This window comes from Aythya ferina (assembly GCF_964211825.1).
Source record: "Aythya ferina genome assembly, chromosome: Z".
Classification (NCBI taxonomy): Eukaryota; Metazoa; Chordata; class Aves; order Anseriformes; family Anatidae; genus Aythya; species Aythya ferina.
The window spans coordinates 75,199,160-75,487,517 of NC_140299.1; the positions used below are offsets into that span (position 1 = coordinate 75,199,160).

A 288,358-nucleotide genomic window follows, 5' to 3' on the forward strand; every position below is an offset into this window, starting at 1 on the left:
GCCCTGGAAGTCTCTCTGGTCAAGTTAATTGTGCATCCTCCTTGTTCTTGAGCGCACACCTTGGCAAGTCACAGCACAATCAAACACATCAGAAGAAAACTTAAAGAGTCTTACTTGTGAAACTGTTCTCAAAGGAGAAATGTCTTCCTGCTTCATGTTAGTACCTTGGGTCTGCTATGAAATAGATTATTTTTTTGGTTGGTTGATAGCTGAACAAACCAGTCAAACCTTTACAATTTACCCTCTTCTTGGTACTTAGACTGCATTAGCCGCCTTCACAGGGTAGTAGGTGGTTGTTGGCTGCTGTCCAAAGTACTCTGCAGCTGCAATGGCATTTCTTACTCTGCTTAGGTTTTGATTTGACTGGTGATGGCTTGTCACCTCAATACAAATAGCATGAGTATATAAGGACTTCTATTTTTTTTTAAGATTTCATTAATTATCTTATTTTTGATGCCACACAATCTTTGTGTGGTAATGAGAGGACTAGTCCACTTTTTTCCCAAAAATGGAGACAGTCAAATGCATATCCCTTATTTAATGAGCTGCTGAATCAGATCAGAGTCAAAAGTCACTACCTGTCCTCCTTTCTTGTATATACAAAAGAAAGCAGGCATCCATCTTCTGAGGCAGTACATTCTGTTGCCTTTTATTTCTACAGAAAATTTATTACTGAGGAAAAAAAAGCAAAAAATACAGTTTGATTTTTTTTCCCCAAAAGATGCACAATTTTATTTGAAGGGAAGAGAAAGCACCAGCTAGAAATACCCAGTATGTCACTTACATGTTTGTCATGACTGTGCGCAGTCCCGTGGGAACCCTGCATTGTGAGGACCCAAAATGTTGTTCTGTCCATCCAGAAAATATGTGTATGCCTGGATCTTAGTCTGACCATGGCTGGATATAGAGCTGGAGTGCTTGGGTTGTGTGACCAGATTGCACTGACATAATGCAAAGTGTTGAACAGAATCCTCCTAAATCACAACTGCCAGCAGCAACACACTTATTGGTATATCTGTAATGGCCTGTAGGAACTCCTGTTCTGGCCCTTTCCTTTTTTGAAATGTTTTTAATGAAAATAAATAAATAAATAAAAAGAGTCAGTGCCAGCTCAGTCATAGATAACTTCATGAAGTGGGAAAGAAACATAGAGGCTGTCTTTTCTGCTCTCGTGTCATGATGAGCCCAGGCTGACAGAATGAGGTTATTCTCAAGAAGTACCTTTAAAGAAGTTGTTGTTCAGGCTGCATTTCCAATTGCTAGGCATACAGATTTCACAAGCAGCCTTTCTGGAGTTTCATTCCTCAAGCACAATGGAAAATCTGCTTTACCGGAAGTATGAGCAAGTTAATATCAAGCCTTGTAAAATGAAGCAGTAACTCTGAATGTACTTGTGTGTGTGACGCCAGGTATCCCAGCAGAGCTACACAACCTCTTCAATGTAAGCACTGTCCAACTAACAGCTTACTTCAGGTCCCAGCTTTCTGATCCACCAAAACAGTTGTTATAACTTGAGAACTTGGTTCTCAGCTGCTGCATACAGATGTAGTTGGACTTAACAAAACTATCAGATGACAATATAATTAAACTCAATAGCTGCTTTCCTTCTTAATAACTTCCTTTCTCTAGAGCTGTTCTGCAAACTTCAGATTTGTTTTGATCTTCAGGCTCTGTGACATTGCATGCTAATCTTGCTGTTAGGCTGAGCACATGGAAATAAATTCACACTGGCATTTGATATGATGCAAAACTGGTTGCACAGAGGCACCACACTTGCCTTTGAGATCTGATGGGGACCCGTGAGTAGAAAAATTGGCACAGAGGGTTGGGTCCTTTTTGGAAAAGAGGACAGAGGGAGATTATATTCTCTGTTGATATAAAGACAACACCGTTTAAACTGATGGTAAGGGATCTCCCTGCTAAAATCCTTTAAAATCACTCTTACAGTGAAGAAAAAGGAAGTAACAACAGGTACTGGCTGATATATCTAACAACTCTTTTTGACCATAATGTTGGCAAGTCAGGCTTCCAAAATCTGTTCCTGGTCCTTAAAATTCTCTTGTTCATTAGTGCTGCAAACAACTGACAGCTGGGATGTGGCACAATGAGGCAGCAGGAGCTGGAAACATTTAGAAAGCGAGGACATGGTTAGTGCAACAGAAGTGACATCCATCTCTTGGCTGTTCCCTGGGGCAGCTTCAGAGAGCAAAGACAGACAGGTGGGACCTCTGCTAGGTGGTGCATAGCCACTGATGCTGCTGCACTGGGAACATGCACCAACGAGGTGTTAAAAGGATTCTCAGTGTGGACCATCCCTGTACAGGAAAAGCACACTGCCTTGCTCCCACACACTTCTCCCAAGGCTGTGGACTGACCCTGCTCATATGGTGCAGATGAAACTACGGGGTTTTGTTCACTGTTCTGCTCCAGCTTCAGGGATCAAATGCTGGACTGGCTCCGGACAGCTGCATTCACATGGCCTGCATACCTTGTTATCTCTTTCCCCATTTCTTGTCTCTCCTTTTTCCCATCCTGGCACTTCCTTTTGCCACCCTCCATCTCCTCTCAGACCATATCTACTTGTTTTTTACCCACAGACACTAAACCTGTTATTTCTGACACTGTTACCTAGGCAATCTTCATCTGAAGTGCTATTCCCAATACAGTTACCTGGGTACAGTGGGTTGTTTTGTTTGTTTGTTTGTTTTTGTTTTTTGTTTGTTTGTTTTCTTCAAGACTGCACACCCCCAAAGGCCCCTAGTCCTCCCCCAGTTACCTCTGCAGTTTGGCCATGCCTCATCCAACTCGCCCTTAGCCACCTGTGATTCATAGCCGTTCTTCCTGACACTTGCTGTAACTTCCATCATCACCACCTGCTATTATTTGTTATGTTCAGCAATATTCTTGTGTCACATCTGATATTTTTCTGTGCCCTGTTCATCCTGGTTAACCTCAGGCCAGAGCCGAGCCAGTGCTCCAGTCATTTGCCTGCAGCTCTACCAGTGAATTTCAGTGCAGATCTTAATGCACAAGTCAAAACAGCTTAGTAAATGTGCTCAAAGGCTTGCCCTGGGAGATCAGACCCAAATGCACTTAGAAGAACTGCTGGTTTTGCCTCTCCTCAAGAATGAAGAGATCTAAGGATACATCTGTGGATTTCATAGTAAGAAAGACTTGCTAGACATGACTGCTGCTGGACTGTGACTCAAGGTGTAATTGCAGCACAAATCCAATCAAGTAAAAAATACCAAGCAGTGTATGGGGTAAGCCACAAGATTAGGGCCCTTTGTTTTAAAACTTCATTCATACTTTGAACACAATTGGCTACTCTTTGGCACAGGGGATGTTCAAACCCCCAAAACGGAAATGTACTTTTTAAAACAATATTCAAACTAATCACAGTGATGGAAAAGGTGTGCCTGGCTTTAAGTGCTAAGATGGGTTCCTGTTGAGTGTGAATGTTATATGAAGAGAAAGTGCAGCTTGACATGTTTGTACTATAATGACAAAACCTAATGAAAAATGGAAATACATGAAGTTACACCAAGGCAAATCTCGCATAGCTTGGTTAGAAACTAGAAGGTAAAGTCCAGTTCGGCAAGGCAGACAAGTTAAGTTGCTGTGAGTTGATACAAAAATATATAAACATCTTGGTTACCAACATAGGTAAATTAGTACATCTTTCTATAGGTCAGACCTTCATATTTCTGAGATCTGCTATTCAGACACATATGAACTATTACTCACAGAAAATTAGGAGGAGCTTCTTTTTTAGGAGTGTTGAGACTTGCTTGTGTTTTGAGATTGCTTATTCAAACATAACAAAAACCTTCACCGGAACCTGAAACTTTTATGGAGTTGTCCTTTTTTCTGAAATTTAAACACTAAATTGGAGAGCAAAATGCTGCATGCTACGCTGACTCATTTGCTTACTTGTGAGATGGGCTGTAGATGTAGTCTCTACAGACTTGGTCTGGATGTTCTGAAAGCATAAATCTACTAATTTTGCTAACACCTTTTCTCTTGTGTGTAGAGAAATTACATATTTGCTTATTTGAACCTCCCTAAATGCTCATACCCAAGAATATGAAAAGCTCAAAACGCTTTCTCCTGCCCAGCCAGCTGTTCTTGGCATTAGGTCTAGCAGGAGCCATCCCACTTATGAGATTAAAATCACCGCTGTCTAGTACGATGGATGGTGTTCAGAAAGCTTAAAGTTGAGACTCCATCTCAACAAAACTAAAAGTTCACTACATTTTAACTAATGCCTTGAGCAATTAATTGCATAAATTGTCAAAGTATACTGGAATAGTCTTAGTCTTCACTGCTGTCATATACTTGGATTTCTTGCCTTTATTCTTGTCAAAAAAAAATTTGTCTATTCATCAAGTGGTCTCAGGCAGGTAGCAAGTGAAGTACTCAGCAACGATTTGAGGACTATGGCTGTTGGCTTTTTCCTGCTTCCCTCTAAGATGTAAGCACTATAAATTTCTAAAACTGACTGTAAAATTTATTGAGTCTTTCAAATCCTGTGGGGAAAAGCAGAATTTATTCTTACGATACTTGAGTAGCTGCACCTTAAAAAGTTTTAGCTCTAAAACTGAAAGCCAGCATTTGTGGATCACTCCTTCTGCCTTCCCTGGTCTTTCTCTGTTCGCTGATGAACAAGGGGTAGATGCCTTCTGAAGTGTACAGAAAAGACCTGGTCTTGGGTGGAGCATCCCAGCCCATATGGATAATCTCATACTTTTGTGAAAAAGCTAGCCCAGATGTTCAGGCATAGAACATCAATGTTTGGAAAGGTTCACAAAATGATGGGAAAGGGGAGCTAATGACAGGAATTTGTACTTGTTTATATCTTACACAAGATGAGGATAACTACGCAAGATGTGGATAACTTTTTCCCATTGCTATATCTGTTTTCCAAACGTGAATGCTGCTAGAAAATCTTACAGGAGGAATCCTATTTACGATAGGATTGTGTTTTCAAGGTAGGACTTACCCAGTGCCATTAACAAGTTCAAAGATAAAAAGAAGACAGGAAAAAAATATCTAGATGGGCACAGAGGCCAAAAATTGGTTTAAGCAATCTAAAGTAAGATTTCAAATACTGTCCAAATAGAGGGCGTGTCCTGATCCGAAGCTTTAAGCCAACAGATAAAGGGCAATTTAGAGAACTGGGCTGTGGTATGAGTATTGTTCTCTGTGGATTGTTTGTCTGGTGTGCTGATCTTATGCATATACAAGAAAAAAAAAAAATACACAGCACCTCTTGCTCAGGTGCAAATTCTGGTTTGCTCAGCTCTTGTTCTACAGTAATTAGGAACTTGCTGTTAACAATATGGAGAGGGAATCTTCTCTCTTCTCAGTAGAGAGATGCCAGAAAAATAAACAAAACAAACAAACAAACAAACAACAAACAGAACATGTGGTACATGCAACTCCCCCGTGTGTCAAAGACAGCCTTCTGAGTTATGGCTGAGACATGCTACCTGCTTACACCCACTTAGCATGGGCTTGACTGCCAGTACACTTCATTATGTAAATGTGATTTGTTATCACAACATATGTAAAGCTAGGAGGTGATTTTCGCGATCTTAGTTGTATCACCTCCTATCAACAGCCTTGTGTGTGTGTGTATGTCTGTGTATAGAGGTGTTTTTGTTAGAAAGCATCAATCTGCTGTTGCAAAGCAGAGAAATGGTTCCCCACTCCCTGAAGAATGAATAATTTTGGTGGCAGTGTTGCAAGGCAGGTTGCTCGCTGCATTCACAACCCTCCTTCCAGGTTGTTTTGTTGCCCTTCCCTGTCAGTCTTCTTCCACAGTGAAGACTTCTGTGTTGTTGGCAGCTGAAAGATTTTTGTACCTGTAAGTAGCAATGTAAGATGTTAAAAATCCATTTACTCCTTCTCCATGGGCTTTAACTTGTGCGAGCTTTACACTTGAATCCTCTGTTGTTGGATAGGAAACTGGACTTTGTCTTTAGTGTGTAATAAGAAATAGCAATTTCTATCATATTTCCCTGTGGACAAAAATATCTTTCATCCACAAGAGACTCAAGTACTGGGATTGTTTATGAAACTTGTTTCCTCTGAAACTGAAGTGGAATACTGCTATCTTACGTTGGGTACACAGATGGTACGTTTTCCTGTGACTAATTAGCCATGCAGTGTATAGTCTGCAAAGAGAGATAGGAAATCCTTGACACCTCTTTGCTGCTTTCTCTTCCTCCCCAGGCCTTCTGTCTGCACAGCACCTTATACCTCAGTGGCCAAGGGACTGTTGGTGAGACAACAACCAGTGCAAATCAGTCCTGACTTATTGCAGGACTCCGATGCTCTGGTGCATCACTCATGATTATACTCAAGCAAGGGGCTTACTTTGGCCACAGCGCAGCTCAGCACATCTGAGGTGGATGGTGTCTCAGGTTGACTGCTGTGAAGATGGACTTATGGCACCTCTACAGTGCATGCTGTGTGGTCAGGACAGTTCATTTTCTGCCCCACCAGAAAATCCTTCGATAAAATGACTGCTTATTGAGGCCTCTCAGATTTAGAGAAGTTGAGTCTTCAATCTGTGATCTCAAGAAGATGTGTTAATCTAGATTGTAACAGATAGTAATACCACAAAAGTTGCCCTGGTATTGAGACTATTAAGACTGACATAGACAAATGCACTGAATTTTCAATGAAAAGCTTCTGACACCATAATAAATGGTATGGTCAAATCTCTTGCTAGTGTAGAGGGCTGTGTAACGTCATTTCATCAAAGATAGTTAAATAAATGCAATATTCTTAGGTAGAAGATACTTAGCTTAAACAAAATCCCCAAATAAATCCTAAAGTTATTTATGCAGTATTGTTTGCAAATACTTCATCTCCATGCTTTACACATAAATCCTACAGATGCAGCTTGTTCTGTGTGTACGATTGTTGTCATCTTGCTCTGTGCAGAGATAGGTGGGTGCATGAATCAAATGCGGATGTTCTGGTCAATAGAAGAATAAAAAATGTCTGCTGAAAGTCTACCCTTTTGCATGCTGAAGAAAGTATTGGGGTAAATCTTTTAAAAGATGTTACTAGTGAGGCCTTATGCTGAATTCTTATGCACTAAACTCTGAGGTTACTTAATTTGAAACTTTTTATTAATGGCGTGGAAAAAAAGTGAGATGGGGTCAACAATGAGGTGTTTAAGAATGAGAGGGACAAAGCAGCAAGTGCTAATCCTTCTTTTTGAGGAAATCCACTCATGAAATTAGCTGCAAGTGAAAGCATGTTAAAAGTAGTGAATACTTTTGTTGTCATGATCACCTTGCTACAAGACATGACAGAATAATGTATGAATATAGGACTTCAGTAGCATCTCTTTCCTGATAGAGATATCAGAACATGGAGCTTCGCTGTGATGTTCCCCTGTGTGAAGAGCAAACTGGTTCCAGCCTATACACTGCACTACACAAGCTCTTAATGGCTGGTGGTAACACAAATTGTTCCAAATTTCTGGATTGGATCTAGCCAAACACTCATGCAAGCAAACAATTTTGAATGTGTGCTGCAACGGGCTTCAATGGAATTATTCACGCCTGGAGATGAGTCAGAGCATGAGATACCCTTTTAGGATTTCTTCTGGAAAGAGAAGAAACTGCTGCTAGGTAGCTAATACCGGTAAAAAAAAACTGCTAAGGGAAGTACCTGAATTGGCTGTGGTGAATGTTGTTGCATTCATTCTTCCGTGAAGATTTACAGACTGCTGAATTATTGCAATCGATTCCTCCAAATCCAATACCAGATGAAGAAACTGACAGATATCCATGCCCCCACTGAATTACCATTGATCTGAAACTAAAATTTGTTGCTTTTAGCAGTAAAAAATGAATCTTTCTTCTATAATATATATCCTTATATCTTTCTCCTGCCTACTTTAGAGAGTAGCACATAGAGAGCAGCACCTTGCCCACATGATTTCACTAGCAAAGGTGGGCAGCTATTCTCCAAGCAAATTAGGGAGGCAGTTGTCAGTGAATCTCAGTACCTTTTGGGTACCAGCTATGCTTTCATTCAAAACACAGATGTGCCTAGGAAGGTGATTAATGTCTATTTAAACTACCAGGTCGGGTATGCTTTATCTGGAATATGCATATTTAATGAGATCTGTTGAATCAGGCATATCTAAAAATCCTAGTCCAGATGTACAGTGCTAAAAGAAGATGCTCTAATTGTCCTAAATGCAACAGGTACTGTTGAAATGTTGCCTTTGTTTGTGTTTTTTTTTTTTTTTTTTGTGGTGTTGAGTCATGTTGCCTGAGATGCAGCATGCAGTTTTCTACATTTTTGTCATTCAGTAAGTACCTCTGGTAAAAGATCATTATTGTTTACGTTTCTCAGTTTGTTTTCACTTTTGTTTACTTGCTTTGTTCTCAAATGTTTCTCCTGTTAATATGCTTTCTGGAACTGCTTGGCCAACTTTAGGCTAAAAATAGCCATTGCTGCTGCTGCTGTAGCTCCATTCAAACCACACAACTCCCACACTAGGAAGGACAACCTCATGCCCTGCTGAGCTTTCCTGAAATGCCAAGCTGGTCAGAAAGCCAAGCACCAAAAAACAGGAGAAAAATCCCATCTTTCTGCTCTTTTTCCACAGGGCTTGCTGGTGGCGCAAAGTGGGAAAACAGCAGAAAGGCATCTTATTGTTTTGGTTTCCCTCTGCCCCCTCTCACATCCAGCCAAGGTCTGTAAATGCCATTCTTTCATGACTAGAAGTGAAAGAAAAGGTGAAACTGCAGTGATGTCAAACTGCAAATTGGAGAGTTTCATGTTTAGTTTCCAAGCAGTTGTTCTTCACTTTAACTTTGATAAATCTGTTGGGTGTCGGTGTTTGGGTGTGATCAGGTGAATGCTTCCCATGCTGTCACACTGCTTAAACAAGCAGGAATACCTCGACTGAGATATGTTCATCAGGCTGTGTCTGTGATCCTGAACTCTTACAAGGGAAAAAGGCTCTAGATGCACAAATAATGTTTTTCTCTGCATTGCAGCAGACAAAAAATTAACACTTCTCAGCCCTGAGCAGGCAACTTTATACTGCTAGTCTCGGTCAATGTGTCTTTGTGCATGCAGGCTTCTAGCCCAGTGTAGGGCTTCTAGTGATCTTGGGCAAGTCACAGTCCTGTGACACTGTGCTCCCTCTCTGTGAGGTGAGGGGACAAAGAAGCATCCAGAAAGGCTTCTGCAGATACCTTGGTAACTGAGAAATGAAGCTATGAAGCTCCATTTCTCCACAGATACAAATTTTGTTTTCTTGATTTACTACAGCTTCTGGATGCTTTTTTGTTGTTGTTGTTGTTGTTTTTTTTTTTTTTTTTTTTTTTTGTTTTTTTTTTTTTGTTTCCCCCAGTTTTCTGTTAAACCATATTGGCAGGAGGACTTCACACACTTGTGGGAAGCTGAGACTCTGTGCTCATTTTCAGTAGAATAACTACTGGGTTGCCTCATCTTTGGCCTGCCAATTAGGAATTTGGCTCACGTACGAGCGGTTGGGGTGGTAACATTCTCACTTATTATAACACATCTGTGACTTGGTGTCAAACTGGAGTTTAACATGGAGAAGATGCGAGCCACTGTTTGTGTCCTCACTGAGCCTCATTAGTGATAGTTTGCTGAGAAAAGGTTATTTTCGGTTCCAGTAATTCAGACTGGCCCAGCAGCTTCAGCATGAGAGCAAGGCTGCTCAGGTGAGGGAAATGCACATTTTTGGAGTGTGACCTCTAAGGGTGTGCAGCAGTGATGCTCAGCCATCCTGCCCACTGCCTGGCACCTGCAGGTGAGGTGTAGGGGCCCAAGGCACAACACCGATGCCAGAGCCTGAATCAGGTCCTGGATCCCAGCCTCCTGCCATGGCCATGTCTTTTGAGGCCATGCTCTATGCTGTGCCTGCTGCCTAACCCAAGCACCTCTGGAGCTCAGGGGCACCCACAGTTACAGGTCACCCAGATCCCAGCCCCCTGTCTGTTTGCTTTGCTCCCTGTGCCCATCCTTTTTCTCCCCCCTTCCTTTTTTTTTTTTTTTGGGGGGGGGGGGGGGGGGGGCAGTCCAGCCTACGGTAATGTTGGATGAAGACAGTGGAGCTGTAAGCTCCCAGCAGCTGGGGCTAGGGGAGGAATAGCCAGGCCACGTCCAGCCTCTGGCCGCCAGCTGCAAATGGGAAGTAGGAATTTCCGCCCCTGCGATGGGGGGCGTTTTGTCTCCCCTTCGCCCCTTCCCCACCCTCCTGCGACCCTGTGGGACCAGGGAACGCCGGAGGACGAGCGGATCCGGCACAAAAGAGGGCGCCGGGACCCACGGCTGGGAAAGGGGGAGCTGGGGAGGGGGGGGAGCCCTCGCTCCCTGCCCTCCCCTCTGCCCGCCCCTCCGCAGCCGGCCCCTTTCCCCTCCCTCCTCCTCCCCGGCTCCGGAGCACGGGGAGGCAGAGGTGGGGAGGCGGGCGACAGGGAAGGAGCTGCGCCGATTATCCTCTTGGCATCATTAAAATAAATAAATAAACGGATAAATAAATAAATAAAGCAGGCCAGGAGGAGTGGTGCAAGAAGAAGAAAAATAAATAAATAAATAAATAAATAAATATTTATAGGGAAGACAACCCCGTGCGTGTGTGTGTGTCCCCCGCCCCTCTCCAGCGGCGCAGAGGAGGCAGGGGCGGACCACGATGCCCGGCTTGCGGGCGCTGCCCGCCCGCCCGCATGGACACCGCAGCCCGTAGCGGAGCTTCCGCACCGCACCGCGGGGTGAGCGGGGCCGTGGGGGTCGGGGGGACCGGGAGGGGACCGAGGGGGACCGGAGGGGACCAAGGCGGGATCGGGGGAGCCGCGTTTCGGCGGTGGGAGCCGGGAGGATGAGGACTCCCGCTGCTGTCTGCGAGGCGATGAGGGGTTCGGCGCGGGAGGTTGCGGGTTTCTTGGTGGTTTTTATTATTATTATTTATTATTATTATTTTTCCGCACCTGTGATTCACTTACGTGCGCCAAAAGCAGCGGAGAGGTGGAGGAGCGGGGGGTGCCCGGAGAGCGTTAAGGGGAGCGCTGCGGGGCCGGTGCTTGGTGGTGTCCACATGGCGAACGGAGGAGAAGGAGGGAGGAGAAGGAGGAGGAGGAGAAGGAGGAAGAGGAGGAGGAGGTGTAACGGGCTCGGGGCCAGGAGCGTGCTCGCAGAAGGCGCCGTTGCGGACCGCGGGTGCTTTATGGAGAGGCGCGATTCCAGCAGCAGGTCTCCGGGCTTCCCCTTGCCCTTGTCCTGCCGTCGGTTCCCCTCAGAAACCCCCCTGCCGGGAGGGGGGACCCACCACCCCGTATCCTCCCCGCTGGGAAGGGAGGTTTCCCCTGCTTCCCCCCTTCCCCCCCGCTGGTCACCGGCTGGGGTCCCCCGGGACTCCCGCATCCCCCCCGGCCCCGCTGCCCCCCTTGGGCACAATACGGGGGGTCACTCCCGGAGGGGGGTCGGAGCCCCGCATCTCGTCCCCGGGGAGCCGTCGGGTTGTGAGCGCAGGCGGGCACCATATCGCGCCATATCGCACCGTGTCGCGCCATGTCGCCGCTACTACGTCCCCTCTCCCGCAGAGCGACGGAGTTGTGTGTTGGGTAGTTTGAGGGTAAAGCTGCGTGCTGCCGTGTTGACTTGGATGCGGGAAAATAGGCTGCGGCGCTGCGATGTGAAAATGCCGCGGTGTTTGGGGAAACCCGGTCCCGAGTCTTTCTGAGTGTGTGGAAAACCTGAATGGTGCAAAAGGGAAAAGGTGGCGGGGCTTGGGTTGGGTGTCGTTTAAAGCTTGCAGGTGGCGAGGCGAGGTTTGATAGCTGGCGTGTGAGGTTATACAATAGTTCTCGTGGTGCCTCCGGGTGAGTTTTTAAGAAATATATTGGTAAGCATAGCAGCATAACGTGCGCATCGCAGGCTTGCTGGGAGTGGATGGGTGAAGCCCCAAGGGGCAGAGCAGGGACTTCAGGCTGCGTTGTCCCTGCTGGAAGTGAGGTGTACGGTGAGGAAAAGGAGGCATTCATGGCTCCAAGCTCAGATTTCTGCCTGTGTTTCTACCTGGGCAAAAGGAAGGCTGCTTGTCTGCTTGTTTGTTTGTTTGTTTCTAGCATTTTAAGGTTTGTACAACGTGCTCTTGTGCTTGTGCTGGGATAGATGCTCCCATGGGAGTTACTCCAGGATGGGTTACTTCTAAGCCAGAGGCTGAACTTGAAGGTTCAGTTTAGTCAGAGGACATTCCTGTGGAGCTCCCTCTTTCTTTAAAGTCATTCCATTCCTTTCATGTGTGATATTTTTGGCTATTTCTAAAAATAGAAAAGAGTGAGCTCTGAAAGCCTGCACCTTTTCTGCATTTATCTGTAGATAAGTTCGAAGGTACTGTACAGGACAAGAACCTGATTAGGAGATTTGACCCGGGAAGAAAAGGACAAAATTTACATCAGCTGGGGATCTGTCAAGTACTGGGAGCCATGACAACAAATTCCTACTACCTCCCTTTATTTACTTATATTCCTTCCTCTCCTTTTCAGCTTTCATGGCATGTTTCAGTAGTACGCTATGCCCATCCTGGGTGGAAAAACAGTGATGATGAAAAACCTGCTAAACCACATTTTTTTAAATCAGAATGATAATCGGTGCTGTTTCTCCTTTGGTGGTGGATGTGAGCTTGTTTCATAATGTACTTACTTAACTGGGCAAAAATTGTGCCCATTGTTATTGTGTGCATTGAAACAGGTTAAAAACACCAAAGACCATGTTTTTTCTTTCTGCTTCATGAGACAGCAGAGGAGAGAAAGAACTGGTGGGGAGCTGTACCCGTAATTCCTTATGTGTGCAACAACCTCTGCTCAGTTACAGAACCTTTTGGTGGGCCTCTTGTAGTAATTGGATGTATTTTCACTGAATTGAGAAAGCTCAGCAGCAGAAGAAGGAGATTTTTGGATTATCAGTTGGATCCTAGCTGCCAGTTTTATTTTGTTCTTTTAATATTATATCTTCATTTTCTCTGACAGTTTTGATAATCATGTAATTTTTTTTCATTTCTTTTCTTACTTTTCTTTTCCTCATTGTTCAATGGTAGAAGTCTGGATACACTTTGTTGCTTTGAAGGTTTTTTTTTTTTTTTTTAATCTAAAAACATTTCTGTAATTGTTATTTCATCAGATAGCAAGTTGAACTGATTAGCCCACTTCATAGTGCTCTAATTTTCCTCTTAATACTGTCTGCAGCCACTGCTCTGCAGATAATACAACAGCATGGAAGAAATGTGTTTGTCCAATTCTGTTCAACTGGATCTATTCTGAATATCATTTTGATTGAGATTTCATTGTGGGATTGTCATTTAATCATAGAACTTGGCATTCAAGGTGTTTAAGCTGACCTAATGAAAAACAGCTACATATCATTAATGCACAAAAGAGTTTTTGTTGTTGTTGTTGTTAGTTTTGTTTGTTTTTTTTTTAATTAATCCACTAATGCTTGTCTACAGAAAATACTCCAACAACATCTTGTGCTGGTTGAATTGGTACCAAAAGAATAACTTTTTGAAGTTGGTGACTCATTCATAAAGGATCTGAAATTCCTGATGGAATCTTAGCTAAATAGGTATATCAGTAGGTATATCAGCAAAAGTCCAGATATAGTTTAACTTTTAAAAAGGGGTAGAAAATACAAAACACTTCTAAAGGCTTCTATTGCTCTTTCTGTGGGAAAACAAAGAAATATTTCTTTTCATTTTCCTAAGATCTCCCAAAAAATATGCCTTTGAGATTATTTTTCCCCTTCATTGCTGAGATTATTTTTCCCCTTCACTGCTGAAAATGAAGGTCAAACAAAGTTGGTTCCAATGACAGAAGCCTTTGTTGGCCTCTTTCTTCTCTTTCTTCTGGTTTCTGCCAAAGAAGTCTGTGATACATGGTCAGTCCTGTGTATGTTTTCAAACAAGCTTACTGAAATCGTCTGTGTGATCTGAGTGGCTGAAAATCAAATGGTTGTTCCATAGGAAGTGAAAACACCCTTACTTACTATTGCTTAAATCACAGATTCATAGAATGGCTTGGGTTGGAGAGAACAGTTTTAAAGATCGTGTAATCCAGTTGCCCCAAGCACGAAAATCTTTCACTAGCTCAGGTTGTACAAAGCCCTGTCCAACCTGACTTTGAATCCTTCAGCAATTGTCCAGCTTTATATCCAGTCAAGATCCACCTTGTTTCAGTTTAAAACCGTGGCCTCTTGTTCTGCCACTACAAGGCATGGTAAAAAATCTTTATGTTGAAGCCTTTGCTTGTTTTCGGTCCCTTGCTTGTTTATAGCTATTCTTTTCTGGGTGAAAATCCCATTTGAATTAATCAGATTCAGATTTGCTCTGTTAACTTTACTGGCAGCCCAGAGCTTATTCTCCAGAAGTTGCCACATAATGTCTGTTGTGGGTCTAAATGGGGGTCTGTGATGCTCTGCTTTGAATTTTTAAGCTTTGGAGGAAATCCAGTATTTTCTGATACCCTGTCTTGATGTCAGACTGAGTTCTGCAGATTTACAGTGGTACTATTCATGGGCCATGATTTCTTGGGCTGCTGAGTGAATTAAAAAAAAAAAAAAAAAAAAAAAGAATAAATAAAAATTAGCTGGTCACAGATAGAAAAGATAATGTGCAGACATCACATCTGAAAACCCAGTTCTCTAGGGAACATCCATAACTTTTGGTGTTTTTAATAGGTAGATACTTGGATAGGGCATAAATATAAACTGAAAGACCAATGTATTTATTGCTACTACTGTGTGAAATTGGTGTTGCAACTAACTTATGTTTCCCTTACTCATACCTATTTAGGCACCATTTGCTGTTTTTTGCATATCCAGGGTGAAAACTTGCTCTTCAGCGGTGCTTTTCAGAAATGCTTGCATGGCAGCAGCTGAGATAGCAGTCTGAGTGGCACTGTTGTTGCTATGCATGCACTGATTCTGAAGATCCCATGCTTTTGTTAAAGTCACGTTACCACTAGTGCCTACTCGATGACATAAACTAGGGATGAAAAACAGAGGTGATAATCAGTAGATACTCTGAGCAATCATTTGTTTGTTAGATTGGATGTCAGCATTCACCCATTCCTCCGTTTTTTGGGGATATCTGTTCTTTTGGCAGTCTGTACCCTACCTATGCATTGCCAAAATAGAGCTAAACACCCTTCCTGTGTTGTTAGCAGTCAGAGCTCCTTAGGATCACTGCCTGGATCTCTCCCTGGCCCTCTCATGTTAAGTCCTGAATGAAGAGTGTAAATTTAGGTTTCTCCGCTTGTCTTTCCCTTGATTACCTGAAATACTCATGGGCAATTCCACTGCTGTGGGGAATGGAGGGTAGCCGTGGTATGCATGTGGTAATCTTTGTTGTGCTACATGATCTTTTTTCCTAAATATTATAGTCTGTCCATCCTCTTGAAATACAGAGTAACTTCCCTTCCCTAGGTGGGTGCACATGCTTTTATTTGCAAAGTGTAGAGCTTTGCTAGTGCCAGGTGCAAGCCATCCTGTTACAATGTCTGGTTTGTCTTTTGTAGCTGCCATCTTTCTAATTATATTGAAAATCATACACAAGTGCATGAGGATATAATTAGTTGGAGAGGGGTGGCCACAGGCAGCAGAGTGGGAACACAATGGGCTTACATGTATAAGATAGTATTTTGATCCATTTTTCTGAAAGCTTCATGCTGCGTTATCCTCATATCTTAACCACAACTAGAATCAGCTCCAAGGCAGATCCATGTGCACAGATGTGCTAATCATTGATTTAACACATCCTCTAGGGATCTAAGGACCTGGAAGAATGTAAAGGTATGCTGCTTGTTGCCAACCAACAGGTTTGTATGGGCAAGATCTTGGTTTAAAGTCATTCATGGATTTGGCCATTCTTTGTATTTAGAGTAAGGTTTCTTCTTTTCTTTTTTAAATGGTGTCACTTTTATTCGCGATAAGATAGGGTGGTTGTGTTACCACATCTCTTCAATCCATTTAATCTTGTTGTTTAAATAGTCTTTAAGATATGCCCTTCCTTTGATTTTCATTTTCTCTTTGTTACACTCTCCTAAGTGAAGGGCTGGTTCTTTGCTCAAAAAAGTGAATGTCTCTTGTCGATGATAAAGAGTTTGCTGAATTCACGGGGTAAAAACAGCAAATATCCATGAGACACTGACTGCCAAGCCAAGTCCACTATTTCAGTTTCAAGACGCACACTGATTTTAAAACTAGCGTTGAGCTCTGCACAATTGCAAAACTGAACCTCATTCCTAATCCTCTCTGAGGACAGATTTTGTACAAGTCTCAACATATCTGAATCTCATGCCTAATGTCCTCTACATACAGATTCATCTGAGCTAACTTCAGTGCCTGCTTGGAGTTTGTCAAAGCTAATGGGTTTCTAGAGAAGCTTGAGGTCTCACCCCCCTGAAGTAGCTGGGTCTTCAGTAACTCAAACAGGAACATGAGATTTCAATGTGCATTTTCATAGATGTTTCTCATGCCTCTTTTTTTTTTCTGCTTTGATGAGGCACCAGTGATTTCAGAATCCTGCTTCACAACCCATCAGTTTAAATCAATCAAAAGAAGAGGAGGAGGAAAAAAATCCAACTTTGATGGAAACACACATACTGCAAAAGGCAGTTGTATCACATTTATATTCTGCTGCATGCTTCTATCACCTACGCTTGTAAAATACTCACTGGAAACAAGATGAAGTACACTTAATTTCCCCACATACAATAATTTATTGTATTTGCTGAGTAATTACTGGAGTCTGTTATACAGTAACTTATTTTTCTACTTCTTCCATTCATTGTGCATGGGAGGGTTAACAACTCATGAACTGAAAAGAAAGTCAGTTTGTATTAGCTATTTGTTTTTAAATTGACTGAGACACTTGGCGAGAAACTTGAAAAATATATTTTGCAAAACACAGCTGGGATTTCTGGAGAATCCCATGAGAACAATTTAAAGGAGAAAGGAAAAGTGCTGGAAGAATGAAAAGTCATCATAAAACTGTATTTTCTTCCCTGTAGCATCTAAATCACACTCCTTTGTGCTAGAAGCTTGCTTACAATACCAATGAAACATTCAGTAACCTGTGAGAATAATGCAGTTCTGATGGCAATATTGTATGTGGGTAAATGAAGTCAGAAGAACTGTTTACACAGCCTCCTGCAGGAATCTCACACTCTCACAGAGCAGACCTTCTGTACATACTCAATTTCATATATTCTAAAAATCTTTACCACTTGTCAGACTGGCCTTAGCTGTGCTGAGAAATCACCACGCCAGCTTCAGCAAGCAGACCTGAGGGTAAGCAAAGGAGGACAGCCTACATAGTGCAGGGATGTGTTACTATTGCCCTAACAGAATGAAACATGACCGCTGATGCCATTTGTGTCTTTGTAAGGACCATGTTTACTGGCAGCTCTGAGCACTACTGTGCTCCTCATGAAGCGGTGGGGAGGTGTCTTACGAGCGTCAATGGTGGAGGGAAAATAGATGTGTGGGTCAAGCAGGAGTGTTTACACTCAGTGTGACTTAGAGATACGTCACGTAGCTCAAAATCTTTAATAGGCTGCAGAATTGTTGGCTGTAACCTACCAAGCTGAAAGTGGAACAGATTTTAAGGAAATGGGTGTGAAAACCTGATGGTGGATCACCATTGCAAGTGGGGTATTTTGAGATTTGAGCTGTTAATAGCAAGGGATTCACCCGGTGAACTATACGGTGATAGCTGCTATGTTTCTCAACAGCAGGACAAGGTCAGTCAGAAGACACCGGTCTCCAGTGGTATGTTTCTAACACTAGGCTGAGTCAAGGTAATTTCAGGTCTCCCTTGTGCAAATGTAAGCCAGAAACCTACAGAGGTTTCACATCCTTGCATCACTTAGGCAAATTAATCTCTGTTATCTTGAGAATACAGAGAATGTTATTTGGAAAGACATGAGATGATATACCACAATTTGTCAGTCATGAAAACCATTAGGAGCAGGTAATGTCTTTCAACAAATGAAATACCAGTAAAATTAAATACCACTCAAGAAATATCCAGATGCCTGAAACTTTTATTGAGACAGGAACAGAACAGAGGTCAGCCTTTTGTAGCAGCCTGTGGTATTGGGAAAACTAGAGGCAGGTCATGGGGTTGTGCACTGCAACCACATTGCTACGATGAGACTGACAAAACCACATGAAGGAAATCATTGATATATCATCATTTCAGGCACCACCACAGCAGTGAATAGAGAGAGGACATTGTTTATGTGGGGGTGCCAAATACATTTGCTTCTGCTCTTGTGCAAGCCCACGCATCTGAGAAACAACTTGGAAATATTCAAGTATGTGATGTTAGATAAGGACAGAGGCAACTGAAAGGAAAGACAATGAGTGGTTTGGTGCAACTCAACTTGGACTTTACAAGGAAACTGTAATGACAATGCAGAGATAGCATAATGCCACATCAACCTGTCATGCCACCCCCTCCTAGGGAATATGTAGTTCATGTAAGCACAACAGCACCTGGCCAACCACCCATGGCCTGTCACTGAGTTCTGCTCACCTAGAGAGTATTGGAGCTGGACTGCATGCAGCTTGCATCAGCTAACAGCTTATTACGCAAGGTAGTTGCAGAACATAATTGGCAGGTGTTCAGCAGGAAAACTACTGTCTTTGCTACAGGAAAAGATCTTCCAAGAGAAGCTGTTCAAAGACTACGTGCCAATCATTCACTTGTATGATTTGTACAAAAGTGGAGGAAATTGTGACTAGAACTGGCTGGTTTATGACTTTGCTTCTCTTATGCAGGCAGTTTCCATAGCAAAATAAAATTCTGGAACACAGAATTCTGCCAAAAATTACTCACAATGGAAAAGTTTTGACCCAAAACAGTGAGAAGAAATACAATGTACAGGAAAAAGAAAAAAAAAAAAAAAAAAAAAAAGAAGAAGAAAACAAAAAAGAAACCTGATTTTTGGAGGTTTTGTTTTCTTTTTACCTTAATTTGCAAAAATAAAATGAACAACCACTTTGAGTTGCAGTAGTGTTGGGTTTGGGTTGTTTGGTTGGTTTGGTTTTTGTTTGTTTGTTTTTATTTCTTCATTTATCTCTAAAGAAGCATGTGAGGATTTATCCTTTTTTCAATTTTATGCAACTGTCTTCAGTTTGGTAGAGACAATACTACTTTTGTACTTACCAGTACTTAACTAGAATAAGAGAAGGGTTGTGGCTTGAAGGAACAAGAAGAGATTAAGGATGCAGTCAATGAACCCTACCACCATAATTCTGCTTGTGTACATATTTCTTTTCATCAAGTGGATTTTTACAGAGAATTTCTTCCATTTGTGGATGTATGGTGGACATAAGAGGTAAAGTAGGGGAGCAGGGAACCATGGAGGAAATTGTTTTGGAGTGACTGAAAACATAAGCTGTTTTTGTTTTTTTTCATTGCTAACATGAAGAAAATGTGGTGTAATTTCAGATAGAATGAAGTGTGTATATATATATTTATATACATATATATATATATATGAAGATAGAAAGAAGTATTTTGTTTGCTTTGTGCTATATCTTTATGGTATGTAGTTTTTTGTTGTTGTTGTTTTGTTTTTTGTTTTTTGTTTTTATTTTTTAATTAAAAAAGAAAAAAAATGATTTCAATTTTGAAACCAAATGGTGGAGTTATTAACTAAAAGTATGTCCTCAGGCCCCTACACTGAGCTGACTTTCAGCTTGCCTGTTCTTTTCTTCGGATTTTTCAGTTCTCTTAAAAGAAGTGAGGGCAAACAGCTGGTGTTCAACAGAGTAGCAGTTGTATAAATAGGATTCATTGAATTTATTTAATATTACTTCTGTTCCTCGCAAGTCACTGTGGTTGTCCATACAGAAAAGGAAACACCAAAGACAGATTTTTCCAGCCTCAGTGTAACAGCTCTTCATCTAAAAGTTTGTGATGCTCTTTTTTTTTTTTTTCCTAACCTGTAACAGTCTCATTGCCTAGGAGTAACATTAGGCGTTATTTCCTTTCACCATGAGTCATCAATAAGCAACTTGTATGAAGAAATATTAATGCTGGGATAAACAAAGAGTAGCAGGAAGAGGTCCTACATGGAACCCCCAAAAATGAGTAAACATTGTTGACCTTTCTTTGCTCCTGTTGGCTTTATTCGCTAAATATGAAGATATAGGTCAAGGAAATGGTAAATGAACTTGCTGACATTTTTTCAATACCAATAGATCTGCACTTCCTCTCCTGACAGTCTACTGACTGTCAGTGACTTTTCCAGTCTATAAAGCTTTGCAATTAGTCTGTAGTTGTTTATCCAATCTAATGCTCATGTCTTTGGAATCAACACCACAAGGGTGCTCAAAGGAAAAACAAAGCTCTTACAAGATCAACTAATCCATTTCAAGAAGGAGCTCACCCTGCAATGACTTTCAGCCCAGCAGCCCCAGAAGAATTCTGACTGCAATCAGAAAAATCATATTTATTGTCAAACAATGAATGTTGTTTGAAAGTAATTAACATCAATAGTGTTAACTAATATTTGATATAAACTGTATTCTGTCTCAGGTTAGACAAAGTTAACTTAGAGGTGGATGTTATTAAATTTCCTGGTTATCTGGAGTCAGGACAAAAGGTGGTGTATGCTGTTCCTTCAACGTATGACTTTGAAATTTGTATTAATCATCTGTGCCACCATCAAGGCATTATCATTATTTATTATATATATTATCATTAATTTAACTTAAACTGCTGAGCTGTGCTCTGTGAGATTCCTGCTTAAAAGTGCTTGTGCCAAGTCATGGAATTGTATGTTGCTGCACTCCTGGCAGGATATGAAGATGTTTATTTGTAATGTCAGTCAGTGCCCTCAGTGACAGACGTTTTCAACTGTGGGCTGCAGTTTGGCATTATCAGAAAGGAAATTTCTGACTAAATTTGGAATTTGATTTTTTTTTTTTTTTTTTTTGCAAACCTTCATTTGATTACCAGAACTTACTCTGGTTAGCATATAACTCTGTCTTCCCTCGATCATGTCTTCCTGGAAAACAAACATCTTCATAATACATGTACTTTCTTACATTATCAATGTTGCCGTCTTTTTATAATGATAAGTCGTCTTTTATCTTCAGAGGTATTCCTCCCCCATCTTCATTTATACAGTTGTGACTGCTATTGCTGCTGTCAGTGACTTGGTTGGATGGATGCATCTCACAGCCCTTAAAGATGACTTAATCTGGTCCTAAGTAATCATGGAGTTCTTAGCTGAACTCAATTAAATGACTTCACATAGAGTTCAAAAAAGTTAATGTTTGGCTGCATTATTGCTTTTACTGGGCAGGAAAATATACTTTTAAGTGTGAGCAACATAAATTCCGAAGACAAGATGACTTTGAAAAATGTAATCATTAAAAAAAATTAAAAAAAAAAATTCATTGAGTCAAAGCAACTTTTCGTTATTCTTTTGATATTTACTTGTCTATCTCCTAAATTTTTTTTCAGAACACAGTAGTTCCTGATTCCAGGAAGTTTGCCCTAGTTTAGGGGACTATGTTTCACACTGAATTTTACCATGGAGTGCATGCAGATCATGCTAGTTACTTGCAATGATGTGAGGTAGAAAGACTTTTAAAAGTCCTACATTACAAGTGAGAATAATTATCTTAAAACTCCCATTCCTCTTACTTGTTGTTTAAGATAGGGATAGGTAGCCATAGCAAAATACTAAGTATTTATGCTTGTAGAGTTTCATTTAGTTGTGTGATCTTCAGCAGAAACCAGTCAATGATGCAGGTAATAAACAAAAGGAAAAAGGGGAAAGTGTTTATAATAAAGTATTCAACAAGGGAAACAGAACGACAGGAACAAAATCTACAGTGTTTTGTGAAGGAGAGGTGAGTCAGGCAGTAAATGGTATGCTAATGAGAGCAGAGAGAGCACAATGCAAGTTTAGTGTACAGCTCATATCAAACCACAGGACAGAAAAGCACATTTTGAGATTTTGCACTCTGCCTTGTTGGAGGTGTTGTCAACACTGAAGTGTGTTTTCACTGGCATTGATTGGCTCTGTGGTCAGAGAAAAAGAGGGGTGATGTGAGGTCAGGATACCCGCATCATCCTAGACCTTGGCCCAGGGCATTTCCTTTACTTGGTGCTTTATGCCTTGCCAGCTCTTCCATCCTCCCTGCCCTCCAAAAAAAAAAAAAAAAAAAAAAAAGCAAACAAACAAAAACCTTTGAAACCTTTGTCTCCTCAGGATTACAAAGTGTAAACTTGGTAATTCCATACCTGCAAGCTTCTTCTGCTTTCTGTGACTGGTTTGGTGTGACTGTCCAAGCCACACAACTGTTCTGGGTTTTGTTTATGTGTGTTTATTCAGTAGTAAAGCCTCTGACACCCTGACTGTCAGGAGTGAGATTCTTTTCAGGTTGGTCCCCAACTTGGCTTCCAGAGGAACATGGTGTTCTCTGACCTTGCTTGCCCATCCAGTTGACGTTCCTTTCTTTACTGGTCTTCCCAATCCTCATTTATTTTTGTGTCTTATAGCTTCGTTTGGACTTCATGTGATGATGACAGCAAGAGGAAACTGATGTTTCCTCAGTAACTGCATTATGTCTGAAGTATAAACTGGGATTAAATGAAAGAATTGGTTAAGGCATTCTTGGTAGTAATTGCAATGCTGCATGTGTTTTAAGTCTGAACAGATCTGAATAGCCTTAGTGAGACACTCCAAGTTTCAGTCAAATCATCAGTGATTCAGGATTGATACTTTTAAAAATGATTTGCTTTTAAGCCTTCAAACAATTCTGCTGCTGGAAGGTTTTGCTGATGAATTGTGGAGTGCAGGAGGTAATTGAAATACTTCAGTTCAGGTGAATGACAGATGGGAATTAGAAACTGATTTTCAGAACTTCTCTCTCCCTCTGCCTTAATGTAGCAGAAAGAGTTCGTGCCCTGTTTATCAGTTTGCTGTAAACAGTAGCTGAACAGTCAAGCAGTGACAGCTTGCAAAGAAATGCTGGGGTGCTGAGAGGGTGTAGCTGTTATCTTGAAAGTCACACAAAAATTCACATGTGATGTGTGCACAATGCATCCATATACAACAAATGTGAGTTACTGTAGATATAGCTGGACTTTCAGTGAGGGAAAGGGCAGAAGGCAGTTGATAAACAAAAGCGGGGTGGAGAAAGAAGGGAATGAAGTGGTGTAAGTGTGAGCATCAGGAGTTGTTGAAGAGTGTTGTAGGAATGAGGCTTTGTCACTGTTTCTTTTCCATTTTCTGTACATGCTTACTAGAAGATGGGGTCCTCACAGCCGGTTCAGAGGTCTGTGCTCACGTATATGTGCTCACATACATACAAACCTTCACTTCTCCAGACCAGTCCTATACCACAGAGCTGCTGTTCTTATTAGTGTGTCAGGAGCCCTCTTAGCTCTCCTATTCTCTACTTTTGCCCTTGGAATATGCATGTGGTTTGACATCCTGTGCAAATAGGAGGGGAGTTTCAGTTAGTTTCATTTGCTGATCTTTTAATCACTTTACTGAATGTTTGTCTTAGGTGTATCCTCTGAGAAGGCAACTAAGCTGGGCAAGTACCTTCAAGACAACATTCATTTCCCCTTTCTTTCCATCTATACATGAAGTTAAAGTTTACAATGTTGATCCTTTGATGATAGCTGAGCGTGTTGAAGCCAGTAGAGTTATACAAATTTATAGAAGATGGCCTGTGCTTTGTGAAAGTGTAATGCAACTATGGTCAGGCAGCCTAGCTCTATGTACTATACAGCATTGGGTGAAATCAAGTCAAACACTCCTTGAGTTTTGCTTTCATTTCCAGCTTGCTCAAGTTAAGTAGTAAGTAATGCAGGTGTTCAATCTTCTTCAAATTGCAATATTAATGTAAAGTTTTTAATTTTTTAGAAATCTTCATTCTGCTGATGAAGTCTCAGCTCCCATCTTGGTCACTCTTACAGCTCTAAAATGAAACAGAACCAAAAATAAATTGCAAACTGAAAACTGTGGGTGTCCATGTTTCAAGATATATGCTGGACCTTTTGATGTCAACTCTTTCATGTTCTAGAGAAGTTACGCTGCCAGAGATTTCTCATAACACCTTTCCCTCTACTGTTGAAGTTTTTTTTGATGGAATTTGACAGATCTTTGATTGTCTTGAATTTAATGGCACAGCTTTTACAGATTCAGTGGGATCAAGACTTGATTCAATGTTTGCTGGTGAAAAAGAACTGAAGTTTAATCTTGGTTAACAAAAAAAAAAAAAAAAGATAAATAAATCGGATATCTCACCTGGATTTCATATGCTTTCCAGGGGACAGCATAGTTCTTGTATTTGTTTATAAGCATTCATGCTGCTCACATTGATGTACAATAAACACCAATTTATTAAGGTCTTTCTTTTCCAGCCAAACGTGTTTAGCTCCATAAACTCAGCCCTCAGCATGTGCCTTTTTTTTTTTTTTTTCCTACCACTATCTACTCTGTTTTGCTGCCTTTGTATATTGGTCTCACAACCTAGCTGGAAAACAATCAAATCAAATTAGCCCCTCTGACAACAAAAAGACCCCGGTGCTTGCTCAAATGTTTAGTCTGCTATCGAAGAACTGACACACTTCTTCCACTTCTTCAGGAAGTTACACATCGTGGTGATTTGGCCAGAAAGGAAAATGAGTAGGTATAAAATAGCTTGGCAGATGTGGAAGGGATGGATGCTCTGATGCATTTGGATCACAAGTCATACATTATGTCATCTGTCTGTCCAGGGACTAGGAAGAAGAGGTGTGTAGGTTTGTTACCTTGCAATCTGCAACTATCCACTGAACACCTGGAGGCTGCCTCTGCCAGGCAGGGTGTTGAGCATGAAACTGCTTTGATTTCTTCATACCAGCACCAGTATCTGTGGTTGGAATCCATTGCTGAGTGAATACAGATCAGCTACTACAATTTCAAATAACTCCCTGCCTAATAAGTGTCATCCTGAAGAGGGTACCTGGCAAGGTCAACCATAATGTAGTCTTTCTGAGCTTTAAGAAGTCAGGACCTTGAGATGGGTTGCTAAAAGAGAACTGTTTTGACTAGATATATACATGAAGTGAGAGACTGGATTAAAAATAATAATAATAATAATTAAAAATTTAAAATGCTCTAAGCAAAAGAAGCGGGCATGAAAATGAAAGATTTTGTTGAGGAATGGTGTTTTTAGCATGACTTTGAGCACAGGACAGGCTTCTGTAACCCTAAAATGTTCACATAATACAATGAAAATTAGCCTAGAAATTAAAAGGACTTAATTAAAATGTTAGTCTCACTTCACTAACCACTTATTACTATGATAGCGTAGCTGAGTTTGGTAATGAGATATGCCAATTATAGATGTTTTCTTTCTCAAAAAAAAAAAAGTAGAAAAGGAAAAGATTTTCAAGGTCAATCATTTTCTCTTTTTATTTAAGAGAAGCTGTACTCCTGTTTAAAATGGTTTTGAAAAATAGGTTATAAGGAAAAGACAATTCCTGTGGTCAAAATGAGAGGGGAAAAAAGCCAACTCTAAGATTCTTTTAATGTGTGTATTTTTAAACCAACTCTGATATTCATTTAATGCATGTATTTTTAAACTCCAAACATTAAACTGAAATGCAGTTCACTTCTGAGCCTGATGTAAAGGAAAAAGGGTAAGACTTTGAAATTTTAGGAAATAATTGGCATTACATGAAATTTGATGATATGCCATAGTTTACAGTTGTTTGTTTGTTTGTTTTATTTTTTTTTTCCCTAACATAAGGGTGTGTTCCTAAGTAGCAGATTTCCTTTTTTATCATAAGACTGTTATAACAGAGGACATGATTGTCACACCGCTCTTCACATGAACAAATACTTCAAGTTAAAGTATTAACCAGTGGCAGTTAAATTGCTTCTCCTTTTGAGGGCCTGTGATCTTTGAATAAAATGTGGGAGATCATCTTGACACTCAATTTTTATTTTTTTTTATCATCGCTGCTATTCCTTGTGAGGATGTGTTTTCCTTTTAGTCTGAATGCCTGCCCTTTGACCTTTCTCTGGCAGCCCCACGAGGGTTAGCTCTGTCAGTGTTTTCTGCTGCCAATCTTACTACCTTCTACAACAATAGCTGCATGCAAGGCCGGCTGGATGCACAGGGCCATGCTCTGCTGACACTTGCATCTGTATAATCTATTTGAAGGCTTGTAAAGAAGACCAGAACTTAGACCTTTGCATTCTCTAATGGATTTCATTTGTCTGTGCCATGGGATTTGTTTTGTCTTCGTTGCAGCCTCACCCTGAACCCTCTTACTGCTCTTACCTGCTACCTTCTTACTTTGACTTCCCCTGAAAATGCAGAAAAAAATAATCTTTTCTGTCCTTCTTGCTTCACCATATAAATTCATTTGCATTGCACTCTTTCAAGAGTGATGACAAAACTAACACCTACAACTTGTGGACTCAAATGAGGGCGTAAAGGCCTTACAGAGGGATCTGGACAGGTTGGAGAGCTGGGCGATCACCAACCGCATGAAGTTCAATAAGAGCAAGTGCCGGGTCCTGCACCTGGGACGGGGAAACCCTGGCTGCACGTACAGACTGGGCGATGAGACGCTGGAGAGCAGCCTAGAAGAGAGGGATCTGGGGGTCGTGGTAGACAGCAAGTTGAATATGAGCCAGCAGTGTGCCCTGGCAGCCAGGAGGGCCAACCGTGTCCTGGGGTGCATCAAGCACGGCATCGCTAGTAGGTCAAGGGAGGTGATTGTCCCGCTCTACTCTGCGCTGGTGCGGCCTCACCTCGAGTACTGTGTGCAGTTCTGGGCACCACAGTATAAAAAAGACATGAAACTGTTGGAGAGTGTCCAGAGGAGGGCTACGAAGATGGTGAAAGGCCTTGAGGGGAAGACATACGAATAACGGCTGAGGTCACTGGGCCTGTTCAGCCTGAAGAAGAGGAGGCTGAGGGGAGACCTCATCACAGTCTACAACTTCCTCGTAAGGGGGTGTCGAGAGGCAGGAGACCTTTTCTCCATTAACACCGGTGACAGGACCCGCGGGAACGGGGTTAAGCTGAGGCAGGGGAAATTTAGGCTTGACGTCAGGAGGGGGTTCTTCACAGAGAGGGTGGTTGCACACTGGAACAGGCTCCCCAGGGAAGTGGTCACTGCAACGAGCCTGTCTGAATTTAAGAAGAGATTGGACTGTGCACTTAGGCACATGGTCTGAACTTTTGGGTAGACCTGTGCGGTGTCAAGAGTTGGACTTGATGATCCTTAAGTATCCCTTCCAACTCAGGATATTCTATGATTCTATGAACTTATCTCCAGAGCAGCCACTTAAACTGTGAAATATTTGTATTTCACCAGAGTCCCGGTGGGGTGATCTATAGGAGCCAGGCAAAGCAGAGTCTGGGTGCCCATGGCTTACCTAAAACTTAAAACAGGGAAGTGGAGCCAGCCATGACTCTTCTGGTGATGCACATTTCACAGGAAATAGTGCTGCAGCCAGCAAGGACCTTAGAGTGTTTTTATTATTATTATTATTTTTATTTTTATTATTTTAGAAATGCAGTTTTTCAGAGTCCAAATTTCTCAGATCCAGTTTCCCTTCATTTCTGTATGCTTGGTTATGCTAAGCATGCACAAAGAGTAATATATAAGGGCAGTGCTTTTACTCCTCTCCTCTTCCTTTTCTTTAATATTGCTGAACTCTGTTCCTTTGTGACTGCTGTCCAGGCAAAGTCTCCAAGGATACAAAGCCTCCTGCTTCACCCCAGCTTCCATCCACCTAGCTCAGGTGGAAGCAGCCACTTACAATAGTAGCAGAAGGCCACTGTAGTTACGTTTCCCTGGACAGATGATAACACTGATGGCTGACCTCTGCCAGTGGCCTTTTTCCATCACTGCTATTCGACACCCATATACGACAGTGGTGGGAGCTTTTGTCTGGAAGGTGGAAACACTGAGTTTAATTTCACCTGCCTGTTGCTGCCTTGAACACAGGCCACCTTGAGGAAAAGCAGTAGTATGGGATTTGAGGTGGAAATGCAGAGCAGACACATCTCCAGAACAGTGCCTCAGCCCTCCTTGTGGCCATGGGGTGCTATGAACATGCCCTTCATCATGCAGGAGAACAGATAATTAGCTCTGCTTGAAACAGCCCCAAGCGTACAGCAGCTGTAAACACATCCACCTGGGAAATGGAGATTTTTGTAGGAAACAAAGCCCACCAGGCAGGGTGATAGCTAAGCAGAATTTTTGAAGTGTCAAAGTGAAGAACTAGACCCCAGAGACTCGAAGGGAGGGAGCAAGAGACTAAAAGTACAGTGAGCACTGAAGGCAATCACCTGATGCTGAAATTTGTCACTGCCTATCATGATTTAAGCAATCGGCAACAGGGTACAGCAGTATTAGCAGGTCATCTGAATACCACTTCTGGTCAACTTCTTCATCTGAAGTTTGCTTGCTTCCTTGTTTGCTGGCACCACTGGATGTCAGAGACCACTACAGAGCTCACCTTGGACTCCGGCAGAGTCTAATTATGTTTGTTTAAATTTAAAATAAATGTTTCCTCCCTTTTGGCAAGCTTCATGACTAGCATTGTTTTGCAAGCTAGCAAATAGGAAACCAGGTAGCTTGCTGCTAAAGGAAATGTAGCTACTTTTTGCCTTGGGGTGGACTCAAAAATTTATTTTTAATTGATAAGCACCCAAATCTCAGTCTGGAACAAAGTCCTGGCTTTGCTAAGTTCTGCTATTTTAATTAGTGGAGAGCAAAGCCCTGAGTAACCAGGAGCTGTATTTGGCCATAATCAGTTTGTGAAGAAGAAAGCAGGTGTGATAATAGTTTGGTGGGAGGAGTTTTCAGGGAATGCTCATAGTATAGGGTAAATTACTTACTATCCAGTTTCTCAGCAGTCTCCAAGGGATAACTAATTTAATCAGTTCTTTAAATGTTTTATTTCTTGCAAGAGGCTGTTCATTTGGCTAATTATTTTGGAAGTTTTGCATGCAGCATGTTGCTAAGTTGTATATAGAGAATAAAATCTTTTATCTGAATATTACCTTTGAATGTCACTTAGCACTGTGCTTGTCAGAAATTTGCGGTGACTTTCTGCAAGCTGCTGCCCCATATTCAGCCATTTCCTGCAGCTCATGGGATAAAGGAGTGGTGTGGTTTAAAACAAAACTGTTGTTTGCTGTTGAATGAGTAGCATGTTTTGTAAGTCCAGTTGGCAAGAGGTGAAAGAAAAGCTCCTGTTTCAATACTCAGTGTAAACATTTGTGTTATATGAAGTGTTCAGGTGTATAAGAAGATGCAGTAGGGAACCAAATGGAGAGGAAAGCAAGGATTTGATCCATGAAGATCTAAGGTGATTTGAGATTAGGCTGTTCACTCACAGAGTACAGGGTGACACCTGGTACCTAATATTTCATCCATTGATTTCTTCACTCAGGTGGATGCACTTGGTCTATTCCATTTCTGAGCTTCAGTATGTTGCTGCTTGTCCTGTTGTCCTCTTTATTCTTCCAGGTATCCACCAGACTCATCAGATCCACTGAACTGTCTTGTTCTCTGGTCCAGCTAGTTTATAGTCTTCATTTCAGATCTGTGTTGCTGAAATTTGTTTTATATTGGCTGGATTTGGGCTGCATCTTTTTTCCAGCTGGGCTGAATTTCATCTAAATTATGTATTCTGCATTATACCTGTGATGAAGTATATAAAATTTTTAAGTCTGTAACATGCCATGTTAATCTGTTGATGCCTCTCACAGGTGAACTCCCATAGGCTTCCACGCACATGCTGTGACTTCTGACTGCATGGATTTATCAAAACAAAACATAAATATGTATATAAACAGTGGGGGGCTTTTTCCCTGCTGTTATCTCCTTTAACTCTTAAGACTGTATTCTTAGTTGTGAAGAAATTGAGATGTGTAAAAAGAGAAAGCAAAAAGCTTTGCTGATTTGCGTAGCACAGAGAGCACATAAGCTGTCCTTCCTCTTCCAGTTGTGTGCAGGTAGACCTTTGAAAGAGCACTTTTTCTAGTGCCCTTTCATTCTCTCATCCATACTTGTCCCACTCATGGCTTCATTGAACAGAAAGATCTCAGGGAATGGTAGTCTGTATCTGTCTGCAGGGAAGGAAGGATAGGTGTGGGGATCAAAATATTGCCCTACAACATCAGAAGTACATGCTCAGCTCCTAACTCTGCCTCTGACCTTGGTAAGTCATTGCTGTCCCAGTCCTTCAGTGCTAGTTGAGAACTATCTTCATGCATGTTGGTCTGTGAAAAAAAGAGTTGATACTGTTCCCTTGCAAGGAATCATGAGGACAAACAGAAGTCATCACACTCAATGGACAACAAGGAAGATGAGGTTTTTGACTTTATCTGGGTACACTTGTTAGCTGTCTCTCGTATCTGCTTGGTACTGCACTGGGAAAAAAGTTAGAAAGGAGATACGTTCTTCTAGGCTGTCTTTTCTTTGCCTTTCTGTTTCAAATTCTCCAAGGTTTCTGTTACAGAGCATTTTCCCTTTAACTGTGAGTTAAAAACCGTACTTAATTTGATCGTCCTAATATGAGTCCAACACCTGTAGCTTTAAAAAGAAACCAGGTTGTTAAGTAGGGTAGAGCATATGAAATTATAAGGTAATTGCAACAGTAGTGGTAGAAGGTGAGGTTAGCAGTCTAATCAGCCAAGTGCCACTGATGGACACTTGCACAGACTGGAAGGCACGTGTTGGACGTTGGATTTTCTCCTGGTTGATCATTTTCTTCTATCCTAGCAAACAGATGCACAAGATTCAAATAAGAGCTCTCTAACTCCTTCTGCTGGCTCATCTCCCAAGGATTGTTTCTGTTGATGATTCTGCACTGTATTATTTTGCCTTCTTCCCTCTGTGTCTGTCTTCAGGCAAGTACATATACAAAACTCACACAGTCTGCTGTTGTGAGAATGTGAGAATGCTATATGCAAGCTTTGTTTTGTTTTGATTTGGTTTTGTTTGCTTATTTGTTTGGGGCTTGGGGGTTTTGTTTGTTGTTTTTTTGAACACTGATGAATATTCTAGGATTGTTCAAAAGTACTAAGTAGGTCTTTTCAATACATAGATTTTTTTGTTCACTGACTTTTAGGGAAAAAAAATGTTTTTTGTCTTTTTTTTTTGCTTTCTTTCAAAAGTATTCTATTGTTTATAGACTGACCATCTGAAAAAATTATTTCCATCTGGAGCTGCATTTATTTTCTTTGGTGGTCTGGGTTTTTAGTCAGACCACATTCATGTAATCCAGTCAGGCATCCAAGAAGGGGTACCACACTGCCTTGGAATGGCACATATACAGTACTTCTTTATAATAATCTTTCACCTCCAACCATTTCAGACCATGGACTTCCTGAGTTGAATGCAATTTTTGTGTACTTAGCTCAGAGGAAAAAAGCAAGAATATTTTTACTAGGCTTAAATTCACTAGAGAGAGAGCCATATGAGCAGGGAGAGACAGGGAGACAGCTGAAGCAAATATATCTTAGAATTGGAGGTGACATCCATGAAAAATGATCTGTTCTTTTTTGTCTGGCCAGGCTTTGCCTACCAATGTCTTCACAGCATTAATCACAACTAAAAGGTTCTGTGGGAAACCTTTTGCTCTGTGTTAAGAAATACTAATAAGGATGTGGACTTAATGTTTTCTCTCTCTTCAAAGGGTATGCTTGCTGCAGCTGTGGAAGGAAAACTGTCAGCAGAGGGTTTTAACCCTGGAGAGGAGGAGACCATCTCCAGCTCACAAGATATTTATATTCCCTTGCTGTTAAGCATGAGATTGGCAGCAGCTAATATTTCCAGTGGCAGAAGAGGCAGACATGTTGCAAATGTCCCAGCATGTGGCCAAAGGACTTGACCATGCTCTTAGTTAGAAACTAGGCTAAAGAAGAGAAGCCCTGTGTGAAAATCCAAGAATTAGAACTGTGGCTTCATGTGGTGGCTGTATGATAGTACAGCAAGACCAACAGTAATTGGATGTCCTTTGCCTCATGTCACAGAGCATGCTGCTTACCCCTCTGGTATACCAGATGTGGAGGAGGACAGCACTGTCCAGGAAGCACAGGGATACCAAAATATCCATTATGGGTTTATGTAGATGCATGGCTGGATGAATTGTTCCTTAGGTGGGGTGATCCATAATGCTCTGTGGAAATACAATTGCATGTATGAGGGTGGTTTTATTTTCATGGGTTTTGTGTGCTTACACCTGGAGCTTGAGTTCAACGTAGATCTAATTGCTGTACTCCCCTTGCTCTCCTGATCACAAGATGCCTGTCATTGTAAGCCAGGAGTATATAAGCATCTCTAATGTGATAGTCTCAGAAACAAATCCCAAATTATTTGGCACCAGCCTGATTTATAGCCCAAGACCAAAGCCCCGTAATAGAGCACCATTTATTCTGTTTTTATGCCTAACCAGTTTCTGGTTTGTGTTGGCAGTAGTAATGGGTTGACAAAAAATGTTTTTTGTCCTTTATTCAAACACCAGTATGTCTGAAAGACTTTTTAAGCCACGTGTGTATAAAGCCAGTCTTTTCTGATAAATGATAAGAATCAAAATCTATTTAGAAGCGCTGTTTATTGCAGATTAACAGCCACATGAGAATGCAAAAGCTGGCCTATAGCATCAGAAGCAGTGTTTCACCTCTACTGTACAGTAGCAAAAAAAAAATGCTTTGGAGTACTTGCTGTTACTTATGACGATGTCACTTGAACATGGGCCGGTACTTTGTGGGCAAGGTTTTCTGAAGCATTCAGCCTTGGCCTAACCTTCCTCCCATAGCAACCAATGGTAAAACTGTATGAATGACAGTGAATGAAGGGTGAGTATAAGCTGAGTGCTGCAGAAAATCCTATTCAGAGAAGTATTATCACAATAGTGGAGTGTTGTCACTGTCATATTAGACTGTCTGATTCTTTACAATTTGTAAAGGAAGACTGAACCATGCACTCAGACATCACAATAATGAGTGGAGAGAGAGACCCGAAATCCCTGCATGATAAATGCAATAGCAACACGGTATTGTCAGAAGACCTTCAGCAAAAGCTATACGCTGTCAAGTAATAGCATAAATACTGTGGTGTTTGGAGTACAGCATATTGAGATGCAAATGGTATATGAATTTTAACAAACTACTTTAACACATCCTAACTTTAGGCTTTGTGATAGTGTCACAGAACTTAAGTACAACAAAAGAATGAATTCAAGCAAGTGGAACAAAAGAATGTTAGTTTCTTGAATAACAAATCCCAATTTGTTAACAGAGAGTTAGCAAAACACCAGGATAGTGCTATCACTTTCTGTTAGTTTTAGATGCCTTTTGTTTATGAGAGTAATGTTGAGATACTTTATTTTTATTAATCTTCCGTAGCTCTGGCTGAAAACTGGATGTGGTTTGAATGAAGAGTTCTTCAGGTCAACCCCCACTCACTAGGGTAGGGCTAGTCTTGCTATTGGGATCAATCCAGGTGCTCCATAAGATTATATTATAAATCATCTTTGTCTTTAATACTGCACAAGAGTCTTTTGTGAATAAAGCCACAGTGTTAATCTATTCCTTGGGTTTTAAAGGAAGTGCTTGTTAGAAGGTGAAGAAGGCTGCCTGCTCCAGTGTGAATCCTGAGTAGGAGACACCGATTCCCTTGATGGCAGTGAGCGAAATCAAGGGCAAAACTTCCAGGTGCCTTTGCAGTGCTCAGTGAGGCAGCACAGGCATTATAGCAGTCAGATGCGGCAGCTACCTTGTCACTGCGGCCCTTACTTTGGCCACTTCTACCTTCTTTTGTGAATCTGTAGCTTTTGTTTACCAGCTCGCTTATGCTGGAATCCCTTTGTCAAATCCAACAGCAGTGCAATGATTTGAGGAAATGTCTCTTCTTTAACTAACAGAGATGTAACTTTTCAATATTTTTGTTTGGTTTTGTTTTCTTGTCAAATACAGGTGAAATTTAACGCCTTGCATATTCAGTGTAAACAGAAAATTACTGCTATCTCTGTGCTTTCCAGACAATTCACCTGGTTCTCCAAAGACCTTATGGAAGAGTAGTGCTATTTCTCTCACTTTGCTGAGCTCCAGAAGAGCAAGGCTGTCAAACTGTAAAATCTTCAGTTTTGGGGAAGATTTCCACGGATTTCTAGAGCACAGCTGATGGGGGAAACAGAAGAAGGGAATTCACAGTGAAACAGTATGAATGCCATCTTTTACTGCAGTTTCCTTTCTGAAATAATAATAATAATAATAATAATAATAATAATTATTATTATTATTATTATTATTATTAAATATAATAATAATTATTATTATTATTTATTAAAATAATAATAAAATAATTATTATTATTATATATTAAAATAATAATAAAATTTATTATTATTATTATTATTATTATTATTATTATTATTATTATTATTATTATTATTATTATTATTATTATTATTATTATTATATATGCTTCTAGAGGTCCTTGCCCACTGGCAGAGGTGAAGGTAGCTGGGCCAGGCCAGCTCCCCAGCCCAGGTTTCTGTCTGTCCTTCCCTTGCCTGGATGGGCAAAGTCAAAATGAGTCAATTCACTCTGCTGCTCTTGAAATATAGGACTGAAATATATACATATGAGACTGTTGCCTCCTCTGTTCCTGTTGGGACCAGACCTAAGCAAAAAGCATTGTGCGTTGTAGCTGAAATAAATAAATAAATAAATAAATAAATGGTTTAAATCCCTTGCAAACAAGTCTTGCACCAGTCAGCTTGATTTATTTTTTCTCTCCACACACGTCACATCCTAAACAAATTACAGGTTTCAAAGTGGCTTTTCTGTGTCAGCCGTGTGTGAAACCTGAACTGGGACCAACAAAATGTCCGTGCCCTGGCTGCAGGCCGCAGAGCTCCACGAGCAGCGGCCGGGGGCAGCCCTGTGCTGGTCATGGCTGGTGCCAGATGGTTCAGGGCAGTCAGCTACAGCTGCGGAGCCTCTGTCAAAGCATGCTGAGGACATGGCAGAAATATTGGACAGGTGGAGGAGTGAGGAGGAAAGTGTGTGACACAGCAGAGGGAAGAGCATGGAGGGAGCCAGAGGAGTAGCAGCAGCTGCATGGCCCTGGAGCTGGCACCCGTTGCAGTCTGTGTGGAGAGCCCAGGTGGGCTCAGAGCCTTCCTGACAGGAGCTACAGTGGTGGGGAGACCCAGAGGGGGACGGGTAGAGAGGGAAGGAGTGCAGTCCACCGCGGACCTGATCGACCTCCTCACCAACTCCAGAGCACAGCAAGCTCTGGAGTGAAGGCATGGATCTAGGCCTCGGCAAAGGAGGGCAGGTGGTGGTTTGTTTGTTTCTTACTATCTAGGTTTCTTTTACCTGTCAATGAAATTAATTTTCCCTAAATTGAGGGCATTTTGCCTGTGACAGTAATTGCTAAGCAATCTCCCTTTGTCTCAACTCTTTCTTGTCTGATTTTCTCCCGCTCTCCAGGAGTGATTGAGGAGCTGGGCAAGAGTCTGCCCCTGAGCCAAGGTTAACTCTCCACCATATTCTACAAAGGAAACAGCTTATTCTTTTAAAATAAATAAATAATATTTTAAAACCTCTTTTTTTTTTTTTTTTTTTTTTTTTTTTTTTTCAGTTTTGAGCTCTGTTAGGGTATTACAAAAATATGATTTCTGATGCTCTTTAATGGGAAAAACACATACTAATTTAACAAAGCATAACACTGCTCAGTCGTTACTCAAGACCCAGAGAATATAGTTTTCTCATCAGCTGAATGAGGAAAGTTAGAGTAGCTGATCTCAGTAATCTACCCTGGTCTTTGAAAAAAAAACTATAAAGCAAGTAACTGCTGTGAAAAAATGCATGTGACTAGAGGTTGACCGTGTCTCTGTGCAAAAAAGACTTGTTTTTATTGATTTCTGTGAAACTGTTCTTCAAAAGTGCTTAAAGATACTGCAAGTTTTGGGGCTAGAGGGACAGATATGTTTTTTTTCTGAAACAGTTCATGATCTCACAGCAATTCTCAAATTCTTCTGGTCATAAGGTCACTTCCAGGAACAGGCTGTACTTTCTGACCAGGTACATCCCAATTATATAATCACAGAATGGTTTGGGTTGGAAGGGACCTTAAACATCACCCAGTTCCAACCCCCCTGCCATGGTCAGGGATGCCACCCACTAGACCATGTTGGCCATGGCCCCATGCAACCCCATACGATCTCTTTCAGCACTCTGCTAACACCTGGGGAGTAACACTTGTGTAACTGATTCAATAATATATTTGCTACTGATTTTCTTTTCTTAGAAAAAGAACACTTTTATATGTGTTTATTTAATATCCCAATTAATAAGTAAAACACACTGAAATCAGAAGAGACTTTTAAATGTGGATTTTTTCTTTTTACAATACATTGTGAGACACAAAGTGAGCAGTGACTTTTTAAAGATATACTTGCTCGGAGCAATTAATTCTTGCCTACCTGGATCTGTCATTGAGGCTATGTCCTGGTTAGAGGTCAACCTCTTATCTGTGCTAGAGAACAACAGACAGACACTAATGATAGTGTTACTCTGCACCCATAGGAAGCCTGTAAATAGATCTTGATTTAGGCAGTGATGCATGTCTAAATGCAGGCTTTGCGGTCTCTCCCATTTACCCTTTGGCTGCATGGAGTGTCCTTTTGCAATGTCAATTACAGGCAGTCTCAGAGCTTGCAGGTGGAATTAGATGCAGTACATAATCCTACTGAGAGGTGTGGGTTCTCTGCCAGTCTGCCTGCTTGTATAGTCATCTACAAGCTGCTGTCATACTCTGCATTGGTTTTGTGTAACCCTGTGAAATACCTCATTCCTCACATTGCACATATACACACAAATCTGCTGACAGCCTCTATCAAAGTGTGAATTTCCAGAAGAGGTACAAAGTTTCTTGATAGCTGATGACAATAATAGTGTTTCAATCCAGAGAGTTCAAATGCGACTGTTAAACATCTCTCAGCAAATGCTCTTTAAACACAATAATGATAGAAGTGTTTTCACTGAGAGACAAAAAGAAGAGCAGTACTGCTGTAAATTGCAGATGTTGTAAAGGAATAGCAATAGGACAAAGCTGTCTTCTTAAGCTGCTAGAAAATAGAAACTGATTCTAGTCTCAATCGCAGTTCATGTTTCTAATCCCTTTCATCTCATCACCCTTGCTGAGCTAAAGATGAAGCCATTTCAAATTTCAAAACAGATCCCCTGCTGTCAGATTGGGGTAATGCTTTCTCAGACCTAAAATGGAATGTGCTTTAAATGGGTCACTCTTCATCTTCAGATTTTGCTTGCCTTCAAATGCCAAGGCACCTTTCCCTACCCTATCCTTCTGTCGTTAAAGGAAAGTTTGGCTCCATGTGGAGATGCTTTTGCCTGTTTGAGAAGGTAGAATCAGACAGGGATGTAAAATTATGTGTTTTTTTTTTTTTTTTTTTTTTAGCTTTATATTTGGGAGACCAGCAGAGCACCTTAAAAAGTCTCTTTTTGTTCATATTCCATTTTTTTCAACAATGCTGCAGCGAAGTTCAGAATTTCTATGAAAGTATGATGTCTTTTAAAATTGCCATGATTTCTAAATGGCAACAGGAAATAGTTATAGTCAACTGCCATTATAATTAGATATGCAATTTTATAGTATTTTTTTATCTGATTGTTTTGTTTGTTTCTATTGGGAAGGAGTAATGCATAATGCCAGGTTAGGAGCAAAGTATTATTATGTTTTCAAAGGGCTAGGGAACTGAATATTTTTGTTCTTATCATTAATAGTACTCCAGCACATTCGTAACTAGAGTACTAGCCTTTCTTCTTTCTAGTTTTGTTTGCATTCAAAAGAGACATTTCAAGCTTTGAGGAATTTGTGAGTCCATTCACATAGTGTCCACAGAATAGTACTCCTGTTGCATTGCTTTTGTTCAAACTTTGAAAAAAACGACAAACCACTTTCAAATCCTCCATTAGAGCATAAATATAAAAACAGTTGCCCTTGCCAAAAGCTTTTTAAAAATTCTGTATTATCTTTAACATTTTCTTTTCCTTTCAGTGAACAGTGGTACGTATTGGATATGTGCTAGACTGGAGCAAACAGAGCTTCGACCTTTACTATATGTGTTAAGAGATCCAGCTATAACGCTGGTTATTTCTGTGAAGCTGTCACTGATTTTAGGGGGTGTTTTATACAGTAACTGATAGGTATCTGACCTGAGAAGAGTGAGTTTATAGTCATGCTATGTGGAGGTGTAGGTGACTGCCTACAAAAAGCCCTGTACCAGTCCTGTTAATCTTGTCCTATGTCAGCACAGTAACTGACTATGGTTAGTTCAAGTTACTGTCCCATCAAAGTAAACCAAAGTAATGTAAATAACCACTTAGTTCCTGTGCTTTGGACAAGAGAAATTTGCCTTTTTCTTCACGTTGCCTTAAATAGGCGGAACGTTTTCTTCTTGTTCAGGTCTGTCACATAAAGAATTAGTAATGGTGACAAGCTTTTGAACTTAAAAATCTCAGTTATGAAAGAATGGATCTATGAAATAATGAAGGTATGCCTTCTAGTTCTTCAGAGTGCCATGCCTTTGATGAGTCTCTTCCTCTTACATAAAACCAAAGCCTTCTTATCATGAAAGAGATACAGTGCAACTAGCAACTAGCATAGGGTTGCACTTGTAGTTTAAATATTTTCCAGTCAAGTACCTAGATGAGGCAAGAAAGAGTTGGATCTTTGACTGACCATTTGGTCTTTGTGTTTTCTCACTATGCAGTTCCTGTAATATGAATGAGCAGTTTTGAGCTGCTCTGTGTGTGTCTATGTGTTGTCAGGAAAGAAACACTCATTTTGTCCAAGCTGTCTACTTAATTTTCAGAAATGCTTACATTGCTAAACTTCAGAACAGGCAATCACATTGGAAAAGTCCTTGAGTATCAGTAGAAAGAAAGAGTAAAGCTACATGCTTTGTGGTCTTCCATGAAGAATAAATTGTTTTTGATAGAGAAGGAGGAAGTGTGGGTTTATCTCTTCTCACAGGTAAATAGTGATAGGACTAGAGGGAATGGCCTCAAGTTGCACCAGTGGAGGTTTAGGTTGGAAATGAGGAGACATTTCTTCTCAGAAAGAGCTGTCAGGCACTGGAACGAGTAGCCCAGGGAGGTGGTGGAGTCACCGTCCCTGGGGATGTTAAGGAAAGGTTGGACGTGGTGCTTGGGGACATGGTTTAGTGGGTGACATTGGTGGTAGGGGAATGGTTGGACCAGATGATCCTGGAGGTCCTTTCCAACCTTAATGATTCTGTGATGGTATGGCACTAGACTGAAAAATTTTTTCATCTTCCCTTTGGAAGTGCAACAACTGGGCAGCAGATCAGCTCTGCTTACTGCCTGTTGGGAAGACCTTGGATAAGAAATCTCTCCAAGGTCTACTAAGAAATGAATAATGCATACGCATGAGGTTTGTCCTCACTACTGCCACAGGAAATCCCATTTCATGGCATTCCACCATTCTTTGATTCAGAGCCAATTGCCTCATGGCTCCCTCTCATATCCCATACAGCTTGTCATGAGTGCCACCCCTGGCTGGAGTGCCACAAGGAGAAAGGACATCTCAAAATGCACTCCTCTGTGCTAACCTTGTTCCCCAGGAAAGGTAGTGCAAGCCCCTTGCTCTCCTGTGAACTCCTTGGTGGCTCTTGGCCCCTGTTTGGGGGCTGGTCAATGCAGTACCTCAGTTAACTGCCTGGGGTAATGCCATGAGCACATTTCAGTCTTGTTCCTGCTTTAGAGAAATGAGGGATTTTACTGTGGGTTTGGCTGTCATGATCAGGTTTAAGCAGAGTCATTCTAAGCCATGACTGTTATACTGAAAAAAAAAAAAAAAAAAAAAGTGGTGAAAATAGTATTTTGTATAGTTATGTATAATTAGTATGGACATTGTACGGTAGAGCTTGTGGTTGGTACTCCATGGGAAGTTGGGTAAAATACCTTTGACAGGGTGGATAAATGGTGTTATGGCAGGAGGATAACGTACAGCAGGGTGACGGTTCTGAGAAAAGCAAAAATTTTGCATTTTGCAAATGACAAATTTTATTTCCTCTTTGGCAACCTCTGCAAGGCAAGCAAATGCAGCCAACAATGACATCTGCTGCAGGACTGACAAAGCAGCTCTCACAACCAGGAAGTGAAACCTTCTCTTTCATGGTTTATGCATTGCGTGTTTGCTGCTTTTGTTTTTTTTGTTGTTTGTGTGTTTTGTTTTGTTTTTAATAAGGTAAAGCGTTGAAAATTTTTCCTGTAGACCAGAATAAAGTTGTTTAGGCAATGCCAGAAGTAAAGCATATTTCCAAAGTAAAAAAGCAACAGAAAACGTAGGTCTCCTAGTGTAAATTTTTTTATTTTGAGATGAGCATATGGCCCAGCCTCACATCAGCAGCAGGGTGGGAACAATATGGTGTTTCATTATGGTGCAGATGCCGGGGATAGCCTTCCTCAGCCTTTCACCCAGGCTGAGGAGCATCCCCGAAAGGGAAACAACCCACTGCAAGCTGTGAGATGTGGGGAATGCAGTCAGTGCAACGTGAGCTCTTACACAATGTGTAATTAAAAGCTCTTGCATTTATGGACCTTGCTAATGAACTGCAGTGCTTTGGTTTAACGATTTCCAGGAACCTTAGATGCAGCAATAGCAAGAAAATCTGTAAGACCTGCTGATTTGTCAGTCTTACAGCCTTTGTCTGAGGAAGTCAGACTTCAGCAGTGCACTGAAGTCTCTTCACGATGAATATGCTTTGGGCACCATGCCAGGATGTAATTATTCAGTATGATGAAGTAGAGTCCTATCTATTGATCCTGTTTATGTTTCAGAACTCATCCTTTCATTTTATTTTCCCACATGCCAAATGAAATTTAGCATGTGTTGTTATTTGAATGTAGTAATATGGTTCATGGTATTAAATTGTGCAAAAACACTAGCAGATGATGGCGTTATTGCAGACTTTCTTTGTAATGCCATAATGGAAAGAAAAATTAAAAAAAAAAAAAAAAAAAGTCTATTATTAGCAGTGGGTCTGTATAGAAGAAGTAAAAAAGAAACACAACAAAGCATCTGACACCAGTGAACTATCAGGTGTTTTAATAAGGCCATGATTTCGAACAGAACAGATTAGAATACATCGATTGAAATCCAGCAGTTTCACTCAGTTAATACGATAGCTATGAGTCTCTGTGTTTTGTTCTTGTTCTTAACTAGAATCGAGCTTTATGTTCTTCATTAATTACAGGATTACTTTTTTTAGAGTGCAGAAAGTTGCTGACCTTTAACAATTAACAGCAACTGTCGGTCACATTTAATCTGAACTCTTGTCTGGTTGAAAAATAAACTGTTACTGTGGCAGTGCCCTTATGTACTGTACACTTTGTGAAGATTTGTTGTCCTTCGTTTGTTGGAGAATGCAACAATGTAACTGTAACAGAGCAGGAAGAAATTAGGTTTTGTTCTAATATATGGGAAGGTGTCTTTGGAAAAAAATAATCCAAAGTGATTTAAGCAAACCTATTGATGTTATGTCTCTTAGTCACTCTTGTCAGTATCTTACTCAAGGAGAGGTTCCATCAAGATCTTCTGTGGAGGATGTCACAATCTGGCCATTACCTGGTTTGACATGAATATTTACAATAATTTTAGAGTACAGTGAAATTTGCATTTGCACCTGGATGCCAGTGTAACCTACCCTGCACTGTTGCTCGCCTGTAGTTCAGTGGCTCAGATAAGGAGTAAGATGAGTCCTGGTCATGTAACTCTGAGGAGAAACACAGAGAAAAGAGTGCTGTTCTGTGAGCTGAATAAATACATTACTGACACAAGTAGAGGGGTAAATTTAGCTGTTCCAGGGAAGTGCAAGTAGCTGTGTGGGGTGGGCTTTTATCTGGGATTCCTTCCTTTCCATCCCTTTCCTTCCTCCCTCAGAAGGTGGTTTTGAGGGTCCTTTTCAAGGGTGTTGGATAGAAGCTAGTCTGTGCGTTTACATAGAAAATCTGACTGCAACTTAAGAGGCTAGTGCAGTACAAAGTGTATGCTGCACATCCATGTTTTTTCTCAGTGTGGTATGAACTTCTCTCGGTTGAGTGAGAGTTTCTCTTCGTGCTGTCACAACTTAGCCTTTTAACTTTGGCAGTTGTCTCCAGCGTGTCAGACAAGATAGAAGCAGTCACATAAGCAGGGCTGCAGAGGACTTGCTTCCTCTGCTGTTTTTGTTTCAGCAGTGTCACCCCAGGTCACGAGAAGCCATGTGGTGCAATAGCATTGTTGACATTTGCTACTAAAATAACTTGGAGGGGAAAAAATATCTTGCCATTCTCTAAGAGGTTTGTAGTGAAGAAAAAGAGTTTGGTAGCTTTTTAGGGTGACACAACACAAAGAAATGCATTGCTGCACTTTGCTGAGTGTTGAGTTCCTATACCTAGCAGTTGTAACACGCTTTCTCATTTGAGCTGAGGGATAATTGTGTAGTATCTAGCTCACAGAGTTCTTTGTACAAATTTCTTTAGACTTATAAATGCTGAATTGTGGAAAACAAAAAAGTTATGAAGCTCAGAGATGAATTCATTTCACTTGCATGAAATCCCCTACCTGTGTAATGCCAGGTTCTGTGTCTCTAGAGTCCCAGTCTGGCATCCCAAATATGTGGAATAAGTAGGTTTTTTAGAAGGAGTACATAGCATAGATCTTGAGAGTATTGACCTCTCCCTGCAGTGGTGAAAGCCTTTTGTGTTCATTTTTTGGTATCGGGTGTCCTGCACATGCAAAGACAGGAGGATTCGGGGCAGGCAGCATGTAGTAGAGGCTACTGTTGCTGGAAAAACAACAAAAAAACAATCTAAGTGTGGAGATATTCGGTCACATTCATTAATTAAGTGAGTTTTTAATTGAAGTTTTTTAGAGTATGTGCCGTCTCAACTGCTTCTGTGGAATGACAGACTATGTCAGAAGACAGAGGCCTTGAGAGTAACAAAGGAGTGGTAAATAAATGCATTCAGGAGTTTCTTCATCAGGGGTCAAATGTGTACAGATGATGTACTCCTGTACTCCTTTTCTTTCGTGAGGTGTAGAGCTGTTTTTCTAAATATATATCCTCTTTTTTGTGTTGCAAGGAACAACGCAAAACTGAAGAGTGTGATGTTTAACATATTTCCCTTGGTGTTTCTTTCACACATGGAGAAGACATTTCTTCTAAAGAAGGCACAGGCATACTGTCTCTCTGCTTATGGAAACAAACAGATTCCAGTGAGCTAACAAGTATCCTGCTATATTAAATCTGAAATGTTTCAGGATCTACATTAGCACCAATTAAGCTTTTATTGTGGTATGTTTTACAGATGGTCACTTCCAAGTAGGGATCTAGGGAAAAAAAAAAAAAAAAAAAAAAAAAAAAAAGCCTCTAAGTAAAAACATGATCCTGAACTTCTTCTGGACCTGAATATGGTCTATTTCAAGAAAAATATGTATTTCTGTCCTGCAAAAGGTTTATTTTTCTTTCCAGTGCAGAATAAAACCACAAATTTATGTGTCCACAAATCTATTGTTTGCCAGGACACATTCCATGCTTTCGGCAGCTATTTCTTGATCTAGTGCATAGATATTAGAGAATCCTAGCCATCCTTCTTTGCTGTATTGATGAGAGGGAAGGAGAATCTGGATTTGACATAGAAAATATGCTAGTACAGAAAAGATGTGAAATGTAATACAAAAGTTCTATGCAGTTTTCATTCTGTGCAGAAACTGCCATGAGTAATTCAGAAGTAAATATAAATGAAATAAAAATATGTAGAGATCTCAAACTGATAGCTTCTTGTTGGGATTATTAATGTAACTGTATTTTCAGACCTTTTTGGTTTTCAGGACAACTTAAAATTTCAGAAGTATCATCCATCCTAGCTTTCTTAATGATATGAAAATCCTGTAATTAGTCAGAAGAAATAAGAGTAAGATTTGCTTAGTGTACATATTTTCATATAGGATTGTGCCATCTGAGTTCAGTTTTGTGTTGGAGTGGTTAAGGGGTTACAGTTAATTCAAAGTAATGAACCTTTAATATCATCCTACTCCTGAGGCTTGAGCTGTCTAGTGAAACTGGAAAGCATAGATTCCAGGTGAAGAATATATTAACACATTATTTTAAAATCTGTATTTTAAAATTGTAAACTATCAAATTTCCATGCTTTCTGCTGTGTTTCTTGTGATGTGAGAAAGAAACATTTCTGGGAAGCTCCACACCACTGGAAGCATTTTTTTCTGGAACCATGTATTTAGGATCTGACTGGATGTGGCTGATACCTAGATCAAGAATAATCTCATCAGGTTATATGCATTTTATACAGAGGAAAGAGCCTCATGCCATGGTATTGTTGTACTGAATACAGAACTGTTGTTATGGATATTTTTCCAACTGATTTCAGCAGGCTCAGGAAATATCTGCTGTGTAATGACCTGTACAATCAATGGCATCCTTTTCAAAATGCCAGGGTCTGTTTCAGACCTTTGTTTGTATTCTGAATACGGTTGCTTAACTAATGGAAAAGAATAGATTTTTTGTTCAGAAATTCCACTTAGAAATGATTATCTGACTTTTCTAAATGAAATGGCTTAAAACCATAAAAGGGACAGCATGTTGCCATATTGAGAAGCAATTCATCAGGTGTGTGAACATACTTGTGCAACTTCTCTGAATTTTGTAGAAAACGAACACATGTTTATGGACTCCACTGCATCTAATTAAGTGTGTCCAGTGATTTCTGTGGTGGTGAGATGACTGAAAGTGTAGCTGGTAGAAGTCAAAATTCATTTTTCTCTTTCCCCCCCTTCAGTTTTCCTACTGCCTGACTAATATAAGTTTGTTTATTGCACCTTCTATGTCCTGGGTGGGAAGAGAGGACAGTAGCTATGTGGCTTACAAATGAAGGTAGTAATTTGAAAGAAGTGGGATAGCGTTTGTCACTTGATTGCCTAACAACTACCTCTGAAGTTGATTCCTGGAATTTACAGATGGTAACTTAAGCTGATGAGTGAATCATTAGGATGAAAAATCTTATGTCTCCATTGCTGTAATGAAATCTGTACAAAATGTTTATTATTTGCTGAAATCTACTTAATTACATCTGTCAGAAGCAAAATCGGTGGTAAGAACGCATGGGGTGGAATGGTAGGTCGCATATTCACTGTTACAGGAATTAATACCAAAAATCTCAACTTGTCTCTTGTTTGAAAGATTCATAATTTCACCTGAAATAAGAACAAATTTTGAATGACATTCAATGTATTTTCAGTTGCTGTTTTTTTCCCAGCCACTGTATTTATTGTATATTTTCCATTGTTGTCTCTTTTGCTTTACTAGACAGCTGCAACTGAAAGAAAGAATCCACAATAAAGGTGGAAAAGATTAAACAAAATGTTGACAAGTGGAATGCATTTTTCTCAGAACTGTTAGGTAAAATTGCCCAGTGTGTAATTTCTTTTCATACCAGGAAAAAAAAAAAAAAAAAAAAAAAAAGGCATTCAAATTTCAGGTGGAAAAATTAGGTATGTTCAATGAAAACCTGTTCCAAATGTCAGAGTCTCGCTGTGTCCCTGGGATCCTTCTATCCTTCTGGGTTGGGGAGAGCAACCTGTCAGGTCTGTGGTAACATTTAGGAGGCTGTGGGTACCATAGAATCATGCTGTGCATCAGGGTCTTGCTTCCTTTGGTTTCATTATGTCAAGCAAGGTTGCTGCTCATTGTGTGGAGCCTTGTTTGTTTGGAATACTTTTCTGCTTCTGTAGTAGGCTGTTGGAAGGAAATTCTTCAGTTACTGGAATAATTAACGGCAGAGGCAATGCTCTTCAGATCTGTTGCCACCTTCCTGATGTGGGGATGGAGGTGGTTGATGTGGTTGTGTCAAGGTGCAACCTTCTGGACTCATCAAAAGTATGCCTTCCCCCGTCTTACTCCAGGGATTTTTGTCTGCTCTGACTAGGGGAGGGTCTTCTTTTGTTTATTTCTGCCCTTTCAGACTCCCACATTTACACTTTTATGCCGTTTATATCAATCTTAATGTTGCTGTTCCACAGTTCAATCTGCTCAGTCTAGCTGCTGGCTGTCCCACAGCTATGTCAGCTCATCAATTACTGCCCCGTTTCTCAATTTTTCTAAATCAGAACCTTGGGAAATTGACCCAGTTGTTCTCCCCTCCTTCATCCCGCACTTTCTTGTGGTGTTTCTCATGGCATAACCCTCTCCCAGCAAGAGTTTTGCAGAGCATGGTATCTTAACAGTGTGCTATGCCTGAAGCTCTGAAAGCATTTTACAGCTTTGATTTCTGAAGTCTCCACATCTTCATTTACAAGACTGTGTGCTGCACTTTCAGCTATATCAGCAGAACCAAAAAAAGGTGAATACATCTAGAAACAGGCTTATGATATTTTTTCTGGTCTGATTTTCCAGTTAGTGTAGCAGAAGAGTACTGGACTAGGATGTAGCAGGCAAGGCTTCTACTCACCATGCAGCTCAGTGCAGCTGTGAGTGACCATTTGCAGGTCTTTTCACCTCCTGACAGCCTCCTGATGTCCTCTTTGCTAAAATAAGGATAACAATATTGTAAAGCCTTTAGAGGTGTCCTACTGGGGGTTGTTATTCAAAAATGAAGACTTTTAGTTGCTACTGTTGTGATTTGATGAGTTTCTCTAGAGCCTATAAACCTGTAAAATTAGGAGAGAAATACTTCATCTGAGATACTTCATCTACTCTGGCACTTTTTTTGTTCGCTTGCTTTTTAATTGTAAAGTGGCTTCTTCTTCATCATGGTCCTTGCAAGTTTCTAACCAAATCTTGATGCAGAGCTGTTCTGCAGTTTGACCCTCCTGGGGAGGTGCATTATTTCTGCTTTGGGTCATTGTTTCAGGGGATTTTTCAATTTCAAAAAGAAAATTTTATGGGCTGTTTTTCTCCTTCCTCTACTAAATTGAATGCAGAAAAATATGTCAAATGCTGAAAATAAAGTTGTAATGCTGACTTTCAGAAGTACTTTTTTTTCAGTTTATTGCAGGCTAAATGCTTGAAACATATGGGTAAGAGCTAATCTTATTGAACCTTATCCATTAACTCCCATGCTGGATTTCATTGTGAAAAACTTTGGGGTGATGAAGCCTCTGATTCAAATGAGTTTTTCTGTCTCATGTGAAAAGTCCGTCTTCATACAGATGTAAAAATATCTCCCACACATGGAAATCTTTTGCTGTTTGAAGACCATCTGAAGTCTGAAGTCAGCTGGTGCCTTCACTGTCCTCATGAGTGTCAGAAATCAGCAATGCAGCAGGCAGTGGTTAGCATACTCACAGCAGAAAAAAAAAAAAAAAAAAAAAAGGCAAGAAAAAGTTAGTGATACTTGCAATTACTTTTATTAGACTCTTACAGCATGCTGTAAAACTTGGGGTGGCAGCTAAAGAGAAGTCCACATTGCTTTCATTAATATGCCACAGGGTGTATAAAGGCCTGCTTTATCCTAGGTAGTATGTAATCTTTTTGTACCATTTATGGCATTAGAGGTGCAATTGCTCATGAAACATCACATCCTGTCCCTTCAACGCATTGGTGTAAACACAGAGTAACTGCAGGTGTCAGCTGGCTGGCATCATAGTGATGTGGTGCAGGTCTGAATGACATCTATAGAACAGGGGCTACAATGGTGCTACAGTTCACACAGAAAGACGAAGTTGTGGTTTTGGCTTCAATGAACAATCTGATGAATTAAAGTGAAAATATAATTTGGGAGCAAGTTTTGTATTTTCCAAGGGTGTGAGACTTTGCCTGGTTGTTTAAAACAGGTAGGGCTGAGGATGTTTCTGGGATGCAGTCTCTGCTTTTTTTTGTTACCTCACTGCCTTTCTGCCTTCTTCAGGCAAATAATGTTGCTCAGTCTGAATACGGTAGATGCAGAAATAGTACTGAGGGCATGAAGTTTGAAGAAATGATTACAGGGTAATGAAAAGAAGCTAGTAGAAAGAATGCCATTGCTGATGGCAGGCAAATGAACATCATTTAGAAATCACACTCCAACAGAATCTTGGATTACTGTTCTTTAATTCTTGACTGTAATGACAAACACTTGAACAAAAAAGTCTTTTTAGAATAAGGACTCTGTTGTGTTTTTAAGTACTTTTCAGTTTAGAAGTTTTGTTTGTGTACATGAGGGAAAATGGAGCAAAAGTAAGACCATTTAAGTTATCCAAAGAAGCATACAGGAACTTGTATGTATGCAGCAGTTGTTACATGCAAAACTGAAGGCTCTAGAGTCTATCAGCAGTATCTTTAATCTCATTTCCATTGCTTAGTAGTATGTGACGTTAGACAGTTCATAAGACAAGTAAGCCTCTGTACTGATTTTCTCAAATCTGCTGTAAAAGACATTTTAATATTCTCCTGTTTCTTGTTGCTTTTGCCCTTTCAGTCACTCCTGGGACTGAGCAAACACTGCTAACATCAAATCATTTTTCTCAGTTAGCTTCAGGTGTTTCAAGTTTTACCTATTATTCCTTCTAAAACAGTCCATTGTCAGTAATTCATCAAAGATGTCATACCTGGTTTAGACCAAATCAGATAGGATGCAAGCCATTGAGCCTAAAGAGTCCAACCTTTCTGTCTGTAAATAATTCTTCTTGGAATTTTTTAGTGATAATTACAAGGAGAACCTGAGGAAGTTAAAGACTTGCAGGTTGCAATTTCATTATCCTGAAAGTTTGGCAGTTTTCTCTATTACAGAGCTTTATTTTTAAGATTATTCTTTGATTACAGGTCTGCTCTGGAGGAAGAGCCAGTAGAGGAGGTTCTTTCTTCACTTGGAAGGAGATTGAATTTCATTTTGAGGATCAGAGATGAAATAATGCTGAGTTCTTGCAGGTCCTCCTGACATTGTCTCAATGTCTGTCTTTTCACACCACATGACCCATCATTTGTTTTATGCCACATTGGCCAAATTAACTTCTGACTACATGAACTTCTGAAGTCAAGAAGGTCTCTACACACCTCTAAGTTGGAAAAGGGCATAAAGCTTGGCTGATACTAACTCTGGGGGTAATTTGGTTTTAGTGTAACTAGGGTAGAATTAGGTATAGTCTGTTGTTCCATTTGAGTCTGAAACTAAACCTGGATCCTAGGATAGATATGCTATCCAAAATGTAGTTCCTGACAGTTCATTATCATGAATGGGCAGCAACTGCTTTTAAAAGATTTTTGGTTTCCAAAGACTAAGAACATTATCCAAAATATGACCATAACAGGTATCAGCCTCCATGATTCAAAAATCTGAAATCAGAATGTTAACTAACTGCAGGACTGAAAAAATGTGGGAAACAACTTTATTCTCCACTTGTTCCAAAAGACACCTTTTACTCACTTTTGGACATGTATATTTGAGGGATGTGTCTCTGTCCAGTTGTGAGGACCACAAATCTTATATAGAAAGCAAAAATTATGATCAATCACCTCATCTTTCACTCTTCCCCAGCTCCAGAGGCTGCAACAGTAAATTGCTAAAGATTGCTGTGTATGTGATAGCTTCAGTGAAGACATGCTGTATTAAGTGGTCTGTTTTCTAGTAAGGAGATATTTGGAGCAACATGGTAGCTCACAATAGAGAACAAAGCAGGCAGGACATTGGAAGGTAGCCTGGGAAGGAAGGTTATGTCATTTTCTGAGTGGAGAAATCACCTGCATGCGTTATGCTGGAGAAGGTCTGATCTGGATTCTGGCTCATCATTACGCTCAAAAACCATTTCTACAAGGCAGGGTTAGCAGTCATCTGAGGTCATGCTTCTGTGAGAGAGTGTGAATGGATAAAGGGAGCTGGGCTTTTATTGTTTCTTTCTCCACAGGCAAAATCTACAAACTGTCCTGAAGTTGGATATCACTGTGGGTGGGACAGGCTGGTGCCTTGCTTGTTCTGTCTGAATGAAAGAAGGATGGAGAGAAGGGAGGGACAGAAGGAGAGAGGAAAAGCCAGAAGACAGGATACATATTTCCAAGTGAGACAGGATTCACATTAATAGGAATGAATATAAGATGTAATGCAAACAGTATTTAGGAAGACCAGGATGTATGGAAAGAGGATTTTTTTTTTTTCTGTTTTGTTTTTGTTTTTGTTAAAACATTTCTCTTGCTGGATTTACCCATCGAATTCCCAGAGGAGAACTGTAACAGGAGTAGAACAAGCAGAGAATTAAAATCTGGTCCCAGAGGTACAAAGCCTCCATCTCACTCATTAGGGAGTAGCATGGGGAAATACAGGATGTGTGGGGAGAAGTGAGTTGTTTTGTTTGCCGTGATGCACAGCAGCTCAACAGTCGGTCCTTTTCACTGACTTCTGGGGCACTGTGGTATACTTGCAAACACCAGCCAAGAACACACCTCCATTAGTCAAACCTACTTTGCAGATCAACTTACTCTTCCCTTCTAATAAGTTATCCTAAGGCTTATTTGTGCTTGTTTTGGTTTTGTGTTTTACAGCCCTCCCTCTGCTTCGTAGAACTGAAGTGAATAGGAATGGTAAAATCTTCATGCTAAAGTTAGGCAGAAGGCACATTCACCAACCCAATTAAAGGATTCCTAAGCTTATGCCTATCATTTAGAATATACAGAGTCATAAATATTTAAAACAAAAGTAACAAAGGGAAATGTGAAAAAAATGCTGCTTGACACACTCAGAAAACACTGTTGATCCACAAATAAAATTCATAAACTCTCGAGAGGAATGTGTGAGAACAGGGAAGGGAGAGGAAAACTGTGCTTATTTGTTTATCTGGCATTTTGAAAGTTAGAGCTTGTTCAGCCTTTTTTTTTTTTGCTAATAAAAAAGTAAATAAATAAATAATAAAAAAGCTTTTATCCATAGTAAACTTACAAAATGTTCAAACTGAAAATTAAAAGTGTCTGATCTATCTTGAAAACAAACACTTCCAGGGGCTTGTGTTCCTTGCAGCTCTTTCTTCTATTTTCTCTGGCAAGCATATATATGACACACTGTCCCTCAACTCAGAATAGTAAAAAGGGTTTTAAAAGCCCAAATAGCCTTCTGCTGAAAAGTTATGTTTTTGAAAATAATGCTTTTTCAGAGTTAAATTCTGTCTGACCTTAGTGGCACTGTTGTACATTTCTGTACAGTTTTACCCCCTCTAATGTTAGGCAAGGTTTCTTGTGGCCTCTGGGAGGATGTTTCACAGCCTACAGTGTACAAGCCTACACTTGCACGTATCCTGTGCTCACACCTAAAAGGACAAAAAAGACATGTCAAGAAAATGTAGCTGGTGGAAGTTTGGTATTGACAATCAGTTTGTGCCACCTTTTTTTCAACTCTGCTGGTGTGGGAGGCAATTAACTGTTTGACCCTGCACCCTTTAGCTCGTTATCTGAAGGAACAGAGGTCAGTGCCTTCAGCCTGAGATGTCCCTTTCTTATAGGGCAGTGGAGGTTATGACAGTGACACACTTCTACATGTCTTTTGTTTCTTTTGGCTTAGAAAATAGGACTTTTAAAACTGTATTAAGTTTATCTAACCTGAAGATGAAATAAAGGCAACAAGTACATAGAAATTGTACTGATTTTAACAAAATACATTTCCCTTCACACCTTAGATTTGTGGGTCTGTGTGTGAAAAAAAAAAAAAAAAAAAGGATAATTTTATAATATTGTCCAGATAATGGAACTTATTTTCCATCTTTCATTCTGCTGCAATATTGTACTGGCAGGTTGGACTGACATTTTGTACCTCCCAAACATACACACACCAGTTAGACCTTCCTGATTATCATCCTAACTAGAGGACAGCAGGTTTTATTAGCGAGATGCATTTTTGGTAAATGTGGATGAAAGAATGGTGGAATTTGATTTGTATGGGGATAAACAAAATAATCATGTTTCACTCCAGTGGTTTTAAATCAGCTAGGCAGCCTCTTCTTGCCAGCTCATATCCTGAGCTGTCTTCTGCCGTGTCTCAGAAAAAAAAATGTCATTTGTGAAAGAGTGATGTTAAACAGAGCTATTCGTCTGTGTGTGCACCCCCACCGAACCTGTGGGTCTGGTCAAAGCCAATGAGCTCCAACAGAAATACTTCTGATTGTATTACTATGCCTGGAAAATGAAATGCCTTCCCCCATCACATCCACTGAAAGAGATCTACTAGCCTCCACAAGAAAATACAGGCATTTCCAGTCATCCTTCAGCCTCTGACGGCTGTGTGTGTAACATATGTATTGATGATAAGGTTATACACCATGCATTTGCAGAGTTATACTTCATGCTTGTCTTAAGTCTTCGATGCCAGCATCCAGTGGTTACATAATCTCTCTCTCCCCCTTGTTTTTTTATCTCTCTCTCTCCCTTGTTTTTTAAGTCCTTACTAAGCTTCCAAAAGCTCCAAAACCAGAAGAAAAATAAAAGGTTATTATAGTAAAAAAAAAAAAAAAAAAAAGAGATTTTCAAGTAAGTATAGTAAATCATGAGTACCTGACTTGTTATTTTAGAATGCTTGGTTGTAATTTGTCATTTCTTACCTAAGGGTTCTGAAATTGGACCCATTTTCCTTTATCCCATTTCAAAATTGTTCTCAAATATTTTGATTTCTGGATAGTGGTTAGGCTTCATAATTTACAAACAAAAATCAAGAAATAATACAGAAAGTGGTGTAGAAAATGTATTGGAGAGTAGAGAAAATTAAATCAAAGATGGAAATTACTGGGGTGAGAAAATGTTTAAGTATCTTGGGAAAAAAATACAGAGCACTGGACAGTACCAAACCCTAGCACCTCTTAGTGAAATATTCTGTGACTTGTAACTAGGAAAAAAGATTTAAAAGAAATAACTGTATCAGGTTGATAGGATTTTCCTTTTTTTAATTCATCAGATATTGGATGCTTTCTTATGTTAGTCTGTAGTTCGTAGGTTAAAGAAATGTAACTTCTATGCAGAGACAATAATTTATTTTCTAATCGGTGTCCTAACTGTTTAGTCACCATGCAGCAAACTGTTATTGCTCTGGTTGAAATTATACTAGCAGACCAAGTTACTTTTGTTGTTGTTGTTTTTTCCTTTGTTTTGTGTGTGTGTGTGTTTTGTTTTGGTTTTGTTTTTTAAAGAAATTCCCTTTAATAACAGAGGTAAAACTGTTGAACTGTTGTGTATACACATCCCGGTTCCTGTCCCTTCCCCTGTGTTATACTAGCCCATCCAATGCTGCCTTTGAATCCTTTGGTAAATGGTACTGGTCTTCATCAAGAAGAAGGGAGGTGATGGTAAGCCACCCATATCTCAGGTCTCTGATGAAAGGAAGACACTGATGTTGATGGTGGGGTTTTCTTTCTCTTTTGTCTTGGGTTTACTTGTGTTTATTTGTTTTCATGTTTGTCCAGAGACAGGCAAATAGTTATGGTCTTTATTGGTCCACAATTTCTCATTACATCTTATTTCAGTCTGTGGTATGTTTCTTCTTTGTTCCCTTGTATTTCTGGTAAACTTTTTTCTTTTTTTTTTTTTTTCCACACTATTGCGTTTGTGGCCAATACATGATTATTAGTGCATTGTTCACAGTTCTGAAACCTCCAATATAATTTTGGATCAATGCTATGTAGTGGTTGTATCCCAGGGTCACAGATAGTTCTATAGTGTGACTCTTAGTTGCAGAAATATATAAAAAGTATTGTAGCAATAAGCATTTCATCTCACAAGTGCACAAAGCTGAGCTGAAGTGGATCAGGGGAACAGTTACCTGGTTGTCAGACAAGTGCTGCAACAGCTATATGATCTAAATCAAAACTGCAGGCCAGCCAAGACAGTAGACAGGGCTTGAGGCCTTTGCACTGTTCATACAAAGCCCATGGCCAGTCACTGGTGATGTCAATATCAGATTTATAAGGCTATGCTTCTCCCTTCAGTTTTGTAATTCTACCTTACTGAATTTATTCTTCAAGCTGCCTGTTAGGTTTATAGTCCTGTATTCACCGGATCCCTCAAAACTCACAGATTTATTGAAAAATTCTTCAGGTGCATTTCATGTGTGTTATAACTCATACCAGAATCAGCAGTGTTTATTAGAACTGTGAATGTTTTCACCCTGTTTAATGGGAGAGCCCTTTCTCTGTGATGGCTGACACGTTTGTGTCATGTTGATGGATGCGTTAAGCAGCATGGGTCAGTGTCAGCCAGGCACGGAGCCCAGCTGGGACGCTGGCTTCTGAGTCCCATTGCGTTTCTGGGGCTCTGCTTGACTGGCAATGGTGAATGGGTTTTGGACCTGCTTTTCTTCTATAATTTTTTGGAGCAGGTCGCAGTTTTAGATTTTCCACCTCAAGATTTTTTTTCACCCTTCTAAACCTTCTTTTAAGTCTTGGGAAAAGTTAGTGAAGTTCACAGTTCTTTCGTTTCCTTTTCTGGGTATTTTGTGTCTCCAGATAGGTTCTTCACTTTCGAATCAGCTTACCTTTTCTATTTGAATGAAACCATGCTTGCAGTGCTCTGTGGCAGTTAATGTGTACTTTTCTTTTCAACCCTTGTTCTGTTATTTCTTCCAGTGCTTTCCCTGCCTGACTCTTCCACACCCCACTTGCTTCCATTCATACTTTCTTCATGCAAATCTTAAAAGTTCTGTTGCAAATCTCTAGCTTTTTGTAAATATTCTCTGCTGACAGGTCTCTGCTTGACCTTGATGCCTGCAGAGATGAAATCAATGTCACAAGAGTCAAACCAATCCAAGCACTCAGACTAACGTTGTTAAATCCATTAGTCAGTGTGTTAACCTGGAGTTCACTCGTGGTTTCGCTACAAGACTCACTTCTGTCTTCAGTAAAAATATGCAGTTGTTTCCTGTGCTGCCCTGAGTGCCCTTAATTTGATTTGTGTTAGTGGTAGTGAATTATTTTGGTGGATTACCTCGACTGCAACAGTCTGCTAGATTAATTCAAGCTATACAAGGTACATGGAGAAATCCAGATTTCTGTTAGTTATAGTTCATTCCTGTGGCCCATGTGCAAATTCAAGTGTGCTGTCAGAAACATAGATATGGCAATGTACACAACTGAATATGCTGTGTAACTTTTCTGGCGTGTTTGTATCAGTAAAATTTCACTTTCATTGCTGTGACAGTATGGATGGTACCATGAAGGACAATTTAGACATGGTCTAAGAGTGAAGTTGTGCATATGTTTTGTGTCTGGCAGGTTCAGACTGCAAACTTAGAGTCGGAGGCTTTGTTCAAAGGAAGACAGCCTGCTGGTATCATTTGTGTTGATTTTTTTTTATGGTATTTGCACATGAGAATGCTCAGCTAAAATTGTGATAGCGCTCTTAGGAGGTCATCTAAGGCAGCAATATGTAAGCAAATGTTTTCCCTAAACTATTGCTTTTTAGACTGTACAGAGTAGGAACTTCCTACAAGAAGAGTCCTGAACAGAGAGAAATATAAATCCAGTTGACTTTTTAGTTGCTTTTTTCTATCTCTTATAAATGTTTGCCTGGTGATAGAGAGCATGCCAATTTAACAGTGGAATGAATTTAGTCCTCTGACAGCAATGACCTGACAAAAAACAAATAAGAAATCCCACACACTTGAACTCTCAGGCAGCCACTGGCAGTGGCCAGACTGTCCGCACAACAGATGCAGAAGTTATGGAACTCCTTCTTCCAACATCTCAAAAGTTTTTCTGGGTTTCTCTAAGTCCTACTATATCCACAACTGATAGGGAGAGGATCATTTTCAAAAGCAGTCTCAAGTGTTAGATTTGGACAGTGAATCTCTAGATGGCTTGTAATGGTCGTGGTGCTCATTTTGTCTTGCAGTTTATGTGGATACTGCCATGGTGAAAGTATTATTCAGAAAGGTTTGTTTGTCTGGTGTCCCATGTTGAACAGCTGCCAGCAAGAGATGCTTGAGAAAGGTGAAAGAATCCTTAACAGGCAAATGTGGGGTAATCTGTGTGTCCCTTTTTCTGTTTTTCTGCCACTGGCTCTCATCCTGATCTCCAGTTGCAAGAAACAGCTAAAATCCCGAAGCAGGAGGCTTACCCACCATCTTAAATTTTTTATCATCATCTGCATTAACTCTGGATTCTTAACCACCATATATCTATTTAGCCACCTTTCCAAAAATCTGCAATGTTATAACATATTATGCGGAGCGTTTGGGGCAGGGTAAGCCCTTCACCTTTGGGTTAGGTAAGATGATATCTCTTACAGCCCTTTCAGCTTTCTAAGATTGATGATAACATGGTTACTTTTCATCTGTTTATTGGTATGTACACTGAGAGTTGAAGAGATGTCCGTCTACACACCACATCACTCAAGTTAAAGGTGGGAAAAGGTATTAGCTTGTACATATAAGCAGCCATTGACTTGGTGCAGTAAGTTTAGTCTGGTTGGCTAGATGCAGTGGCTGAAAGTGTGCTGAAGTCTTTCTAAAGCTCTACTTGCTAGAAATCCATGGTATATTAAATCTGATACTTCACACAACGTCCCTGCCTTACATTCCATCCTGCTACCTGTCATCAGCAGCAGCATGCTAAATACTTCCTTGCTTTTGTGAGGAGGCTCATCGTCATTTTGCATCCTGGGGCTCAAATCCGTCTTTGCAAACGAGTCCTGAAATGAAAAGATCCTTTTGCAAGTAACTCTCAAGAGAGTGGAGCTCTAAAGTAATTTATACTTTCGAGGTACTCGAATAGCAGTATCATATGTTCCTCACTGCTTGGGGAAGCCGGCTATATTTAGCCATTGCAGTCATTCTCTTCTGAGCAAATACCTCCTGTTGTGATAATCATTGTATTGCTTATCTTGGGACTCTTTTATGCCAATCAGTATTATTGTGAGCTTTGCTCCATGGGACCAAACTCATTACAGTGGATCTCATCCTCCCTACTGTCATCCATCTCTGTGTCAATTTCCTGCTGATTTATATCCTTTGTGCCAGGATGTGCAGGGAGGTGGGGTTTGGAGACGTTCCAGTTTTACTAAGAGGTACAGGTAAAAAAGCTCAACTGCTTCATACAAGCAGGCTTCCTCGGGGTCCAGTTCTTATTTGTCAGCACTGAGAGCATGGTTGCACACTCGTTAATGCCAGATCAGTGCACCTTGTGCTGCCAAGCAGTGGTAAATTCATCAGGGTGGGATGGTGGGCCTGTGACTGTGATTCTGCTGAATTTGCTGCATGCACAGTCTGGCTTTTACCTGTTTTTTTTGGAAGCTGCAAGAGGTCAGACAAGACTCAATTCAGCACACGGCTTGCAAACGTAGAGTTAAATAGTGATGCTCTTTTGAATAATTTCCAATTATAGCCATGCTTAATACTTGAACAATGCATCAAGACACAGAGCTCTGATCCAGGAATTGTCACACTGAAATCTGAATTTGTAGTGACACCAAGACACAGTCCTAGCTGCTGATGAACTCTGTTCTTTATGGGAGCTTTACCCCTGCCTTCAGTAACTGATCAGTTAGCTCAGTAGTGCTTTCAAAAATTCATCCCTGACCATTTTTATGGCAGCTGTGCTCTCTGCAGAGCTCATTAATGCCTCTGGCTGCAAGAGGAGCAGAATCATCTCCCTGTGGATGTACCTGTCATGGGCAGTGGAGGGCAAGGAGTTGATCTGTGTCTGGCTGCTTTTAAATGATGAGCTGTTGGGACCAGCTGTGAAAGGAATGGGTCACAGGCCTCTTCTGTGCCTGATCTGCAGGGCTTGAGAGTGTTTTTGCAACGCTGCTGTGGAGAAGTGGATGTGGGCTAAAGCAAAGCAGGTTTTAGAGGAATGAGGGTCAGTGCCTGGTCTGTTGGCCAAGCTGCCAGCCTTCGCATGGATGGTAGTTGCTTCTTTCTCAAGCAGACAGGTAACATATAAAGATATAAGCAGATACATGTAGATAACAGTGGCTTGTAAGCAGAGCAATGGCCATATCTTGATTGATGCCTAGATTTATATCTGGGATGGTGCAACACTGCCTGGCCACATTGGCAGCTCTAAGAAGACCTCTGTACCTTGAATTTGGAAGCTTGCACACTGAGCTCCCTAAATGTTCCCTTCCTTGGTTCTCATTGGAAATGCAGGAAGAGAATGAGGCTCTAAAGGCTGCCTGACAGGAGAAAAGGCAGTTAGGATGGAAAATTAAGGACTGAGCACACCTTCCTGCAGCAGTCTGAATACTGGTCTGGGTGTTGCAAATCCTGAGAGAGAAGGTTGTAGTCTGCTCAAGCAGTGAAACTGACATGAAAATGTCAAAAGCAGCACTTGGTTGATATAATGCATAATCTCTTTGAAAAGGGTTTTTTGGAGGGTGAGGGGTTGGACAGAGGCCTGTATTCTGACTTAGGTCTACCCCATCCTCTACCCAGATCTTCACAAGCCACAGAGCTCCTGTTAATGAGTTATTGAGAATCTTTAAAGTGAATTTTGGAGCACCCTTTGCTGCTGTAAAATTGAAGGCTGAAGAAGAAGGGATGAAAGGGAATCAGACCAAGTTGTTACAAAATTATCACTGTGATCCCAGGACTGTAAACAGGCTTGACCCCAAAATTAAGTCTTTTAAATAAAAAAATAAGTGCACTGAATGACTTCTTAAATAAAAATGAACTATTTTACTTTACCATTTCTGCATGAGAAAATGTTGTGCAAGCTTCCACTGCAGCTTCTCTGTGGGTGGCAGTAAGAGCTGGGTCAGATGTGCCCCTGCAGCCACAAATCATCATTCTGAGGAGGTGCATTGGCTTGTGCAAGCTTAAAAAGAAATACAAAAAGCTGAGAAGTTATGCAGAAAGAAAGAGTATGCCAAATAAAAGTGTATTTGGGTCAGAAAAGATTGTCAGGGGTCTCTAAAGCAGGGTGTAGGCACCCCAGGGGATGCATAAGGAAGTCTCCTGGATTGTAGGAAGAAAATATTTTCTACCACTTGTACATAAAACTTTGGAGAAAAAAAGAGTGCTTATTTCAACTTTACTTTATTATTTTTTAATTTGTTTTCCTGCATAACGTGCATGTATCATTGCAGTAGTCCAAGCATATAATTTACAAATAAATGCACGTGATAGTCAGAGGGGTGCAACATGTCAGTACAACACGGTGCCTGTGCTCAACATGGTGCTTGTGGGCGGAACTGCCTCACTGGGGTAGTGCCTCAGTAAGTGTCAAAGTGGGCGTTTTGGCAGAGATTTATGCATGAAAAGAAGTAACATCAAGTGCACCCAGCCTTTCGGTCTCATTCTACGGCCATCTCTGATCTTTCTGGGGCTCGTGCAAAATTAGTCTCTGGACACCGGGGAAGGCCTGCAGTTCTGATCAAAGTAAACATTGGCGAGAGTTAAGTTCTTAGAAGGTGATGTGTACTGCTGTGGCCATTGATACACCAGAAAATACTGGTTAGCAAGGTGCAGACCGTGCTATCTGCAATTAGAACAGCTCTTCCAGGGAAACAAATAGTGAAACAGGATGAGAGGTAAAGACTTGACTACAGCAGGAGCAAACAGAGAAAGAAGGGGTGCTCATACAAGGAGCAGAAGCCAGGGTGCTGTGAATAAGGAGGTGCTGCCGGGGCTGATCTCACAGGCTATGAAGAACAGCCTGGGAGCAGCTGCAGAGCAGGCAGTGGGCAATATACATGTACACTGGAAGTGCTTTAGCCATAACCAGCGGTTTGCAGCAGAGTGGGCTGCTGCAGAGAGGTTGTGTGAAGCACGGTGTGAAAGCAGGAGCTTCTAGCCTGGCGTGAGCCCCAGGGCAGGGAAACAAGAAATAGAAGCATAGCATCTGTGCCTCTGTAACATCCCCAGCATGTCTTCTGGAAGGTTTTGGAAGAAAAGGTAGAAATGTCTGCAAAGAATATCTGTTTGTTTTCAGAGGGGAATCAGCTAGACTAAAACAAAGGAATCAAGTGGAGCAAGTGTAAATGATACAAGTGTGGAAGTAGTTTATGTTCTTTACAATCTTTGCTATTTCTGTCTTCCACAGCACAGAAGAATATATAACCCACTCCAACGCTGTGGATATTAACTTGTCACTTCTTAGCTTTGCTTTGACTGTTTTTCTTTTGTTTGTATTATCATATATAAATATATTTGAAGAGAGTTGTGCAATAGTTTTTTGGATAGGTCAGTTGTCATTGCTGATATGACAGCAAGAGAGAAACATGAACAAACTAAGGGGAGACAGAAAAGTGGGTATAATTTAAATGCAAGTTGATCTCAAAACCAGGAGAAAAGCTTCTTTTTGTGAGAATAAATACTCTATTGTTAAAAGTGATCATTAATACCAGTTTATTATATGAATGCAATGTATCACATGTAATAAAAAAAAAAAAAAAAAAAAAAAAAAAAGTTTGAAAGTCCTTGTATATACATATCTATAAAGACAAGAAGTTTTGTACATTTATAAAACACAAAGTTTATATCACTGCAAGCAGCAATAGTAAATCAGCTAAGTCTAGAGTGTTTCCTATGGTAAAGATTTTTCAATGGATTGTGTAAGTATAGCTTTACAATATTGTGATTGGGGTGACTACATCTTTCTATGATATATTGGGGATTTTTCAAAACAGGAATGCATAAGTCAATGGCTCTTGGGCAAAAAATAACAGATGGTGGAAACTAGTTCCCCTGCGATGCAAAACACTCTATATGCAGTGTTCCAATTTGCTGGAGAGGATTTTTTCATTTTTAAAGGGCTGATGAAGTAATTCTAATAAATTAGAATAGTAGTATTTTAGAGGTGTATCAGCAATGAAAGGCTATTAAAGAAGACACCGTGTTCTTCATAGTGTTTTTAAAGGGATGCCAGCAAACAGCAGAAGGCAGGATAGGCATGTTTATGTGCAATTGTCAGCTTTTAGTGTTCAGATGACTGTTTAATCATAATTTGACCACGTGCAATTTTGAATCTGTTCTGCTTATTTCCAGTCATCGTCTGTGATACACTTCGTAGGTTCATGTTGTTTTCGAGTGCATACCAATTTATATGCTTGTAAGTGTCTACAAAGTATACAATCAGCTAATTTACTGTGTATAGTTTAACTGAATGCAATTTGAACCACAGCAGACTCTAAGAAGTAACATTGTGGTCTCAGCTACAGGAATTGGGCTTTTACAATACTTGCTTAGTCTTGCTGTCTTGGCCTTGAAGGGTGAAAATTAATGCATTTTTTTGCCCATAGAGTGCACTCTCTTGTGCTTATTAAATGCCTGGTGTTTACTACTAGCTCACCACAGTTTTGGTTTGAAATTTTCAATGCAGCATTCACCTAGTTTAAAAAAAAAAAAAAAAAAAAAAAGGTTTGGAATTCAATCAAAACATGTGACTCACCTGATTTTATTTCCCTCCAGACTATCAGCCTTAGGTGCCCTCTGTTCATTCTGTTCATTCCTGTGCTCATTGATATTCCCACTGTTTCATGCTTACGCTATGACCTGTGTGAACACTCCAAAAGCACTGGTTTCCTCAACTCTTGCAGTAGGAAAGTGGAAGGAGAGAGAGGGGGATTTGGATATTTCCTTGGAGATCTCCATCTGGAGCCTGAGAGTCGCTAGCACCATTCACAAGCCTCTTCTTCAAACAAAGGGGATGGATATGCCATCACTTGCTCTGCAATGGCAGGTGTAAAAGGGAAAGGGCTGTTTGTTTCTTCTCCCTTCAAGTGTCTGTCAGAGCATCCCATAGACTCTTCTTTCACCTTAGCCAGCTGGATTGGTTGGACTGCTTGGGAAAGAAGCCAGTGTGCAGTGGTGCCAGGTAGCAGGGATATGGGCAGATCAGTACTGGGACTGGTTGCATTATATCTGTTCCAGTGCATCTGTTTGTGGCAGCAGGAAAATCCCTGCTAACCAGTTCACTTCCTCCTGCAGTTGAAAAGCTGCAAAACCAGGGCATAACTCTGTTCGTGTTTGCACTCAAATGTGTGCTGGACTGTGTGCTGTGGAGCAGGTGAGAATAGAGGGGGAAAGAGGCACTTCTTAACACTGGGGAATAAAACCACCTCTGTATAAAACTATATCTTGTTATCCTACATTCAAACAGAAATCCAGAGCTGAGAAAATCAGAAGTGATTCAAAAATATTTGAGGGAGAAGCTCTTCTTTAGACATCATCATGTTTTTCTTTCAATGGGCCATGTTTATAAGCTTTGATTAAAAAATAAATAAAAAATTAAGCTGTTCAGACTTCTAAGTCTCATCCTCACCCTGATCCTCCTCGTTCCCCTGCCCATGTATAATTTACACGTTTCTGTTGAGCTTGAAGTGAGATATTTATGTGTTCTACCTGAATTTCACTGGGTAGGTATTTTTAATTACTTACGTTCTGTCCATATTTGGGACTGAGGAAAGTGTGTATGGTTTGATTTGGTTTGGTTTGGTTTTCAGGTTTCAGTATGGTTCTGGTCCTCTTGCTGTGGGTGGCACTGTGACCTTTGGTGACCTGCTTTGTTCAGCACAGCATGAAATCCTGCAAATAAGAGGATGAGTTGCATCATTTACTAAAACAACCCAATTAAAATACAATGAAGATGTGAAGCAGGGGCTTACTTGGACTTAGGCTCAGCAGGGTTGGCATATAAAAAGACTAGGGAGCATCTATTTTTGAAAAACATTTTTAATATCATGATTCCACAAATTATTTCTGTGCATAGCTGTGAAACCCTCTTACAAAATAAAGACCATTTATTTGTGGTTTTGCTGGCACATAAGCAACCAATGTTTGTGGGTTTGGTTTTTTTTTGTTTGTTTGTTTTTTGAGTAGCTAAATAAATTTCAATGGGACTGTTGACAAATGGTGTTGCAGAAAGGAAAAAACAAAAACAAACAAGAGTAGATGTTTTCTGGAGTAAAATATGTGTTTATCTGAATAAGGGAAGTTTCTTTGGACAATTTTTTCTTCATATTAAAATCTGTTCTGCAAAATCCTGAGAAATCTGGGAGGGGAAATGAGAAATATTTTCTACAACCTGTTACACTGATATCCCTTTATTATAGTAGACAGGATTTTCAGGCTTGTGGTTTTCCATCACCACAGAATTTGAGATCGGTTTCATGCATGCACTCTTTCCTGTAGCAGTTTTCTGTCACACATTCAATTGTCCTCTACTTTTGCATTGTCACCCTCTGTATTCCACAACCTTGTTTTCTTTTGCTTTCTTCTTTCTCTTCAAATTCTTCCTCTTTTTTCATGTGTTATGACAAAAGCCTAAGGAGCAGGCAGATCTGTCTTTTTTTCCATTGAAGGTGTCCTGGATTTCCTAAGTGCCTTTCAGTGCTTTGCAAGGAGAGGTACCAAGTGCAATGGAATTGTTTCTGTAGGCTGAAATTTAGTCACAAACCCTTCATGTACTATCCCAAGGATCTGGGAGGTCATAGTTTAATATTTGCTTTCCAGCCTGAGTCTTTGTAAGACTGCCAGCTGTAGACAAAAAGTGTTCTTGACTATTTTTGTATTTTGTTTTTTTTTTGTTTGTTTGTTTTGTTTTGTTTTTTGTAGGCTATACAAATGAGACACTGAAATTAGAACTCTGTACAACATTTTAAAACCCACGATCAGCACAGATCTAAGCAGAGAACCCACGTCTTGTGCCCATTATTAATGAAATCAGTCAACTGCAGTTCTGGGTCTTTAATATGTTAATTTCATAACTACAGACTGCTATATTTTCACTAAACAAATCATGTTAGTTATCTTTGGAATTCAGAGTTCCTTATGTCTACAAACTGTTATCTTATTGCTGACAATACCTGCCATTTTATTGCTATAAATGTCCTTAGAAATACATGGAGCTTTAGCCAGTTAGAAGTACAAGAAATTACCAATTAGTTTTTGCATTTATTCAGAGGAGTTTACAAGCCCGGTTAATGTGAATCAAGATGAAGTACCTTCAGGAGGATGAGTAAAGGCCAGAAATAATATTTTTATTTTGCCCAAGATAATGCATGGCTGTTCCATTTAGATTCACTTGAAAGTCTGAAGGGATGAAGTGAGAGCTAGAAAATTAGCATTTTTTAATTAATTGAAAGTTAGGAGTAGGATCAGTCTTGTTAATTGCATGGATAAATTCAGTGAGGTTTGTTTTGCAGACTGCTCAATATTTGTAAAGAAATTCCTAATGAATCTCCATCAGGTTTCCACTTCATTTATCATGCATTGCTAATCCTTCCACAAGAAAGGCAGAAGCGTTATCAGCTGTAGCAGGATAAAAGTTTTATTCATGTGGTTTGCTGATGTGATATCACATTTTAGTAAGTATTACTCAAAGTAACACCGAGTAAATGATACACGGAGCATTTTGGCAAGGAATTCACCAAATGAAACAGATCAACTGTAGTGATACTTGCAGACCTGGAGGGCAAGGAAAGGCATGATGGTTGAAAATAAGGCTTATGGTCATTTTGTTTGGCCTTCTGGATATTAGCACGCATGTACCTGCTATTTACACAAGTATTGGGTTCTACAAAGGCAGCATCTGTTCTGGGGTGAAGCATAACCCTGCAAGAAATTCCAGCCCTGTGGCATGGATGTAAATTTTGTCCTTATCTGGGATTTCACTTTCCTGCCTGCAGTGGGAAGTTGTTTTGAGCTCTGGCTTGCTGACATACCACTTGAACTCTCTTGAAGATGTAAGTGGTGCAGATCCCTTATCAGATAAAAGCATATCAAGTTTATACTGCTGCTTATCACTTAGGTGCTGGACAATTTTCCACATGAACCTCGTAGCAAGCAAAAATACCCCTGAAGGAATTCTTAAAATCTCTGGTACTACTTCCTTTTGTAGATCAAACCCTGCTTTGGGTTTCAGCAGCATGTTTTTAAGAGATTGGTAGTTTATGAATCCTGGTGGCTGTTCCTGTAGCTGTCTTTGTAACAAGGTATTGTCAGTTCATCAGTTTAAATACGTAGGTGATATTGTTTGGTGTAAAATGGTTTGCTAATGAGTGCACATATCTTAAAATGTTACCTCTGCAAGCAGAAAAGGGACACCAGAGAAACTGTTCTTCTGGTTTAATACTCAAATGCTGCAAAATTGTCTACTGTGATGGTGAACATGTGTGGGCTTATTTTGTGTATTGGTAGCAAGTTTTTTTGCTCTTTTACCTGCTATCTTTAGTGATATAGAATCTGTTTCTTATCATTGATTCTGTAGAGAAATAGGTAAGAGCACTTTCACTAACATGACGTTTTATTTGAATGGCTGTAGCTTAAGTATAAACCAGAAATTTATTCTCTTAGGAAAATTTAAAATATTTTTTTTATTCTGTGATGAGATTTAGATCCTATGCACTGAGCTTCTGTTTCATCTATTCATCCAATCTTCTCAGTGTTCTTGCAAACTAGGAAATTGGGAGTGCTCCGGGATGCAGACGCTTGGCAAGTCTTGAAACTTAAAACACATGTTCATTTATGATCAGCTAGTAGGCAATCTCTCTGTTAGCAAGTAAAATTTAAGCATGACTCAGACATGCTAGTCAGGCTGTGGCCGTACACTGTCAGCAGTCTGACAGCACATTACTGCTTCTGGTGGCTCTTTGCCTCTCAAGAGCTCTTTGATGATGGGAAGCTGGAGCTCAGTGGGTGTCTTCCCCTTTGTCCAAGCTCCACACGTCACCAGTGTTTACATACACTTTTCCACAGACTGAGTGCAGTCAGATCCCAGTGATTGCTTTCCCCGTTGTAGGTCAAAATCAGTGTGTTCTGGCTCTTTGAGACAGCAAATTGAGTGCCAGTTGTCTGGTACCTTCTAATAGTTGCAGAGGTGGTGCTGTTACCTTAGTTTTGCTGTTTTTTATGTGCTGATATCAAACCAGCAGTCTTGTGGTATGCTTGTCTGCCTTGCATCCAAACCAAAACACAAACAAGTCTCTATCCTTACAGAGTTTAGATTTTGGGATGGTTCATGCCACCACACAATGTTGTAAGTAAATACAAAAAATATCTATATTTCAGCCGAGAAAACATTGAACAGCCATGACTGTCTTTTGAAGGTAAATCTTACTCTTAATTCCTTAAACCCTTTTGTATTCATTCATTAGGTTTATGTTGAAAAGAGCTTTGGGAAAGATTTTTTAACCCTCTGTTATCCTGTTACAACCTGGTTAAAATTACATGCATGTGCATGTTGTGGTTTTTCTGGGGACAGTGAGGTGCCTTTGGACATGTCTGGGGTGAAGCTGCGTAGAGTGGATGTGAGGCTGCCACAGACTGATGTTTGGTCAGTGCTTGTGCAGAGTTGTGATGTGTTTTCTGTCATGTTTTGAGTCTCAAAACTCAGTTTGGTTTCAGTAGCAAGCCAAGGGAAACCTGTACTACTTAAATGCCCAATCAGAACTACAAAGTTTTTGTGCAGGAATTGTCAAATACATTTGAAGTGTTCACAGTCAGGTGGATGGAGTGCTTGACAGGAGTCTGAGATTCATATATCTTGTTTCAACTTAGACTTTGAGTCATTGTGTAACTTCTGGGAAACTGCTTCAACTCTCTCTGGCTCTGTTGCCCCACAAGAAACAGAGGACTCTGCTTTAGACTCTCTGTAAGAGTCAGTGTAATAAGTAATGCTTACAACAACACAGTGCTCCGCAAAGGCTTGGGTAATCATCTTGAGCAGTGGCATTAGTTTGAATTTGTTTTCTTAATTGAATGGGGGTTTGACATACACAGTTTCATGTTTCAGTTGTGCAGATTGATCCTTGATGGACTGGCACAGAAGTTTTAGTGATTTTTTTTTTTTACTTGTAAACAGAATCCTTATTTTAATGAGAATGAAGATGTTTATAATTTGAATCCAATTACCCACAGAGGGTTGCTAATTGTTAATGCAAGGTTAAACTAATTTACAAACCACCAAATGCTTGCATTTTAAGTGTCTCTAATTTTGCTATGGAAATACCAGATCTGTGTTCTCCTTATATAACATTTTAATTTTATTTTAAAACAGCATTAGCTGCTGCTGAAAAGATCATGAAACAGACTAGATTAAGAAGGACAGGAAATGCACTCTAGTTTTTTGTGCATTGTCACATCCTGGGATCAAGTGAAAAGTGTATCAATGGTAGCTCTCCTCACCTCATGTCCAAGCAGATTTGGGCTTCTGCAGTGAAGTGATGTCCAGCACATGTCAGTGGCTATACTGGTGTCTTAGTTTTCAGAGCAGATCCTGCATTTCAGGCTGGCAATCTCAGCTAATGTCAAAAGAAACATGAATTGGTATTGATAAAATGAGACAGGTTGAAAACTGTAATAAATGGTACCTGTTCTGGGATTTAGCTCTCCTGATTTTTGATTTTTGTGTTTTCCACTGTTGCCCAGGTACTCCTTATATGCTGTAAAAGTATGTAAGGCCATAATATTAATTCTCACCTACACAGGACAAAGCTTAAAAAACCTACAGGTGGCTTCTGAGAAACGGACTTGCAATTTGTTGATTTGAGCGCTGGTAACACGGAACAATGATGAGGTGTGCTATGTCTGCTGCAGGAGCTAAACCATAAAGACTCAGCAAATGCTAATTTACCCTACATATATCCTTTTTGCTGTGTGCCACATGCTCAAATAAAAAGCTTTAGAGCATACCTGAATGGGGTTTTTAGAAATTCTGCTGGTTAGTAACCTATAAGAAAAGGCCTTTTTTAGAACATTTTTCCTTCCTCTGCTGTTTGACTGTCATTCTTTTTTTTTTTTTTTTTTTCTTCCCTGGATGGATCCCAGAGGCTACAAAATCTCTTCAGCATGAGTTCTTCTTTCTTTGCTGTCTTTTTTAGTTAATTTTCAATTCACTTACGTATATTCCATGTCTCTGCTTGCTCTCCCAGGAAATGTCAGACAATAACCTCCTGCGCTGTAGTTCAGGGTCTTTCTGAAAATGCGTGTAGGGTAAATGGAGAAAGATGAGAACTACCTAATGTTAATTAATTCACAAATGTAATATCTAATACATTGTTTAAAGAGGCATTATTATGTCTCATAATACCAGAGCTCCAGACTATTAATATTACCTATACTGGGGTTCCTAATTAGTTGGATTAGATTTAACCAGTTCTTTTCTCTTTGGAGTGCTCATGTGTCAGGTGTTAAAAGGTCACAGGGTGTGGGATCTAAAAACCTTCTATAGATTTGTTAGCGTGATTTCCTTAACAATTTAGACAAATTGATTAAAAAAAAAAAAAAAAAAAAAAAAAAAGTAAAAATAAGAAGTCAATACCTGATGCTGATATTATAGCTGTTATTTTCTGTTGCTTTGGTGAGACACTTGGTACTGTGAAAATGTGTCCAGTGCAGAGATACTCATGGATTATAAAATGGGACACTCACCTAAACACTTGTTTTACTTCTTACTACGATTGCCCCATTCTTTCAGCAAAAGTGCATTATCTCTGACTGCCTGCAGACTGAAGCAGTAAGGGATTGCTGTGGTCTGTGTTTCACAGTCCTCTGCATCCCTAGAGGACTCATTGCCAGCTGGAGAGAGACAAAAGGTAATGTGCTCCCACTAGGATGCCACTGCTCCTCCCCCTTGCCCTTCTGGAGACTGAGCTGATGAAAAGACCTGCTACGACAAACACAGGCTGGCTGGGAGTTTTCCCACAACGTGGGAATTAACTGGCCTGATCAGGCAACTGTTTGGTTTCGTGTTGCTCATGTCTGACACAAATGTGTCATCACAGAGAAGCTGACATGCAAAATGCTTTCCCATAGGAAATGCAGTTTTTAAACCAGTTTTTCACAAAAAGAAAGAATAGACATGGTGGTACGTATTTATGACATCAGGAGCCCCTTAGCATTCAATTAGGCAATTTTATATGCCTACTAAGAACCTTGAGCTTCTCTGCCAGTCTGTGCAGTTGCTTCATGCATCTGTTGAGAAAATTTCTTAAATTCCTGGGTTATTTGCAGCCCTCTGCTTTTGTTAGGAACACACAGCAATCACAGCTGTTGGAACTGCAGGCAGGGCTTTATGTCATCAACAATGTTATGGAAAATCTTGTTTATTTCAAAGCTTGATCTGGGAAGGCATTCATGAAGGTGCTATGGCATTAACATCTTTACACTAAGCCATTTGAAAATCAGGATCTGCAAAAAAGGTGCTGAAAGTCTATCCCCAGGGCACAAAAAGAGTTTAGTACAGTAAATCTCTGTAAGCGGCTCTAACTGTTTAACCTACTGTTCTACCAAGCACCATGTGTTTGCTGGGTTAAAAGCAGAGGCATGTGGCACAAGAGCCATCAGTGGAAAGTGTTAAAAAAATAGTGATTGGAATTTTTTTCTACAACTCAAATCGAGTTGGATTAGCTTGTCTTAAAATAATAATAATAATAATAATAATAATAATAATAATAATAATAATAATAATAACACAAATCTCTAAGATAAAACCCATTTTACCTCCTAAGTAAAACTGAAGTGTGTTTCGAAAAACAGGCACTTTGAAATTCAGAATATTTGTATTTTAAGAACTGGGATACAGTGTAGCATGGGGGTCTGGAGCCTGTCAGAGGTAACATGTCCTGAGTATTATGTGTTATCCAGAACTGCACTTTTTAATGGCTAAGAGTTCAAGATTAGCACACAGTGTGGCTTCATAGGAGATAGTATAGCTGTGCTGAGCCTAGAACCACATTGCCAAAACCTTCATATATGTTATGTATTTTACAGCTCTGGGTCAAATTATGGAAAGCTGAGATGAAAAACATACTAAGTAGTTCATAGGCAGCAAAACTAGAACCTGCATCACAGTGACATGGAGCTTGGTGCTGGTAGCAACCTGGTGACAGCTGACCCAGCTCCACAGTTCATAGCCTCTGCTGAGCTGCATGCTCTGCTAATTGCTGTTTTTTTTTCCCAGTTCCCCTGCTGAGAGCTGGTGGGAAAGCACTGACAGGCATTGTGAACCTCACAGGCTCCATATTCCAAGGCCTGTTGTCACCCTGACACCAGTGAGGCCAAAGAGCTGGAACAAGATGCTGTGCAAAGCAGATTCTGGAAAACACACCGTTTTTTGCCTTCTTCTTGCCCCATGGCCCTGGCCCACGGAGATTCTCATTGTCAGGGAGTTTGTTTCTATTGGAAATGAGGTTGGACCTGCCTGTATGTAGTTCAACACTCAAGTTGCCTTTCATGGAACCAGGAGCTGGACTCGATGATCCCCATCGGTCCCTTCCAGCTCAGGATATTCTATGATTCTGTGAAATTTGTGCTCTTTCTTGATGTGCTCACATTTAAACTGATATCAAATGATTTGCATCTTCATGTGTGTTTCACACACCTGGCAGCTACACGCAGCTTTTCCAGACCTACTTCCCTCCTAGCCTAGGTCACTACCTGTTCCTCTCTCTTAAATTGTTTACATCAGCTTCTTGGTTTGTTACCTCATGTATGCACAAAAGCACACACATTCTCAGTAAAGGTTCTCTGTGTTAGTCTTCTGTTCTCTCCTTTCCTACGTTTTGTGCTGCAGAGATTAAATGTCTTGGCGCAGAGTGTTACAAGACTATGTTAATTAATGTAGCCAGTAGCCTGAAGTAATGCTAAATGGATGGGGGGTTGTGAGCTAATGTGCTAATTTATAGCAGGCCAGAAAGTCTTTATAGTATTGGCCCAATCCTTCGCTGTATTCTTGTTGTATATGCTTATCTTTTGGGTACATGAGCCGTGTTGTCTTCTCAAGTAGTTTACATTTCACGCAGATAAACATTGATCACGTGTACAGTGAATGTATGATAAGCATGTATTTTAAAGCGCAAGTTCTCAACTCAATTACCACCACCTCTGGATTCAAAATACACTGTAGGCAGGTTAGTAGGCTGGAAATGTATTTTACAATATGTTCCGGTGAAGAAGCCTTTGCTTGAAGGAGGATTGTTATTCAGGAAAACAGTTGTATCCCTTATTGCTCTTTGCTCTGTTGGTAATGTATTTGTGATCTGTCTGTTACTTGCTTTTTTTGCTGCAGAGGGAATGCCTTCTCACATTATTTTGTACTGCTACAAGTTAGACCTTTGTGCTCTGTTTTGTCTATATCTATGGTCTGATGTGTCAGTGCTCCATGTTATGAACCTTGTTATGTTAAATGTGGAGTTTGCAAAAAGACAAAACATACTGAAATATCTTCATCTTTTCTTTTTCAGAATAATATATTTTTGAACGGTGCCTCCCCAAGAAGTGTGATGAGAAATGGCTTTAGGAAACAACACCCAGAGAAGTTACTCCATCATCCCCTGTTTCATCTTTGTTGAGGTGAGTGCAGCACTCAGTTGACTCAAAAAATAACCATTGGGCAGAGAAAGGCCTACACAGAAGGAAGCTCTGCCCTGCAGAAGTTGAGTCGCTTGTTGGTCATATTTTTTGTCAGGATGAATGCTTTCTTATTTGATAACCTTAATACCCAACATCACGCTCAGTAGCATCGAATCCCCCTGAAAACTGTCCTGTATGACATAGGTATGACATAGGTATGATCTTACGTAGATGAAGATGAGGTTAGGTCTGAAGTAGATGCCATGTTTTCAACTTGCCTTCATCCAATTTGCTGGCTTTTCCTGTGGTATTTGGTGGAGAAGGAGATAGCCGCAGGTGTAGGTCAGCAAGTGACTACTCAAATCTCCTGTTCTCTTCAGACCTGCTACCCTAACGTATCACAAGGACTAGACATTTAGATAAATGTCAGATCTCACAGTCTAATGGTTCATACGCTTAGGAAGAAATGCTCAGCTCCATTTTCAGTTCAGCTGCAACATAAAATGTAGGTGAGGCAAAATAATCCTTCAAGTTTGATGAAGGAGCCAGCTAGCACAAGGTCTGTGAATTGATGATCAATGAAGTTACAGGAGTGAATGTTTCCACAATGGAATATGGCTCTACATCTTTGTTAGGTGTAAGTGTTTTCTTTTTAAATTAGCTCATTATTTTACTCTGTAGAATTGACTTTTTTGTGTTTCTTTTCGTTACCCTAACACTATCAGACTGCCCAAAATCAATATTGAAACCAATAAATATTCAACTGGTATATAAAAGGCAGTGAGGGCTTTCTCAGCAAGGGTGTACCTCTGGGTTTGCAGGGAAGGTGAAAACTTCTGCCAGATTTTGATAGAGATTGACATACCTGCTTGTGACTGCCTATCCATAGAACTACCTCTCTGACATAGATTTGATGCAATACTCTCCTTTTGGTCCTAATTATGGGGTGACTCATGCTTATTGACAAGAGAACCACTGAGAACAGTCAATAGACTAACTGTAATGCTGGATGTCCTGTAAGACTTATTTCATTCCCGCTGAAATCTTGGAGAGGTTCTTGTGTGCTGCTGCAGCAGGTGCAATGGGCATTGAAAATGGCTGCTTTTCAGAGCTCCTGAATGCTGATCTTACCTCAGGGAGATGGAAAAAGCATGCACTGATATCCAGGACCTCTCTAACCCTTACCTACCTGGAGTCCCCTTCTTGTAGGATCTTCTTCAGACAGGAGGTAAAGTTTCCTTACACATATTCTCTACTTTCTCTACTACCAGCTTAGCCCCAAAAGCAGTCAGAAGATCCATGGGTGTTTAGTCTGAAGTCAGTAGTGGTTTTCTTTTTGACCTGAAAGGGTTGTGGTCAGTCCTCACTTATAGGAGGAATCTGACCGATTGGAAGATGAGGATGAAGGAAAAGCATAACAAAGAGTGGTAAAGGTTGGCATTGCCAGATGCAGCTGTCACAGTTGCTGTTGCGAAAAGTGGCTGTTACCCGACACTACATAGGACCCTTAGGGATCCTTGGATGAATGAGGACTGACCATGGCTTTGCAGTTACAATTACAGATTTATTATTGCACCAAAAATAAATAAATAAATATATATATATATATATATATATATATGTCAAGATAGTTACACAGTCTTTTCAGTTACACTTAGATAGACCCTCTGCAGATTGGGTTATATTAGAGTCATAGAATCACAGCACACAATATGATCATAACCTAGATTAAGGCTTTACAGAAAAGACGTGAGTCAGTCACTCACTCCTTGGAGGAAGAAAACAACAGTGGAGGTGTCCCTGGCCACTGGGCAATCGCATGTTTTGCCATCCAGCAGCAGTTCCAGTCTAAGTCCCACTCAGTCTGTAGCTGCTTGATTTTACAGACAGTGCTCCCTGTGCCACTGCTTTTCCCTGTTCCAGGACGGGCATCACCATCCTCTGGTCACCCAGCACCTGTGTATTGATAACACTGATGGGTTTAACCACCCTGCCAATCAGTGCTCCCCCTACCCTCTCAGTGGCTCAGCACTTGGGTCTTGATCTCTTTATCACTATGACTGTGGGTGTCCCCACACACAGTGGGTGCCAGAGAGGGGAAGAGAGAAGCGGGCAGAGGTGTTCACTGACAGCCCGCTTACATATTGTGGATATTTGCCTTATTGCTGGTTGTGCTGACCCTACTGCCAGGGGTCAGGAATAGGGAGTACCAGTCACACCAGCTGAGCCTTTCAGTGCTTCACAAGGATTTGTCATTGATATAATGTCCAGCTTTCTGGGGAATCTCTGCCTCCCTTCCCTGAGGAAACTGAAAGGCTCTTCTTACTGAGAAACGGGTCACTAGTTCATCCCATCAGCTAGAGGAAGAAAGGTTAAAAATGGTGAACAAACAGCAATAAGCTCAGAAGAAACACAATGAACACCACCAGAAATAAGATCTCGCAAATTTATTGCCTGAAGCAAGCTGTTCTGAAGATTTTTAATCCTCTAAATGTAAGAATGATGAGCCCAGCTGACCGTGTGTGACAGAACTATAAATTGTCCTTCCTGTAGACAAGACTGACATGAACACAATAAATCATTTGACAGGAGGAAAAGATTTCTTCACCCTCCAAGTATACTTTCCTTGTCCTTTCATATATTTGCCTTCGTTATTAAAGTGTAATTTAAAATGAAAAATCAGTCAGAATCAGAGAGGTAGTGTCCAAAAAGATGTTCTCTCTGCTATATTGGGTGAAAACATGTGTTTTCCCTGCCTTTTTGTCCACAGCATAGATTTTTAATGTAGCACTGTTGGAACTACACATTCATAGACTTTTATCAGGCATTGTAGCATTAAACAACAGGAAATCTAATTTCCTGCAGGGAATGCAGAGATGATTGATAGTAGCCATTCTGTCTGAAAAGCCCCTGTAAATCTTAAAACACACTGAGAGCACTTTTCATTCTGCCACATGCCTGGGACTGAGGAATTCATTTGAGAGGGGCTATGCCAGACACAAAGCCCTGTGCAGTATTACCTGACCTAGGATAGTCCCCATTTTTGTTGCTTTGAAGCCAACATGAGAATTGATAAGCTGCATATTGCTTGGCTCCTATGGCTAAAGGTGCATGGAGGACAGCTAAAAATATGTTCCCTGCTTTCCTCATAACATTTTTCCATGGTTAAAACAATCTGGCAGTGACCTCTTAGGTGATCATCAGTAAGAAAGGAGGTGGCCAGGAAATATTTTTACAGGCCTGTTTCCCAGAATATGCCGCCTCCCCTACCATCTTCCATAGAGCATGCTCCTTTAATTAAAATTTTTGAGATATTTGCTGTTAAGAAAAGAGTGGCATTTTCTTATCTGAGCCTTGGCTGTCATGTCAGATGCCCTGCTAGTATATATTTGCTAACTCCCCAATATGCATTGTGCCTTTAAATAAATTGTGGTGGCAGAGGTGGAAATAATGTGTCACAAGCAGTTTGGGCATTTTAAATACAATTAGGCTTCAACCTGTTTAAATGCAACACTTACTATTCTAGTGTTTATTCAAATTGGTGTTGGAACTAGGTGATCTTCAAGGTCCCTTCCAACCCAAGCCATTCCATAATTTCCATTTTTTTCCTTTCCATTTTTCTCACTCCCAACTAACTTGTAGCAGTTAGTTATTATAAAACCTGACCTGAAGATGAATGGCTCATTATAAGAATTTACAGTCCATGTCTGAGTCTACAAATTCCTTTTTATATTCAAAATATGAACTTTTTAATAATAGCTTGTGAAGTCTAATCTGTAATGACAGAAATGGTAAATGAACATTCTCAGTCCCTAATTAGAAACACAATGTCACATTAAGTATAGATTTAAAGGCTAAATACAGAATCATTAAACTAATTTTTAGCCACTTAGCAGATCTGAGTCCCTCTCCCAAATAATACATGCAGTTTTCCAGATGGTCCTTTATTGTACCGTAAGAGGTATCATTGCAGTCTGACATTTGTTGCCAAATGTCCATGATGAGTCGCTATACTATGTTTTGTTAAATGTGGAAGCAAATGGTTAGGAAGTGAAAAAGACTGATGCTCTCTCCTGCCTTTGGAGCATTTTTTGCAGCCAGAAGCAGTGAAGGGAGACTTCAGGAAGGCCTCATCCAGGCATGGCTCCCATGTAAGATGCTGCAACAAGATTGGAGCAATTTCATCCCTCAGCTGGTAGTCACTGCTTTCAGTGGTGTGCATACTGCTGAGAACCTGCTCCACAAGGACTGATGCTGGTAGCTGCTGAAGGCTGTTAAATACAAGTACCCTACTCCACAGTGCCCTACTCCAGTAGCTTCAAGAGCCCTTTGGGGTCAATGATGGACCCAGAGCATGCAGCAAAGGCTGGAGAGCTCTTAGCTGTTTGTAGGCCATGGATCTATTTTAGCAAGTGCAAATAGTGCACAGCAGCTCATCTGAGGATTTATTGATGGCCAAAACTAATCTCTGAAGTGATCTTAAGAGTTGTAGACAAGTATAAAAGAAAGTAGGAGAGGCAGCATCCAGAAAGCAAGGAAAAAATAATCTCCTTCACACTATACTTTTTTCACATGCATTTAATTTACAGGGGCATTTGTTGCCAAAGCTCTTTGGCAACCTCCCTCCTTCACCATCCCTCCTTCACCCTCTGGAACATGAGTGAAAAAGTTGTGTCAGAAACATCTCTAATGATGCTTCAGCATAGCTGTCTCATCATTTCACAACCCCACCTTGCAGGGCTTGGTCCAAAGATTGCTGTTACATGCCTTCCATGGTGCTCAGAGCTGGCATTTGTGCCCCTGGGTACAGGTGGATGATGGTGAAGAAAGGTAAAATCACATCATGGGTTTGTTTTCAGTGCCCCGATTCTCTGCAGGCAGGGAATGCATCATCAGAACAGCCAAGCTATCCTTGGATGTAGGCAGTTACATCAGTAAGCAGAGAGAAAAGGTGTTGAGGTGGGAGAAGTGCAGGGCCTGGCAAATCCCAGTTCTCTTCCTGCTGGTTGGTGAGCTGCCAGGAGGTCTTGATCTAGCAGTGCTTTCCATGCTCTCTAGTTCTTCTCTTTTCCTTCTCATTTTGGGTGTCAGCTTTCTAGGGCAAAACTCATGCTAGGTTGATATAGGAGAGTTGAGTACAGTCTGGCTTTGAATTTGGTGAGGTTAAAGTGACTTTTTTATACTTCTACAGCATATTTGATGGTCATCATAAGAGACGGGGAATGTAATCCAGTGTGACAATTGTATCTCTTAGTAGATATTGGAGGGATATAGTTAGATACCATGAGTAAGCAGCATCCTCACAACTTTATGTGTCTAGGCATGCAAAAGACTTTTCAGACATTCTGTCTGTGTGACTGGTAGTTTTTAAAGAAGTAATAAGCAAGCAGCACCTAGTTGTTGTTTTCTTTAAATAAGACCTTCTCAGCTCTTGTGATTCACCAGTGGCTGTGATTATAATTGCTCTCAAGATAATAAAAGAAGAAATTTGTTCAGGAATTTCTGCTGATGTGGCACTTTCTACTTCCTTTTTCCTCTTCCTTCTCTCAGTGGTTTGAGGGCTTGAGTTGTTTTAGGGTGGGAGTTATATGAGGATTACTTTTCTAAATTACCCTTTACTTCTAAAGGGTGCATCAGAGGTGTGTCTTCACACATGAAAACAGAGCAATTTTGCAGCACCAGATTTATTTAAATTGTCTTAGAATGATCAAAGAGTTACAGAATACCAAGTGATTTTAATATGACTGATGTGTGTGTCACATTGTGCTTTTCTGTAGATTATTGTAATCCTGACATTGACAAGGTAGGTTAGGGCAGACTCAAATAATCAAAACCATCAAAACTTGAAACATTGGACTCTAATCTGAAGATCCTGCTTTTTCATGCTAAATCCATTGTTCTGCCCTCAGGAAAACTTTTACAGACAACGTAGAAACTGTTTCTTCTTGACAACTCAATATATGGTGCATTGAAGAGAACTGAAGATTTTGTAAGAAAAATCCCTTCTCTCTCTCTCTCTCTCATCATAAAGAAAAGAAAAAATATTGCAAAATACAAAGCTCTAGTCTTATATGTATTCTGAGGCAAACTCTTAGTTGAACTGTAAGTGTATTACAGCCTCATAGGATCTTTGTTTCCACAGCCAGTAGGGCAAATTTTCCTTTACTTTTTTTTTCTTTTTTTTTTTTTAATGTTATTTTTGGACAGATTGAATCATGTTCAAATACCAGTTCTAACTTAATTTATTAAAAAAAAAAAAAAAAAAAAAAAAAAAGAGTTTTAATTTACAGAGGCATAGAGGGAAAAAAAATGTTCTCTTTCTTTGCCTCTCTGCATTTTCCTGACATTATTCCATGTAGTCAAGCCAACAGCTGAACTGCTCTTTAGCAGGAGAATGCCTTCAATACTGAGATCATTTGTGTGACACAAGTACCTCTTGAACTCCTGTTTGTCATCAGCATCACATCAGGGATTTGGAAGCTATAAAAAAAAAACTGAAATTAGAACAGTCATGACATATGAGGCACATTTTTTAATTCTAATTTTTTGTTTAGGTATTCTGAAAACTCAAAAAAATTTTGCCCATTTGGGTGTACCAGCTGGTGCTCTCTATTTTTGAGCAGAGTGTTTGGGGACGATAAAGAAGTTCTGCCAGAATTTACCAGTGCACTGTGAAGAGTCTTGTTCTGTGTGCTGTGGTCCTTGAGGCAACATTTGTAAGAGGCATCAGATATAATGTGTTTTTTAAAAATAAAAATAAAATTTGAACCTCCCCTAAGAAAAGCTTACTGATTTTATGTTAAAATTTATCTTTAATGCAGATTTACATTTAATAAATAATAGCATTAATGATATGATATATAGTGCTTAAAGGACATATGATCATAGGATCACAGTTTTGGATAGTTGAAATACAGTTTTCAGTTTTGGCAAGGTAATGTCCAGTTCTCATAGAAAGCACCAAAAAAATCCAAGCAGATGTTTGATGGCCATCTAAAGAGGTATCTGGAATTTAATTAACTCCAAATAGTTGCAATGATCAGCAACTGTATTTACTCACCATGTGGGGCTTTTTGGTCTTGTTTCCTACTGAGGCAGCCAGGAAAGATGTTCCAGAGGTTCACCTATGTTGGTTCAAGGCGTCTCCTTGCCATCGGTGTCTGTCATGGTCCTGCACATTGCTATTTCAATCCAAGTGCCTTGTTTCTCCATCTGTGCATTGCAAGAAGGGTTAAATAGTAGTCTGTTATGCTGGGATGCCGGGAGGACAAAATACCCTAAGGGACGTGTCGTGTGCTGGTGTTGTATAAACTCCCCATCATTAAATTCTCTAGTTAGATGGCTGTGTGAATTGGTGGTGACAGATGCTGTGTGAAATTGGAGGCACGTCTCTTGGAGCAGGGTGATGTTTCTGAATAATCCCTATGCTTCAGTCATTTCTGTTTCTTGGGATTCCTTGTTTCTTTTCTTAGTCTCTCAGCATATATATCCATTTCTCTTTGCTGCTTTTCCTAAATGCCTCTTTATGTTCTGCATTTGCCAGTCATTCTTTACTGTCTACTTTCTTTCACTTTCTTCTACATACTTCTTTGTTCCAGACGACAAGATAACTCCATAATGTTGGAGTCCATAGAATTGGCTTAATCTCAGTGAATAGGTATCTACTGAACGTTGGATTAGTTTTGTTGAATTGCTAGGCAGATCTAATGTTAGCTAGCTACAAAATGAAATTTAATTTTCTGAAAAGATATTCCTTCCAGGTCTTTCACAATTAAGCAAAAAATATGAAACCTTCTATGACAGAAAACTCATGGCTGAGATGGGCACCCAGGAAAAAAACAAAGCAGATTGCTATTTGATTCTCTTTAGCTTCTTGAGGACATTTTAAAATTAGTCTTAAGAGCCAACCTAAGATGGATTAACTGCTTTACATCTTTTTTTCTTTAAAACATAGACGAAAAAAATGATTGTATTGTTGCTTACAGTCATGTGAACCCAATTTTATATCCCCATGTCTTTATCCTGAAAATTTCCCACTGCAAATAATTCCTTTGACAGCCTGAGTAATGTCTTGGGGTCTGCACCAATTAATGTGGTGTGCTTTTTAAGCAATAGATTAAAAATACCAAAAATTCTTTCCCTTTATGGGTGATTAAAAAAATATATTCGTTAATAGATAAAAAATGTAGTGGACACACTGCTTTATCTGTTTCACTGCATCCTGAAAATCACCAATGTTTTTTGAGAACCACTTCAGTTTATACTATGTTGGTCTATGTAACTCCTAAGAGAAGGAATTATTTTTCAATCATGCAGAAGCTAGGGAGATTAAATTTGCTTTGCTTTTTAAATAGAGATACACACTGCAAATTTGTAAGTTAAAAATCACAGCGTTGGGAGATTAGTGGTAGAAAAACTACTAATCAAAATAGTTTGTATACAATTTTTGAGAAAAAGAGTTAGAAAACCAGGGTTCATTAAATCCAGTTTCCTGTATTACATGTACAGACCTCTGCAAACCAATGCTGAAGCATTCTAAGTTAGAGGGTATTTCTAGTAATGACTGGAAAACTTTAAGGTTAAAATAGATATCAACATGAAAATAAATATAGCAGAGTGTGTAACATGGGCAGATGTAACATGTGGGGACAAAGAGTTACTGTCATTGAAAATTAATGCTGATTTTTTCCCTTTTTTTCAGAAATATGCTTAGATTATAATGTTTGTTGCAGATTATGGCAGAGCAGAATTTGTTGTTGTTGTATGTTTTTCTACATACTCCAGAGACCTGAGGATTTTTCATATTTTCTCTCCCAAGCACACAATATTTTTTTACTCAGATGTATGAAAATTTGGCAACCATTGTAGATGCAGTACATATCATATCATTGACTCTGCCATAACAACCTTGCACTGTTTCGAATGATCTGTATTTCTGAGCATATTTGTTTTCTTTAATCTGGGGGGATATCACTGGTAGCATGATACTTACTTGGCATGTTAGATGAAGCATTAAAAAGAGTGCAAAGGAATGAATAGGGACTCAGAAAGTAACCCTAAATACTATCCAGCCTTCCCAGTACAGGTCAGTAGGAAAGATCTGAGAAATCTCAGAGTAAAACAGATGCTTAAAGAATATTTTGCAATATGAAACCCATTCAAAGTTTCTGGGAATGGTTTTGACATCAGGAGACTTTTCAAAAGTGAAATAGATCTTTTTAACCATCATGTCCAATTTCACCAGGCTGGCAAAGAAATTCACTTGTGTCTCTTGACCAGCCACTTCAGACGTCAGAAAGGAGAGTTTTGTTTTGTCTTGTTTAGCAGTGTTACAGGGAAGGAAGTCAGCAAGACCAGTCTTAAAGCAAAAGATGAGTACAAACAATTTAGCTTTTAAAAATTATTGGCATTTTCAGTTCTTTAGACATTCCAACAGAGTTTAAATAACTGTTTAAATAACTGTTTCAAGAATAAGCCTGCTAAGTCTTGTATTTAGTTTTACAAACTTAAGATGTGGCACCAACATGAAATTTCCCCAAGATGTGGTACCTTCTGGTAAAGTGTGCTATCTTCTCCTTTCCAATCACAAAGGGATAATCTGTTTGCCAGCATGCAAATAACACTCACAAAAGAAGTAAAGCTTCCAGTAAAGCTGTAGTACAACTAGTTCTCAGATAACTTGCTGAAGCCTGGACATATACTCTCTCTCATAGGTAATTTTGCATTGGCTCTATATTTGTTCCCAGCTGTGAACAGCACGGAGCTATTCAAGAGACTGTACAAAAATCTTTCATATGCAGATGTATTTGTAGGAAATCTGTAAGAGTGGTATTACTGGGAGTCGGTGCTCAGGAATTTGTTACGTGTTGTGCAAATGATGCTAAATGGGTGCTGAAATCTAACACACATTATATCATTACTCGTGAAATCATTACTCATGCTGATGTTTGCTTACAGCAGTGATTAGAGGCCGACCTACAGGCTTAGAGTTCATAGGTCTTAACAAATTTTCTTTTAGCTTGATGCCATGCCTAGATTAATACTTGTGATTAATTTAACAATTTCAGACTTGGTAAAATTTTGGATATCTGTGATTTTGGTATAAATGTACAATGATAAATTGTATTAGCTCTTCCTTTAGCACTCCAGATCTAACTTAAATGTCAGGAAAGAAAACTCATCTTCATCTTGAAGCAGAATGATTTAATGGAACAGATTTCTATTGCGGATAGATTTTTAGACAGGACTGTTAGATAAATGATTAATCAATACTTTACTAAGCAGTTAGTCGATTGTTACAGAATTGTTACATAGTCCAAGAAACCAAGTGGTTGTTCATAATGGTCTGTAAGTCTTACTTTCAGATGATGTGTTTATAGTACTCAGTGGGATTAACATCAGCATCACACCAGACCTGCCTAAAGACCCATGGCTGTCTGTGATCTCTAGTAGCCTTGCAGCACAGTCTGTGCGTGTTTGCTTCCACTATTGCTGCTGGGAGCCCCTCTGCACCCCATCAGGTGGCAGGCCAGTAGCAGCCGTGTTGGTGGCTGGGGCTGGTGCAAAGAGGTGGTGGAGGTGCTGGAAGCCAGGCTCAAAATCTTTACGCACACCACAAAACCCTGGTATATGCCTCCTTCTCTTGTTGCCCTATCCAACCTAGTCACATGAGCTGATGAATGGAGAACCCATGTAATGGGACACTTGGGAGGATAGGCTCTAATGAATTTAAAATAAGTTTGAATCTTTTATTAACTTTTCCTAATTCCGTAGCAATTAATGACTCTTTACGATTTACAGTAATTATTGACAGGGGCTACCAAAGGCATACTGCAATCAGATTACAGTTTGGAAATAATAGTGAAATTATTACTGGAGTTGCTATCAGTTTTGTCCTTGACTTTCATAGGGTAAATTCAATAATTTAAAAGATGTCTAAATTTGGTCATGTATTAACTGAATTATTCCTGCATTTTCTTCTCCCAGATCTGACATTAAAATCTGCATGTCTATACTAAAAGTCAATAATCCATGGTTCATCACCACTTAGCAGCTTACTTCTGGAGTGTGGACTTTACCTACCTGGAAGCTGCTTTCTGGCGTAATAATACATTGATACTTCTTACACAACTTATTAAAATGAGAAATTCATTGAGTGAGTATTTTGTGCATCAGTAGAGTGTTATGGATTTAATACTATTTTTATTTAGTGAGATTTAAAATCTTATCAGAGTATTGTGATGTTCTGTCCTTCCTAGTAGAACTGTTGTTCAGATTTCTGTTTGATTTATTGTCTATAACAAATACTGCACTTCTAACAAAACAATGGCAAAAAAAAAAAAAAAAAAGTAAATGTAGCTCATAAATATAATCAAGTTTCTTGTTAGGTAGCCTGATATGAAACTCCAGTTATGATGGAGTGAATTAACCTTTCAAAGAGACTGTGTAGCAGATTACACTTTTATTAGTTTTATGATTCTGCTAATGTTTGACTTGGAGCCAGTTAAATCAGTAGTCATCAGTGATCTTTATGAGCCCACTTAAACCAGACAAATCAAAAATCATTCCAGTTCTTTTAAAAGGGTGGGAAACATTGAAACTCTCAAGCTGACTAATTGTGGGAACAGGAGCACTTTGTACAGCATTGGCCTCATATGAATTCATACCAGAACTGGTTCATCATGAGTTTCAGTCTTTTCGTTCTTACTGCAAAATCTTTAAGTAGAGATGAAAGGAAAAAAGCATCAAGGGACTTGGAAGAAAGTACTCAAAGTTGATGTAATTTGTATAAGGAAGGCAGCCAGGCTCAACCAGGTGGGTCAGAGACCTGAGTATACACTTCTGAGGGTTAAAAGAAAGGTCGTAGACTCACAGGAAAATTCAGGTTGGAAGAGAGTTCTGGAGGTCCCTATTCACAGCATGGTTCAGAGGAGTAGCAGCTGGTTAAGTTACTCTGGACCTTGTCCAGTTGATCTTTCCTATTACCTTACTAGGCGACCTGTTTGGGTTTTGGCGATCCTCACAGGGAAAAAAAAAAAAAAAAAAAAAAAAAAAAAAAAAAAAAAAGGTCCTAATGTTCTTTCTAATACAGTGATGTAACCTGATGTGAAGGAAAAAGAATAGAGGCCCAGTGGCAGTGAAAAGAAAAGGTAGGATGCAGCACATGGAGGACGAGCAAAGGAAAGCAGTAAAAGAATGAACCATTTAAAAAAATGTCCTGAATTTTAGAGGTATGTGCAATTGTTGTGCAAAACAGTTTTGTCTGCACAGCCACTTTTAGTGCAATGACTTGTTCTAGGTATTTACATGCCTGATATGAAAATGACCACTGTTTATTGACAGTCAATCTGTTGATTTGCTTACCCAAATTGCATACTGTAGTCGCTAACAGAAGATAAAACCTCCTATTTCAAGCCTTACTGCATCAGTCTGCTTTGTAAATCAATGAGCTGTGGTGGCAGTGTGCAGCTTCTTCCTAACCTCTGCATCTCCAAGTAGTCTCCATCAGACTACTCTCCATACTATCTACTGCTCATATTCTTACAAACCGCAAATGTACATCTTAATGCTCTGTCTGCCCTGGTTTAGAAAGACTCTGAAGAAGATAAAGGCATGCCATTCTTTCATGTGGAGACTTGTTAAAAGAGACTCTAGAGGAACATAAGTACTGTTAAATTCAGGTTCAAACAGACTGACTATTCTTGGAGTAAACCCAATCTTCTTCATGATAAATGGCCATTGCAAATAGCAGTGAATATTTCTACTTATTTTGACAGGGCTAACAGCTGAAAAGAGAATGGGATCTTTAAGAGAAAGAGACATGAGTGAGCACCAGAACCTCATGATTTTATGCAAGTTTTCAAAACCCAAGTTTTCCCTTCTTCCATCCCCTGCATTCACAATTCTCTAGCAAGATGATTACAGGTTCTGAAAATAGAAGCGGTCACTGTTAATTTTTTTATACTATTTTTATTACCACTACTTTTATTACCACTACTTTTTATGCTATTTTTATTACCACTACTATCAGATTATTTATTACCGTTACTATCAGATTATAAATTGTGATTAAAAGTGGTACTAAGTGGTTGGCTCAGACAAAAAATGATTTGGAGGCAGCAAATGCCATTCAAAGTGATAAGGTAATTTTTTGTTTGCATGTTTTTTGTTTGGTTGGTTTTTGTTTTTAAAGTTTCCCAATCAGCTGGAGAAATGTTGGAAGCAAATAAAATGGATTTTATAATTCAGTATACATATTAATAAGACTGTGTCCATTTATGTGAAGTAAAGTGTCTTTGATATTTTCCTACTTAATTTAAAACATTGTCTCCATTCGTTTTTTCTGATTGATCTAAGCATGCTGCACTCTTGGTATCAGCAGACAGTTTCTTTTGGCAGCAACTGCTGCATTCATCAATGTCTAACTACTGTAAACCTGCATTGCTCTATTTAATAACATCAATCTGGAAGCACAGGCATGTTCTATGAATTTTAATGAGAGCTGTTCCATTAATGACAAAGATTCAGTGCTCCAATCACCTCCCAGGTTGTCAACTTACAGGGAAAACCTTTATACGTGGAAGAAATAGGCAACAGAACTGGCAACTAAGAAGGTGATAAGGTCAATGTTGTTAGAGTAAAGCTAAATTTGATTTTCCATCTTCTGCAGACAGTTTTGGAATGACAAATTCCAGCCTGCCATGATACAGGGGGACTTGGTGACTTTACTAGGCACAGCAGTCCAGCATGAGGATATTGGAACACAAGATGACTAAATACAGCACGTCAGAAATCTTGTACGAAAAGACACTGATTGTTTGGGACTGAGTTTTTTCTTGTCTTTTCTAATTTGGTGTATTCACTCTTCTAATAGATCCCGTGTTGTGCCACTTGCTCACTTAGGATGAAATTGGAGACCCTGGGTTTTTATGATTCACTTTTTTGGGCCAGCATATTACCTGACATAAAACCCATAAAATTACTCAAGTTCATGGCTGCAGACATGCAACTGTGGATTAGGTTTAGGTTTCCCACTGAATCACACCAGACAGCTGAACCTGAACCAAGTTGCAAGAGGACAAGGTGAGAGTGGTGGTAGGAGGAGAATCCCTGCTCCTGGGGAATGAAGGACTGCCAACCTGACTGCTGACAGGGGAAGTTGGCTGCTTGCTAGGGGCTCAGGGGCAGGACAATGTCTAAAGGCTTTTCCTGTCCTCAGACTCCATGCTGCTCTTCCACCCAGACACTGATGATATTGCCAGGGGTGACTGGAGAATAAGAAGCATGATTTGTATTACATGGCTCCTGGTGCAGTGTTGTAGGACATGGGAGCTCAGTCAGTGGTCTTCTCCATACTGCCAGTAAGGAGGAAAGGGACTGAGAAGGATTGGATGGATCCTGTGCTTGTCAACCACAGCAATTATCTGAACTACAGACCACTGCCTGGCATCTCATCCAGACTTGTTTGTAGCTGGTGGTGGCCCCATGTACTCATTCTCTCATTTGCTTGGTCTCCTTGGTGCTGAAATAAATGCTGTGACAGCTGGGTTATATTTCAGTTATAGCTATATTTCAGTTTTAAAGCTGGGAAAACTGAGACAGAGACACTTTCCTACAGTGATTCCTTAGGCTAGTGTTAGGATCCCAGCATCTACATATGAAGTTTTAATTGTGATTTCTGCTTTTGTTTGAGACATGACTCTCAGGTTTGTCACATGCATTTCAGTAGCTCCTAGTCGAATACTTACTCCTTCCCTTCTTTATAAGCCTTTCTTTAATGGCCTTGCACTATCAACAGAATTTTTGAAAGGTAAAGAAATCAGTTTTCTCATAGAGCTAAACATTTATCAAGCTACATCTCCATTACACTGGTGCAATATTTTAAAACATATTTTAGTAATAAATAAATTCAGTCATCTGTAGGGCTGCTGTCTCAGAAACACAATTACTCAGCCTTTCCCTTTCTTCTTTTCCTCAGCAGGTAGCAGAACAGGAATATTGAAGTATTAGTCATTTAAAAATGTGATAAAGTATTTTTTATGTATATGGGAAAGAAGGGGGATTAAGTAGATGCTTAAAATGTCAGAGCGCCATGCTGCTGTAGGAAAGAAAGGAGAGAGAATATTAGACTGCTGCAAGAAGTAGTTAATAATAATAAATGAAGAACTTGACAGCAGGGCACAGAATTTAAAACTGTCATTTGTTGTAATTGATGAAACTACCAGAGCCTCATTTATGAAGGAAAGGAACAGTCCAGGCAGGCAGGAGTAAGCAGTCTGAGGACAAGGAATGTAGAGAACTGCATGCCTGTCATAATCTTCCTGCCAGTGCATCGTAGCTTGGTTCCTAGAGAAAAGCAGTAAAATGTGTTCCTTTTTGGTATCGTCCCAAGGTGGCTAATGTAGTGGCCACCAGTGTGTTGGAGGGAAAGCCCCATCTGCGGAAAGACAACTCTTGTCACTGCATATATGTTCACTTCTGGGAAATTTTGAAACCAAAAACACTGGCCCGCAACACTTCTATGATTAATAGAACTGTCAGAGAAAAAGGTCTGCTGTTAACACCTTTTGAAATCAAAGTTAGCATGACCATTTCTTTCAAAGGCAGTAGAAATAGGCCAAACCCTGAGGCTTTACATTTACCTTCAGATTTTCTGGGCTGTGAAATACAGTGGAACATTAATTCTATTCTCTCTAAGAACTAAGCAGAAGTTATTGCTGCTCCTCAAAACCTCTCAGCTCCTCAGCTTTCTGCTCTACCTGCAGTGTTCACTAAAAGATAGAAGTGGGGATATGTGCTGATTTGCTTTGGAGCTAGGTTTTCTTTCTATTAAAATTTGCATTGCCCAAAGGGGTACATGTTTAGGACCTCACAGGATCAGTCTGCACTTGAGATTGTCTCCTAACAGGCAGATTGATGAATAGAGATGAACAGGGGGCCCTTCTGCATTTCCAAAACAAAAGAGATGAAAGCATGGGGAAAAATATCTGAGGAGAAGGCAAATTTGGAGAGGGTTCTCAGTGTGAGGAAGCCAGGAGGATGGGATCTCCAAAGAGCTGCTCTTCCTAACCGTACACAGTTACTCTGGTTCTTCTGTAAGGTCTCCCTCCCCGGGCACATACTTCTCTGGACATGCAAGGCAGTAATGCTGGGGAATTAAAAACAGCTTCCCTTTCCATTGACCAGATGTGTTCCCAGCAGCTTTTCAGTCTGTCTGCCTAATGAGGAGATTTTTTTCTACTTTCTCTGGTAGAAGAATAATACCAGAAGAATAATGGTATGTGGATGAGGCAGCAGCCTAACAACCCTATGGCAGCTCTCTGCAGGAAGATGGCCCCTTTCTTCTGAGTGCAGAAAAGCTAGGAATGATTTTCAGGAAAAGAAAGATGCACATTGGACATGAACTCCTCTTATTCATCAGGAGGAGAATATATACTCCAGTGCAGAAGGCTGTTCTGCTGTAGTGCACCTTGGCATTTGTCTAGAAGTCAGGGTTGGCAAAAGGCACTTTGTGACTGTGTTTTCCCTTGAACTTTACTCAAATGTGGTGGTTTTTTTTTGTTTGTTTGTTTTTTCTTTGTTTGTTTGTTTGTTTTTGGAATGTCAATGGATCCATCATTAATGTTTAAGTTTTATGGTCTGAAAACAAACACAAGATATATGATTGTGTTTCAGTGTGGTTAAGGTAAATGACTGTGTTTTGGTGTGGTTTGGTTTTCACTTCCTTCAGATCTCTATTCCCTTTGTATTTTACTTTATCCCAATTTTCCTTTTTTACCTGATACTCCCACTGCCAGTCCCTTCAATCTGCAGAAAGATACTTGCTTCCCTACTTGCAAGGACACTTCAAAAATCAGCATACACCTCTGCATCTCTCGGTGAAAAGCTCACCTTAAAGATACCACAGAGCAGCCAAGAAAAGCTTTCTGAAGAGATTTATTAGTCTGATGTACCAAAATGCTGTGTCTTGCCAGGATCTGATGCTTCTTGTCATGTGAGGAATGGATTTTCCCGACAGCTCCTCTGTAAGTGAAAATAGTCGTTAGACTAAAATGCCTTTAGAGTACATGACAGATTTAACAGCTTTTATGAGCCATTTGTACAGTGAAATACCATCAGTCAGTGAACCAGTCTCAGTTTTGTATGGTACCTTGGAAATAGTTTTAGCCAAGGGCAGGGTTTCAGCTTTCAAGTGGGGGACCTTGTGTTGGACAATTCTGGAGCACACAGACTTATGCAAATAATGTGTGTGTGCCAATCAAATCTTTATTTTGTGTGGTATGAATGTGCTACTTCAAAACTAAGTAAGCCACAGTTTTGTGTTGGGTTACTGAAATTAGGTAGGCAATAAATTATGACAAGATTTTCCAGTATTTCTAATGCACAGGATGATTCACGTTAGCATAGTCCAGGTTAAGGTCTACTGTCAGAAAGCATCAAATAAAACAGCCTTTTCACAAAAAGACGAATCCTGCTTCAAGCTAGAAGGACAAAATTCAAGACCACATTCTCATCAAATGTTTTGGAAGTTGCTCTGAATTCTACAAGAGTTTTATTGTGTTGCTGTATTGTAATATTTAAGTATTCCATCAAGTTTAATAAATTCAGAGATTTCTGAGGCTGGAACAGAGCATTAGATAGATCCAGACTGATCTCCAGTGAAAAGCAAATGGCAGAGCTTTACCCAGAAACCCATTTTTTGAATACAGTGACTCATTCATGACTAAAGCACCTCTTTCATAAAAACACCTCATACAATGCAAAGACGGCATGACAGGACAACTGTCCCAATGCTCCACCACGTGCATACCTCATTTGGGTGCAGCTGTAGGTGATCCTCATAGTCACAGGAGTGTTGTTAGGCTTTGCTGCACTGCAACCTAAGGTGCCATGCACAGCAAGTTGCTGTCTTCAGAGCTCTTTGTTTTGGAAAATGGAATTCTGTATCTCACAAGACCTCTTCTTGGTAATCTTGTTGACATAGGAAGGGCTTACAGCAATGGCATGTGCAACTTTTGTCTCTCTATGAAGAATTTTTAAGATGTTAGGTAATAGGTAGTGAAGCTTTCTCAGGGATGTTGGAGGGAGTATCTTGCCTTTCTATGTAACAACCACAGGCTTAATGGGGAATTTCATTTTGTCAGAGATAGACTGGAATATTTAAGTGTTGGGTTATGAAAGCAGAGGGATTTTTATTTTTTTTTTACTTTAGATCAGACTTCTTTAATCAGTGTTATTGATGCTATGGGCAGTTAGGTGGCAAAATTTTAAGTTCAGTATTGTCAAAGAAGATAGATGCAGAGGCTGAGGTAACTCTACAGTAAGGGTATTCTAGTTAGCTGTAATCATTGTTTCATAAGTATCTACATTGCAATGATGGGGGTAATTTTTGAATTAAATGCAGGATTATATATACTTTTTAAAGTCCCAGTTCAGTGAAACAGGTATTGTCTTAAGCAAAAGATGTGGAATATTTACACATGTAAGTACTTGCATATAAAAAAATGATTTACATTTGAGTTGATGCCAGAGGTGGCTGAGGAGAAAGGCATTTCATTAGTGAAAACCAACACAAAATTGTGGAAAGCACATGAGTGATAGTTTGTCACATTTAATTATAAATAAAAGTAGAACTGTAAAGTATATAGAGAAAAAAAGACATTTTGTAAAGAAGAAGGAATTGTAGCAGATGTGTAGAAGATGAAAGGAAAAAGGACAGGGCAATTTAAGAAAAAAGGAATATGAACAGTTAAGATTAAGACAACCACTAGTGGATTTTCTAGATATAGAGAGTGAATTTACAAGGGAGTTGAGGAGTTCTGCTTAACATATGAAAAAAGAAGGTATAATTTTATACAAATATAGGCTCTGCTAACAAAGCACTAAAGTACCTATCAATTTAGACATGATTATTTGCTTTAAGTATATATTTAAATGTTTTGTTGAGTAAGATTTTGGTTAGTAATATCCTAAAGCACACTTTGGTGCTAGTTTGAACTGATATCACAAAAATATAGCAGAGAAACTGTACAAAAGATCCAAATGGATTAGATTATCTCATGTGATCAAGGACATAACTTTATTGTTGGATCCAGCACTGAAATTCTCAGGCACTGAATGAAGTACAGAATATAGTCAAAACTCTTGCTTTTCACAGGTGGGTTGTGTTGCAAAAGTACAATTATAATCAGGTTCTTTTTATGAAGAAGTAAAAGTAAGTTAAGTCTTTGAAGTAGTTTTATATGGCTTTAAGTAGTAGTTATGAATGTGATTAGATCTGAATCTGTCCTGGGTCTGAAACTTTTTTTTTTTTTTCCTATTAAGAGAAGTATTTCCTATTATGACTTTTTTATATATATAATTAGAATTTAAGCTAATTGTAAGCATTTTTGTTATTGTAGCAGTCACTCTCCCCAAGCCTCTAACATATTAAGCAATAATGTTTCATACTAGTAAAAGCCAAACTTTATTATCTAAGAGATTTATAAATTATTTATGTATATTTCAAGTGGTTAGTGAGAAAGATGGATGAGATGTTTTCTGGGGAGGGCATAGGGATTCATGAGATATTTTTCCAAAGTATCTTTTGAGTTGCACGTGCTGGGGCATTTTTTTATCTTGTGAGGACTTACATTAAAAACCAGTACCTCAACCAAGTGACTGGGGCTTTTGAGAATATCAGCTTGCCTCAGATTGCTGTTAGAGGAACTTTGCAACAGGTGCTGATTGTATCTTACGTTTGGTGCTCCCTCTTCAGTTCCACCGCTGTGTGAATGCTTTAAGACATAATTATGCTGAATCATACCTCTTGTTCATTGTTGCTCACCCAATCCAAAATGCTAACACTTCATATTATAACCAAAGATCTGATTTTAACAATTAACAGCTTTGCTGTACATCTAAATTACTGTGTTTAAAGCAATAACACTATATGTTATAGACAGAGTGAAAACTAAGGATGATTTTCTCTGTTGGTTTCTAACAACAACAAAAAAATTCTTTTTATATAAACTTAATTTAACTTAAATTGCTAGGAACCAGCCTGGATCTTGCCATAGTCATTTGTCAGTTCTGACCTGAGCTCAGGGATATTTTAGAAGAAAAATATATATATATATTTTTAGAGGATCAAACCCAGAATCCTTTGAAACATAATTTGGAGAATAATTCTTTGAGAACATCCTGGCAGACTGTTTTCTAATTCCTAACTCTTTTAACCCTTCTCTGGGCAGTTTCATGGTATGGACAGAACTTGGCCTGCCTTTTGAAGAATAAGCAACAAATTTTCTGTGTATTCCAACCAAAAAGGCTCTTTCAAATGTCTGTTTCTAGCAGTAGCCAGCTGTACGATGCTTGAAATGTGAAAACTTCTTGTAGTGTGCTAGGTGCTGGATTTCATGCAGCAGTTAAGAGTTTCTTCAAGTCCTGAAAATGATCCCAGGATTTCCTACTGTTTGCTTTGGACAAGGATATGTAGGATAACCATCCGTGGAGTATAACTCAGCCCTAAGTGCTCATACATGTCTGCCACTGGAGTACATCTTCTTTACCTCTCGTCTTGCTCTTCTTAGTTGCAAGAGCAAGTCTTTATACTTAAGGAAACCTGTATGGGGATGCCTGAAAAAATGTGCCATTTGTTTTCTTTGGGACTGTGTAGGTATTACTGAAACTGGTACACTGCTGAACACTAAATTGTTTAGTCATGACCTCTTCATTTGAATATGCTGTTTCTGCAGATACCTTGAGGGGAGGGGAGGGGAGGGGAGGGGAGGGGAGGGGAGGGGAGGGGAGGGGAGGGGAGGGGAGGGGAGGGGAGGGGAGGGGAGGGGAGGGGAGGGGAGGGGAGGGGAGGGGAGGGGAGGGGAGGGGAGGGGAGGGGAGGGGAGGGGAGGGGAGGGGAGGGGAGGGGAGGGGAGATGCCTTTGACTTCTTCAAATTTAACATCATAGTTGTCAAAATACATCTATGTTCTGCTTCTGCTGCTAAAAAAAAAAAAATAATAATAAAATTTAGAACAGATGCCATTTTAACACAAGCTTTTTCTCCTAAGACAAGTACTTACTCTCTGCCATAGTTTGTTGATCATTTTAAGGTGTTAATTGCTGAAAGCAGCAGTTTTCTGGCTGTGTGCCATTTGGAACTGGATGGAGCATTAATGCCACCTGCTGAAAAGCCTCATGGGACCTACTTGAGGGAAAATACATGTTACATACTTGGGGTTCAGAGACTTTACTAATAGTAGTATAATACTTAGTAGTAGTGGTAGCTTTCTACATGTACAGAAATAAAAAATCTTAAATATTAATCCCTTTTGACAGATGGAAGTTTAATTCTCATATCTCTTTGCTTCTGTAAATGTCTTGACATTTATTAGGAGGGCTATCAGGCCTAACATTACTCCACGTTTCTGAGGTTTTAAAGGAAAACTACAGTATAAGCATCATGTTTTGCTAAGAGAGGAATCTTAATTTGCACACAGTCCAGAGGGCCTTTGTTACTACAACTGTATGAGGGACACTTTTACTATTAAAAAAATAGGTTTTCCCTAACAAAGAAAGCAGCCTGCATGAACACATTGGTGATGTGGGTATCATCTGAATGTTGCTTAAATGTAGCAGTGTTACTATGTATTTAAATATCTTAATTATTTTTTCTTTAAAATTTCCACTCATATTCAGGTGATGATGTGACAATCTCAACTTCCATTTAAAAACATCAGCTAATGTTTGTGTATATGGCCATACTGGGGATTATTATAAAAGATACATAGATCTTAATACAGGAAGATCTACCAAGATTCAATAACTTTATGCTAACAGTGGGTAATGTGAACAAAGCAAGCACTAAGTCACGGTGCTCTGGAGTAAGGATCAACCAGGAGTGAGAGACCAGTGAATGGAGCCAATGCCCCAGTTCTCTCTTCCTTTTTAGCTTTGGACACTTCAGTCAGCAGTTCACTGCGAGATTGTCTGACAGAGCAGTTTTGTGAATTACCTCCTATAAGATTTGGGGAATAACGTATATTCTTTGTGTTGTTTCTTAGTGTGGGAAAACAAACAAGGTAAAATCCTGCTAACATGAGCACCTAGATTTGTTCTTTGTAATTGATCATTTAAATTGTCAGTGGTTACTTTTCCCTCTGTAGTCAGTCAAGAGTGAAATGGGCACTCCAAGGGGAAAATGGTGCTGTTTAAAAATTGCCTTATGGAAATACCTCCCTTCTCCAGGTCTGTAGCTTCTGTTAGAGTGCAAGCCTAGGAAACTGGGCTGTTGTCAGTAATTTCCTCAAATGTGTATGACAACACATGTCAAGGATATCAATGAGTAGCCAATGCTCATGAGTATGTAATTTCTGCATGTGTCAAACCTACCACTTTTTTGTACTGGATATAATCCCCTTTGAAAATGCTGGCTATACATTTAGTGGTCCTAAAATCAGGTTCTCCTCCTCTAAACTACATAAAACTACAACAAAGTCTTTTTTTTTAGAATGAGGATAAAACCTACAGTAAGTTGGTAAACAGATTACCAGTGTCAGCAAATGACTTGGAATTGCAGCTACACTTTAAAAAAAAATAATAAAATAAAATGATATTGTGAAAAATACAGGGAAGAAACCTAACTTATTAAAAACGTAATACACAAGCTGAAGAGTTGTTTGTTAGTTTGGCATTTGGAATTTAATGTCGCATTAATGCCCCCTGCTGATAAACCTTTGAAAATCTACTTTGGATTTAAGAAGAAGCAGGGGCACATTATGTTCAGTATTTAACTGTACTGCTGTACTGTACATCAATACTTTCTTAAATCAAAAAAAAAAAAAAAAAAAAAAAGAGGAAATCCAGCATATATCCCACCAAAACTGGATTCAGCTTAAATAAATCACATTGCTTTTAAGTATGCTCTATAATGAAGCCTGTGCTGTGAAAAACAGTAACAAAAATGTCATTATAATTTACATACACAAACCTTTTCTACTGTTTGTTTCTATTGTTTAGTAAAAAAGACATAGTGAAGTAGCATGGCTACATAGGAAATAAATCTTAAAGGAATGGAGGTATCTTTAGAATTCCATAAAGTAAGCTGATTATTATAACAAAATATAGCTTGCCAAAATCAAGAAATTGCAAGAGGTTGAGCAGATGTATTGCCATTCAGGGTTAAACTACATGGAGCTAAATGATAGCTCTTTTCATGGCATTTATTATATATCTTATAGCTAGGAAAAGATATCATTAGTATTGATTTTTACAGACTCTGTTGCATTTGGCAACACAGGCATTACATGATTCCGTAAAATAGCTGGGGATTCATTCCCTCCCTCTCTAAGCCACAGGGGGAAGTGTTTTTCCTTGGCCGTTAGTGATTAAAAGAACACCACTGTGTTTCTTCCAGTTTGCAGCAACGCTTGCGGTGCTGAGCCTTAACTGTTGGCTCATTCATCTCACTGCCTGTCTGAGGTGCATAAAACCTTGTGCAAGTGTCCGTCACTTCAGCTGACCCCCTAAAGTTTGTAGGGACATCCACCCTTCTGTGCCATTCCCTCTGAAGAGAGTGAGGAAACCTCTGCTGTCCTTTTCAGGCATGAGACAGGAGTAAGCGCAGCCTTTCACAGGTAGGAATTGTGTAAGGAGATTTTTCAAAGCAGCCCAGCTCATCAGGAGTGTGATGAATGCAGTGAAAGCAGTTGGGATGCTACAAGATGAAGTGCCCACGAGCCCCCAGCTAAAAGCTGAGCTGGGATGGGGCTGAGGCAGTCCTGGTGCCCCTGTCCTGCCCCTGTCCCTCAGGTAGCCTGCAGGAAAACTGGTACTTGCCCATGCCAGCTCTTCTCCCGGTCATGGCGAACAGCTCACACACACCGTGCCATATGAATGCAGAGGTCTGTGCATTTTTCTCTTCCAGAAGGAATTTCAGGAGATTGTGATGGGGAAATGCCTGCTGCAGTGCACAATGTTTCATGCAGCACTGTGGTATGCTGTTGCTAGTGTGGTATAGTATGGGGACATTAATAAAGAATGTGTGGAAAAAGGCCAGTAAATTTTGTAGCATTAAAGCACTGATTCTTATCAATGAGAGAAGACTGACAAGCACTGTTCTATGGTGCCCCACCTTACCACCAAAAACAGAACTAGGATTGTTATCCAAGTCCAAACTTCTGTGGATCTGGTACCGGATCTGATGCATATCATGTGTCAGCCTGTTGTGGTGGCTTAATACCTGTAGGTAGCTCTGCACCACCAGGCCACTCTCTCATCTCCCCACCTCTGAAGAACAAGGGGAAAAAATACAATGAAAAAAAAAAATACATGTGGGTTGAGATAAGGAAAGGGAAATCAAACACCAATTACCATCACAGACAAGATTAATGTATACTCTTGACAGTTAATAACAAGCTATAGCAGTGAGAACTAAAAGCAAGCTAAAACTACCTTCCCCCCAGTCACCCTCTCCCACTTCCTCCCCCCAAGAAGCAGAGGGGAAAGGGAAATGGGGGCTGCAGTCAGTCTACAGCACTTCATCTCCACCGCTCTTTCAGGGTCCCTCTCTGCCCCTGATCCCCATGGGGTCCCTCCCAGGGATGCCATCCTTCCCGAACTGAGCCTGCAGGGGGTGCCTACAGGCAGCAGCTCTTCAGGAACTGCTCCCACATGGCTCCATGCCACGGGGTCCATCCATCCATCCCCCAGGAGCAAACTGCTCCAGCACAGGTCCCCCACGGATGGGTGGCAGCTCCCCCCAGACCCCCTGCTCCTGCGTGGGCTCCTCTCCACGGGCTGCAGCTCTGGCCCCAGGACCTGCTCCTGCAGGGGCTCTCCATGGGCCGCAGCCTCCTTCATGACACATCCACCTGCTCCACCTCCTCCACAGGCTGCAGCTCTGGTCATTCCTTAAATCCACTCTCTCAGAGGCCCAACCAGCATTGCTCACTGGCTCTGCCCTGATCAGAAGCATGTCCTTTTTGGAACCAGGTGGATCTGGCTTCTATCTAACTACAAAAACCTTGCTGCATAAACCCAGTACATCTGTGGCTTCAATTACTACACAATAGCTGCAAGTGCAGACCTTGAGTTACATAGATGTGTACACCATCTTGCACTCAGTCATTAACATAAAGATTTGAGAGGAAAGGAGGACTGTCTGGGAAGCACCCACATTCCACTTACCTGGACATATAAACAAATAGGGCAGCTGAACTTTGGGCCTACAACATATGTGTTTCTCTTCAACAGCTCTTAACAGAAAAGTTAGCATCACCATCACCAGTGTCCTCAGTAAACAGTATGGTGGTTCTATAAAGAAGTATCCTTCATTGTTAGAGAAAACATTTTTAATATTTTATGAATTATTGGGCCTTTTCCTTGCAAAGACAATGGTTGAAAATTGCAAGTGATAAAAGGAATTAAAAAACAACAGGACAGAATCATTTGTCCACTGTTTGGTTGGGAGCAGGTAGGTGCTTCTTGGACAACCACAGCATGAGATGACAAATGTTTACACGTGTATTTCTTCAATGGCCAATAGTCTGCAGCCCAGGATTTGAAACAAGATATGTCCATCTCTTGAATTTGCTCCACCATGAACAGGAATTGTGCTGAACAAGTAAGGTATGTAGGATAGAGAGAGGAGGGCAAACTGTAATTGATGTTACTTATCTTTCTTAGTTGATAGAGACAGTGTCAGACTTCAGTGGATCTACGAAAATTTGTCAACTCTGAGTTTTATGACAGGGCAGTATCATGTGATGCATTCATTTGATGCATCTCCTTGTCTCCTCAAAAGGTTACACACCTTCAGAGCTGGTATCAGATGAATTATCCCAAAGGTTAGAATATGCTCTCGTGTCCTTGTTAGCAGTCTGACAGGGCAGGTAGCCAAGGAGGCACTGTGGTTGTTCACAGAATGTTATTGTTATTCCCTCAGAAGAGTGGGGATGGTTTCCAAGCTCTTCTCCCAGTTCCTGCAACAGCCCCCATGTTTACATCTACTACTGCAATACCTATAGGAGTTCCCAGTACTGCCATGAATATTAAGGTGATCTTCTTCCTGTTTTCTTAGTGGTCCCAAAAGTATCAAACATTACAAGCAAATTCATCTCTAGTAGAAATTGAAAATAATACTGGCAGTCATATGCAGGTTATAATTTTGTGTCAATATGGAGAAATATTACCTCTGAAAAAAAAAATGTTAGGAGAATAATGTTCTTTTTAATAGGAGCATCAGAAGATTATAGATGTAGTGGACCCATGTAACTGGAGATCAGAAATCTGCCAGCACTGCATCAGCCTTCTAACACACTAGACCCAGTGTTTCTACTTACTGCTGCCCTACCTGTTACCTCAGCAAATATTTGGTTCTGTGGGTTTAGTTTATGTTCATGTTCAGACCTTGGCCTCATAAAAGCTATTATACTATTAAAATACACAGCACAACATGTGGGTAGGCTTTCCTCCTCCCTTTAAGCTTCAGTTTCAGCCTGTGATCTATAGGTTGTGGTCACCTAACAAAGAAAGTAGGCTTAATCACTGGCAAAATATAAGGGTCTAGAAATTAGAAGACTGCAAGCTTGCTTTAAACAGGGACTTGGAGCAGTGTGTAGAATGGAACGAGTTACACCTGATAATCAAGCTGCCTCATGTTGAGGTTTAATTGATTTTCTGTGAACAAAAATGTTATTCCACTTATAGCATCATTATGTCTCCATTGCCATTAGAGTTCCGTACCACTTTAACTACACAGCTAGGTTTGGAGTAATCTGACTTCCATACGCAGACCAGCTCTTAGGTAAGTTCTAGTTTCTGTAGTGTAAAGGGACAGAGATTTTTTAAGGACTCTGCCACAAAAAGGAAGCTGGAATTGTTTTCAAGCATGTGTCAGTTTTTTTAGAAGCCATGCTAATCTCTCAATACTTCTTGTCCTGAAACAAATGCCTTTGGAACATGTAAAGCCCTTTTTGTCTGTGTCTTTTTCAGCCTTATAAGATATAGCTAGTCCAAACTTGATTACCAAAATGTTATAATGATGCCATTAATTCTTGAAATGAACAAGAATCTCTGCAGAGACCAGTCTGTTTTCTATACAGCCCCAGCTTCAAAGGCCTTTGGGTGCTTTTAGCACTCTCTCTGAGCTACTTCCCAGCTTGTGTCACCATGCTGACTGGACATAAAAACTCCTGTAACAAAGCCATGCCCTGAAATTGGCTGCTCTCAGAGCATCGTGACTTGTGTGCCCCAGTTCCTTAAGAAAACTGACTGCGAAGTCAGTTATGTCAGGTGAGGGACTGAAAACACTTCAGAGAAATGGCAGCTCTGAAAGATCACTGGCTTCATATTTATTCCGACACTGCATAAAATATGTGGCTATTCTGCATAATGAAACCATTCACTTGGAGATATTTAATACTAGGTGGAATTCCAATGTAGGTTATTCTTCTTTCTGTCTCCAAGTATTTGTTCATGATGCATTCCTCCAGCAGCTGTGACTTTACTTTGTGATATTTTTATGAACAGTAAAGATGATTTGCTGCATCCAGTCAGTCCCTTTTGCAGCCTAAAAGATTGTGCAGTCAGCCAGGACCTTCCCATCCATTCACTGTGGTCAGAGATGATGAGAGCTTTTACTGTCCTGATACACTCTTCCTCTTTCTGCAGACCTGGGTGTGCTGTAGAAGTACCAAGGTGAAAACTTTTAAAGCATGTCAATTGTGATAAAAGGGTATAGAACAGATGCTTAACAAACTGCTGTAGAGGCTCTTGTAGATCCCTGAAGAATTCAGGCTGCTAACTCCCATTAATGCTAATGGGAGATATGTACCTATTACCCTCACACCTCAGTGGGAGAATAGGCCTTTTAGCTGCTAGCACATCTGGGTCAGATGGACTTCTAATTAATTGTTGTCTCCATCTTCTTTGTTATGTGTACGGACAGGCTTTTCTGAGGGGAGCTGTTTAACTCTTTCCTTATCACTTTACCACCTACAGCATGAAAAATTGGATCCATGTATTTACAGGTACGGACAGGGTTTATATAAGTTTATTTAAGCTACAGTCAGGATTACAGACAGTTTCATGAATCCTGCAAAAATATCCAGACATACTATGAAAACACTTGTCAAAGTAATTGTTTATGTAAAATTGTCATGTAGTAGCATAAACACAATTATTTCGACAGTGTTTGAAGGATGCTAGATTATTTAAGAAAACAACATTATAGTGATGAGATACTGTGGGTTTTTTTCAGGCACAAGCACAAGAGGTAAGAAATGTACATCAGGTGAAGGATGATTTAGTAAATGGATATCCATTGGCCACAGATAAATACAGCCAGCACTTAAAAGAAAATTCTTGACCCCTGTTCCAGCCTGAGTTTCTGAGGCTTCACTCTAATAAGGATGCTTCAGGAAATGGTCTCAGTAACTCTTAGATGGAGGCTTGCTCTGTTTTTATAGAAGGGTGAAAGTGTGTCCTGAAGCTTCATGATGTATGTGATTGCTTCCAATTGTCTGTGCTTTTAACACCCCTCTACGGCAGCAGCAGGACGAGAGCTCCCAGCTCTGGGACACACAGTTGAGCTTTACTGATGCTGTCCAGTAGAGAGCAATAACACTCCTAACAATTCCTTCCAGCAGTAACACGGGAGTGCTGTGCATAGTTAACCTGTCTGTTTTCACAACATACATACACCGTGTCTGCCAGATGCCCCAGTGTGTCTATTCTGGGAGTTATGTGCTCTTACCAGGTGCCTTAAAAGAGCACAACAAGATTTTTTGGGCTTTGTGTTGCAATTGGTCACTAGAGCTTGTTTGGAAGGGGAGGTGAAAATCTGCTTAAAAAGACTGGAACCTTTTCCTGCTGTGGGTGAGCCACAGCATGTGTCCCGAGTTGAAAGCACTTAGGCATGTTTGTGGTGCTCTGTTCATAATATTGTGAGTTTTGGTTAATGAACTGACAACCACAGAAGCTTGCTAGAAACAAATAAACTAAGCAAGAGTATCAGTAGTTATGTGATTGACTACCCACTAAGGAACATACAAAGTTTGAAAGGCTTCTTTCAGAAGGAATAAAAATGTGGTCTTTTATGTGTCATTTATGTACAAGAACAATTTTCCAATTATCAGTCATACACATTAAAGGCATTGTAAGATATGTTATCAGTAACATGTGGGAAGACTGATAAGCCAAAAGAATGTACCTATTCATATCCAGATATGAACAATAGGGCTTTTGTTTTTTTATGTTCATTCATATGGTTTTGCATTATGATTTATACGAGTGACAAAGTATCTCAGTACACACAACAGAAGTAGATTTAGCAGTGGCTGTATGCTTGTCTTACAGGATTGTATGGCTAGAAAGTATATGAGAAATTTTTACAGCCACTTCCTTTTCTCACTCAATTTCTTGGTCCCTTATTAAGAGCTCTAGGGAGTCTACGGGGTAGGCTGATCAAAAAGCTCTGCCTCCTGCTGTCAACTGTCTCTTTCCATTAGTCTCTGTCTTTTATAGCTTTACGCCCCTTTCCCAAATGGAGTTAGCCTCTTGCTTTCTTGTTTGCAAAGTAGTGGCCTCTCTGGTGTTCACAGCAGCACAAAGGAGGTGCTACTCCTATGGAGGTTTCCAGTTGTGATTAAGAGATAGCAGTAAATGAAGAGAGTGTGCAAATTGAGGGCTTGAGTCCTACTGTCTGGTGTTGCAGTTTTTTTGTTTTGTTTTTGCAGTGGTCTCCGAGTTGTACTGTCACAGTATTAGGGTGAAGGGGAGGATTTCTGGATGTATCGCAACATCCCTGGGATTAATGTGCCTGAATCACATTTCTTACATTGAAGATGCTGTTTCCCTATACTTAGGACACACCCTTACACTAATACCTGATTAGCACCCGCACCAAATAATTACTGATTTCCCAAAGAAGACTGCAAGCTTTCTTTCATATTTATGGTGCATTTAAGAATGTAATATTTTGATTGCATAGAACCCTCACAATTTAAAGAGGAATAAGTGTTGTGATGGGAAGGTCTGCAAGGACAGAATCATTGCAGGCTTGTAGAGGTACGGAATTTAATGGTGTGGTGAGGGACAGGTGTTGAATGAAGTACTACAGAATTAATCCATTTAAATAGCTGGCTTCGAGGAAGAAACACAAAGCAGTTGTGTAAATCCACGTTGTCAAGCCTGATCTAAAGTCAAACTGGAATTTTTTAATGGGGCTCTATCAGACACATGATGTGTATTGTTAACTGCATCATGAGTGAGCTTCTGCAGAATCAGGATCTGAGCATACATCATCGAGTTTTTTCATGTGCATACTATTGACTAAACCAGAAAAATCTAGTCCTGCAGAAAGATAAATCTTGACTATGCCACAGCTTCTACTGTGACCTAAGGGCAGTCATTTTATCTCCTCCTGCTTTTGTCTCCTCTCTGTAAAATGGTGATAAGAGAATTTTCTTATCTTACAATGGAGTAGTGATGATAAACATTAAGGATTATGATGTGCTTAAATACCGTGGTAATGAAGGCCATTAAGCACCTTAGACAATTCTATTCATTGGCTGCTTTTCTAAGCTGAGCATTTTTTTTTCCAAATAAATTCAAGGAAATGTATCAATAGGGATTGATAAGCAAACCCTACAAAATGTCAGTGCTAAGCTGCACTGAGTTTTCTGAATTATGTAACTAGACATTCTGTATCTTTATCTTGTCAGCCTACCCGCTCTTCTTCAACACCTCTTTCAAAGACTCTAAACCTTAAAATAATGAGAAAAGGGAAAGTTATCTGCTACAAATGGACTGTAACTACAAAAATCAGGGATTTCTGCACTTGTCATTTTAGGAAAGGGAAAGGGAAAGGGAAAGGGAAAGGGAAAGGGAAAGGGAAAGGGAAAGGGAAAGGGAAAGGGAAAGGGAAAGGGAAAGGGAAAGGGAAAGGGAAAGGGAAAGGGAAAGGGAAAGGGAAAGGGAAAGGGAAAGGGAGAGCCTGCTGACAGCAGTGAATGCTCAACATGAAGCACAGGAATATGCCACACACATGGTCAGGACTTCACTGACTCTTTGACCAGCAAAAGATTGCCCACATTTGTTGTAATAACTGACCTGTCCGTTCTGTACCTCATATCATCCCTTGTCATAGTGGGTCTGTGGAGGGGTCCATTGAACTGGAGGTCTAATTTCTGCTGTTCTGCTGTTGCTATTTCCCTAAAACGTTGGGAATACCTCCAGTATCTACTGTTCTCAGGATTACAATCTTTTTTTTTTTTCTTTTTTTTTTCTTTTTCTTTTTTTTTTTTTTTTCAGATAATATTAGATATCTGAATAATATTAGATAGATAAAATTTGTTTGTTTGTTTGTTTTTTCTCAAAAGGCCAAAACACACTCACAAACGGAAGTGTGACCAGGATTTGATTTATTACTGAGTTGTCTGTGTGGTAGGTCAGTATTGACATAAGTCAGACTAGAGCTGCATTTTATATGCAAGAAGTGTTTTCATGCAGCACTGAGGCAATACTCGGCCCTGGGAAGGTCAGAGTAAGTTGTACAACTGCTGGCTAGAGGGTTCTTTGGGGATAAATAAAATAAAATAAAATAAAATAAAATAAAATAAAATAAAATAAAATAAATAGGATTTTTTTTTTCCTGTGATACCCAAAGAAGGGCATAACTTGCATGTTTTCTCCTTTTCCCATTGACAAGGGGAAAAGCAGCTCCTGTTGACCTGTCTCTTATAGTACTGTCTGCTTTCAAGCTGGCTGGAGCTGGCAACCTAAAGCATGTTTGGAGGTGTGTTTAGAATAGGGGGGATGGGTCAATTTGTTACTGACACTGCTGGAACTGAGCTTCAGTGCCTCTATGTCCAGGTATTCTGTAATCTGCATTTATGTCTATGTCAGGCAGAGTAGTGATAGTGTCATTGCCTTCCTCTGGTGTTAATTTATAAAACTGAGTTGCCCAAGGTTGATAAGGAAATCTGTAGCTGCACAGGGAGGTAAATTTATGTCTTCTAGGCTCTTAATTACCAAAATGTGTTTGTTTATAGAGAATCCCACTGACTCAATCAGGATGCTGTAAAGGTCTCTGGGAAATACATAAATAATAGCACATTGCTTTACATTTGTAAAAAAATAAAAAATAAAAATAATCCACTGAGGGAGTTCTTGTGTCTTGAAAATAACAGGATAAATAGTGAAAGCTGAACAAACGAAGGACTTCTTCAGGTACACATTTTAGATGTGAAATACTCAGAGCAGTTCATTCTAAAGCTATTATTATATAATCCTGATGAAGTAAGAAAATGCACTTGCTTACACACCTTTAGAGGTAGATGTTGCACAGGAAAGAATACACAGACTAAATCTTTTGATTCTCCAGCCAGTTCAAGCCATCTCTTCTGGACCCACAGCAGGACACAGGAGAAGTGTGAGAGGGAAGGAGCAGAACAGAAATCACCATGTACTGACTGTATAGGGTCAGCGTACCTGCAATTCACTGCAGGGTGGTAGATTTCAGAGTTTGGGATCTTAAAGTTACTGAATTGTCAGAAGAAAGCAAAAATTGTGAGAAAACAAGTGTTTGATTAACATTTTATATATTAAATTCATTCTCTAAATCAGGGTGGGAGAAAGAAAGAATATATATGTTTGGGGGAAATAATTATGTGGATTACTACTTGTTTGAACTTCTAAAAAAGGCTGTGTACTTTGTCTATGCAAATTTCAGTTGGTACCATAATTCTGTAACCCACAGAAGCTGATGTTTGAATCCATACAGATAATTGATTGGGCTGAAAATGTTAAACAATCCAGGTTGTATTTTACAGGGGTGGGATTAATCTGTGGACCTCAGAATCTAGTTACAAAACGGTATTATTAGTTTGAATGGGAAAGGTTTCAGAAGTCTTCAGGTTTGGCTTCAGTTTGGTCTGCTTAAATCTGTCATAGAGGCTGTTCAGAGTGGTGGTGGAGGTCTTCAAAATCTGCCTGGACATGGTACTGGGCAGCCTGCTGTAGGTGGCCCTGCTTGAGCAGGAGGTGGGACCAGGTGACCTCCAGAAATGCCCTCCAACCATTCTGATATTCTGGGATCTACTTTCATGAATGATTTATCTGTTCAGTTGATTGGTTGGTTGGTTTTTGTCCTAATTTCGGTCCAACACATGCCCAAAGATATCATGACTTGGTCGGCTGTCCTGTGCAGCAGTGTTACATGCAAGGTTAAGTCTGAGGAGTCCATGGATAGCTTTTAAGTCTTTGGGAACAAGTTGCCAAAATTATTTGTTAAAGGTATGTTCTTATAACAATCTCAGAGCAACACAGTTTTGATGCAGGTATCTTGGAGACAAAATGGTACAAAAAAAAAAAACACTTTGGTTTTTTTCCTTCACTTTTGTTTTTGTTTTAGTTTGTTTGTTTGGTTGGTTTTGTTTTTATTTGTTGGGTTTTTTTTCCCCCTAAGGCATGTTAAAATAACTTGTATATGTGTCAGCTCTTGTACTAGTGGTAAGTGGCTTATTACCTCTCTATAAAGACCATCCTGTATCCAACCCTGGAATTGTCATAATATCCAGGTCAATATTGCTGTTTTTGTAAGTGTTGAAGATTTTGACGTGAGATTTCTTTTGCAGTCTGGCAGAGAGGGAACAAGAGCAATGAACTATCATATCCACTTAATTTTCAGAGGTTAGGTTAGTGACAGCCTTGGAGAGGTTGTTTTGAGATGTGTTGGGAAGCTGACACAGACACTGACACAGCTTATACTGAATAACTCTGAATATGCACGGAAATGTTGATAGCTGAGATTTTCCAAGCAGCCCTGTTAGTCATCAGTAAATTACCAAAAAGAGACAAGAAAGGCTCCTTGTGGTTTATACGTGTAAAGGTGAAGACTCAGACTTGAGCCAGAGCCTTTTCAAAAAGTGGTTGTGTTGGAGTGTTGTACCCCAGACAACGCAAAGTAGACCCAGCCAGTTGTCTGGGGGAACAGATTTCTGAGGATTTCTACAGCTTTCCTGGTAAGATGCAGCTGAAAGGAAAGGTGAGTGGCAGGAGTCAGATTTCTGTCTGGATCTGTCAGGTCTCATGACTGCTTCATCTGACCCACTGAGGGCTCTTCTGGATTAGAATAGGGTGCACGTTCCCCGTTGTGGGCTTGCAGCTGCAGCGAGGAAGCATTTTGGCTTTAACTTCCTTTATCCCGTGCAACAATCCTTTCCAGCTGCCTACCGTTGTGCACAGGTTTTAGCTTGTCACTGTCAGCTCTCGCTGTGCTGCCCCTTGTCCTGCTAGTTTCCATTGATTGCTGCTGCCGTTGACACTCACATGCCCTTTGACGAAGTAGCTGTCAAAGCTCCCGTCCCTCTACAAGCTGCGTTACGGACCCGCTCCTATCTGAGACATTCATTAGTGTCGTTTGCCAAAAGGTTTATGTAACAGATGTTGCAAAGCGGGCACGCAGAGACGCACACGCACGCACACACACACACACACACACACACCAGCATTGCAAGGACTGTCGGGGTGATGATGAAGGGAGGATGGTCTGCGGGACTAGAGTAGCTTGAAGGCATAGCTGCATCTGTTAAAAAAGCAACTAATGCCTCTGTGTCACCATGCTGTATTTTCAGCTTGTCATCATGGCTGGGACTGTTCTGCTTGCCTACTACTTCGAGTGCACCGATACTTTTCAAGTGCATATCCAAGGTTTCTTCTGTCAGGATGGCAATTTGATGAAACCTTACCCTGGAACGGAGGATGAGAGCTTCATTTCACCCCTTGTGCTCTACTGTGTGCTGGCTTCAACTCCGACAGCTATTGTAAGTATAAGAAATTGTTTGAATTCTCCACTACCGCTCCATAAATAACAGCAACAGTCTTGTAATAGCTCTGTCCCCTTTGCTCTATTTTCAGCTGTAATTGATTTACACTTAGCTGGGTCTCTGTTTTGCCTTAGCCTAATATGATCTTCATTGCTTATCTCCAGGTGTAATTATTCTGAGGTAATCTTAATGCAAGATTTAGAGGTAGAGCTTGTTAAGCCTGTTACAATAGCTTGCCCAGTTCAGTGATTAGCTGTGAATTGTTTGGGCTCCAGAGAGTCATGAATGCAAAAGTGATGTATTACTGAAAATAAATAATAATAATAATATTAAAAAAAAAAAAAAAAAAAAGATAAGGTTGGAATAAAACCTGGGTTGGACATGCAGCATATTTGGGACTATTTGCCGCTATCTTAAGAGGACATTTAAAGGGTTTTAAAAGGCTTAGATGAGCAAAAAGATGACCAATATGAGGAAAAGCTTGATTGATATTTCCTTATTATTTAGAATCTGTTCATCTTTTGGCAGCCACATCCTCTCAACTTTTTTTTTTTTTCTTACTTGATCCAACCAGTCAGTTACAATGCACCTGTTTGAAGCAGGTGAAAATATACAATTAGCTGAGTACATGCAATTCCAAGATGGTTATTGTAGTCACTGATTAGCAAAACATTGGCCCTTTTCCATTTTCTGTGTAGAAAGTTACAAATTTCACCAATAGCTAATTTTCCTACCTATGTAATTACATTAATAAATTCCTACCAGACTCTGTCTTTACATGTTTTGTTTTCTTATACTTATTTCTTTATCTTTAGTATTTCTTTCTTAACTTTGCTTTGCAACCTTTTCAAAAGTTGATGAAAACTGTGCATGAAAAATAAATGCTGGACCGTAGTCAGTTTCAATTTTTGGTCTGTATGAATATTAATGCATGAAATAGTTTAACACAGAACGTGATAGGAAATGTGAAAGGGATCTGCATAAGAGTCTACAGTTTTTGTACAGGACACTTCACGAAAATGAGTAATATTTTTTAATGTATTATGTCGTGAGCTTATGAAAATCCTCTGTAGTAACGTTCTTTTTTTCTGTATTGAAACTCAGTTTAATGTTAAATCTTGCTTGCTTTGCTTTGTGCTGCAATGACAGACAAAAATAAATACTACATTTCTCCATAGAGATATTTACAGTAACTTTCACAGGCTGTGCTTTTAAAGCAAAATCGAGTGATGTATCCATGCCTAGATGCTGTAACACCGGAGTTAGTGGGAGGCTTGTCCCTTGTTTTAGTGATGCGACATTAGGTGGGCAAGCAATATTGAGAATGTTGCTCTTTAGTCGGATCTTCTATTTAAAGCCTTCCTCTGGCAAAGTGGATTGCAAACTTTTCAGGTTTTTCTCTACTGGATCGACATTTCCTTTCACTTCAGAAGCCCAAGAAGTTTTCCCTAGTTATTTATGAAAAGCTGGATTGGAGTCTTCTATGGGAGATGAACAACATTGGTTTTGTAAATCCTTAGACCATGTTAAACATAGGAAGTGAAAGGCTGGAGTGAACATCAAACAAAGTTTTTGGGTGCAGAGACCTTCAGCTAAGTGCTATGTGGAGCTGGTAGTTCTATCTTGTACAATACAAACTGCACGGAGATGCCAGCTTGGGTCCAGAAGTACAGCAGTCACATTAAGTGACAGGATCCAGTGCTGGATCTAAGGTAATAAGCAGTGCTGTTTGGGTTACACTCTGCTGTTGAACTGGCCATCTACCACTTCATCTAGAGAAAACTTTGGTCAGGGATGTTGCGGGGTTCTTTTCACCATGTGTCGTTATGATCTCTTTGTAGAGCCTCAAGGAGACAGTAGGTCAGACTTCTTGGGAAAATACTTTTCTTTTCATTCTTAGTATATTATGCATTAATACGTTATTTAATGTGTTGATTGTATTATTTTGATGTATTGTTATTACATCATTTAATTATTTTATGTATACTTAGTATTGGGCTAATCTTCAACTAGAGAATATGTCAAAGGAGTCTTTTTCCGTCCCTCTTACAGGTATTCAGCACAATGTATTTATACAAGTAGTTTCACTCTATTCCTCATACCCATCATTTTCTCAGAGACTTTCCCCTCTTTGCAGGCTAATTTAAAATTTCTGCTTTAGCTGGTACCTGTTTTCACCCTGTCTTCCCCCTGCAGACTGACTTGTCAATGGTCATTAATAGAAAGCAAATGAGATAGCAAGTGAGCTCAGAGACTCCATAAGCTCTGTCCCTGCATTGCATTACAAATCTGAGTATGAGTGTGAGTATTTACAGCTGTCATCCGGCACCCAAATGGGTGCTGACTGTTATTCAGACAGTCACAATCTAGGCAAAGATTTCTGATACAGTTGAATGTCCCAGAGATTTCAGTGAAAGCAGCAAGTGCAGCCATTTCTATTTATACAGTGATGATTGTACTCTCTCCAGTAAAAATAAATAAATAAATAAATAAAAAGAGCAAAAGAAGAAAACACAGCTGTGCTTTGTGGGAGGGAAGTTTGCATGCATTCACTGTGGGCTAAGCAGTACTTTCGCTCTGTGCACTTTGCTGTCAAGAATAATCACTGACAACCTGCAGCTCCAGTGTGAAAGGCTGACTTAAGTCAAAGGTAACACCAGTTCCTCTTTACAATTGTGTTTTTCTCTTTTATAAGATGCTTGCTGCTTCATTTTTTGACAGCAAATTGCTTGGTTTGCCTGAGAGGATTTACAGCAGGGAGTCTCATTTGCCTGTTGCATGCATATTGCCACTGCTCTGACACGTCATGGCAGGAGGGGAGTGATTATTGCTAGGGAGAAGGGGAGGAGCCTGGCAGCAGCTGGGAAGAGCTCATGGCTATAGTTAATAGTTTTTTCTGGAGCTATGGAAAGTACTCTAATAGTCTGTACAAGCTCACTCTGATTAGTCATGAGCAATGTTTAAGTGCGGTCCTGTGTACACAGCTCTGAACTGGGCTCCAAGCCCTGATTTTAGCGTAGCTATGAGTGTTTTAATGTTTGAAAGCCAAAAGGGAGCATCTTCGTGAATGTATTGCAATATCCCTGTGTCTCAGTCATTTGGCTGTGACAGTGGCCATGGGGGGAAATGAGTATATGTGTTTTATTTTTTCCCTGAGAACACATCTCAGAAGTGCTGTTGTTGTTTGGTACCATGGTATGTGCATTTCCCTGCACTGTAGCAGCAAAATAAATTAGACCAGCCTGTTTTTTTGCTATGCTGAGTTGGGTAGTTAATCATCATACCTAAGAATTACAAAAGTCTTTTATTGCTCCTGTTGATAACCTTTTAGTCTCTGATAATGAGAGTTTCTTGCAAGGGCAGATTCCTGAATCTCATGATGATACTGTTAAATAAATTGAAATCATGTATGCTTGACTCTATTCTGTGAAAAGCATTTTTCTCCCAAATGTTTCACTGAGAATAGGTCAAATGCTTTCATCTGCCTTATTCATTTTTAATTCTCTGAGTGTGGCAGTATTAGCATCTTCGCTGCAAAGCAGTAGGGAAATGGTCATTTTAGTGATAAGTAACACATAAAAAAAAGGGCAAACTTGTCTTTATTTGTAAAGAAACATCTGGCCATTTTATTTCTTATTTAGTGTTTTATCCCCTGAAACATGCACATTCACAGAAGTACAGAATGGTTGAGGTTGGAAGGGACCTATAGAGATCATCTAGCCCAAGCCCCTGCTCAAGCAGGGTCACCTAGTTCATGTTACAGAGGATTGCATCCAGGTGGGTTTTGAGTATCTTCAAAGGAGACTCCACAACCTCTCTGGGCAGCCTGTTACAGTGCTCTGCCACCCAAACTATAAAGAAGTTCTTCCTTATGTGGTGATGGAACATCCTACAGTTCAATTTAGAAACATTACCCCTTGTCCTACCACTGGCCACCACTGAGAAGAGTTTGGCCCCATCCACTTTACACTGTGCCCTCAGGTATTTAGAGAGGTTGATAAGATCCTTTCTCAATCTCCTCTTCTCTAGGCTAAACAGGTCCAGTTTGCTTAGTCTTTCCTTATGGAAAAGAGTAAGCACTTGTTGACCCTCATGAGGTTCCTCTCCAGCCTGTCCAGGTCCCTCTGAATGGCAGCGCAGGCCTCTGTGTGTCAGCCACTCTACCATGCTTTGTTTCTCCCACAAACTTGCTGAGGGTGCACTCTGTCCCTTCATCAGGTCACAGAGGATAAGTTGAACAGGACTGGACCCAGTACTGACCCCCAGGGGATCCCACACTTCTGGAGCTTTCCAGGAGGATGGTATGGGAGACAGTGTAAAAAGCCCTGCTGAAGTCAAGGTAGACAACATCTACTGTTCTCCCCTCATCCATTCATCCATCCAGTCGAACTCAAGTAGTAAATTAATGCTGTCAGCATAGGTAGAAAAATGGGATTACTGCAGTCCTGTCTGTTTTAGATTGAACTTGTGGTTATCAGTGTGTCCTGGTGACAAAAAGAGCTTCATGAGATGAAGGTGAAACTGTATGACTTTTACCATTTGTTTCTAGTACCTATTTTTTTCTCCAGAGACTTTGCACTTCTTGCAGGCTGACATTGGAGGATGGTTATTGAAAAACTGTTGCTTCCAGCTGTCCTGTTTACATGCTAAGATGGGTGTAGGATGCCTTCACCCCGTCTCGTAGTAAAGCGGAGTGGTTTGGAACAGAATAGAACAGAACAGGTCAGTTGGAAGAGCCCTGCCGAGACCAGTGAGTCCAACAGCCTGACCACTTCAGGACTACCAAAAGTTAAAGCATGTTACCAAGGGCATTGTCCCAATGCCTCTTGAACACAGACAGGCTTGGGGCACCAGCCACCTCTCCAGGGAGCCTGTCCCAGTGTCTGACCACCCTCATGGAGAAGAGATCTTCCCTGAGCTTCCCCTGTCCCAGCACTGTGCCCTCCCTTGCATCCTGCCATGGATGACCAGGAGGCAGAGGCCAGCACCTCCCTCTGCCTTTCTTCTCCTCAGAAGCTGCAGGGAGCAATGAGGCCACCTATCAGCCTCCTCATCTCCAGGCAGGGCAACCCAGGTGGCCCTGGCAGTCCCTTGACTGTTGTGTCAAGTACCTGGGCGGGAGCGGCCAGCCAGTCTGTGTGGACAAGGGAAGGGGAGTGAGAAGGAGCGTTTTCACCATGGAAATGCTCCTCCATGGAAAATAGCACAGATTTTCGGTCTTTGCCTCAGCCAATTTCAAAGGATCACAATATCCTGAAAGTCAGAAAAAGGCTTTTTTCTTGGCATTGGGGTGGCCTACAGCAACACATTCAAACAGCTGACTTCCGTGTTACAGATTTGTCGGTGGACAGCTCCTATTTTGGTGATCATAAGTATTTAAGGAAGGGTGAAACTAGCAAGAAAATAACTGATTTATTTTTTTTTTTCAGTGTAGGAGGTCTTAGGCTGCAAACCCTTTTCTGGAGATAACCATAGCGTAGACACTTCACTCGTCTGACTTCCTGGTTGGTTGGGAATGTAAATATTAAATGCAGCTTGAAAGAGAAACCTGAGTCCCATGATCACAAGTCTGGTGAATTTAAAAGTTGTCTGTCCAGCACCATCATGTTTCACAAAGCCTGAGAAAAAGTGTAATATTCCAATGCATCACCAGTTCCAAAATAGGAATGGTAGCAGGTACAGTAATTCCAATTTGCAGGAGAAATAATATTTTTTTTTGCCAATATGAGAATTTTGTTAAAATAATGTTTCAATTGGGAAAATGTTTTGCATAAACACAAAATATTCAAGCCATTTCTTTAATATTTTGGTACAACTCAACCACATCCATTAGTGTCCCTCAAGCCTAGCTTTTTGCTATTACAAGGTTAGTACAAATCAGCCAATTGCCCTGCTGGTACTGAACAATCATTCCAGAGTTCAGTGCTGCTTCTTGCACTGCTCCATCCCAGTGTGATTTGTCTGGCCACTTGAGAGAAACAGAGAGGTTTAGGAATGGAGGCAGCCCACTGAAATGAATACGGAACAGCAGCAGAAAGCTTCAAGGGCACTATTTTTCATTTTCTTAAAGTAGAATGGAAAGTGCCTGTGCTGTTTTCATGCAATTCTTCAGTTTCTTCCTTTCTGTTTCCAAGAGGGAAGTGGCAGCCTACATGGTAGCTTTTAACTGTCTGGTGCAATTTAGTTCTGCAAAGGAGTATCTGTTTTAAGATAGTGTTTTCAGAATCAGTCAAGCCAAACAGTGGTCCAGTTACTAATTAGAAGATGAATTACAGTGTTGATCAAACTGATCTGAAGCAGAAAGAAAGTGTTCCAACTTTTCTCTAGAGTTTACCCTTACCTCCCAAATTTTAAAAACATTATTATTTTAGATGTTTTTCCCGTTCTTAGTACCACTTCCCTTCCTTGTCTTCGGTTCATTGCAGCCATGTTATTCCCATCTTTTTTTTTCTAGAAGGGAAGCCAGGGAATTTCATGCTGTGTTGGCTGAGTCCCCTGTGGCTGCTCAGCAGCAGATGCTGTGAAAACCAGGAGCAGCCACTGCTGCTCAGAGCCCTCTTGCAGCAGCGCTTCCTGGCTTTTTCAGGCAGAAATAAGAAGGTTGCCCTGTGCTAGGCAAGAAGGCTGGGCAGCAGTGGAGAGCAAGGGGCACTGTCAGTGCCTGGAGCATCCCTCATGCCTTGTTAATGAGGGCATGTCCCTCTTGCAAGGTGTACCGCACCATGTTCCAATGGTCCCAGTTTTCAGGGATGACCTCCCTTTCTGCTTACCTGCAGAGGGAGAGCTCCACTCGAGGGCATTTGCAGCTCCTTCCTCTTGCTGTTGGGTAGGAAAGCTGAGGTTGCTCAGGGCTGGGCTAAAGAAAGAGCCTCATGGCTTGGCAGGTGTCATCCATAAGCCATGGCTTGTCATTCTGAGTCCTGTCATTGGCAAGCTGGGATATGTAGGAGTCAGGCCAGGGTGTGCCCATTACTCTGGGTGAAAGTTTGTATCCTTGCATTGACACCCCATTCTGGAAAGTAATAATTACACCTTGTTTGTTTGTTCTAGCACTTGCAGGCACTTCTGCTGCCAGTGTCTCACAGGACTCAGTAATGGTCTCACAACGTGTCAGTTTCTGAGGAATACCACAGAGCTGTGGGAAATTTCTTCTCTTGATTATACTGAAGTTTCAGAATCCAATTATTTTAGGCAGTTTTCCCACAGCAAATTGCTTTTTTGAAGAATTGTGTTTTGTGGGCAGTCCAAATTGTGGACTTCAGTCCTATCAACTTTGGGGGAATGAAAGGAACAAATTTGTTTTTATTGCAAAATAACTTTTATTTAAAACTGTTCTTTGATGTTGCTTTCATTGGAAAAAAAAAATAATAAAAAATGAGGTAATAATTACCTGAACACAGATTCACAGATTTAAGTTGAGAGAGCATCTGACAAAACTCTTGGCTGATCCATGGTCCTCATTAGCAGCAGCAGTGCTAGTATTATTAGGGAAAACCTCTGCCCTCCTGGGCAGGATTGGGCCAGGGTCCTGCCACAGACAGTAGAAATGCTGTTTTGGGAGAGGGTGCTAAGGCTGTGACTGCTTCTGTGATTGCTCGCCACCCCAGGTGTCTTTCTCAGCATGAATGCTGCTTACCATTTGCTGCCCAGGCTCGACTAAGAAGTATAAGCTGTGCAGCATCAATATGTAGCTCTGTAGGCAGCGGGCAGGTTGGCAGATCAATAACCCGCAAGTCCCATGGCTAAATGTGAGGGAGATCAAAGGAATTAAGGAATTAGAAACACGAAGTGAAAGCTGATCTGAGACATGTTCTTAGTGGGGGCCTACAAGGATGCCACCAGACTGTTTGAAGGACTAGAGGCACTCAAGCTGCAAGAAGAGAAACTGTGCTTGTTAGGGAAAAATCTTTCTATGCTGGCAGCAGTCAGACATTGAAACAGTGCCCCCCTATAGGCTGTGAGATCTCCAGTCTCAAAGACATTAGAAAATTGTCTGCTCAAGGCCCTGCTCAGTGCTGGCTCTGCTATGAGTAAGGCTTGGAGACCTCTGGCACTCCTTCCCAGCTAAATCCCTGTGTGATCCTGAGCCTTTATGGTTTGTGGTGCTTGTGTAAATGTTCTGCTGCTTAACTGATGGCAGAGGAGTGGAGAAAGAGCTTCTGTGCAGCACTTGGGGAGTGTCCCTACTGACCTGCAACTGTGATGATGCAGTCCTCAGATACACCATAGTGCAAAAGGGCAGAATTGCTTTGGGCCCGACTCAGGGCAGTGCTGATGAAATGCCTGCTGGAGCACTTTGCAGAGGTCACCTTTCAGTGGACAGGCATGCATTTCCCAGGGAGAGTTGTGTGGAGTCATTCTGAAAATTGCTGATCGGGGTACCCATAACCCACAGCTGCTTGTTTTCTCCATTTTTGAGTGCTCTGCACATAGTTTGTCACCCAGCCAGTGCCTTTCGCATATCTGCTCCTCCCCTCGGCTGCTGTTTGAATGCTGTGGATTTGATTAATTTCTTTCTTTCTATTTGTGACATTAAAAATGCAGCCACACACATTCTTGTAGATGATTCAGGAAATGTCATGCAGCTTGCTGAAGCCAGCCCAGAGATGAGTGATGATATCCTGAGAGCCGAGTACAGATTTGCTTGCTGACAGAGATATTTGTGTGGAATAGCATGTCCCTGGGTGTGGTTTTCATGTATTAAATGGTGTTAACAGTGATTGACTTTGCTGTTAGTGTTGTTAAAGCATACGAGCTGTGAGACTTTAAAACTCCTGGAAATCAGAATGATCTAAACTTTGTGCTTAGAAAACACAGATCCTGTCTGTATTTCAAATAAGTCTTCCTAATATGGGATCTGCCTCTGCTTGCTGTGATCAGAATTGCCATTAGCTGTACGATTTTTATGGGAAGCAGCAAAAGGCTATCATTTTACAAGGGCATCCCTAGGCTGCAGGCACAGCTCTGCTCACCGTGTCTCATGTGTGTGCCCTGGCTGATGCTTCTCCACCTGTATCTGTGTGGAACTGCAGCTGAAATGAAAACTGCATAGTCCCTGTCACACAACTTCAGCGTACAGTTGGAGCCTTCACCTTTACTAGAAGACTTATCTGAAGTGAGGTACGAGGCTAATGTACTGAATGGCAGAAACAAAAGGAAAGGAACACAAGTCTTAAATCTTGATCCTATCCTTGTCTGTCCCAACTGCACCATCAAGTAATTAATTTCCCAAATTGAATACAACTTCACAAGGCTCCCCACCATCACTGCACAGCATAGTTCCTTCAGGAGGGTTGCTCCAGGATGCCACTCTTCTGAAACCACCTCATGGTTGTATCCCACATCCATTTATGGACAGATTATAGAAACAACTGTTCTTGATGTTTACCCCTAATCTAGTTATAGAATGTTTCACAGAATCATAGAATGGCTCAGGTTGGAAGGGACCTCAAAGACCATATAGTTCCATCCCCCTGCCATAGGCAGTGATGCCACCAACTACATTAGGTAGCTCAGGGTCTCATCTAACCTGGTCTTGAACACCTCCACGGACAGGACATCCACAGCCTCTCTGGGCAACCTGTGCCAGTGCCTCACCACATATAAGAATTTCCTCACCACATATGATCTAAATCTCCCCTCTTTTAGTTTAAAACCATTCCCCCTTGTCTTGTCATTATCTGGTTGATTGAGGAAAAAGTTGTTCTCTGTCTTTTTTATAAGACCCCTTCATTACTGAGAGGCTGCAATGAGGTCTCCCCAGAGACTTCTCTTCTCCAGGCTGAACACCCCCAGCTCTCTCAGCCTTTCTTCACAGACGAGGAGCTCCAGCCCTCTGATCATCCTCATGGCCCTCCTCTGGACCTGCCCCAACAGCCCCACACCCTTCTGGTGCTGGGGGCCCCAGAGGAGGACGCAGCACTCCAGGTGGGGCCCCCCCAGGGCAGAGCAGAGGGGCACAATCCCCTCCCTCCTTCCCCTGCTGCCCACCCCTCTGTTGGTGCAGCCCAGGCTGCAGTTGGCCTTCTGGGGTGCAGGCACCCACTGCTGGCTCATGTCAACCTTTTTGTCCACCAGAATCCCCAAGTTCTCTGCAGGGCTGCTCTCATTGAGGTAAACATCAATCCCAGTCTGTGCTCTTGTCTGAGATTGCCTTGACACGGGTGCAGCACCTTGCTCTTGACTTACTGAATCTCACTAGGTTCACTGGCCCACTTTGCCAGCTTGTCTCTGTCCAGGTCCTTCTGGATGGCATCCCTTTCTTCTACTGTAGCAACTGCACCACTCAGCTTGGTGTCTTCTGCAAACCTACTGAGGGTGCACCCAATCCCACTGTCTATGTCATTGATAAAGACATTAAATAGTCCCAGTCCCAGGAGAGAACCCTGAGGTACACCACTTGTCACCAGCCTCCATTTGGACATAGAGCCATAGACCTCCACCCTGGGTGTGATCTTCAAGCCAGCTCCTGATCCACAGAATGATCCAGCCATTAAGTCCACATCTCTCTAATTTGGAGATTGGGATGTCATGTGGGACCGTGTCAAAGACCTTACAGAAGAACAGGTAGATGGCATCTGTTTGTCTTTCCTTGCCAACTGATGCAGTCACTCCATCACAGAAGGACACCAGACTGCTCAGGCATGATTTCCCCTTGGTGAAGCCATGTTGAATGTCTTGGATCACCTCCTTGTCCTGCACGTGCCTTGACATTGCTTCCAGGAGGATCTGTTCTGTGATCTTGCCAGGCACAGAGGTGAGGCTCACCAGACTATAGTTGCATCCTCCTTTCTACCCTTCTTGAAAACACGAGTGATGTTTCCCTTTTCCAGCCACCAGGGACTTCACCTGTTGGCCAGGCTTTTCAAATTGGATGGAGGGAGGCTTGGCAACTAGCTGTGGTTGTGGAGTAGTGCAAAGAATCATTTGGCAAGGAGACTATGAGCACAACATAGAGTGTTGTAAGAAACAAAGATTAAAAGAAAAGATTAAAAAAAAAAATCCCTTTAAAATCAATAGTTACATAGATTAAATAGATAATCAAACAAATTAACAAATGCAAAACTCTTCAGGAGTGCAAGGAGGATAACACGCTCCTACTGTGCTGAGAACTTGAAGGGATTTAGAGCTTAGGGATATGGTTTAGTGGGGATTGTTAGCGTTAGGTCAGAGGTTGGACTCGACGATCTTGAGGTCTCTTCCAACCTAGAAATTCTGTGTGATTCTGTGTGTGTGTGGAGAAGATGTGATATTTCACTGTCTGAATATGTCAGTTCACAAGCTGGAGGACTAACTTTTCCAGGCTACAGCTAGAAAAAAAATCAACTCAGTCAAGGACAAAAGGCTGTTGGTGAGGAACATGAGATACTATTTTATTCAGCTGTTTGCTAAGTAGGAGCCAGGAAATAAGCAAACACACAGCAGAGTTTTTTTGAGAGCTGATTGTTGAGGATCAAGTACATGGGGACACTGCCAATAGTGGAAAGGCATGTAAAACTGAATGAAGTTTTCTCAATGGATTGCTTGAAATCGGTGAAGCAAAAATGACTGCTCTGGGTAAATATCTCTGATTTAGGGAGGGGACGTTGGGACATCATCATATTACTTTTACCTAACAATAATATAAAGAGAATGTGAGCAAAAGAGGCCAGACAACCTCAGTGTTAAGCTGCTATTACATTCATGAAATAGAGCATAAAATCACATCCAGTAACACTGCCTTAGTTTCCCTGTTATATACATCACCTCAGACTGTGGAGCACCTGAGCTTTCAGTACCCAACCTCCATTGTGATTTTCTTGCCATTTCTACTATATAATTAAACCACTATGATAAAGTAGTTAGTGAACCTTGCATTGTTTTCCCAAATGGACATTAACGTAGTAGTTTGCTGTTTCTTTTTTTTTTTTTTTTTTTCCTTTTTCCACCCGTATATGTGTATCTATATTTAGATTTCATATTTAGGACTTAATTGTACATGTTCCCGGGTTGCTGATCCTGTTCTGGCAGATGCTAAGGCACTTAACAGTGTCAGTGATTGATTTTGGGAGACCAGCTGGACAACTTGGCTGCATGTGGACACTGCTCATGCAGAATCATGCACTTTAAATCATGAAAATCAGTGGAGTTACTCAATTTGAGAAATGCCTGGAGGAAAAAATAAATAAACTTTTTTTTTGAGAGAATATTCAGACCATATTCAATTTTGCACAGCTAGATGAGAATTAAGTTCCCAGTCTCACCTTGGGCTTTTAGAGCATGCCCTGGCCTTGAACCACTTTCTAGAGCCCAAATAAAGCATACAAGGAAGCAAAACCCTCAAATTCAGGCAACTAAATTCAGTACAAGAGGTAGAACCATGAGAATAGTCCAGTTATAATGAATCATCTTATGTCACCTCACAAATACAGTTACTATTATATATCTAAAGTCTATTTTAAAGCAAAGGAATTGGTCACTTAAAAAGTCAAATTTTGCTATGTCAGAGGAAATCTGGGATAGTGGTGATTAAATCACTGGAACAAGATTGAACAGATTTATTTCATGGCAAAATTTACTCCGGAATCTAAGTAGAATTAATCTGTCCACATGAGGGTCTCTAGGAGTGTGCCAGACAGATAAGTTCATGGAAACGAAGGTGGGAACTAAAACTGAAAAATGCTCATTCAACTTTTGATGCAAAGGAAATTAAAAATGATGTATTCTTAAAGAAGGGCTATTACTATGTTTTATACCTAACTCTTATTTGAAAAGTTTGTGTTGTCACCACTAACTCATCTTCTTCACAAACTAGGATTTCCTCGGGGCATGAATTGTCTCTCAATGTGTATGTACAGCCCCAGGCAGACAAAGAGCCAAAGCATTAACTCTAACTTCTGAGCATTATCATAATTCATATAATAAATGGTTTGAAACAGAGTGTCACTTTTAAACTGCTTTAGTGCAGATGGTCTGTTTCTTAATTCCCAGCCCCATAGTTAGTGAGCTGAGCTTATTGAACTGCTTGCCAATTCTGTTAAGAGCAGATGGAGTGAAACGGGATAAAGGCAATATTTCAGTGTGGCTCCCATGCATCGGCTCCTACCCACAGATGCCATTATCGACATACATTTTACAACTCTACATCTCTCGCCATCAGCGGTTAGAATTATAAAAAGGTTGAGCATACTTGGCTTGAATGTCAATAATCAATAAGGATGCTCATCTGGCTTAATAAGGATAAATTGTTGCCCTTGAAACAGCATACGTACCATTACAGCAAAGCGAGCTAGGGCTTGCTCCTTGAGGTTTATGCCAACTCTGTATCTGCCTGCATGCATGCGCATGCTTTTGTAATGCATTTCTTTGACCATTCCTTAACATCATGGATTCCTCTTGTGTGTCTTATGAATGAAGTTAAATTAATTCTTTTGGGTGCTCCCTTCTTAAAAGCTCATTTCTTCCACTTCAGGCTGGCTTTTTTATTTTTTTATTTTTTTTTCCTAAAGACTTCCATTACAAACTCTGTCTTTCAAAATTTCAGTTTCATTTTCTAAAGCCTGCTGACAGAACATGGTAGGTGAGATTTGCAGAAGTGCTTGCTGTGAGTGGACCATCACTGCTGCTAAAGCTGATGATCAAATTCTGTCCAGCTTTAGCTAGGGCAGATAGACTTCTGTGCAACAGAGTTAAATTAATTCCGAGTATTTAGGAAATAGTGATCCTGCCCCTGTGGGGAACATCTATCATATTTCATGAAAAGAACTGATGGCAAAGAGAACACACAAAAAAGAACTGGTCTGATGGCAAACTAAATACTTACTACATAAGCACATTTAAGATAGGTAAATCCCTGGAGACTTACATTTTGATGTTTTAATAAATAAAACTGCACAGTTATTAAACAAAACAGTTCAGAAATCATCCTCTGGCCTTCAGACTGGCAAGCATATGAAATCAGTGGCCAAACTCTGTCATAAAGAGTAGTGGCTGCAGCCAGCTTTCCTCGTGGGAATTGGCCCAGGCATGCTCAGAGAAACTGTGAAATTGGGACAGGCTATGGCAAGGACCATACTAACAACCTAACAGCATGGGTGATTGCCAGTCCTGCCTCCATATCCTGGCACTTTTTATGTCATTATTACAAATAACAGCATATGACCTCCAAAATTTTCAATGACCTCCTCAAAAGTTTTGTGACTTCTGATAAGTTTCCACTGCAGGGATGTCCTTCATCCAAATTTCTTTTCAAAGTTGGCAGGAGCTCTGTTGCCTTTGTGGCAGATTCAGACAAGTGTATTTTTGAGAAGCTGTGAAGGCTGTAAAAAGCATCCAGTGTTGCCAACGCTTGCTGCTAAAATGGTGGGGTAGAAGTCTGCAGCGTTAGCTTCCACTTCCCTCCATGGGCAGAAGCCTTCCATCCATGAAAACTATCCTGTCAGTAAATTTTATATGCTTAACCAAGAACATGACAAATTAATTGCAGTAAACTAATTGCAGTAAAAATAGGAGTTTTTTGTGATACATGGTAAAGGTAAAAGCTCTGTTTGTTCCTGTATCCCAGAAGTAAGTATAAGCAGGCCTCGTACTTGATGTGTCATGCCGCTGAGTGTAAGAACAGCAGATCCTTTTCTTGGCTGGCAGGTGGGTCTATCTCAGTTCATCCCAACTGAATGGTGTAGCTTCTCTGTGGAAGTTCAGCGTCCCAAAGACACAATGGTGTGTAGTAGTTTCTGTGGGCTGGAACCTGGCTCACATGTTTTAAAGTTTGCTTATTGCATTATTAAACTTCTATATCTTTCCTTTTCCTGACAGATTTTTATTGGTGAGATATCCATGTATTTCATAAAGTCAACCAGAGAAACCCTAATTATTCAAGAGAAAACTATTTTGACTGGAGAGTGCTGTTACCTGAACCCACTGCTTCGAAGAATAATACGTTTTATAGGTAAGCATCTTTAGCACTGCAAATTTAGTCCCTCTTTCCACTAACACAGAACAAAAGATCCTAATCAACTACAGCACAAAATTAATTAAGCTGTGAAATCTTCGCAGGCATTTTCCACCTTAGATGGATAGTCCCCCTCGGGATTTGCAAGGTAATGTTTGAAATGTGCCATGTCATGCTGTCTGGACCTGGTTTATATCCTGTTCTGCTGAGCTTAATGCTTCTTCTGAACCCTTGAAGAAAGGTTATGCCAATCAAATCCTTATATGAATAATTCCATCATTGCTATTCTGTGTAAGCTACCCATTTTACTTACAAATCGGTTCTCAGCAGCCCATCTCTTCGGCATTTTTTTATTCAAGTTTAATTTTAACATCTATAGCTCTGGCACATAATGTTCAGCTGAGCACAGCATAAAAAAGCCCAGAGCCCACTAAAATAACATTCTTATTTTTATTGTATTTGTGTTTGGCTTTGTTGCTGTTGTTTTTGTTAGAGATTTTGTTGAGTTAATTGCTGAGAAACTAGGGAAAAAATTCTGTCACAAAACCATTTGGAGTTTGCTTTCTATTGTACTTGAAGACCTCTACACCCTTTTCACAAAGCTTAATCAGTGGAAAAACGCCCAGGAGACGTTCACCAAGGGGACCATCTCATGGTTCTTTAGGAGTAGAAGCAGCAGCACAGCCTGAATATCTGCTGTGGCACTGACAGGGGATCTTACTGCTCTCTGAAGGCTCCTCAGTTCAAAGCTACTTAAGGCTGCCCAAGCTGTGCCTTCGAGCATTTAGAAGTAGGGAGAGCTGTCTCACTGCCTGCACAGAACAGTGGTAAATATGACTCTCCACAGACCATGAGTTTTTATTCACAGGCCATCTCTGCACCTCCCTCCCTGTGTACTCACAGAGGTAAATCACCCTTACATATACCCCTTTTAGGAGGGTTGGGTCTGAATTCACAGTGTGAGTTAAAATAAACAGCTGAACAAAAAAATGAAAATATCTGAATCACATCTTCCCTGTCATTACTAAATTTTTGAGCTTTATATGTGAAGAAACAAAAGGACTGGTGTGACTATGGCTTCCATGGAGTGTAGCCATGGCTGCAGGCAGGGATTCTTGCAATTTGTTCAGGTTTTCATCAGAAAAAAATACATGCTGCATAGGATGAAAAACTGTGGTTTTCTTTCTCCCTGTCCTTTTTCTGTAACTCCTGCTTTTTTGCATGGAGGTTAGGAAGTGAAATAGGTTTTTTACCCTCTCCCACACTGGGGGTGGAGACACAAACCACCTGTGGTTCATTACCCAGGCCTGTCCTGTGTGCTGTTCATTAAAACGAAAGACATGGGAATGTAATTAAAGTAAAATACCCTTGAACTTCAGATAACCTCTAGGATATATTGATGGATAGTAAACTGCCATTAGGAGAAAAGCAGGGTACTGAGGTCCACTGGGCCACTCAGGGCTGTTTGGCTGTTGCAGCACATTCAGCATGTTTTGCAAAGTCCTAATCAAATACTCTCGCCTGCGGGGTCAGCACTAAAAGAGCTTAAACCATGGCAGCTAAGCACTTGCTCTATATGTTTTCTTGTAATTATATTTTTCTGCCCTGCTTTCATTTTAATTATCTTTATTCTTAGGCATTCATGCTATAGTTTTTCTTCTGGTGGAGGAAGCAATGATGATACTGTGGACTGTTGGAGAGTAGCAGGATATGAACCTGCTACAGAAATCAATCTTGGCTTTGCAGCTTTATTTATCTTGCAGAGAAAAAGAAAGTTAACCTTATTAGAAATGGCTTAAAGTGTTGGTCTTATTTTAAACTCCACTGATTGCAAGTTTTTGTCAGAAACCTCCCTGTCTCTGCTATGAAGTGAGGGAAGCAGAGCTTGTTGAAAAGTGACTGAAATCATTTATAAAAGGAACTAAAAATAACCACACTTATTTCATTGAAATTCCAAATGCATCTGAAAATGTGAAACGGACTGACCAGCTGTAGCTCCTGCTGGGTGATAAGGGAATTTATCTTCACACAGCTACACACTCCAGAAGGAGGATACCTGGATATGGAGAGACCAACAGGTTGCTCGTACATGGATTTCCTCGCATGCTAAACGTGAGGACCATAGGTTACAGAGATATTAAATAGTTTTTCTCCCAAGATATCCTAGCAAGTGGACTGGCTTATTGCAAGAAAACCAGTTTAGTCGTGGTACAAATTCATTTGAATATCCACATCTGATAACCCTTTTTAGCCCAGATTAGTGAGCAAGAGCCTTCAGTGAGTACCTCCAAAAAATAGCAATCGAGCTCTGTGGAACAATGCTTTATCTCATGTCATCACAGTTCATATTACTCAAAAGGGTGAGAAATACCATTCAGTGTATCTGGATGTTTATGCCTCAGGAAAAATTAACACAACTTTCTGACCTTGAAAGGCACATCGCTGAGAGTGTCTGAGAGTTGTTATTTCCATATTTTACAAAGGCAAAGAGACTTTTTGTTTGTCCCTTACTCCGTAACTTCAAACTATCTTTGGTGGTGTAAAAGATAATCACGCTTGTCACATTATCACCATGGGACTTTTTGGATTTGGTTGCTGTACTTGAGCTTTTTCTCCTCATTTTTTTCTTTGTGTGCCTCACAATGAGGCTTTTTATTTATTTTTTTTTTTTTTTACTCTAGCGCTCGTGCAAAGAATTAAGCAAAATCAAACCCCATAGCTTTTCTGGGATGTTGACAATGCCCCATATTTCTTTTCATTCATTTTTGTACCTTGCCTGCTGTGCTTCCTGCTTATTTGCCCTTTGTTTCCTCAAGTCCTCAGCAGTTGTCTGTCTCTAGAGTTCTCCCCTCGCAAGTTTAGTGGGGTCCTTAAATGTTGAGCTTTGTCTTAAATTTTTCACTGCTTCTTCATCCATAGAAAGTTGGAGCAAAATTTCTTCTTTCTTCCTGGCCCAAACATAAATTCTGCACATTTTGCCTTCAGTGGCAAAAAACTGTCTCTCAATTTACTTCAGTGTATATCAAGTCCTTTACTGCATCCCAGATAGGTGAAATCTGCTGTGTTCCCTGTATTTAGAAAATCAATTCCTTTATCAGTGGAATAAAGCTGGCTTAGCTTGGAAACATCAGACTTTGATATATGTTGCAATTTGTTCCATCTTCCTCTTTATCTTTTATATTCCTTCCACAGATATTTATTTTAAAGATTTTCAGTTCAAACAAGAGGTATGCAGTTGCTTTGGAGTAATTTTTTCTGTCTAAAATATTGGTGCTGTACTGCTATTCTTTAGTACCACCATCACTCTTCCCTCCCCTCCTCATCCCTCAAAGGAGTTTTATTAAGAACTTAAGCTACCAAAATTCACAGGTTTTGTATTGAACCTTTGAGAAACCAGTGAGGAAGAAAAGTTTGTTTCTCGGGCCTCTGCCACTTCTCCCTGCCACCCAGCCTGAAAAAACACAGCTTTTTGTATGTTTATTCACTTTTTCTTGTGGCAATTTCCCAATCAGTACCCCTGTTAACATCTTGCATTTGCTCTTATTCACCATTTGTATTCCAAATAGAGGTTATACGTTATTTTAGTGTTATTTTGAGAATGATCTTAGTTAAGGATTTAGTACGTGTACATACAGCAGTTGTACTACCCCCAGGATCATGGATTCAGACCTCACTGACTCAGTCTGGCAGTGTGATCGGAGTGTGTATTTTGTTGCATTTCAATATATTAGGTTTCTAATCCCAGTGATTAAGTTGTATACCTGCAAAGCTCTGATAACATGCAAGTAGCCTGTCTCCAGATATTTAGAAATGCAACGTGCTTTGTGAATTTGTTACCAGTGGCTTTTACTTTGGAGCTGCATAATTTGCAGTTAACGAATGGCACAGATCAGCTTCTGCTGACAGCTTAATTTAAACCATGGGGGCACCTCACAGTGGGCAGCTAAATAATGAAATTAAGGCTTTATTTCGGCAAATTAAGGCTTTAGTTCAGCAAATAAAGGTTTACAAGATTTACACACACATTGAGTTTATTGTAATAGGATAGATGAACCCCAGAGCTCTGATGTCAATTCCCTGTGCAGCTGCAGGACATAGTTTGCCTGACCTTATCCTTCCGTCTGCCTTCATAATGAAACAATGCACGTTCTGTAATTAACTGGCTGCCTTTCAGGAGGGCTCAAGCTGTGTTTGGGTGAGGCTTGAACTACCATAGGTCTCACTTCTTATCACTGAGGAACCTCCACAATGAGAGGTGTCTGTGCTGGGGACAAATCAAATGTTACTGCTCCCTTTCATGCGGGACTTTGCGATGACTGTTGCCTAGATGAAAACTGATAGTTATGAAGCAGCAAAGCAGGAAGAAATCATGGACACCTGTGGTGAGGAGGCTCAAGGCTCTGGAGTGGTTTTGCACTGGCAACTGAATTTCTTCTTGTGTATTCAGACCACGTATCTTGCTTCTTATGTCTTGAAGAAACAGTACCCAGGCAGGACACTCACAGGTGAAGCAGGTAGAAGTAAGAGGTGGTAGATAGCTGGAGCAGTGGGCTTTGTGAGGAGATTAAAACCAATCCTGTGATCAGATTATGAGTGCTCAGAAACAGCTTGCTCTTGAGCCTGTTTCTGATGCCACAGCAACAAGCAGTACCTTTTCCTGCAATGCCCATCTCTCCAGCTGTAAAATGGCAAATGATACAGATCTCCTTTAACAACACCCTTGCAGGTATGATGATGGAAGGTGGTTTAGCAGATTCTGGGTCACAAGACTAACAATGGATGGCTTAATTGGCTGCATCGGGCAATTATGGGAACACCTGCAGAGATGGGCTGAAGATCAGCATTTCTGTAGAACCAGAAGTTGTTCCAAGGACTTCCTCCACTGAAACTCTTATCCTCTTTACAACTCTTAGGAGTGTGAAAGAGGTTGTGAGAATGTGAGCGTGCATGTGTAATATGAAAGTTTTCCCAGCAAATTAGGTCGAGTGTGACAAATTCAGACAATTGTCTGGGCATTTGTCTTGGGAGAGGGAGGCGTGCCTAAATAAACACACTTTGAGGAAGACATGACAATAGTTACTCCAGAGCACAGCTTCTGATGTCCCACAAGCACTTCAATGCATTGTTTCTTTTTTCACTTTACTTAACGGATTCATGGTTTTCCTCTAATAAAGGCTTCTGCCTCCTCATTCTCATTTCCACCCACTGGCTTCTCACTTCTCTCTTCCCAATGTCTTTTCAGCAGCTTGTCTACAACTCCCATGCTTCCTTTTGTGTGTGTTTATTTATTTGTTTTGTTTCAAATCAGTGGCATTTTAAATGTCTGTTATAGTGAGAGTTTCCATGGAGTCAGCAGGCAGCTGCAGTCACTGATGTCAGAGAGATTCAGGCTGGAAGAAGAGACCTTGAGCAAGAGTTGCCAGGAGAAAACGAGTTAGTGCTAATGTTAACGGTGAGGGAGGAGAATTACACCCTTCTGTAGGGCATGCATTTCTGTTAGCAGTAGCAATAGACTTAGCTGGAGATGGTAACACTGACGAACAGCCACTCAGGGAGTTTAGTACCAGAAAAACCATTGGAGCTGTGTGTCAGTGAGAGCCCAACAATTATGGATTCATGCTTGGAGGATTATTTGGCAGCAATTTATGGGGGGTGTAAATGGAGAAAATAAAACTGAAGCATTAAAAATTGAAGCTGCTGAAGATTTAGATGCTTCCTCCAAGCCAAGTTTTAGGTCAGGTGAGATGGAGTTGGAAGGACTTAGGGTTCATTTGTCTGTCCTCAGCTTTTTTTTTTTTGTAAAAGTCATTCTTTGTTTTTTGTTTTGTTCTGTTTGGTCTTTCTCACTGGAGGTGAAGAGAGGTTCAGATCTGAGCCTTGATTTCTTCCTCTTGGGATCTGGGGCAGCTAAAGGGAGTAGCAGGGAGTAAAGTCTACCCTGTATCCATGGTCTAAATTAGAGTGTCTCCAAACTGCACTGCGCTTACTGGTTTGCTTTCAATCTCTTCTTTCTATCAGCTCCTTACACACACAAAAACAGCAGAGAGCCAGGACAGTGAAGAAAAGTCAGAATGCCTTATCAGAAATAGTACGCCTTCTGCTCCTTGCTTAAGATCTCCTGCAGCCAGACTATGTGATACATGTGGATGAGAGGAAGGAGTGGCTTTATGCAACTTAAATTAGCTTGTATCCATCCTTTGTGTTGACAACCATCTGTGCAGGCTGTGTTTTTACAGGTCTCCTTTGAATGTGGCTCGTGCTGTGTACATCCTTATTCAGCATATGTCAAGTTCCGGACTAAAGTCCACTCCCAGGTTTTCTAGGCCAGAGTGAGCACAGCATGATAAAGTGCCACAGTTTAGCAGGACGGTATCACCTCCCGCTAAATCTAGCATCAAAGTATGCAAGAGGTACAAGTTCTCACATCCTCTGTGTGGCATGATATCACAAATTTCAGCTGTATAACCGTAAAGAGCTAGGACTAGCTACCCTTCCCATGAAGCCTGTCAGCAGTGGCTTGTCTGCCTCTAAAAACCTGTCAGTTACCTCACGGCATTCCCATGCTCTGGTTAGTTAACTTAGCTGCTGTAGGCCATTGAGCAAATCAGTTGAATAGACAGATTCCTGAGGTACAAAAGCTATCATGGGACTGACTCTCCACTGCTACCAAGGCTCACTGGTGTTATAGCCTTTAAATTAATTACAACGAACCCTGTTTCAAAGTCTCCAGAGAGTATACGTAGTGTAATCAATCTGCAAGGGTTAAATTCCTGCTAGCTGAATTTGTTGCTGCACATCGCTGTAATTTTCATAAGGCATAATTTGGCAGAGCTGCAGAAGGGGAATTACAGTGATCCCTGTACATCGCAATGGAGAACATGATAAAGGTTTCAACCATGGCTTGTTCTGCAGAGCATACAGCCGTCAGCACTGACTCTGGGCAAGCACTTTCAGTGCTGCCGAATATTGAGAAAATACAGGTGTTGAAATTTCTTTCTTTCAGAGCAAAACACCAGGCTGCCTTTGTAACTGTGCACTGCATAGAGATTGAAATAACTTTATGAAGCCTGTGAGCATTTTCTGAAATACTTCAGTTTTTGACTTGTACTAACTTTGCAATAAAGACCATGGGCCAGATAACACCTTGGCTCTTGGGTTTCCTGTAAGCATTGTAAAGGGCTGGGTAATAATCCTCATTGCATTCCCCGTGATTTGCACAGCACATCAAAACAGTACTGTTCAAAGCAAGTCATGATAAAGGGGAGGAAGACTGTCACATCAGTAAAAAGACATGACAGTCCTGCAGTCTAGAACCGGAGGAAGGCTACTGCCTTCCTTGATCTCCACCATCTCCTTAAACCCATGATCACACACCAGTTCCTTGAGGCAGCACCATGGATTTGATGTGCCTTTTCTTGAGTGCTCAATTCTAACCCATGGCCTGGAGATTTGGTAATAAACTCGGTACTCAAAATCCTCTTCACTGTGGTAACACTCCTTCCTGACCTTGTGGATGCTCACAAAGCGTGAGCGAGCAGCAGTAGAAAGTATCACTGCACATTTGCACAATTAATCCATTGCTAGATAAGGATTTTATTTCATGTCACTGTCTTCTGTAAAGACAGGCCCTACATGTTTGAAAGGATCTAACTCTTGCTAGTTATGGCCCTCCTGCTTTTGTTATCTACATGGAGGGTTACAGTATCTGCAGAACTATCTTTGATTCTTCTTAATTTGAGGTAAGGCATTTTCAGTTGCATTATATTCCTGACTCCCTGATATTTCTGTTTCTCAGACTACATCAATCTTTTTTTCATTTTATAACTCAGTACAGCAGTGAAGATACGGTAAGCAGTGAAGATACGGTAACCCTTACAGCTCTCCTAAGATATGTGGATATCCCTGAAGCTCCAGCTTTTGCTTGTACTTAAATATACATCAATCTCAGTTCAGTTAGAGTTTAAATTACTTTTGCCTACAAAGCTGTAGGAGAGAGGAGGAAAAAATATATGACCGCCAGCATTCCCAGACCATAAGTAAAATATTTATTTTTTCTAAATTTCTATGATACTTTAATCCCATTTAGTGATGGGTAGGAGGAAAATTGAGGTGATTTAGTCTTTTGAAACATTTGGGTTTGGCATTACTGCAAACCTGCTCTTCTGTCCTTTGGTATGTAGCAAGCACTTGCACGCAAAGATCTATGAATTTATATGTTCATAGCAGCCATAGCAGATACTGATAATGCTCATGGGGAGTCACTGGAGGATGTGACTACTGCAGTTTCAAGCAAGGGATGCTCCACAACCCTGCAAAAGCTTCTGGGTTCAAGTGCATACTTTCAGCTGTAGTGTATGAGGGTATGTGCTCCCACTGGCATAAGCTGAAGTGCAACTGTATGGAAAGGTCTTCTGGACAAAAGTATTGAAGACGTATCCCAAATGATTTGGCAAATATTGCTGGATCAGAATCTTAATTTTGCAATATCAGAATAGTGAACAGTTACAATCCAAAAGATATGTGACATGCTACGGTAAGGTTAATTGTGTCTCAGCACTACACTGCTCCTCTGGTTTTTATTTTGTAGTTCAGAGCTATTATATTAACATTTTTCGCCCACATCTAGTAAAAATTCATAAACACCTTAACAGCTCATGTGCATGACACTTGATTGCAGGCTGCAAGCCCTTGTCATAGTGAAAACATTGCAGGCATAGTATAGATGCAGGGTTTGCAGTGAAACATGTAGCTCACAGTTCTGTTCAGAGCTTGAATCAAACAAGTACCTATGCATTTACTTACCACTTTCAGCCCTTTTTCTGAGTCCTTCTGGAGCCACTGAGTTAAGCATCTGCCATAGTTGAGCATGCAGTCTTCCATGCCATAAATCCCATGCAGGGCTCTGCTGGTGTCAACAGGGTTTTTTTCCAGGTAATGACAGCAGAGTTTTCTCCTTTATCTCTCATTATATATCTTCCTTTCAGGTACCAAGACTGTTTTAAACTTCTTTGAATAATACTTATTTTTAACCTTTCTTCACAGGAGTGTTTGCGTTTGGACTTTTTGCTACTGATATATTTGTAAATGCTGGCCAGGTTGTGACTGGGAATTTGGCTCCATACTTCCTGACTGTGTGTAAACCCAACTACACTGGAAACGACTGCCGGACCCACCACCAGTTCATAAACAACGGCAACATCTGCACCGGGGATGTGGAGGTGATTGAAAAGGCAAGGAGATCCTTTCCATCCAAACATGCTGCTTTGAGCATCTACTCAGCTTTATATGCCACGGTGAGCACCACTGATGATTGTTGATATGTATGACTGGTTTCTGCCTGTACATCTAGATGAGGTTATTTGTCTTACAGTGTCTTTTTTTTTTAAGAAAAAGAGGGTTGTTTCAGGAACGGCTTTCTTTCTTTCCCGTGATGGAAAATCCCCTTTGCTCTGTCTCTGTTTTAGCACTGCTAGTTGTGGTGGTTTTACTCAGCTGGGCAGCTGAGCTCCACCACAAACACTCTCTCACTCCCCTTCCTCAAAGGGAAACGGAGAGAAATTACGATGCAAAGGGCTCAAGGGTTGGGATAAGGACAGGGAGATCACTCAACAATTATTGTCACGGGCAAAACAGACTTAGCATAGGGAGATTAGAGAGACATATTACCTATTTCTAACAAGCTACAGAAGTGGAAAACAAAGAAAACGAATTAAAACCAGCTTCCCCCCATTCACACTTTTCTACCTCCCCCTGAGCAGCACAGGGGAATGGGGGCTGCGGTCAGTCCCTGGCACTTTGTCTCCACAGCTCCTTCATGGTCCCTCTCTGCGCCTGATCCCCATGGGGTCCCTCCCACAGGATGCCGTCCTTCCCAAACTGAGGCCACGGGGCTGCCCACAGGCAGCAGCTCTTCAGGACCTGTTCCCACACGGCTCTGTACCACAGGGTCCATCCATGCCTCAGGAGCAAACTCCTCCAGCACGGGTCCCCCACGGGTGGGCGGCAGCTCCTCCAGACCCCCTGCTCCTGCGTGGGCTCCTCTCCACAGGCTGCAGCTCCGGCCCTGGGCCTGCTCCTGCAGGGGCTCTCCATGGGCTGCAGCCTCCTCCAGGCCACATCCACCTGCAGCAGTTCTTCTCTCCCATCCTTAAATCTGCTCTCCTGGAGGCACAAACAATATCACTTATTGGCCCAGCTCTGGCCAACAGCAGGTTGTTTTTTTTTTGGAGCTGGCTAAAACTGTCCCTTATCTAACATGGGGCAGCTGCTTGATTCTTCCCACAGAGACCACCCCTACAGCCCCCTGTTACCAAAACCTTGCCACACAAACCCAACATAAGGAAATCAAATTCTTGTTGCTTTTGCAGCACTGTGTAATGTAGAAGAATGAGGTCCTAATCTTGTCTTTGCTGCTGATTTTCCCGGAGGCCATGGAGTAAGCATTTAACCACCTCTTCTCCCTTCCCCTGTCTCATCAACATTAAAATGGCTTAACTAGGAATATTTTCCCTCAGTAGCCTGACTCAAATGAGTGGCAGATTCTCTCTGTAGGTCATCAGAATTGGAGAAAAACCTCAAACTTATTAATGACAGGGTATTTACCCTGATTTTGGTACCAGATGATAAAACACCATATTATTGCTATGAAAAGAAGAGGCCACCCACTGCTGTTTCTTTTACCATCTGTTTGCATTGAAATTTGTGTGAATAATGATAGAGATATAAACCGTTAACTCCTTTGATCAGGAATTGTTCAGAAGTGCTTGGAAAGCCCATTATGTTTTGCATGCATTACTTCTGAACAATAAGCAACCATATGTGAAATAACGTTTCTAATAAAGTGAGCATTGTTGTAGAAGCTGTTTCCATCATGATGTACTCTAAGATAACTGCTCTGAGACCAGGCTTGGTAAGCTTTTCAGGGAATTCCCCCGCCCAACCTCCTTTGGTTCCTAGACAGCCACGTCTTCTACAAACAGCTGATTCCTACAGAAGGGGAATAGCACTTTTACTTCTTGGGTTTAAGGTCCTAGTAGTTCGATGTTTCTCAGCCCTAAGCTTTCAAGAGTACTTCTGCTGCTTTCTCCATGGCTCTGGTGGAGAGCGAATGGCACACAAAGAGATGAGACCCCTGAGCCACAGTGGGACAGATGTTTAAAGTAACAGAGGACTGCATCAAATGTTTAAGGCACAGCTCTTACACCCACTTCATCTCTACTCTCTGCTACAGAAGCCCCTGCAACTCACCCAATGCAGGAGATTGTAAAGGGCCACAGAGGAAAATAACAGGTGGAGCCAGGATATGGAGTTCTTTTTGAGCCACAAGTTTTCAGTCTGCAGTACAATTTTAGCCCAGGTCTCTGCCTGAAAACACCCTCTGGCACTAAATATGTTGTCAAATCACTGATCCTTAAGTATCTTGTAGAGATGTCTCTGTACGTTGTTCATTATTCTGCTAGTGACAGTGCTCCCACAGTGGTTGGCTTGGCCGCTTTTTTTTTTTTGTTTTGTTTTGTTTGTTTGATTGTTTCTATTTGTTTGTTCATTTGATTTGTTTTTTTTTTTCCCTATAATCTGGGTGTTATATTTAGTCAGTTAGTCTTTTTCTTGTCACCTGCCAAATACACTGGAAACCCAAAGCATGACTTTTGTGATCTCTTCAGGCAGTGATGAAACTTATATGCCTAAAACAGGGGAAGGAGAAAAAAAAAAAGAAGAAGAAAAAGAAATAAAAAAGGCCAGCAACCCTGGTTCCATGCTTATATCAAAATTAGAATGATATCTAATGCAGTTTTATTACTCTTCCTGAAGTAGTACAGTCTCTGGACAGAGTACAAGCTGCTGTACAGTTAGAAAACGTGCTAAGACATTGACCAAGGGAGATGATGATGATAGGCTGGAAATATTCCTTAGTTTATTAATGTTTCAGTCAAAAACAGAAAAGATAAAATCCTACGTTACATGTGGGTATCCTAGTTACATGTCTTCAAACAATTTTTACATCGTGCACTTGTGAGAAAGGTCATAGAAAAGCCGATGACAAGGGCATCTAAGAGGTGGTGATATTCAACTTGAACATACCAAATTGAAGTATTTCTTAAGTAAAACTAAATGACCTCTTATTGTAGAGTGAAGGGAGACACCCTTGCTGATCCTCCTGCTTGTCTCTGGGCTGAAAGCAAGGAGAACTCTTGTACAGTCAAAATAGGGTCTCTATGGCTAAAAGCTATGATTAGGCACTCTCATTGACATCTTAGTAATGTTTTTAGGATTGTTAAGCTGAGCACTAGCCTAGCAGTATCCACGAGTAATGCTTTCTGTCACCTCCATCTGGCTAGAAGCCTCTGCCTCATGACAGTTGATCACGACCTGGCATCTGTTGTTTACACCTGGGTTGCTTCTTGGCTAGATTACAGCATTACAATATATCTAGACATGAAACTTTCAACATATGGGAAATTCTGAATAGTACAGAACACTACAGCAAGGCCTTTCTGCAACCCAGGTCACTGTGACCCCACTGTCAATTTCCTCCATTTCAGCGTTAACACCTGCCAGACTAATTGACAAAATTCAAGGCTTTGGCACCTCAGGCAGGTTCACTGAGCATCTAGGAGGCTGCATCATGTTCTGCAACACAGATTGTTGTCAGTGGCTCTTACTGTAGAAATCTCTGTGGAAAAGGAAAAGATCTATAAAAATTGTAGGACACTGAATTTTCCAGTACTGGGCTGAAATTGTGATCTTTCTGGTGAAAATAAATCTTCCCCTCCTACTGAAAGGACTGAACAGACTTCTTTCGCTCTGCCTTCCTCAACATAGATATAGTATACATTATAAATACATGTAAGCGTATGTTTGCACACATATATAAATGTAGGAGATATATATATATATATGTGTGTGTGTGTGTGTCTATTTTAAACTTGTGAACAAAAAAGCTTCCTTGACTCCTTGCTTGTCTGGAATAGATGGAAGAGGAGTTACACAGAGAATGTTTGCTACTATCACACATTGCACATTGCTAAACACACTGCTTGAGTGTACTGATAAGAGAAACTTTACTGCAGTAAAGAATCCAAATAGATTTTTTATATAGATAAATCTTGTGTAGTTTATTTTTGTAATGACTTATTCTCTGTTTCTCACATCTTTTTATATTCATTTCCTCCCTCCTTCTCCCAGCCATCAAACAACTGGTTTTAACACTTAAAATTCTGTAAATAAATTTACCCCATGAATAGCAGCATAGGAAATTTCCAAAAACATCTGCAGAGGATAGGAAGTCAAATATAAGTGACTTCCACTGAGATTTTGGGCTCTTACACAAGGCTTTGAAAATGTTCTTTAAGTGCAGGGGCAAACATATTGTGAGAATCTTCAAAAATGTCTTTGCTTTAAGGGCTATGGCAATGAAGATCAAAAACTGCAGTGACCAGGAAGAAGAAACTCACCCAGTTATTTCTGAGCTCAGTTTGTAATTTATGGATGAACTGGAGTATACATTCTGGAAAAACAGCCTGTCTTGTTTTAAACTCTCCTCATGCTAGAGAATGTATCACTTCCCTTGGCAATCTGTTTTCATGGTTAATTACCCTCATTGCTAAAAATGTTCTCTTTACTACAAGTTTACATTTGCCTGCCGAGATGTGTGAAACTTCAAATGCATTAGGTAACATCCCATCTGTAATAAAGAAAGCTCTCCCACATGAGAAACGCAAATATCCAGTTCCATCTTATACCTTTAAGAAAACAAGCATGACTGGATGCCACCCTCTGTAGCTCAGGTTTGCAGCTGTCACAGCACGGATGCACTGTTACTTTAAGGACATTTTGATTTTCCTTTGGGTGTTGTAAATTACAGCAGTGCTGTTGTGGGGAATGGGACTGCAATCCTTCTCTGTATTGCTCGGCTCCATAGGCCTCTGTGAGAATAAATGTATAGGGTGAAAGGATGGGCAGTAGTTATTCACATAGTGGCATCCCACTTCGGTAATATTTTTTCCTATTGTTTGCGAAGAAAAAACCTTGCCGAGTTTTTGTGGTAGGCGCAGCCCACGCTAGCAGCAATGACTGGGGCAACATTGCCGCCTAGTGCTCAGTGCTAGGTGTCTTTTCAAGGCCTGTGCTGTGTTCACGTATTGGGGAAAAAAAGAAAAAGGAAGAAAAAAAAAAAAAAAAAGGGAAAAGGAAAGGGAGCACGCAGGAAGTTCTGGAGTATCTGAGTCCCATTCCCAGTGCTATGACACACCATAATATTCCAATTCATGCATTGAATTCACCTTTAATTCATGTGCTCTACAGCACATTTAGGGATGAAGACTTCACTTGCCCAGGCAGAGACCTAGCAAATTTAGCTGCTAAGAGTAGTGCTGCAGTGGTGTGGTAGGTGAATTTACAATTTTGCCTTGATACAGGCCATGAGGCAAGCTTACCTGCTGACCCCTGGTCAGTTGCTCTGGCCTGCCACTTCACCTACCGGGAGGTTATTGCTGCATCCCATCCCTTTCTCCAGAGCTAATGTACTGCAATGATTTTGGGACTGACATTACTAACTTGAGCCAGAGAGAGGAGGCCAGCAACAGGGTAATTGGATGGCCCAGTCAGTGAGAAGGGAAAATAAATATGGACAAGAAAAAACTGAAAATTGATATATGGGAGGCGATGTGTCATCTTTGTGCATGATGAAGACAATATTGGGAAAAAAAGGAAAAAGAAAAAAAAAAAAAAGACTGTGTTTTGATGTATTTGCTTTGCTTATCAAACCTTGGGAATACTTACAGGCATCTATACTTGATGAAAAGTATTTTATTGTATTGTTTTGTCATCAGACTTGGTTTGCTTGCTCTTCAGTATTTTTGGCTCTGGAATTAAAAACTAATAGCTGTTAATTGTGACCCACATGGTTTTACTCTTTTTGTCAAAATGCATTTAAAATAAAATATGAACTGCCAAAAACATGTAAAGTTCATTAAACAGTATTATAAGCACCATGAAAATTCATGATTTAGAGTGACAATTTAATAATCAACTTTGTTTTGAAAGAAATATTCCTAGTGTTCTGTATTTCATTTTACCTTGAAGAGAAGACATCTGAAGTGGTTTCTCTTAATGCCAACAATCTGTTTCTTAATCTGAACACTGCTTAGGAGGCTGGAGCAGCTGTAGTTCATATGGACGCTAGGTCCATATATATACATCATATATATATTAGTTTCTGCAGGAGTAAAACACTTGACTCCCTTTTGCAAATATTTAGTCATTTACATTCAGTGTGTTTGCTGGCATATGAGCAAGCACTTGCACAAGTTAGAACATCAGTAAAACTGAGCCTGCGTATAGCAGCTCAGAAAGTCCAGTGTAAGTGCAATTGATTGGATATTTGGTACCCTGAAATGTCACTTTCCAGTACCTGTTTTATTCACCTAAAAATGTTTTCTCAGTTACCTTAAACCTCTTCCTCCATTTCTCAATTTCTTTTTTTCATGAGCCGTGAATCACATCCTCATTGACTTATGATATGTCTGGATAGCAAAAGATTAATTTCTGGCAGATCTCTTCATTTTTGGTTTGCCTTTTTTTTTTTTTTTTTCAGATGTACATCACAAGCACAATTAAAACAAAGAGTAGCAGGCTAGCCAAACCTGTGCTGTGTCTGGGTACCCTGTGTGCTGCCTTCCTCACTGGGCTAAACCGAGTTTCTGAGTATCGGAACCACTGTTCGGACGTGATTGCAGGCTTCATCTTGGGAAGTGCAGTAGCTTTGTTTCTGGTAAGCCTATCAGTCCTTCCCCATTCCTTTTAATAGCAGATGTTAAAAAAAAAAAAAAAAAATTACTCCTCCCTTGTGTCCAGCTGCAGCTAATTAACCCAGTTGCTAAGAACTAATTCTAGCCCCATCTAATCAATGTACCATCAGAGAAAATCCTAACATGAAATCAGGTTGATATTAATTAATAAGACTAGTATGATGACATTTTTGCTACCATTAGTGTTTCAAGATTATTTTATTTTAATTACTGTACATACTCTTACTTGACCGGTCCTGGAAAAATGTTTTGAAGATGGTGTAGATTTTAATTAATGTCAAAACAAGGGAATGCTTGAGACTTGTTCCCTGACATCACTGTATTGCAAAGCCCCACTGGCTGCCTGTGGGACAAAAATGTAGGATACAGGGTGTTGCATGGAGCTCTAAGCAATGGTCCTCATTCTCCATTTTGTTTCAAGCCATAAAAGATGAGCAGGAAAAAGGAAGATCAGGATAAAATCTCTCTGATTTTGCCCAAACAAAAAACCTTCACAAATCATTTATCCCCATGTTCCCTTTAAATAAAAATTTGTCTCCAACCTGTAATATGAATCTCTATGGCTTTAATATGAGCAGTTTTTTCTGATTCCCACTGGGAAAGTCAGTTTAAGAGTAGCCCACGTAATATGATAGGCAGTCACCGCATACATCTGGTCAGGACAGTCCACGTGCTTCCAGTACCTCTTTCTAGCAGCCTGCTCCCAACCACAACTTGGCCCTGCAACCCTTCTGCCACCAGCAAGTGGCAAAGGCTCCATGGCCAAGCAGAGGAAGGGGTCTCCCCAGAGCACGGAGGAGAGGACTGCTGTGAGATGCCTGCTCTCAGCACAAAACTCACCCAGGCTGCAGCCTGCTCCTTGCTCAGGTGTGAAGAGCAACAAAGAGGAAGATCCAGTGAGGAACTGGCTGCAGGAATTGCTCTAACAGCTGATGTGTGAGCTCCTGCATGCCTTGTTTTCGCTTTGTACCCTGCCTCCAAGAAGGTATGTGCAGCATATGCTCATGCCAGCATCACCAGGTGGGTGCAGTGAGTCTGGTCATGAACGAGGGAAGGCCTTGTTGGATAAACTCTGCAGGAGTTGTGCTGCTAACATGAAGTAATGATGCTGAAGGATCTTGGTGGCATCCAGATATGAGGTAGATTAAGCCATCAAATGAGCTCTTTTCATTGTTTGGAAATGTTAGTCAGAGTCTCAAGGGGATATTTGGCTGAGAACATGTGCAAAAGGATGGTCCATGTTTCTGGCATGCAAAAGCAAGCAGCGTAGGATGCTGTGCTGTATAAAACATAAGAAGGCTGGGGATGGTTCAGCCAGGAAAGATGAGCTGTTTTACTGAGATGGTCTGGCATACCCAGCTGTATCATTAAATGCCCTGTTGCCCAAGGCTGAGACAGGTGATGCCTTTAACCAAAACCCCAGCTGAAGTTCTTTGCAAAAATTGGCAGCTGAGAGACCCTGGTGGGAATTCCTTTGAGTTACTCCTGTGGACAGAACATGCTAACCTCATTTTGTTTTTTTCTTCTGCATTACACAGGGGATATGTGTTGTCCATAACTTTAAAGGCACTCATGGAGCTCCTTCTAAACCGAAGCCTGAAGACCCACGCGGAATGCCACTCATGGCTTTTCCAAGGGTGGAAAGTCCGCTGGAGACATTGAGTGCACAGGTGCTGTAAATTCACTCACTCATGCCATCACCAAAACACATTTTCTGTTATGACAGGCTAAAAACTAAAAACTAGTTGTATACCTAACTACACGGAGAGCTTGTTTCATTCCCAACATTAAACCCATTGAACAGAAGTGATACAAAGGGGAGATTTTTTTTTTTTTTTTAATTTATCTTTTTAAACCAACAAATTCTGTAGATCTCATGCCCCTCTGCACTTCCAAAGCTAAGGAATTTCAGGTGTCCTGTGCAATAACAAATTTTTGCTTAGGAGAATAGATAATTGAGAAAAAAAGTGAAGATAATTCTTTGTAATTACACTTAAGAATGCTTTGAGGAGGTCTGGAACATTTAAGATTTGTTACCCTGAGGATAAACAAATAATAGTAATTAGTTTTTTATTCTTATTACTGTTCAGTAATTGTTCTATAAGAAGAAATCGTATAACTAACTACTCTCTAAGCCATCAGAGAAGATGCTAATAACATTCTCTGAAGTCTGCAAAAAAGTAAGCTACCATGGGCATCATTGTTGATCATGTTTCTGTTAAACTACTAATTTTGAATGGTTTGTGTTGGCACAACTGAACTGTACCTTAAGCAAACTAAGAAAATGCAACCTGCCAAGAATTTCTGGAAACCAGGAGGAATTGTCGGAAATGCCTTGGTGTAATTTGTTTTTCCTTTAAGTTATACTTCCTGTGTTGGGTGGCATGTCATTGCAATGTACTGGATGTGTGGCAGGGTTAATACTAAAACTTTTGTCACACCCTTTGACAAGTTAACTGAAAATAGGCATTTAAAAAAAAATGGAGAAGATGCTGTTTCTAACACCTGGAAATACCATGCTTAATTGAAGAGTCAGTTTTGATAGACTTTCAGCAAAGATTTACTGGAAGATTTTTAAATGATCCTGCTTAACTGTGCACACTAACAGTTCTTAACATAACATTAACATCACAGGTGGACTTACAGTCCAGAAACTAAGTCCTACTTATGCATTCACATTGCACTGCGTATGACAACAGAGCTGAAGAGATACAAATATTCACACCCTGAGAAATTTTTGTCTCATCAGCTATTTATAGCTTCTGGACTGTGAGGTACAGGTGGGGACTAGGCCTTAACTGTTGATGTCCTCTATAATCAAGAAGATGATTTTGTCTGATTCAGGGTATCAGTTTCTAAATGGCCATACATGCAGGAGTAGATCAGGAAAAGAGTCATCCTACTGTTATAAATAAGTTATTATAAATAAGTCCTTCAGAGTGGCTGCTAATTAGTGTTTCTTCAGATATAGGGGATGCACTGTCCTTCTTGTGCAGATTTATCCATCTGTTCCCACTCTTGTTTTACCTTGTACACACACACACTGCAGGTGCAGCATGATCCGGGGATGACCCTGAGCTGCCAATGAAGTCCTGGACTTTGGCTTCCAAGAATCAACACAGTTTCCATCCAAAGAGGACTTCTGTGTTACAATATATCTGTGTCTGCCTGTGTTTTGGCATACTTCCCCACCCCACCCATGTATGATTTTAAGCTCTGTATGTTGCCTAGTAGGCATGGAACATAGGAACTACAAACTACATGCACGCATCACATGAAGCTGAACTATGTGAAACTACATCGTGGTATTTTTAGACTCTTGGTGACTGAGGACACACACTAGATGGCATCAGTTGTGTGACTATGTAGTATTTTGAACCTATAGTGGCACATTTCTCTGGACAGAATCCAGTCCGGTGTGAAAATCCTTAGTGAAAAAGTGGCGCCTTCTTTTTCAAGCCTGGTAGTGAGGGTTCATAGCCCAGAAGCAGGGCTCAACTTCAGCCTTTCCTACCATGAGCTCAGAATAGACATCATATTTGCAGTCATTTCTTGGTTTTAAGGTGCTTTGTTAGTTGGGCAGCAGATTTTACACCTTTGCATTTAGCAAAGGGTTTTTGCATCCATTTCACACACTAGTATATGTAAGTGACAAAATGTTTACAAATGTTCATGTGTTCACATTTTCCTCTTTGCAGAACCACTCTGCCTCTATGACTGAAGTAACCTGAGATGGACAACTGGCAACAGAAGCTATTTTTTATTACCCTCCAGTACAATACTTCAAGACACACAGTTACTAAATGTCAAACTGTGATGACCAGTATTATGTTATGTCTAGTTAGAGGCTAATGTTTTGTACATTTTTTGTATGAGGAAGTGATGTAGCTTGCCCTGATTTTTTGTCAGCTTTAATATTATTATGCCAGAATTTAAAAGCAAAATAGAAAAAGAAAAAAAAAAAAAAAACTTTTCTTGTTTCAAGTGTGCACTGAGGAACTACATCTATGGAATTGTTGGTGTTGTTATGTGATATTTGTACACAGATTTTTTTCATTTTTGAATTTATATATCTTGAGGAAAAAAAAATCACTTTTACCTTTTCTTACCATAAAAAGTGCTTCTACAAGTGGGTCAGATTCTGATCTTAGTAAGCTCAGCATAGATCTGAAGTAATTGCGTATATTTAATTCAGATGAAAATAATGGTGATCAGGAATCTAACCCAAATGAAAATGATACTATCAACAAGTAATAAGCATCCAGCCTTGATTCAGTGAGCTGCTTAAGCATCCCTTAGCATTATGAACTTCTGTTAGCCGTGCAGTTTCCAGAATTGGAAGTGTATCCTTAAGCATCTTACTGAATCAGAGCCTGATTGTTCTGGTGTGGGTGATTGTGCTAGTTATTGAAGAATAACTAAAATGACGTACTCAGTCTGCAATATAGACAGACTGGACGTGAAAATTTATAGTAGTAGCTGATAGCATGTGAGCTGACTATATCATGTCACTAGATCTCTGTTCCTCCCTGAGGCCCAGCTAAAGCTCCCAGTGAAACCTGGCTTCAGGAATTGACTATGGGGATATACAGCCATCACTGTGGAGCAGAGGCTGCGCTTTAAGTGTTTCATAACTTCATCATAGATTTGTGGGGTAACTGGTAACACTGGTGCAAAGGAAAAGTGACACCACTTCTTCGCCGAAGTGGCATAACCGGGCAGTCAGATTGGCATAACCAAGAAGCCAATTTTGCCCCAACATTGCAGTTTTCACCGAGGGGCTTTGGCAAATCAAAAACAAAAACAAACAAACAAAAAATACTAAAACTGACACAGTCTGTAATAGCAGTCTGCATATTTTGTAAATCCTGCCATACAGAATTTATATCAATACTGCTATTTTAAAATTCAGAAGTGTTGTTCAAAGAATAAAAAGATAATGGGGGGTGGGAGGGCACATGCAGAGGAAAACACACAAAAAAAAAAAGAGCCCATATGCCATGGCTTGTACTGGGGCAAAGGCTTCATTACATGACTTTTCACTGTTTCTAGGCTTTTCCTGCATCTCATTCTTCTAGCATGGTGATAACTGCTGTGTGTCTCCTTTAAAGAATGGAGCTTCTGTCTGTACTTTTACTGGAATGTTTACCTCACATTTCCATTTTGGTTCTTCTTGGCTTTTTTTGTATATTTTTTCCAAAACAGATGAAAAAAAAAATCAAAAAAAAAAAATGTGTAGCCTGGTCTCAGTTATTTGCCTGTGTGTCGTGGTTCCGCTCGAGTGGGCAGCCGAGCTCCACCACAGCCACTCTCTCACTCCCCCTCCTCAAAGAGGAATGGGGAGAAAATATGTGAAAAGGGCTCAAGGGTTGAGATAAGGATGAGAAGATCACGCAGTAATTATTGTAACGGGCAAAACAGACTCAGCATAAGGAGATAGTAAGATTTATTGCTCATTACTAACAAGCTAGAGAAGTGAGAAAAAAAGAAAAGAAACCAAAAGCACCTTCCCCCCCATATACCCTCTCCCACCTCCTCCCCCCGAGCGGTGCAGGGGAACGGGGGAATGGGGGTTATGGTCAGTCAACAGCGCTTCTTCTGTGCCGCTCCTTCTCAGTCACTCTCGTCCCCTGTGCTGTGGGGTCCCACCCACAGGATGCAGTCCCTGATGAACTGATCCGGTGTGGGCTTCCCACAGGCAGCAGCTCTTCCAGAACTGTTCCAGATATGGGTCCGTACCATGGGGTCCATCCCTCAGGAGAAAACTGCTCCAACCTGGCTCCCCTACGGGCAGCAGCTCCTGCCAGATCACCTGCTCCTGCGTGGTCTCCTCTCCACGGGCTACAGGTCCGGCCTGGAATCTGCTCCGGCAGGGGTCTTCCACAGGCGGCAGCCTCCGTCGGTGCAGGGCCACCTGCTCCACCATGGTCTCCTCCACGGGCTGCAGCGTGGAACCCTGCTCCACCGTGGTACTCCATGGGCTGCAGGGGGACATCCTGATTCACCGTGGTCCTCACCACAGGCCGCAGGGGACTTCTGCTCCGGCGCCTGGAGCACCTCTCCCCCTCCTTCTTCACTGACCTTGACATGTGCAAGGCTGTTCTCTCACTCCCTTGACTCTCCCAGATGCTGTGTGGCGCAGCGTTTTTTCCCTGTCTTAAATATGCTCTCACAGAGGCGCAAAACAACATCGCTTATTGGCTCGGATTTGGAAAACAATGGGGCCCTTCCCAAACATGGGGCAGCTTCTAGATCCTTCTCACAGAAACTACCCCTATGGCCCCCTGCTACCAAAACCTTGCCACGTAAACCCACTACACTGTGACACAAAGAAAATGTGGGATGTCTGTGTCTTGACATGCAGTGATTCTTCTAGGTTGGTATTTTCTTGTAACTCTACTGATGTCTGGTTCAGTCTTAGGAATATAAAGATCAGACCTGGGCCATGCAGGCTTTCTGCAACCATGAGGAATCACTGATTGTGTGCTGGGTCACCCACTACAACCTTGATCCAAATTCCACTGAAACTGGGGGAAGACTGCTGCTGAATAAATTTGTCCTTGTCCTGCTGCTTTAGGAAGATAATGACATTATGAAAGCTCATCAGCAATGAACACTTCGTTTAATATGCCCAGTCAGCAGCACCTAGTCCATTCACACTGCAAGAGGTTACCAGTGGGATTAAACTCTGAAATAAAGAATATACTATATCTTTTATATTCTTTATGTTCTGTAGCCTACTCTTTCTGTTCCGTAGTCTCTTATACTCTGTAGTGTTCTTTTCACAGCTGTAGTGCCCAGCATTATGGGTCTCCTGAGCGTGCTGTTAGCATAGTGTGCATCTTGCATTCTTGGTTAATGGCATCAACAAAATTGGTAGTGACGCTATTCTCCACTGTTTAGCCTTTAGCACGATGGCATGGACAGTCTTCCTGAAGGTGGAAAACATGTTTTTGAGTTTCCTCCCCATCCTCAAGGATGAAGAAGTATTTGAATCAGGATTTTCCTCTTCCAGAAGGAGTGCTTTATCCTTACAGTTAACGTGCAGTGTGGTAAGAAGGCCCCTTCTCTCCACGGTGAAACAAACGAGCCCTGATGCGTAGAGATGCCTCCTCCTAGAGAAATCTGCAGGTAGATGCAGATTCGTAGGCACACGCATGCTTATAGCTATGTTCTGGATGACTAAAGAGATGAAGCTGGGCCTGTCTTACATGAGATTTACAGTGCCTCCAGCCTTTTCCAGTTGACAGATGCCCTCCTGTATGGGCAGCTGAAACCTAACAGTGCATTTTATTTCTCCCTTCAGGAACGATGTATCCACCTCCTGGAATCTGTGACCCAGTGAAAAATCAGACTCTAAACAGCCTTTGGATTTATTTTTTTTTTTTCAGTTCCTGTTCTAAGGCAGACTTATCTCAGTGTGCCATGAAGTTTAGGCAGCTTCCATACAGGGACTCAACAGTGGCTTCTGCAGTCTACCGTAAAGACATATTACCCAAAATAAATACTGGCGGCAATGCCTGAACTGTCTGTTTGGGCAGAAGTGACCCTTCCAGAGAGCTCTCTGTCCCCTAGGCAGCTCTTCTCCTGTACCCACAACTGTTCTGGCTCCTCCTGGCATGTAAGTTGTGTCTCATGCGGGGCAAAGGCTCTGGATCATGACCCGATATCAGTAACAACCTTTCTCTGATTTGGTTGAGTACCTGTATGAAGGGTAAATTGGCACATTTCACCAAAACCGGTACAAAGTGTTTGTCCTCCCCCAGTCTTGAATGGGCATGTCCAACAAAACTGCTCTCATTCAAAAGCGTCAGGTGCTGGTCAGCATCTTATGCTACAGACACCTCAGACCACATTTCACATGGATCCAAACAAGCCCCATCTCATTTGCAACCTTGCATTTCTTGGTAAGCACTTCATTATTCATAATTCATTATTTCTTCCAAGCTCACTTGAGGCACAAACCCAAGGCTTAGGACAGCTCCCAGAATGTTGAGCCAAAGCAAAGAGAATAATCACATGAAAACTTTGAAGATCAATGATACATGCTATGCAGTGATGGACTGCAATCATTACCATCCAATCAGGTCCCATTTGTTTTCCTCCATCTACTACCAAGCTACAAAACACAGAATTGTTGCAGAAGCTAGAAATGCAAACTTTAATACTCTAGGGCAAAGGCTGGACCTCAAGAGCTCGTACTAATTGTGCATAAGATAATATTCTAACTATTAAATAAAGTAAATTTATATTTGTTCCTATCTAAGGAAGGAAGTCCTCAGATTTAATTCACCTGATGTAACGGCTTTTAATGTTGTCACTGAATAATCATGAAAAGACTCTTTCTCTGGATAGTGATTGTTCCACTGTTTTGGAAAATAAGGCTCTACATGTTGCATACTTGAATCAGCTACCAGTTGTTACAAGATGTGCTCATAACTCGTAACAATTGATCTGTTTTAATTTAGGAAGGCTAACTGACTGCCAGCTGGGATACAGGGAAAGGTTTTCATTTGCAAGGAAATGTTTCCTGGGAGGAGGCTGAAGGATTAACACTACTTACTCAAGTCAGTCATTGGCACTGTATTTGACGTGGTGTCAGTATGTTTGACATCCCGTTGATGCTACTTTCACAGGTGAGCAGAGGGCCCCTGGAGCAGGTTACGCCAACCTGTGTTTTCAGAGCTGCCTATTACCTCTCTGTGCTTTGGGTGGCCGCAGGCTAATGGTGTGTAGTGAGCAAGTGGCAGAGTCAAGTCTAGATGGATATGCAAGGCACTCACAGTCACATCCTGTTTTACCAGCCAGTGGAGCAGTTTCTCTTCTGTAGAATTCTGTCAGCTTGTCTTTATGCTGCTACTGTAAGGCCAGCTATTTTCTAAGGGTGAAAGCTTGGTTTCAGGGTATGGAACAAGCACACCCCCTGCATAGCAGTGTAGCCTTTTATTTCCGTCCCCTCAGGGCAGCAGCCTGTTCCACATGCTCCTCAGCAGCAGCACTGTACTTACAAAAGGCACGGACTCAGTACCCTGTCTCCACCAGTCACACAGCTGTGAGGAAGAGAGATTTAGGGATGAATGCAAGCACGACCACTGCAGAAATACACTTTGTGTCAGGTGAAACAGAGTGCAGAAAGGGACAAGAGTAACAGGAAATGCTTAAATAGAATGGAGTAAAACCTGTATTAAAAATAATAAACATAAAATAACAGAATAAAAGAGCCTCATAAAATCAGGTAGCCAAGCTATTTACTAACATACCACAGTACTACAGACAGAGAGATTGCAGCAGCTGAGTGAAGCTGTGCAGGATGGGGAGCATTTCCATAGCATAACTATGTTTTGCTCAGACTTTGCAGCAGGAATTAAGAAGGCAATACTGAATAAAGGCTCAAAAGGGCTCAGGATCTTCCAAAATACAGAACAGTTCAATAAATTGTTAAATCAACTACAGTTTATGTGAATTATTCATGGTTTAAAAAAAAAAAAAAAAAGTATGTTGTGTTTAATAATGGGAGTTTATTGTGAATGCATTAAGCAGAACTAACACTAGTTTTACAAAAAATGACTTCTTACCATGAAGTATAGCAATAGTTGGGCAATTCAGTGACTGAAGCTTTTTAGAACAAAAAAAAATCATTATCTCTGTGGGAGATGGCAAATAGTACAATGTTATTGTGAAACACCTTTGGTGTCTGAAATATGTCAGTCAACTTTTGCTAAAAGCATGAGCTTGGATTAGCTCAGCCAAGCAACATTTGGACCTAAAGCATACTTTCAGAAAGAGACTTCTGGTACCTCATTTTTTACCATGTTGTCTGCCTTAGTTTCCTGATGTTTTATAAATGTTTGTTGTTTCAGCCTTCCTGTAAAATACAAAACTACTACTATAAAGCCAGTTACTAGTTTACAATGGCTTGGCACAAAAAGGCAGCTGTATGTTTTCATTTTCTGGCTCTTCTTCCCCAGTGAACATAGTTTTTTGTTTTGTTTGTTTGTTTGTTTGTTTGTTTCAAAATGAGCTTATTTCCAGATCCTCCCTTAAAGTATTCAATTCAAATAGCCACATCTGATCATTTTTCTTCTTATATTATTAGTCCTTGCAGCTTATTCCACGTGTGCTGATAGAAGCATGAGACTTAGACCTCAGAGGATAAGCATGTATAAGGAGACATCAGTATATTTCCTTTGATGGAAAGACATAATTTCACTATAATTTCCAGTGCGTTGCTCCCAGAAAGCCCGTGAAGCAGATGCGTGTTACATACCTTATTACATCCAAACCCATCAAGGTGGAAAAAAATAAAACGGCATGCAGAAGTGTCCCTCTGCCCAGAGATAGCAGAGCAATATGCTTCAGTTCACAAATATCTTAAACTTCCTTACCAGCTGAACCCCTCAGTTTTACCTCATATGGATCTACAAGAACCAAAACTCAGTCCATGGACAATTTTATGGCACAGGCCATGATTCTTAGCCCATATTTGCTTTTGGTGTGTCCATCTAAGCCCACAGCTAATTTCCAGTTTTGTGCTGCTCACCTGCTTCATTTTAATTATGTGGTACTTAAAAAAACATTTAGAGATTTTATACATACCCACCTTATAATCTTTCTCTCAGGCGGTCCCTTCTCTCCTAACATGGTCCATATGCATACTTAAATTTCTTAGAAAACATACTTGTGTAGGGCATACATGCCACAGATTTCATGGCACAACTGGTGCTGAACTACCTCTCTGCACACAGATTTATCTATTGATATGTGTTCTTCCACAAGTTACAGGAAGGGAGTTGTTAACAGAGAGCATTCTGCAGTGCCAATGGAAACACCCTGTCCCTTTTCACCATGCCATCAAGCATTTAGCATACTGAAACCATTCTGCAATTCCACTGGACTCAAAAGGACACAAGAACAGGTATCTTAAATTTCTTCAGAGCTGCAAGAAGCAGTGCAAGAAGTTTGCTGAATAACGAAACTGAGCACCATAAGACAAAAGCTGCAGTTTCTAAACGTTTCAAGTGGAGTTGTGGTTCAGAGAAGTGAACAGTATAATCCAGCACATTTCTCCTAATTTCACTGCTGTCTTCTCTGATCACAAGCCTGCACCATCAGAACCAAAGGAATTAAAACTAACATGAAGTAATAGTTATCGCAAGGATCAACAGAACTTAGAAATATGAAAATGCAGCCAGAGAACGCTACAAGCTGCCTTGATAGCAGCCACCTTAATAGGACTGTTAAAGAGTTCACCATTAATGAGCTCATAGATTTCAGAGTTCTACTTGGTACTCCCTATGCTCGTGTAGTAATTTGTAGTAGAAAATGTGGAGTTTTATTTTAAGACTATGTCTGTGATGGATTTTAAAAACATTTCTGACATGGTTTTGAGTCTCAAAAAGGGGAGAAAAATGCTAGCATACCTCCCCACACCTTCCCTACCAGTCTGCCAGACTTGGTGGCTGAGTTGAACACCACAGCAAAACACAGCAATACACGCTTTGTAAAAACCCATTACACAGTTCAGAGCCAAAGGCAAGACGTTTATGAGGCGCAGAGAAGAAATGCAGGAGCTGGTCATCTCCATGTATGCCCAGTAGGCTCTGTAGCTGTTAGGCAGCAGGGCAGAGGCCATAAAGCAGGCATTTTTACCTTTACTGACCACACTGTGTCACTGTTTCATAAAGAACTTCCGCTCTTTTTTCAGTATATAACAAACAGAAACAATGAAATCTCAAGACAACTAGAGGAACTTTTATTGGTGATACTCATACACTCAGTTGATATCACAGTGAGAGGGCTCTGTTTCAGCTCTGCAGTTCTGCCTTAAGAGCACAACTAAAACAAAGTGATGCTTCACAGCAGCACTCACTGCTCCCAACAAATCTTCAGGTTTGGGGGTAGCTCTGAGGCACGCAGTTCATCAAACTTTGACCCCTCCTTCACAGGAGTGCTATAGAAAGTCAAGACATCCTGGGCACTGCACATCAGGTGGAGCTGTGAATTGGGAACAGCATGACCAAGTTCTGATGCCAGCTGATCTAGGAGCCGAAACTTCAGCTTGTTTTCTTTTAGGGACGTCTGCTGCCACTGATCAGGAAGTGAAGGTCCGAAAATCTTCCTGACATGAGACTCAAGTAAGCTCTGTATATCCTCCGGAGGAACATAATTCCTGCTGCGTGGTGGGGGACAGATCACACTGAGTTCAGTGGGTTCAGTCTTCTCTTCAATGACTGTGTTTGCTCCTGCTTTTACTTCTTTTTCCTCCTTCCTGTTGACATCAGACAAAAGTATTTTCAGTCTCTTGGCTACTTAAGCTGAAATCAGAGCATGTTTCTATTCCTAGTCACTTAAAATGACAGTCTGAAAAGAATTTACACATCCTACAGACACGACAGGTCCGCTATGAGCAAAGTGCAACAAAGGTCGGACCCAATGATCTCGAGTTCCCTTCCAACCCCTACAATTCTGTGATTCTGTAACAAAACTGCCTAAACTGAACTATTGATTTTGCCCCAGATGCTGCTTGGCAGGTGGGTCTTCTGTAAAGATAAACCACCTGGCTCCTTTATTTTATTAATATAAGTAAAAATCCTAACCAGCTTATGAATAAAGAAGGAAATAAGCAAGCAAATCGGTTTCAACCAGAAAATAAAGCCTAACCCCAACTATTGCCCACGACACACCCGCGGGCCCTGCAGCCCCCGGCGGCCGGCGCCCCCACCAGCCGATACCTGCGGGCTCCCCAGAGGAGCCGCCGCGGCGCCGACACGAGGCCCCGGCCCCAGCCGCAGCCCAGCCGCTGCCCCGCCGCCGCCATCAGCCCCACAGCGGCAGCAGCCATTTTGGGAAGCCCTTCCCCTTCCCTTTCTCCTCCTCCTCCCTCCCCTTCCCCTTCCCTTTGCCTCCCGGCAGCCCTCCATGACGCCGCTTCTGCCCGCTCCCGCCCTGCCTGACGGGAGTTGTAGTGCTGCTGCTGACAATAAAAGCTGGGCACGAGAGTATAAATCCCGTTTTCATTTTTTTATGTATTTATTTTAAGTAATTTCGTTTTAAAAAGTGAGAGGTGATGCCACAACGCTCAGCCAAAAGATACACCCGTGCTTTGATTCTGGTTTAGTGCACATCTACTTTGCCCTGGCCACAAAAGAAAAATACATACCGGGGCCAGGCACAGCCTCCAGCCGCATCTAGCACACTGTTGGTGACAGGTGTCCTGAGAAGGAGCAGGAAAGCTTTAGCCAAGGCACAGCTTTCTCTAGCTAAAGTGAGAGGTTCAGGCAAAACTATTTTCCACCTTTCAGAGAAGCATCACACTGATACATGGCACAGCAATGAGATACCTAGCGGGAGCAGAGGTTTATTTGAACTCAGGTGTATGGAGACCTACACGAATAACTGAACCAAAAAACGAGGTGTTCATGACTCTGCTGTGGGCTCCTGGGGTGCTTTTTGGCAAGTCACTTGATCTTCCTTCACGGTTTACATCAGGACAGACTAAATACACACACTAATTACTCAATGACTGGACCTTTGTGAAAGAGTTTTGTTATGTATTGCCCCTATAACACAATGGTTACTAACACACACGCAGAATCAACAACAACAAAGTTATGGGAAACCTATTCTCTCTGCTTTCCCTTTCCTTGCTGGCGGGAGCAGTGGGTATCAGTGGCTGCAAGGAGTCGAGTGCTGAGCTAGGTGGCTGTGGCTGCACAAGCACAGTCCTCAGTGGCCCTAGAAGGCCTCCATGTGCAGGTGACCCTCGAGGTTGTCATATGCCTCTCTTCCAGGTGAGGTGTGTGAGGTTTCTGAGAGAGAGATCATATCATTTTCTGGATTGTATGCTCTTTACTGCTCAGTGGGCTGCTCCAAGGCATTACCACATGATGGATGTAGCGTGTCAACCAGTGAATATCCTGGTATGACTTTAGTTCTGCTGTTTCTGCCATTTATGGCAAAGGGCAGAGCTGCATTTTTTCATAACAACCATCTGGCAGTGCTTTATTTAACAGAGCTTAGCATCACTAACAACTACTTGGCAACATATCAAAGGTCAAACTGTGGGCATTTGGCATCAACCTAATTATTCAAGTTATGACAATTGGATAGGCCAAGATCCTTCCCTTCACGTTTAATGTTGATTACCATGCAAATGCTACAATAAAAGCACCAACATAAATAGGCTACGGACAGCACTAACTCAGCCTGTGCAACCCTAAGTCAGTGTATGGCAACCTTGCTGAGCTGAACCAAGTGCATGATTCTGCAGAGGCCCAAAAGGTTTTTTGTGGTAACGTTGCTGATCTGTCTGGAGTCCAGTGCAATGCTTGTCACACACATCTCCGAACTTTCCTCAGTTTTTGTCTTCAGTTAGCAGAATTAACATCTCCAGTTTTATCATTGTTGGATTATTTCACTTAGATCTGCTCAGAATTTCCCAAGCTCACCAACAATAGCACTTCAACTTAACTTTTGCATAGGCGACTGAGAACCACAGAGGTGTGAAAGAGACTGAAAAGTTTATACAGAATAAACATTTATGAGACAGAGATTGGTTTTGAATTACTGTTTTATTCGCACAATTAAGACAGGTTTTACGAATTTGGCTGCAAAAATGTGGTAAGGGGCAAGGGTGACTAGTGGTACCTACTTAATATGCCTACTACTCTAGGGACTAAGTTTAAACCAAAGGGAGAGTGGATTCGTGATTCAGTGTTAGTTATTGTTTATTATATGGAAATAATTCTTCATTTTTAGAATGTGTAGATGAAAAAAGAATATCCCCTCTGTAAATTGTGAAAGTCAAGGCTAGAAGAGTAAGCTAATCCATTTCCAGTTTTGTTCAGAGTAAGGAAAATTAGGTTTCTTTGTTTTTCTTTCCTTTCTGAGCACCTTTCACCACATGAAGCCAGACAGGACAAAGGCAGATTCCTGTGCTTTCAATAGGTGTAGCTGGCAGTGAAAAGTGACTGCGTGGCAGCTGCATCAGTCTTCCCAGACACAACATACTGTCCTCTGCAAGCTAAACTATTAATCTGAAAAAGAAACAAAAAAGGAGGAGATCATATTAGCTTAGAGTAAGAAAGACAACTGTAGAAAGACAGTAGCAGTGAACAAAGTGCAAAATTGTGGAAAAAGGAGTCAGCTACTGAATTCACTTATTCTATTTATGAGCTAGCTTAGTTTTGTGACACTGTTTGATGGTCAGTAGCTGGTTGACAGTAAGGGGAGCATTTTTCTTCAGACAAACACTCCATGGATGTAAGTCTACATCACAAAAGAAAATTATCCAGCTGTGACTAGCAACAACCTCTGCTGTTTCTTGCATTAGATTTCTGTCACGCCAACTAGAATAATGTCCTCAGTGTACAGGAAGCACCAGGAAGGGCAGGAATAAGAGGAACATTAGGAAGGTGACAATATGTCTCCAAAATAACACAGAGACGTATGACTCCTCTCTGACACAGCAAGGAAGCAGCAGCTCCTCTTGGCATCAAGGGGAAGGCCTCGTACCTGCGCCCGCTTACGGAAAGCCTCCTGTGCAGCCTTCTTGTTCTCTGATTTGCCCAGCCATGCTGCCAGGGCAGAGGCCTGCAGAGCCCTTCCATAGGAAAAGGTCAGTTTCCAAGGTTTAGGCAGAGAGGACTGATTCATGGCATTCAGGTTGAGAGAAGCCTCCTCTTCACTTTGACCTCCAGACAGGAAGCAGATTCCTGCAAGAAAGAGACCTCAGGACTTAGAAATTGGGGCGCTCCAGCCGCCAAGCCACCATCTGTCACCTCTGTGTGCCAGAGAAATGAGCATGTCAGATGGAGGAGCAAGGCCAGTAAGAGTGACAGTGTAAAGGGATATATGGGAACAAATCAAGAATCACCAGGAACAGCAGCAGGCACAGTGCGGAGGAGAGTAGTGACGGTTGCTGCAGCTACATCCTGAGGGGTGTATTTTTTGGTGCAGGCATGCCCGGCTGTCACCATGTTGGGTTTCAGCAGTGTCCCCTCCAGATAGACATGGTGATCATTCAAGGCCTTGTAGACAGCAGCCAGAACCTGGGGATCGAATAGGAGGATTGAATACACATCTGTGCTCAATGCTTTACCTCAGCCTACTGTGGAGAGACAGCTCATTCCTTGGAAGTGGGAGAAGATCAAACTAAATTTCTTGAAATTTGTCACAGGGGTTGCAGCCCTGGATGCACCAATACTTTTGTGATGACTAGGACACTGTTTTCCTTTTTTATTGGGCTTGTCTTTACAAACTGACATACTGAACAAGGAGTAAATGCCTTTATAACCAATGTATCCTTTTCAGCTCAGGAATGCTTATATTGACGGTTTGACTGGAAATCCAAAAACAGGGATTCTGCTCTCACATTTGCTACTAGCTAATTATTTGACCATGAGTGACCCATTTCTGTGATACAGTTATGAAGGACTTTTTTGGTCAAAACTCATTGAGATCTGTCAATGCAAGCCCTACATAAGATTAACTACTGATTTGTGAGGGGGCAGAGATCAAGAATCTTACCTTTTCTGTGACATACTGGCAGCGCTGGAGATCGTGGTCTCCATCAGGTAAGACTTCTGGCTCCACAATGGGCACCAAGCCATTCTGAGGAAGGAAAAACAAGGAAGTCTTTGGAGGTGGGAAAGAAAAACTGTCCTGGCTGTCTATATTGTCTCTGGTGGCATGCCTTCTTGCTGCACTGCCCTTTCTCCACATTTCCCAAGACCCTCACAGATATCCGCTGTTCACAATACCTGGTCCATTATCGGAGGGAACGGTGAAGAAGGGACAAAAACATCTCAAGAAAGGCTGTAGAAGGGTAGATACCTGCTGGCAGATGCTGGCATAGCGTGCCAGTGTGTTGGCATTCTCTTGGATGGCAAGTTGAGAGGGTGTTGTGCTGGTGATCTTCAACACTGCACGCCACTTGCCAAAGTCAACACCATCTTTCTTGTACTGGGCGCAGCGCTCAGACAGTCCATCCAGTCCTGCATGTGAAAGAATAGAGCTTCAGTGAGAACAGCTCTTTCAGAAATAACTCTGAAAAGTATCATGACACCAGCCAAGGCTGCAACTCCTGTTGAGTCACCCCATGACTTTCACTAGTCATAGCTAAGGCTTCTTAGATCTCTCCTTACCTTCGATGGTGGTTTCTCCATTTGTTCCTGCTAGGGGCGATGTGCCTTTATCCAGCTGAAGAGACAGCAGAAACAGAAAGAGTTACAGAGTGAGGGAGGTCAGCCTGAACCTTGCACCCCAGAGCTAGTCTACCTTTGCAGATTGACTGTGAGTAAAGTATAGGGCTGAACAGACTGCTAGTGGAAGGAAGGGAAGGGCTGCAGTAAAGGGGAGGAACAGGAGAGAATTGGGTAATGGGGGCAACATGCAGGTGGCTGTGGGGAGTAGATCAACAGCTCTGTCAGCCGCAGAAAGGATTTAATTAGGTTATTGCGTGGAAGGATGTAACTGCAGTGAATGGTAAATATATGGGTGTTGGTGGACAAAAGGGTCCTGCATCGGTTGCAAATGTTTCACTGGTTAGTTGTACAAAAGCAATGCAGAGAATGATGGCAGAGACATTCTAGGGATTTCAAAACCGAAAAAAAAAAACAAACAAAAGTTGTTGTTGGGAGTGAGTATAGCCCCCACACATGTACAGATACTCACTTTTATTCCCACCACAATGCCTTTTTCTTTGATGATAGCTGGAAACGGCTTTCCACTGCTGTCTTTCTGATAGAGAGTCTCGTGGAAAAGTATCACTCCCCCAATGCTCTGGTTGATGGAAGTGTCAGAAGAGAAGAGTATCTCTCGAAAAGCACGGCGATTCTCCTCTGTGTTCTCCACATTGATCCTCTGCAGCCTGTTCCCCATGGTACCTAGAAAGGTGGCCAAAGGCCAGAGAGAAATGTATTAGACCTTGCTGCCCTGGTCCCAGAATATAGTAATTAGAAAGAACTGTGGCTTCAGTGCAGCAGCACATAATTTGTCAGCATTTGCAGCCCTGTTGGCTGAGATCAATCAATGGCCTGCTCAATCAATGGACCTTAACTTTTCTTTTTTTTTTTTTGCTCCACTGAATTCAAAGATGAAGCAAAATGGGGACAAAAGTTTGGGTATTGCTAACTGATTGCTATCCAGAACTCACCCACTGATTCATCTGCAGCTAGGATCCCCTTTCCTGAAGCCACAATCCGCTGAGCAATGTCTGAAAGAGCTTTCTTCTGCTCTGGAGACAGCGCTGGGAACTGGTGAGTCATGGTGACTTATCTGTGGGAGACAATTACAGTTACAAGCTGAAGGCAGACTGTATGCACAAACCACGAGCCTGAGGCACCAGGCATCAGTATTCCTATTGGAGGCCTCTCGGTGCTTGTCCGGTCCACACTGTCATGACACATGCCCAGAAATCCAGTGTGAGTTCTTCTTGGTTTGGTATGTCTGACAAAACTAGAAGAGGGAAATGCAGGAGCCACATCCCAACACATCCTTCTACTGCAGAAGCGGGAAAGACTGCATTTTGCATGGATTTGCTCAGAGACTAAAGGAAAGTCAGTGAGTCAAAAAAAATGTGTGCCAAACTAACAAGTATGCTAATTGTGGGTACTGCAAACTTATTTGCAAAGCACTTCAGACCTGTTGGTCCTAATCAGAAGACTGCCAATTATCACATAGCTTGCTTTTCCACTCTTCCTAACAGTGCCCCTTCTCCCATTCCCTGCCCTGTGTTGGCAGTACTTGCTGCTTTGTCTGCTTGCCTTTTCGCCTCTGCTGTCCTGCCTTGCTCTGTAGTTCTCTCCTTCCACATGGCTGTTCTCAGAACTGTACCGTGCTGCTTGCTCTGGGCAAGATGTTGGAGTTGAGAAGGATTTGCCATCCATTTCTGTCTTCTCAGCTCTGGCAGAGGTTTACCAGCTGCACGTATCCTGCACCTGAAATCCAGGTTCTGTCTTGTTTTGACAAAATATTTGGTATTATTAAAGTTCTCATTAAATGGGATTAAAATATAATTTATCATCTGAATAGTCCACAGTACTGCACTACAGGTAAGCACCTGTGAGTTTGAGCTGTGAAGACTCTCTGTTGTCTGTTCATCATCTTCTATACCTAGAGGACCACCAGTGAAAGTATCAGCAAGTGGTACATCCATGAGATGAATCATTAAAAACAAGACCAAATATCTCCACTAACAAGTTTTATTCCAGAGGAACAGGCCTCTGGGTAGCATCTGCACCTTCTGTTTCCCTAATTCAGCCCTACAGGGGCAGGGGGCACACACAAGCATACATGCAGCCAAGCCCTTCATCCTCTCTCCCTGCCCACAGCCACTACATCGCCAGGATCCCTGTGTAGCCTTCCCCATTGAAGGGCATAGTAGACAGTAACAGGGGTCTGCCTGCTACTAATGGTGTGGTAGATGCCGACATCGGTGGAGTTCTGTGCACCATACCATGCCAAGTGCTGCCCAAATTTCCTAGCAACAATACTATCACACTGCTCTGACTGCTCTGGTGTCTCTCATTTAAAGTTGAAGGTGTTTGTACTGTTACTGTGCAAGGTTTAAATGGTACTGTCTGTCAGTAGAGGCTGGGCAGTATCCAGATGTTTTGTTTTCACCTTTTTGTGATTTTTTGGGGCTAGAATTTATCCTACGTGACTTAGCAGCACTGAGTTATTCTAGGTTTAGAAGAATTTCTAGAGAGCGATGAAGAGTCCATTAAATGAAGGGGATTTCCTCCTCTCCCAAGTGCTGAAGTGCATTGCTGTGGTCTTGCAAAGCAGCTTTTGCTGAACTTTCTGTGGCCAGAGCTTTGGGAAGCATCCTTCTACAGTGGTGGCTGCAACTTCATTACTCCTGGTTTTTATCCTGTTTAGCCCACCTAAAAAAACTTGAACTATGGTTTATGCTACATAGCTATAAAGCAGATCTCTAACCTTCCTCACCACCTGCTTTCTGTGTCTGATATGTCTCCTGCAGAACTCACAGAAAAAGGTAACTGCCTTTTTACTGTGATTACTGTAATAGTTAATGTTGTAAGCACTTCAGCCAAACCTGTAAATTGCTATGCAAAATGATAAGGAACAGCTCTAGTAGTTCACAGTCTCAGTGAAAAGACTGCCAAATTTTTAGAGAATGTGACCTAGTCCAAGGTCGAATTAATGAATCGCTAAACCAGTAAGGGGATTTCAGAGCTGCAGTTTGGAGGTGTGTTACAGCATAAGCAGGTGTATCCAGATAATCTTTAATCCAGCTAGCTGAGTTACAAGATCATCAGTCACTCTAGTTACATTATTACGGGTATGCATTCTCTCCAGTAGTGCATTAAACAATGACACTAATGTCTTTTGTATTTTGCATGTTCCTCGTGCTTGCAGAAAGATAACAGAGACAGTTATCACCCAAAACCAGCCTGCAAAGCAAATTGCTGAAACATGCAAATATGAGATTTTAGTGGGTAATACTGGTCCAAGTGTGTGCTCAGGGAGACTGAAACAATAAAGCGTAGTTCCACAAGTCAGAGATGAATTGGAAGACAGTAAGTTTGTTCCAGTTTTCATGCAAGTATCCCATAGAGTGTGAAGAAGTAGATGGAGACTTGACAAAAGGCTCCCCAAAGCCTGTGATCTGTAAGGCTGTGGTGAGTGGTTCCCAGCTGCTCTGCTGAGCTACAAGGAGCAATAAAACACACAGTGTGTCTAACTGAAATGGTGAATAAATGAGTGCAAAAGAGTACTTGTAAGGGGAGTGACAGCTCAAGGTCCAAGATCTTCAAGGACCCTTTGTTTAGGGTTTTTTACTTTCCTGTGAGTCTCTCATGAGGAATATAATCGCTAAGGATCTTCCCTGCTGGATTCTGGAGTGGGTGTCCCTGCTGTAAGGTATGGCTCTGGGCATATCGAGGGGGCTGGAGAACACTTACAATTCAGTAACACTTCTTACAGCTGCCTTTTAAAGATTAAGCTCCCAGCACATCCACTGAAACATTAATGACTCTTACAGAGGCAGTGCAGTCTCTCCGGATGTGTCACCACACATGTCCTGAGGAAAAACAGTTGCAGCCAGGCAGGCAGCTCACTTCATTCTTCCATGAATAAAGCCTCTTTGCCCTATCCCTCTGCTTTATTTAACTTTTCCACTTTTTCAAGCAGGGAAAAACTGGAAGGAACTTTGTTCAGAGTAACAGTATCTAGAAGATGTCCCAGCAATATTTTCAATAAGATTTATTTTTATTTACCCATTTTAGGCTGTGGGCTAGTGTCCTAAGTATCATAAACTCAAGTCATTTCACATTAATTTGTTTAAGTACAGGACAGCAATTGTTCTCTTTGTATTAACCACTCCTGTAATGTATTTTTAAAAAGTAGAAGAACAAACAAAGAAATGGGACTGCACAGAATACATAACAACAGCTTTATGTCTACCTGGAGTGTTTGTCAGGCTTCAGCAGCAACTCAAACAAACCAAGTTCTTTGTTCAGTCCCCAACCTGTGACCAGCAGGGGACAGGGGTGGGGAGAAAGAGAATGGCACAGTTTTAAAAGTAAATATCATGTTGCTGAAGTCTCAAGTTTTTCTCAGCCACTGTAACAGAGGACTGCAGGGGAAATATCTTCATGGATATCAGCACAAACACTGCATCCTGTTAATATTAATAGTGAGAATCAAAGGGCAGAGGCAAGTTGTACAGCAGAAGGAAAAAACTGTTAAATTCCACATCAGGTCATCTTGTAAAAATTAATATTCTTCAGCTTCTTTTATTTCCAGACACCTGAAGTGACTGGCATCTTCTAATCTTACAGAAAATCTCACCTGAGTCCTGGTTAGCAGGTGGGAAAGGATCAGATCAGCATCTGTTTTCTCTTGGGTCTCTTCATTGCCTTCTTTTATAAAACTGTTTCCAAATGTGCTGGACCAAACTCTCAAAATATTGTTTGTGTCCAACGCATGTAGCTTTGGCTGCTCAGCTACTGGTAAACACAGCCCTTCAACACCACCCCTGACAGTCAGCAAAACAAAGCACATGTGCATATCATTGCGCTGTGCACGCAGGAGATTCTGCTTCAGGCCAGTGCACATTACAGGGTTCGCAGAAGCAGAAGTTGCACGTACAGATAAATGCATGGTGTTGACAGGGAGAATGAAATGTGTTCAAAAATTTAGGCTGTGACACTTTGGGCACAGTGTAAACCTGACTGGGTTTCCTCCTCATTCATAGATGTATGAATTCATGGGAGGGTCAGTCCCATAACGCGGCACACACCTGATACGCTCTCTACAGCCAGCAGATCTATTGGCCTCACTTCCCCGTGCAGCTCTGTTAAAAACGTTTGCCTAAGTATGTTTGGTTCCATGGCCTCTGGGCAAAACAGGGGTACAAATGGTTGGACAGCCCTGGCACCATCTTGCTGATGGAGCACATTCCTACCTAGCCTGCCGCAGACACCCAGCTGGCAGCAGCAGCTGATATGCTCCATTGCAGGGTGACCGTTCAGGGCAGCCAGGTCAGGGCGTGAGGGTGCCAGCAGGAACACTGTGAAGTTCAGCCAGAACAGATGCCCAGCCATGTCCTGAGACAGCAGCGATCCCACCAAGGCCATTGAGGCTGGGGAACAGCTCCTGGCAGACTGAGCCCCTCAGGCAGCAAGCTGAGCAGGGACCAGCAACAAGGCCCAGCAGCATCCTGTGCAAGCAAGGCTATGGCTGGGGAGCCATGGGAGGACAGGGATTGTCCCCCTCTGCCCAGGACTGGTTATACCATGTCCAACTGCATCTACTTTTGTGCCCCTGTGGTACAGGAAAGGCACCAACAAACTGGAGTGAGTTCAGCAGGTGCCACCAAGAAAGTTGGTGGCTGGAGCACTTGCCCTGAGAGAAGAAGGCCTCAAGGCTGGGACTAGGCCAGCCTCGAGATGGCTTCAGGGCCACCTTGCACCAGCTACTGGCACCTACAGAGGTGGCCTGCAGACAAAGCCAGGCTCTTCACAGCAGTGCCTGGCAGGAGGGTGAGACAACAGGCATAAGCTGAAAGTAGAGAGGTTCAGAATGGATTTTAAGAATTTTCTTCCCTACTGGGACAACCGAGCAGTAGAGCAGGTTGGCAGAGGGGCTGTGATGTCTTCATCCTTGGAGGTTGTCAAGACCTGCCTGAAATCATGAGCAGACAGGTCTGACTTTTTGTCTTACCCTGCTTTGAGCAGGAGGTTGGGCTACAGACCTCCTAACGTCCCTTTCAGACTGAATTATCCTGAGACTCCACATGGGAGTACTTGCTTTTGGAAGCTGAAATGAAAGCATTGACTTCTGTACGTATGGTGAAGGAGCTGTGAGGGAAGAATGGGATGTTTCTCCCCTCGTGTCTGTGGTGGGAGTGAAGGTTTTAATATAGCAAAATGTTTCACTTCTGGGTGCTAAGAAGTGAGACAAGAGCATGGGACAAAAAGATATTCAGACCTATTTCACCTAGAAAAAACAGCAGATGCTTTTGATTGTCATATTAAATATTGTGAAAACTCTGGTGAAAAAAAAAAAAAAAAAAAAAAATGATTAGGGTGATTAGGGTGAAGGTTCTTATCTCTCAGGGCTGGGCTCTTCTTAGAGAAGGTAAAAACTTGCTGTCAGACTTGCCTGAGAAAAACTTGGCTGGCAGCAGGGGAGATTGAGGGAAGTGGAGGTGACATTTTCAGGTAGGCTACCTAGTTTTGGGTGCTAGGCACATGGGATAGTTGAGAAAGCGATAGAGGATCACAGGCTCTGTCAGGATCTAAATTACTTGACAGGCAATTTCCTGAAGCCAGCTGTTCACATCTAGAAACGTTACAGCCTGCTGCAAGGGCATAAAAATGATATTCCCAAGCCTCTCTTTCCCCATTTATTAGTTTTCTGCATTGCAGACTATATCTTACATACCCTGCTGAAGAATCTTATCAGCACTAATGCTTCAGAAGTACTACACAGTGCACACAGATAATTACACTTTTGTCAGCACTGGCACTTGTCAGGACCAACTGCATTCTCCAGTGATCCTTTCTTCTCCTTGCAAAACAAAAATTTATGTACTCCACGAGCATAAATAAACAGATAAGAAAATGAAGCGATAGGAAGCAATGCAGGTATGTTACTGCTCTATTCTTGCAGGCTAAGGATTCACTTACTCCATGAGTTTTGAATTACTAAACTAAGTTAGAAAGCCAGTGTTAGCAGCAAATGGGTCACATTGGCAGATCACTGCAGGATGGCTGTGTGCTTATTCCTTGCAAGCTTTTCCTGGAAAATAAAATAAAAATAAAAACAAAAACAACCCTCCCCCCACCCTCTGTAGATAAACACATTGTGTCACAGCTGCTGATTCGCATTACCACCTTTACAAGTTAGAAAGGAAATGGTTGTACTTACTTTCTTGTGGGCAGTGCCTCCGCTGCTCCAAGCTTCTGGTGAGGTGGCTGCAGGCAAAGAGACCCAGTCCTTCCAGTCACTAACTTTTATAAAACTCTTGACAGGTGATTTTTTTTTCTTTTTTTTTTTTTTCTTTTTTTTTTCACTTCTTTTTTTCTCCCTCCTCCTCAGGCTGGTTGGGGAATGTCACTGCACAAGATCATTGATTGGCTGCCAGACAACACACACACCACCAATTATTGCACCTATTCGCTCTCCCTGCTTTTCCACCCACTTCTCCTCCCCCGTATATATAGCACCATTTATGATGCTGTGAAACTGAGACTTTTCCAATTTTTTTTCAAATTATTCCTCTTTCTAAAACATACTGCAAATATTTACAAGATAAACCATGGCAATCGGTTACAAGGATCTGGGATAATGCTTTCAGTTTAGGTTTAGATCTTCTGGAAGCTTATACTTAGGAAACTACACTGCTTAGGAAGGAAGAGTAGGAAACAAAATGCAGAACCTCTGGAGCAGATCCTTGACTGATCCTTACTATCATTCCTGTGGCTTCATAGGTATTAAACTGATTTTATTGAGTTGAAAATTTAGCACAGCAACATATTTCACTTCCTAATTAGTATACACATTGAGTAAATGCAATCCTATGGTAGCAGAGTTAATGAAATAGCAAGTTCTGATTTGCTTAAATGTGTGTGATTCATATACTGTATGTGTGAGAAAGATGGTTATCAGAAGAAATATGCCCACTTAGAGATGCACGAGTGCAAGGCAAATTCTCCATCAAAATCCCATTGAAATACCTTCTTCCCTTGTTACTATGACATGCAGACTTTTCAGTTGCTTAGTGCCGTTTTTCTTTGAAAAATACAAAAGCTCTATATATGGTACATCAGCATTCCATTTTATATCAAATCACACCACGGCTATTCGCCAAATCCAAGTACATAGACCTCTTTTTTACTTTTTTTCATGTTGTTTTCTTCATAGCGCAGGTCTGTATTCCTGGAGAGAAGTACAACGTGAGGACTTTTAGGCAAACATCATACCCTCAGCAAGAGTACACTCTGTGACCTTGGACATTAGTATGTCTTTACCCCGAAGACCCAGTGTTTGCCTGAAGAATGACGTAGTTTCTCCATTTGTTTGGCTCGAGTGGTGACACCTTTAGCCTTTACATGGACACGGTGAGATGACTGATTTCTCCTCTCACTGAGCAGCACTATCTTCACTGGGTCTCTTCCTCCCTGAGCCCATCTGTTCTAGAGCTGCATGCCAAGGTCAGTGCCTGCAGGACATCTCAACAGCAAACACACTGCCAGGGTTAGCCCTCCATGACAGTCAGTAGAGAAGCCTCTCAGAAAGCTGAGGGACAGCCTGACTGCTTCTGAGGGCCTTGTGCTCATAATGTTTTGTTTCCTTTAATTTTCTTCTCTCTCATCCATCATCCCTTTTTGCTGAAGGATGCCGTGGCACATGACATGGATAGAAAGCTGTTGCTACTTTATAGTGTTTGCTTTATATTCCATTTCTCCCACCCTAGCAGAAAGAGAAACCCAATGGCATACTAAAGTTTCACCATCACAAACATAGAGGTGTCTTGTATGGATTAAAAGTGTTTTTATGGAAATATATTACCTAAGACCCTTTTGGGACTAAGAAGGTGTTATAATGACAGTCTTCTTCAGGTCCCCAATGAAAATCCAAATATGAATCCTGCCATTCCTGATTTGGTTAGAACCTGTCATAGGCAGGAGAGTGCTTGGAAGTGTTTCTTTCCCAGTGCTGTCTGTGATATGGACTGGCTGTCTTTTAGAGAAAAGCTGGGGTAGAGTCTTCATGAAAAAAAAATGTTTTCTGATATTTGGAAAACACTTTAGGTAATCCCATGCAACTCACTTTGCATTCTTAATTCTTTCAGAACTATATATATATATATATATTTCCATATGGGAAGTGACCAGTTTGTGGCTTTCTATTTCTTCTGAGAGAAAATCAAGCCCTTGTAGCGCTAGGATCACAGGTCCTAGCAGAGATTTTGAGCACTGAGGGGGGAAGGAAGTGAGAGAACATTATGGCTGACTTCTTCACTTATTTTAGGAATGGGAGCCTTTTCATGTGGAATGAGTGATCACTCTAGGTAATGTCCCTGTAAGTAAGATTCAGTACTGTTAACATGCAGAACCATGAAACCATCTGCAGAAATTAATAGTGGGTTGACATTTAAAAGACACTTACTGGAAAAGAGTAGGTTTTGTCATCATCAGAGCTCTGTAATCATAGTTTGGGGATACACCAAAGATTAAGTTATAGTGGTATCATATCTCCATAGATAGTAAGAGGAATAGGCTTGCATGGTGAGGGGAATGCAGCATACTTACATTCAAACCAGAAACTAACCTTCCCAATAAACAAAATCATTGCCTGCACTAACGCTTCTACAGCAAAATTAGTGCATTAGCCAAGATGTAAATGTGTTCCATTAAATTGTTTTTTTGAACTCATGGTATTGCCATCTCTTTCAGCTTTCTAGTCACCTAACTTGTTTGGGATTTCTGTTGTTTGTTTGTTTGCTCTAGCTTTATTCAGAGTAACATAATGCTGCCACAGGGCCGTGGCTAGCAAGGTGGATGTCTGCTGGCATGAACACCTGTGGTAGAGGTGCCTACAGCTGCTTCAAAAGAGATTGGATTTGTGGCCATGGACAGCAAGACTTTCAAAACTCGCATTGCAATACAGTAAGACTGGGAGACCAGTGGTGGATGGAGACTGGGAGGAGAACTGAAGCCCTGGTGGGAAATGTCTTCAGATGTATAAGGACATAGGTTGGGAAGATCTGAGGGCTTCAGGAAAACTGGAGGCAGGAGGCAAAGACAGGCATGCAGGTGAGTGTTAAGAGGGTACAGATAACAACTTTGTGACAAGGTGGCTAGGTAATGGACTGAAACAGGTGCCCTTTTATAGCATCCTTAGTCAGTTGTGTTGTCACCCTCCACGGATGATGTTAAAACACAAGTGTCTAGCATTTCCTCTCTCACAAATGCAGCATAACATAAGTGAATTTTATATTTGAATGGCTTGAAGGTTTTGCTAATGTTGATTTTTCAGTCTGAAATCACCAATGCAAAAGTTTACAGAACTATTCAGTACGTTAAAGAATTTTAAAGACCATCAAAATCCATCTTTACAGGTGGCTTGGGTTATTATATGGGTTTTAATTTGTGGTTTTGCTTTCTTGAGTTTGCCTATGCCCAATATGTCATCTGCAAATATTGGATTTTTGTAGCAGAAGATAATTTAATAGATGTCCTTGTGATATGCCTGTATTATCCTTGCTGTCAAAGGATCTGTCAATTCGGCATCGAGGTTTTAAGTGAAGCATGTTGATAGATGAAGTACTTTAAAGTCCTGGGAAAGCCTGGTTTAATGGAAAGCCTGGTTTAAAGACATCAGGTAAAAAAATTAGAATTGCATACAGTTCTTCAGGTTGCTAATGTGTTTCTACCAGCATCATTCTGATACTGATTTTGCCCTCATATTAACATGCTTTCAAAATGGAAATAATAAGTAAATGTGAAGAGAGAAGAAAGACAAATTTTAATACCCCTGAGAAAGACACAGAAGAAAGAAATGGATGAAGCAATTTCAGAGATTACATAATTGACCGTCAAGTGAAAAATCAAAAACATAAAAAAGTAAAAGCTTTCCTCTGCACTTCAATAAATGACGTGGTATTAATCTTATCAAAACTTGTGTGCATGATCAGGCCTGTGAAAAGATTTGAAATGAGATGGAAAAAACCAACGGGTGGAAAAAAGTTGGAAGAATGTCTGAGCATAATATTCATCCACATGAAAAACACCTGCCTCTGTGTGCCCCAAGTGAGTGCTGCCTGCGTGATGGGGTTAAAGTCTAATCAGGACAGACTTGGGCAGAGTGGATTCTGCCTCCTCTTCACCTCTCTGCGCCGTGCTGGATGTTTCCTGTTTTCTGTACTCTGCAGTCTTGCTTAACTGTCTCAAAGTCCAGCTTGTTCATCCCTATCTAATCAGAGGTATTGTTTATTAAGTGGTTTGTTTTCCTCATTCACCTCTCCTCCTAACCCCCGATGCAGAGAGCCTGGCCTTTAGCCCCGCTGAGAGAAACCACCTGTATTTCTAGCTCTGCAGTATTCAGCCGTGTCTACAGACACGTGTGCATGGGTGCTGGGCAGGAGTGGCGTGAGCCCACATGTGCACTGAGAAGATTGCACAGGGAGGGTCTGCTCGCTCTTCAGTCTTCTGGCTTAAAACCGGGCTGCAGCAAACACCATGACTCGGAGTGAAATACAGGCGAGCACGTACGGCGATTATTATCAAAACACAAATGTTTGTAATGATTCCAGTGCTGCTGACAGCAAAGGAGGATACAACTTCAAATCAGGCTGTCAGTGGTGACATTTCTGGACTGTGCAAAATAGCTGTTGCATGTCTTCTTCCACTTGTAAAGCACAGGATGTGAATAAAAATGTAGTAATGACACTGGTCTCTGTGCCTTTCTGCTGACATTTTGTTTTTTAAAAGAAAGTAGGTAAATAACTGGCTGCTAGAGTGGGACACTTACCTGTTTATTAACAGTTCATCTAAGTGGCACATAGTCCACAAAAAGCACACTTAAACGTGCTGCTTGATGATGTTGATACAAAGTTTGCAAAATACAGCAAGTACACCAGATGTCTGAAGTGGACTTATATGCTGAAAAGCCCATTAGAATTAATTGTGGTTTCTATAGTGCAGGAGGCACATTGCGCACCATGACTGAAATTAAACGAGAAAATGGGCCCTGAAAAATGCATAGCTGGCCAGAGGCTCAGTAACAGTGCAAGAAAATACAACACTATTGTTCTTCATCCACACTTAAGAATCATGAGTAGCTACACAGCTGGGAATGTGGCTTTCATAGCTTTCCCTGCAGGACAAAGCCTTGGAAATGGACCTTCCTGTCTCTTTGCCTGGAGATGCACGAATAAACTGACTGGTGGGGAGAACTGAAAGCATGAGCTGTCAGGACAGGAGGCGGTTTGGGGAAATGGAGAGACACATGAAGCAAAGAAGCACAGACAACAGAGTGCCTATCTCCATATGCAGTTTTGGCAGATGTATGTTATACTGAAAATTATTCAGAACCATATGCTGCACCCTAGCATCTGCTGAATTTGGATACAACATCTATAAAGCTGGTGTGGAAATACACGAAAAGAAATTCAACTGCTCAAGAGAAACTGCCAGTGCATTTGTAACTACAGTTGCTCCCACACAAAATTCCCTTTTTTATTTTGTGAAATATGTAGCCTTACTATACAAAATTATACCAAAAGATAAACACCAACACTTCAAGTTTGGTTTTATCTCAGGTCCTTAGATTTTATCTCAGATTCCCCCAGTACTTGATTGGAGAAGGGCATGAGCAACCTGGTGTAGATCAAGATCTCTTGAGTAGGGAGCTGGACCAGAGACCTTCAGAGGTCCTTTTCAACCTGAATTATCCTAGGATTCAGGGACAAGTTATTATGTCTGTGCATATGCATGAATTGGTCAAACAGAGAAGTATCTTTCTTCCATCAAATACAGCAAGAAAGGAGATGGACCTGCCAGTCAGGAAAACCAACAGTGACATAGAGAAAGAAGAGACAATGGAGTTTTAAGAGAAACATTGTTTATTTTGTAGAAAGTTTGCTTGCAAATATCTTTAGAAAAAAACTCTAGATTTCAAACAAAAACACCCTGCATCCAGATATACTGCTCTTGAAATATCCAATCTGGCTATTCACAATTCCTCACAACTTAGAGGAAGTATTTTTCCTTCTCTCTTCAATTTAGTGCCTTCTCAGTAAGATTTTGGTATCTGTTACAGTTAGAAAATCTGCTTGGGCTTCTAGTGTAAGAAAGACCTATCAATTTATACTTTATTTTCTGCCTGGAATCATGCTTATGTTGGATATGCTTTGGAAACAGAGGTAGTTTTTTGTTTAATTGAATAATTTTCCCTGCGTTTTGAGTACTGCTGTCTGTCCTGTCAAGCAAGAATCCTCTTGTGCAAACAATAGCTGCTGCATTGAAAAATAGTCTCAGAATTTTCAGCCTGATTTTTTTTGAATGTAAGAACAATCTCAAGGCTGTGTTTCAAGGAGTTTATGCTAGCCATGAACCCTTGAACTTAACATAGCGTGAGATATGGTAGCTCAGCTCCACTCTCTTAATGCTAAAGAGAGGTAAAAGATTTGTGTGTTTGAAACTGCATGTGTAGCCAAAATTGAATTTGTAGCCCAAACCGTGGAACAAAACCACATTAATAACTAACCACCCATTTTTGTTCCAAGGGCAAAGTATAATTCTCTGGCTTGTCATTTTTAATAAAACGTGTAGCTAAGAAAACATTAACAAAAAACTATATATACACTTTGCAGAGTTCAGAAGCAGCAGAGAGCATGTTTGTCCGAGCTGTCACCATGTCATGGTGGGCACTAAGTACCTGAATGACTCGGAAGAATCTCCCAGCTGGCTCAGTGAGAAGACCCACCTCTGTTTTAAAGGTGAATTGAGTACTTAAGGTAATAACTTCAGAAAGACCAGAAAACTCTGTTAGCCCATTCCTTGCAGAAGGGGTCTCTTTCCTGATGATAGGCTTATCATGAATTCCCTCATTGTCAAGGTAAAGCTGTAGCCCCTCTAAATGTTGTTTGCAAATGTTTTTCCTAGCCAACTTCCCATGGCTCTTTTGCCCTGAAAATTGTTTCCTAATTTAGAAGGGATGCTTCAAGTTCATGTTCTCAATTTTCAGATTTGAGGCTCAGTGAAATTATTGACTTCTGGAGGACAGATTATGAATTACTGGAAAAAAAAAAATAAATAAAAAATAAAATAAAAAATAACATGAAGACAAACAGATTAATCATTTCCCACATCAAAACATTTATTAACTCCATATGGTCACTTGGTTTCTGTTCTAATGTTCCTTTCTTCCTTTTCCTTCCCTCCTTTTTCCTTTCCCTATCCCACTTACTGTACCTTACTGTGAGATTTTCACTGTGATAACAAGTGGGCCCTCACAAAAAAAACAGGGCATTGTTCTGGATTTGTACAGTACAAAGATAAAAAAAGAGTGAAGACAAAGCACAGCACATTGAAACATTCACAGCTGAAGGAGCATAAGCAAACAACTTGTATTTGCAGGTGCAGGCACTTAGTGGAATAAATAGACAGTGACACTCAAATCCTGCCATCAAATCCTGCCATGTTATCAAGAAGCCTGAGAACAGGTTTGCCCACCTGCCGCTGGTGGTTGTGTGACCGCTTTGATATCTTTGGGGTTTTCAGTGCATAAAGATTAATGGCTTAGTTCTGCCTGTGCAATTTTTCCTTCGCCTTCTGACAGAAGAAATGTTTTGCCGTTGGAATGACATGAAATCCACAAGCAACCCTTACTCCCAACTGATTTCCAAAGATGTCATCAAAGTGTCCCAGCTGATCTAGTGAGACAGCAAAGTTCACGTGCCTGAGCATGCACTGCTCAGGGCGGTGAGGCCGTTCCTCACTGGCTAGCTTGCATTATGCACGTGTTTTGTGTGCTCAGCACCCATCGTGGACTGACGGCTGGAGGTCTGCAAATATTTTCTTTAGTTTCATCTTTCAGGAGCTGTATGCCTTTCCAACCTGCAACGAGACTTGTTAAAAGCTAAAGGCTTAACTCACCCAGAAGAGACTGGGGGAAGTAAAATTCAAAGTAGAGCTCTTCCTTCACCAAAAATAAAGAAACAAACAATACTTAACACAAATAATCCCATCAAAACTCCGTGAAAATATTGTACTTGGTTCCTTCTGAATCTAGGAAGATGGTTTCAAATATAGTTCAACTGAACTCCACCAGGAAGTGAATTTGATTCAAAGCTCACTGAAGTCCAGGTGTGTTATTTTCAGACAGAAACATTTAAGTAAGAGTTTTGATCTTTTATGAGATTTCTGCCACCCCCACAGTTTTATATTTAACTGTGCTCACAGCTGGGGTACAAAATACCCATCCTGAATGCCCAACAACCACAGTAAGTTAGTGGGTTGGTGTAAGAGTGGCACCCTGATCCATTGTGGTACTGTTGCTTGGTTTTAGGAGCAGCCAGCTTTGCTGCTTATGGACATTTTGTTTGTTGCCAGGAACAGTGAACGAACCATTTGAGCAGAGCTGGGAATTATAGCTCCAAAATGAAATAAAGGATCCTGCACCGTGGCAGCTGATGTAATCTCCCCTTTGACTTTGTGCTGATAGGAAGTCAAGGTAAATTCATGTTGAATGTCTAAGTCCAATCAGCAACTGATAAGGCCTCTTTTAATGACCTGGATCTACTACAGCTAGCGGTGATACCAAGCAACATGTCAGTCACCCTGTATTATTTATAACATCTGGAAATGTATCCATGAGAGTGTGCATTTGTGACTAATGGCTATCATTACATTTTCCTATTCCTACTGTCAGAGTTGACCTTTAACGAAGAAGCAGAGACTTAAGCTTTCAGGAGCCTCTGTTCCAAGAAAAAGGAGTGGGAATGGTGGAGGTACGGACAGGATCTGTAGGGTGAGACAGTAAGAAATAGAGGCTTAGTAAAACTTCTGGAATCTACGTGAAATTTCAGGGAAAGTTCTCATTATAACCATGCTACCTCTGAAAGGTCTGCTCAAAAACCCAGCTTTGAAGCAGAAAGGTCACACATTGGACCTTAGTGAGGATGGACAAATAAAGGCTCTTCCTCCTCACTAGGTTGAATTTGAAACATTCACTTTGTCCAACATTGCTGCTGCCCTAAATTGAAGATTTCTGTCACCAGTGGAGAGTATGCAGTATAGTTGTTTATACTGTTGTGAGAGCTTTTTACTAAGAATGATGGAGAGCAGATAATCCACACTCTCAGCTGAAAGCCTCTACTTCCCTCCCCAAGGTGTACGGTGATTAGTTCAAAGTATGTATTAAATAAGGTCCCCGTGTACATGATTATTTATTTTTTTTTTTGTGCAATAGAGGTGTTCTTTGGCCACTTGAAGACACTTGATGTTTGTCGTGAGTGGCACAGCATCTGAACTTGCACGGCACCTCTCAGCCCAGAGGCAAGGCTCTCAGGGCTTTGTGTCACAACAGGCATGAACCCATCACAGCAGTTTGGGGTTGTCGTTTAGCCGAAGGCTGGAATACATTCCCACGTGCCGGACCAGGTTGGGTTCCACCACATAGGCATTCTCCCCCTTCGTGCTCAGCAGCGAGTAGAGGGCGATGTCCTTTGCAAAACCCTGTCGGCAGTGCAGCCCCTTCAGGTAACCTAAGGCACGTTGGGCAGAAGGAGCAGAGAAGAGCATGGCAGGCGTGCAGCACTCAGTGACAGGCACGACATTATACAGCGTGGGGGCCAGCCGACGCAGCTCCAGCAAGTAGTGCCGTCCCACCAGCTCTGACAAAGCCATGCTGTACAAAGCAAAGAACAAGACGATGGGCCAGCTCAGGCCTGGGCGACCAGTTGCCCAGGAGTACCCGCAGTTCAGCACAGGCCCCAGAAACATGCCCAGGCCCAGCCACTCCAGGATTCGCATGGGCTCGGGGTTGACATAGTGCTGAAGCCTCTCAGGATGGTAGAGCTTGAAGTAGAGTGCATCTCTGAGGTACGGTTTGGAGAATCGGGTCAACAAGAGGTGCTGCAAGACTGGGAATATCTCGTCCTCTGGCACAGCATCATCTTCCACTACCAGGACGTATTCTGGGTTATACGCCAAGAGCGACTGCTCAAGGCAGAAGACATAGTCCTGCTTCTCCTTCTCAAACTGGTTCAGTGCAGGGTCAGGGTCCTCCCCAGTTCTGTCACGACTGACCATTGGAAAGAAGCTGCTCAGCAGCCTGACGTCCTGGTGGCGGCTGGGGTCTGACTCCACGTTACAGAGGAGGACACGGTGGTGCTGGCAGCGTGCACCACATTGCTGGAGGAGGTGGTGGAAGCGGGAGGCCACCTGCAAGACATAGTGGAAATCATTCCTCCTCTGCACAGTGATAATGGTGACCAGCAACAAGGGCCGGAAGGTCTCGCTGGCAGAGGTCTTGGAGATGTTTGATATCTGCAGCTTCTCAAAGTAATGGAGGGCAGCCTGGCCCTCCTGCTGGTTCTGCTTCAGGAACTCCTGGCTCATGGGATTCAGGTGCCAGCGCCGCAAATAAAAATAGGAGTGGAGGAGCCGGTGGCAAATCAAAGGAGCCAGCACACCGAATGTCACTACAGTCAGCGTGAGGAGGTGGACGAAAGGGCTGGACCAGCGGCACCACCTCCCATAGAGCTGCCAGGCATGGTGTAACATTGCTGCTGCAGAAGGGGGGCACTCCTGCTCTATTCATGCCCTCTCTCCTTCACGTCCACTGCATCTTCTCTGGATTGCAAGACATCACTGCAGCAGTGGCTGACAAAGTTTTTCTTCCTAGAGAGGAAGAAAAATGGTGGTTAGTGAAATAGGAACAGTCAGAGTGGGAAGACCACGAGTCAAGAAAATGGAAAGCTGAGGCTAGTCACCGAGTAGGCCAAAAGAAAAGACTGCTGAGGAGTCCTTTGCGCTGGGGGCATCACAAAAATGTTGCAGAAGGCCGAGGAAATATGAGCCAAACTTGGTTACCTGCAATGTGCCCCACAGCCTTTTCAGCACATTGGAGCTCCAGCCTGAGTTAGCTGAGATAGGACTTTGCTGTGTTTGTTACTGTGCTTGAAATGTATAACAAACAGGCAACAGGGGTGCAGGAGGTTTGGACAAGGAAATCCTTTTCTGTTAAAGACAAAGAACTTCATGTTAAAAACAGAGATACCCTTCTTTGGTCACAGTGACACAGTAAAATTTGGGTCACAGCCAATAACCAAAGCCAGATCTCTGGTATCTCTGCCTAGCACACATTTGAAAGACAAACTTTTACCTCTGTGGAGTGACACATGCTTCCCTTCTGTCGCTCACACCCTTCCAAAAGCGTGCATGTGTTTATACTTTACTCCACAGAGTGTGAAGTTAGATAACAAACATACCAATTTACTTCACTACAGGCATGTGTACACTAGGTGTAATGTGTCTCAGATGTCTCCTCCTGCCTAGACCCTGTGAAATACATGGTAGCAGGATTAACAACTTGCAATTGAGCCATTTACTCATATTTATAACTTAAAAGCTTATGCCTTTCATTTGAATCTGCAGCATTTGTATATGTTTATATGCACATATGCGCACACACTTCAAGCAAGCACCCACCTTCACAGAAATGAGATTTTGCCATTTCTGCTTTTCTGTTCTGCTTCCTTGGGCTGCTATGGACAACTAACTGCCAGGCTTACAAAAAAAAAACTGTGGCATTTAGGCTGTTCATATAAATTATCTTGATCCAGTAATTTCCCTTTTTAATCTGCCGTTTGCCTTTCCTTTTTATTTTCCACTCCCTCCCCTTATGAAATGAGTTATTCATGCTCCCCAGAAGACTGACTCCGTCCCCCATTCAGTGGAGAGTTTCTCCCATTTTTAACCTTCTGCCTTCACGATGTTCTAACCATTAAATAGTGCTCCCAGACCAAAATGTTACCCTTTTTCCTTCTATCCTGTTTTCTGAAGCATCCTGAGGAATGATGTGTGGATGGAAAGAAATCAGTGCCATGACATTTCTACTCTATCTCAGAAAAAAGGGCCACCACATAGAATCACAGAATCATAGAATATCCCAACTTGGAAGGGACCCATAAGGATCATCGAGTCCAACTCCTGGCATCACACAGGTCTGCCCAAAAATTCAAGCCATATGACTAGGTGCATAGTCCAAACGCTTCTTAAGGAAGGAATGACTCAGAACAGTACATGGTGTCTGAATCTGGGACTACTTCAGAACTGCTTTCATTACTGGAATCACAGATTTGGCACATTCACTATTAAGAGAACTACTTCCTATTGCTCTATGGCAACCTGGTGATCTTATATCAAAGGCCTTTTACTAAGATTAATGGATAATATATGAGATTTACTCTAAATCTTTGTCAGAGACCAGCTCCTTCATACTGTGACACTTTAAATAGTTGATGGATAGATTGTGACATCAGTGTTGTGCTATCTCATGAGTCATGAAAACACAAGATTTCAAAGATTCGTGTGAGTAAAGATACCAAATAAGAAATCTGCACATCGATGCATGGGAAACTACAGTTGTATTCCCATAGGGTGATTTTTTTTTTTCTTCCTGATTACACAATCCTGTTTCATACACAGTGTATTGTATCGCACCAGTGGACCTTGTAAAGGCCTTAAAGGTGATGGTTGCATTTCAGCCACTGGATCCAAGCCATCATGATCCACAGTATGCAAACCTGAAATCCATCAGATGTAAAATCTCACATTTAAATTCACTAATTCATCCAAAACCCAGGGCTGTTCCTGTTCTCTTTTTCTGCTAACCAATAGCAAATGCTAAGGGAACACACAACTACAAGTCCCAACTCACACTGGCACACTTTTAAGCCTCCTCGTGATGTAAGCAGTAATGTTGGCACTGTGACTAAGTCAGGCTCCAAATGTGAAAGTGAGGACCACAGTGGGAAAATACAAAGGAGATGAAGAAGAGCTAAAAGATAGTTTAGTTCCCAGGTGGTAAAGAAACTGACTTTTCATCTGCCAGCTCTGCCGGCGATCTGCGCTATGGGAGCTGTGAGCCTGTGGTGAGCTCTGTGAGTTCTGGGATATACATTCGTTCATTAATAACCCTCACCCAAGCAGGAGCCCTCTTTTTTTTTTTTTTTTTTTTTTTTTTTCTCACACAAAAAAGAGGATCTTGCATCCTCACTGCAGCACTGGGAGCAGCTGCCTGAGCTCCATAGGCTTCAGCCTCTCCTATGAACCACTGAGCAACTCGCCTGGGGTCCTGCTCCTCCACAGCTGCCCCAGGGGCAGGATCAGTGGCAGCACAGGATGGTGCTGGCCAGGTGCCGGAGGGCTCCCCAAATCTGCTGCCCCAGCTGGTCCTCCCCCATCCCTGAGACTTCCCCTGCCTGGCTCCGGGCTCCTGACACAAGGTGAAGCAGCCAGGCACCTTGCTGGGTTGTCCCTATTCACCAGCCTTCCCAGCTGAACCTGGCTTTGCTTCGCCTCCACAGTAACAAAATTCACAATCTTCCTGAGGGACTTGCACTGGTTTTGCAACCTGAGGAAAGCAACCATCTAACAAGCACTTGTGCCTCTCCTCCAAACTTCCTCTGCCGCCTAGGCTGCTAGCATGCACACCAGCTGCCATGCCAAATGGTAGCTGACCTCCAGAGGAAAAGGGTGCTTTCACTGGGTAGCAGAATGGCCAAGTAGACTAACGATGGCCAAGACCATATTAAGACAGGCTGACTACTCTAGTTCATGCAAAAAAACGTGATGAAAGATTTAGAAAAGAAGGGGGACACTGCATTGGCCTCCTCTCCACTTCTTGGCTGTAACACTGGGAACCAGGAGCTCCAGGTTGAGAAAACAAACTCTTGCTTTCACAGAGATAACATTTGATCTTACATGCAGGACTTGAGACCAGAGTTTCTCATCAGGCTGTTTTCTAACCACTAGGATGGTTCCGGGTTTACCAAAGCTATTCTGTTTTCAGAAGCTGTCAGTTCTGTCACTTCCTTTCTTTTCACCATTTTACAGGGCTTGTTCTTTTTCAAGTGGCATTTCAGACATCAAAATGAGGTGTGAGATGAAAAGAAAGAAATTGGAATGGGGTTTCACAGTGTTTTAAAAACAAACTGCATGACTCACGAATAGTTACTTCACAGCCATGTGAATGCTTGCAGGGGAAGACATTTTTATACCTGCTCTGTGTAGAACTAAGCCATCACTTACAGCTGTGGTGATACAAAGCTTTGGGTTTTTTTATTTTTATTTTTATTTTTATTTTTATTTTTATTTTTATTTTTATTTTTATTTTTATTTTTATTTTTATTTTTATTTTTATTTTTATTTTTATTTTTTATTTAGATCCTGATGATGCAGATTCCCTCCAGCAACACCTGATTCACGTCAAAAATCTACATCTCCATCTTCATTAGCCTCCTAATTACTTGGCTGAATTGTACTGCTCAGGGAAATGCTACCTTTGCATACACTGAGGAAAAGTAGAAAAATGCTCAATTTCCTCTTTGGGACACAGAATACTGTCACGTGTTCTGGTGATTTAAAAGAGAAAGCTGATTTTCTGCCTACTCCAAACTCCTCTTCAAGGTGTCCTGAGGGCAGGTATTCCTGGAACAAAGCCTCCCACGTGTCTCAGAGCTGAGAAATTCTAGGAGGCTCCTGGATTGCTGAGGCAAGAGAGGGCATCTCCGTCCTCTGCTGCCTCCTCTGTGAGATAAGGCCATAATTACTCCTGCATGATTACATCTTAAATGATCCTTTGCCTAACCGATTATTGTCAATGGAAAAAAACAGGGCTTTTCTAACATATGGAGCAGCTGTAATGAAATCACGCTCTCTGATGCCACGGCGTCCTTGCCATGTGAAACAGGGACAGTAACGTTGTTTGTGGTTCAAGTCCCCACCTTGGCCACTGTGGTAGTAGGAGCAGTGCCCATACAAAGCTATAGCTTTGTTTTTTGTGTTCTTCCCATGGAGGCATCCCCAGATGAAACCTTTGAGCAAAAAAACGCCTCTATTCCCCAGCCTCCCTGCACCCTCTCTAACCAAGACTCTATCGATTGACTTCCTCTGGCAGAGACAAGAGCTTTGTCTTGAGGATGGCATTGTTAGTGCACCAGCAAACAGTCCCACTTGAATCTGAGGGAAGCTGATTCAAGCTCTGCAAAGTCATAAAGAGCCACAGAAATCTCCTTCTGCTTCATACATTCATGCTGTCAGCTCACAATGCTGTATGGATACTCGCATCTTCTGAAAAGCAAGGTCCCTACCACCAGCTGATCTGTATCGCTGGACCAGATGGCCAGCTTTTCTCATCTGCAATTCATCATGCAACAGTTCTTTCCCTGTTTTCTGACAGTTTTCAGTAAGTCAGTTGCCAGATAATGTTTCTTCAATGTGTTCAGGCTTGCATTGAAAACAGCAGTGTCAAGTAGAAGCCAAGTGTTTGCAGATCTGACCATTGTATTTAAATACAAAACTGGGAGCTGGGCTCCCTAGAAATTACAAACCAACTTGGCCAGAGCTGTGCTACTGAAAACATTAGCAGAATGCTAATGGAAGGAACTCAGCAGTTGTTCTTAGTATTTATTGGCAGGTACCAAATATATCTCTTATGTCTTCTATCAAGCACTGCTTAAGGCAGTTGCCATTATGTTGTTTGTAGACAAACGTAGAGCGTGCTAGTGCCAACAGTTGGCCAGAATGGCTAATAGCCAGTAAAAAAACACAAATTTATAATGAAGCGGCCGTTTGCTGTGGAAGTCATTAAAGGTTCTGCTTGTGTTTCTTCTTTAACACAATGGTTGTCAAATAAGCCAGGCTGTTTCATTAAGCTTTCATCCTTGCTATGGCAAAGAGCATGCTTACTGGTGATACATGTGACTTCTCTGTTCTCTCTGAAAACTTTTTTTTGTTTGTTTTAATCCATGCAGGACTTATATGGCATGAGAGGTAGAAATCAAGGGCAGAAATCTTTTCTGACCTGCCATTCCCCAGAGCCTGCCAAAGAACAGTAAAACTTGTTTGGTCCAAAAAGCTGGAATTATTAAGTATATAAATTATTATTAAATAATCTATTATTATATTGTATTATTATTATTATAAATTATTAATTATATATATATTCTGATCTACAGGCAGTGGTTTGTAACTCTATGCTGTTGATAAACCTCAAAAACTCTGGAATTCTGTCTTGAAGGTATGTTTGCTGATCAGCTGGCTAGCTCTTCTCTACTAATTGTAGTTAACTTCACATGTTCAGAAATCCCTGGAAGTCCAGGGACTTCAGTTGAGAAGCAGCTGAACTACAAGATGAGGTATATGTGTGTGGCAGCTGGAAAACACTTTCTCCATACTCCTTGAATTAAGATAGTAAAACTGTGGAACATCAGTGAACCAGGCTATGAACTGAATGTATTTTAATTAACTATTGCCCCAGCTCTTCTCTTCCTTCTTAGTTACGTTAATTTTCCTTTGCCATACAAAGCTGAAGAGTGCCCATTTTCAACACCTGCTGACTTTCAGCTGGCCACCTTGGTGCTGTGCAAAGTCACGGGAAAGAAATGTATTCCCCGGTTGCTATTGAGCAGCAACATCAGTCAATACTAAGAGCAAGTGGGAGTGAAAAGCAGCCTGGAGAAGTGAGTTCTGCAAAATAATAGCTTCACACAGAGGCTTAAGGCAAGAGGTTTTGTGAGGAACTGTATTTTAGAAGATGGCACCAAACTTTCCTGTGGCTTTAAAATTAATTATGCAATCTATGTCCATCTAAATTTACATTTTCTTCTGTGACAGAGGTAAAACAAAATGAAACAAAACAAACAAACAAACCCCCCACGTTGTTAAAGGATTTGATAATCTGCATAAAAACTGTTGTGTTTTGTCACAGAGACCTGCCTGGCGCCCTCCAAAATCCGAGAAATGGCTTTTGGTTTCAGCCCACTTGTGCTTTATCAGAAAATTTACACTCCTACTTGTTAAAAAAGAAATGGTATCAAACAAAGCTGCTGCTAATAACAACACCAGCTACTACCTTTTGCTATCAGTTCTTGGAATCTCAAAGCTAAATATTATTTGAGTACCAAAGGTGCTACAAGTATTTTTAATTTTAACTCGTTGTATGTCACAGTCTTTTATTAAAATGAGACCAGGGCCTCTGCACGCAAGATACTGAACACAAATACAACAAGAGTCAATTTCTACCATAGTGGATCCTCAGCCTACACATATAAAAGGCAAGAGGGAATCTGTTTTTCCCAGAAATGTAAGAGATCAGTCTGGTTTTGTTGTTGCACACAAGTGGTATTTTATATTTTAATCACGTTGGTAACCCACACAGGTAACCTATCTAAGATAACTATTAAAAAAGCAGCCGCTAAATATGGCATTCTGAAGTAACAGCAGCTCCTTGCAAATGAAAACAACCTGAACAGATCAGCAAGGAGAATTCTCAGTCCTGGAGAAGTCTGTCCAGAAGGAGCAGGAATGAGATATCCCACCGCAGCCACTGGGGAATAGCTCATCCCCCACAGCTTTTCTGTGCAATTTCTATGCACAGTTGCACCCCTGGGGCTTGCTAGGAAACCAGCCACATTTCACAGTGCCTGGAAGAGCCGGTTAGATGGATAGACAGATCCCCGATACCTGGGATTTGGGCAGGGCTGGGGATGTGGGTGTATGGACACAGACCGGGGGGGGAAAGAAAAGCAAATGGATGTGGCGGTGGCTGCACCACTCAGAGAACGCTGCAGCTTTGCTGTTCTTCATTTATGACTGCAAAGAATAAAAACCCGGTAATAAGGAAATGTGAGACTACTTCTGCGTGCAAAGGCCTTTGCTGATAAGGCTGCAGGTTTCCTGTTGGGACACATCTGTGTAACAATGAAAATGCAAAACTGTACCAGGTGACTACCACGACATTTTGATTCTGACTGGTGTTTGAAAGCAAAACTGTTTAGTCATTCTGATAAACATCACTTCTCTTTTCAGGAAGACATCATCTACTAATGTTAAAAATACTACAGCCTTTTCCTCTGTATTCACTTGACACCGAGGGATTTGGCATTTTTCCCCTCCTCTCCCCATGTATAAACCAGGCTGCTTTTCCTGAAAGGCACGCTAAGGGTGATGTCCCGGTTCTGGAAAAGCGCTGTTTCTGATCGCCACAGGAAGAAAATGGGCTAAATACAGAAGCTGGAAAATATTCTGTTATATAATTAGCACTGCCCTTGTTGGGCTGGCCAGAAAGCAGCACATTTCACATGGGCAGCAGGGTAGTTCTGGTTTTTGTGCTTGCTGAACCTGGTGTGTCTTTACGGCAGCCATTGGGTGTACATGAAGCAGTTTTCTCAGCAGCTGCATGAGATCAAGCAAGCCTGTGAACCTGCAGTTCACACCGGTGTGACTTCACGTTTTGCTGCACCGCCAGCTCGGCTGCACATTTCTTCCAAAACCTATGCTTTTAGGTGCCCATGGCTTCAACCCTTAAGTTTTCCTAGCTGCCCCCCTTCCCTGTAGGGAGAGCTGCCAGGTAGCAGCACAAGGTGACCCGCAAAGCACTGGGATTACCGCAGTTACCTTACTGGGATGGTCACAGTGGAGGGGGCGTTGGATAAGCGGAGCTGAGCCCCCCCACCAGCTCCCTGCCCTCAGCACCAAAACGCACCGACGGCACCCCAGCGCGCCCCGTCCCGACCCCCCCTCGCCCTGATTGTTGCCCCAAAATAAACTTAATGCCGAGGGCTCCTTTAGCTGACACCCACCACAGGAAGGAAGCTGGCTATTTTTTTTTTCTTCTTGTTTCCGTAACACGGTGCCGGTTTTTGGTGCCTCCCACCCCCCACTCTTTCCCTGGGGGGGGAAGGACACTTTTCAGGGGGTCTCCGGCCACCCCGAGCCCTCCCCTCCGGCCGCGCATCCCCCTGCGCGCTGCCCCCGGGATGCGCGGCACTTGCGCGGGGCGACACCTCCGCGACACCCCCCCCACACCCGCTCTCCAGCAGCAAAAGGCATCGTGACGAGGACCGACCAATTAATTAATTCATTAATTACCCTGCCCCCGCCCGGGGCAGCCGTCCGGCCCCGCTCCCCGCCGCTCCGCTTGTTGCTCACTTCGCTCCCGCAATTTTTCTTTCTTTCTTTCTTTTTTTTTTTTTTTAATTCCTTCCTGCCTCTTCTCCTCCCTCTCGGGCAAGTGAGGGTGGGATTAAAGGCATCTGAGCCCAAACATGTGACTGCGCCGGCACAGAGATGCTCGGAAAGAGGGGAAGGACGGCAGTGGGGGCGAAGCGAAGCGGCGAGGCAAGGCGTGTGAACGGAAAGCCGAAGTGCCCGGGGAGGGGGAGGGGGGAGCTGCCCCGCGGCGGGGGTCCCCTCCTCCTGCTGCTCTCGCAAGGAGAGGGGAAATAAATGTTACCCTGGCCGCTGCCGGAGCTGCGTCGTCCTCTGCGGCTGCCCAAACCCTGCCCGGAGCCCTGCCCCGGGGAGCTGGGTGCGGAGCTCGGACCCCGCCTCTGCGGCACGGCCGCCGCCCGTGCGGCGCAGCCCCGGTCCCCATCTCGGTTCCTCCTCGTTCTTCGAGCCCCCCGGCCCCTCGCCCAGGCTTTTGGCCGAGTCAGGCTGCCGGGCTTCGAGGGAGAGAGGAGAAAAAAGGAGAAAAAATAAAATAAAATAAAAAAATGGATGGGAGAGGAGGCAGCATGGCATCGCGCCCCGCTTCTCCTCGCAGTCCTGTTGTGCACAGCCTTCACACTGTGCCCGTGATGCTGGAAATAGCTGCAGATGCCTCAAACGTGCCACCGAGGAAGTTTTCTGTCCTTCACTGTAATATTGGCTCCCCAGTTAAGCACAGCTTGCATTTTGCTGGAGCTCAGTCCTCTGGTTGGATGCTTCTAGCGCGATGTACTTTTTTGTTAGTTTTATTTAATTAATCAGCTTATTATCGTTCCCCCTAATGAGCAGTTTGGTTAGGGGTGCCTATGGGCCTCACTTCATATGGCTGGCAAAAGCTGAAAGGCTTTTTATTGTGGAGACCGTGTGGGTGAAGGGGCAAAAAGCCAAAGGTGCAGTAACACTCGTACTACGAGCATTGTAGCATCAGGCTTTGGTTGCTGTAGTGACTTGCTCTGCCAGCAAAATTTGAGGCACTTGCCCAGATGCATGTTAATACATGAAATAGCAAGGAGGGTCAATAGAAGACATTTTTCAGATTATTTGTTTTCCCAAATCCTTCTTTTATCCCCATCTCTTTCTCTGCCTGCCACTCTTCAATGACAGTGATTCATACTTCACCTTCCACTTCAATGTCATCAGGCCAGTTTGCAGTTGGTGCACTGCAAACATGACAGATCCTGGCACAGAACAGAGGCAAAAGGGCACGTGAGAGTAGGGGGGTGAGAAAGAGAGTTATACATCCCTGGGAAGGCCATTAATGTGCTCTTAGCAGGATGAGAATTGCAGAATTTGTGAGAAACAAAAAAATATTTATTCCCTCCTGTGACAGCATGTGTGTGGGAGAGCTATTGAGTGACATCAGCAGAAACACATGTCACATTGCACCCAGCATTACATTTCAGATGGGGTTTCAGCTAGCAGAACGATTTGGCAGTAGCAAAATAACAGGAATGGGCCACAAGGCCTTTTCTTCATGGATAAATGTTTAGGTAATTGTATTTGTGTGTGGAGCCTTTCTTTACAGTCTTTTCTGCTGCTAGCTTGCTCAGTTGCCTGCTTTTTGGAAAAATAAAAATAAAAAAATCCACCCTCAAAGGTTTATTCCTGTAAAACAGCTCCTGTTAGATCTGAAAGGCTGAAGGATAAAAGTCACCACTAATTCTGGGGCAGTAGCATGTTCTAATGAAGTCTGTCATCTCTGACTGCTCATCCTTGTCATAGTGCTGTCTGTCCCCTGCTGCCTGCTAGCATAAGGGAGACTGGTCTGGCTGAAAAATAAACCTTTTGTTCTGATGGATTATTTCTTACCTGTATCTTTTTCTCGTCAGCCCACCCTGCCAAATGACTATGTCAGCACAACAGCGAGGGGCCTGGAGAGCAGAAATGAGCCTCTGGGGACGTGAACACTCCCACAGTAGTAACCTGAATGCAACCTGAAATGTGCACAAGTAGTTACTTCTGAAACCACTCATCTGCTGCAACAACAGGACAGGCCTTCAAGTTTTAATTGGCAAAAAGGCGTGCGGTGAGAATTGTCTCACTGATAATTGTGCAGAAAAAGGGCAGAAATTCATGGCCTTGGGGGGCAGTTGAATTGAGAGCCCTGGTTTATGATGGATGTGTCATTTGTGCTCTGTGCGTCACTTTCTGTAATGCCCTTAGCTCCTGTCTCATGTTCCTTGTCCCCCCCTGAGCGTGCATTCATTAGCTTTCCTCCCACACAGCAAGCCCTGCTTGTTCATGTTTCTGCTGTAGGCAATGGCGTGTGTGTGTGTATGTGCACACTTAGGTCCAGTTGATTTTGAGCTTCATGTGCTGATTATCCTTGCAGGCGCCTCTTCTGGGTATGATGAAGGCTTTTGTTCAGCAAGACAGAGATGTGAGTCTCTGCTCTGCACAGGACTGTGTGAGGTATAAAGTAGCAAACTTACACATGAAACTTACCTCCTTCAGCCAGCTGCAATGAAATTCAAGTAATGTATTCAAAATTTATTATGGTCGGGGAGATAGCTGTCAAAATACAAGAAAAAGAGAGATGGACCAGATGGACAGAGAGAGGAAGGAAGAGAAGCAGGGAGAAAAGGAGGGAAGGAAGGAGGGAGGAAAGGAAGGGGGAAGGAAAGGAAGGAGAGAGAGAGAGAGAGAGAGAGAGAGATTTTGTAAGCCTAACGTCCTCAGGAAAAAATCCAAAGAAGGAATGAATGGTATGTTTAGCACTACATGTTGTACCAGTATGTGTGTAACTTGGTCAGCTGTAAACGTTGTGATCTTCTGCAGTGTGGTGACTGTGTTATTCATTTACATTTAGTTCGCAGATGATAATAATTATCCAGCTATTCCTGTACCTTCACAATAGGTATCTTCTTGTACATATCTGCTGCTCACTTCCAAAGCTAACTTTTTCAATCTTTTTCTTCTTTTGCCTCTTACTTAAAGAAAAAAAAAATCACAAAGTAAATCAATAAATATTTCCTACTTACATTCTGCTTTGCAGGAAGCAGCAAACATTTTTGATCGCTGTTTTCAATAGAAATGCAGTATTGATGAAAACAAAATTATATACAGTGGCTTTCTCTGTTTTCCTTTTAGACCCAGTATTGATGACTGGGGACAAAAAGAATTCAAAGTCCTTTGTTGTATACTGGAGGCAGCGAGCTCACATTGTCTGGGGTATTGTGTTTGCCTTTAGACAACAGTAGTGAGATGAAATACAGCTCCAATGCGGATGAATTCATGCTGGCTTAGCTGTCAGGGAATGTCAGGGAACATTAATGTTCTCTGAAAGGGCTGGAATCTTCTGATCTTCTTTTCACCATGGACTGTACATGCAGTTATCTATTTAGGACTAAGCACACCTCAGGTACTTCCCAAGACTTCACTCTGTTCAGCCTTTTATACACAAGCGCATTTCAGACTTTTCAGACTTATTTCTATAACTAACTCATCTTGAAGATATAATATACCATTACTGTAAGCTCTTGTACCTGCACTGTACACATCTGAAGATGACAGAAACACACTTATTGCTAAACGTAACCCATTTCTTTTTAGAGGCTATTGCATATCACACACACACACACACACAGAGTTTTTCTATGCTTCCTTTGCTTCTCTGATCAAATCATTAGGCGGGGCTGCTTATAGAAAAAAAAAAAAAAAAAAAAAAAAAAAGTACTGACATAAGCTAACATGTTAAATGATGGCAGAATTTCAGAAGGACTACAGGTGTGATTACACTTAGAGATATGGATCTTATCAGCTTAAGTGTAATGCTCTAGTGATCCAACTTCCTAGCTGTCTTGCTCCGACATTCTGCCTCTTGCAGTCCACAAACTGAGTATTTCAAAAGACAGGGACAGAGGTTTTAACTTGGAATTGGAACCACGCAGCTCTCCAAGCTGTCAGAACACACTGCCTTTCATTGACTTGCTCTGCATTGTAACACAGGAGAACAGTCTGGAACAGTGTTACTGTTTGCAATACAAAAAGAAAGAATGGGGTGAAGTGGCAAGACACAAGATTTCCAAACTGAGGCTCAGATGGGAATTATCTCACACAGACTTCTGGAAAGATTTTAATTTTCCCTTGCAAACTGGAGTCAAGTTTTTGTTTTGTTTTGTTTTGTTTGTTTGTTTTTTGAATGATTGCTGGGCATATTTCACTAACAAATTCTATGCCTGTGTGAGAAAGCACTGAGCACAATTATATATATATATATTCATGGCAAATATTTAGGTTTGCATTTCTAGAACCAAAAGGTCTGCTACAGGGGTGAGATAAACTGCATGGGTAGCTGGAAAATTTGGGTAACACTGACACACAGATTTAACTACGTAAGGACTCTGAGGCAAATTGTATTGAAATATGGCTACTTTTAAGCTGAGTCAAATCTCTAAGAGACAGCATTATTTGAAATGTAAGCAGTTTTATTTCAGTTTAGCTGAAAGGTTTTTAGAAGTGAAAGCAGCAAAGTAAAATTTATGCTTTTTCCATTCTAAATGATAGTGTCTGTACAGGATGAAGCACAGAGAGGAAAAAGGTTCAAATTTATATCATATTTTTAATTAATCTGGATTGATTTTCTTGAATGTTTAAGTTTAGACAAGTCCTGGGAACCCAACTAGGGCACTGGCCGTGCTTGAAGAGGGACATAAAAGTCCATGAATGATGTATGAACATCTCATATAGACCAAGAAGGATAACACGTTAACTAGAGCTCCATCTGCTTGTATAAAGCTATGACTGATTTTTCTAGAGCTTATTCTGCAAATTTCTCTGCTGATGAGTATTTTCAGATAAATCTTATTTTCTTTTCCCAGTTTCACAAGGCAACAGTGTAGAACTCACCAAGCTACAAATCAATTTCTGAATAGCAACTCTTTAAAATTTAAGCACATCTGTTAGTATGAATAGTACACCTAAGTTTATTTTCAGGAAACTTCACAGCACAGTTTCCCAAATCATATTCACATAGGATCCTTTCACACACAGACAGCAAATTAAGTGGGGTATGCTGGCCTGCAACAAGAATAGAAAGAAAACACACTCCTGGTCCATTTGCTGGGCCTTTTATTTCTCTCTCACTATCATTACTGCAACCAGGCAGTGAGACAGCAAGGGAATAGCTAGTAATCTCTGTCAAGTCCGCTCAGTCTACACTACTGACTGGAGTTTGTCATTACTTATGTCTTCAGATCACCTGCCAGAATGCTTTGGGTGGAGAGGGAGAGCAACGTGCACTTCTCTTCCGACTTTTAATTGATCTGATTCCAGCATTTATCTCCTTGTAGCTCCAGGGTTGTCCGGGACTTCAGGTACTGCCAGTGAGTGGTGTGAGCAAACTGTGTGTGTGTTAGTATTGGTGATCGTATTTATGACTTACTGAGAGGTGTAGAAGCTACTGCTGTAACTATATAGTTAGATTGTATGGAGAACTCATGCCTGGAAAATACACAGAGGGCCATCCTTGTGAGTAACTAAACAGGAGCAGGAAGTAAGTAAGGCGTGTTTCACAGACCTCAGTATTTCACAAATACAACCACCTAATCACCTCCTGTATTCATACCTGTATTCTCCACTTAGCTTGTAGCACCAAGTGCTTCTCTACAGGAGGGAGACAATTAGGGAAGTAAAATGTCTGCAAGACAAAAGTAAGAAATTCTCTGTGGAGTATAATTACATTTCTCTCCAAATCAGTTCTAGTTAGCTGAAAATGGAATTTTATTCCTTAATCAAGGTAAAATATCATTTGTATATCCCTTCCCAGATGCATCATAAGTATTCTAGTGTTAGAGCTGTATGCTGTAGAATTAACTTAGATAAATTGTAACTATTTTTATTTTTAAGTAAAAATTCTTATTACAGTAAAGCAAGAACCCACTTAGTAGGTCCAAGTGCATTGGCTACCAAGTTGCAGTTGTGTTAACTTTCTCTGTTCAGCTTTTCTAAAAAAATTGTAGCATCTTAAATTATATAAACAGTAATTGTTGCATGTATCAAGGATGCTGTACAGTGGTACATTTTTGTGTGATCTGATGCACATTCTGCATTGGATGGATATCAGGTACAGTACCCATGATGTTATTAAATACACTTCTGCTGTCCCTAAAATTGTATACCCATGTATGTACACTGCATCATTACCTTTTCATTTCATTTCATGCCCACAGCAACAATGTTAGTTGCTTGGCAACATTTGTGAGAGAAAAACAAAAAAATGTCCTATTTTTAAAGCACATCCTTAAAGAGATGCAACAAGATAGGATGCTGGAACAATTTTGAGCAAGGACTGACTGAAGCTTTGTGCTTTATATGTCATATTTAAAACATAAGATGGTGATTTTCTTATTGTTTATCACACTTTGGTAACATGAAAGTAGCTGATACACAAATCAACCAATCAGAAATTGATGTCTTTTAATGTGCTGATGTTTCTATTTCTGCTTCAAAATCTAATGATCAAAATAGCTGAATAAAATGGAATAATCTTGGAGCATAATCAGTGTATGAGGAAATGAGCAGTTGTTGGTGAGATCTGCCCCACATCCCACGAGATCAGCCCCGCATCCCATTTATTTATTGATTGCAGTTTTTTTCCCAAGGAAAGAACTACATTTCATTTGAAACCTAAGATCTGCACATACATAAGACAGGATCTGGCTCTTCTGTTTGAAAGTATGTTCCACTGCTGTTCATCTTCCTCTTTTTTTTTTTTTTTTCTTTTTTTTTTTTTCTTTTTTTTTTTTTTTTTTCTTCTTTTTTTCTTTTCCTTTTTGAGATTTCCCTTACTTTTCTGGAGCACGTGGTGTGACCCAAACTAGTAGGCTCTGAGCACACATATAAACCACCACAAGACACACTAAGTGTTGTGCTTTGTACCCTCTATTCAGCAGTAACTGTCTCTGGGTTGTTATGAAGTAACTGCTGTGCTTCCAGTTTACAATCTAGCAGATGAAAAGCTGATGTGTACTGGCACAAAAAGAAACTTTTTCCACATAATGGTTTATGCCATGGGCGTTGCTCGATTTAATTTTGGCCTCTGGTTAGCTCTTTTAGGGCAGTTAATCTCCTTCACAGTAGTTGCTTAAAACGACATCTTTCTGGCTTATTATTTTACCTATCTATCTACTGCCTGACAAGACGCATCTGGGTAATGTTTGAATAATTCGCAACACTTTGTCTCAGCATCTTGGCTGGTTGAAGTAGAAGTATTTTAAGTCAATTTCTAAGACTTTCATACCAAGTTTTGGTATACACTACTCCTACTGCAATTTGAGGGGGAGACAACACTGGGACTTTTGTGGGTCCTTTTGACTTGGAACAGAGATTAACTGGTTTGAGTATCCTCAGCATAACCCTGGGCACAGGACTGCAGCTCTTGCTTATGCAGGGATAATCAGTCACTCTGGGAGTCCTTTTGTGGTCACAGCCTTAGCACACTGGCGCTAGGAGCTCAGAATTGCCCTCTGGAGGCTGCTCCTTACACAGTGTTATTTATTCAGTTAATCTCTGGGTTTCTGGCATGTTTCTTCATATCAGTCTCCCCCTCTGCTCATATAAACACAAGAGCACACCCTTTCCAAGAAACTCTCTGCCACTCCAGTTGTTATGCAGCTGTAGTTTTGAGTGAATTATGTGCTTAACCCTCTTACAGAAATTGCAAATGAAGGACAGTGGCTGAACTTGCCAGTTCCAGGAAGGAGCAACTCTACCTCCAACTTTTCTAACAGACTGAAAATTACAAATTGCTGCGGAACACTCTCTGCTGTTCCTCTTCACTGACAATGGATTGCTCAGTTCTCCCAGTTTCTTCACAAAAGTTTCTCACTTATTAAGTCACCCTCTCTTCCTCTTTCCTTAGCACCAGTACTTAAGCTTGCATTCTCACCCACATCTGCTGTACTGTCTGCGCATAACAATTCACAAGGATGTGACAGTTAATCTATAAATACCACTAAGGAAAATAGCACATTTCTTCTAAAGGAGGTAAGTGTCTGAGTGCCCAGATGAAAGTTATGTGGCTTTCAAGAGTTGTTTAAGATCAGAGTGAAAATGGAGGGGAAGAGGACAAGGGAGGAGGGCTATCTTTGTCTAATTTGCAGGCTGTGTGCAAAATTATACATCTATCTTGAAGGACAGCATCCCCTTATTAGCACTATAATATGGCTGGCTAAAATAATTTTCCCATTTAAATCCCATTTTAGGGCACGCCCCAAATTGTATCTGGTAATGAGCTGTATGAAAGAACAGCTAAAAGACCAGTTTGAGTGCCTATCTAAAACATGATAATTAACAGAAACACAGAAGGGAGTGTACTGAGTGAAAAGCTGCTTTGCAGGAAATTGTTTTTTCTTTTCCTATGGAGTAAATGCAAAAGTACATATGGATAAAAGAGAGAGACAAAATGAAAAAAAAAAAAAAAAAGTTTGTGATTGCTTTTTTTTTTTTTTCAGTTTTGCTGAAATGATATAAACTACTGTTTTTTTCTGGTCCACAGTTGAGGAAAAACAGAGAAAAAAAAAAAAAGCATAAAGCAAAGACTGGGAAAATACAAAGCTATGCTGACTTGAAGACCACATTTGAAGTACATATAATTCAAAAAAAAAAAAAAAAAGGTCCTTTTTGTTTCAAACATCTTGGTCAAGGACTGGCTACACTGAGAATCAATGACTTCCCTACCTTTTCTTATTTGCAACAGGGCCTCCAGTTGGAAGGAAATGCTGTGAGAGGAAAATGCATCAGCAAATTTATTTATTTATTTATTTATTTATTTAATTTTTATTTATTAACATTAGAAGAGGTTTGAATGCAATTTTTAAAAATACTCCCTGAGGTAGGTACTCACCTTCCTATTTCTGTTACATGGCATTTATTTTCTGCCACTATACTATCTAAATACAGATTCCAACTGAAGTAGCATACTGTCCATCCTATCCCAGCTGGTCTCACATTTGCTCAGGAAAACACTACAGCTAATGTACTCACCAAGCTGGTTGCTGGCAAGCAAGTTTAAAAGCAAACAAACAAACAAAAAAAACCACAAACAAACAACAAGAACAAAAAACACAAACAAACAAAAAAACTTTTTTTTTTTCTTTAATTCATTCGGGAACTCAGAATTCCGTGGTGGCTGAAGTCTTCTCCCCTGTGGGTCAGGGGGGCACAGCAACCAATTATATTTTGTAATGTGGTGATCATCTCATCTTCAGTATTTCAAGCAAGGAATCCCACTGTAGAAACAGTAAAAACATGATAGAACCAAATTTCTGGAAGATATAAATCACCCTTGTGATATATGGAGTAATAATTCGTGTCAAGAAGATGGTTGATATTAATAAAGAAGGGGAGATGTGGGAGTGTGGCCATGGGGGTCAACAAGCCCCATGGCTGGTGATAACATCAGACTCTTAACGATGAGGCCATTGGGAGTGTAAAGAGTTTAGAGGGAACCAAGAAGGGTGATTCAGGAGATGCCATGCCCACCTCCGGTTGCTTGTTCTCCAGCCATTAAGGCATGGAAGTTGCTGGGGGGTTGCTGTTGCTGGTCAAAATTGTTTGACCAATGACAAGTTGTTTGAAAAGGACTACTGTGGGGCGAAGGGTATATAAGAGGGGAACCTGTCCTCAAGACGGAAAGGCAACACGATACAACAAAGTTATGTCACCAATAAAGAAGTAGGAAGAAGGAATGGAAAGGAACAGGCTAGCGGGATGCAGACCAGGATGGGAACAGGCACATTGGTCACCTCCTGAAGATGGGTTCGGCCAAACTCAGCAAACAGCTCTGAGAAACTCATACAGAAAGTCGCTGGAAATGGGTGCACCGGAGAAGGTGCACTGGGAAGAAGCTCAAGCTGAGAGAAGCAGAGCCGCGCACACAACTGCCCCTCGCTGGTCAGCAGCTGCGCATTATGGGGAATCATACGTCCTTAGGAACAAAGACTGTCCTGGCAACCTTACAGCTTATTCTCCTTATTAACAATTGGACAGTTTATGAGCCTGAAACATGGGACCAGATTGAGGTCAAGGTGTGAGACTCTGCTACTAAAAATGACAAGGTTGCAGTGGGATTGCTCTGCACCTGGTGAGCAATCTCTGAGGCCCTAAAGAGCCCTGTGGGACCACAGTCAGAAACGTGTGGTTTGCCAGACAGCGAGGAAGGTGTGGGCTCGTTTACTGATCAGACTGCCACACCATCGGCCCCTCTGCTGCTACAGCCTTCGCATGCCTATGCTGTTACGCCCCCTGGTAACCTGGACGTGCTTTTTGACCCAGGCCCTATTGGCCTTGAAGAGGAGATGGAAATGTTTTCCTTTGATCTGGGAAGAATAGGATACATAAGGCCCAAAGACCGAGTTGCTTAACAACTTAAAGTGAGACATTGTTCCTATGACTAGCCCTGGAATTCCCCGCTGTGTGTAATCAAGAAAAGGAATGGAAAACAGATATTGTTATATGCTCTCAGGAAAAATAATGAAGTCATGGAAGATATGGGAGCACTTCAACCAGGATTACGAACTCCAACGATGCTCCCCCAGTCATGGACATTAATAGTAATAGACTTAAAGCATTGTTTGTTAAACACTTGCCAGAATTCGGAAAACTTTGCCATGTTTATGTTTCAATTGATACCTTTTCTGATTGCACATATGTATAGGTGTACTTGGGTTTAATATGTAAAAGCAATGTTCTGTATATTTAGAAAGTTTGATGTTCGTGTGTGCATGTTGGTAGAGCGTAGACTCCTAGCACACCCAGCACTGTTCAGTTGCCTTTTATAAATACTACTAAATTCAGATTGAGTTGTATCTTCATTTATAACACCCTTAAACTGCCTGAAAGAGGAACGCTGTCAGCCTGATGGTATTTATAGGGGGCTTCCGTCTCATGCTTTTCACATCCTACGAAAACGAGCGGGCATGAAGACGTCGTTTTAACCCCCAAATCTTAATTTTAGCATGCTTAAGGTAGTACTTCAAGCTTTGAAGCATTTGGGTGGAAAAAAAAATGGTGACCAGCGCCCCCCCTCGCCACCAGCGGGCGGGCCGGCGGGCGCCATTTTGCTTCAGGGCACGGGCGCCGGCTTCAGGCGCGGCGGCAGCACCATGGCAACGGCGGCCATCTTAGGCGCGGGCAAGCGGCTTCCCGCGCGGCGTCCATGACGGGTGAGGGCGAAATGGCCGCCGGAAGGGAAGGGGAAGGGAAGGGAAGGGAAGGGGAAGGGGAAGGGGAAGGGGAAGGAGGGGGGGCGGTGGCGGCTGCTCGGCCCCGCCTCGGGTCGCGGTGGCGGCTTCCTGCGGGCCGGAGGGAGGTGGCGGAGGCCGCTGGCGGCCGGGGCCGGGCCTCGGGGCCGGGCTGTGTGAGGGAGATCCGGGACAGGAGCGGTGAGGGGGAGCGGGAGGGCGGCGGCGGGTCGGTGGGGGGCGGGGGGGCAGCGGGGCCTCGGCTCGCTGAGGGCGGCCCCGGGGGTGGCGACATAAACAAAAAGGTTATGGAGGGTGCTCGAATTAACTGCGGTGGTCGAGGAGAAGGTGTGAGGGGATGGGCGTGGTGGGGGCAGGCCGAGCTGACCGTTAGGCGGGGTGGGGAGGTTTGGTTTCAGCAGGTGGCTGTTAAAAACAGTTAAATGGAAGTTATTCTTGTTTATTTTTTAACTTAGAGATGCATTTCGTATTTACATTTCGAGACAAGTTACAGGAATGTTGAATGAGATATGTGACATTTCAGCAGCTCGTTTAGAAAACAGCCCCCATTCTGTATATGGTGGAAGCTGTTGTCATATTAAAATATTTGTTGAACAATAAGATCTGGCAAAGCAGTCAGCATACCAGCTTTATCTTAAAAATACAATAGCCTTGTTACTTCCAGTAGAACCTCTCAAGTAAAGCAGGTATATGAGAACTGGCTGGTTTAGTTTGTTCTACAAAAAGGAAAACATAGCTGTTCTGTAAATGCTACTATAGAATAACATGGAACAATGCAGATCTGCACGTTGTGCATTTCATTTACTTCTGGGTTTCATTTAGTTTAGAGGTAGGGAGATCTGCGGATTGAATGGGCACAAGACCTGTGAATGCTGGAAAGAATGCTGCTTATCTCTAATGAAGACTCTAGTTTTGTTCTCCAGCATTAACCACTATATATGTTTGGAAACCCTTCAAGGAAACAATTGTTGTATTGCTAAATAACATGTTAGGAAAATGCAAGAAATAATGTTTAAATATGAGGGAAGAAAATGTTTTAACAGTGTTGGGTTGTCAAGTACTGGATCAGGTTGCACAGGGTGACTGTAGAATCTGGAGATACCAGAAACTGAACTGGACAAGGCCCTTGGCAGCCTGCTGTAGCTGACCCTGATTTATTCAAGAGCACTAAACAGATGATCTCCAGAAGTGCCTTACAGCCTCAGCTACTCTGATTTTCTAACCAGCAGTTCTGAACTCTTAAAATTGCATTAATTTGGTCATAACTCCACTCCAAATGTGCCTGTCTCTCTGCTAAAATGTAGGAAAACTCTCCAAATGGGTCTTTGCAAGTCTTTACTTGGAATTGCTGCTCAGTTCAGTAGGATTCGTAGGATCATTTTGCAAACTTAGGGCTCATCTTTGAGGTGTTGCTGCTGTGGACTCTAATGGAATGAATGTTGATGTAACCACAGTTTGGTTGGTGTGAAGTGAACAGATGCCAGGTACGCACAGTCTTAGGAAGTCTCAGACATACATGGTAGCCTGCTGAATCCTAACCCAGATCGCTTTTAATAAAAGAGCAAGAGAAAAAGAGACTGAATCTGCATTGTTTTCTTTCTGAAGAGCATGATAAAATAAAGTGCCTCTGCTGGAACATCATAGATCAGTGGTAATAATGATGGATATTTTTTTCCATCCTATTGCTGTTCACTGTGCTAACCCCAGTGGTGTCTTTTAAGATTTTTGATCAGTATTTGCCCAAACCTTCTGAGTTACACGATATGTACTGTGTTGGGCATCTTGTTAACCATGATGGGTCGGTACATAGAAACCCCTAAATGGAGCTGGTTGTGTTGGTGTGTTTACTGTTTTTTAATGGTGTTCTATAACAGGCAGAATTTGGAGAAGAGGGGACCTTGGATATCTGAGTCACCATGTCTGGAATTGGCAATAAAAGGGCAGCTGGAGACCCTGGCCCTTCTGCACCTCCAGAAAAGAAGGCTGGGGTTGAAGACTCAGGAACCACAGTGGAGACCATCAAACTCGGAGGTGTTTCTTCAACGGTATGTCTTTCTTGTATGTTGCCACTCAACCTCTTGTTGTTTATTTTTTTGTTTGTTTGCTTGTTTTGATCTGGGAACAAAAACATCTCTCTTCCTTGCTGATGAGCCTGGTCTAGTGAACCGGCTTTTGTGGAATGTGCCACTGACTTGCACTTCTGCACAGGAGGAGATGGACATTCGGACCCTGCAGACCAAGAACCGGAAACTAGCAGAGATGCTTGACCAGCGGCAGGCCATTGAGGATGAGCTGCGGGAGCACATAGAGAAGCTGGAGCGTCGGCAGGCCACTGATGATGCCTCTCTGCTGATCATCAATCGCTACTGGAATCAGGTTAGCAACATGCTTGGTTAATACTGCTTTCTTGCACTTTCTTCTATTCCCCTGTTCTCCATTAATTCACGTCCGTACTTTGTCTTGTCTTGCCTGTTGTGTTATTCAGTTTGATGAAAACATCCGCATCATCCTAAAACGCTTTGACCTAGACCAAGGTCTTGGAGATCTCCTGTCTGAAAGAAAAGCACTGGTGGTACCAGAACCTGAACCAGACTCAGACAGTAATCAGGAGCGCAAAGATGAGAGAGAGCGAGGTGAGGCACCTGGCTGGAAACAGTGGAAAGAATGTTTTTCAGCTGTGGACAATGTTGGTTTCCCTTTCTAAAGGCTGTCACTGGCTTTCTGATTATGAAGACTAGCATTATTTTTCTGCCAGAGCACTTACTTTTTGCATCTCTTTCTGTTCCTAGGTGAAGGACTGGAGCCAGCATTCTCCTTCCTAGCCACCCTAGCCAGCAGCACTAGTGAGGAGATAGAGTCTCAGCTGCAGGAGCGTGTAGAGTCCTCCCGGCGTGCTGTTGCCCAGATTGTCACAATGTACGACAAGCTGCAGGAAAAAGTGGATGTGCTGTCCCACAAGCTGAATAGTGGAGGTATGACCAAGGGGGCTGATACTCAAGGACCCCCATTTGCCTCCAGCATGGGCATGATGCTGCATTGTAAGCGTTAAGAATGAATAGGTTGTAATCTCATTTAGTTTCCAAAATAAGCTTGCCTAGCTTTCCAAAATCCTAATAATCAAAACCTCCAAGTTCTGCATGTTAGAAGCATATGATAATTGCCTCTAACTTTGAATGCTGAGAGGTCTGCCCAGTGTTGGGCTAAGGAGAGGTTTGTTACTGGCTGCAGTGTGCTTCTGTACCACAAGAGGTTACGGATTGCCGTTGAACCTTATCACCCAGCTATTCCTGGCCACCAAGTTAAAGGTTTCAAGTAAGGAATTCAAACAAGTATTTCAAACTCATGCTGAGCTTGCAGCTGAGTAAAAGGCTTAGGAATAACTGACTCTCAGTTTCCACTGGGTTTTGAGCCAAATGTCTTTTGGACACAAAGTAGAGATTTGCAGAGGAAACCTAAATGACTAGCATCTGAAAACTAGTGTAGAAGATTCACTTTACACTCAGATGAATATTTGAAAAACTTGGCTTAAGGTTAGAATTCTAGTCTTTTTAGAGATGTGAATGCAAATTTACGTGCAAGTACCAAGTCATCTTTGTTTTCCCTAGTTTCTGGAGTGTTTAAATGGTCTGATTAAGGAGCTCTGCAAATCTAGCATTGGTGTGCTAGAGTATTACTATCCGTAGTTGGCAGTCTCAGACTCTGTTGCAGTAGTGCCAGTGCTATCATGTGAGCCTGGATTCAGTTGTTACAATTTGTCATTTGGTATATTAGCTTAAACCACCTGTTGAAGGAGGTTTGCACATGAATTTGACCTGCAGTAAGGTGTCAGTGGGATACAAGGACATGTTCTGTATTGCTGATGCTGACACGACTGGAATGATTTCTGGCATTAGGAGATAGTAACTGACAGTTGGGAATGTGTGGTATGTTAAACTGCAAAACCTTTTGCTTAGTGAGTGCTCTGTGTGGATGGAGATCAGACTTCAGGAACCACCTGCTGGAAGGATGTAGTAAACTCAAGTTAACAGTAGAAACTTTTCTTTTCCCCTTTATCTACTGTTTAATTCTTAAAAACAGCCTTCATTGATTTCTGTTCATTTCCTTTTCTTGTGCCTCCCTCAGATATTACACTGATGGAAGAAGCAGTCCTGGAGCTTAATTCCTACCTGTCACATGAAAATGGACGGCTGCAAGAGCTGGCTGATCTTCTTCAGGAAAAACATCGAATCATGTCTCAGGAGGTATAAAAAGGAGAGAGAAAATTTGTTCTAGGTTCTGTGCTTGATTATTTCCCACTTAGAATAAGTTGTGGTAAAAATTATTTGGAAGACAGGTTATTGCTCTGGAGAGGGGCAGGAGCAATGGAATTTGAAAGACAAGTTCTGAACAAAGGTTGCGGAATAGGTGGTCGTATGTAGGTTTTTCTGTGATTCAGATTCATTTGCTTTTTACATTGCTGAAGGAACGAGAATAACTGGATCAGTGAGTTGAGTGGTTGTGACTTTAGAAAGCAAAGCAGAGGAAATGGTAAGATGATGTTAAGATGACTGCGTAAATATCTGAGATGAGACACTTGACTTGATATCCCTGTCATTTTCATCTTCTTGGTTTCTTTGGGTCATGAATGAAAGTGTAAAAGCCTTAATTACAAGATCAACACAGTCATTAATTAAGGGATTAGTTAAGGGATTCAGATTATTGGCAGTATTTGCTTCAGAGGCATCAGTTCCTTTAATACCCATTTTTTGTTAACCATGGCCTTGTTCAGTGTTTATCCAAAGGCACTTTAGTGGTTTGTAGAGTAGCTGACTGTAAGGATTTAAAAGATTTAAAAAAAAAACAGTGCCTTTGAATAAGGTGAGTGGCTGCTTATACACTCTGCCAGATATACCCAACTTCTTGCCCTTTTTCTATTATCAGTTTTGTCTTATTTTCATTACTGGTTTAGGTACTGTTTTTTGTCTTTTTTTTTTTTTATTACTGTTTTTAGCCAGTGTAAAATTTGGATAGTTCAAAATTTGGATACAGAGACTAATCTGTCACAGTAGGAAAAGGCAATAGCAAAAGGTGCAAAGGACATGAATGCAGGCTATGATTTCTTCTGTTTTGATGTATGAATATAAATAAATATTTAGCACTCTGAGAAACTGTTGATTCTATTTAATATTACTATCCAAAATACTCTTTTGATTGCAGTTCTCCAAGCTGCAAGAGAGAGTGGAGACAGCAGAGTCTCGTGTGTCTGTTCTGGAGACTATGATTGATGACCTTCAATGGAATATTGACAAGATCCGAAAGAGAGAGCAACGTCTTAACCGGCACTTAGCAGATGTTCTTGAACGGGTAAGCACCATTGTCTTTACCCGGAATCCAGATAAATGGGTGTGGTTTTGAGCTGCACATCATCTTCCAAGGGTACCTTGCTATGCGAAATTAGAATCTGTACTATACCATCTTTGATTCTGAATATGCTGTAGCAGCGTACTCTTGGGGTTTAATGGAGTGTATATGAAACCTGTTGCCTTTTTTGCAGGTAAATTCCAAAGGCTACAAGGTGTATGGAGCTGGGAGCAGTCTCTACGGGGGCACAATCACCATTAATGCCCGCAAGGTAATCTCAAGGACTTGGTCACGTGCAGAGGGAAGGATAAAGTCATGAACAGATTGTATATAGGATCTTAGGTTGGAACAGAATTTAAACACCTTCTTTAATACAAATCTCCTGGGTGACCTTGAGAAACCATTTTGTTTGTATCTAAGTTTCCTGCTGTGAAACAGACCTGAGGGAAATAGACTCTGTCTCAGTTGGTGTTACCAGCCCATTACTTTTGAAGTAGTCACTTAATTAGTACCATCAGTTAATATATTAATGTCAGAACTTAAAAGCATTTTATCCCCAACAGTTTGAGGAGATGAATGCAGAACTGGAAGAGAATAAAGAGCTTGCTGGGAACCGCCTCAATGAGTTGGAGGAACTGCGCCAGGATCTTGCAGAAGTAACGACACAGAATGAAAAACTTAAGGTGTGATATCTGTACCTGTGTGATGTTGGAGGTGTTCTCTGTGGTTGGGTCCTGTCTGTTGTGCTGTACTGTGTCTCTGGGAATCCTTATTTGTAGTCTTCTATTCTGTGCTTCCTCTTCACATCCTGGGATGCGTGAAAAACAGGTTGAGGGATTCTGTGCCTCTACTCCGCTATTGTGATCACCACTTGGAGAACTACATCCAGCTCTGGGGTCCCTAGTATCTGAAAGGCAGGAAGGAACCTGTTAGAGTGGGTCCAGAGGAGGGCCGTGAAAATGACCAGAGTGCTAGAATACCTCTCCTATGAAAAAATGCTGAGGTGGCTGGGGTTGTTTAGGGCTGGAGAAGAGAAGTTTTTGAGTAGACCATATTAGCATCATAGAATCATAGAATATCCCAGGTAGGAAGGGACCCATAAGGATCGTTAATTTCAACTCCTGGTACCACACAGGTTTACCCAAAAGTTTAGACCATGTGACTAAGTGCACAGTCCAAACGCTTTTTAAATTCAGACAGGCTTGGTGCAGTGACTACGTCCCTGGGGAGCCTGTTCCAGTGTGTGACCACCTTCTCGGTGAAGAACCTCTTCCTGATGTCCAGCCTAAACTGTCCCTGCCTCAGCTTAACACCATTCCCATGCTTCCTATCACTGGTGATTACAGACAATAGGTCACCTGCCTCTCCACTCCCCCTCGCGAGGAAGTTGTAGACTGCGATGAGGTCCCCCCTCAGCCTCCTCTTCTCCAGGCTGAACAGGCCCAGTGCCCTCAGCCGCTCCTCATGTGTCTTCCCCTCTAGGCCCTTCACCATCTTCATCGCCCTCCTCTGGACACTCTCCCACAGTTTAATGTCCTTCTTGTACTGTGGTGCCCAGAACTGCACACAATATTTGAGGTGAGGCCAGACCAGTGCAGAGTAGAGCAGGACAATCACCTCCCTCGACAGCAATGCCGTGCTTTATGCATCCCAGGGTACGGTTGGCCCTCCTGGCTGCCAGGGCACACTGCTGGCTCATATTCAGCTTGCTGTCAACCACAACCCCCAGATCCCTCTCTGCGGGGCTGCTCTCCAGCATCTCGTCACCCAGTCTGTACGTATAGCCAGGGTTGCCCCGTCTCAGGTGCAGGCCCCAGCACTTGCTCTTGTTAAACTTCATGTGGCTGGTGATCGCCCAGCTCTCCAATCCGTCCAGATCTCTCTGCAAGGCCTTAACACCCTTATCCGAGTCCACAACTCTCCAAGTTTGGTGTTGTCAGCAAATTTGCTCAGAACACCTTCTAGTCCTACATCCAAATCATTTATAAAAACAGCCAGATGTGGCCCCATTTACCACAACCCTTTGAGCCCTGCCCGTTAGCCAATTGCTCACCCATCGTATGGTGTTTTTGTTCAGCTGTACGCTGGACATCCGGTAGGATCCTATGGGAAACTGTTTCAAAAGCCTTGCTGAAGTCCAAAAAGATTACATCAGGTGGTTTCCCTTGGTCAACTAGATGGGTGATCTTATCATAAAAGGAAATCATACTAGTTAGGCACGACCTACCCCTCATGAACCCAAGTTGGCTGGTACCAATGACTGCATTGACCCCCAGGTGCACCTCAATAACTTCAAGAATCATGTCAGCAGTGGTGATCCCAGTTGATGTCTGGCAAGTTGAGATCCCCCATAAGGACAAGGGGAGTTGATATTGCAGCATTTCAGTACCCAAAAGGAGCTTACAAGAAAGGTGGAGAAATACTTCTTACTAGTAGTAACAGGAGTAGGGGAAGTGGATTTAAACTGAAAGAGGGCAGATTTAGATTGTATGTAAGGAAGAATTTTTTATGACTGGAACAGGTTGCCCAGATAAATTGTAAATGCCCCATCGCTGGAAGTGTTTAAAGTGACATAGGGCAGGGCTTTCAGGAGCCTGATCTAGTGAAACAAAGTTTTGTCTATGGCAGTGACATTGACTAAATGATCTTTAAGGGTTCTTTCCAACCCAAACTATTGTGTGATTAGGTGGGTTGTGTGCTGGACTTGTGCACATTTGTCCGACTTAAGCTTACATTTCAGTGCATTGGTGACACCATGTGGTCATCAGTGGAAATTATACTAGTTTCTTATTTCCATTCTTCATTCTGATGCATTTCTTTGGTATATTTTAATGATGTCTGGTTATTTAATTCCACATCTCTGGATTGACCCCTTTCACTTTATATAATATAATATATAAAATAATGTGACTATGTAAGAGAAACAGCCTAGCATATATGAGTAGAGAGAAAGAACAGACTTTTTTTTTTTTTAGCTGATACTTCAGCATATTATATGCATCTACTTCACAGCAATGCCGTTAAAGTTCTACTTCTTAGGATACTTGTGCTATTGCCACTGTCAAGTTGCTTGTGGCAGCTTAATTCACTGTTATTCTACCTTGCAAAATGGATGCTGGAGACAGGAAGGTGATGTCATTTTCTGTGGCATCTTCTTGTGTCCTGACCAGGTTGAGCTGCGACGAGCAGTGGAGGAGGCTGTGAAGGAGACTCCAGAATACCGCTGCATGCAGTCCCAATTTTCTGTTTTGTATAATGAGAGTCTCCAGCTGAAGGCACATCTTGATGAGGCCCGCACTCTGCTTCATGGCACCCGCACCACACACCAGCGCCAGGTGGAACTAATCGAGGTAACACCTGTGCTCCATCTGACTGGGGAACATTATGAGCCCATCAGCTATCACTGTTGATTTGGGTGGCTCTGGTGATGTTTGGGAAATTTCTTCCTGGTGATAATTTATCTGTTCTTGTACCTTCTACTGATGAGGTGAGCGATACTCCCGGTCACTGCACCAAGTTCTGTCCATTTCTTATTCCACAGAGGGATGAGGTCAGCCTTCACAAGAAACTACGCACAGAAGTGATTCAGCTAGAGGACACTCTAGCACAAGTCCGCAAAGAGTATGAGATGTTGAGGATTGAATTTGAACAGACACTTGCTGCCAATGAACAAGCAGGTATGGAACTTTTCTGCAGTGTTAAAAAAAATAAATAAATTAGAAGGCTGCATTGCAGCACAACACTTCAGTGTCATTCCTTTTCCACTATTAAATACTTGTTCTGTCAGGTTTCAAAAAAAAAAGCTCTTTTTGTGTTTCAGGGCAGGCCAGTTCCATGCTGACTTCTTTATAGGTATTGCAAAATACTGCATTTTGCTAATAATTTAGGTTATGACAGACCATTTTGCATTGTTAAAAAATTATTTTGGGGAGGATTAATTTGCAAATCTGGGATAACAGCCTAGACAGGACACTGGTAATGCTCAAATTCTATCCAAAAGAAAGAAATAAGCTGTTCTTAAAGTAGCCTTTAAATTATAGAGATTTCTTATAGCATGACTGCTATGAGTTAATAGTCAGCCAGTTCCCAAGCAGAAGATAGCTAACCTCCTTCTTTTTCACCTGTTTATTGCTAAGCCTGGTATTACATAGCTTAGAGTATCTCTTCGGTTTGTTTGGTCTGCTTGGTTGTGCTCCCTCTCATCCTCTTGTGCACCTCTTTTCTGCTCACTGTGGAGGCAGAGTGAGAAACAGAGAAGACCTTGACGCAGCAAGCACTATTCGGCAATAACCAAAACATCAGTGTGTTACCAGTATTGTTTTGGTCCTAAATCTAAAAACAGAAGCGAGTGAGCTGCTATGAAGAAAACTAGCTCCATCCCAGCCAGACCCAGTATGATTATATTTTTCCCCCACATTCCTTAAGGGAAGAATAATATTAAAGGAAAACCAGGGCTGAGAATTTGCAAGGACTTATGGTAGCTTGTAAAGCTAGTCTGATTTTTTTTTTCCTCTAAATGCTCTGTTGTGTGGTAGAATTATTATTACCTTATTTTGATCCCTTGTCACTATCATTCAGCTTGTTTTCCATCTCTATGAAAGTCTTAACAGAAGATCAGCAAAAGCGTGTTGTTACGGGTGTGTGTTTCTGATTTCATAGGTCCAATTAATCGAGAGATGCGTCATCTCATCAGCAGCCTCCAAAATCACAACCACCAGCTGAAGGGAGAGGTGTTGAGATACAAGCGCAAACTGAGAGAGGCCCAGTCTGACTTGAGCAAGGTACCGGAGTGGGAAATGGCAGAGGGGAGCAGGGAATGCTTAGTGGAATGGGGAATACTGTCAGTCCTTTGTAGAATAACAGAGTGGTTTGGGTTGGAAGGGACCTCAAAGATCATCTAGTTCCAATCCCCCTGCTGTGGGCAGGGATGCCACCCACCAGACCAGGTTGCCCAGAGCCCCATCCAACCTGGTGTTGAACACTTCCAGGGATGGGGCATCCACAGTTTCTCTGGGCAGTCTGTGCCGGTGCCTCACCACACTCTGAATTAAGAACTTCCTACTTGTATCTAATCCAAACCTACCATCTTTTGGTTTAAAGCCATGACTCCTTGTCCTATCACTACATTCCCTGATACGGTGTCCCTCCCCAGCTTTTTTGTAGGCCCCCTTTACATACTGTAAGGGTGCTGTAAGGTCTCCCTGAAGCCTTCTCTTTTCCAGTCTGGACGCCCCCAATTCCTTCAGCCTGTCTCCATAGGAGAGGCGATCCAGCTTCTTGATCACATTTGTGTCCTTCCTCTGGACTTGTTCTGATACTTCCATGTTGTTCTGGTGCTGGGAGCCCCAGAGCTGGATGCAACGCTTCAAGTGGGGTCTCATGAGAGCAGAGCAGAGGGAGAGAATCTCCTTCCTCGACCTGCTGTCCACGCTACTTTTGGTGCAGCCCAGGACACGGTTGGCCTTCTGGCCTGCAAGCACACATTGTTGGCTCATGTTGAGCTTCTCATCCACCAGCAACCCCAGGTCCTTCTCCTCAGGGCTGCTCTCAATCCATTCTCTACCCAGCCTGTGTCTGTGCTTGGGATTGCCCCAGCCCAGACGCAGGACCTTTCACGTGGCCATGTTGAACCTCATGAGATTCACACAGGCCTGCCTCTCAGGCCTGTCAGATCCCTCTGGAGAGATGCTGAGACCTTCCCTCCAGCGTGTTGACCACACCACATGGCTTGGTGTCACTGGCAAACTTGCTGAGTGCACTGATTGCAGTGCACTCAATTCCACGGTCCATGTCACCCAGAAAGATATTAAACAGCACCAATCCCAATACTGACCTCGGAGGGGCACCAGTGGTCACTGATCTCCACTTCAGTGTTGAGCAGTGGACGCTTGGACAATGCTGACTGCAATGTTCTGAGTGCAACCAGCCAGCCAGCTCCTTACCCACCAAGTGGTCTATCCACCAAATCCATGTCTCTCCAATTTAGAGACAAGGATATCATGGGGGACAGTGTCAAATGCTTTGCACAAGTCCAGATAGATGATGTCCATTGCTCTTCCCCTATCTACCAGTACTGTAAACCCACCAGATTTGTTTAGCACAGTCTGTCCTTAGTGAAGCCATGTTGGCTGTCACTAATCACTTCCTTACTTGTAATATCACATCTTTGCTTTTAATATCAGCCTTTCTATTACAGCATGCAGTATGTGTGTAGTGTAATTTCTGATGGAGATCCACAGTCTCCTGCTTTCCACTTACCAAATTAATTGTCTTCCTTTTGTAGTTATACAGTGCTCTGTGAAAAGTATTAGCAATTTCAGAAAAAGCACACAGGCTGATATCTGGGACAATGAGGGGAGAGGGATAAGGTTCCTTCAGGAACAGGTTCTTCACTGAGAGGGTGGTCGGGCACTGGAGCAGGATCCTCAGGGCAGTGGTCACGGCACCAGGCATGCTGGAATTCAAGAAGCGTTTTGACATCACTCTCAGACACAGGTCTGATTTCTGGGCTGTCCTTTGGGGGATGCAGGAGATGGACTCGATGATTCTTGTGGGTCTCTTCTAACTTGGATATTCTGTGATACAGGTTTCTGGCTAAATACTCAATGGTTAATTTCCTTCTGTGTCTTATCTTGTTCTGTTGCATGACAGATCCGCTCTCGCAGTGGCAGTACTATCTTACAGTCCCAGTCCAGCACTGAAGACACAAAGGAGGAGCCTCCAGAGATCAAACAGGAGCCAGATGATCCTTCTGCCCAAGTACCTGTGCCCAAGGCTGCTTCTGAAGATGCTAGTGAAGTTAAGGCCAGGCGAGATGAAGAGGAACGGGAGCGGGAAAGACGTGAGAGGGAGAGGGAACGAGAGAAGGAAAAGGAGAAAGAGAGGGAGCGAGAGAAAGAGAAAGAAAAGGAAAAGGAGCGGGAGCGGGAAAAACAGAAGCAGAAGGAATCTGAGAAGGAAAGAGAGTCCAAAGAGAAGGAGAAAGGGAAACATGAAGATGGAAGAAAGAAGGAGGCTGAAGTGATCAAGCAGCTGAAGGCTGAGCTCAAGTAAGAGTTGCTGATCCTCTCTTTCATGTGTGAGTGGAGCTAGCTTGGGTGATTGCGTGAGATAACTTGTGTCTCTTAAGAGATTGACTACAGATGTGAGAGGTTTCTAGCACCCTCTCTGTCTGATAATGGCTTGGACAACATAGTAACACTTCTACAATAGCCTAAACCATGAATACCAAATCGGGTACTTCTTAATGTGGGTCAGGTAATCTTTGCTGCTGTCATTACAACTGTGTAAAGCTTTACAGCAGCAGAATACTAGTGAAGGGCACAGTGGTCTTCCCTGTCTTAGATAGTACCAAAGCAGAGATGGGTAGCTGTTGCTATCCATGTTCCATTGGGTATGTACTTCTGTCACCCTCTGCCTTCCCTAAGTTTTTCAACCCATATGTGCCTGAACATGTTTCTTTTCAGTCTCCATCTTGTACTCCTTGACTATTTTGCTTTTACCAGAGTGAGAAGAGCCAGAGAGAACTCCGTATATGTGCAGTGTGGGAGGTGGAGCAAATACTGGTCTGACTCTCATGCTAGTTATACAGCAATGTAGCTTTTCTGCCAGGTACTCGCAGTTGTCTCTCTGTGCTTCCAGGAAGGCCCAGGAGAGTCAGAAGGAGATGAAGCTGTTGTTAGATATGTACCGCTCTGCCCCCAAAGAACAGAGAGACAAAGTGCAGCTGATGGCAGCTGAGAAGAAAGCAAAAGCTGAGGTAAACTTCACTTCTCTTCCCTCTTTTATGTTTGCATGCTACTTAAAACTCCAAGTACTCTCTACCTGCACTATGGTGCTTTTGTCTTCAGGCTGGAGGTGGTTTCTATTCCTGCGTTTGTTACTTACAAGAGAGATTGGAATAGTCTGGAGATGAAAAGAGAGATTACAGGATGCCCTTTTGTGGGATAATATTTTCATCGTCAGTATTAAAGGTAGTGGTTCTTTCAAAGCTGTGTTTAGCTCTCTATTGCTGTAACATGTTGGTTGTTAGCTTTACATCATTAACAAGATTTAGAAAGACCTGAAGACAAGGAGGGATAGGCAGCCAATTAGACAAAAACTGAACTATGCTGTTAGGAATATCTTGACAGTGTGGTCTTAGATTTCTCAGTGGATGTGGTAAAGAGCCATCACCTGGTGTATTTAAAACGAGGCTTGAATAATGATTTGAGAATTAAAATTTTAAAATGTTGCATCTGAGTGAACGTGCAGAAGATTCACTGAAGAGTTACGCTGTGATATTAAGTGATGTTATAAGCATGGCTGCCTTCTCCAGCCCCTCTGGTTCAGGACTTCCTCCTGTCCAGTCACTGGAGCTCATCCTGGGACACAGGATCTCTGCCCAGGCCGGGGGTTGTGGCTGCTACTTTTTTTTTTGGGGGGTTCAACAGTAGTGACACTGAGCACATATCCCAAATATATGCAGAGGACACAGGACACTGACGCAGCCTATCGGACAGATTGTCACTGAGAAGCCACTGCCTTCAACAGCACCTACACATAGGACTCAAATAAAAAAAGCAGACACGAATAGCTGAGTCTGTCTCCTCTTCTTCCACTGGTAGAGATGAAAGTTCACTATTGAAGGCGTGCATGCACACACGGCACCATCCAGGTTCACAAGTGTGTACAGATTTGCAGATCCCTCAAAACCACCCAGTTCCTCTGACTGTGTCCTGGGGCCCATACCCAACTCACAAACCAGTTTATCAGTAGCTGGCACTTGGTCCCCACAGCACATGTATATGTGCGTGAGGTTACACGGAGGTGGTTAAGAAAATATTTGCAAGGAAGATATAAGTAGAGAAGCCAGACTGCCATGATAAGGCAGATGCCCGTACTGACCAGCTGTATTTCACCTGCAACCACATCCTTTTGTACCCCCTTTCTGTCTGTAAACCTCTTAGTTGATCCTTGCTCCCCCTTCCCAGTGCACATCCTTTCATGGGTTTGCAGAACTCTACTGATTTCTTTAACCCCTCCTATTTTGGAGTCCCCTCTGGTTTAGTCTGTTCGTTTGCAAAGCCCAGGTTGATCTTCCTGGAAGTGACACCTGTAGTTTGTTTACAGCCCAACAGTTAGTGTGACTGACAGCTTGTTTCTTGTCATTGTCTCCATGTCTGTTTTGTCAGGTCTGCACCTCTGCATGTTTTGTTTCTGGTTTCTCCCCTACTTTTTTTTTTTTTTTTTTTTTTTTTTTTTTTCCCTCCTTGGTGCCCTAGTTGACAAGATCCCCAGCCAGATAACCTTCCTGGGATAAACACACTTACGTTCTCACATCAGTAAGGAACCAAACCTGGTCAGTCACACTGTTGCTGCCTCCTGTGTTTTGTCAGTCAGGTTATGTCTTTGTATGTTTTGTGTATGGCTTCTTCCTTTTTAATTATCCCTTTTTGCACTGAAACCAATGCTTGACCAGATGCCTTGAAGGAGCAGGTATTCTTCTGCTTAGCCTTGTTTATGCAACTGCAAGAGATAACTGATGTACTCTGATAAGAGGTGCTATGGAATTTTCAAAAGTTTTGTAATCAAGATTTCAGTTTTTCAGAAGCTTTGAATAATTGTGGGGAAAACCAGCTCTTAACAATGTTCAGGCCACATTCTTCCGTTGAGTGTCATTTCTGTCTTGTCTGTCTTCTAGCTGGAAGAACTAAGGCAAAGGGTAAAAGAATTGGAAGACAAGGAGAAAAAGGAGAGTAAAAAGATGGCTGATGAGGATGCCCTCCGGAAGATCCGGGCAGTAGAGGAACAGATTGAGTATTTACAGAAGAAACTCGCCATGGCTAAACAGGTGAGAAATTTCTGATAAGTTCTGTCACAGTTTGAGTGTATTGGAAGTAGGTGCCTTCAGTTTACAGCCAGGAAGATTACCTGAGGGAACGAATTTCTGTTTCTGTGTATTCATTCCAGTGATGTGTAAGTTCTGTCCCTGTTTATTGAAGCGAAAAAGAAACAAAAAATCCCAACACCAGCTGTCACAAAGCTCATGTCAGGCGTGGTAGGGAAACTTAGTTGTCCATGTGGCTTAGGTGAAGAGCACAGAGGAGAAGTGGCTGGGTCAGCCTCTACAGGAGGAAGTTGTAATTTCTTTTTAGAAGTATTTTTATTGGCACAGTTCATACAATTCATGCACGTGCATGGTGCTGTGACATACCTTCCCTTTAAGTCGTCTTCCACAAAAAAAGGCTTAATCTAATGTTAACAGGGTGGGACCCATTGAGCAGGGGAGAGGCAAGCCAATCATTTGATGTGTATTCTTTTAGAATTTATTTTTTTCTTATTGTACAGAATTGCACTGTCTTGTCGTTCACTCCATTTATGTTGAAGCAGCCTAAGTGAGTATAAAGGCCTTGTCACCATTTTATCTGGAAACTGTTGAGTTGCCCATATATAGTGTTATTGGCCTATTTTATATGGCAGCTATTTAGCTAGCTGCCAGAAGCTAAGAGGTGGCCTGTGCCACATCTGGTTATTTTTTTCCCCAGCAGATACAAGCTAGAGTCTGTGAATTCCTGTCAAGATGAGGTGTTTGGTTTTTTTTTTTTTTGTTGTTTTTTTTTTTTTTTTGTACACCTTCTAGTTCAGGGCATTTCTGCTGTGATGCAGGCTTCTAGGGAGTACTTCTGTCTGGTTGCAGGGAAGATACCATCAGTCTTCTTTGGTCTATGCTAGTTTTGGTGTCTCTGAGTACAATTTTCAGGGTAACCACTGGGGTACAGGAAACAGTTCTGCCAGAGCCTGTAATCCTCTTTCAGGAGGAGGAGGCTCTGCTGTCAGAAATGGATGTCACAGGCCAAGCCTTTGAAGACATGCAGGAGCAGAACATCCGCCTGATGCAGCAGCTGCGGGAGAAGGATGATGCCAACTTCAAGCTGATGTCAGAGCGCATCAAGTCCAACCAGATTCACAAGCTGCTGAAAGAGGAGAAAGAGGAGCTGGCAGACCAAGTTCTAACACTGAAGACACAGGTAACCTGGGAGAAGTAGAGAGGACACACAAACTCACAGGAAGATGGAGGTGTTGTTTGTTAGCCATGGTAGACAGCCAAGCCACACACAACTGCTTACCCACCAACCCCCTGTGGCATGGGAGAAAGAAGGGTAAAAGTGAGAAGTCCCATGCGTTGGGATGAAGATGGTTTACCAAGTAAAACAAAACCTGCATGTAAAAGTGAAGCAAAATAAGGAATTCATTCACTACTTCCCATTGGTCACGCATAATGGTTGCCTGGGAAGACAAACACCATAACTCTGAACATACGCCCCTGTTCCTCCTTCTTTCCCCAGCTTTTATTGCTGAGCAAGATGTCATGTAGTATGGAATACCTCTTTACCCAGCTCAGGTCAGTTGTCCCAGTTGTGTCCCTTCCCAAATTCTTGTGCAACCCCAGCCTACATGCTGGTGAGCAACAGAAGTCTTGATGCTGTTTCAGCACTGTTCAGCAGCAACTAAAACAGGAGTGTGTTGTCAATGCTGCTTTGGTCACAAATTTGAGACATAGTGTCATGCAACTTGCTATAGAAACAGTTAACTCTATCTCAGCCAAAACAAGTACAGGAAGGAATGTTTCCCCTAATCATCCTAGATAAACCATATCAGACTTTGAAGGGGTCTGTCCTAGTAAGGAACTGCTGTATGAGTATAAACTCATACAGGTTCATTGCTATGAACAGCAAGATGAAGGAGAAAACGGGATCACAGAATCATAGAACAGTTTGGGTTGGAAATCACTACCTAATCTAAATCTACCATCTTTTGATTTAAAGCCGTTACCCCTTGTCCTATCACTATACTGCCTGACAAGGAGTCCCTTCCCATCTTCCCTGTAGCCTTCTCTCCTCCAGGCTGAACAACCCCAGCTCCCTCAGCTGGTCTTCAAAGGAGAGGTGCACCAGCCCTCTGATCATCCTCAGGCCCCCCTGGACTCACTCTAATACGTCCATGTCCTTCTTGTGCTGGGGGCCCCAGAGCTGAACGCAGTAGTTATTTTCCTATGTTAACAGTTCTACATATAAATTCTTCCATCTCTGAAGACCTGCAGAGCATGCATTTCAGCCCTTCTGTATCTCCTCTCTCTCTCTTCCCAAGGTGGATGCCCAGCTGCAAGTTGTACGTAAACTGGAGGAGAAGGAACACTTACTGCAAAGCAGTATTGGAACAGGGGAGAAGGAGCTAGGTCTCCGAACACAGGCCCTGGAAATGAACAAACGCAAGGTGAGCAGTTGCTTGATTTCCTCTTGGATTATAAGATGGGGTGGTCTTGAGGGAAGCATAGAAAGCTCCTGTCTTTCGTTGTTAATATGGTGCCTGATATTCCCTCCTGTTGGGCTAGTATACCAGAATGCTGAGGAGCTCTAAAAAGAGTTCTAATTAAGGTGTGGTAGGCTGATGTTTCCTTTGATAAAGATGAGCAAGGTGTAGTTGTTTCTGTGATAGGTTCCCTGTAAAAAGCACCATAGCTCAGGCTATCATGAAAGAGAGAGCAGCCAGATTAACTGTCATCGTGTAAAGCTTTCATAGGAAATACGAGAAAAATGAAAGAAAACTATGGTTGGGGAATGTTAAGACATCTGTTAAATGTGTAAGATCATAAAACAAAGTAGGCCTGTAGAGTGGAATAAAACTGAATGTCATGGCTGATCCTGCCATTGTTATCGAGTCTTTAGTAGAAATACAGGAATGACAGACAGAAAGGAAGACAGGAACAGCACTTTGAAGAGGAGATGGGGGAATTCCATGCAGTCGCTTGTGCATAATACCATGTTCTGAAGTACTAAGAGAACTTGGCTAATAGATTTACTAGTACAGGGACAGTTAGAGAACGCTAAGAAACTGGTGAAGAGAGAAAACAGTTTAAAAACAAACAAAAATGCAACAGAGTTCATCTTGCAGTTCCCTCTAGTTTAGCTTTAGGCCTGCCTATAAATTTAGTTGAGAAAGTGTAGGAGTTGAGGGCTGAAAACACTTGAATGAGAACAGGATTGTGGGAGCATTAATGCTTTTCTAATAGAGTTGCATTATAGTGTAATGGGGCTTATCTTTAACAAAGAGGAGTGTTCAAATTAAATGATTAGAGCTTGTTGACAAGAAGATAAATTGTTTTTCTTGTAAAGTTTAGGGAATAAATTTAGTTCTTCCATTTGAAAATACCAGAATCAGATTGAAAAAAGTAAATTTCCCATGGCCCTGGAAGTATTCTATGGGCAGTCTTGAATTGTCAGGTGGAGGGACTAGAAGTCACTAGAACTTTTTCCATGTCTGTTATTTCTATAATGGTTTACTTTTTCAGGCCATGGATGCAGCCCAGCTTGCAGATGACCTGAAAACCCAGCTAGAGGTGGCTCAGAAGAAGCTACATGACTTCCAGGATGAGATAGTGGAAAACAGAGTAACTAGAGAGAAAGAGATGTTCAACTTCAAAAGGGCTGAGGTATACAGTTTGTGCACAATCCTTCCGTATCTGTCTCCTTTGGTGTCTGTCTCCTTTTGCATTGAACTCAGAGCAAATTCCAACTACGTGAGTTTCCTTACTGTTTCCTAGCTAAAACTTTTTTGTTGTTGTCCATTCACTTGGATTTCAGCTCCATCTATTGAAATAGCCTCTTGGCTGTTTAGGTTTTGATATTATTGACAATACGAGTGGCACCAGCTGATGATGTCATCTTTTGTAAGTCTTCTGGTCTATCAGCAATAAAAGTACAGGTAGAGTGACTTACCTAGGTGTGCTGTTGGGCAGGTGCTACCTCTGTTTCTTCCTTGGAGTGACAGAAGACACTGCTCACTTATTTACCGTCTTGTTTTCATACAGGAAGACATTTCTAGGTTACGCAGGAAGCTGGAGACCACTAAGAAGCCTGACATGGTTCCCAACTGTGATGAGATATTGATGGAAGAAATCAAGGATTACAAGGTGCGTAGCTGTCTCCCACTTCCCTCTTAACTCTGCTTTAACCAAAAGGCTGTGTAGTCATGCTTTCAGTATATGACATTATTTGTTTAGACTCTGGCACTGTAGACCTACTTTGCGTAGAGTAAAGCACCCTTTCCATATGAGGAGTGGAAAGACCCTCATCTTTAGTCACATTTTAATGTATCTAGTGCAACGCAATGAGCCCTCTCTATAATGATCCTGTCTTGCAGGCCCGCTTGACCTGCCCGTGCTGTAACATGCGCAAAAAGGATGCTGTCCTCACAAAGTGTTTTCACGTCTTCTGCTTTGAGTGTGTGAAAACACGCTATGACACCCGGCAGCGTAAGTGCCCCAAGTGCAACGCCGCCTTCGGAGCCAATGACTTCCACAGGATCTACATCGGTTGATTCTTCCCACTGGAGGTTGCAGGACATTGCTGCTTGTGGTGACCACCCAGCCTCCCTCACTTTCTCTTACTGTTACCTGTGGGGCAGTCGGTGCTTCTGTCTGTTCATCTACAGTCTCTTCTGGGCAGCATGAATAGGGAATGGAAAGAAATAGATTGCGGATTTTGGTTCCTTTCTTGTCAATATTCTTTTATTCTCGCCTTCATTATTTGTGGATTTTTTTGTTGCCTCAGAGGATGTTTTCCACCTGTCAGTTGCACACTGTCAAGTTGGAAAATTTCTAAGTGAAGTCCTGGCTTGGTGGGATGAGAGCTGTCTGTGTTCCTACAGAAAGAAATGAGGCCTTTACAGAATCACAGAATCAACTAAGTTGGAAGAGACCTCCAAGATCACCCAGTCCAGACCCAATGCTGACAAGTCCTCCACTAAACCATATCCCTAAGCTCTACATCTAAACGTCTTTTGAAGACTTCCAGGGATGGTGACTCCACCACTTCCCTGGGCAGCCCGTTTCAATGCCTAACAACCCTTTCAGTAAAGAAGTTCTTCCTAACATCCAACCTAAACCTCCCCTGGCGCAACTTTAGCCCATTCCCCCTCGTCCTGTCACCAGGCACGTGGGAGAACAGACCAACCCCCACCTCACTACAGCCTCCCTTGAGGTACCTATAGAGAGCGATAAGGTCGCCCCTGAGCCTCCTCTTCTCCAGGCTGAACAAGCCCAGCTCCCTCAGCCGCTCCTCGTAGGACTTGTTCTCCAGGCCCCTCACCAGCTTCGTCGCCCTTCTCTGCACCCGCTCAAGCACCTCGATGTCCTTCTTGTAGTGAGGGGCCCAAAACTGAACACAGTACTCGAGGTGCGGCCTCACCAGAGCTGAGTACAGGGGGACGATCACCTCCCTAGCCCTGCTGGTCACACTGTTTCTGATACAAGCCAGGATGCCGTTGGCCTTCTTGGCCACCTGAGCACACTGCTGGCTCATATTCAGCCGACTATCCACCATCACTCCCAGGTCCTTCTCTGCCTGGCAGCTTTCCAACCACTCATCTCCCAGCCTGTAGCTCTGCTTGGGGTTATTGCGCCCCAGGTGCAGGACCCGGCACTTGGCCTTGTTGAACTTCATGCAGTTGACCCCAGCCCATCGGTGCAGCCTATCCAGATCCTCCTGCAGAGCCTTCCTACCCTCAAGCAGCTTGACACACGCACCTAATTTGCTAGCCGCCAGTTGACTGGGACCTCCCCCGATAGCCAGGACTGCTGATAAATGATGGATAGTGGCTTGGCCAGCTCCTCTGCCAGTTCTCTCAGTACCCTTGGGTGGATCCCATCCGGCCCCATAGATTTGCGTACATCCAAGTGCTGCAGCAGGTCTCCAACCATGTCCTCATGGATAGTGAGGGCTACATCCTGCACCCCATCCCCTTCCACCAGCTCAGGGTGCTGGGTATCCAGAGAGCAACTGGTTTTGCCACTTAAGACTGAGGCAAAGAAGGCATTAAGCACCTCAGTCTTTTCCTCATCTTTCCTCACAAAGTTTTCCCATGCATCCAGTAAAGTGTGGAGATTCTGTTTAGTGTTCCTTTTTGTGTTAATGTATTTTAAAAAAATCTTCTGTTGTCTTTAACAGCAGTAGCCAGATTGAGTTCCAGATGAGCTTTGGCCTTTCTAGTTTTGTCCCTACACATCCTTACATCATCCTTATAATTCTCCCAAGTGGCCTGCCCTCTTTTCCAAAGATCATAAACCCCCTAAGCTCTAGCCACAACTCTCTGTTCAGCCAGGCCAGTCTTCCCCGCCAGCTCGTCTTTGGGCACGTGGGGACAGACCACTCCTGCGCCATGAAGATTTCCTTCTTGAGGAGTGCCCAGCCTTCCTGGACTCCTCTGCCCTTCAGAACTGCCTCCCAATGGTCTCTGCCAACCAGTGCCCTGTACAGCTCAGTCTGCCCTCCTTTATTTCAGGAATTTGCTCTGGTTGTCAAAGTATTAAATCCCATGGAAGTATGGGGGCATTACTGGGCGTGAATAGGAAGCTATTCCCGATGAAAGGCCAAACAAGGAATGAACTGGTACGTTTGTAGAGCTCAGTGGAGTGACTCTTTAGGCATCTTCCTGAGTCAGGCCAAGAATCTGTGAAGACTGGTGCATTAGTAAACGTCCTCTGTCCCCAAAAGCATATGCAGATCTTTATATTCACAAGGGGAGAAAGAAGCTGTTGGTAAATCTTTGAAAATGGCATTCCACTGATGACCCTGGTTGATGTGGACATCTTCTCCTAGGCTGAGACATTGCTGTCATTGTCCTTAGGTTCCAGAAAATACTTTGTAGGGGTATACTTTTGGTGCAGTTTTGCCACAAAGATCAATCTTGAAATGCACACGCTATAATAAAAGTTGTGGTCTGGATTATTTCTCTGTTTTTCTTGACTTTGGTAGTATCTAGATATGCTTCTATCTTTTGCATGGTTATTGGAAACATATTTTCCAAAGCCTTCAGCTTGTAAAGCAGAGTGGTGAATTTCTTCTCTCTTCAAAAATAGTTATCTGGAACAACCTTTGTCCTTTTGGCTATACATTCACAACTTTATTCCTAACACAACAGAAGTACCGATGCATCCGTTCCGTCATTGTTGCTAGAAATCTTGTGAAAAGACACAACATACATTGTAAGCTCTATACTCCCTGTATTGTAAGGTTACGTTTGAAATCTGCTGCTGAAAATGAAAGGTAAGTCACTTATTTATGACATTCTTTCATAAGATACGGTGTTTTTCCTGTAAACTTCTTGGAAGTTCCTCTTGGAACTGCCAGAGGTTTGTCTCATCCATGCACCTTCATTGAATCATAAAATCTGAGTTATCTTCCTGTATTTGCTTATACCAAAACAAACAAAAACAATAGCGAAGTGAAAGTAAATAATCACACACTATCTTGTAGTATGCATTGCTATCTTTAGCTGTCCAAAAGACTCAAAAATATGAATTAAACCCTCTGAACCATGTAAATTACTGTGAATCCTCAAAAATAAGAAGGAACACGTCCCTGACTTTGCAAGTGGAAGCTGGAGTGCTGAGAGATTGTGTTATGGCTTACATGCTGTCTTAGTGTGTTCAGGAGGAATGAAAGCAGAACCTTCACTTTCATTAGAAGTTGCTGTTTGGATTACAGTTCGTGACTTCATGTCAGAGAAAGGAGAGGATGTGTTAGGAATAATGATACTTACAGGAGATTTCGTGGTACAAATGCCTTCTCATCAGAAGCAGGACTTGGGTCACCAGCAAACATTGCCTGGGTCTTTGAACAGCTTTACTGTAACAGCACACTTTTTTGCAGCTGTGAAAAACATGAATTATACAGCCTTTATAGGTGTACAAAGTCCTAAAGTCACGAAGTCACTCTGCATTTCTACTTCAAGTCAAGCTGGAAACTTCTGTGCATATACTGTCAGTGTTGGGTTTACTCTGGTCACAGTAGCAAACAAACATTTGAAGCACTCTGGATTTGTTTCACAGATGGAGTTCGGAGACACTCGTTTTCCCTTTCTTCCCCAAGATAAAAATATCTTAGTATAAAATAATATTTTAGTTTAAGCTGAGTAAGTCCTTGAAGATCATTGTGGACGCTATTAAACCTCTTTCTGTGCTTATAATTTAAACACTGAGAAACAGTGAACGTTTTAGATAGTCTGTTTTGGCTTGCCTGAGTGAGTGAAAATGGTTTAAAAGTGCATCAAGGCTAAAAATAATTCTGTTGAAAAAGGAGTACAAATATTCTTTAGATAAGGTCTCTCCACATTCAGTAACTGAACCAGAGTAATCAAATGTAAATAAAGAAAAAGCCTCTGTAGCATTAACAAGGTGGGAAAGGGTGATGTGTGGGTGGGTGGAGTGGATTTGGGAGAGTGTAAAGAGTTTGCAAGAGCTCTCGATATGGTTTCTGAGGAGCATTGCCGTCAAGAAGGTGGCTATAAAGGTGACAGTTGTGTGTCATGGGCAAAATAAATCAGCGTGGAATGATGAAATGGAAGGATTACAATTTAAAAACAAAAAATCCCATCCAAAATAGAAGAGGTCAGAAAGAAGTACAGCTGCAAAGTCTGGAAATTTTCTTTGATTTTCCTTCCTTTCACCAACCTTACACAGAATGTAAAAATGTCAGGACACATCACAGGTCACTTATATCATTAGCTTGACCCTGTGTCAAGCAGGAAAACCATCATCTGTGTTCTTGCTCAATCCAGATGCCATCCATTCTTTAAATCTTTTGACATTACTCTGCTTGTGATAATTGAAGCTCAGAAAGTGTTTGAACCGACTGCTGTCCTATAAATCTGCCTGGCTCTTCTATAACATCAAGTTAGTCCTAAGGATAGCTCTGTGTTTCCAGTCCATTGGCTGTAATCTACTTCTGCTTTCTCCTCTGTGGCCTTTGTAAATATGTATAGGGCTTTGTGGAATCCAGACAGGATGAAATCCTTGAGGCGGTCAAGTTCCTCCCTCAGTCTGAGGAGGGAGGAGTTAAACTTGAGGCACAAGACAGAACCATGACAGCCTCTTGACGTAGCCATTCCCCACCTCTCCATGTAGCCTGCAGGCATTGGTTTGTGTGCAATATTCCTCATCCTATGGTGGGCAAACATCCTGAAAACCATCGCAAACATTGTTGCCTGTGGGATCAGGCTGGGTTCTTCTCTCTCAGATGAGAGACAATAAAATAACATTACTATGGAAAAGCAGGACTGATTGAAAAATCCTTGTTTTTCTTTGTTTTCTGGGTACTAGTCTTGGTACAGAATTGAGAAATCTAAGGACCAAGCAGCTGGGCAGATGTGTGAGAGCTGACCTCCTCTACATCCCCAAGTCTTGTACTTTTTGCACGTGGGGTTAACCCACTCTTCCCTGTAGTGCGTTCGAGGTCTGGTGAAAAAGGCAAACTCCAAGAACCTTTCATTTTTCCCTTTTTTCTTTGCGAGGTTGATGTTTTGATAGGGAAACTGTGCACCTTTAGCAATTAAGTTCAGATTACCTTAAACTGAGGTAGCCTTCAGATTTGTTTCATGGTTGCGTGACTATTTGAAACCATTGCGATAGTGTTACAGAATGCTTTTGTTTAAAGGAACATCCTTACTCCGTGCTGCCTTTTGGCAAAACCTGTCTCTGCTGGGCAAGAACTTCAACCCTCAACCAAAAGGCCTCTGGTTAATACTGTGGTAATTCAGAGCAGTCCCCATTTTGCATTTGACATGTGAGTAGCCTGTAAAGCACCCAGTAGAAACACAGATTTTTGTTTACCATCAATTATTAGGTGGCTGACATTTCATTTGCGCTTCTGTCTTTAAAGAGTGGTTTGTTGAAAGATTGGATGTTTGGATTGGACTTTGAACCAGAACATGCACAGTTAAGATTTTGTTAGGATTTTTAATTTCACATCTTTTAAAGCTAATATTGATCAGCTTTCCCTGGACTCATAACACATGTAGAGATATGGAAGTAACAAACTTGATAAACCTACCAATAAAATTGGCTTGGAATATTTCTTTCCTAGTGTTTGCCTCATAATAATGAAAAAAATAGCGTTCATTTGTTCTAACCAAGTGAAGTCAGAGGTTGGAAGGTACAGATAAAAAGCTCTTCAGAAGCTGGTTATCTAAATGAGTGAGTGAGGGAGGGTCAGGGAAGGCAACAAATGCAAATTGAATGACTTGATCTAGGTCGTGCAGTTTTTTAGGTGCAGGGAAAGAAGGGACCTTCTGGTTGTTTCAGACCTCTTTGATGTGTAGGTGTCACATCACCTGGCCCCACATTCCTGTTTTATGTCTTAATCCGCTCTTTTCTGGGTAACTGGCTATTGAAAGAAGCAGCTGCGCTTGCTGCCCAAAAGCAGAGGCCAAAGACTGATCAGGGAGTAGAGTATGAGCTCCTCTTAATGGGGCTAATTGGTCTGGGTATTGCTGCTATCAGCATTAAGTAGTCTGTGTAGAGCTTTTCATTTGCAGGTGTTTTTGAAAGCTTAAAAGTGGGAGTTAAAAAAAAAAAAAAAAGTAGTATGCCTTATTCAAACCCCATAATACATTTCCATGTCTGGCAGAAGCCTTTAACCACACCTGCTAGGACTGTCACCCTTGGCAACATTCACACAGTTGGCTGGAGATACAGGGAGGGTACAGGTGATTTTGCTGATGTATCAGGGAGACCAGAGTTAATTCTGCCAAACATTCTTTGTAATACAGGATGTGTTGTGAAGTGTTGTTTAAAAACTCATGGAAATCCTGTATTAATAACACAGTCACGTGGATTGATGTATTATTTATTCAGATGCTGAACAGCTTACCCTTCCTTCCACTCATCCAGGTTGGAGGGAGCTCCACTCAGTACATTGCCTTAGAAACAGCAAATCTCTATCCCCTTTACAGTGATTTTTGGTCCACTAGAAGGTTTTGGTGCCAAATTCCCTTTGACTTCGGTGGGAGTTTGGTGTCTGAATAAATCAGTGGACCAGATCCCCATTATGTTACTTTGGCTGTGAGAAAGAAGCTAAACATCGATTGTAGACAGAGAATGTTAAGGGAGTGGTTTCACAGAGGAGAACCGCACCTTTGGTCGTAGATAATGGTCTGCAGCACTGCTGCCCTCTCCCCTCCCCTCATCCTTGCCTTGTGCCACTGTGAACCCATCCCCTCACATCTGCCAGTGCAGCTGTTTTTGCATGGCTCCTCTCTGGGTGGGAGTGCAAAGTGAACCCAGGCTCAGAAGCAGACAGAGGTGGTGGTTTGGTTTTTGCCAAGTTATTTCTAAGCTGGTTGAGTTCCTTTATCACAGTCACAGAGCAGCCACATCTGCATTTGTGCTGACAGAGCTAAGGGAACAGTGTGTACTGGGACTGCCACCAAGAATTTGTCTCATGAGCTGCAGCCCGTGCCAGGAGGGAAGGGGTTGCCAACATAGAAACTAGCACCTGGTGTAATGAGGCAACCATAAGGAGCCTTAGCATAAACAGAGACTAAATCCATAGGTACCACAACAAAAACATACCAACAAGGGACATGCTTCCAATAAGCAGTTTAGATTTCCTTGTTCTTTTTTTTTTTTTTTTTTTTTTTTTTCTTTTTTTTTTCCCTTTTCTTTTTGAATTAATGCACAGAGAGGGCTAAAAAAGAAGGAACTTAACTGTAGTGCCAAGTGAAGGAAACAGGAACTCCTGCTGTTGAGACAGTTCTTGTTTCTCTAGTCCCTTGGGAATAGCTGACGTTGGCTGGGAGAATGCAAAACTTGTTAGGAAAGGAGGAGGACCCAGGAGGGTGGCAGTGGCTGTGGGCTGCTGCAACGCTGCTCTCATAAAGAGCATATTGCCTGTTTTATTTTCATGCCTCTTCCCGGCATTACAAAAGCACGTTAAAAATTTTACAGAGGAGGGGAGAAAGGGAGAAAAAGGGAAAGGGCCTGAGTATGCTGGCCTAGGGCTCTGCAGTCCTGTTTTTTCTCTGATACTCTTCCAGCTCTGATTTCCTGTCCATGGCGAGCTGCAGCTCCTGCTTGATGATTTGGATCTGCTTCTCCAGCTCTGTGAGCTCTTGTGTCACCGAGGTCCTGGCCATGCTGAGGGTGTCTGCTTTCCCGTTGGTCGTCAAAGAAGCCGGAGTCTCTCTCCTCACCTGTGGCAGGGGGATGTCTTGGTGCTGTCGGATCGCCACCTCATTTTGCCCCTCGTTGGTGCAGACGTATTTTTTCTGGTGACTGTTGCCCATGTTGGCTGTATTCCACACGGCGTGCTGGCTGTTCCCTACGTGGGACCTGAACAGAGGTGTGAGAGTTAACACAAAGTCACAGCCTTCTCTTGTGAGGATGCAACGCCTCCCTGGGAGCCATCCTACTGGAAAAATACACCGCTGCTGTTATCAATTACATTTAAATATTATTCCTTTATCTTTGGAATTATTTTTCCTCTGAAGTATAAATTATAAACACATATGGCCAAATGTCTTTGTTAAACCATAGCAAAAAATCAAACAGAATCCTAAAATTCAAGTTCCCTACATTATTTTTTTTTTTTAGTTATTGAATTACAGTCCTCTCTACTCCAGCTCAGGAAGATTTAAGTCCGCTTCTAAAGCTTTCTGAAAGCCTTTGTGGCTGCAACATCTACAGTTCTTTACAGCATTAGTCCGCTGGGGGAATGGACACAATGACATGGTTTATCCAAACCTTTCATTGTAGAGCGTGAGCTTCCCAACAGACATCAGTGTCATTATCGCTAACGTGCCATTTCAGATGTTTTTTATTTCACAGTTTATAGCACAGCTTTTTGATAAAGCTTTTGTGACTGCCACAGCTTCTACTGCTTGTGGCTCAGGTGATTTGGGGGGGGGTTGAATGTAACAGAGGCCCAAGTCCGCAGTTAACACTTGTGTCTCATCAAGTACGTGAAATCCGATAAGAGTTCAGCTACTGATGTTGAGAAGTTTTCCTAGTATGGAGTATAAAGAGTTTTGGAAAGTTAAGACCTGAAAAAAACAGTGGAGTATCCTCCCTGAGGAAAACTGCTATACCATAATACAAATTCTTTCCACCTCTTTTCTATATCTTGGTGCTTTTAGTAATTCCACATTCCTGAGCAGGAATAAAATAAAGTGCAGTAATATAATTGTTTTGAGATCCCTGGGCCCTATGTTGCTGCATTATTATTCATTACAAGCTGGGCACCATGTTACTAGGTGTCTTGAGTTAAATTCACCACAATTCTGTGCAAATGGCAGCTTAGACCACGTGAAGAGCAAAGGCTGTAGGTGGGCATGCAGAAACACACACACGAGCTGGGCGTTGCACAAGCAGGATTTTTTGGCAGCAGCATATCTTCACTCTGAATCATTAACGAATCTTTTTCTAAGTATAAGGCTTGTGACCATTCCTTGTGTTATGAAGTTTTTGCACTGCTCAGTATCTGTCAAATAATTCAGCCAGTGCTTTTTTTTTTTTTTTTTTTTAATTATTGTCAGAGATGCAGTGTGCCCCCACTTGGAGGACTCCTTTGCCCTTGGACTGTATTAGGATCTGAGGCTGGTGTGAGTGTGAATGCTACTGTCACTGCAAGGGCAATGTTGGAGGAGGAAACGTTTTGCAGCAGGAGGCACTTGTTACTGCCATTTAGAGATCAAAAGCAAGGAGTTGCTGTGGCAAGGAGGTGCTACACTGAGGATTTATTGGGGCAATAAGATGAAGGAATGAACAGAGGAAATTAGTTGCATGCATTTTTATGAACTCATTTATATATAGGCAGTCTAGAAGCCTATAAGTGTTTATTTCTTATATTTGCTGACAGTGGTGCAGGGCTAGCAAACAGAGCAAGACCATTTACATGTTCTGGCTACACTGAAGTTACACGCAGTTACAGTCATGCCAAATATACAGCAGCAGCCAGGAAGATGTTTCTTTTCTACATTCTATGTCTCTACTCATTTTCTACTCGGGTATAAAAGCTGCTGCCTGCATCAATAGTTTTAAGTTACTGAGCAAGTGTTTAGTTTTAAGAGAATGCTTTGTGTTCCCAAGGGTCATAGATAACTCAAGCTGTTTGCTCTTCAGAGCACAAGTCAAGTTTGTTGCCTACTTTTTTCTCCAACAAGAGACAAAGATTTTTGAAAGGACTGCATTTTCCTTTTTTCAGCTTAGTTCTTATTCTGAAAAATAAGAAAGCTGAAAAAAAAAAAAACAACAACAAACATGTACCACCTGATCAGTTATTCACTGCAAAGCTGTCTCACAGGGCCCTACACATCTGCCAGTTCATTAATATATGAGTAAAAACAAGGCAGCGAACTTTAAAATCTGCAATGCCTGTGTTTAGAATGGAGTGCTTTATTTAGCTGTAAGGGAAATCACGAAAGAACAAGATTTCTGGGTTTAATGCTTTCTATTGTAAACAGCTAATTTCTGCTTCCCTCTCTTGTCATTTCTATTGTTTCTTTTTTTTTTTTCCTTCCTGTTCTGTTATCTTTGGGGTGTATTAGACCCATAGATAGATTCCCAGATACACTGCACTTCATTTAAAAGGACTTTCTGTACTTTGTTTTTTAAGGCATGCAAAAATTCCTACCTCTTTTCTGCTCGTTTTTTCTTAGGCTGGCATTTGTCTTCAATAAATGAACTGTTCAGAGCACGATGTAATCTCTAGAGGGAAAAGAAGAAAATAAATTACTAAAAGCAAGATTAAAAATAGCTCCATAAATACATAAACAATTTGGGCTTTGTGTGATGGACTTGAGTATAAATTATTTTGCTTGTTCAAGGATACAAGCAACGTCTGTGCTTTGTCATTACAACAAATGTATGTTCCCATAGTTTCTTGAAGAAGGGCAATCTGAAAGGTGGAGAGGTAGTTTGCTAGCAATCCTTGTTTTTTCAAATTGCACAGAAGAAAGGTGGATCTTAGCAAACTACATTATTTTCTAAAAAAATCTCTTTCACTATACTGCTTGAAAGCAGTAGAAGCTTTTATTATTATTGCTTTTCTTTTTTTCTTTTTCTTTTTTTCTTTTTGCTGTGAAGTAACCTCTTCCTTTAGTGCAAACTTGCAGAGCAATTTTCTTCCATTTTTTCCTCAGAGTAATGGAAGAAATTACCCAGCACTTCGTGCATGCATCAAAAAGGTTAGGAGCCCATTATAATAAGGTAAAATCTTTAGGCTGTCCAGGCCAAATTAATAACACTGTTGGTATCCAAAAGAGTGGTATGGTTAAAAGTACAAATGGAAAGGCTCCTTCTGTAGACTTTCAGTTGTGAACATTTCGTAGATTCATAGAATGACTTTTGGAACAGACCTCAGAGATCATCCAGCTCCAACCCCCCTGCCAGGGGAAGGGATGCCACCCACTGGACCAGATTGCTCAGGGCCCCGTCCAACCTGGTCTTGAAAACCTCCAGAACAGGTTTAGAAATTTAGAGGAGTTAGAAGCTAAAGGAGTGAAACTCATGATATATCATTCAGGGTTTTGAGGTCTTGATTTTTTTTTTCTTTTTTTTTTTTTTTCCCTTTCTTTTCTTTCTTTCTTTCTTTCTTCTTCTTATTATTATTTTGAATTAGAATTACATGGAAATGTGCTTAAAGAAAATTTCCTCTTTCCTAGAAGGAGAATAAAGAAACATTTTCTGTGTGACTTACAGAACTAGGAAATTCACATATTATTGCTAGAGTCAAGAAAGAAGGATTGAACACTTCTAAATCTGAACATAAATAAATATAAAGTAAATATTTGAAAGTATTTTCTTTGTGCTTTTGATTTTATCCTTAAGACTTTTCAAATTCCAGTAGCTGCTGTCACACTCCAAATGCCACTTGGTGGTGCTCTTCTTGCAGCCTTTTATTCGTTACTCTTGTCCAGGCTTTCCTAGTCACCCTGACATTACTTTCATAGGATTACTACTGAATACATACCTGACTTGTATGGAGCCAGTACTTCATCTTGGATTTCTTCTTGATCCGTGGTAGAACCAATCTGTACACAATGTGTTCCGCAATGGTAGTGAGAATGGACAAGACAAACCCAATGCACAACATCACAAAGAGCCCGGAAAAATGCTTGATGCCCATTTGCAGTGTCTGTGAATAAAATCAAAAGGGAAAGTTAATGAAGGAGACTGTTAGTTTATTTCAATAGATGTTTCTGTTGCATCATTTGGAAATGTGGTCTGACACGGCAGTGAAGTATTGCAGAATAGTCTGGATCTTGGTCACAGCAAAAGCTTTCTGTGCTGTGTGGCCACTGGAGAGCGGGGTGTTCAGGCAGAGCAAAAGACCTGTAATGGGAGTGAGATTCAGGCATAGACCAGGATTTTTTTTTTTTTTTTTTCTGTGCTATTTCCCTAATGAGATGAAGTGCTGAGCACTTGAGAATCCAGTACTTGGGGTATCTTTGCATTTGCATTTGTAAAAGCACATACTGCTTGACAGAATATACTCAATGAACTGTAGAGCGAATCTTTCATCAGCAGTGAGCTAAGACTGTTCATATTTTCTGAGAACTGATCATTAACTTTCTCTTTTTGTGCTTTACCCTTGATGGAAGGTCGTGGAGAAAACGTTTTGAAGTAGTAGCACAAACACGGCATCTCTCTGCTCCCTACGTTAACACGACTAAAACAGTGTTTTTTAGGAATCATCACCACCATTATGAAAAATGAACACTCACCTTGGCTTCCCCTGACCCACTCCTTTCATGTAGTTTAGGAGCCATTTATTATTTTGAATCTCTTATTGGCATTAATCATGTCTGAAGACTGAGGAACCACGTACAGCAGCAGTCTATACCACAAAAACTTGCTCTTCAATTCATAGGTCAGGCATGCCTGTTATGTAAAGTCTTAGTACCCTTATTGTCATGCCCCTGTAACTCAGTTATGAATTCATCAACAACTAAAAACTCTTCCTAGTAATTGCTGCCCACAGACTTCTTGGGAAATATTTCCAAGAATACAGATTTTACCCCTGCCTTTCTATTAAAGAATGTTACTCACCATGACATTAGAAAATTGCTTGGGTAGGGTTACATGTCAGGAGACGCCATCTGGGATGCTAACACCATGAATAATTGACCTTTGTGTGCCTTGAGCTTGTTGTTTTTGTCATGAGAGTGCTCTGTTATGACTATAGCTGTGCAACCCACAAAAGAAACCAGATCTAGCTGACAGTTAGATAAATCACATTTTTGGATAGATCTTATTATGAGGTCATTTTAAGCCAGAATTCATTTGTGATGAGTCTACTGAAGTTGAAGACTCTGAAGTCTCTTTATATACTTTTACTGGGTTACTGATAATATTTCCCTCTCGGTTTCTTTATTTGGTTTCTTCTCTTTAGAACACAATGATACGAAGCAGCATATCACAGGTTTCTAAGAACAAAGCTTCAGCAGTCAAGCAGAGTTTCTACTTTTTTTTTTTTTTTTTTTAAACATAGAAATGGCAATGAAATGTCATTCTGAGGATCCTCTGCAACCTTCTTGCCCCAGGCAGAATTCTTGAAAAGAAAATTCTTTTACTAATGAATCAACACTTCAAGAGCTGTAATGGGGGTGTAAAAACAGTTTATAAAGAAAACTACTGCAGCCAGGAAAGGAAAGGAAAGAACAAAAATACAAGATAATGACTTCGGGGTAGAAGAGTGTCAGAATCTTGAAACAAGGTTTTGCTCACGTTGACAGTTCATCAGTTCAACCTAAACAAAACTCCCTCTCAGCACTGGAATTTCTTAGCAATTTGAAGAATCTGTTGTCCCATAGGTTGTCCTTCTTGTGAGGGGAACAGGAGGGGTTACAAAAATCACAGGTCGTAATACCCTAAACCACTGAAAAAACAAATTCTTTGTTTGAGCTCTGTGTTACTGACCTGCTTTTGTTTGTTTGTTTGCTTTTAATTAGCAGTAAAACACAGTTTTAGCCTACATAGCCTAAAAGCAGATTGAGGCCCTGCATCCAATCTTTTTCTCAGCCTGTAGACCTGAGTATGGCCCATCTCTGAATTCAGCATAACAAACTACTTATGAGAAGCCAAAGCAGTGCTATCTGTGCTAGCTGAATAGGACACTCACTCTTGTTAATCCTTCACAGAGCATTAACAAGTTCAAGCATCACTTGCTTCCCAAAATGGGAAGTTCAAGGACCAATATGAAACAACATACTTAGAGTTGCAGACTTAACAGTAACTACAAGAATAAATTGAATGAGAAATAGAAAAATAATTGATAAGGAATGGACTTGCTCAGTCATCTGAAGAAAACACCTATATATATGCTCCCAGGCTGCTGCTGTTTGGTGTCACACAGAGGTGTCTACAGAAGGACACTGAGCTTGCCATAGATTTCCCTGGGGACAGGAAACTGTGAATCAGCTGGGCAAAGGTCCTTTTCCTTAACTACATGGGAAGTAACAAAGAAGTGCCCAAAAGCGTGGGAGATCAGTAAAGAGGCTGATCTGCCAGTGTTAGGTTGCTGTATGCCAGGGAGCATTTGTATTGCTCTGAGAATAGAGACTAGGTTTAATGGAATATTATAAAACTCTAGCAATTCAAAGAGAAAAAAAAGGGAAAGAAAGACAAAAAGATAAAGGAGACACAGTGGCAGTTGCACTGGGGATTCCTGCACACCTGAGATGTCTCCTCCAGCCTGAGGCTGGTGATTGATGCCATTCTAGTGCTGGCTGCAGAAAGAACACTTGGCCAGCTCCTCGCATGAAAAATAACTCCCTTGTCTTCAGTAAAGTTGTGCTGATTTATGCTGATGAGAATCTGGCTCACTGTCCTGTCAGCTCTGCAGAATAGTTTTCTACCTTCCCTGGAAACAGGTGAAAGGAATTCCAGCAGTGGCATCCCAGATATGTTTTTCACTTGTAATGGATAGCTTTTGAAATTGTCCCGAACAAGACATCTTTCACTGGGAAAGGCTGTGCCAAAACAAAGCTTCCATAGTATTTCTTCTAGCAATAAAGAAGATAATGCATTGCAAGAGCTACTTGGTAAAGGCTACAGATTAAAGGGAAATCTTGAGAATAAATTGCATGGCAAAGAGGTAGAGGAGAAGTAATTAGCTCAGTGTGTGTTACAGTGTATGGAGTTATTATCTGTAGTAAAGTCAGCAGATTTACATACCCTTGTAAGAAGGCAGATTATCAGCTGTTCATAATTACTCGAGACACATACACATTAAATAATAAAAGCAAGCATCTGATAGAGGCACCTCTCATTTTCATAGCATCATGATGATCAGTATCACAGCAGCAAACTCCAATCCTTATTTTGTCATTTGTCTATGCATTTGTAGGTGTGCATATAGGCTATATTGTGAAAGAGCAGCAATAGACTATATTCTCTGTACACCCAGTGCTTTCCTGGCTGCTGAAGTGATGTGGGCCAGGTTTGTATGCTAGTCCTTTGCTGACAATATAAAAGCAACAGATGACTTCTTTAGTGCAATATCTTGTCCTTATTAAGGAATAAGAGCTCACAGTCTGGTGAGCTTCTATTAACCCAAGATAGAGTTCTTGCTCCAAATTTGTAATCATAAATTCAGGAGGTAGCTCCCTGCATTTTAGAAGCAACTCAGTTTTATCCATGTGGTGGTTCTGAAGCAATAAGCAACCAGAGTCAATCCTTGGATGATTACAGCTGATAGGGTGGCAAGGACACAGTGGCAACAGCCTCTGAGTCATTTGCCGCTTACAAATGGGCAAATTGGCAATTTGTGAAAACTAACAAATACAAGAGCAGACATGGAGGTATCTGCCTTTTTATATACCCTTGGAGAGACATTTCTGATTTAACAACCCTTATCTCCAATTGCTGCCTAAACATTTCCTGCTGTCTGTTCCATCCAGAGTTACGTGCTTTTTCTTTGGGCACTTAAGAGATGCAGGTGAAGGTGGAGGATGCAGAGAAGACTTTGTGTTCTGTTTGAAGGGGAGAGCAGAGACAAAAACAGCACTCAGTATTTAATTACTGGATTTCAAGTGCAAAAATCCTGCTTTACTCTGTGCTTTGAGACACTGCAAATAACTTACTCTCCCTCCTTGTACTGAGAGCTGTGAATAGGCCATGGAATACATTTGTGGTCCAGCTTTGACTAATCAGAAGCCTCTAAAGATTTCTGTGGATTCCTTGCAGGTTGGCAGCACCACACAGCTATTAATGCTGTACACTGCTGAACTCAAGCTCTAAGGAGGGTTGTCATGTGTGTATTAGCTATAATAATAAAATAAGCAACCCTTTTTGATAGCATTTTCCCCACAAGGGTTTTAAAAAGCATTACCGAGATCAGGAAGTTAAATTTCGCAGCACCTCTGTGAAGAAGGAATTATTTCCAGCTTTACTAGGGATAAATGGATATGAAAGGCAGATTTTTAAAGCCATTTGGGTATCTCAGTAGATTTTCAAAATCCTGCTGACACTGATGCATGTATTTAGGTAACTAAACAGTATTAAAAGCAGTCCCTGTCCCCAGATTGAAGCATTTCTTGTAGCTGCTGACAGACTGGCTTTTATTTATTTATTTATTCTTTCTTATGGCTTTGTGTGCTCTCAAAGAAATGGCAGCACTGAAGTAATATGTATTTAATTTCTTTAGGGAGATTATCCTTGGCAAAGAACGGTGACTATGGCTTTAGGATTTCAAGTGCAAAATTTTGAGCTACTGTAAATCATTTTGTCTCACATTAATAAGACAAGTTCCTTTCCCTTCTTGTGAAGAGTTTTGCACAGGACTGGAAAAAACACTCTCTTTTGTAATAAATCTTTTTCGTAAGGCTCATCCATTATCTAAGCCCTGTCTGCAGCAGGAAGAACAACACACGTACCATTGGAATTAGGTGGTGAGTTGTTTTTTTCTGTGATATTACAGGCTGGTGAATTGGAAATAATAGTTTTGTCCCCTCAGATAGAGAACTATTTTTTGTTTCTCAGTTTGGACAGGTGAATCTAAACCTGGTATTCATTTTCCAGGATACTCAAAAAGTGCTTCTCCAGACTATGCTGTCGGAATCCAGACTCATATATCCCTTTCTTAACGACTATGGTGGAAAGTATTTTTCCTCATAGAGCAAATGAGGTGATGCCCCTCAAGTGGAAGGTGCCACTGCATCTTCCTGCATTGTGACAACCCCCTTGCAATGCAAGGGTTGTCACAGGGTAGTGCTTTCCTTGTGGAGGTGTCTGTGTGGCCTTCCCTTGACACCTGCAGTGCTCCAGAGACAAACAGCCAAACCACAGCTTCACGATGATGGGTAGAAACCCAACTGTTCAGTTGTCACATTACTGGTATAACAAAAATTGAAAATAACTGTTGACCCTTAAGGAAACTAGTCAAAACTAAGAGCACAAAGGCAGTTTGCCAGATGATAACTGGGTAAAATTATTTCAGGATGAATGGCATGGTACTGAGCAAGGTACTATCTGATTGTGCATCTCCGTGTGATACTAAGGCCAAAGATCCCCAATGTAAGCACACGCCACAGCAGGTAAAGTTTGGTCAAATTTCCTCACACACTCCAGAGAAGAGCCGTGGGTGGATTCCACCACCAATGAGAGAAGACAGGATGAAAGGACCTTGCCTTCACTGCACTCCTGGTCTGGATCAGACAGGAACTCATGGTGAATGGCAGATCCCCACCACCAGCATGTGGCATGCACAACAATGTGGCTTCCCCAGTGGGAAGCAGTGGGTCTGTTGTACCAGGTGAGTCTGTGCCAGCATCACCTGTGTGTTTGCATATATTGCTGTTGTAAATGTCAGGTTAGATACTGTTTGTGTATTACTATGAAGTATCAATAAGTTGTTTAATTTTACTGCTATGTATCAATATAGAAAAGTGTAACTTTTTGCTCCTTGTATTGGTTGCTATTTAACTGAACTGCCAGTTCTGTAGGTACAGCTAGCCCTTTACAAGGGGTGTCTAACCCCTGGATTACAATGGGCTTACAACCCCTGGATTACAAACCTCTCTGTGCTGGCTCATCACCTGAACACTCTACCCTGATCATTACTGCTTGGCCTAACAGTAAAGACTGCTGCTCAGTGATAGGCAACTTGTCCATTCGTGTTATCCATCCTGCCTGCAGTCATAGTGTCCCTAGCTGTTCTGCTACCATGAATGGGAAGTTGCAAAGCTACCAATTCGCTCTATTTTGGTTTGCAAAAATGCTACAGGAAGAAGGAATTTGCAGTCTCTCCTAAGCTTGGGTGGAGCTCATGTGCTGGATGGGAAAGTCCTCGAAGTTTGGTTCCCGCTGACATGGTGATACTGGGAATAACAGTGGAGTGAGGCAGATCTAAGTGTATTACTGTTCGCAAACTGTAAATGCAGCAGAATGATTAGGTGATTCATCCAGATGTAACATGCAGGTATAGCTCTGCCAGCTCCACTTCCCTTCTGAACTATGCTTTGCCCTAAGCAGAGAGACACAAAGAATCCGATTGAGACTAGGGTATGACAATTTTAAATCAAGAGCATTCAAGCTGGCAATCAGTGAGAACAGTCACCACTACCAACAATTACTTGTAGTGGAGAGGGCAATTCACTGTAGAAATTCATTCAAGTTGTTTTAGCAGCATCGCCTGTGAAAGAATACAGACCCGAATATAGAAATTGGAATAAGGCTTTCATGATTAGAGGCAGGTCTCTATGTCCCATTTTCCTCACACTGCCTTAACCTATATGGTGCTAGTAAGGCATTGCAGGTCTTCCAGGTTAGTTCTCATGTCTGAATGAATCTGATCTGTATCAATTCTAGCTGTCTGGATGCCTGAAAACTTAAGAATTTTTCCTTTTCTCACTGTGAGAAAAGAATATACACAGGTGGGCTTCTTCACTATATGTTTGTTTAAGAAGTCAAAAGCAACATAATGGTGAGCTGGATGAGTTGCTTCAGAGATTCCCAATATCTTTAGGGATTGCAGGAAACACTGGAGTCTTTCAGTATAAATGAAAGGGGGATTTTATGCTTACAGCCTGCTGGGCGATAACAAGCTTGTCCTTATTGATGAGGTGACAGACTCAGTTTTAATTCTAGTGCCTGGCAACAGGGGAGCTGTAGATCAGCATTTCCCAGGTGCAAGTATTTGTCTGGATCTATGTATAACGAGGGAGGGGAAGAGCAAGGAAAGAAAGTTAAATATCCAGTGGCAGCAGTACGTTTGTGATAGAGGAGGCTGGAGTTTGAATTGGCATGTGAGATTTTGTAGGTATCTAGAAGGCAAGAGAACGGGAAAAGACACGGGCTTGTGAGCATTCTCTTAATGGCTGCTGTGCGACTGCTCAGACGTCGCCGATGTGATATTAAGCATTGTTATGCCCTTGACATGTTTAATTGAAACTTCAGACAGCACCTTTTAGGGGATGCTGTGGTTAGGCTTCTGGGTATCAGTATGACATATTAACATAAGTGGCACTGACAATGATAAAGCTACCTTTTCATGTGATTAAATCCTGTGAGCCACAGAGGAAACTGGTTTTCATGAGGCTTCTGATTACAGCTTCACATTTAGTGCAAGGTCTCTTTTAATTCAAAAGAAACAGTGCTGTCCCTTGCTATGACTGCAGATTGTTTCAAAAGATACTTTTTAGACAATTTTTTAACCTTTTTTCCCAGTTTTAAAATGCAAATACTTAATAAAAGGATTTAATTGTTTCACTGGGGAATTACTAATAGGGTAAGTTTGTCTCTGCTATAAAGAAGTTTTCAGTTTTAAAACAGTTGGGGTAGTTAATACTGTTATGATCTGGTAATTTTCATGAGATTTAATTCAAAAGATTATGTTAAAGTGTAGAGTGACAAAGGGTCATTGAGTGAAGTGCTTGTCAGGAATGGATCTGCAAGCTACATTTAAAAGAATGTTCCCCCTGTACCTTTCTTGTTAGATGATAGTTTAATCTACAGATCATCCAGATCAAAAATAGCAGTGAATACATTTTTATTTAGCTGTGCTTTCTTATGTTGAAGCAATCACAAAAATTTAAATAAGTTGAATAAAAATAAATTGGATTTTCTTATACAAATGCTCACTGTTATAATTTATTTTATTTCATGTTGACATAATCTTAATGAAAAAGTTAAAAACGTAATGGAAGAAGCAGAAATACCCCAAAAATCAATGTATTAAAGCAGTCAAAGTTTTTCTTCATCTGAGGTCTAGAAAATAGAAAATGCTAATTTTCTAGTAATATGGTCAGCAATGAGAGGTTGCAGACAAGAGGTTCAGGTGCCTACTAAAGATCAGGAATCAGAGCTCTGGGAAACTGGGCTTCTCTTTCAGTGGAGAACAGCCACGCTACCACTTCTTTGGGGAACAGGAAGGATTGGGTTGATGTTTGGCTGAACCTGCTCTGAAGAGAAGACAACACACTTTCAGCTGTGTGTTTTGTACCAGTGAGAACACCTAACTGATGTGTTTTGGAACACCTTGAGTTAAAAATCTGCAGGCATGCTAGATCTTTTGATTCCTCAGTACTTTATCTTTTTTCAGTTGACAGTCTTGAGAACTTGAGAAAAACTGCTATTCTGATAAGAGCAGTCTTTTTTTTTCTCATAAATAACGCCTATATCCTCAGCTGCCACGAGCTGGCATAACTCCTCTGATTTAATACCAGGCCATAAATCCATGAGGATTTGCCTCCATTTCCTGTAACTGTACTTATACTTGAGACCTGCTGCTCATCAGTTCTTAGCAGGGTATCTTAGAGGGCTGTTCCTAGGCTGCAGTCCTGTCTTTGGTGCAGACACCTGTGACCCATGTTAGGAAGTGGTCAGGGTTACATTACTAATTTGGGATGTATTAAATTCCTGCTGTCTCTATTTCTTTTGCTTTTGTCACTCTTTGTGTGGGCTACTTCAGCAATCACTCCTGTGAGTTCAGAGTCCTTGGCTGCTTCTGTAGCTGGTGATACACGTAATGGAGTGGAATCAGACAGCTTTGTTGTGCAGTGGGCAGATCACTTTTTTTAATGCACCATTACATACCCTGTTTGTCTCCAGAAGTGCTCTCTGGTTGCATGCACTGCAAGCCTAACTTAGCAGCACTGTCTTGCTGATGTTTCTCTTGCACTCTGAGCTGAACACTGCTGGGTATAATGACTCCTGCTTCTGGAGCTTAATGCTTCCCTTCAGCTGCAGCCCATCGCTGTCATGTGTCTAAGTCTACTGCACATTGTGTAGGAGGAGCAATGACTGGCAACTTGGGCAAATCCTCAGTACCTTCAGTTATGTGACCAATTGTTCATCACTTACCTCTGTGACAGCAAAGCTTCTTTTCCCACACGGAACCACCTTGTACCATTTGTCATGCAGAACATCCATGAATCCGTGGGACTTGTACTGACTTATCAGTTCGGAGATGTTGGAGGTGAGCGGAGAGTTAGGGGGAAGACCAATACCATATCCTAGAAGGAAAAACAGCACAGTCATGTCTCTTTCTCATTTGCTTCTTACTGAATTACATTGCTTTCTGGTATTGAGTGGCACTGCAGCAGATTAGGTTGGCATTTTATTTGAGGTCCGAACCTGGATGCTGGTTTCCTGTGGATGGAAAAAGCTGAGATGAGGCACTGTTGTACAAAGTAAAGTAGCCTGATGTAAACAGGATTCAGAATGATTAAAGCCACAAAACAGTATGTAAAAATGGAGATTCAAAAATTCAATATGGCAGTACACATAGATGAATAAGCCTGTTGTGTATCTAGAAATACACCCTTTGTCTGCCTTCATCATGGGCTCTTCTGTTTTACATTGATTTACCAATGCAAGACAGCCTTAATGTCAAGTAAACCACTATGATCCCTTCATACTGTTATAGCCATGGATGTGACTGTGGTGTCAGATGTGACATTTTCTTTTCTTCCTGTGTATTTTCTGATGAGAAGCTGTGTGCATATAAATGCACATGGAGCACTGCATATTGTTATAACACAGCAATTTAAAACCCAGGGGTTGGACTTCCCATTCATGCAGTTCTGCTCCGGCTAGAATTTGATATTCATGTGTTCTTCAGCATGCTCGCAAAGGTCTCAGTCTAAATGCAGGTGGATTCAGGAACTTTAATATGGTCTTTACAGAATCCTGGTTTGGATTTAGAGAAATATAGTTTATGCCTGCAAAACACGCAGTTGCCTGCAGAGGTGTCCTGACAATAACCTGTAGAGATTCCTTTCTAATTCACTGTGGATTTTTTGGTTTGTTTGTTGTTTTTATTTGTTTTCAGTTCAGAATGCCAAATTTCATATTGTCCCGAAGAAGAGGGAACGGGAAGGGAAAGGGGGAGAAGAAAGGGAAGGGGGAAGGAAAAGAGAAAGAGAAGGGGAAGGGAAAAGGGAAAGGGAAGGGGAAGGGGGAGGATGTACATGACTGGTAAATTTGCCAGCACAGTGCCTTGCCTTTCAGTAATGTAGTGGTATGTGTACTTGCTGCTGATTTTTTTACCTTGTGTCTGTATTTCTACCTGAATGTATCTGCTAACATTGAAGGAATGGTTTCAGAGAAGGCATAGCTGCAATTCATTGTTACCACATTTCCAGCCTATTTAAGTGTTCCAAAATTTGGTGCTATGAAGTCCAGTTCTTTAAAAATGTATATTTGCGGGTTAATTTAGTTTTTCTATGTTGAAATGTTCAGTAATTGACTCAAAGTTGTGGAAGCTGATGGCTTACTTTGTTAGAGCTGTCCTCTCTCAAAGTGAAGATATATTGAGTTACACATGCATGGTGAAAAAAGCAGCTGCACACACACACGTCCTACTTCTGTCTAAACAGCTGTCTGCACATCTATCATTCCCAGTAACACCAAAAAAAAAAAAAAAGAGAGAGAGAAAAAAAGAAAATGTACTTCTTGCAAGTCTCTGGTGCAAACTCAAATGGGAAACACTGACAGAGTGAAAAGAAGAATTCTATAAAATCTCTAGTGCTGGTGACTTTTAGCTGAACTAGTTAAAATGCTCGGCTTCTCCTGGCCTTCATTTTGCTTCATTTTGCCTTACTAGTAAGATTTGAACCAGATTTCTGGAGGAGGCTGTTTTAATGGGAGATGGGAGAGGCCAGTATGATTGCTCTTGGAGGGGAGGGAAGGAGGAGCTTCAATCATTTTTGCTGCTTATCTATCACAGAAGTGATTCCTGAGGACTAATGTCTGCCCATGCTGGTGGTGGCTTCAGACAAGCCTTGTTTCCAGGCTGCCTTCTGCTGCCTTCTGCTGTGTCTTTGTGAGTACATCAGGACTGCAGGAGTCCATGGACCCGGATAGGCTCTGCTCTTTTGCTGCAATTAGCTACAGATTCAGCAGGGATCCTGCAATGACCTTTAGAAAGGGAACGGTGGAACTGTGGAATGGCATTCTGAATGCACTTCTCTGAATTTTGAACATGTGTAATGAAAGTGAGCCTAGAGAAAGCAAGCCTTATCTCAGGAGCAACTTTATTTCATTGTGAGTAGTGAAAAGGGCTGTGCCTCCTGCTTCTTTGGAGGCAGACCATTTGAGCTCTTTGAATAATTCCTATATAGAGTATAGGAACAGATGGTGCAAATGATCTAAAAGCTTTAAAAAAAAAAAAAAAAAAAAAAAAAACACAGAAAAAAAAAAAAAAGGTGAAACCTTGGTCCTGCTTCATCATCGAGAATTTTACCATAAGCTTCACGGGGTCTACCTATATAGTTTCACTGAACCACAGAAAAAGGAAGTACAAGAAATAGAGCAGCATGCTGTAAAATGGATTATTACCTTCAATGGCAAAGGGCTTTCCCACAGTTAGAAGCTTGCAGTCGGCATCTATTGATACTTCATAATCTAAGAGTGCTTTATCCATAATGAAGGCATCAAGTTTCTCTGGATCATTCCTGTATTCAACATCAAAGTCAGAAACAGAATCATTTCACAATCTAAGACTCGGTGGTACTCACTGAACATTTATCTATCTAGTTCTCTGGAAGCTTACCAGAGAATGGAAACAGGAACCAGGGACTGCTATTGTCAATGCAAGACTGATTTATATTTGAAGGAGGGAAACAAGCTTGAAAGATACAAACTTCGTGCATCTAGAACAGGGCAGCAGGGCTATGACTTACATTGCTCCCATGAAACACCTGATCTGAAAAATGGAAAACACTACAACAGGCTAGACTTTGACTCAGCTGAAAGGCAACACACAGCCTTATTGGAAGAAAAGAGCAAAAATTGCTAATACGCTTGTGCTGTCCTGGTTTCTTTGTGATTTTGAAATTTAGGTCATTAGACCAAAACGCAGGAAGATAACTCCATACAAAAGTGTTGTTTCCCTTTCTGAGTATGTGGTAAATTAATTCCCTTCACCAGATTAGCTTTTCTCTGCGTTCAGATTTCATGAACACAGGCAATTAGATTTTACTAACGTATTAACAAATTACGAATAATGAGTGTGAGATTAACGAATCTCACACTTGCACAAGTTGATGATAGAAAGGAACAGTTGCACTGCCTGTTTTCATCTGCCGCAGGGGCTGCACCCTCACCCTTGTCACTTGAAAGGCCTGGATATTCTCCTGACGTGAAGTTATACCATGTCATTGATTTCAACTGAATGATTCCAATTTAACCCAAACAAAGAACTGCCATGTATATGAATTTTTATTAGAATGGGCTTGGGAAAAATGTGTAAACAGGAAACAACGTCTGGTGAAAATTCCTCAGGCCATCTGCTATGCAACTTTTGTGTGTAAAATGAATGAAGTATTTCAGGCTTGTTATCTCCTCTTCAGTTTCCTAGCAGAGTGAATCGATTGTATGACCCCAGATTGTTAGACACAAATGTATTTGAAACGTGGGGATATCACAATTCCCTAAAGTAAAATTTGGTGTTTATTACTTTGTACCAGTCTAATGATGCTTTTATTAATTTTAATGACAATTGCTTTAAGGGCTCTCTCTGACAGGCCTTGTCTCCCACTAGCATGGTGAAGATGCTGAGGATCTTCATCCTCGACTTCTGCCTGGAGGGTGAGGATTTTTTTTTCCTGAATGTTTCTCACTGCCTCATTAAAGTCTCCACGAACAGAAACCTGCCAGGAGTAACACATTGCCCATGCTTGATGGCACTCTAGCAGTTAATGCAAAGCACAGCTTCCCCTGGAAATGCTTCAGCTGATTCTGTGTTAGCCTGCCCTCCGAGTATGACTCCATCCAGGTGATTACAAGCTTGCCACACTGCCTTCAATGACTGTTTTATGGGATGAGAGACACTGAAAGTGGGAAGCTCATCACAATCTCACTGCCATGCCAGATCTGCTGTTGCATGTAGAGGCTCACTTAAGATATGCTACTCCATCCGGGGTTGCAGGGACATTGTACCGCCGCATGTACTCGTGCATCTCTGGGAAGCTTTGCCTCACGTAGTCTTCTGCACTGCTTTCTCGCACGGTTCCAAAGCGAAACCCTTGGGATGGGTGGTGGAGCTAAGGAGATGAAATTACAGATTAGCAGAGTCACTTGCCTCCTTCACATACAGGATCTTGGTCTTATTTGTGAATGTTTGTCAGAAATTCTCAGCATAGACCTTTATCTTATGTTTTCCTATGGTCAGCTTTCTACATCACAGAAGAGGTATGTAAGGACTTACCAGGTGACTGATTAGCCTGTCTGTGTATTCTCAGGATTTTCTTCATTACATGGAAAACATCTCCTTTGAGACACCAAGAACCCCCAGATCTAGGTGTTTAGTTGTACCATTTGTCCTAAAATGGTGTGTAGTGATGGGACACGGAGTCATGGTTTTAAACTAGAAAAGGGTAAATTTAGATAACATGAAAAAAATTCTTCACTCAGAGCGTGGTGAGGCCCTGGCACAGGCTGCCCAGAGAAGCTGTGGCTGCCCCATCCCTGGAGGTGTTTAAGGCCAGGCTGGATGGGGCTTGGAGCAACCTGGTCTGTTGGGAGGGGTCCCTGCCCATGGAAGGTTGGGGTGGACTAGATGAGCTTTAAGGTCCCTTCCAACACAAACCATTCAGATTCTTTGATTCTATAAAAACAGTCAAATTTTCAGCAAGTATCATGACAAGCTTTTAGGCTTGCTAGGATCCAGTGCCTGAGGTTCTGGTTAGGCAATAGGGTCTGGATGTATTCTGTCAGAATATCTTTACAGATTCATTGAGGATGACATTTACTCTTCTGCAGAAGGGCAGCACCACCACTTCATTTCTAGAAGCCCAGAAATCATGTTACAGACTGCTGCTGCCTTTGCTGTCATTCACCGCAGTGAAACTAAACACTGAATTGTTGTGGACACAAAAATGCCTCCTGTTACTGACAGGAGGATGAATACCCTCAGCAAAGCCCAGGGTCTACATTTGATTACCCACCTATACACATACCATTTTTGTACCAGACAAACATGCAATTGTGTGTCCTTTCCTTTTCAAAACCTGCTTCCTGGGTCCACCTCCTGTATCTGTATTACAGTCCTGAGTAGTTTGTCTGATCAGAAATTTCACAGACTGGTGTTTCCACGGTATCATGCTTGTCTTGGGAATACTTAACACTTCATGGGGAAATTCTCAAAGTGCAGCAGCTCAAGCAGTGCCCTCTAGTTTTGCTGAGCACTTCCTTGAGAGGACTGAGTGTTGCCAAGATCATGTTAATTGGAAAGCCTTCAGCAGTGTACCAGCCTCAGAGCACAGGAAGCCAAATAAAGTTAAGGCAGACACACTCTGTTTCCCGGGAAGCTGAAGGTCTCCACAACAGTTTGCAAAGACGATCCCAGCATGGCCATGTTCTGCTTTGCAAAGAGCAAGCAGAGAGGTGTTCTGCCAGTCCATCTGGTTCCCTGCATTATCATTTCTGCAAAGCAGAGCGCACAGCAACACAAAGCTGTACAAAAAAGATCTTCCCCACACTTCTTTTCAATGACCCCACAGATAAAAGAATATTCATAGAACATAAGGATAACAAATGTAGGATGTAAATTCATGATCTTATAGTTCAGTCTGAGAAGGAATAGAGAAAGGTCTTTTGAATGGTATTTTGGTATCCTGGAACCAATGAGTATACTTTATTCCTGGTAAATTTATCCGGAAAGTGGGCAGCTGCTTTTCACATTGTGCTCTGCTGACCTGGTTCTTGTGCTGCAATCCAGAAATAAGACCTGGAGGTAAATGCTTTTGTGTGGGCATGGAGGGAGCCTTAGCATGTTTTTCTCAGGTATCCTGGTCTGGATGACTACAGGATGCACAATGCAGGGTGTATATCCATCAGCAGCTGGCCATAGTGCGTGCTATGCCAGAAGGACCGTGGGCGCAGAGGGAAATGTTCTTGCCTGGAAGTGTGGAAACAGCATTGAAGTGCCAGAAGACATAAATAACAGAGAGCGGTGCTGTGACAATACATCATGGAGCCTTCCAGAACAATGTCAATCCAAACTAGGTCTAGTCTCCAGACATGGATGATGACCTGCTTAAAGAAGAAGAGGCTCCGTGTACATGGAGCTCTACAACCATCGTGTACATTTGTCTCTACAACCAAAGAAGCTAGTCACCACAATAAGTGTTCATTCTCCAGGTTTTATTTCTTGGCCATTTCAGTGAAGAGACCAGAAACTTCTCTGGGTCTCAACACTGAACCATACTGCTACCTTTCAAGTCAGCTTAGGTGCTTGTTGTGGCATCTGTGGTCCCCCTAGTGATGCCAATTGCAGTGCCACACCTGCTCTGCAGATAAAGACTGCTGATGGAAGATGAAGTCTAACTGAGACTGTCACCAAAGCAACAGATCTAGATAGATTTTTAAGCCTCCACGAAAAAGGCAAGTACAAAGGAAAGAGTTAAGTCCATCTCCATTCAATTTTCTGTCCCAAAAGCCTTATTGAGGACTATTCATGCTTTGCTTTGTGTTGGGCACATTGTCAAATTTCACCACAAATGATGACAACAGTGGAATATGTGTTAGATCAAAGGTCCATCTGGCTAAATATCCTGTCTCTAGCAGCACCATATGCCTTGTGGGATGTCTTGGAAAGACTGTGTAGGGAAGTTATGTAGTGATCCTTTGCATCCTATGCTCTTCCTGCTTCCGGTAATTTGTGTTTTTCTTAAGCATAATTATGTGTCTGCAATTCTATATTTGATGACTCTTGACTCTTTTCTTGAAGGATAAATCTTAATAACGTTCTAATCCTGTATATCTGTTGTGACTTCTGCTTTCTTCTTACTGCTGCTTATTCACATGAGGAAAAGGCTTACTTGCAGCTATACTGAACAGCGGATTAACGACACAAAATGCTGCCAAAAGCAGATATTGGACTACCTGCACTGCCTTCCCTGCCTAATCCACTAAGATTCCTAAGGGTTACTTGCTTCAAGAGAAGATAAAAACTTCAGGATGGAAACAAGACTTCAGTTTTCACTGTTGTGTCACTGTTGCTTTCTTACTTTCTGTAGTCCTCTCTGGGAGAGATTCTGTGAAAAGATGGAAACCACAAATATCTGTATGTTGACAGTACAGGTAAATGTCAGTCTTTGTGTGAGTTTTGCCTTATTAATTGGTCTTTCCTGTTCATCATGCGCTGCTTCTTTTGTGTTTCTTAGATCTTAAGAATTCTGTATTGAAAAGAGTTTTGCCAAAAACAAGTCACACAATCCTAATACTTAGGACTTCAGAGAAATCCTTGAAAACATTAACTCTAAAATAACAGCATTTTAAGAACCACAATTTGAAGATTCAGGAATTTACTTTTTAAACTGGTGATTTGGTGGAGGCAGTTACTTATTTCTGGTATCAGTAATAGCAAGTATAAAAGCTGTCTCATGGAGAAAAGACAGCAATTCAAATTAGAGGTATTTTTAATATGTGAAGACTGCACTTCTGTCTATATGCTGTTGTGTTTTTTCATTAAAAACTTAGTCAGTATGAAAGGTGAATAACCATTACAAAGCAGGTAATGGGCACCAGGAACTGCTAACAATTTTTGCATCTGTAGAGTAGCAGGAGATTTGCTGGTGATGCAAGTATGATTAAAATAAACAAACACAAAGGCTGCAAATCCATCTCCAGGTGGTGGCAAGAGCCATCCTTGCTCTCATTTTAAATAACCTTTCAAGGTGCCTCCAAAATCATGTATCTAATGCTGTAAAAAGTCAAAAGAACAGGGTTTGTTCTATCCTAGAGAGGAGCTTTCAGCCTTTTTGGGAGACAAGTTGGTCCCAATGTGACAAAGCATTGAAAAAGTTATAGAGGTTATATAGGTACAGGTGATCTCTCTCTCTTTATTCATCTCTTTAACTGCCAGACCTCCCTTCTGAAGGCCTGGGAGAAAAGGAAATCACTCATTTTCTAAAAGGGTCATTGCTCCTAACTGCAACAGGTCCTCAGCCAGAAGGCTGACTCTGTGCACTTCTAAGTAGCCTCTCCAACACAGTGCACGGGAATTGAGCATTGCTGCAGTGCATGGGGCTCGTTGCTGTTTAACCAGACATTTGAGTATTAGCCAGCGAGGCCACCACAGCACACCACTCAGCAAAGTACAGTGCTGAGCTATGGACTGGGAGAAGCAGGAGGGCACCACCGGGAGCTGCCGGAGGACAGAGCAGAGCCCAGGCGTGCTCACCCCCTGAAAGGACCTGGGTGCATGCATCATGGTTGAAAACTGAGGTGGCCAGTTTGTAGCCTTTCAGGTGTTATCCCGATTGTTTTTTAAAACCGTCTCCCCTGTCTACTGTGAGATAGCTGGTGCACATGAAGTTATGATGCACGTGGAGGCCTCCCATTTGGATCTGGGTTAGCATGTGGGGCCAGCTCAAGAAAGAAGAAATGGATGTAGTGCCAGACGGGACTGATCACTTATCTTCTTCAGTCAGCACTCTGACTTCACATATGCAGGGCTGTGAAATGCTAAGACTAAAGGATCTTGTGGCACAGGTCTGCGAGTGGTTCAGGAAGATAACCAATCTTCTCTGAAGAAAGAAATCGTGGAAGGCCTACAACATGCTCCTGGGAAGAGCAGGGCAAAGGTGCAGAAGAAAAGCTAAAGACCTCTGGAAAGTAAGTATGCTTTCTGTAATTAGGGTACCAAGGCTGTCCCTGTGGTCTCTGAGGACATATCTAAAGTGGGATGAATATGCTGGTGTTCCTAAGGGCAAGTCTCACTGTGTAAGAAAACATGGTATCCAGGGTAGGGGCAGTGGTTCAAGGTGCTGAGAAGGTGAAGTGTTAGTTGAATCACTTGAGCACTGAGGCTCAGGTCACTCAGAGGTTAAGGAAACTCCAGAGTTCTGCAGAACACCCATCCTCTCTGAAAGTGCCAGGAAAAGCTTCGGGACTTCTCTGAGTCTTCTGTACTTTGTATAGCATTGTGCTACTAGACAAACAATGTTTGGGAAACAAATTTGCTGAAAGCAAATGCTACAGACACCATTTCCATTGGCATGCCACCTTACTTCTGGATCTTCTTGGTTTCTGTCTTCTGTTGTTAAAACATCTGCTGAGTGGGAAGTGGAGAGCTAGTGTTTTATTTGGGAGGAAGATGTTGAGAAGAATTGGGTATGTGCATACATCTATGCCTTGGGGTGCCAATTATGCATGAAAATACCAATGTGATAAAACCACAGGAGCAGAAACAGAAAAATAAAATCCTAAATGTCAGGGATTTGAATTACTTGGCACATTCCAGTTTATGTAATACAGTGCCACTGCATTCAGTACCGTCAGCTAGGCTGAGATCACCTAGACTCAGACCTGAAAATACTTAGGCATAGAAATGTCCTGTGCAAGTTGGGATTTAAAGCTGAAAATGCATAAGATGCTACTAGGAGTTAACCTCCAAAGTTGGCTGTTGTGTTTGGAGATCTTTCTGGCAGATTCTGGCTTCTGAATAAACTTTCAGAACTTTCACTGCTGAGAAACTAGGTTTGTCTCAAAGACTTTTCCCCCTTGGTGCTCTGGTTGCTGTCTCTACTACCATTCTGAGGTTTGCATCGCATTTGGTTGTCATGTATTCCTGCAGTGTGTAGGAAACCTAGGTGTTCAGAATATAAATACAGTGAAAAGATGATCTCAGTTCCAAAAAGACTGGCAGTAGAATAGGGGCAGTGAAACTACTCAGTGAGAAGAACAATTTTTTCTTGTAGAAGTTCTCTGTCACATCTTCATGGTCCTCCTGAGTAAATAGCTCTCTGCATTTCTATGTGAATAAGGAGAAGTTGAACAGGGAGTGACTAGCTGATCGCAATGCATCCACTGTATTTATGGATACTTTCACAGAAGCCTATCACTGAGACAGGAGATACTGGGCTGCGTGTCCAGAGTACTTAATGAATGAAGCATTGTGGGGTCTCAAAATGACAGGAGTTATGCTGAAGCATGAACTGGCCTGGTGGACTTGCTGAAGTGAGGTTTGGCTTTGCTTCCTTCTGATCCTGTGGAGTTTGAGCTTGCAGGGAATGCTGAAGAGATAAGGAAGTTCTAAGCAGAGAAACTGTAAGGAAGTGGAATTATGGCTATTTTCTATAAGCAGATAAATCAATATACCCATAAATGACTGAATTCTAGGCAATTTTTCCCCAGTACTTGACTGATGGGGTGCAGTAACTGTCTCAATGAATTTGATTCAAGATCATTTTGTGCACACTGATAGCTGGTTTAAGAAAGACTGGTCCTGGGACTGTTTCTAATCAGCATCTCAAATCATGATCATGACTTCACCATTCATTCAGCTAGCCTCTCCTTTCCTCACCTCCACAGAAGGGGCAACCCAGTATGCAGTGAGTTGCAGTGGCAGTGACTGCACGCTGCAGTGGTGGATGCAGAGGTAACACGGATTCAGCTTTTACCACAACCCACGATACTGTGTTTTAATTTTAATAGGGTATAGAAAGGGTGAACAAGACTGAAAACACTTCCATAAGTTTTACAAAAACCTTAGAGGAAAAAATATTCTGAAAAGGTTTCATTAGTTCTGCCCTGTGCTATTATTGGTTACCTGGTGTAATACTGAGTGTAGTGTTTAATGGTCACCCCACATATCAGCAAGCAGGCTGCTGGAGCCAGCACGATCTTTGCCAGGCAACTGCTGCAGACTCTGGAAGAAATGTTCAGTTTTGGTTGTTAACTGCTGGAGTGTGGTGGCATTAAGTGGTCTGCTCTGCTGTGAAGGGCTGACATGCTTTTAGAGTCTGTTTTGCAACGAGCCTTTATGAATCAGTAGCTTTTTATTTTGCCTTCCTTAACCTAAACTTTTAAGTGGTCGCCTACCTGCTAATAGATTTCTCATGGCCCACTGATAGAGGAAATTCAATTGCTAATACCAAGCAAAGTTTCAGGGTAAAAAGAACAAAACAAACAAAATTAAAAACAAAGTAGAACTATGTTCATGGGCTTTTCCCAACTTATCTGCAAGAATTTTTGAAAGCTAAACTCTTGTGAATATTTATGGGGTGCAGAGAAGGATGAAAGAAAAGAAAATTATTCATAGTGAAGCAGATGAATTTCAAATTTTAGCAGATGAAAATTCACAGCTGAACTTCTGGAAGTGAAAGCTTTGTTCAAAAGCTGTCCCGTGTGTTCAGTCTTGGGATGTGGAGATGTTCCCAGGGACTCCAGGAGATGGTGCATGCAGGATACATCTGAAAGCTTGCTTTCCTTTCTCTATTGCAAGAAGTGTCAGTGGAGCTGATTATTGGCTTGCCAGGATAATGTCAGATTTTGTTAAAATCCTGTCACTTAGAATCCAACTCAGCTAGGTCATTAGTTGGCATAAATCTTTACAGCTGCATTGAAGTCAATGAGCAGTTTCAATCTGGGAACCAATGCACAGTCCAGTACTGAGAGTTTATTCTTCTGTATTTCAACCTAAGTGTGTATGAAAAAAATCTAAGATCTCTGTTTAAAAATACAAAGCTTCTTTACTGATACTCCTTGTGTGACTGCTAAGAATTAATTAAAAACTGCTTTGCTCCTCTGTGTGCCACAGAAGCTGCATTGCTAAGGGGTGAAACTGGGCACTCTGGTCTGCAAAGGTATTAATTTCCAAGGATTGTTTTGCTGATTGAGATGCTGGGCAGTGTCTTAGTCCAATAAGATTTGTAAGAACAGAATGGTGGTGAATATAAACTTCAGGGTGTGCTTATCTCTGTTTTTAATAGCACTTTTTTTCTGGACAGAGGGATCCTTCAGCTGGGATTTATTCTAGGAGAGTTGAGAACTGCAAGACAGTATGTGTAATAGTTACAGGCAAAATTGATAGACTAAAGGGAAAAACAGGGATGTAATTCCCAACAGAAAATAGATCACTGGTTCCAGATGTACTTCAGCAGCACAAAGCAGCCATAGAAATGCTCCGGACTGTCACTTCATACGGTGTTCTTCCACCTCCCACCTGTAAACAGGGCTAATGCTGCTTTAAGGTGAAGTCCTTTCCAAATCAGAAGGGAAAGAGAGCTGCTTGGCTGTATACGTGTTTGGTATCAAAGATGCATGGGAGTTTTCTGGTTAAATAGTCCCTCCTGGCCTTCCATCCTGGGTTTCAGGTTTGCTGATGAAAAACTGCCAAAGAGCTCTCTAGTATCAGCCAAGGTATGGAAGGGGACACCTAATATTACAGCAGCATATCATGGAGGTAGCTTCCTCACCCCCAAGCTTCAAAACAAACGTCTTTCAAATCATTTTTCTTACAAAATCTTTCTGCTCCAGCTGTTGCTGGTCAATCAGGGCCATCCTGCCAGTCCTCCTGCCCTCTGGCACTTGTCCCCCAGGTGCCAGAGCATGAACGCTGTCCTCTACAGTGGCACTGCCTAAACTTGGAGGGTAGGGGTTGTGCTCTGTAGCTTCTGGAAAAAGAACAGGCAGCAGTTTCATGTTGCAAATGGGTCACTAGTTATAAGAAATTAATGTGATTAGCACTTTGCCTGTAGGGACACCAGAGCTTTCCAATCACTGACTGTGGAACTGTCTACCAGCACAACTCTGATTTCTCAAAAATGTTATCTGCTATCTTTTTTTCTAAAGCACCAAATGACAGTAAATCAGAGGGAGTCCTTAGTTATCAGTACATACATTGTTGAAACTAAATGTTTTGGGCTTTTGTTTTTCTTCTTGGAATCAATTTTGAACAATGAAGCATGTGTGAAGCACAAAGACTAAAAGAAAAATGATGGGGTCATTTAGATGCCTTGGCCTCTTGAAAGGCCTCAGTGAAATATGGACAACACTACTTGACTTTACCTGGTGTTCAGTCAAATCTCATTGTATTCCGTGAGAACTATGATTCTTTCCAGGCGGCTTGACCTCTTGGCATCCCTGAAATCCAGCAGTGCTGGTGCTGACTGAGGACTTCTATCATTAGGAACTGCTGGTACCCAGGTGTGTTTTTATAGATCACAATGGCCGTGAACACTAATAAATTTCCTTCATGCTGCTAAGTCAGCTGTACAATGATCCTCCATCTGCCAGGAGATAAGATCAACCTTATGTGTCTTCTCTGTCCTCTGTTCTTTGCCAATTACTTCAGCAGCACCTTCTCCTCATCTTCATCTGCTTGCTTTATTTCTTGCAGGGGTCTCAGCCTCATCTACAATGCAGCTGCTTTTTCCAGTGATGGGCTCGCTTTCATTGACATGACATACAGGTACATTGCAGCTTGAGAGTAAGAAACTGATGTGAAGATGGCTGGGAAAATCCTAGAAGACATTCTTCTGGTGCTGAAAGATCAACCTTCATGATGTTCTTCAAGAGAAATGAAGACAGCAGGACTTCCTCTCTTCCACCCTGTTGCCTATCTGCTTTGGATCAAACAGCAAGGTGAGGTAAGGAGTACTCAAGACAGTGGGTGACAGAACAAATCACTCTATGTAGAGGAAGACCTGGAGCAGCAGGGGATAATAGACAAAGATACCACAAGGATGATTGTTGGTAAAAAGGCACAAAAAATAGGTTTTGAAGAGAAAGGAGACTCGATTTGGAGAATGGGGCTGTCTGATATGTTGGATATCAACACGGAAAAAAATCCAAACCATCCACATTCTGAATCTTCAAAGCCATAACTTTAGGAGAAATCTTTAACAAGGTGATAGGGAAGCTAAACAAGTTAAGTCTTCACCACCATAAACTGCACAGGGGAGATAAAGAAGCCGAGATTTGACCTCCATACATTGCAGGCATGCCCTTCATGCACATATGAGATTAGTCTGCAATGCCTGTTCTTCATTCCGACTCTTCAGTTTCATACTTAATTTCTCTTTCATTTGATATTTTTTTCATTTTGTCTGGTCTCCATGACATAAAAAGTCCTCCTGAGTTCAAATCCTTCACTGACTTATTAATACTCAGAAAGGCACCACACACTAATTAGCAGGCTGTGATGCTGTCAGTCATGACCTTCCCGTGTCCAGTAACTTCCCGCACAGAAATTTATGCTCTCTAGACATTGCAGCCAACTTCTTGTAACTCTGAAAATAAATGAATCATGCAGTCCTGGACAGATAAAAAACCCCATGGGAGCAATAAGATTTCTGTTAACTCCTCTGAGGTTGTTGATTGTTTTTTGTCATACAATTTAATGCATTTAATGCATATTTAAATAGTTGCTGTTTCATTATATATTTAATACATAGCAGTATAAGTAGCACTCTTGATAATGATTCCTCTTAGGCTGATGCAGTGAAAGACCACAGCAGAATTTAAGTGCATTTGCGTTGGTGTAATTCTTACAAGACTTCTTTTTTTCAGGAAGAAAATTTATCAATAAACGCGTAACAGTTATGACCTCGCTCTAAAGCTTGTTGGACTCAGAGGAAAATCTCATTAAATGCAATATTGTTTGGCTCATGCCTCTAACTGTGAAAAAGGCCTATAAAGTGGCTGAAGCTTTCCTTTTCTGTGGTTTGATATTGCTAAATCTCATCTGCAGTTACTCACCAGTTGGTATTTCTGGATTGTTTTAACACTACATGTAACAATGAGTTTTCAGCTGATACAATCATAACCATAAAGCTTCTAAATTAACTTAGATTTTCATAAATCAAGATGTGAGACTTTGCACCCTCGCATTTTACATTTTAAATTTAGAGATGAAAAGCTAGGTGATTGTAAACATTGAATTCCTGAATAACAATATCTCAGTAATCTTGTTTGGATTATTCAAAGTGCTTAGTCTTGTAATAAACAGATGGACAGCTCATAAAAGCAGGTGTTCTGGTGGCACGGCAGTGGATTGAAGATTGCTGGGAGAGAGCATCAGATATTTCTGAGGATTAATTCCAAAGCACGCCAAGGTGTCTGGAAGGACATGCCAGATGGGGCTTGTCAGAGTGATTGTGGGTGTCCAGTGTATTCTTTGGGGACTCTATATCATTTGCGAGATATGCTCCATCGTCATTGTGCATGAAGGAGAGAAGCAGACAGTTTCAGGGTCTGAGTGATCTCATCCCAAAGCGTCTTCAACAGAGGACTCAGCCAGATGTGCCTGCCTCTCCCAACTAATCGTGAAAGCATACTAGACTAAGTAAATCACCTGCAATGTCTCCACTGTGGACATGTGAAGTTAGGTGAGATAACACAAGAAAATTAACTGATGGTGGGATTCACAGGCAAGCACAGCGCTTTTTGCTAAATGAGTCTCTATAGGCATGATATTTAATATCAAATTACAATGTGGAGAGTAACTTTGCCATTGTAATAGTGTTTGGAAGACAAAGTTATCCAGACAGATCAACATATAGCCATGCTAAATTAACAGACATAGATGCTAGATGCTAAGCGAATACTCAGTTTGGCAAAGAAGAGCTTACAGCTGATACATCTGTGACAATGGTAGGGTAACGCCTAAAAAGCTTGTTACATGGTGGAAGGCATGACACCTTTATTAGCAGAAAGAGAGGCCAGGTGATGGATCACCTCCTGGAAAGTCTGTCCAGCCCTTCAGCTTCTGCTGCTGTATGCTTTCTTGTTGGCATGTTTGAGATGAGTCTTCGGTCCTCTGGGCTTCCACAGTCATTCTGCCTCAAGTTATCTGGACAACTCAATATGCTCCTGACTTTTACTGTGCATTTCCAACGTAGAATATTGCATTAGAAGCCTGCAAGCAAAGTCCCTGCTTCAAAACTTGCTACTGACAACCCCTGCTCCCTGGGGAGAGCCTGTACACCAGAACTTCATTTGGGGATTTGACAGTGAGGAGTCATACTGGATCCAGGCCTTATTCTAAAGAGTTGCTGGGCAAAGAAAGGCGCTGTGACTGCCTATGTACTTACAGAAAATCTCTTTTCCCTGCCCGTGGCAGCGAGACCCAGATCACGCACACGCAGATGGTATTCCTTTATGGAAACCATTCCAGAAACTAAGATGTAAAATATCTGGGCTTGTCACAAGACTGAATAAACGACACAACAGCCATAAGAATACATGATTATGAAGCAGCCTGGCAGCAAATTCTTTTTTTTTCTACCCAGAGCCCCTTGCTTATCATTGTTCCCCTTCTCTGCTCCACCCGTGCCTGCCGGCTGCGTACTCAGCGTGCTGCTGTTGGTCTGTAATGCAGTCACAGAGAAACAAATGCCTGTCAGCAAGGGAACAGACAGCAGCCAGACTCATCTGTCCCCCTCTGCATACCTCGGTGCTGCTCCAGCAGCAGTCAGTTTTAATGTGTTACCTTCTGCAACCCGGTCTTGCCGCTGTGGAAATGTGCACTGGCACCAGCGAAGGATTAAAACGTTGGGCAGTGGGTGACTTCTTCAGCTGAGACTGATCACAACGTCAGGGGCCTAAGGAGCTATGAAATAAACAAGGTGGTAAGCAGATGGGGGAGATGTCAGGAATCATGCCAGTTGCCTTCCAGGCCGTGACAGGTAGGCAGGACAAATGACCAGACCAGCTCAAAGGCAGCCTGCTGGTTTGCGTGCTTGTAGGCTGAAAAACAGAGCTTGTACAGAAGTTGAGTTTATGCAACAGATACACAGTCTGCCAAGCAGTCTGAAGAAGAGGAATGCCATATATTTTTTTGTTCATCCAACAATGTGACATTAGAAGAACAATTGAAATAAGCACCTGGGATTCAGATGAGAGAAGGGATGAAAGCAGTATAAAATGATCCAAATAAAATGCTTTTCTCTATCTTCTATATGCAAGCAAGCTTTTAAATTTATTTGCCACATGGTGTTGAAGGTGGTCTGCTGCTTCAGGTGGGGGATCAAGGCACTGCAGCAACTTTCACCCGGATAAACAGCACATTCAGCCCTGCAGCTGTCTTCTTCTGCTCAAACAGCAGCCTGAAAATGTATTCAAGTGAACGTTTCTTCCCCAAAATACGTCTGCTGGTTTGCACTGGGAAGAGATGATGGTCTAAATTGTGTAAGATTTGCAGGTCTGGTTGAGAGATCTGTAAGATCTCTGTTGACTTCATTTTCTGTTATTTCTAATGAAGAGGTTGTAACTTTGAGGCTCCAGCAGCACAGAAGGACCATGTCTCCTTTGTACAGCTATACCGAGCACTTGCTAAACACTGTACTGCTCGGTCCAATTAAACATCACTGCTGTAATCTGTGTTTTTCTAGAAAGGCAGATGTTGTTTATCTTTAAGCAGAAAAGAAAGAATATATATACTCCTGGAAATATTGACTTTAGATATCAGGTTTCTCATCTTGACAAAGACTTTCAGTTTTTCCCAACTTGCCTTCTCTTCTGACTGCTTTCAGTCTCAGATGGGATTTTTTGTTTGTGGCTGCCAGCTTAAAGAAGTTGTATGTTTTACATCAACTCAAGAAGGTTGCTCATCTATTTTGGGCTTTGTTTTTTAAATACTTTTCAAAAGCACAGTACAAAGGCATACCTGTATAGAGAGCAGTAGGAGAATATTTAAAAGCACATTGATATTAAAAAGATTATTTTTGCATCTTGTTGCCATCTTTTTCAAAAAAAAAAAAAAAAAGAGGCAAGCAGATCTGAAAAAGAGAAAAATATTCAAATCACATACAAATTATTTTAAGGAACTAGAACTAACTAAACTCGTGGGTGTACTTCTAAAACTGCTGTGCTGCAAACATCTCCTAAGCCTAAGCTTTACACATCAGAGAGCACTTTGCAAAGGTACAGCCCAGGCTTTGTGTGAGAAGAGGTTAAAACAGTGCATTTACTATTATAACTGCTCTTACACACTAAGACTTCAGAAGCAAATGCGTGAATGAAATACCTGGAACTATTTTGCAGTTCATGTCACATCAAGTGATCTTGTCCCATAAAATCTACTTGTTTTATTCCTACATTGGTAACTGTTCAGACGCTGAGCTTTGTTTCATGAAGCAGAGAAATGGCTGTCTTGAGAAGGCTGATAATGCCACTGATTTACTGGGATCACTGAGCTGATTAACCCCAAACCATCAGTCAATGTTGTTTTTATTCAGGCCTAGGACCCATGTTTTCAGTTCCCAGTATGCTTCAATACTCTGTGCCCAATTTTGTAACCTGATGGAGAAGTTTTACCATGCAGCTTTAAAATAATTTCATCTTCTTAAAATTGCAGAAATTTCCCAATATCTCTCTTAGGAACTCTATGTGTGGTCACAATAATGATGCAGAAAAATAGGATGTAATCTGATGTGATTTGATTTGATGAAGGTAATGCTCATGCAAAGAGCAGGACTAACTTAATTTTCAAGTCCATGTTATGGCTTATACAACAATGACTGAAAGGCTCTCATTTACTCACTCAGAATGCTCTGAATAAAACATATACATGATTTCAGCAGTTTTGAGGCTTAGTGAACTTACGGATGTAGAATATGTAACATTTTTCTGGGAGGAGAAAGGGGGATTATTAATAGAAACTTGGTTTAAGTCATAGATCAGAAGGCCTTAGGCCAACCACAGAAAACTTTGTTTTGTTTAAAATATTACTGAAAGAAAGGATCTAGATTATGTTGGAAAAAGTGAGTCAGAATTTGTACTCACAAAATCAAAACTGAATGGTCATCAGTCTGAATGCAAAATACCACTAACACAGAAGAGAGACATATATACCCTTTAATTTCAAAATTTATGAAAGTAAAATAAATGATCAGTTCTTGCATTCTTGAGGCGACTTATTCTAGTGGTACAATGTTGTATTTAGTTCAACTACCTGAGACCAGTGGGAGGCAGTTTCATAGCTATGTACCAGCAGTTAAGTCATGAGTATAAAATTGTTAACAATACCATGAATCATGCTTTTGCTGGAGAAAGCACCAAACAAACAAGGAAAATTTGCTGTTGTCATCCTGCTCCCTAGACACAATTGAAGAAGATGCCTGCTCTTGTGTCACCTGCAGCCTTGAACTCTTTGCATAAACCCTTCTGCTCTCTTTTATTCATGATCATTACTTTGTGGCAAATAAAATCAGAATAGTCTTTTAAAATTGTTGGACTGGGGAATTTGGCTGAGACTTAAATTCCATCCAAAATTTGCTTCACACCCCCCCTCTTGGGATTGAGGGAGAGAGCAGGTGTGAACAATCCTGATTTTGCATTTTTCCTTGCCTTCCCACTATGTTTTTCTGAGCTATTTGCAAACAAGTTGTCTACTATATAATCCATTCCCTCCAGTGTACATTTCCCAGTATGACATTGCAAATCAAATGTTTGACTACTCATGAAGTGAATCCCACTGTTTTGATGCAGAAGGTAGAATTTTTCAAACAATTTCTGTTCTTTTCCATTTCATTTAGCATTCATGGGGAATTTTGCCAGTAATGCCCTTGTAAGTACTGTTAGGACATCTGAAATACTAACAAAACCCTACCTAGAACACCAGTGGTTTTGTATCCATGCTGTGTGCATGGTTGAATAAATCACCAAATCAGCCAACTGATCAAAACTGCAGCCAAAGAGACTTTGGAACTGAAATCTAACCCTGAATCTGCATATAGAAGCCACTTATCATCTCTGCAGTGAGTAAAAACAAAATCCTTGACCACCTTCCTTACCACAGATCTTTGAAATAAACCCCTACACTTCTGTGGATATTTAAAGATCTCTCAGTGGATGTTTCTACTGAAATGACATGAGATGATCATTAACTGTAGTGTAACTGCTCTTTTGCAGACAGGTTGCTTTCTGATTTTATTAGAAACCATAAACTGTGCAGCAGTGAGTTTCAACTAGGAAGAAGAAAAGGCTGAGTTAATAACAATAGACATGCTTTACCTTTGGGTCATGTATTCCAGAAAGCTCTTCATAGATTTTCTCTCCTACCATGACAGCAGCTAGGTTGGCTGTGTATGTGGACAAACAAAACAGACAGAAAATAGCCCATAGATTCATTAAAAATCTTCCAGTCCAGCACTTGGGAGGTTTGATGGCAGCTGTTCTTCCAAACAAGATCGCATAGCAGACATTGAGAGCAGATGAGAAAGAGAAGACTTTGTTCCTGTTCCTTCCCTTGGGGGTCATCCCAAAAGGACTTTTCCATTCATATAAGGTGAGGAATATAGCTGTGATGTGCAATGCGACAAATATCCCCAGCCACATAGTCCAGTGAAGTGGCCACATAAAGGCTCCAATTGGAGCCGCAGTGTCTTTGGTCCTAACCAATATACCCAAGCTGGTTGAAAAGAAAGGGCTGGTGAAATCAATCACTTGGCTGCGGGCAGTGTTAATGCTAAAGGATGTCACTGCCATATGAGCTGTCCCAGAAAGAAGGTCTCCCACCAGTCCTGTCCAGTGGCCGTTCTTCCAGGCTCCATACTTTCCATCACCAACAATATATAAATCAAAATCAAAGTTCATATCCTCAGCCAGTTTCTCCAGCAGGTCAATGCAGTAGCCATAGCAGCACTTCTTCAGCTCAATGGGAACGGTGTCATTTCCTCCTTGAAGGGTTTCAAACAGGTTATCCAGCACAGCTGAGTCATTGGTCAAAGGATCTAAGCACAGCTGCCCTGCTGGGCAAAGACCTTCATCATCTACATCTCTTGTAAAGACAAATGGATGCTCAATGAGAGTTACCACTCTGAGGTGCAACCGGGTGGGGTGTTGCATGTGATTTTTATGTCTCTGGGTTTGTTCTGGCCATATCCCATAGTCCATGACTATCTTTCCTTCTTGCCAGCTCCCCAGACGAGTCCACATTGGATTCCCAACAGGGTCATGCTGCAGATTCCAGATGAAGAAGTTGTTTTCTGAGCTAACAACGGAGGAGCCTTTCACCTTAATGTGGCCACTGAGGCCATCAAATGTTGTGTTGGCTAAAAACCTGTTGCGGGGAGAAAGCAGAGAAATCAGAAGCAGACATGTCAAGCCATATGCAGACACCATGAATTTATGTTTAAAGGACTAGATAAGGAAATCCAGTTGAACACCTAGATAATTCATAGCTTTCCTATAGCACAATGAATAAGCCACTTAATTTATGATTAAAGTAACCGGGAATACTCTATCTCCTGCATATTTTATGTACTGTAAATGGAAACTCTTCAGAAACAATATTCTATTTACCTATTAGAAAAAAATGAGTGACAATTTACTTTTTTTTTTTCAGTTATCTTTCCTCCATAAGAAAATGAAACATGGGTTAATTCTCTGCTGAACTCTCCAGATCAGTGTCAGTTTCTTAGACAAAAATATGTAAGAAAATGGAAGAATAGAAATGATGAAATGTCCTTCCAAGAAAAATCTTATAATTTCAGTAAGATCTAGTTTATGTAATAGAGGCTACTGAAGCGCTGTCAACAGATTTCAAGCACTCTGAAGTGAACCAATCTGGATTTTAAAATGCAGATTTGGTATTGGCAAGCCGCTTCAGAATGGGGAAAGGGATTCAGTGAAAGAAGATGGCCCTAGAACAGGCAGATTTAATTCTTTAAAACAATAAAATATCTTCAAAAGCAATGTTCTTACAGGTGAGATTTTGACCTACCCGCTCTCATTAAGTGTCCCAGTTTTGCACTGTGCATTTTGCATTAAGGTTTTTGGACTTTTGCTACCCCAGATATTCAGAGTAAACTTAACTATTTCATTTATATTGGGCTCGCAATGTTTGCTAGTAGTTGTCACCACTTTATGTAGAATGCAGCTTCTGCTAACTCATTATACAAGATGCTAACATGACATGGATAAAAGAGCAGGGAACTGAATGGGAACATGACCAGCTGAACTGCTCTCCTTTAATGAGAAAGCCTCTGTGCATTTCATAGGGGCTGTAGAGGGGCACTACTTAGACTATACAAGTCTTAGTAGAGTGATTCCATTAGAAACAACTGAGTTAAATTGCTGCTAATATGGTGTAAGGTAAGTGAAGCAAATATTTTTTCAGTAAGAAGCATTCAGAAGACAGACTATTTAGCTGTCATAGTAGAATATAACACGTCACATTAGCTCTGGGAATTGGATGAAAGCGAGTATTGAAAGAAGTATAAAGGCTAAAGTTGTCATTCCAGTCTCAATAGACAAGACATAACCTTTAAGTGGTGTTAATTGTTTATCAATAGCTAGAGGGGGAAAAAAACTAACCTGAAATTGATTCAAAAAGGATAAATACGTAGCTACTGTTTGTGCATGCATGCTTCTGACTGGACTGCAGCCTTTGTTTTGATGACTTCTGGTGAATTCTGATGGATTTTCAGCAGTCAAAACTGTATATGAGTTCAGATCATATAATTTTTTTGCCCTCAGCAAAGAGTAAATTTAAGAAACTGAACGATATAGTTTTGAGTGTTAGTTGTGTGAGAACCTTTTAGAGATGGCTCTGAAACTCTTCTTATGCAGCCTATTTTGAGTGTGTTGAGTTTGGAGAAAGATTACACAGCCAACACGGTCAAAAGCTACTGTACATGTGTTACTTGAGTCTGAGAATTATGCCTAAAAATGCATGTAGGTGTTTGTATACAGGACTGATACATAAATATGAATCACATTTTAAAAATCTTTACCATTTAGTCTAGTGTTAGCTAAATGACACTGCAACTTCATTAACCAGTGGTCTCTGCCATTGTTTGACTGGTGGTTTCCTCCCAGCCTGCGTTTTGTATTTAACTGTGTTTGTGCATGCTCATGCATGTAAAACATTATCAAGACACCATCTACAGAAGAAGGCAATCCCAAGCACTAAAGAAGGGTTTACGTAGCCATTAACTTTTCTGTTTTCTCTCTCCTTCTCATTCTTTGCAAAAAAAAAATGAGCTATTTCCTCCTAACAAGCCTTACTGGGTTTATATGCTGAGGTCATCACTATGACAATAACTGAATGTGTAGATGTGCCTGTGCATAAAATTATGAAAGAAATAGTGTTGAAAATAGTGCTAGCAATTCACAAAATGCCAAAATTGAGGGAGACAAATTCCCAAGGGGAATAAATTAGCAAAGTTCTGATGGATTTGGGCCCACATTTTCATTGCAGCAGCATAACCTGGATATTAGAAAGCTGCAGACCTGGTGTTTTGGGAGTAGATGAAGCTATGGAATAATGCCTTAGATTTATTTTCTACAGGTAGGATGAGAACAGTGAAATTTATGCACTGTGTTCTCTGACTTTCAGTGTAGAAATAAGCGTGCCCATGAGAGTAAACCAAGCACTCGGTACCTGTCCTGTAGTTGAATTGTGTTAGAAGCATTTACCTGAGAGATTTAGTAGCATTTAAATGTATGACTTTGCTACCTTATCGAGGTAGTGGCTTACTTTTGCAACTCATTTGCATGTTACATATTTTTGGTAGTGACAGGACATTAATCAAAATAAATGAGGGGAACCATGTGGGAGATACATTTTAACAACACGTTGTTATATATGCGAGTGGCTATGGCTGCTAATCATTTTCATATGCTGTATGCAGTACTACTGAAACTCATGCCAGGGGCTTCATGGAAAAACTCAGTAACTTACAAAATAGGTAAGAGGATGTGACTACATTATTTAGGGCAGCAGTATCTAGTATGAAAATTTGTGGAGTTGCAAGTGTTGAGTATTACACAGACACATTGGAAATTCCAGAACTGGTCCTTTTCAGTAGGGCTATGGACAGATTTTTAAGGAAAGACTATGTGTACAGGTTTCAAAAGGTGAAGGGACAGATCCTCAATTGATTAATTTCCTTGATGTGTCATTATCTGTGAGTTGATGATCACACTGGCAGGCTGATTGCTGTCTCAAAGCTTTACTAGCATCTCCTCAGTTTGACCAAGCAGTCTGAAGTGTGCCAGCTGCTCTTTTCACCTTTATTCCTGTTTTTAATGTGCTTTGCTGTAAGAATTGCTCATTACAACTTCAATAGTACTACCACAATCCAGAAGAGACATCTTTGTAGTACTTTTAAGAATGACTTAATTTAACAATTTCATTTTCTCTCAAGCTTGATGGCTTGGCCATTCTATATCTTTCTTAGAAAATTTACCAGAAAGTAAGAGTCAGAACAGGCAGGCAAATAGCAGGCTGGTGAAATTACCCAAGAAGGCAAATTAAAGATGTAAGTCTAGTTCAAGCTATAAAGACAAGATGAGGCTTTGAAATTTTAGTATCTCATTCTGCCAAAAAGGATGCTCCCATGAGCAGACAGGAATGGATGAAGGAATCAACCTTGTCATGACAGAAATTAAGGATGGAGATTTACAGCAGCACAGTCTTTAACTGTGTGTATCTCCATATCAATACCTATATCAATAAAAACATTTTTTGCCATGGAGAAGATCTTGTCCTCATTCACCATCATTATTCTGCTCTCAGGTGGCATTTAAATGTCTCCAATGCCAGAGTACAAGCACAGCATTGGCCACAAAAGCCCAGGTGCCAGGCAGGCCAGCCTGTGGGCCTGATGCTTCTCTGCACGCGGCAGCCATGGTGGTGAAGACCTGTACCTCTCCATCCCAACCACCACAGCCCCAAGGCTATGTATTGAAGTACGTGGATCAGCTCAGGAAGAGAAATGCACACGTAAATGCACACGTAAATAAATACTCAGTTATGCACCAGATAAAAATTTTAACTTTTGAGGGGCTCTGATCGCCTAAAAGCAACCGTGAAATTGAGAGGGTTGGTCGCTGTTGAGATGCTCATCAGTGCATCATGACTCAGAAATCACTGTTACACGGGTGAATTAATAGGTATGCTGCTACCTCAAATACATCAGTTCTGGCCATCAGGAATCTGCCTCACTTATATGCTACAAAAACAGCTGCAGTGCTTCAGGACAGGGATTTATCTAACCTGTTATTTTGTCTTTAATAGGGTCCACAAGCAGATGCTTAGGGAAAAGCAGGCCAAGCATATGACATTTTCTTATAATGATCTAACACTTTCCAACCATTTCGAGTTCCAGAACCTGCTGCAAGTTGTCTGTGTGGTGTCCCTTCCTCTGTTCTCTCCTCCAGGCATTTTATTCAGTCTTACACTTGAACCCACTTAAGATGCTAGTATTTGTTGAAGTTTTGCCAGAAACCTTACAGGTGTACTGGCTGTACTGTACTGTACCACTGTACTGTGGTACAAATTGCTGCTTTTGATTTGTTTTGAACCTTTCTGACTTCATCTTCACATACTGCCCTTGCTTCTTTTAGGCAAAAAGACAATGAACCATTTATCACTGTCTAGTACCTCCACTCCATTAGTGATTTTGTAGACCTCTATCACTAACCCCATAAGCTGTCTCTTTTCCCAGCCTATTCAGTCATTCCTTGTAAGGACAGATTTCTTCCTACCTTCTGACCCTTTTTTCTTTTCCACAATATCTTTACTGAGATGAAGGGACTTGAAATTTCATAGATGTGAAATTGCATTTTGTCTCCCAAAATAACACAAGAGTTACAGTAGTCAATGTCCATGTGATAGGTAACAGTTTTTTGAATAAACAATGATGTAGAAATACCATGCAGGAATACATAACAGAGCTGTGATCTTGCTTTTCTTTCTCTTTGTCTCTTCCTTAATACTCAAAATGTCTGTCCTACTAGCACTACTACCTCAAACATTTGGTATTTCAAGAAGCCAGTTTGTGGGTTTTAGTTTTCAGGAAATTAGGTATGATCTAGTTAAAACAGACAGAATGATGATGCAGAATTAGTATCACAAGTTGGTGGATATATTACAAAGCAGTGCAATATTACTCTCAAGACTTATTTCACTATTCAGAATCATTTTTTTGTCCCTTATGTTATGGATGAGGGCTGACTAAGGAACTGTTAACATCTCAAGTGGTTGTGTTTTGAGCAGTGCTGTTAACACTTCATCGTGCAGACACATCTCAGATAGCATTTCAAAAAAAAAAGTTGCAAAAATAACAAAAGCTTCAAGAATTCTTATCCTAACCCCATCTATTAAAATCTGTAGACTGAAAACCAGGTGTAATGGTGGAAAAATATGCAACAGTCACTGGATGTAAAACAGGTGATGAATTCACATACTTAGCAACGACTGTTCTGTTTGTTTTTAAAAGGAACCATGTATTTTTCCTTACGTTCAAATCCAAAATATTTGTAGACATGAATCCCCAGGTGGATTTGGAAATAACTTCAGTGCACTGATGCGCAGTAGTCTACAGGACTAGTTTTACAAGCTGAATAAGAAGCCGCCTGTACCAAGCAACAGAGGGTTTGGTCTGCATCAGTGGCCTATGATACGGTCAAGGGTGTTTTGTTGTTGTTGTTGTGGTTTGTTTTGTTTTGTTTTGTTTCTTTCCCATGGAAGCCTACTACCAAGTGCCTGAAAGCAAACATATGCTTTTATATTCTGTGATTACTTTGGTAGCCCAAATATTCTTACTGTGTTTTGTATTCTCTCAGGTATCTCAAAACCTGAGGGAATTTGACAATAGTCCTGACTTTTCCCTCACATAGGCATAATTACAAGATACTTTTGGAGTTTAGTCTGTAACCTATCCTACAATTACTATGCTATCTCTACTGCCATGGAACAGGGTATTCATCCACAACTAGCTTCATCTCCTCTGTGGCTAAGTTTAAGTTTATTTCTCCAGCAGTAATTAAGTAGGAAGAAAAACTGAAACAAATGCACATATTAGGGAGGGTAGCATTATGGCCAAGACATGGAGAATGGTGGGAAGAGGAGAGAAAATTAAGATTTTATTTTATACCACAAATGCTAGCTATAAAAAGGAAAAGAAAAGAAAAGAAAAAAAAACTTACTTTGATAAGTACTGCCCTGAAGTGATATTTTTTTCATCTGTGTCCATGCAATTCATTGTACTTGGAATAAGAGCTAGTTCAGGCTGAATCATGGTGGCTGCTGCTACAGCTCTTGCTACCAGCTCCATTGCATCCTGGACGTAATGCTCAAAGACTGATTGTGTTGTCTTGCCATGAGCAATGAGACCAAGTGGCAAACCTTCTGTCCTCAGTTCTTCTACATTCTGTGAATCCCCAATAATCCAGTGAAGTTCTGGAGGCATCACACCAAACTGGGTAGTTATTTCAAAAATTCTCCTTGTTTTTTCCATGTCGCATCCAAACATCACCATAGTAGACGTTGTTTCTTTGATGCTCTCCAGATAAAACTGTAGGTAGTTCAGAAGGTCACTGGCTGAAGTGAGATTTGCTGTGATGTTTATAATGGATCCCAGGTGGAACTTGGAGCTCTGTTGTGTGAGGAAGAGAAAATCTGTGATGTTCCACTCCTCCTGGCATACCATCAAGCTGAAATTGTACCAGTTGTTCATTGCAAGGATTGAGAAAGTGACATCAGCATCAGAACTCAATGAGTTTTCTAAACTCATTTGCAGGTGAAGGGGATTCTGTAGTCAAAAATATGAAAGATACTGATTAAAAATATGCTGGAACCAAAGTTAATGTGTTTGCTTTACTTTTATATGAAGATCACATATTCATTCATGTTGTTCAAAGTAATCACCTGTTGATCAAGGTAATGGTGTCAGAAACACGGAAACTTAGACCAGCCCAAGCTTAAATGGACTTCATGGATTCCTTGGCTTCCTGAAGTTTGAGTCAACTTCAATAACCACCAAAGAGTAAGTTTCCCGTAATTTCATAGAATCATTCAGGTTGGAAAAGACCTCTAAGACCATCTAGTACAACCTTTAGGTTAGTACTAAAGTTCATCACTAAACCATGCTAATAAGCTCTAAGTCTACATGTTTCTTGAAGACCTCCAGGGAAGGTGATTCAACCGTTTCCCAGGACAGACCATTCCAATGCCACGCAATCCTTTCAGTAAATACATTTCTCCTAATATCCAACCCAGATTTTGTATTTCTTCCAATCAATAATTTGCATTTCTTTAAATCCATTTGTACTTTTGGATTTCTTGACATTCTCAGTTGATGAATTCCATAGTCTCCTGACTGTACATATGAGAAGGTATGCCCTTATTGTTTGCATTCAGACATGGTGTTAATATTTTAATTTAATGGATGTTGCCAAGTGCTTTGTTAAAAAGTTGCACTGGGTCTGGCTGGGATGGAGTTAACTTAAAGACAGATGGAGTTAAGTAAAAATAAAGAAAAACTCTGTTCTTTCACTTATCTCTTTCTTATTTTTGTTATTTGGGGACTTTTTCAACACAGACATGTGAGTAAGCTAATTAAACAGATCATAGCCTACAATCAATGCACATCATGTACTACCAATAAAACATGAGAAGATTGATTCTTCGGTAAAGGACACGTTATTGAATGCACAAGAGGCTAAGACATTCAGGCTCCATGATTTCTGAGCTGGAAAATATTAGATAAATAAACCTTCCATACCATTTTTTTCTGTATTGTTGATAATACCACAGTACTTAGCCACTTACTTTTCCCAACATCATTGCTTTTAGATGTATTTCTTCCAGGAAAAGAGAAAAGCAAAAGGACATGAGGTTCATTCATCTGCTCTCTTCAGTATTTCCTCCTTTCTTATTATTTCATCCATGAACACTTTTCCCCTTACTCTTACTCCTCTCCTTTCCAGACCCCCAAAATAAAGTTAGATTTTACCTGAAGATTTAATAAGCAAGAATAAATGAAGGGACCCAAACAATTTCTGGCATGAAATGATTTTCTCCTTTACCAAAATGCTTCCATCAGGCCTTCAGCTAGCATATATGTGTTACATTGCTTGGTTTCAGCTGAGAACTTGACAGTCCATAGTGTAGCTTTACTAAAAAGTTATTCCAACTTACTTTGGCATTTGATTCCAGCCATGAGACTGTTCAAGAAACAAACAAAAAAGTGAGTTATGAAATCAGCTTCAGTATTTGACTTGCTTGTAAAATCTTTGTTGTGGTGTTGATCTGTGCTGTGTTTAAACATTTGTCAGTATTCATGTTCCCTAAAATCATATGCTACCCTACACTGGTTCCTGCATTTTATCATCTTTCTATCCATTCTGAAGTTATTAAACACACTTCAGGTCTGTCCTTCATTCTCTTACATTTTAAGAAGTTAACATGTATTATGTATAAGTGGGATCAGACCTTTACTCTGTTCAAAGCTAGTATAAAACGCTGTCATTTTGATTTTGACAGAATTTTATCATTACAGACTCCAGTTTGGTTGGATCTTAGAAATGTCATTAGGAATAACTCAAAATTTACTGAAATAAAATCCTGGCTCTCCGATATAGATGCAAGAGGTGAATGAGAAAAACAAACAGACAAGAAAACAACAAACTGAAGAGCTCAACAGCATTTATAAGCAACAAGCTTTCACTGTGTTAATTTGTAGCTATGTGAATATATCATGTGTTTTCCAGAGCAGATAATTTAAATTCAGAGCTTGATAGAGAGAATACTGTAATTGAAGATGCACTCAGCTCTTTTGTTATGTCTTGGTTTTGGTATCTGTGGCCTGTTTTTACACAGACACATGAATAAGCTAATTAAATAGATTACTGTCCACTATCAATGCACATCATGTACTGCCAATAAGATGCAAGAGGATTGATTCTTTGATAAAGGACAAGTTACTGAATACACAAGAAGCTAAACTGTGCAGACTCTTTGAGTTCTATCCTGCAAAACATTGCTTATTAATTAAAACACATGATTAATTCAGGAAAAAAAAAAAAAAGAAAAAGAAGAAAAAAAGCTTTGTGCATAGTATCTGGATTTGGGAAGCTGATTTGAATAAATTAGTCTCTGAAAACTCAATTAAGATTTTTTTTGCTAAGGTTATGAGATCATATAGCAAATTAACTCTAGTTTGTCTCTCACTTGAAATAGAAGAGAATAGAAGGAGTTTTCCTTGTGTCCTCTCTGCCCAACATCAAGTAAAAGTATGAATATTTTTTACAAAATTATCTGATTTCAACCAAGAAAACTGTGCAAGTCTATTGGCATGGTTAATTTGTTAGTTAAGAAAGGAGTTATGCTATATAAGTAGAACATTTTAACAGAACACAGACAGCACACAACCTGACTATACTTGTACTAGTAAGATCAAATTTCTCTGGTGTATTCAGAATCCTATCATCCCAAGCATAGTTTATAGCTATTATAATACAGATGCAGGTATAAAAGGAAAACATCTAACGGATGCAGAAAAACAGCCCTGTACTGATGATTGACAGAATTTAGCAAGAGTGTCTGTGTCCATACTGCTGAATAAAGCCAGCCTACGAAACAAACATGAGCATTTGCCCTACTTTGTTCCTGGTCTTGTTTTGGGCCATGACAATTAGCTCTGATGCCGTGCACTGTCACTGTGGGTTGCAACGCATTTTGGGGATCACTCGCAGTTGGCAGTATGGGTAAGACTGCATGAGAAATGGCGCTCCATCTTACCCAGCATGTTCAGATCTTTGAATGCCTATCTGCACCACAGTAAGCCCAGTGCTTATGCACTAGGTTTCACACTGTGTAAGACTTCTCCTTGTCCATAGCGCAGTTCTTCTTGTATTAAAACACTTTGAAAGACATATGGAAAAGACATACAAAAGGTACAAATTACACCTTAGGGTCAGTGGGCATCACACTGCACCTACAACAAACACAGTACCAAGCACACATAGCCCAGAGAATGGGAGTCTCCTCTGGGGCTGGAAAACTGGATTTAATTTTACTCAGCTGTGCAGATGATGACAGTTTCCATCAGACCTGTGGGTAGTCTCAGGTATGAGAAGGACTCACTACCTAGTAAGGCAGCTACAGATTTAGTCCTGAAGAGCTTTCATGCTGGTCCCTTTCTTATATGCACAACAGTTAGGTGTGCCAAGGTAGTCCAATAGACTGTTTTTGTATTGAGACACTGCTTCTTCATTGAATAGAGATTAACCTGTTTTTAGGTTAACCTGTTTTAGGCCGAACGTGCTTTAAAAACTAGTTCTTGATGTTAAACCATCCATGTTTCAGTTGGCATTTTCTAAAGGCAATAGGTACATCTACATAAGCACTCATCACAATGATTTATTAATTGCTAAATTCCTTGTTAACATTCTTTGTCAACTTTTAGCCCTACCAAACACACTAGCTATCTTTTCTTCATTAAATGTACTGGGACCAGATGGTTTGAAGGGAACTGACTGCAAATTCGTTGTCAGAACTCTTCTGATACAATGATATGCATAATATTCATCTAGTAGATATCTATCTTCTGCTTAACCTTCAGCCAATCATCAGCCCACCATTCAAATACCCCTGTAGACTTTGGGAAGGAAGAGGCAATTTTGTCGTAACAGCAGTTGATGTCTGTTTTGTATCAGGATTCAGCACAGGGAAACTCAGTCAGCGATGCTAGTTCACAGCTCAGACGAGAACCTCTCTGGCCACTTCTTGAAGGCTGCTGGTTGATTTTACTGGTTTATACAGAGATGTATGGAATTAACACACTTTTAATATTATTTTGAAAGGTTTATTTTTCATTTGTAGGATACAATTGAACATATGAGGCCTGAAAAAAAATTACACAAAATCAGGATGTAAGGATACAGATTTTTGATATGGTAGTGTTCTTAATTCTTTTATGTACTTTTGTTAATTCATTGTTCTAAAAAAATAAACTATTATAAAAAATAAACTTTTTAATGAAGACCTTCCAAAAATTGTTTATTCAGTGATTCAGTACCAATCCTGGAAACCACATGGTTTCATTGCAAAGTGTTTTGACAACTTAAATGATAGTTTAGATGTGTATAACTTTGTACTTCTCCTGAAATAGAAGATTTATGAGATAATATCAATGTATTGAACTATGCCCATCCATCATTATCAAAGTTCTTAGGCAGACACCTTTATTACTTGACTTTGGAAATTATTAAAGTTTGACTACTTCAGTCAAACTGTCAATGAAATTTTGTATAGAAAATCAATTGCTTTGCTTAAAGTTGACTTTAAGCTGTCATTAAAGGTTATGGCTTGCATCAGTTTTTCTCTAAATTACACAGAGAATTAAAACTCATTTGAATAATGTTAATTGTGATTTATTTTTAATAATGTATTTGCATTTGCATAACCTCACTAGCAAAAACATTTTCTATGTTTATGAAGACTTAATTTCTTGCTGCACATCATTAGTTTCTATTTTATAAACCAGCCATGATGAACTTGACTTCTGTTTTTACTGGGTAAGGAACAGGCCTAGAATACTTAATTTCTGACTAATCGCCTTTGGATCAGATACCAACCGCCTTTCTACTGACTTTCAGTGGGCTTTGGACCAAGCTACTCATAGAATATAAAGCTTTACATGGTCTGATGTGTTTCACTTTCCTACATCAAAAGAGACAGTAGCTACTTATTTGCTTTCTGTATCACAACCAGAACAGTTTTTAGTTTCATTGCCTGAGATACCTGAGATAGTAGGTTCATTTAATAACTGAAACATGATTTGCATTTCATTAGTGCATTATTTTCCAAGGCTCTGTTTCAGTGGTCTACAGAACTGTTCTGAGCCATTGCAAATCTTGTGAACACAACCAATGCCTGGAGCTAGGCTGTACCCTGAAGAATCTGATCATTTATCTCTTCAACCAAAACTGTAATGCTAATTAGGCATGGTCACAGTAACATTTTATTTGACATTATGATAGATTCATTAGCAAAGCTAAAAGCATGTATGCGAACATTTTTTGCCAACTGTATAAAAGTAAATAATACACTGAAAATATGATTCCCCACTGATTCTCAGGGGCAAAGACAGTACTAAAATATTTACTTATGATAAGAAACAAAAAAGAGACAAGAGGATATATAATTACATCAGAGAGAGCTCTGTGAAAGGAAGAAAAAACCTTTTGGGCTTTCAGTGCAACAGTGGGGACTCGCAGCTTTACAAACAGAGCTAAATGGCAGCAGTGTGCAAACTGATACTGCAGCCTCAAAACCCAGGGAGACCTTTATTCCACAGTTGAAGTTATAAAGTTTAGGCTTAAAACCCAGTTCCCTAGGGGCTAAGTGATGACCTATTACTTTTCCTTTCATGCCATAATGAAAGATGCTATGCAATATATATACGTTTTTCCTTTGATATCCACCTTTCTGCTGAAACTGCAATGTTTCACAGAGGATTTTGTGTTGGCAAGGTGCAGGAAGGACTCTAGATGCTGAGGTCCTGCCAACCTGCCCAACCAGCCACTGAGCTGCCCACTGCACCACTCTTCTGCACGGTCCACTTGGAAGAGTGGTGGGGAGTCAGGAGGGTGGGAACACTTCCTCTACCTTCACCAGTGTGACTGATGGAATCACTCCACAACCATTGAGAAGGGAAGCTAAAAGCTCTCCATATCTTCCACGCAAAGAAAATTATTTCCCCTGCCTCAGTCATTAGCCTAAGGAGCTCAGTGTGTCCTTGGTGTCAAATGCTGTGCTTGTGCTGAAGGGTCAAGAGCACTCCAAGGATTAATGGGAGACCACAGCCCTTTGCACACAAACAAGTCTTGATTTCTTGTTGGGATGGCCCTGGTTGTGTGTTCATCCTCTGTGCATCTGGATTTGTAGCACTGGGGAGAGAGGAAAGGTGTGCTCCAGCATGTTCACTGCTGTGCTGCGAAGTCAGGGCAGTAAGAAACCTGTTCTGCCCAAGGTGGAGACTATGGTCCAGAAGTCAGTCACATCTGCAGGTTCTTACAATCACGGGTGCAACATCCAGACTTTTTCCTCAAAATCTGTTCTTCTGTTCAGCTGCAGAGTTTTCCAGAGGTGGAAGGAAGGTCTCCCACCAGAGCTCAGCCTCAGGGCAGTTATTTCCTTCCCCTCCAGAGCAGCTCCTGCAGAGCCAGGAGTGGTGCACAGGGCAGGCACACATCCACTGCTCCTCTGGGAAGAGCACAGGGGGCTGGGCTCTGGTGTAATGCTGCTTCCAGGCTTTCTTCCAGTCCCAGCTAAGCCCCAAAAGGCTTGTCACAGACATCACTAACCATTAGATTCAGCTTCTAGGCCTTCATCCAGAAAAACACTTAAACATCTACTTAAACAGCATCAGTATGATTAAAAATACCAGTGTCTTCTGCTATTTAAACAGCAGCACAGTCCCATCTTTTGGTTCTCTAGGGAAGAAAATCCTATACACAGATGATTAGGACTATTCATCAGTTTAAGAACAAGCCTCTATCAAGCAAATGAATTTCTCCTGTGTTGGCCCAAGAAGAGGAGGATTACTTTACTAATTCCTCTTTTTTTCGTGTTTTGCATATATTCTGCCTTCACATATACACCTCATCATACATAGCATCATTTGAAACACGGTAGATCCCAAAATTAGAGGCTATTTTTTGCAAACAGTTTCAGAGTTTCTGAGAGAGAAAAGCCTGCTTAAACTAATGAACGTTGTTCTGATTCTTGCAGCAAAAAAATCCTGGCATCTGTCCAGGCAACGCTTATCAGCAAATCCTAACAAGGCAACGACTGTTGATTTAACAAGAAACAACACACTAACCCACAACAGTTAGATTAATTTAAGGCTTGACTTAGTTCGTCCTTAGAATGATTTCTCTACTTAGACCAGACAGTCATGACTTTGGGTTGCTTAGCATCTCTAATGGCTACACACAAATACTCCAATCTAATCCTAATATATACCTCTACAAGGTCAAACAGGCAGTATAAAATATGAACATTCATCTGTTCTTGGAAAGTAAGGCCCATCATTTATCTTCATAGCCACTATATAAATTATCATAAGTAATATTACTTCAAAAACTTCAAGGTGTTCTTTGCTCCAGGGGAAAAAAAAAAAAAAAGAAAAATTTGAAAAACCCATGAAGTTCAACAAAGAATATTTCATGCAGGTGCTAAGACCCAAAATAGTTTTTCCTTCCCTAAAATGTCTCTTTACAGTTAGAAGACAGATGATTTCTAACACAAATAGATTGGGGGAGTTGCATTAATTCTCCATAACAGGCTTTTCTCCATCATTAAAATGCCAATACATTCTCTGGAGAAACTCTGTGGTTTGCTTTGTATGGGAGAAAGAGTTGGCCAGGACCTTGTCTGTGAGTGGCTCTGGCTCTGCTATTGTACTGCAAATGGGAGATATAAAAGGGGGAGATGAGGTATTTTCTTGCTTTTAAATAATACACTGTAGGGAATCCAAGTTATTACTACCTGCTCTTAACCCAGCCATTAATTCATGACATTTGTAAATAATTATTTGTTCTTTTCTTATATCAACAGTTACATGAGGAATCCTCCTTTTTGTGGGAAGGTGTGATTTGTAGTTGGTGTCTGCAAAGCCCTTGTAAACAATTGTATAAAAGATGCCAGGTGATATTAAATGCATGTATTAGCCAAAACAGACAATTTGTTACTGTGCGGCATTATATTCTAGAAGCTCAACACCATTACAGAATCAGGTTGTTGCACCAAAGTGCGCACGTACCATCAGGCACAATAAGATCTTTGCTAGCTCTGCCTCAGGCTTCCTTTACAATGCCATTTTCTAGTAAGACATTTTCTTACAGCTGACCTCACCTAGACCGTCATGCCCATGAGCAGGATTTCTCATCTGGCGTTTATGCTACGCACAAGAAGACCAATCACAAGTCCTTCCATGCTTGCAAAGGATGCAAAGTACAGGGACAGTTCCACAGAAGTGTATCTTTTGGGGGTTCATGTGAATGCCACTGCAAGCATGGATGGTTGGAAAACAACACAGTAGAATTTAATTCTTCCTTTAAAAGTACATGATGTGACATTCAATCATCTCATAGCTCTTCAGCAGACTGTCTAAGGGTGTCTGTGTGCTCCTCAGTTGAGTGATGCAATCACAGACTGGTGTTTTTCACACCCTGGCCATCTGTTGTTGCCCAGGGAAGCTGTGAATGCCCCACCCCTGGAGGTGCTTAAGACCAGGCTAGAAGAGGCCCTCAGCCACCTGATCTAGTGGGTGGCATCCCTGCCCACTGCAGGGGGGTTGGAACTGGGTGGTCTTTAAGGTCCCTTCAAACTCGAGTCATTCTATGATTTTATGATCAGTCAAAACGTCTCTGTGTTAAAGTGACACTGAAGCAAACCTCTAACTGCAGAGGTCTTGCTGGATCTAGTGGGGCTGCATGGAGGGCAAGGGCGACCTAAGCATCTCACCACCAGATCCTGCTCTCAGGGTGCAGCTGGAATAGCTGGTCTCTGGTAGTGAACAGAACAGCAGGTCTCTGGTAGTGAACAGGGAAAGCTGCAGTGCATCCAGCAGTGGACCCAAAACCATGGCAGCACATGGGAGAGGGCAATGTAAGCACTATGGGTTTGCAAAGTTGCAGATCTGCCTGCTCCATCCTGGCCCTCCTAACATCTGAGGTGCAACAGAAGTCTCTGTTGCTGTAAAGCAATTCTCCTAACACACCAGCGCTGCTGTCTTAGCTTGAAGGTAATGTTTTAGGTAGCTACCAGAGTACTCCATGTGCATCTTTGAATGGAAGAGCTCTTCTTACTATTACTGTCTTTTAGAGTGATTACTAACAACCTTAGATAAAGGAGTCAGGTAGGTGTCATCTGGCTGCAGTAATAAAATGTTAGTTGACTTATCAAGAAATCACAGCTGAAAGGCCACTGGAAAAAAAAAAATAAACAAAAAACATAGGAGTGCTTGTATCAAGGACCCACATAAGTATTACCACAGGATGACAGCACACGTCTTGACACTGAAAGCACAGGATGGCACAAGAGGTGCCAGAACTAAAAATCACCACTCATCAATGGTCAGTTACCAGTCAATAAGAGACTGCAACTTTGTGAGCTGAGAAAAATTGGTTTTATGGCGAGCAAAGAATAAGTATCCGACATGTTTTATGTCCCATATACCATAAATGCATATATAAGATGGAAATGCAAATGAATGTGAAATTGTCAACTAAGTACGGCAGATATGCAGACAGCATTAGCAAACATACAGAAATGAATAAAAAACTCAGGGGACAAACAAAGTCCAACGATCAACATAATACTCCTACCTTCAGAGACTGCTGGACATACGCTATTTTCCATTAAACCAATTAAACCGCCCCTGAGAACACACTCGCTCTGACTCCCTAAAGGAGGTCTGTGATGTTGACCTTGGATCCCAGAGATGCATGGAAAGGTGAGCCTAACACCTGAGAAAAGAGATACCAGAAGTGTGTGCATAATAATTCCAGTGATGTCGTTGCTGAGTATCAGCTGTAATATTTGGATAATTTGTCTCTAAGTGTTAGTATCATTGCTGTGTGACCAGTAATACTACTTTGATTAGACTGCTAGGACATTAATTAGACTAACACTAAATTCTTGGCTTTGCATATTGAACGTATTTCCATAGCTCATGCTAATTGCATGTGGTGTTTGCTCTGATGCCTCACTCTTGAGGACTACTATTAATACAATGCAAAGAGTTACAGAGAATTTGGCAACCCAAGCTGTAATTACAATGCACATTGCCAAGCATTGTTCTCCACCGGCCTCCTTGGCAAGTCAACCCTACTGAGCTCCTCTGTATAAAGAGCTTTTGCAATGGCATTACCATCCTGGCTCTGTTACAACAGCTCCTACCTTGCCATCAGCATGATGGACCTGTTGCAGTCCATCACTAGAAAATGCTGCTTTTTCACAAGCACTAGAGGCTATGAGCACACTTTCAATTAGACCTAACTTTTTAGACGTGAGCAAAATTCTGTCCAAACAAAAAGAAATGAATCCAGGAGAAAATGTAGAATGTAAAGTGAGTACAGAGCAGGCTGATTCAGTTTATGAAGGTAAAAGAAATTTGATCCTGTTCTATAAAAGCTGCTATTGTCCTTGTAGTTATATGCTTCTGTACCCACGCAGCACTTTATCCAATTAGATTTTATTCACCACTAACACCTGCAGCAAGGAACAAAATCTGGAGCACTTTTTTCACCCACTGGTCCAATTCCAGCCTGGCTTAAAAGTGTCTTCAACTCGCCCAGTGCATTTGCATTCCCTGTACTTGCAGAAGCTCTGTCCCGTGTCTCGTTATTTTTACAAATGACTATGTGCCTGCCAACAGTCTGTGCAGTGCCATCCGGTGTTTGCAGCCCAGCAGAGTGAAACTAGGCCATTTGATCCTGGGGACAAATGGGGAAGGAGGTGGCAATTCAACCAAAATGGCTTTCTTGTTCTTCCTGAGGCCATACCATGAAGTGATGCAGGACGCTGGGTGCTGCTCCTCAAGCACAGTGACCAGCCAAGTTAGCATCCACATCTCCAGATGTCCCTGAGTGCTGGAGTGAGCATGCAGATACCAAAATGATAGCTCTATATGGCAAGTTACAGTGGGAGAAATGAATGCTGATCTGTGTCCTGCTCCTCAGAAAGCCAGGACCAGCTCATCACTGAATCCTTGTTTGCTGGGCCTTGTTCTGGGCATGTCGCATGGGATTAATTTCACCCACAGGTGCATTTTACTCTATATTGATTTTTTTTGTATGAAAGAAAGCTGGGAATTAAGCTTGCAAAGACTGATCTCTTAACTCTGTTCAATGAGGCCAGGGCAGATTAAGTTAGTAGTTCATCCTTCTGAGGCTAGACATTTAAACCATGGCTCTAAGGTGAATTCTGTGTGTACTTGCTTGGCTAAAAATCAGGAATAGTGTTTAAATGTCTCCGCTTGAGGTTTCCTATTTAATACACTAAGGATTTAATTAGAAAGCTGGGAAATCACAAAGAGTTATAATTGCCTCTTAAGGGAAAGGCGTGAGGAGGAGGAAGCTCCCAATCGAGCACCTCTTTTAAAAACAAATACTGCAGATTTTTACATTTATTTTCTAAACGGGCAGCCCTGGGGCCTTCCTCCCTTCTCAGGGTATTTCCCCCTGGGTGCCCCGGGGCTGCAACCTCCCAGTGGGGCTGAGGCTGAGGGGGGCACCTGGGGCCGGGCTCCTGTTAGATGGCAGCCGAGGCCTGCCTGGAGGCTGCCTGGAGGCCACCCCAAGGCTCTCCCAAAGGCCGCCAGGAGGCCTCAGTTGCCCATGGAGGCCTTGTCCCACTCCATGGAGGCTGCCCTCCTGGGCAGGGAACAGCCAGCAGCAGCGGAGGGCGACGCACCAGCCAGCGCCGGCAATTACTTCAGGAGGATAAAATGAATAAACCAGGAGGCGGGATGCTTGTTAGCTCACAGGCTGCAGATTTACGAGCCTTCAATAGGAGACGAACGTGCGACTTTTGGAAATGCCGCAAAGCCTAGTGGCTCACATCCACTTTCAATTTCCAGTCGCTGCTCCCTGTTTTTCCTTCCCAATCCTGGATTAACTGTCATAAACAACAACAAGAAACAACAAAACCCACCACCAACAAAACCTCAAGACAACTGTTAACACCATTTGGAAGTTTCGTCACACCCTGCTGATCTCTCTCCTTGGCATGCAGCAGAGATGTAAGGCGTGATCCTGTGATCCGGAGCTCCCCCTCCACCAAAGGCAGAAGCGTTTGAGCTTCCAACCACGCACTTTGCAGCCACCCACACAAGCGTGAGCCAGACTGCACATCGCGCTGCTACCAAGCCCAGAGGGAGAGCAGGAGGAGCAGGAGACACGGGCCCTGGCTGGGTGTTGAATACAGAAACTGGGTAATCTAGTCTGAAACCCCTGCCCTGCCTCATGCTCCCTTGGCGAGCAAACACTCTGCTGCAGGACAGGCCCTGCTGTGGTGAAGTGTGTGAGTGAGTATAGCGGGGCGCAGACACCTTTGTGGAATGGCTTGCTGCTCTAGAAGTCCTACAGCTTACAGCAGGATAAATATTTCAAGTCCCTTTGCACAGGGAAGGATCCAAGGGAAAAAAGAATAAAAAGAAAAAAAAAAGAACAAGACATTAAGTTTCATGTCTTAGAGGATATATCAAGATTTTGCCAGAAGCAGAATCTAGGGCTCAAAACTCCTATTAATTCCTGTGCTAAACACAGCTGCCTCCATAGATAAAACAATATGTGCAGTAACAAGCATTCATTTATTTTATGGGTTACTGTTAAATAATTTGGACATTTGCACCATTACACTACTCACAGCGTGCTGGTCTCTTTTTCATTGACCCAATGATGCTTGCCTTACTGGGACCTGATGCCTGCAAGCTTTAGTATTCTGCAGTTTCTTCATTAGTTCTAAGTGGGTAAACAAGTTACTAATAATCCATTGTGTTCCAACCGAGTCTCATGTACACAATGAAGAAGCCAGACCTTAAGGTAATAGACAGTGCACAGAACAGACAGTGTTTACATACTGTGGTGGGGGTTAGGAGAATACATCTAAAGTCACACCCCGTGACTACTTCAGCCCTTGATGTATAAAGTGCAAGACCATCAGGTGGACATTTAGAGCTTTTTTTTGGTGTGACTCAGTCTACTGTTCTCATTTAAACACTTGACAGAAAATATACAGTACAATCATCTCTCTACTGTGCACAAATATTTGCATTGATTACAGCTACCATGTTTTCTTTTAGCTTGCACCTAACATGGACATTCAGACCAATGATAAAGTGATGGCATGGAGATTGTAAGTCACTGTAAAATATGAATGATACCTTGCACTGGCCACTGAGTCTGGACTCAGAGGAGCAATGGCAATTGATGCTTTCTAGACTTGAAGCAAGGTACCCATTCGTATGCATTGGCATGTGATAGTGGGCACAGACTGAAGATAAATATATGACCACACACATTGGGAAAAACAACACACCATGCTTGACAGGACCATCTGGCTGTACTGAGGACTTGTACTGCTGTCTGCCACCATCACTTGACAGCAGCGAGCACTGATCACAAGATGCTGGCACTGGCCAAGTCTCTTTTAGTACGGCTCTGCCCATGGCAAGCGCAGTTGGCTCCAGCATTATGCCATCAGAATAAGCTCATCAGTTTTGTCCTGTAGGTCCCTTTCTGCTACTGTAGCAGAATGCCACAGCTGCCCCGGGAGTGAGGGCTAGGCTCTTCCCCATTGGAAGTCTCATGGAGATGGAGTCACCTGCAGCTTCCCCCTTCCTTCGGCATATCCACCCAAATGCATGCTATTACACTGCACAGAGTCGGGGGTGGGGGGGGAAAGAAAAAAAAAAAAGGAAATACGTACAATGCCAAAGAAATACCAGATCTTCCCTTGTTAACAAAAAACTTAATAGCATATTGATAACAATAATTCAGTGTACTGCTCTTACTAGGAAAACCTGTGGTGATGGAGAAGAAATTCAATATACTTTTTACTCTTACAGAAAAAAAAGTAGTAAGGACCAACTGGGCAGAGCATTGTGATGGAACTGTAAGCAAAGATGGACATCCTATTTATGCAAAAACTTGTTTGTACTGCTACTTTATGTTTCTTGAGGGGGAAAAGGAAAAAAATGGTGTGGCAGTTTACTGGGGTTGGCTTCATTTATGAGAAGGTAATGAAACTAACAGCAGCCATTTAGCAGGCTGGATATTATTGATAGGCAGAACACTTTGCAGTGTGGGAATGAGGGGAAAGGTCTTTACAAATCTAGTTTTCTCTTCTATACTGACTTGACCTTCTCTGCTGTAACTCCTTTATATCTCCACTACCTCAACATCCCTCTCCTACAAAATAATGCATCTCCTCCTTGAGGTTATGTGAGGTTTGCACAACCCTGTGACAGCTGAAAACCATTCCACTCACTGAGAAGCACCTATTACCCAAGTACATTGGGTATTTAATTTATTTTTTAAGAGCTTTGTGCTTTAGGATCCGGGAGGGCTACACATTTCCATGAAACAAAACACTCTCAAATACTCTGCACCAACGGAATCAATAAACTCCTGTCAGCACTGAGCTGCCTACCGACACACAAGACGCCTTCACCCTCACTGCTCAGCTCTAAAAAAGTCTTGCATCAAGGCTAGGCACTCATTAGATCAGCTCTTTCACTGTGATGTCAGCAGGTGGGTGATATGCAGGCCCTCATCTCCTGCTATAATGAACCCAACAAGCGCATGCCAGCAGCCAGACGGGGATCTCTGCGTGTGGGCTGGGTACAGCTGGGGCAAATCAGCATCCTGGTTTGCATAACTGCAAATCTGGAAACACAACGTCTGTATTTGTGGATCCGCCTGCGTGCGGCTGCCCTCCCCTGCACTTGATGGCTTGCAAACTCTCAGGACACTGCAGCTGCGGCTCATCGTGAGCGGCACCTCTTCTGTTGGAGCCACAATCCCTCCCACCACCCTTGCCAGCACAGTGCCATGGACAGCATTACAGTCCAGCCTCGTGCTGCCAGAGTTTGCGAATTTAGCAAATGAGGCAAAAGTTACGGGAGGCAAACGATCTGGGAACCCATCTTGAGTTATGCAAAATGCATGGAGTTAGGTATTCACAAAATTGCTTCAGTGTAATTGTCGGCACGTGGATTGTTTGCAAACAGCTAGCACAAACTACTTAGTGCTAATCATTTGTTCCGTGACATAGTTAGTCATGCACTATTTCTGCTTCTTGAGTGGGTGATTGTATCCTCCTAAAGGAGAGGATAAGAACCAGTGAAAATGAAGCACACCCTGGGATTTTGACATGGATAAGCAGTTGTGATAAAACACTAAAGCGTCATGTCTCACTAATCTCAGCGAGACGCTCGTGTCCGTTCATCTCCGTGCAAATAATCCATGATGGCTCTGCGCAGCCTGGTGAACCGCACCTGGGGACCAGGAATCCATGTTGGTGTTGGTGCTTTTTGGCTCAGTGAGTCTTTTTAAGTCTCCAAACAACTGCAAGTGCTGTAGAGGAGTACCTAATTACCCCAGACAACCTGAAAGGAAGGGATGACAGAGCACTGCTCTTACGGGTTTGACAAGAACATACGATCAAAACTGCGTGCTCTCTGCAGGAAACGATGGTGCTTCAGGGGGAGAGAACCTATAATAAAAATCACTGAAACAGTGTATTTCCTGGAGAAATTGAAACATATTTTTTCCTTCCCTTTCCCCATGTCAGATTCTCTCTCTGTTTTTGTGACCCTAGCACTTGAATGCAAGCTTTGGTCAGTTTTTCAAAGAAAGAATTATGCTTCTACACATTTCAGTGACCTGGAATGGAGCTACAGAAGGTGAAAAAAAAATATAAGCTCTGAATTTTGATATTTTGCATCGACATAGAGACTGCACTTTGAGCAAGGGAACTGAAATATTCTGTAAAATTCCCTGCTTAAAACCCTTGGTGGTACCACACAGAACACCAGGATGTATTATTAATAAATCCAAGCGAAACGGCCAGCCAGCTGTGAGAACACAGGGAGAGAGAGACACTCACACAAAGCACCATCTTCAGTGAAAGGTTTGCTTTGGAGCTCTTTTCCTGAAACGAAAGCAAGGTAAACAATGTTTGTTTGGAGACCATTCTTAAACCGACAGGAGATTCTGTAAACACCTCCAGACTGCTAAGCCAGGGGTGGGGGGCACTGTGCAAGGTGGCGTGAAGGTTGTAAGAACAGCACACTCTGTGCTCCTGGCGAAGGAAACAGAGCTTGTCCCCCCATGGGCAACGCTGGTCTTTTCCTGTCCCACTCTGTGCAATGAGAAGCACTGCTCACTCCTGACACAGTCCTGGATGTGCTTGCTCTCGGGGCTGGATGTTTCTTCCTCTCCGTACTGCTCACACTCCTCAGAAGGAATGATGCCACAGCAGCACACCATGGCTCCAGCAGAGACCGTGTCATGGTTATGTGAGGCTGGGGCCAAAGGCACATGCAGATTAGGTGCTCCGTTTGCAGGCAGGCAACTGACTGCTGCTGCTTTAGACAGCCCTGCACAACTACTAACCTCCCAGAGGAGACTCCTGACAAAGCAAGGAAGTTCAGCCGACCCTCTCTGGTCCCAGACGGGCAGACCAGTAACTACTCCTGTCCTTAGTCCACTGTATTTTCCTATAGATTTTTAAGCCTCCTTTGGAGAAGACTGAAATCTCCATTTGAGTCCTCTGTTCAATGGTCAGATTGAATTCTCATTTCTCTTCCTCTTAACAACAATAAGAAGCCATTTTGCTGCTTGTTATTCTCTAATAAGATTGCAATAATTTTGTATAGCTCTCGGAAGACATGCATTTGCTCTTATAATGCTGGAATAAGTAGGGTCCAGAAAAAGATGAATTGTCTGAATTATCCTTGATCTTACTCAGAAAATGGCTTTCTGTAGAATTTTAAGTGAAGGGAATGTAATCTCTGGTGAGAATAAGTTCAAGTAGAAACAAGTCAGGTAGAATTAAAGGTTAAAGTTGATAGCAGTGTTAAGCTCACGTGTGAATATAGTTTAAATATCACAGTAGCAAGCCATGGATCTGTTAGACCAGTTCCTCATCCACAGCAAAGCCATAACATGCTTAAAAGAACAGGAAATCTGAATATATATATATATATATATATATATATATATATAGTGTTAATGATGCCAAATGCATCAGAAACAACACATATATACTCAAATGAATGAAATTATTCATTTCAGCTGTTCTTATACTCAACATTTGCTTTCATGAACATTTAAGTAATCCAATTACACCAGGACAAATGTTTGTAGAAAATGAACAACGGAAGTGTATGCTTGCAGTATTCGCAAGTTTCAGCTTCCGTGTATGTCTCCAATTCTCATGTTCATGAGATTGGAAGAGAAAAAAAATACCACATGGCTTAGCCAAGCAACCAAAACCATATCTCAAACTGGTCCCAATTCAAAGCCAGGAAAGTTTTTACATAAATTTTTAGAAGCTCCAGGTTGCAGTTAGCCCTAGTCGTTCATGCTTGTTACAGAAATTTCAGGTGTTTTTCATGCAGAAAAATTGTCAGCAATTATCAGATGTATTATTCACTGTGAGTTCTCACTTCATTTTCCTCTTAAAGTACACTTCTGGGGAGGAATACAAGAGCAGTATGATCTGGGCAACAAGCTCCTGTTCTCTAAGCAAGGAATCTTTCTTATGTTAATCATGTGGTATGCTGCATCCCACCACAGGTCTCAATTTGCAATTTATTCTTTTGCTGTGAACCTGTATGGGTTGTGAATGCCCACAGAGGACATCGTGGAACAGCTAACTTTCACATAACTACATGTTACATATTTATATGCACTGTCAAAATGGTGGGAAGATACGAAATTCAGTTTCACTGGAAACTAGCAGGCTGAGCTATTTATAAATAAGTGTCTTATTTTTGGTGCTCTTCAGAAAATGTGATGAACAGTGAGTGATGAGCAATTTATGTTGCTGATCATTTGTATCACAATAGAGCATTGCGGTCTTTTTCTGGAGTCAAGTCTCTGTTAATTTAGGATCTGTATTACCCTACAGTCGAAGACAGGACCTCAGAACAAAGACCAGTGGGCAAGACGAAGAAAGGATGAAAGAAGCAAGGCACAATGAAAATGGAAGAGAAGGTACAAAATGGAGAAGCTGAAGTTGAGAGTTCCTGGGGATTCTGGGATCAATATTCAAAACAGACCACTCACCCATCTCTCTCTCTCAAAAAAAGATATCAGTATGAAGGAATCCTTTCCCACGAGTATTCTGCGCTGGAGGATTTTCTATTTATACAATGAAAGATAACATTAAACCAAATGTGGAATGATGAATGTGAAATAAATAGTTAGAAGAACTACGTGCTCTGAAGAGATTTTACCAGTCTAACAATGAAGAAAGCGGGTTTTCATTAACAAGTGTACACTTGTTACCCTCTACTAAGTAAATAATTCATACGTATAAAAAGATAATCATAAGGGTGACTGGATAATGATCATTTTGCCTTCCCGGGGCTGACTGCTGATGCAGGATTCTCCATCAGAGGACACAAGGGTATTGTTAACCACACTGGTCTTTCCAACATGTTTCTATACTAATACATTTTATAAGAACTTTCAAAGACGTGATTAATAGGTGTTGTTTTTTTTTCTCTCCAGAATCCCTGGGAAATTAACACTGATGCCATATTTGATCACTGCCTCCCTGTTTATCACTACAAGAAAAACACCCAGTTGAGCTGAGCCTGCCAGCTGCACTGATCAGACACATCTACTCACACCCCGAGCACGCCTGGAAGCCAGCAAAGGGAATGCTGCTCCTCCCAACCTCTCTGTGCCCTTCAGACTCAAGCAGCACCTGAGCTCCACTCTACCAAGTCTTCTGCACAGCTTAGAATCCCCTGCCTCATGAAAAACATAAATGAGGTATTTGAAACTCTGCAGCAGACAATTTTATTGATGTCTGTGTGAGTTTGCCAGGAGCTGCCTCTCTGGGTGGCTTGCAGCAGCTGTGGATCGCTGGCCTGCCACACCAGGCAGTGTAACTGGTTTTGCCAAACTGGGAACAAGGGGAGATGTGGGGATCTTAGGGCACCGAATTCCCTCGGGCACACCACTTTCTTCTGGGGTCCTGAGGCACCCCAGCCAGCATCACCAAGTGTCACCAGTGCCAGCTGCGTGTTTATGGATGAGTGAGGAGGAAGGAGCGACAAGAGGAGTAGAACCTTGCTTCACAGCCCTGCTTCATTTTGTACTCAAAAAAGCCCTTGGAAAATCCTGTCTGGCTATCACAGCAATGACATTTAAAGCTTTCATGTCCCAAAGCTGAAACCAAAAGCACCGATGTGTTTTGCTTTAACTGCTTACTTCTGTTTCCCTCAAGGCTGTTACTGGGCATGTATTTGTCCCATCAGAGCTCTACATTTCAGCACCTATCACATGCAATTTAAGCTGAGGAAGCCCAGACAAGTCATTCTGTTTCACCTTGTTGCCCTCCTTCTAATGCAGGAGCAAAGCCCCATGCTGTCAGCTAGAACAGCTCCAGCACACTCTACAGAGGGCAGCTATCAGCTCCAAGTTATGTCCAGATCTATTTTTCCCATGTTCTGATGCTTATGTCGAGTACAGTAAATTCTTAGAAACAACTGTTCCCCTCCTAAGAGCTGTTTAACTGATATATATATGAATGAGCCTTACAAGCTGAGAAAGTGATAAATAATTATGCTTTCATCCAAAATAGCACCAGAAAATTATCAAAATGTGAATATTGACTTTTCATCTGATTTAAAAAAAAAAAAAAAAAGTTCTTTTTAAGCTGGTTTGAGTGAGTACACTATTAAGATGAGTGTAGTGTAACTGCTTTATCAGTAGCAACGTTGTGAGAGCCTGATGCATAATACAGCTGCTCTTTTTGGCTATTAATTGCAATGCCTAATAATTCTTTCCTTGCATCAAGTGCAAAGCTTCATTTTTAAAACCTCGATTTTTGCTCAAAGATCTGTCTTGTCTTTTAACTCTGTCTTAAGTTAGAAAGCCTAGTAAAATGTCTGATGAACAGCATGGGCAATCGTTTCCTTCACACTCTTAAAAAAGCTGAAAGTGGAATAGCACGCCGTTAGGGAAATGCTAAGAGTTTAAAATCTGCCTGTGCAGCATATCCATAGATTTTTATAATGCATTTCAAATACTTTCTACATTGTAAAACAGGCTTTGAAAGCTATCATCACAGATGAAAGCTGGTAAAAAAAAAAGTAATAAAAATATTGTAGCAAGAAAAGGAAAATGGTGCCTGTTTCTGAATTTCCTGACATTTGATTTCTCCTCTATAACAGCAACAATCAAATGATTGCAGTAATTTCTCCATTTGCTGTGCTTTAGTGGCAGTGGAGGGTGCACCTGTGCTCACGATCACTCTTTCTCCCTTCCTGTCCACCTCCCCATCTGCAGGTGGGCAGATTCAGGTGACCGAAGCACTTCTGATAAAAGTTAATTAGCCAGAACACTGACGAGCAGATCTTTCCCGCTGGGTGCCAAGGGGAAACCTTCCCATTAGCTCCAGAGGGCTCTCCCAGCTCTGCAGCTCATTGCAAGGGGGGTGCCAAGCAGCTGTGTGCAGCCAAGGGACTCGGCACCATCTTCTTGCTCGCTGGGCCTGCACACACACCCTAGAGGTATGGATGGAGTGGCCGCTCATGGGGACAGAGGTGTTCACAGGCCCTCTGCGTACACCTGCGGGGTACATATATCCTATGTGCAAGCCAAAACCACACCCAAGGCCAGCTGTGTGCAAACATCTGGTTCCAGTGCCCTCCACCAGTGGCAGGTAATGCTGTGTTTTGCTGCGGTTTGTGGTGTGCCCTGCTGCCAAGTCCCTTCTCAGTCTTGGCAGCTCTTGGCATACTTGTCAATAATTGCCAGAAGTAACATTAGGAGCTTGATGTGACAGCTGCGAAGCACTCGGGGCCAGATTGTGGACTTGTTAGTCACACTGCCGAGGAGTCCCTTGCACAAATGGCTTTGCTCGAGTGTGACTCCCTTAATAAATGAATCATCTATCATTGCTGCCTACTCAAGCTTAAATCCCTCTCCCAGTTCTGCTGTTACTTCCACCATCTGCACATCCTCTCCCCATGGTGGTGAGAACCAGCCTGGCTGATCAATGGGATACCTGCAGAAACGGTCAGCCCATCAGGGCCAGATCAGATGTAAAGAACAGCCACTGATGTCCAATGATGCCATCCCACAGCTGCTGTGTCTGGACTTGCTCCCATGTATTAGCAAGTCCTGTGTAGGTACCTACTGATCTGATGCTACATGTGTTGGCACGAGCTTGCTCTGTCTCATGGCAATGTGACATGCTGGACCAGAAGATGCCAGACCTCCACGTGGCAAAGCTGTTGGCTCAGCAGTCCCCTGGGAGGTCTATGTGACTTGTTTGGGAAGAATTACACACTGGAGGCAACAGTTCCTAACCAGGGAGCAAGGCAGCCCTGCCAAGTCAGCCCTGACATGGGAGAGATGCTTTGCTCTCTGCTTGGTGACCCCAGCGCCTGGTACAGTGATTTCATGTAAAACTCAGTTCTCCTGCTTTTCTGCTTCTGGAGGAACAGAATTTAAGAGTCACGGACGGGCATCTCCTCCTTTGTTTCTCAATTCAGTTTATTTTCTCCTTATCTCCCCCTGTGTCACTTACACTTATGCCTATAGTTTTCTCACTGTGATTTCTTGTTTTCTTCCCTCTCTTTTCTGTGTCCTTTTAGCTATTCAGAATAAACTCTGCAAGTACTGGAATGGCAGCAAGATTCGCGGGGCCCTTTTGTTCAACTGAATGGAAAACACGATCCTTCCCCTCTTTGAAAGCTCTTCACTCACATCTACAGAAACATGATTCTTCTTGGAAAGACAGATACGGAATGTGGAAAAAAACTACGCTTTTTCCAGTTTTCTGTTAATCACAAGTATATAAATTCTAGCTGTGATATGCCTCGATTTCTTATACATACAAAAAATTGCAAGGAAAGCCGCGCAGAAAATGAATGGAACACACATTTTATTTGATGAGCTTTCAATATTTCCTTTGTTTAAATAATAAGCAACCCATTAAACATACCCTAGATAAGGATGTTTATAAGTGGTCTTTGAATTTAATTGTGAGCATCAAATTGAATAACATACAGCAGGACAAGATACTTGGCTATTTGCTAATTTCCACAGGTTACTTAGATCTGCTACGTATTTTAGTGGAAATATGAGGTGCTCACACTTTTTTGGACAAATTCTCGAGGGAAGTTATACTGAACACCCTAACTTACATTTGTCTGCTTGCTGCCGTACTTCTGTGTTCATATAGTATCTACTAGTATCTACTATCTCAGCCAATTTTTACTTAGTGAATACCACTAAGTTTGGTGTTTCTTCTGACAATGGCTGTCATTCAGTAAAATAATAATTAATGGTTTAACCCTGCCATAGTTTTTTCACTCATCATCAACATGTGTTTGTCCAGTATATTATAAAAGACCTCTTCTAGGCTATACAATGAGGAAGACATAATTTTGCAAATACCCAGAAGAGCAAAAACACAAAAGAAAACATCATGGATGTTGTTGAATCCAATGTTAACTTTTTTTTTCTTTTTTTTTCTTTTTTTTTTTTTCTTTTTTTTTTTTTATCAGAAAAGCTGCACAGGATGAGGAATGATAAAATCTTGTTACTAACATGCTTGTACATTTTCTCCAAAATCTACTATCATATGATGAGTACAGCAAGGAAGGGGACTAACAGACAAATATACATCAGGCTACAAGGCAGGTACCTTTGCTTCTGATTTTTTGTATGAATTCAGCGTATTTTCTTTTAGTTTATATAATAAATGTCTACTGGCACAGTATTCAGCTAAGAGGATCATCTTTCCTCCACCTCCTTTCCAAATTGTAACACTTAACCCCCAAATTGTTAACACTTAATCCCCCTTTTCAAATGGAATTGATATAACTAAAACTGCAACATAGCATATGAAGTTGACTATGTGATTTGATAAAGCTTGACAGAACTAGATGCACTTCAAGAACAAAGTGATCATTGACATAATTTTATCAAAAGATTCACAGAGTCAGATACCCTAAATAATTACAGACATGGTGCACATTCTGAATCTGGGTAGTCAACCTTTGCTGTATTTGAGACATTTTGCTCATGGCTGAGCTGAAGCCACTCCAACAGAGAATGTCTGGAGCATGTATTTCAAACAATCCTGCACTATCCAGTTTCTAGTGTCTCAAATCAGCATGTTGCCTCCAACTCAGAAATAAGCAGATATGCAAACTGAGGCATGACTAACATTTCCTCAAATAATAATTGCCAGGAAAAAGAAAAGATAAGCGTACAGAAAATTATTGATAGTGAATAATGTTATGATTGGTGGTTGACCAAACCAAGCCTCACAACTTGTGTTACAAACTACGAACACTAGAAAATAAGAACACCTTTACACTACCATCAGTGTTTAAGACATTTAGATGATTTTAAGAAGGCTGCTGAAATATTTCACGGCAACTTAGGTGATAAGGAATACTAAATAAGCTTCTAGTATTACAAAGAACTTCAAGTCTTAAACTAATATATTTGTAAACACATTTCCAACTCATGATACTGCTCCTCCATAAGCAACAAAACAGCTGACAAAATGAGATAATCTTGCAACTCAAAGTTTTGTATACCTTTTGTATACCTTTTGTATATCTTATGCCATACTGTAAGCTGCAAGATATCCCTATTTTAAAAGCACAATGGTAGGATGGCAAATTCAGTGGGTTTCTGAGGGGCTTTATTCTAAAAGGGGGGTTGGAAATAATACTAAAAGGTCAGATTTGGAAAAGTTCACCCCAGCAGAGTACTGAGTACTCAGAGAGTACAGCAGAGTGCTCCTTCTATCTCAATGGGATGTTAGAATTAAGGATCCAGAGGAGAGAACTCACCACTTTCCTGAATTCCAAAAAAACGATCCTTTGCGAACACAATGAACTGAATCCTCCTCATATAATGTAAGCAGTATAAAGAAGGTAGTTCTTTATTTTATTTCTACTGACCCATGTTTCTGTGTATGCAAAGCTTCTTTTTAGACAAAATGTTCTTAAGAAAGTCACCATAGGTAGGTAGGCTGCAATTTTCAGTTTTAGTCAAGAACTGAAACAAATGGATGTCCTCTAACAGAATTTCAAACAGTGTTTGCAGACAGGTAAGGATGACCCTGGAGTATCAGGTGTACAACAGGTGGAGAAAACAGACCCTGAGCTAAGGCACCGAACAAGAAAAAAAAAATCAAAATACATTAGGTGCCAGTGCAACTTCTGAATGTTATGCCAACTTCACTTTCAGAAAACTTCAGTGCTTTCTGATCATGGACCAGAATATAAACAAGAACTCCCTTCCCTTCAATACACATCATCTGTCAACTTCAAGGTAACAGACAGATTGGCTTCAGCCAACAACCCAGTGAACCATCAAAACTCTGCACATCCTACAGCCCGTGATGCTCAACACAGACCAGGACCACAAGTAAAACCATTCTCAGAGCAACAATGCGAGGACTACGTACAATATTGGGAAGAAGAGCACATCAGAGGCAGGAGATGGCAGCAGTTAGCAGGTACCTGAGTTCACCTTGATTCTGAAATGGGATCAGTGAGCAAGCATTGCATTGCTGTGTTTCAGTGGAGGACTGTTGCCATGAGGAGATCTCTCACATGACACCAGGACAACGATGTTGCTAGCAAAATGTGAGTTACACCCCTAAATTTGTGTTTAAAGAAATTATGACTCTAGGAAAACTGGCTGCAGGCAAACTGTGGTTTTACATTAGGTGGCAATAGAAAAAGACTCTTGCTTTATAGCAGAACTATAGCCTAAATTGTGCAAGTTTCAAAAGGAGCACTACAGCAGAACTGCAGACAGACCTTTATCTGAAGAGGAATGGCCTTTCAATTTCCATCCTTTTTACCTTTTGTTCCCCCAAGAACATCTCTCACAAACCCTCCTCAAGTGCCCAACAGTTGTGTGCCACTCTATTTATGCAGTGAGCTGAGGAGGGCTGATCACAGAGAAAGACTGAACACATATTGCTCCTCTATACAGTAGCTAGTACAAACTCCAATATGTGGACCAAGTCAAATCAGCAATGGCAGATTGAACTACCAGAGGCTGCAGTTAGGCAGATGTTTGGCAGCATCCCCTGGACAATAAGACTTTATCTGTTTTGTTCTGTTTTGTTCTATTTATTTTTTGCCAATCAGAAAGAGTTTTCTATAAAAGTGCAATCCTGTCTTGAAGGAGGAAGAAAACTGCCTCTGAGCTATTAGGTAGAGAGAAGCTTTTCCTCATCCCCACTCCCTTTTTCTTTTCAAAAGAAAACTTAATCTCTTAAAAAAAAAAAAAAAAATCAACCAAACAAAAAATCAGATGTTAGTGGTGAGTTTCTTTTAAAGCCTCTGTTCTGAGCACGAGCTTCCTATTTTACCAGGAAATTCACCGTTTAACCTAAAACTCTGATTTGATTTATGTATTCTTTTGACTCTCCCTGAAGTCATAGCAGTGATCAGCAGTGCTGGCAATTCCAGTTACTCAGGAAACCAGATAAAGCATGGATGGGCCATGCAGGAACTAAGATGATTCAGATTTATTTTGCTGTTTTGTTGCTCTGAGAAGACTCCTTTTAATGTTAAAAGACATCAGAGCTACTGATTTATCTGAAGCACACTAAAAATACTCCATTAGTTCTGAAGTTTGGAAAATGCTGCTGCAAACATTATCTCCCTTGTGTTTCTGATACTATCTCCTGTAAAATAGAAATTATAGGTTATATATGGGCTATCCTTCCCAAACTCTTGGCTCTGTACTAGAAGTGATATCCCTGTATCTCCTTGTGGTTCATGTTCCCTATCTCTTTTCCCTGTTCCATTTCTGGGAAAATTATTAATGACATTGGCAGTCTTGGAATGAAAAAATGAAGTGTGCTTCTTCCTTCAAACACACGTAAGATGACAAGCCTTGCCTCAATGACATCAGTGCACATGAGCTGCTGTCTCCAAAATAATGATCTGTCAAAGCTTTAGTGCAATCTGCATTTGTGTAAGTAGTAAAGAAATCCAGTGGTTTTTTGCTTACTGAATGATGGTGATAAATTGTTACTTTTGCTTACTGAGAGTGTGAAAATTTACAGGAGTGACAGTAAACTCAGAAAAGTAAACAGCTTTTTTCAGGTCACAACAGTGTCTCGATTTACTGTCAGTATATGTTCATCACTAAATCACATAAACAAATCAAAATGAAAAAAAAAGTCACATTTTACTCTGTGTAGCATCCCTTGCAGCTGTCTGTGTGTTTTGACACAAACAACCCCGAGCCTTCAGCAAAAGCTGTTGCCTGTGACAGGACAAGCCCTATATCTTTGTGATGGTTGTTGCCATGTGATTGTTAATTGCTGTGTGGGAACATTGTGAGCTTTTTTATCCCCTTAACTTCAGAAGGGTAGAATTGAATCAGAAACATAAGTTTAAGGATGCTCGAGCACAGCATTTGAAAGCACTAGGTATCCAGCTTACTTTGGATGCCTACTTTTGACATTTTTGACCATGGATCTCCACTTGATGTTATACTTTTGAAGTGTCGATTGTAATAGAGGCAACAGCCAGTAATATTAAAACATATTTCATTTCTAGAAACTGATCTTCCTTTTCATTTCAAGTACTGCTTTTTGCCATGTTACAGAATATCTACTCAAAGAGCAAAGTGTTTTTCAATTACAATGAGTACTTGCTTATTATAAACTTCTCTATGAAGTAGTAAGACTGTTAGCACTCAGCAGCAGCACAGGTGTCACATTTGTACACTCCCATCATGGCACAACATGGAAAATGAGATCTTGTTTGTTGCTACTGTAAAATCATCCTAACAAAACCTTGGAATAAGAGTGAGGATTTGCTGCTAGGACACTGCCCACCATATGTAATGTCTGTTAGCACATCTGTGATGCTCCTGAAGGAAAAGCTCTTCAAGGGCAAGTGTTTGAGGGGTTCGCTGCCAGCGACCTGCAGGGAGGGAGGCTCCACGCAGGCTGCCGCATCCCACCTCAGAAGTAAAGTTAGTCCCCAGCTCTCAGCCTTCTCCTCTCTGAAAATAATGTCTACTCAGACTATTTATGAACAAAATCTGCCACAGTGACACTGCTGACTACCCCCTCTAGCGCTGCTAGAGGTGGTCGGCCTGTGGCCCTGGGCCTGTGGAGCAGGAAGGTGGGAGGCCAGGGGGATGTCCACTTCACACCATTACTAGTGTGAGACAGAGCGACAAAATCCCGGGGTACAGTGGGCAGTAAGGCATCGGGGGGTGTTATGGCCAACCTTGTCGGGTCCCTGGGACAGGGACAGTGTTGGAAATCCCATAACAGTGGGAAGTATGTGAGGTAAGGCTTCCAGAGTTGGCCAAAACTGGTGTATACTACATGAGGGTATGAAACAAAGTGTTCAGAGAGATGTTCAGTCTCTCCGATCCAATTCTGGAGATTAATAGGCTTGTATTACCTGCTGGCCTTTGAATAAGGCTGAGATTTTTTTAAATCCAAAAAGCCTTGAGTGATATTTTAGCTCATCTGAAAAAAAATTAATCTATTCAGCACTTAAGCACAGGTTTAATGTCTGGCATTGGTTTCATTGCCATTGAAGACTGACTTTTAAACATCTGCTTATGAACAAAGTCCTGATTTGGACAGATTTATCCAATGAAGACCTCCATGGCAATGAGCACTTGCCTCCCCAGTGAGAATAACGTGAAAGGAAAGTAGGAACCTTGGAGTTTGCAGAAAGGAACAATGTGTATAACCCTGCATTGAACGTGTCTTTTGTGTGTCCTCTGGCAGCTTCAGATGAACTCAGACCCATCTGGAATGGAACAGAAAGTATTTCTGATTTTAACAGAGCAGGGAGATGCTCAGTTCGGGCTCTGGTCTTAGGAAGCTTTGGCTGTTGACTCAGGTACAACCGAGAGTGTAACTGAAAGGTTGGTAGATTTAAGAGAGAGAACTTGGGTGCTACATGCACCAAACACACAGCAGTCATGGCAGTTGGTGGCATTGATTACCCCCGAGTTTGTGCAAAAATCTGCAGAGAAACTCAAATTACCTTTTTTTTTTTTTTTTTTTTTTTTTTTTTTTTTGCTGAGCTAGAGAAAACTAGCTGAGTTTAGACCAGCACACAGTGGCTGAGCCTTCAATTACAGACTAGCACTTTTCCCACCTTTTCTGTCACCACCTAACTCAAGAAATATAGAAGATACATATCCAGGCTATGTTTTTTGTATTTTGCAAAGCAAATTCAGTTGGTAATCTTTTTTTTTTCTAATTATATTTTGAGCACAAAGTTGAGCTATGTCTTTTTATATAAAGCAATTGTTTCTCCTGGCTACTCAAATGGCAGCTTCTGCCATTTTACTCGCAACTTCCCTTGCATGGGCGACACGGATGAGAGCATTTTCCTCCTACTCTTGCCAGAACACGATTTCTGGCATGAAACCCACACTGGCAACATATTGAGCTGTTATCTTTTTCCAGAGTGTGCAACATTAAGATGCTGTCTCTGCATGATAGAAAGTTTAGCTCCCCTCGGATACTACTATTATTTGTGCCTAGGACAGTCAAGCACGCTGACTTTCTTTGCTACTACTTTAGCTACACGATCAAACAGACACAGTCAGAGTTTAGTTTCTACTATTTTAGCTGGGCAATTCAGTGCTCCAAAAACCAAATCTAACGGAAATGCATGAACTACAAGTAAGGAAAAAAAAAAAGCTAATGCTTTAGACAGCTCAATGAAAAGTCAAGTTACAGTGAGCAACTTCCCTAAAATCTGTCACCTGCTGAACGATCGACACTATCCCACACCAACAGTGCACTGCATTCACACCAGCAACAAATAAGCATCCTGGACGTTCATTTCAACCTCTTTTTTTTTTTTTTTTTCCATTTATTTTGGCTCACAACCTTCTTTTGGTCCGGGAAGCTTCTCCAACGGACAAGCCGAGGACCTCCAGAGGAGCCCCTTGCCACCAGGCAGTGGTGGACCGCGGGAGCCCGTCTTCTCCTCTCAGCCCAGCAACTCGGCGCGGGCTGAGCTGTCACCGCCGGGTCCTTCTCCCGTGCAAGCTGGGGGATGCTCGCTCGTCCCCCGCCGCCCCGGGGCTCCCACCTGGGGTGCAGAAGCGTGGTTCCCCGCAGACACCAGGCGGGACCCGCTCCCTG

At 41.4% G+C, this 288,358-nt stretch overlaps 6 protein-coding genes and 2 long non-coding RNA genes across 15 annotated transcripts in view; 3 read left to right on the plus strand and 5 right to left on the minus strand.

Annotated features, from left to right (window-relative positions):
• Nucleotides 1-5,388: 5,388 nt before the first annotated feature.
• Nucleotides 5,389-11,118, minus strand: LOC311427269. 2 transcript variants are annotated; one of them, XR_014687270.1, is made up of 3 exons: nucleotides 10,998-11,118; nucleotides 7,693-7,842; nucleotides 5,389-5,867 (listed from the first exon to the last, which is right to left on the minus strand). It is a non-coding gene; the product is annotated as an uncharacterized lncRNA (long non-coding RNA). The 2 variants fall into 2 exon arrangements; XR_014687271.1 differs by having other exon boundaries at nucleotides 11,013-11,116.
• On the plus strand, nucleotides 10,477-141,954 carry PLPPR1 (phospholipid phosphatase related 1). 2 transcript variants are annotated; one of them, XM_084504532.1, is made up of 8 exons: nucleotides 10,477-10,781; nucleotides 71,238-71,346; nucleotides 105,962-106,150; nucleotides 120,947-121,079; nucleotides 130,125-130,375; nucleotides 136,678-136,854; nucleotides 138,430-138,561; nucleotides 140,590-141,954. In XM_084504532.1, the coding sequence occupies exons 2-8, from the start codon at nucleotides 71,284-71,286 to the stop codon at nucleotides 140,620-140,622; spliced, it is 978 nt and encodes a 325-aa protein (XP_084360658.1). In that variant the 5' UTR covers nucleotides 10,477-10,781; nucleotides 71,238-71,283; the 3' UTR covers nucleotides 140,623-141,954. The 2 variants fall into 2 exon arrangements, with proteins under 2 accessions (XP_084360658.1, XP_084360659.1); XM_084504533.1 differs by lacking the exon at nucleotides 10,477-10,781 and adding an exon at nucleotides 11,238-11,259.
• A 6,666-nt stretch (nucleotides 141,955-148,620) lies between these two features.
• MRPL50 (mitochondrial ribosomal protein L50) lies at nucleotides 148,621-149,760 on the minus strand. Its single transcript, XM_084504800.1, has 2 exons — nucleotides 149,623-149,760; nucleotides 148,621-149,159 (listed from the first exon to the last, which is right to left on the minus strand). Exons 1-2 carry the CDS (start codon nucleotides 149,730-149,732, stop codon nucleotides 148,757-148,759), a joined length of 513 nt encoding a protein of 170 aa, XP_084360926.1. The 5' UTR covers nucleotides 149,733-149,760; the 3' UTR covers nucleotides 148,621-148,756.
• Nucleotides 149,761-151,442: 1,682 nt separating this feature from the next.
• ALDOB (aldolase, fructose-bisphosphate B) lies at nucleotides 151,443-161,557 on the minus strand. Its single transcript, XM_084503951.1, has 9 exons — nucleotides 161,291-161,557; nucleotides 155,046-155,167; nucleotides 154,565-154,776; nucleotides 154,036-154,090; nucleotides 153,725-153,885; nucleotides 153,419-153,502; nucleotides 152,766-152,940; nucleotides 152,405-152,604; nucleotides 151,443-151,926 (listed from the first exon to the last, which is right to left on the minus strand). Exons 2-9 carry the CDS (start codon nucleotides 155,155-155,157, stop codon nucleotides 151,831-151,833), a joined length of 1,095 nt encoding a protein of 364 aa, XP_084360077.1. The 5' UTR covers nucleotides 155,158-155,167; nucleotides 161,291-161,557; the 3' UTR covers nucleotides 151,443-151,830.
• LOC311427017 lies at nucleotides 155,177-165,816 on the plus strand. Of its 2 annotated transcripts, XR_014687172.1 has the most exons (4): nucleotides 155,177-157,777; nucleotides 162,287-162,576; nucleotides 163,876-164,181; nucleotides 165,063-165,816. It is a non-coding gene; the product is annotated as an uncharacterized lncRNA (long non-coding RNA). The 2 variants fall into 2 exon arrangements; XR_014687173.1 differs by having other exon boundaries at nucleotides 155,177-155,448; nucleotides 163,876-165,816.
• On the minus strand, nucleotides 165,513-180,791 carry PGAP4 (post-GPI attachment to proteins GalNAc transferase 4). Of its 5 annotated transcripts, none has more exons than XM_084503948.1 (3): nucleotides 180,395-180,467; nucleotides 171,967-172,113; nucleotides 165,513-171,774 (listed from the first exon to the last, which is right to left on the minus strand). In XM_084503948.1, the coding sequence occupies exon 3, from the start codon at nucleotides 171,655-171,657 to the stop codon at nucleotides 170,470-170,472; it is 1,188 nt and encodes a 395-aa protein (XP_084360074.1). In that variant the 5' UTR covers nucleotides 171,658-171,774; nucleotides 171,967-172,113; nucleotides 180,395-180,467; the 3' UTR covers nucleotides 165,513-170,469. The 5 variants fall into 5 exon arrangements, with proteins under 5 accessions (XP_084360074.1, XP_084360075.1, XP_084360076.1 ...); XM_084503949.1 differs by lacking the exon at nucleotides 180,395-180,467 and adding an exon at nucleotides 180,031-180,383; XM_084503950.1 differs by lacking the exon at nucleotides 180,395-180,467 and adding an exon at nucleotides 180,008-180,383.
• Nucleotides 180,792-191,408: 10,617 nt separating this feature from the next.
• On the plus strand, nucleotides 191,409-211,223 carry RNF20 (ring finger protein 20). Its single transcript, XM_084503953.1, has 20 exons — nucleotides 191,409-191,534; nucleotides 193,229-193,399; nucleotides 193,563-193,730; nucleotides 193,840-193,987; nucleotides 194,144-194,326; nucleotides 195,477-195,595; nucleotides 196,551-196,697; nucleotides 196,888-196,965; nucleotides 197,258-197,377; nucleotides 199,865-200,044; nucleotides 200,236-200,371; nucleotides 201,354-201,475; nucleotides 203,346-203,743; nucleotides 204,336-204,453; nucleotides 206,377-206,526; nucleotides 207,491-207,703; nucleotides 208,824-208,949; nucleotides 210,025-210,165; nucleotides 210,544-210,645; nucleotides 210,876-211,223. Exons 2-20 carry the CDS (start codon nucleotides 193,271-193,273, stop codon nucleotides 211,050-211,052), a joined length of 2,955 nt encoding a protein of 984 aa, XP_084360079.1. The 5' UTR covers nucleotides 191,409-191,534; nucleotides 193,229-193,270; the 3' UTR covers nucleotides 211,053-211,223.
• Nucleotides 211,224-212,136: 913 nt separating this feature from the next.
• GRIN3A (glutamate ionotropic receptor NMDA type subunit 3A) overlaps nucleotides 212,137-288,358 on the minus strand; it is a gene marked incomplete at its 5' end in the record, with an annotated part of 77,070 nt that continues 848 nt past the window's right edge. Inside the window, 8 exons of the mRNA XM_084503952.1 lie at nucleotides 212,137-218,841; nucleotides 221,141-221,214; nucleotides 222,479-222,643; nucleotides 231,811-231,962; nucleotides 234,289-234,404; nucleotides 235,849-235,994; nucleotides 251,695-252,742; nucleotides 258,619-259,223. Coding sequence (XP_084360078.1) covers nucleotides 218,505-218,841; nucleotides 221,141-221,214; nucleotides 222,479-222,643; nucleotides 231,811-231,962; nucleotides 234,289-234,404; nucleotides 235,849-235,994; nucleotides 251,695-252,742; nucleotides 258,619-259,223 — 2,643 coding nt within the window. The 3' untranslated portion in view covers nucleotides 212,137-218,504. The remainder of the gene's footprint in view (nucleotides 218,842-221,140; nucleotides 221,215-222,478; nucleotides 222,644-231,810; nucleotides 231,963-234,288; nucleotides 234,405-235,848; nucleotides 235,995-251,694; nucleotides 252,743-258,618; nucleotides 259,224-288,358) is intronic.

Bases quoted from the DNA above. Each gene is read 5' to 3' on its own strand.
- PLPPR1 (XM_084504532.1), top strand. From the start codon at position 71,284: ATGGCTTTAGGAAACAACACCCAGAGAAGTTACTCCATCATCCCCTGT. The intron at 130,376-136,677 runs GTGAGCACCACT...TTTTTTTTTCAG, and splicing joins ACTCAGCTTTATATGCCACG to ATGTACATCACAAGCACAAT. The intron at 136,855-138,429 runs GTAAGCCTATCA...TGCATTACACAG, and splicing joins GTGCAGTAGCTTTGTTTCTG to GGGATATGTGTTGTCCATAA.
- MRPL50 (XM_084504800.1), bottom strand. From the start codon at position 149,732: ATGGCTGCTGCCGCTGTGGGGCTGATGGCGGCGGCGGGGCAGCGGCTG. The intron at 149,160-149,622 runs GTATCGGCTGGT...TGATGTCAACAG, and splicing joins CTCCTCTGGGGAGCCCGCAG to GAAGGAGGAAAAAGAAGTAA.
- ALDOB (XM_084503951.1), bottom strand. From the start codon at position 155,157: ATGACTCACCAGTTCCCAGCGCTGTCTCCAGAGCAGAAGAAAGCTCTT. The intron at 154,091-154,564 runs GTGAGTATCTGT...CTGTCTCTTCAG, and splicing joins GCATTGTGGTGGGAATAAAA to CTGGATAAAGGCACATCGCC. The intron at 152,605-152,765 runs GTGATTCTTGAT...TCTTTCTTGCAG, and splicing joins TGTGCCTGCTGCTGTTCCTG to GAATCTGCTTCCTGTCTGGA.
- PGAP4 (XM_084503946.1), bottom strand. From the start codon at position 171,657: ATGTTACACCATGCCTGGCAGCTCTATGGGAGGTGGTGCCGCTGGTCC.
- RNF20 (XM_084503953.1), top strand. From the start codon at position 193,271: ATGTCTGGAATTGGCAATAAAAGGGCAGCTGGAGACCCTGGCCCTTCT. The intron at 196,966-197,257 runs GTAATCTCAAGG...TATCCCCAACAG, and splicing joins TCACCATTAATGCCCGCAAG to TTTGAGGAGATGAATGCAGA. The intron at 200,372-201,353 runs GTATGGAACTTT...CTGATTTCATAG, and splicing joins TGCTGCCAATGAACAAGCAG to GTCCAATTAATCGAGAGATG.